This window comes from Pongo abelii, chromosome 19 (assembly GCF_028885655.2).
Source record: "Pongo abelii isolate AG06213 chromosome 19, NHGRI_mPonAbe1-v2.0_pri, whole genome shotgun sequence".
In the NCBI taxonomy this organism is placed as follows: Eukaryota; Metazoa; Chordata; class Mammalia; order Primates; family Hominidae; genus Pongo; species Pongo abelii.
Window position 1 is genome coordinate 52,740,976 of NC_072004.2, and position 284,801 is coordinate 53,025,776.

General features: G+C 45.0%; 9 protein-coding genes, 1 long non-coding RNA gene and 1 pseudogene across 80 annotated transcripts in view; 5 read left to right on the forward strand and 6 right to left on the reverse strand.

Annotated features, from left to right (window-relative positions):
* Positions 1-19,620: 19,620 nt before the first annotated feature.
* On the reverse strand, positions 19,621-27,655 carry MRM1 (mitochondrial rRNA methyltransferase 1). 2 transcript variants are annotated; one of them, XM_002827305.6, is made up of 5 exons: positions 26,209-27,655; positions 25,915-26,008; positions 20,778-20,910; positions 20,562-20,681; positions 19,621-20,340 (listed from the first exon to the last, which is right to left on the reverse strand). In XM_002827305.6, exons 1-5 carry the CDS (start codon positions 27,144-27,146, stop codon positions 20,267-20,269), a joined length of 1,359 nt encoding a protein of 452 aa, XP_002827351.6. In that variant the 5' UTR covers positions 27,147-27,655; the 3' UTR covers positions 19,621-20,266. The 2 variants fall into 2 exon arrangements, with proteins under 2 accessions (XP_002827351.6, XP_054392774.2); XM_054536799.2 differs by lacking the exons at positions 19,621-20,340; positions 20,562-20,681 and adding an exon at positions 22,032-22,148 and having other exon boundaries at positions 20,816-20,910.
* Positions 27,656-27,756: 101 nt separating this feature from the next.
* Positions 27,757-36,784, reverse strand: DHRS11 (dehydrogenase/reductase 11). Of its 3 annotated transcripts, XM_009251548.4 has the most exons (7): positions 36,421-36,781; positions 33,379-33,588; positions 30,300-30,394; positions 29,507-29,636; positions 28,797-28,889; positions 28,523-28,588; positions 27,757-28,398 (listed from the first exon to the last, which is right to left on the reverse strand). In XM_009251548.4, exons 1-7 carry the CDS (start codon positions 36,565-36,567, stop codon positions 28,357-28,359), a joined length of 783 nt encoding a protein of 260 aa, XP_009249823.2. In that variant the 5' UTR covers positions 36,568-36,781; the 3' UTR covers positions 27,757-28,356. The 3 variants fall into 3 exon arrangements, with proteins under 3 accessions (XP_009249823.2, XP_024090957.1, XP_054392780.2); XM_024235189.3 differs by lacking the exon at positions 33,379-33,588 and having other exon boundaries at positions 36,421-36,782; XM_054536805.2 differs by lacking the exon at positions 27,757-28,398 and having other exon boundaries at positions 28,797-28,935; positions 36,421-36,784.
* Positions 36,785-38,742: 1,958 nt separating this feature from the next.
* On the reverse strand, positions 38,743-180,161 carry GGNBP2 (gametogenetin binding protein 2). Of its 12 annotated transcripts, none has more exons than XM_054536781.2 (15): positions 83,963-84,241; positions 83,244-83,442; positions 74,137-74,217; positions 71,722-71,975; positions 68,226-68,324; positions 61,506-61,631; positions 61,298-61,411; positions 50,419-50,622; positions 49,185-49,359; positions 47,095-47,289; positions 43,179-43,329; positions 42,664-42,789; positions 42,431-42,579; positions 41,388-41,636; positions 38,743-39,386 (listed from the first exon to the last, which is right to left on the reverse strand). In XM_054536781.2, the coding sequence occupies exons 2-15, from the start codon at positions 83,334-83,336 to the stop codon at positions 39,180-39,182; spliced, it is 2,223 nt and encodes a 740-aa protein (XP_054392756.2). In that variant the 5' UTR covers positions 83,337-83,442; positions 83,963-84,241; the 3' UTR covers positions 38,743-39,179. The 12 variants fall into 12 exon arrangements, with proteins under 12 accessions (XP_054392756.2, XP_054392755.2, XP_054392758.2 ...); XM_054536780.2 differs by having other exon boundaries at positions 50,413-50,622; XM_054536783.2 differs by lacking the exons at positions 83,244-83,442; positions 83,963-84,241 and adding an exon at positions 180,073-180,161 and having other exon boundaries at positions 50,413-50,622.
* LOC100443041 (small ribosomal subunit protein uS5-like) lies at positions 53,356-54,764 on the forward strand (annotated as a pseudogene).
* On the forward strand, positions 84,214-151,899 carry MYO19 (myosin XIX). 24 transcript variants are annotated; one of them, XM_063718713.1, is made up of 15 exons: positions 94,156-94,289; positions 94,955-95,106; positions 96,386-96,540; positions 100,732-100,870; positions 101,231-101,379; positions 103,584-103,697; positions 112,448-112,580; positions 113,256-113,325; positions 113,869-113,971; positions 114,639-114,789; positions 114,914-114,990; positions 116,953-117,043; positions 117,475-117,646; positions 120,801-120,957; positions 151,761-151,899. In XM_063718713.1, the coding sequence occupies exons 3-15, from the start codon at positions 96,529-96,531 to the stop codon at positions 151,884-151,886; spliced, it is 1,494 nt and encodes a 497-aa protein (XP_063574783.1). In that variant the 5' UTR covers positions 94,156-94,289; positions 94,955-95,106; positions 96,386-96,528; the 3' UTR covers positions 151,887-151,899. The 24 variants fall into 24 exon arrangements, with proteins under 24 accessions (XP_063574792.1, XP_054392778.2, XP_063574798.1 ...); XM_063718728.1 differs by lacking the exons at positions 94,156-94,289; positions 116,953-117,043; positions 117,475-117,646; positions 120,801-120,957; positions 151,761-151,899 and adding exons at positions 84,218-85,025; positions 86,912-86,996; positions 95,577-95,898 and having other exon boundaries at positions 114,693-114,789; positions 114,914-115,335; XM_063718720.1 differs by lacking the exons at positions 94,156-94,289; positions 116,953-117,043; positions 117,475-117,646; positions 151,761-151,899 and adding exons at positions 84,249-84,357; positions 86,912-86,996 and having other exon boundaries at positions 114,693-114,789.
* Positions 89,786-94,191, reverse strand: PIGW (phosphatidylinositol glycan anchor biosynthesis class W). Of its 7 annotated transcripts, none has more exons than XM_054536795.2 (3): positions 93,471-93,526; positions 92,282-92,377; positions 89,786-91,980 (listed from the first exon to the last, which is right to left on the reverse strand). In XM_054536795.2, the coding sequence occupies exon 3, from the start codon at positions 91,970-91,972 to the stop codon at positions 90,458-90,460; it is 1,515 nt and encodes a 504-aa protein (XP_054392770.1). In that variant the 5' UTR covers positions 91,973-91,980; positions 92,282-92,377; positions 93,471-93,526; the 3' UTR covers positions 89,786-90,457. The 7 variants fall into 7 exon arrangements, with proteins under 7 accessions (XP_054392770.1, XP_054392772.1, XP_063574782.1 ...); XM_054536797.2 differs by having other exon boundaries at positions 92,282-92,374; positions 93,471-93,524; XM_063718712.1 differs by lacking the exon at positions 93,471-93,526 and adding an exon at positions 93,273-93,373 and having other exon boundaries at positions 92,282-92,374.
* On the forward strand, positions 151,906-190,802 carry LOC129051369 (TBC1 domain family member 3G-like). Of its 7 annotated transcripts, XM_063718709.1 has the most exons (23): positions 156,940-162,574; positions 163,097-163,292; positions 164,163-164,303; positions 167,526-168,167; positions 168,267-169,095; positions 170,210-170,316; positions 173,686-174,155; positions 174,348-176,379; positions 178,555-178,679; positions 181,389-181,461; positions 181,624-181,706; positions 182,993-183,032; positions 183,516-183,593; positions 184,045-184,152; positions 184,483-184,592; positions 185,845-185,893; positions 186,419-186,539; positions 187,253-187,347; positions 187,746-187,811; positions 188,275-188,374; positions 188,744-188,896; positions 189,880-190,312; positions 190,356-190,802. In XM_063718709.1, the coding sequence occupies exons 8-23, from the start codon at positions 176,266-176,268 to the stop codon at positions 190,486-190,488; spliced, it is 1,881 nt and encodes a 626-aa protein (XP_063574779.1). In that variant the 5' UTR covers positions 156,940-162,574; positions 163,097-163,292; positions 164,163-164,303; positions 167,526-168,167; positions 168,267-169,095; positions 170,210-170,316; positions 173,686-174,155; positions 174,348-176,265; the 3' UTR covers positions 190,489-190,802. The 7 variants fall into 7 exon arrangements, with proteins under 7 accessions (XP_063574775.1, XP_063574779.1, XP_063574773.1 ...); XM_063718705.1 differs by lacking the exons at positions 156,940-162,574; positions 163,097-163,292; positions 164,163-164,303; positions 167,526-168,167; positions 168,267-169,095 and adding an exon at positions 151,906-151,987 and having other exon boundaries at positions 183,516-183,689; positions 189,880-190,802; XM_063718703.1 differs by lacking the exons at positions 156,940-162,574; positions 163,097-163,292; positions 164,163-164,303; ... (1 more) ...; positions 168,267-169,095; positions 170,210-170,316 and having other exon boundaries at positions 171,955-174,155; positions 183,516-183,689; positions 189,880-190,802.
* A 16,320-nt stretch (positions 190,803-207,122) lies between these two features.
* LOC129051366 (ribosomal protein S6 kinase beta-1-like) lies at positions 207,123-240,591 on the reverse strand. Of its 19 annotated transcripts, none has more exons than XM_063718739.1 (14): positions 240,462-240,591; positions 240,270-240,316; positions 237,256-237,313; positions 236,379-236,631; positions 235,708-235,808; positions 233,129-233,219; positions 232,844-232,955; positions 232,113-232,220; positions 230,913-230,990; positions 225,952-226,059; positions 218,536-218,633; positions 217,909-218,024; positions 217,121-217,213; positions 207,123-211,118 (listed from the first exon to the last, which is right to left on the reverse strand). In XM_063718739.1, the coding sequence occupies exons 5-14, from the start codon at positions 235,784-235,786 to the stop codon at positions 211,039-211,041; spliced, it is 963 nt and encodes a 320-aa protein (XP_063574809.1). In that variant the 5' UTR covers positions 235,787-235,808; positions 236,379-236,631; positions 237,256-237,313; positions 240,270-240,316; positions 240,462-240,591; the 3' UTR covers positions 207,123-211,038. The 19 variants fall into 19 exon arrangements, 14 of the variants coding, with proteins under 14 accessions (XP_063574809.1, XP_063574810.1, XP_063574813.1 ...); XM_063718740.1 differs by lacking the exon at positions 240,462-240,591 and adding an exon at positions 236,998-237,072 and having other exon boundaries at positions 240,270-240,455; XM_063718743.1 differs by lacking the exons at positions 240,270-240,316; positions 240,462-240,591 and adding exons at positions 236,998-237,072; positions 238,818-240,253.
* A 67-nt stretch (positions 240,592-240,658) lies between these two features.
* Positions 240,659-247,497, forward strand: LOC129047425 (polycomb protein Suz12-like). 2 transcript variants are annotated; one of them, XR_010138281.1, is made up of 6 exons: positions 240,659-241,168; positions 241,826-241,908; positions 243,958-244,004; positions 244,094-244,158; positions 246,477-246,529; positions 247,382-247,497. XR_010138281.1 is itself a non-coding variant. In XM_063718750.1 (3 exons), exons 1-2 carry the CDS (start codon positions 240,925-240,927, stop codon positions 243,955-243,957), a joined length of 276 nt encoding a protein of 91 aa, XP_063574820.1. In that variant the 5' UTR covers positions 240,659-240,924; the 3' UTR covers positions 243,958-244,004; positions 244,094-244,159. The 2 variants fall into 2 exon arrangements, 1 of the variants encoding a protein (XP_063574820.1); XM_063718750.1 differs by lacking the exons at positions 241,826-241,908; positions 246,477-246,529; positions 247,382-247,497 and having other exon boundaries at positions 243,926-244,004; positions 244,094-244,159.
* Positions 247,498-253,102: 5,605 nt separating this feature from the next.
* Positions 253,103-256,367, reverse strand: LOC134760611 (putative uncharacterized protein PRO2829; the record flags this gene model as incomplete). The annotated part of the gene is made up of 3 exons (XM_063719058.1): positions 253,103-253,123; positions 253,561-253,632; positions 256,299-256,367. Coding segments are annotated over 3 exons (162 nt in total), but the record flags the coding sequence as incomplete, so codon positions are not given.
* Positions 256,368-273,324: 16,957 nt separating this feature from the next.
* Positions 273,325-284,801, forward strand: part of LOC129051374 (uncharacterized) — an 18,525-nt gene continuing 7,048 nt past the window's right edge. Inside the window, exons 1-3 of one of the 3 annotated variants that reach the window (XR_010138286.1) lie at positions 275,818-276,353; positions 281,451-281,774; positions 284,256-284,801. The exon at positions 284,256-284,801 is cut by the window's right edge and continues 2,232 nt beyond it. This is a non-coding gene — a long non-coding RNA (uncharacterized LOC129051374). Of the gene's footprint in view, positions 276,354-281,450 lie in introns of all 3 variants that reach the window. The other 2 variants (XR_010138284.1, XR_010138285.1) reach the window with 2 other exon arrangements.

A 284,801-nucleotide genomic window follows, 5' to 3' on the forward strand; every position in this document is an offset into this window, starting at 1 on the left:
GCGTGTATCTGCCTGCAGCTGAACTGAATGTTCCCAGGCACTGTTAGAGAAGCCTGTTCTGCAATCCAGAAGTTGAACCAACACATGTTTCTAACCCTGTCAAAACATACATTTTGGCCAGGTGCAGTGGCTCGTGTCTATAATCCTAGCACTTTGAGAGGCCAAGGCCAGAAGATTGCTTGAGGCCAGGAGTTTGAGACCAGCCTGAGCAACATAGAGGGACCCAGACTCAAAATATACACATACACATTTTCTCTCTCAGTAAAATGGTATTGAAGCTCCTGACTTGCACAGTTGTTAAAGGGATTAGACAGAGGGCATTTGCAAAGGCATTCATAAAGAGTATAACACACAGTAGACCCTCAAAAAATAGAATTTATTACTATAATAGCTTGGGAGGCCCTGTTGATGTTCAAAAATATGTCCAGGCTGGGCACAGTGGCTCACACCTGTAATCCCAACACTTTGAGAGGCCGAGGTGGGCAGATCACTTGAGGTCAGGAGTTCAAGACCAGCCTGGCCAACATGGCAATACCCTATCTCTACTAAAAACACAAAAAAATCAGCTGGGCGTGGTGGTGTGCGCCTGTAATCCCACCTACTCGGGAGGCTGAGGCAGGAGAATTGCTTGAATCCAGGAGGCGCAGGTTGTGTGAGCTGAGACTGCACCACTGCACTCCAGCTTGGGTGACCAAGCTGGTCTCAAAAAAAAAAAAAAAATGTCCAAAGAAGACAGGATGAGTAGTATAATCTCAATTGTACAACTTCAAAAGAGACACCAGGGCAAGGAGGCAGAAGGCAAGATGGGAATGGTGGGACACGATTAATATTGGCCAAGATTAAAACCCAGTCGGGGTCTCGTCAACAATTTAAGAGTAAGGCATCCCACAGGCCAGGGGTAACCAGGTGGAGAGAATCCTTTCTTTCCACCGGATGGGGATGGGAAACAGGCAAAGCGGGATAGGGAATGAGAGGCGAACGGCCTCTTTATTAACACAATTATTTTATTTGCCGAAAGGTAATCATCCTAAGTGAGGTCAACGGCGGCTGGCACAGGACCGGCCCTGCAGGCGGCTGGCCCACGTTGCCATGGCGACGGAGCCCGCTCACTTCCAGCAGCTGCAAGGGCTGGAGAATCCTGAGGAAGGAGACCCCAGGTCTCTTTTCCTTCCCCCAAGAGGGGCTGAAGGAGACCTGCAGGTGTTTGCATTCCCCGTCCCAGCCCCCAAGAGACAGACTAAGAGCCCCTGGGGAAGTGTCCCAGCCCAGGTTCACAGGGGGTCCATCCTGGAGCACAGGGGTCTCTGCGGGCATCATCTCATTCTGTCCCACAATAACCCTGTGAGGAAGAGGCTACACATCACCTGACCATTTCACAGAAAGATGTGGCTCAGAGGGGACGGTGACCTGTCCACAGATGCGCAGCATGTGGGGATTTGGGGGCTGGGGTCTGAGGCCTGGGGCACCATTTACAGTTGCCTCAGAGTCAGGGCTGTGACGATGACAGAATTAAACCTACATCTTGAATAATCAGAAAAACTGATGTGGAGAAAAACACACTCACCCAGCAGTCAGAAAGGCCTGGGTTCGAGTGCCAACCCTTCCCCTTACAGGCCACGTCACCCTCAGCAAATTTGCTCTAAGCGTTAGTCTGTCCACAGCATTCTACACCCGTGACTTTCCAGTCTCTGGAAGACACAGCCATGATCAAGGTGTGCTTCCCCATCTGTAAAATGAGCCAACTCAGTTGGGTGCAGTAGCTCACTTTGGGAGGCTGAGGCAGGCGGATCACTTGAGGACAGGAGTTTGAGATCAGCCTGTCAACATGGTGAAACCCATCTCTACTGAAAATACCAAAATTAGCCGGGTGTGGTAGTGGGCGCCTGTAATCACAGCTATTCGGGAGGCTGAGGCAGGAGAATCACTTGAACCCGGGAGGTGGAGTTTGCAGTGAGCCGAGATCACGCCACTGCACTCCAGCCTGGCAACAGAGCTAGACTCCATCTCAAAACAAACAAAAAAAGCCACTCAACCCTGCCCTGGGGACCCAGAATGTCAACAGTGACTGGGAAACTCACGCACTACACAAACAAGAGCAGCTGGTTCTGTCATTTCACCCAAATCTTCAGGGATGGCAGCTCTGCAGAAAAGGGACACAACATGCACTGTTCCCAAGTCCTCCAGCCCTGAAGTCCAGCGGTGAGGATGCCAGGCTGGAAGTCCAGGGGACAGCATAGCAGAGGCAGGATGGGTCCGGGGGCGGGGAGGGGAAACGCAGCCAATCCTGGGGCTATTTTGCTTCTGCCCGCAGTATCTGTCGCCCTCTGGTGGACGCACCTGATACAGATGCAAGGAACAGCTGTGCAACCAGAGGGAATTCAGGTTGGGGGTTCGGGGGCGGGGGCATGGCTGGAGGAACTAGGAGCATCAGGGGAGGCTTTAGCGGGTGATGAGATTTGAGCTGGGCCTCCCAGAAAGTGGCTGTGGGGAGGGAGTGGGAGGGAAAGCATGTCAGAAAATGGAAATTGATCCAATAAAAGCCTACAGATTGTCAGGTGTTGTGGGAGTTTGGGGAACAGGGCATCGTTTGGGTGGGTACAGCAAAGGGACTTCAAGAAGCTCAAAAGGGGCCGGGTGCAGTGGCTCACGCCTGTAATCCCAGCACTCTGGGAGGCCGAGGCAGGCAGATCATTTGAGGTCAGGAGTTCAAGACCAGCCTGACCGACATGGCGAAACCCCATCTCTACTAAAAATACAAAAATTAGCCAGGTGTGGTGGTGGGCGCTTGTAATCCCAGCTACTCGGGAGGCTGAGGCAGGAGAATCATTTGAACCCAGGAGGCGGAGTTTGCAGTGAGCCGAGATCTTGCCACTGCACTCCAGCCTGGACAGAGTAAGACTCTTTCTCAAAAAAAAAAAAAAAAAAAAAAGAGAGAAGAAGGAGGAGGAGGAGAGGAGAAGAAGAAGAAAGGGAGAAGGAGAAGGAGGAGGAGGAGAAGAGGAAGAGGAAGAAAGGAAGAAGAGGAAGAGGAAGAAGAAGAAGAAGAGGAAGAAGAAGAGGGAGAAGGAGAAGGAAGAAGAAGGAAGAAGAAGGAAGAAGAAGAAGAAAAGAAGAAGAAGAAGAAGAAGAAGAAAGAAGAAGAAGAAGAAGAAAGAAGAAGAAGAAAGAAGAAGAAGAAGAAGAAAGAAAGAAGAAGAGGAAGAAGAAGAGGAAGAGGAAGAGGAAGAAAGAAGAAGAGGAAGAAGAAGAGGAAGAAGAGGAAGAAAGAAGAAGAAGAAGAAGAGGAAGAGGAAGAGGAAGAGGAAGAAGAAGAAAAGAAGAAGAAGAAGAAGAAGAAGAAGAAGAAAGAAACAACCAGACTGGGGCCAACTGTGGACAGTGTTGACCATTGTGCTCTGTACTTTATCCTGGAGGCAATAGGGAGTTATTGAAGGTTTCTGAGCAGGGGTAGGCCATGACAGGATTTACATTTTAGGCCTATCATGTGGAGAGAGAGCAGAGGTGAGGAGCCTACTGGAACTCACTCCTCCAGCACATTGTTACTCACTAACAAGAGCAGCACCTCTGACCTCGCTGGAGACTTTACAAAGCCTTTTTCTTATCTTTACACACCAGACCTCAAGCTAGGTGGGTTCCCTGACTCAAGCAGCTTTGGGGTGAGGTGAAGCTCTGGGCCCTGGTTCCCACCCCAGCTTCCTTCATGTCAGCATCCTAGCACTGATTAAAACAGTGTGCAAGTCCACCTGAAGGGTGGAGGGGTGGGGAGCTGGAAGGAGCAGGAGTGGGGAGGGGAGGGCGTCCATGTACTCGGGGCCTGCTCAGCTCCTAGCCCGTTTCCTGCGCTCCTCACTGTGAAGGAATTATCCCTGTGCTACAAGAAGGAAAACAAGACATGGGAAAAGAAGAGCCCAGGACCCCCAGGGCCGGGACACAAGTCTGGGTGTGTCTGACCCCAAAGCTCCTCATCCCAAAAGCGAGAAGAGAAGCAGACCTCAAGGAAGCCACGCATCTCCTCTCTGAAGGAGACGCTGGAGGCCCCTGTCCTATCCAGCATCCCCTCCACCAGCCACAGCAGAGACCCAGCCTCCTATGACATGCGTGCTCACGGATGCTCATGCTTTGAGAGACCCGGTTGTATTGATGACATTCACATAGAAGAAGTTCATCCAATGTCCCATTTTGGATACATCAGCCTCATCCAAGACTGTCAGTCTCCATCCTGTGGCCAATGACACTGAGCAAGTGGCTGGAGATGGCAAGGGGTGCTCAGGGTGGGGTCCATGCACAGAGCTGCCTTGGGGGACCCCAGGTGGGGCAGCTGACAGGAGGACTTCTGAGGAAGGGGTGGATGGCGGAAGGTAGAGTTCTTGGGAAGGTGATCACCTCTCCCCCGCCAGCTGGTCATACCGGGTAGGCCCCTGAAGGGTGACAAGGGCAGCAGGTCTGAGGGAGGCTCCAGGACAGGGGAGAGACTAGACACAGAGAGAATCAGAGACAGGGTGAGAGACAGAGAAAGGGAGGCGGTGGTGTTTGTTTCACAGCTGGACTTGGCAGTGGTGCCCAGGGTGCTGGCCACACTCCAACAGGGTAATAACATCAGCTCCAGCCTAAACTTTAATCAGTGGATACAAGGCTTGGCCACAATCAGCAGTGAGGAAGATTAGCAGAAGCCTGGGAGGGGAGAGGGAGGGAAGTGCCCAGCCAAGGAAGACGGTGCATGGGATCTATTGCAGGTCCAAGCGGGGGCTTCCAGTGCCGCTTCCCACTGGGCATGAAGTGGAAGCAGAGGTGAGAGTCAGATGGCTACATCAATAGCAAGGGAATGAATCTGGCCCACTGAGGCTCAGTGAGACCCCAACACAGGCTCCAAGCCACTCTCCCCCAATCCCAACAAGCCTCAAGTGAGACACCAGGAAGAACTTACCAGCCAGGGAGCCCCCAGGATGCCTGAGCAGGGGCGGCGCAAGGTGTTCACATCATCCCTACCTGGGCAGGGGTCCCAGCATAGGAGCTGGAGTGCCCCCACCCTCCCCTTCAGGCCGGGCTGCACAGAGGGATGAACTGAATGGGTCACATTCTTACCCCTCAAGTGCTTTGGAGAGAGGGTAGAAGGAAGGAGGAGACAAACCGGTTATCATCTGCTCTACATAACTTATTAGCATCCAGGCGAGATTAATCAAGCCCAGAAACCTCGAGCAGACCCCTAATTAGTTGCTGCTGATAACTATATTTGTCATGCTCTCCAATTATTCCACTGTAAATTTCAGAGTTTAATTGCACCTTGTTCTTCATTGAAGTGTCACTGTTTGCACACGCTCCCCTAATTCTTTAGCAAATTTGACAAAATTCAGCATTAAATATAGATTATCTTTAGATTTCCATAATTAACACAACCAAACTGTCTCAGGCCTAAATATTTCTCCCAGTGTCATAAATCTGGCCTGTCCCTGGAATCCGAAGGGCTGCTTCCAGCTCCCCGGCAGAGGCTGCAGGGAGAACACACACGCACAGCCATGAACTCACATGACACGCCTGTGCAGGGATGGGGCAAAAGGTGGCAGTGATACTTCATTGAGGGCACACACCTGGGAACATACCCCGTGCCCCTTATCAGTAGGGGCCCCATCAAGATGCCCACCCTGGGGCGTGGGGCAGTGTCCCAGGTCTTAGAGGGCCAATTCAGGATCGCAGCTGACCTCTGGGCCTAGCGAATAGGCTAGAGGGAAGAGGCTCGGCCTACAACCAGGTCACAAGCCTCCCCACCCAACAAAGGCCAAAGGGCCCCTTCTGTGACTTTTTCTTGTCCCTGTCAAGGCTGACCTTGATGTTTGACATTACCCCAGGAACATGACCCAGGCAGACATGAATGCCCTTATGCCATACCCCTGCAGGGCACCGCCACTGCCCAGCCTTCTCTCTTAGTCCACTCTCTCCAGACTCACCAGGCCAGTATATGTCCATCCAACTCTAAATGTCCCCCACCTGGGACCCTTTAGTTCAGATTAGGGGATGAAGAAACCCGACATCAGGTTTGAAATGATGCCCCCATATGAGGTTTGAATTTTTTTTTTTTTTTTTTTTTTTTTGAGACGGAGTCTTGCTCTGTTGCCCAGGCTGGAGTCCAGTGGCTTGATCTCAGCTCACTGCAACCTCTGCCTCCTGGGTTCCAGTGATTATCCTGTCTCAGCCTCCTGAGTAGCTGGGATTACAGGTGCGCACCACCATGCCCAGCTAATTTTTGTATTTTTAGTAGAGGCGGGGTTTCACCATTTTGCCCAGGCTGGTCTTGAACTTCTGACCTCAGGTGATCCACACACCTCGGCCTCCCAAAGTACTGGGATTACAGGTGTGAGCCACCACGCCCAGTCTGAAGTCTCTTCCACCAGCCCCCAAAACCCCAAATCTAACATCACAAGGAAATCAGCAGGGTGTCCCATTTCCATAGGGACAGGAGGGGGCAGCAGGCAGCAGGGAAGCCTGTGCCCTTTTTAGATCCCAGCCCAGCCTCTGGTCCTTGATGGAGGAGAATCATATCTTGGGTTTATCCCAAGTCAAGCCCCTTCCTCAGGCTGGCTATCTCATGGGCAGTAGAGCATCCAGAGTTCAACTGCAAGCCCAGCCCCCCACACCCCCTGCAGTCACGCAAACACACCTGTACACACAGAGGCAGATGCACAGATGCAGAAATGAAAAGACACAGATGCACAGAGACACACCACAGAGATACACACAAAACACAAACTGACACACAGACAGATACACAATGCAACACACAGCCCAAGTCCTGTAGGAAGACGGGGACAGACAGACGGGGAAATACTCTCTCCCCAGAAATCAGTGACATATCCAGGGTCTTGCCACATTGAACGGCTAAGGGGGGCTGGGGGCCCCCTTGCCCTCCATACCACCTGCCAACCCTGACACCCCTGTTTCCCCAGCGTAGCTGCAGGGGTAGTTGAGGGGCTGAGGTGGGAGCAGGCAGGAATACGGAAGAGCCTCAAAGTGTACTCACAGCAAATTTGGAAGAAAATCGATGGCCTTTAATGAGATTTTATTTTTTCTCCACAATGGGCTGGGTTGGTGGTTGTGGGGCGATCTCTGGGTGCAATGCGCAAGGAAGTGAGTGGGGGCACAAGGTGCAGGGCTGAGAGGGACTGGGAAGCCGGAATTGGGGAAACACCAGGGTCAGCAGCTACAGGGACAGGAAGAGGCAGAGGACAGACAGACAGACAGGACGTCAGTGTCAGGCCGCCACTCAGCCCCACCCATCAGACCAAGAGAGGGGCCCTGAGCTGGCTTGGGTGTCTACTGTGGCCCTGTTGGGTTCTAGATCCGGAGTCTGCACTCCCAGCCCTCAGTAGGAGATAAAAGGCTGAGGTCCACCCAGGTTATGAGGCTGGCAGGGGCCAAGCCATGGGGAGCAGTCACAGGACGGGGTATGTTGGGGGTGCAGCTGGCTCAGGTCCTTGGCTTCCAAGGGTGCTAAAAGGAAATTGTAAGGAGCTTAATTCTGATCAGTGCGGTTAACTGAGCACCTGCCAGACTCCAGGCCCCCGTTATTGTTATTCTGCAGTAAACCCCACAAGAGAGGTGACAACCCCTTGCTCCCAGATGAAGAAAAGTAGGATCAGCGACATTAAAGAAATTGCCCAAAGCCACTCAGCCAATGGCTGAGGCAGCACCTGAACCAAGGTCCGCCAGGTTCTAAAGTCTGTTTCTTCCATTCTGCCTACGAGCAGCACCTGGCAGGCAATGGAGGCACAGCTTAATCTCTCTTCCTCTCTTCCAGTCCAGGTCTCCAAGACCTATGGATGGGTTGGGCCAGGGCTTGGGTTCAGGCTCCAGGGTGATGGCAACTTAAGGGAATCTCCTGCACAGCTAGGCTTCAAAGCACAAGACTTCCCCAGGCACAGAGGAGGGGATACCTGTCAGCTGCAGTCCCGTCCATCCCACCCTGCTGGCTGAACCTTGGAGCTCCCTCCTTCCTTATGGAATCATAGAAGGGATCAGAGGCCATCAACCCAAACATATCCTCTGTCTGAAGCCCCTGTGAAATATTCTGAGTGATCAACTGAGGTCTCGCACGACTCTAGTGACAGGGAGCTCACTACCTCCAAGGTATCCTCTTCCACTTCTGGAATCTTGCTAGATTGAGCTGCTTTTTGCCTCCCTGGGCCTCCTACTGGTCCTATTTCTGCCTTCTGGGACATCACTCTGCTCCATGAAAGCCCCTCTGTAACTGGAATACCATAAGCACTGCCTTCCCACCACCTGGGGGCTTCCATGTTCCTGGCTAAACACGTCCTTATTCCCTCAACTGTTGCAATAGTCCCTGACCATTCCCTCCCACCCACCAAAAGGCAGAATTATTGACAGCATAGAGGAGTGGTTTGGCAATGACTTCTTATGACATCAAAAGCACAGGTAACAAAAGCAGAAGTAGAAAAATAGGATTACATCAAAATGTAAACTGTGCATCCAGGAATACAACCCACAGAGTGAAAAGGCCACCTGCAGAATGGGAGAGAATACTAGCAAATCTTATATCTGATAAGAGGTTAATATCCAGAATATATAAGGAACTCCTACAACTCAATAGCAAAAAAGTAAACAACCTGATTTAAAAATGAACAAAGAGCATGAATAGACATTTCTCCAAAGACGACACACAAGTGGCCAGCAAGCCTACGAAAAGATGCCCAACATCACAAATGACCAGAAAAATGTAAATCAAAACCACAAGGAGATGCCACCTCACATCCATTATGATGGCCACCATCAGAAAGACAGAAAATAACCAGTCTTATTGAGGATGTGGAGAAATTGGAACCCTTGAGCACTGTTGGGTACAGTGTAAAATGGTGCAGCTACTATGGAAAACAGTATGCAATTCCTCACAAAATTAAAAATAGAATTACTATCGGATCAGCAATCCCACTTCTGGGTATATATTCAAAAGAACTGAAGGCAGGGTCTTTTTTTTTTTTTTTTTTTCTTTTTGAGACTCACTCTGTTGCCCAGGCTAGAGTGTACTGGTGCGATCCTGGCTCACTGCACTTCTGCCTCCTAGGTTCAAGCAATTCTCCTGCCTCAGCCTTCCAAGTAGCTGGGATTACAGGCATGCGCTACCACACCTGGCTAATTTTTGTATTTTTAGTAGAGATGGGGTTTTGCCACGTTGGCCAGGCTGGTCTTGAACCCCTGACCTCAAGTGATCCATCCACCTTGGCCTTCCAAAGTGCTAGGATTACAGGCATGAGCCACTGCACCTGGCCTAAGGCAGGATCTTGAAGTGATATTTGCACACCCAAGTTCCTAGCAGCATTATTCAAAAAAACCAAGAGGCAGAAGCAACCCAGGTGCCCATTGATGGATGAATGGATAAACAAAATGTGGTGTATACAGACAATGAAATATTATTCAGTCTTAAAAAGGAAGGAAATTCTGTCACATGCCACAATATGGACAAACCTTGAAGACATGATGCTAAAATAAGCCAGTCACAAAAAGACAAATGCTGTATGATTCCACTCTATGCGGTATCTAAAGTTGTCCAATTCATAGAAACAGAACAGAGAATGGTGTTTGCCAAGGGCTGGGTGGTGGATGGGGAGCTGCGGTTTAAAGGGTAGAGTTTCCATTTTGTAAGGCAAAAGAGCTCTGCAGAGCTGTTGCACAGCAATGTGAATATACTTAACACTACTGACTGGTACACTTAAAAACAGCTAAGACAATAACAACAAAAGCCACAATTTTGGAGTCAGACTTGGGTTTGAGTTCCAGCTCTGTCACATGGCCTGGGGCAAGTTGTCAAATGTCTCTGAGCCTCAGTCTCCCCAGCCTTGCAACAGGGTAATGATAGAACCTAATTCACACGATCTCATTGACAAAGCAGGTAAAGTGTCTGGGACCTTGTCAGTTGGCTCTGGAACCATGTTCTGGAAGCTACCCTTGTACAGAGGCTGTGCAGGTTGGAGTTGGGCAGCTTCCAGCCCTGGGCTGTCCGCTCCCAGTGGCACCCAGCCTCTATTTCCGTGACCTCTCTGTCTGTCCCATTTCCTCTCACTGTCCCCACTCCTTACCTCCCTCCAGCCACACTGGCCTAGAGCACACCAGGCACACTCCCACCCAGAAGCCTCTGCACTTAAGAGTTTCACTGCTTGAAATGCTCTTGGGGATTCACTCCTGCCCTTTCTCCAGGCCTTTGTTTACAGTCCCCCTGTTTAAAATTGTGTCCTCTCCCAACCACGGGGCTCTATGTCCCCTTTCCCTGCTCTACTTTTCTTACGGCATACTATATAATTTTACTTATTGGTTGTTGCTGACTTGCTCACTGCTATATCCCCAGCTGGCACATAGTAGGTGCTCAATAAATACTTGATGAATGACAGCCTAAGCTAAGCCTTGGCGTTCTGTCCTTAGAGGCCCTCTGCCCCCAGCCCCAAATCTCATCATTGTGGTGTCTGCCCCCTTAAGGACTCCCACTCCCAGGTCCCCTCAAGTGTGGGGGGAGAACCCCACTTCCCCCTAAAGCCCCAGGCTGCCCAGCTGCTGCTCCACTGGGACCTCAGCACCAATTCTGCCCATCAATATCAGCCTGCGGCAGTCACACTTGAACACCCACCCCAATCGATAACCAGCGGCTGCTATCGATCAGCCCCGAGGGCACAGGAAGCCGGTGGGGAGAGGGAAGGAGAGGTCCAGGCATGGTGTGCAGACACAGCCTCAGAGAGGGAGCAACAGCAAAGAGCCCCCAGTGACCCAGCCAGGGCAGGCAGACAGGACAGAGCTCATCAGAAACCAGAGGCAGAGGTGAAGGGGGAGGAGATGCCAGACCCCAGGCTAGGAAGGGCAAAGGGGCAGACACAGAGGGAGGCTGCTGAGAAGAAGGAAGAGGCAAGATAGGAAGGGTTGGCCGGGCGCAGTGGCTTATGCCTGTAATCCCAGCACTTTGGGAGGCCAAAGCGGGTGGATCACTTGAGGTCAGGAGTTCGAGACCAGCCTGGCCAACATGGTGAAACCCCGCCTTTACTCAAAATACAAAAATTAGACAGGTGTGGTCATGGTGGGTGCCTGTAATCCCAGCTACTTGGGAGGCTGAGGCAGGAGAATCACTTGAACCTGGGAGGCAGAGGTTGCAGTGAGCAGAGATCAGGCCACTGCACTCCATCCTGGGTAACAGAGCAAGATTCCGTCTCAAAAAAAAAAAAAGATGGAAAGGAAGGAAGGGTTATTGAAGGTCTACCATATGCCAAGGGCATCATCTCTCAAGCCTCCCAGCACAACCGTGGGTGAAAGCAGTTATTGGCTCTATCTTACAGGGAGGAAACTAAGCTCAGAGGTTAAGAAACTCACCCCAGGCCTGAGCCTTCAAATCTGGGAGCAGTGGGGCCAAGGCTCTTTGCAGCACCCCACAGTAGCCCTGAGCTGTCACTTCTGGGCTCCCAGCCTAGAACACTAGCTAAAGCCAGTGGGAAACTGGATGGAGGTGCCTCCCAGCACCTCCACTGGAATGCCCCACTTAGAGCTTGTCAAGATAACTCAGGAAGCCTGGGCGGTGGTTCATGCCTGTAATCCCAGCTACTCGGGAGGCCAAGGCAGGAGGATCACTTGAGCTCAGGAGTTCAAGGCCAGCCTGGGCAACATAGCGAGATCCCGTCTCAACAACAACAAAAATGTTTTTAATTAGCTGGGCATAGTGGCTAAGGAGGCTACTCAGGAGGCTGAGGTGGGAGGATCACTTGAGCCCAGAGTTGGAGGCTGCAGTGAGCTATGATTGCATCACTGCACTCCAGCCTGGGCAACAGAGCGAGACCCTGTCTATAAAAGAAAACAAACAAACAAACGAAAGTATGGTAAGGGAAACAAGATGAGGCATGTAAGCCCATGGTAAGTGCATAACAAATGTTAGTACCATCATCATCACCACATCACTCCTCCTCCTGTTCCAAGCACACGGCTTCCAGGTTGCATACTCACTGAAGCGAGACTGTTGTTAGAGTGCGTGTCGGCCTCAGGGCTCTGATTCAGACAAGATCCAGCCCCATGCACAGTGCCTGACCCAGGTTGGTACCCCTATCTATGCAAGGGGCTGTCGACGGAAAGTCTGGCACAGGTGGGTCTCTGCAGAGCTGAGGGGCTGAGGGAGTCTGTGAAGCGTCTCCTCAGCCTCAATTAGCTCCCTTGTTTCAGAGAAGCAAGACCAGCTGTGGCTGGGGATGATTTCTGACTTGCCTCCTCTGACACTGCTTGAAAGTGGAAGGTCAAGGCCGGCTGGAGGCATGCTCAGGGATCTGCCCCTCCAGCCCACTGCAGAGAAGAGGAAGGGGAGGCAATCAGCCTCCAACCTCAGGACTTATTCACTTGTTCATGCATCATTGTGAAACACCCAGCACGTGCCTGGCCCTGTGGTGGGACCTGGGAATACAAAATCAGTAAGGCTGATTCCTGCTGGGAGGTCTAAGTGGGGCAGGGATATTCCTAGAGGGCGGGAAGGGCTTATGTGTCTGCAGTTGTAGGGAGCAGGGGGCCTGCAAGAAAGTTTTGTTGTTGTTTGAGACAGACTCACTCTGTCGCCCAAGCTGGAGTACAGTGGCGTGATCTCAGCTCACTGCAACCTCTGCCTCCCGGGTTCAAGTGATTCTCCTGCCTCAGCCTCCCGAGTAGCTGGGATTACAGGAATGCACCATGCCCAGCTAATTTTTGTATTTTTAGTAGAGATGAAGTTTCACTATGTTGACCAGGCTGGTCTTGAACTCCTGACCTCAGGTGATCCACCTGCCTCAGCCTCCCAAAGTACTGGGATCACAGGCATGAGCCACCGCGCCTGGCTTAGTTTCCTCTTTCTAAAGGGAGCTGTTTAGCCCATGAATTTTTATTTATTTTTATTTATTTATTTATTTTTTTTTTATTTTTTTTGAGACGGAGTTTTGCTCTTGTTGCCCAGGCTGGAGTGCAATAGCGCGATCTCAGCTCACTGCAACCTCTGCCTACTGGGTTCAAGGGATTCTCCTGCCTCAGCCTCCTGAGTAGCTGGGATTATAGGCGCCCACCATCATGCCCAGCTAATTTTTGTATTTATAGTAGAGATGGGGTTTCTCCATGTTGGCCCGGATGGTCTCAAACTCCTGACCTCATGATCCGCCCACCTCGGCCTCCCAAAGTGCTGAGATTGCAGGCATGAGCCACTGCGCCCGGCCAGCCCATGGATTTTTTTCTCAGGTTGCAGATAAACCACAAAGGTACTGCTTCTCATGGAATCTCCCTTCTGATGCCTACAAACCTTAGCAAGAAAGCCGGAGTCCGAGGGGGAGAAGGGCCAGGCTGCAGATAGGGCAGGAGAAAGACAGGCCCAGCCCCTCCTCCCCGGCCCACAGCAGCTGGTGAAGGGTGTCCTCTGAAATGGAATAGTGTGACCGAGAGGGCACACGGCAGGGGCAAAGGACAGGCATTTCCATAAAAATCCTTGGAGTGCAGTCAGGAGGAGTCCTGTTTCAAAGCAGCCTTTGCAGAGCCTGAGGTAGAAATCTCCTGGTCTTGATTCAAAGAGCAGCCCCTCTCCCTTTCCCAATCTGGGGAAGGAGCTGAGCCAATTAACTGGGAGGCAGAACTCGTGCCCTTTCCAGCTTCTCTGGAGGTGCTAATGGTCCTCAGGCTCTGGCCCTGCTCCCCTTCCACCCACCCCCAATGGGCTACACACAGTTCTGCGATTTAAAAAGATAGCTTTGAGAGCAGTTGTTTTGCCCATAAAATAACTACAATATTTTCCAATTATTGAGAGTTTACAATTTACTGGGCACTGTGCTAACCCCCTGTGAGGTATGACATCCTCATTTTACAGAAGAGACAACTAAATGTCCTAGAGGACAAGTATCTTGCCTTGGGCATCCAGCTAGCAAGAGACGGGTGGGATGGGAACCTGAGACTGCGCCCTGTTCACACGGGGATTCTGAAGGAAGGGAAAGTGGCCATGTTGCGATGCCCAGGAGATGGGGGATTAAAACCTATGGATTAGAGGTTGAGGGAAGAGGATAAAAGGAAGGATCCGCTCCAGGTGCTTCGTCCCCTGACCAGGTTTCCAGGACCCTCAGGAGAGGGGGACAGTGACAACCTCTGGTCAGCGGCCAGCATAAAACTGCCTCTATGTCACCTGGCGCACAGGCCCAGAAGTGAGAGGCACTGAGCTCTGGGCTGGGTAGGAGGCCGTTAGAACTTTCTGGAGCACCTCCCCCAGCAGGATGAGCTGAAGACCACTAGGGAGGTGTTAATGAAACAGGGAAGCTGCAAACAGACCCAGGAGTGATTCCAATCTGACACCTCCCCCTATGCAGCCCCCACCAGTAATGAGCTGGGACCTGCCCTTCCCCCCAGAGAGCGGGGTGAGAGGAGGAGGAGGCATTCTTGGGCATTTTTTTTTTTTTTAGCTTCAAAAGCCTCCTTTCATCATCATCATCATCATTGTCATCATCATCATCGCAATTAAAAGCCCACATTTATTGAACACCTACTGTGTCCCGGGCACTGTGCTGTCTTTTTCATGTATCCCATCATTAATCCTCACATACAAACCTTAAGCCTACATGGTAAGTAGTATTCTTATCTCCATTTGACAGATTAAGAAACTGAGGCTCAATCAGGGTAAGTGACTTGCCTAAGGTAGGGCCCACATGTGGACCCGGCACTGTCTGACATCCTGCTTTTGGTACCGGACTTCTGACCCACCGAGAACTCCTGCAGGGGGACATGTATGTGTGGCCTCAGGGCTGGAGCTGAGTGGTGAATAAAGGCAGCATGCCCAGTACACATCCTTGAAGTTCAGAATTGGGAAGAAAGACACTGGTAGACTGAATCAGTGGGACAGGGATGAGTAGGATCCTGGCCTTGCCGCCAAGCCTCCCTGTCTGCTTTCCCTGCTCTCTGCTTCCACATGTGTACACTGAGAAGGGGCCAGAAAGCTCGGGGGAGGAGGAGGAGGGACCTCCAGCTCTGTTCACTGCCTGGGGAAGGAGAGGCAGAGGGGTTCCGGCTGGTGAGGAGGCCTGAAGAAGTGGGGAGAGGTTGCGGGGAAGACCCCTGCCTCACAACCCCAGGAGGGAGTGGCTGAGCGGCTCTGCAGTGGAGCCCCATGTTTGTAAACACCATTAATCAGGGATTAGCAGATGGGCATGCTAATTGCACCTGTGGAAGTGAGAAACCTCAAGGTTGATTACATTTACAAACTGTGGGGATCCCTGGCACCTGGCCCTGCAGGAGTCGGTGGTGGTAGTGGTGGTGGGGTGTGTGTGTGTGTGTGTGTGTGTGTGTGTGTGTGTGTGTGTGTGTGTTGGCGGAGCGGGGGTGGGGGGGTGCTGTCTAATTCAGGACCCCAACGTAGGGGGAGGGGGATTGACAATTTAGCCTCCTGCCAAAAAAATATTCAGGCCTGCAGCAAGGATCTGGGGTGCCAGCCTTGATTTAGCTGCTCCGAAAATACCAAGTCACTGCCAATTCTTCTTAGACCTTTTCCGTCTTAGCATCTCAGGATCTTGGAGCCCTGACAAAGGGGGATCCTACAAATGTCATTCCAACCCCTCTCCTCCCTCAACTCCCTCCAGCAGTTCCCAGTGGTAAATCATTGTGCACTGCAGATGAAAGGGGCCAGAGCCTACAGGAAAACGGAGGCCAGGTTGGTTGGGAAGCACAGCCCAGCGCCCTGACCTCTAGATCTGGCCCTAGAGGCTTTGAGGAGCAGCTACCATGCTCCTCCAGTCATGGGGCTGAGGGTTTTACATGTATGACCTCTTTCAATCCATACCACCATCCTTTGAAGTGGACACCATTGTCATCCCCATTTTATAGAAGATGAAAACTGAGGCTTGGAATTTAAGGGACATGTCCACATTTATACTTCTAGCAAGCCACAGAGTTGGAACTCAAAGCAAGCACTGTCTGGCAGCCAGGCTCCTGCTCTTAACCACCACTCTCTCCTCTGACTTCATTCCAACTCTACCCTGCAGCGGATGGACCCCCACCCAGCCCCTTCACACCCACGGCCACAGCCTCCCCAGCTCCCGTGTACTTAACCCACACTTGCTGAGCAGTGTCCACTCGGTGTATAAACACCACGCCAGGCACCAGAGGCTGCTTAAAGGAGAATCAGACCTCATCCTCCTCATCCTTAGGACCTCAGACCCTCCCTCTTTGTTGGGGGACTGCCTGTATACCGGAAATAAGCACACACCTGTGTGTGTGTGGCCTGTAATTTAAGCCTCAATCCCCTTTGGTTTAAGTGAACCTGTCTTCCCAGAGGCCAGCCAGCCTGCTGCCCAGGGAGTGAAGCAGGGAGAAGACCCCTGTACCTGACTAAGCCCAGGAGAGTCTTCTAGATGGCCCAGACCACTGGGACAGGGAAAGCTGATGAACAGCATGCCCAGGGCAGCTAAGATCGGGTTCCAGCCACCACGGAGGAGTCTGTGGGGGGTGGGGTACCTGAGTAGCCCCTACTCCAACTTCTAAGTTCCATGTTGGGCTTAGTTCTAGAGAGCAAGCTGAACCCTGCACCCCCTATGCAGGGAGCACTGGGACACCTACATTCATTTTCATCAAGTGTATTAGGTTTCTCCAGAGAAACAGAACCAACTGTGTGTGTGTTCAAGAGATTATAAGGCATTGGCTCATTCAATGATGGAGGCAGGCAAGTCCCAAGATATGCAGGGTGAGTCAGCAAGCTGGACGCCCAGGAGAGCTGATGGTTTCATTCCAGCCTGAGTTTGAAGGCCAGAGCACCAGGAAAACCAATGGTATCATTTCCATTCAAAGGCCAGCATGCTTGAGATCCAGGAAGAGCTGATATTTCAGGTCTAGTCTGAAGGTAGGAAGGATTCTCTGACTTGGGAGAGGTCAGACTTTTTGTTCTATTCAGGCCCTCAACTGAATGGATGAGACCCACTCACATTAGGGGTCTGTTTGACTCAGTCTACCAATGTAAAAGTTAATCTCTTTCAAAAACAGCCTCATAGAAACACTCAGAATGTTTGACCAAGCATCTGGGCAACCCATGGCCCAGTCAAGTTGATACACAAAATTAACCACCACATCAAAGTCTGTATTATTGTGTGCTAGTCCTGGGTGCAGTGTCCTCTGGTTTACAGAACATCTTTTACCGATACTCTCTCATTTTATTTTTATAACTTCTGTTGAAAAGGAAGGGGGTAGATAGGGCTGGTATTAATGGTACTATCCCCAAGATGAGGAGGCTGAGAAGCCATCTAAGTGGAAAGCCATGGAGCCAGGACCGGAATGAGCACCTTCCGGAACCTGAGGGACAGATGAAAGCTCACCCTCACCTAAACTTTCAGGCATGAGCTCAGAAGCACAGGTGTGCATGGGAAGCACTTTCTTGGACATGAGTGAGTGGCTCAAAGGCCACTGATTCTTGAACCTGGTCACACAATGAGATCAACTAGTAGCTTTAAGAAATATCGGCTGGGCATGGTGGTGCACGCCTGTAATCCCAGCACTGTGGGAGGCCAAGGCGGGCAGATCACCTGAGGTCAGGGAATTTGAGACCAGCCTGGCCAACATGGAGAAACTCCATCTCTACTAAAAATACAAAAATTAGCCGGGCGTAGTGGCACATGCCTGTAATCCCAGCTACTCGGGAGGCTGAGGCAGGAGAACCACTTGAACCCAGGAGACAGAAGTTGCAGTGAGCTGAGATTGTGCCACTGCACGCCAGTCTGGGCAACAGAGCAAGACTCCGTCTCAAAAAAAAAGAAAAAATAAAAACCAACACATGGCTCCTTCTCTACAGATTCTGATTTAATCAGTCAGGTGCCGCTGGGCTTCTGAAATATTAAAAATATCCTCCTCCTTGACCCCAATGACAAGCCAAAGTGAAACATCACTACACTAGGCGCTTGGCCAAGAATGAAGCAGGGATGGGTCAGAGCCTGCATGGCAGTCAGGGACAGGGAGCTCAAGGGGGGCAGATGCTGATCAGTGCAGTTTATGAAGGAATTCTGTCCTCTTTCTTGAGAGGAGTAACTTTGACTTTAAAAAGATCTTAGGCCGGGCGCGGTGGCTCACGCCTGTAATCCCAGCACTTCGGGAGGCAGAGGCAGGCGAATCACGAGGTCAGGAGATCGAGACCATCCTGGCTAACACGGTGAAACCCCGTCTCTACTAAAAATACAAAAAATTAGCCAGGCGTGGTGGCGGGCGCCTGTAGTCCCAGCTACTCAAGAGGCTGAGGCAAGAGAATGGCGTGAACCCGGGAGGTAGAGCTTTCAGTGAGCCGAGATTGCGCCACTGCACTCCAGCCTGGGCAACAGAGCGAGACTCCGTCTCAAAAAAAAAAGATCTTAGGCCCTTTTTAGGCCAGGTTCACACCTGTAATACCAGCACTTTGGGAGGCTGAGGTGGGCAGATCACCTGAGGCCAGGAGTTTGAGACCAGCTTGGCCATCACAGTGAAACCCCATCTCTACCAAAAAAATATAAAAATTAGCTGGGCATGGTGCACGTCTGTAGTCCCAGCCACTTGGAAGGCTGAGGCAGGAGAATCACTTGAACTTGGGAGGCAGAGGATGCAGTGAGCCAAGATCGCGCCACTGCACTCCAGCCTGAGCGACAGAGTGAGACCCTGTCTCAAAAAAAAAGGAGCATAGGCCCTTTTTAAACAACTTCAAGTGTTGCTCTAAATTGGCATCGCCATTAGAATTCTGAGACAAATCCAATGCAGATGGATTCCAGAGAAAAGTGGAGTACTATTTATTGAGCACCTAATACATATGAGTTCCTATTGCCCTCCATATTCTCCCAACAATCCAGGAAGGTAGGATTATTCCCCTTTCGCCCAGGAGGACACGGAGGCCCAGGTGGGTACTGAGGCCCAGGTGGGTAAGGAGCCCGCCCAAGGTCACATAGCAGTCAGGACTGCAATTTCGGGGTTGCTATCCTCCAAAGCCATGCTCCAGGAGGGGAGATTTTTGTCTTTTAGAAGCCGTCTGGCAATGTCTGGAGACATTTCTGGTTTCACAATGGGGGGTCATGCTACAGGCATCTAGTGGGTATAGGTCGGGGATTCTGCTAAACATCCTACAGTGCACAGGATTGCTCTCACAACAAAAAATTATCTGGCCCAAAATGTCAAGGGTGTGGAATTTGAGTCCACCTGCCCTAGTGGTGATCCTCAGCCTTGGCTGCACATTAGACCAATGGTGGCGCTTTCAAAAGCCAGATGCCAGGTGGCGCCACACCCATTATGTCAGACTCTGGTGTCAGTGTTGGGTTTTTTTAAAGCATGCCAGGTGGTTCCAATGTGCCACCAGGACAGAAACACTTCTATGCTCCTCATACTGCTGGCTCCTGCTGCTTTCCTGGGACCCGAGGGGAGGAGTGCCAAATCTGTCTCGGTTGTACAATCAACGGCAAGTCTGCTCCCAGTTCCTCCCCTTGAGGGGAACTGACTCAGTCACCCATGGGGGGCCCCGTGGGGTGGGAGGTGTTTGCTAATTTCCCGTTGCCTTTCATGGGGCTGCAGCCAGGAGTCTCCCCTCAAGGAGGCTGTGGAAGCTGCCCGAAGACTGGACCGAAGAGCGAGGCTGCCACCTAATGGAGGAATTGGCCAGAATCTCCCACGTGCTGAGTGATGTTTTATTTGAGCCTCACAACAACCCTGTGAGGTAGGTGCAGAGTCCCAAGGCACAGAAAGATGAGGCCTGTGCTCAAGGCCCCAGGGCGGGGCCGTGTGTGGGCCTGAGGTGCGCACTGTCTACCCCACATCAGGGCCCCGCCCTCCACCCCCCACATTCTCACACACACATTTGCCACAGGCAACGACTGGTTCAAGAGGAACGGGTCCCCTGGGCTGGGCTGCCTGCCTCTCTGCAGATGTCTAAACTTTCCCTCAACTTCCAGGCAGGGCCTGGGAGGGCAGATTCCCTCCATGCTAGGCCATCATGGCTTCCCATGGAAATTAACAAACTACCATGTCCTACTACAGGTCCAACATCACAACAGGAAACAGCTTCCTCTGGTCTCCACCGCAGTCCCCTTACCCCCCGAGACTGTGGTCAATAAACATGGGCCTGGTGCACACTCAGGCAGAGGCTCCCGCACACTGGAGCAGGCAGAGGCAGGTGCGGCCATCCCTGACTCCAGCACGTGAACATTGTGGACTGTCCACGTCAGCCCTCATTTTGCCTCTCTTTCTCTGAGCCTGAAGACAGCCCTGGGTGCTGAGCCATGCTGAGTCCTTCAGACCTGGCTGAGGGTTCTTGGGGGTCTTAAAGAAGCTGCTTTCTCTCCCCATCTGTGGGGAAACCCTTCCTCTGGCTGCAAATGGAGTGAAGAAGAATTCCTGCACAGACACAAGGACAAGGGAAGAGAGGACGGAGGAGAGGGATGTTTAGAGACCTAGACATGTGTCAGGCATCCCCTCATCTCAACAGGATGTAATTTCCCCATTTTGTACATAAAGCAACTGAGGCACACAAACAGCCAGCAAATGGGATTAGAGGGCATCAAATCCCACCTGCGTGATTAGAGGGAGAGAGGAAAGGGAAGGGGGAGTAGACTCACCTGCAGCCACAGAGACGTTCAAGGACTCAAGTCCAGGAGGCAGCTGGCGCCGGGGCAGGATGGTGAGGAGAAGCTGGCAGGAGGCCTGCACCTCCTGGGATAGACCTGAGCCCTCATTCCCTGCAGGGCATGGGGCTGAGGGTTAGGGTTGCCCAGCTGGACACCCAATTGCTCGGGAAATGTAATCTGGGCACAAACTCAGGGACATCCACCTACCCAGCACAAGGAGAGTAGGCCGATCCCAGAGGAACTCCAAGCAACTCGTGATGGGGATCTCGGAGGACTGGGGATCCTCTGCACTTGGGCAGCCCACCGTGCCGGCCACGAGCCAGCCCTGCTGGGCTTTGGTCTGAAAGGGGGAAGAAGATATATTCTAATTCTTTTTTTATTTTAATTTTGAGATAGGGTCTTACTCTCGCTCAGGCTGGAGTGCAGTGGCACGATCACAGCTCACCGCAGCCTCAATCTCCCGGGTTCTGGTGATCCTCCCACCTCAGCCTCCCAAGTAGGTGGGACTACAGGCACTCGCCACCCTACCCGTCTAGTTTTTGCATTTTTTTTTCGAGATGGGGTTTCACCATCTTGCCCAGGTTGGTCTGGAACTCCTGGCTTCAAGCGATCCTCCCGCCTTGGCCTTCCAGAGTGCTAGGATTACAGGCGTCAGCTACCACGCCTGCCTCTCCTATTCTAATTCACCAAATCTTCATCAGAGGCCGTACGCGGTGGCTCAAGCCTGTAATTCCAGCACTTCGGAAGGCTGAAGCAGGCAGATTACCTGAGGTCAGGAGTTCAAGACTAGCCTGGCCAAGACACAGTGGCTCACGCCTGTAATCCCAGCACTTCGGGAGGCCAAGGCAGGGGGATCACCTGAGGTTGGGAATTCGAGACCAGCCTGAACAACATGGAGAAACCCCGTCTTTACTAAAAATACAAAATTAGCTGGGCGTGGTGGCGCATGCCTGTAATCCCAGCTACTCAGGAGGCTGAGGCAGGAGAATCGCTTGAACTCAGGAGGCAGAGGCTGCAGTCAGCCGAGATTGCGCCATTGTACTCCAGCCTGGGCAACAAGAGTGAAACTCCAACTCAAAAAAAAAAAACAGGCGCAGTAGCTCACGCCTGTAATCCCAGCACTTTGGGAGGCCGAGGCGGGCAGATCACCTGAGGTCAGGAGTTTGAGACCACCCTGGCTAACATGTTGAAACCCCGTCTCTACTAAAAACATACAAAAAAATTAGCTGGGTGTGGTGGCACATGCCTGTAGTCTCAGCTACTTGGGAGCCTGAGGGAGGAGAATCGCTTGAACCCAGGAGACGGAGGTTGCAGTGAGCGGAGATCACGCCACTGCCTCCAGCCTGGGCAACAGAGAGAGACTCCACTCTGTCTCAAAAAAAAAAAGACTAGCCTGAGCAACATGGTGAAATTCTGTCTCTACTAAAAATACAAAAATCAGCCTGGCCTGGTGGCGGGTACCTGTAATCCCAGCTACTCAGGAGACATGAGAATCTCTTGAGACCAGGAGGCAGACGTTGCAGTGAGCTGAGATTGCGCCACTGCACTCCTGCTTGGGTGATAGAGTGAGACCCCCACCTCAAAAAAAAAAAAAAAAAAATCTCCATCAGAGCCCTGGCCAAGGAGGAGCCTAGCCTTGCCCATATATTCATTTATTTGCTGATCCAGTCAATCAGTCAATAGTTATTAAGCACCTAGCACGGGCTCTGTTCTAGGCACTGGGGACAGGGCACTGAACAAAACAAAACAGACCAAAATCCCAGCCTTGTGGAAGGGCAGGTAGGGACGGACTCACTGAGGTGACATTTGAGTGCAGACCTGAAGGAGAAGGAGGAGCACCGTGCAGACATCTGGGGCAAGAACACTCTAGGCAGAGAGATCAGCAAGCACAGAGGCAAGTGCCTCCCTGGCATGTTTGAGAACAGTAAGGTGGCCAGTGGGAAGAGAGGCGTCAAGACAGAAGAGGGAACAACAGCCACATGAGGTAGGGTCTCCAGGGCTACTGGAAGGACTCTGGCTTTGAATCTGAGCAGTACAGAGGCTTTGAAAGGTTTTCAGCAGAGAAGTAACATGGTCTGACTTCAACAGACTCACTCTGCCTGCTGTGCTGAGAGCCAAGAGCAGAAGCAAGGAGGCCAGATAGGAAGTTTCTGCAGTAACAGTCAACAGATGATGGTGACTTGCTTGGGCCAGAGTGGTAGCAGTGGAAACAGGAAGAAATGGTGGTAATACGGAAACAACTTCAGTTAAGGATGATGCCAAGGTTTTTGACCTAAACAACCAAAGGGATGGAGTTGCTCCAGAAGGAACAGGTGCTCAGTTTTAGAAATGTTAGGTTTGAAATACCCACCTGACAGCAAAACAACAACAACAGTAACAACAACTGTGGAGTAGGCAACTAGATGAGTGAATCTGGAATTCAGAACCAAGCTCCAGGCTAGAGTATACACTTGGGCGGGAATTTGAATTCAGATAATATTTAAAGCCATGAGACTACATGAGACCAACAAGAAATGAACATATACGGAAAAGAGATCCAGGACCAGGTGAGGTGGCTCACGCCTCTAATCCCAGCATTTTGGGAGGGTAAGGCAGGAGGACTTCTTGAAGCCAGGAGTTTGAGACCAGCCTGGGCAACAAAGTGAGACCTCATCTCTACAAAAAAAAAAGAAAAAGAAAAAAGAAAGAAAAAAATTAGGTGCGATGGTGTGCACCTGTATCTCCAACTACTCAGGAGGCTGAGGTGGGAGGATGGCTTGAGCCCAGGAATTCGGAGGCTGTACTGAGCTGTGATTGTGCCACTGCGCTCCAGGCTGGGCAACACAGCAAGACCCCATCTCTCTCTCTCTTTTTTTTTTTTTTTTTGAGATAGAGTTTCACTCTTATTGCCCAGGCTGGAGTGCAATGGTGCGATCTCGGCTCACTGCAACCTCCGCCTCCTGGATTCAAGCAATTCTCCTGCCTCGGCTTACCGAGCAGCTGGGATTACAAGTGCCCGCCACCATGCCCAGGTAATTTTTGTATTTTTAGTAGAGACAGGGTTTCACCATTTTGGCCAGGCTGGTCTCGAACTCCTGACCTCAGGTGATCCACCTGCCTCAGCCTCCCAAAGTTCTAGGATTACAGGCGTGAGCCACCGTGCCTGGCCAAGACCCCATCTCTTAACAACAACCGCTCCCGGCCAAGACCTCTTTTTTTTTTTTTGACATGTCACTCTGTCACTCAGGGTGGAGTGCAGTGGCACGATCTCGGCTCACTACAACCTCCACCTCCCGGGTTCAAGCGATTCTCCTGCCTCCGCCTCCCAAGTAGCTGGGACTACAGGCACGAACCACCACACCCAGCTAATTTTTTGTATTTTTAGTAGAGATGGGGTTTCACCGTGTTAGCCAGGATGGTCTTGATCTCCTGACCTCATGATCTACCTGCCTCAGCCTCCCAAAGTGCTGGGATTACATGCGTGAGCCATCGCGCCCGGCTGACCCCATCTCTTAACAACAACAACAAAAGAGATCCGAGGACTAAAATCTGGGAAATGCTAATGCTCGGAAGTCAGGGGGTTGAGGAAGAACCACTAAAAATGTCTCTCAGAGAGGACATGGTGAAGCAGAAGGAAAGCAGGTATAGTGTTTCAAGGAGGAAGGAGTGGTCAACTGTGCCAGCTGCTGCAGATGGGTCAAGTCAGAAAAGAATTGAGAACAGACCCTGGAATGCAGCAACATGGAGGCCACTGGTGACCTTGATGAAGCCTTTGATTCAGTGTGAGAGGAAGAGCTGACTGGTGTGAGATCAAGAGTGTGAGAGGGGAATGTTTGCTTGCATGCTGAAGAGAGTGTAAGAGAAAAGTGGATGCTGCAGGAAGAGGAGGAAAATTGCCAGAGCAGTGTCTCTGAGTACGCAGGAAGGGCCCCAGCACAGGCCCCTGCTTGGGGCACCTCCAGCTCTTCCACAGCAACAGGTGGACGACACTCTCCAGGCCAGATGCTGATGACTGTAGGGAGATGTGATGCCTGGAGCTTAAGTGGATGTTCTGCAGTGTTTCTGTGTTTTCAGAAGCTACCTGTTCAGGGGCTGGAAGTGATGAGTGGGAACCTCATCTCCTATCAGGCTTGGAGAAAGGGGCTCTCTACAAAATAGTGAAGCCAAAAAATGCTTCTAGATATGTGCTGTTCAATATAGTAGCCACTAGCTACATGTGGCTATTAAGCAATTGAAAGGTGGCTAATTCAAATTGAGGTGTGTTGTATGTAAAATATTTTTTAAAGGAATGTAAAATATTTCATTAATAATATTTTTTAAAAGCCAGGTGCGGTGGCTCATGCCTGTAATCGCAGCACTTTGGGAGGCTGAGGCGAGTGGATCACTTGAGGTCACGAGTTCAAGAACAGCCAGACCAACATAGTGAAACCCCATCTAAATACAAAAAAAAAATTAGCTGGGCATGGTGTGTGCCTATCATCCCAGCTACTTGGAAGGCTGAAGCAGGAGAATCACTTGAACCCAGGAGGCAGAGGTTGCAGTGAGCCAATATTGCACCACTGCACTCCAGCTTGGGCAATAAGAGCGAAACTCTCTCAAAAAATTAGTAATATTAATAATAATTAAAATGATTACATGTTAATTGATATTATTTTGGATATACTGGATACAATTTATTTAAAATGTCATCTCTTTTCAATGTGGCTACTAGAAAAGCTAAAACTACCTATGTTTCTCACACCATATTTTTATTGGACAGCATTGTTCTAGACAGGGCCCAGAGCTCCCCTCCTTCTGAAGAGGAAAATTTCTCACCCTGCAGTTGGGGTGGGGTTTGGGGGGGCGGGTATGGTCAGAGGGGATTCCATATGCAGAGCAATACTGCCTCCTTGTGTCCAGCAAGGGAAGCACAGCTGAAGACGGATGGGAGAGGGGTTTCCAAGGTTTGTCTCTTGCTAGATATTAATGGCATACAGATCTCCTTGTTCAAACATCCTTTCAAGCTGTGCCCTATTCGAGGAACTCAGGTCTCCTGTCCACCAGCTCCCCACAGCTGAACAAAATGCATTTACTGAAGCCCGACCTAGTAGGCAAGTAGACACTGAGGCTGACTTACAGAAGAGGCAAAGTGGTGCATACCTGGGGAAGGGGTGCAGGAAAGGGTATGACGCTAGGAAGAATTCAGATAATGCTCCATTTGCCGTTTTAAAAATTCCAGGACCCTTCCATCCCCAGAGGGATTTAGAAGGCCAAAGGAAGCGGTGCCAACATGCCCCTTTCTCTCCCTCGCCAGGGGCTAGCTTCGTCCCCTTGAAGAGGCTGAGCTGGGCTCATATCTGTTCCTTCCCCTTTTGCCCCTCATTACCTGTAAAAATCCGGTGAGGTCATCAGTGGAGAACACGTCCATCACCTCCATAGCCCCCGCGCTGGACTTGCTGACTACTGGAGTGAGCGGGCAGCTGCAAGGTTTCCCCGTTCCCCGCATTAGGCTGGGCCATCTCAAGCCCGGCTCCCTACCCTCCCAGGGCTCCCAAGGGCTAGGGGGGTGAGAGTTCTGGGACCGGTAAGTCTGGCTAAGGGATCACCCAAGGGCCAAAGTGCTTAGGAACTCGGCTGCGTCTCCAAGTTGGGGCACATAGAGAATGAGGGACGTCCGTGCCTGTTTCTCCGGCTGGTGATGACCTTATCCACTCCGAGGAAGTGTGCAGAACGCAGCACAGCCCCAAAATTATGGGGATCCTGGATCCCATCGAGGACAAGCCACAACTGCTGGGGGTCGTCGCCTGGGCTTGCCTCCCCGGCCTCTCTCCAAGGCCGGGGCCGCAGCGGGCTCACCTCCATGCAGACACCCTGGTGGACCTGGTAGCGGCACATTGTGTCCAGTTTCTGCCGTCTGGGCCGCAGAACTGGAATGTCCCGCGCCTCGGCCATCCGGAGCAGCTCGGCCCGCTTCCCCTGCAGCCCAGCTTTACCTGCCTGGAGCAGGAGCCGGGCCACGGAGCGGCGGGCGGCCTGCAGAGCCAGGAGACACGGGGACAGGCCAAACAGAAGCTCCAGCCGAGAGGTCGGCACCAGGTCATCCAGCAGCAAGCGGCTTAGCTCCTCCCCACCAGGCCGCTCCCCACGCCGCGCTACATGGGAGAAATGACGGGTGACGAGGCGACCCCAGGTCGCGCCCCGGACTGTCGAGAGCAATGCCATGGCGCAGCTCCCGCCAGGGACTCGATGCCCCTTGCTGCGTCCCCGGGAGCGGTAACCCGCGCCGCAGTTCGCTCCCAGGCTCCCAATACCGAGGTGAAGGGTACTCGACAGCTGTCTCCGCCTAGCTCTCTCGGACAGGAACAAACAGCCTGGATTACCCACAACTGGACTACTGAGCCACGACCACCCCCTCCCAAGCTCCCACGTGGGTCCCTCGCTTCCGGGTTCGGGAGCCTGCCCCTCCCCGGCCCCTTGCTGACGGTGTTTTGCGCATGCGCGGCTGCCAGGCTGTCCCCACAGCGCCTCCCTCAGGGCTAGAGGAGCGGCGAGCTGAGCTGGCGGTACTACCGGCTGCGTCCTGTGTTCCTCGAGGTCCCAGGAGGCCAGGGACCGCATTCACCCACGCACCAGTGAAGGGCCCTTTAAGGAGATGGGTTGGCCTTACTGGTCAACCAATTCAGCCTTGTTGCCTCCCTCCCCACATCCCAGCGCTGGTGATTTTTCCCAGAACTTCTCCTCACTGGCCCATCACCAGCCAGCAGGAGGACCCCAACAGTCACTTCCTATCCCGGGCCGCTGATTCTCTTCCTAAGTGACTCTGAGCCTGTCGTGTCCCTGCTGACAAGCCCACTAACGCCCCCGTCCCACAGGTAATGGCGAGACTCTTTTGCGCAGCACTCAGCCCCCCAGCGATCCAGGAAGGCAGGAAGGAGCTGCCTCTTCAGCCCCCTCTTGCTCCTGTGCTTAAGTTCTGTGCTCTTCGCACAGTACTGCATGCTCTTCCAGGCCTCTCAGCCTTGCACACCTGTCTTCGCTTTGTCAAACTCCTACACGTTTTCAAGGCCCAAACAAACCCATTCCTGCTACCTAAGGTAATCCATATTCCCATGAGTGAGGCCCCCAATCCACACACCTGGGACCTACCTGGAAGAAATTCTGAGACACAAGCACCCCTGATCACAGAGAAGTGGAAAGAATGGAAAGACACTCCTGAAGCCAAGGCAGATTGGTTGCGATTTTTCTTTTTTAATGATCACCATGAAATCCACTGGGCCAGGCCCTGGTGTTCTGCTGCCATAGTCAGAGTGGAGGGATGACCCCACGAGGGGACAAGAAGCCAAGATTGGGCTGGGGAGCCGAGAAGGAGAAAGATAAGGGGGAGAGGGTGCAGTGGGGCAGGCAGAGGAGGAAGTCTGGAGCCCTGGATAACCACACAGATATAAGGTGAGGGCCTCCCTCTGCCACCCCAGCCCTGAGCCACAGACGTTGAGGTGCAAGAAGATGCGGGGGATTTTGGCCACAATTCCTTTCCCATGTCAAAGGGAAGAGACCTGAGAGCAGACAAAGGCCAAGGTGCCCAGCGGCACAAGAACAAGTTAACAAGTAAAACAATGAGGGACACCACCTCCTTTCCCCAGCCCATTTTTCACATTTACAACCGAAGCAATTTGACAAGATGATATAAAAATCTCAAACAAATTTTCTAGGCCCTGGTCGGGGTGTGGACAGGAAGTGGTATCCAGTGATCCAGAAATCAACACCTAAAATCCAGAGGCAGGAGGCAAGCCATGAAGGGTGGGGAGGGAAGGAGGAGCTCCCACAGTCACTAGGTCACCTGCTCCGTGGGCCTCATCTGGATGTCTCCAATCTGTGGAAGGCACAAGGCATGAGGCAGCTGTAACACTCTCCCCCGGCCCTGCAGGGCTCCCTGCTCCCCTCCTCTGGGGCTGGTTGGGTTCCTCCAGTGAGTAGACAGTCAGGGCCAGACTCACCTGGATGTGTGCGGGGGTGCTGAGGACGTAGATAACAGCCTCGGCCACATCCTCGGGTTTGAGACACTGAGAGCACCAGGGGAATGGGTTGAGACAAGGACAGAATGGACTCAAATTCCCTCCCACCACTGAGCTCCTCTGTGGCATCCACACATCCACCCCAACCCTCCAGGAGGCGCCACAAAGGCTGGAAGGGTGGAGTCTGAAGGCCGAGCTTCCCTCTGCCTTCATTTAGGGAGTCAGTGGCTTCACCAGGCTCAGAGGGAGGCCCCACCTTCATTTGCTCATAGGTGCCAGCTGCCTTCTCAGGGTCCTTGTCGTGGAGTTTGAAGGCGAATTGTGTCTCCACCACACCTGGAGAGATGCACTGGGCCAACAGAGAGGGCCTTCTCAGGGGCTGAGCTTTGCCAGGCCTTGGGGAGGTCGAGGGGAGAGGATGGAGGCCACAGAACCCCAGCTTCACAGTGATGGCTGCCCGATATCTGGCAGCGGCCTCCTCCCTCCGAAGCTGCCACTGGCAGTGACCATGATACCTACCATCTACAGAGCCTTTCCTATATGTCAGGTAAACGTTTTACAAAAAAGTGTCCCTGAAAAGCTCATCATCTCCTTTTCACAAATGAGAAGGCCGAGGCTTAGGGAGGTTCAGTGACTCGCTCACGATCATGCGGCCTTCAAGAGAAGAGCCCGGACTCCTGGTTTCCAGCCACTGTGCACCTGGTTTCCCACAGTCCCTTGCTTTCCCTCAGGTCAGCCCCCTCCCAGCTCAAAGTCTAAGTCTGGTCGTTGGCTCCTGGATCAGTGAAATGAGGAAATGAAGGGCTGCATAGGGCCATGCCGGGAGCAGCAGCACCCAGTTCTGTGCCCAGTCCACTCCCAGGAGCTCTAAGCGGCACATTCTGAACATGGGCTTCCTGAACGGTGTGTGTGGGTGGGGAGGGCCTGCGCCACCCTGTCCCCACCAGGGCTAGGCCACAGCCTCACCGTGGCTCGGATGTGGGTCTGGGCCTCCCGAAGCTCTTGCCTCAGTCCCTCTGTCAGCGCAGTGACGGCATACTTGGTGGCACTATAGAAGTGGGTCACAGACAGGGGTAGCACTCGGTGGCCAGACATGCTGGGTGGGGAGAGGAAGGGGAAAGAGGAGAGAATGAAGCTCCAGGGAGACCAGTGGTGCCCCTGCCGTACCCGGTTAGCCCCACCACCCAGATGCCCATCGGGAAGACTTCTAAAGGGGACCTCTACTGGCCATCCCACAGCTCACTAATCTAATTTTGGTTATTCAAACAGTTTTGGAAAACCCTCCTTTTCCTGGAAGTCGTCCCTAAGCTGACGACAGAATGCACTCTCCTGGTGGTGCAGAATGTCAGAATTCTCTCCATCTAATCTGTATGTTCACTGATATGGTTCTATTGGGACATCTCAGGGCAGGCAGAGGCCATGTCTCCCCTCAGACTGGGGCTCCCCAGTGGCAGACACTGTACATAGTACTCTTTGTGCCATGAGGTGGGGTTCATCCCCAGGCCTGAGGAATAGAGGCACTTAGTCCCACGAGAGGCCCCAGGCTTCAGCTGTAGAGGCAAGGGGCTGAGCTGCCCATTCCAGCCAACCAGGGGCTGGTACTTGACAACATTATTCTTTCCCTCACCATGATTGTGCCATTCAGGTATTAAATCCGTATTTTCCCACCAAGGAAACTGAGGTCCAAAGAGGTCAGGTGAGCTACAGCACATTACCCAGCCTGGTGGGTGAGTGGTACCCATTGGCCACTTGCCCTCACCTATTGATGTTAATGATGTGCCCATCGTCCACATTCCGCTCCTTCATGGACTGGTAGGCTTCCCGTGTGCAGATGCTGAGGGCCAGCACGTTCACCTGCAGGCCAGGGAGGGCAATGAGGTGTCTCCACTCCGGCCCAACTGAGCAAGTGATGGAGCCACAGAATGCTAGGGGGGCAGGGGGCAGTGTGGCCTTCCAAAACAGTGTCCAGGTCCCCCAGAGACCAGCCAGAGGCACAGGGCATCTTGTCTTCTACATGAGATGCCCCTCTCCCTAAAGCTGCAACCCCCAGTTGATAGCAGAGGTAGCTCCTCACCTGGCTGACCCCCCAAGTTCCTGCAAACAAGAATGGAAACCCTTCAAACCCACTCCTGACCCAGGAGACTCTGTCTTGGCCATCTCCTCTATGAACAGTAGCACAGACCCTCTAATTTCCATAGAGAATCATTTCCATTTCTTCCCCCAAATACCCTACTCTTCTCTTCTCTGTGACAGTCTCTGGCCCTGCTCCCTCCTAAACTGCTCAAAATCCTTACCAAAATGGCTTACAAATCTCTCTCCTCCGGCACAGAGCCTAGCCTCTCCCTGCCTTCTTCAGCTACTCTCTGCTCCTTCCCCATCCCCTCCCTCGAGATGAGTAGAGAAGAGAAGGCCTGACCCTCCTTTCTATGCCTTCCTTTAACCTGGGTTCCATCTACAAGACTAGGCATGGAGACTCTAGAGGGTCAGGTAACTTGCCACTCCTACTCCCTCTGGCAGAGGTGACCCCCACATCCCCACCCTTCAGGGAACAGAGGTCTGAAGGCGTGTCTGCTGTAAAGCACCTACACTGCCCCACCTGTTGGCCCCACTCATTAGCCTCACCCAGAGGACAAGCAGAGATAAAGCTTTTAGCAGGTCCTCAAGCCTCTCCTCTTAAGAAGAGAGGGAACCAGCGGGAGATTAGATGTTTCTCTTAATCAGGTGTCAGAGCCTGCCATGAGGAAAAGAACACCTTTGGTGTGAACCTGCCTTGGTGTTCATGGCAGTAGGAAGAGATGGGTGCCAGGACAAGGTTTCCAGCCGTGTTTCTCATCTTCTTGGCAAGATGTGAGGCAGAAAACTCAGCCCCTGGCAGGTAGAGTAGGAGAAATAGATCCCCTGGGACCAGGTGAGTAAATCTCCCAGGTCTAGGGTATCAGGGGCAGGGAAAGAGAAGATGCCTTATAGGATGATCCTAATAGACTCAGATAATGTTCAAGCTGAAAGGAGCTGTAGGAATTTAATGTAAGTCCCTCATTTTACAGATGGGCGAGTTGAGGTCCAGGTTTAGAGACCCATGTGCTGTGGGTGAGGACCATGGCTCTGATCTCCAAGAAGGCTGAGGGCTTCATTTTCATGGCTTCATTTCCAGGCCCAAGCATCTATGAGGTGCTAAGTCTACTGTAAGCAGATGGGAAAGGATTGTGGGGAGAAAAGAACACCCCATTCACACACTGCTTTCAACTTCTCAGGATACTTTTATACCCTACTATCACCCCATCATACCATTCAGAAGTTGAAAACCCATGTCCTGAAAGTCGGGTTTGGCCTGTGCATGGTTTCAAAACATTTTAAAAACCCTTCCAACATGTACTGGAAAGTTTCATTTATTCAATAACTATCTTTTGAGTGCTTATGGTATCAAGCCATACCAGAGAATAAAACAGATAAAAATCCTTGCCCTCATGGAGCTGACATTTTAGTGAATGGGAGTAGGGGGGTGTCACATAAAATCAGACTCCCCACTTCTCTCAAAGAAGTCATAAGATCAGCTGGGTGCGGTGGCTCACACCTGTAATCCCAGCACTTTGGGAGACCAAGGCAGGCGGATCACGAGATCAGGCGATACAGACCATCCTGGCCAACATGGTGAAACCCCATCTCTACTAAATACAAAAAAAATTAGCTGGGCATGGTGGTGCCTGCCTGTAGTCCCAGCTACTCAGGAGGCTGAGGCAGGAGAATAGCTTGAACCCAGAAGACGGAGGTTGCAGTGAGCCAAGATCACGCCACTGCACTCCAGCCTGGTTGGTAACTACAGAGCAAGACTTCGTCTCGAAAAAAAAAAAAAGAAAAAAAATTTCATCAAATCAGGCCACACTGGGCCCACACCACCATAGAGCAACTATGCAGGATTTGAGTAGTGGCTGTGTGCTTCCTCACATACCACAGACCCCTCCTAACCTCCCTCACTCCTTTATGTACCTACCTGGCCCCAGGGGACATTGGAGTTGTGACCCCAGATATTGATGATAGAGGTGTGTTCATCTCAATTAAATGTGACAAGACTGAAGCTCAAGGAAGGTAACCAACCTGCCTAAAGTCACATAGTTACTAGTGAGGCTAGGTAAGAATATCATCACTTGTCTCTCTTTTCCTTTTCTTCCCATAACATCACGTTCCCAAGCACCCAGGCACAGGGCTGACAAGTGGGAAACATTCAACAGGCAGCAGTTCTCTTCCCTAACAATCTTTCTTCTAACACAAGGAAATCACTCTAGACTTTAAGAATTACCTTCAGGTTGGGCATGGTGGCTCATGCCTGTAATCCCAGCACTTTGGGAGGCCAAGACGGGCAGATCACCTGAGATCAGGAGTTTGAGACCAGCCTGGCCAACAAGGTGAAACCCCGTCTCTACTAAAAATACAAAAAAATTAGATGGGCATTGATGGTGGGCGCCTGTAATTCCAGCTACTCAGGAGGCTCAAGCAGGAGAATCGTTTGAACCTGGGAAGCAGAAGTTGCAGTGAGCAGAGATCATGCCACTGCACTCCAGCCTGGGTGACAAAGCAAGACTCTATCTCAAAAAAAAAAAAAAAAAAAAAAAAAAGAACTACCTCCAGGGGCTCAAAGAAGAGAAGAGCTGATATGGCCATTCATCCACTCTCTATCCCTCTGGTAGGGCAAGAAGCCGAGAGAGTCAAGATTCCCCAGGTGGGAACCCAAAGCTCCCTCTTCCTAGATGTCCTGTCCCCAGCAGCACTCTGGTTCACAAACCCCTGGCTCCCCTCTCTCCTCCCCACCCTCCACCTGGAAGATGGAGGCTTGGAGCTCTTACACTGAACATGTCCTTCCAACCGCTGGTGCTGCCTGAGAGCAGGGTGTCAGGCCGGGCCAAGCCGGCATTGTTGATGCAGATGTCTACACCGCTGTGCTGAGAACGGATAGCTGAGAACATGGAGAGGATGTCCTCTTCATTTGATAGGTCACATCTGTAGGGGATCAAAGTCCCGGGGTAGCCTGCACTCTTACATTCAGCAGCCAGCTCCTATGAAACCCAACAGGGGTCTGACTGGGGTGAGCAGCTCACTCCCACGGCTCCCTAGCCAGCCTCAGACCCCCATCCCCGTCACACTCATAAAACACGCTCCTTTGGCAGATGACTTTCAGCCACGTAGATGTTGGACTGCCCATCCCCTAAGTCTGTCCTCTTTGGTCAAAGTCTAAGGGATGACAATGCTCCCTGAGCGATGAAGGGAAAAGGCTGTGATCAATGGAGAAGCCTCACTATAAACTCAAGTCCTGGCTGGGCGCGTTGGCTCATGCCTGTAATCCCAACACTTTGGAAGGCCAAGGCGGGTGGACCAGTTGAGGTCAGGAGTTTGAGACCAGCCTTGGCTAACTTGGTGAAACCCTATCTCTACTGAAAATACAAAAATTAGCTGGGTGTGGTGGCTACTTGGGAGGCTGAGGCACGAGAATCACTTGAATCCAGGAGGCGGAGGTTGCAGGAGCTGAGATCACGCCACTGCACTCCAGCCTGGGTGACAGAGCAAGACTGTGTCTTAAATAAATAAATAAATAAATAAATAAATAAATAAATAAATAAACTCAAGTCCTGGGTAGAGCAGGGGCCAGGGACCTAGAGAATGGAGTGTTCTCTCTTTTCTGCCTCTTCCTCAACAGGAACACCTCTTCTGCCCATAGGTAATATGCGCCTCTCCACCACTTCATGCTTCTACACCAGTCCCGAGAATCACTGGGCTGGTTAGCCCAGCCTCTTCCCCTGCATTGTGTCAGCCAGTCCCTCATCTCTGAACTATTCCCCTCCCCTCGCAAACTGCAGCCAACTGGCTCAGAGTTCTCAGACATGCCTTTCAACCAAGCCCAGCTGCCAATCTTCTCTCCCTACCTAAAGGAGGGTCAGAAAGTCAGGACAGATTCTTTCTCTCTGAGCCCTGGTGCACCACCCTCCCCTCTGAGGTTTCTCAGGAGACTATGAGGCAAGTCAGGTGGCAGGTGCCATTGAACACCCCCTGTGCATCTCTGGGCCCTCAGCATGCCAAGAAAGACCTGAGAAGGCAGAACCACTGAGAGGCAGCCCAGGTGGAAGCTGACATTCAGAGGCAAGAAGAAAATATGTTCTGTGGCCTTCTTTGGAAGCCAGTGACTGGGCACTTGAGCCTTGTGAAGGTGACTGTGTAGACGTGGGCGAGGGGGAAGGGGCATGCGGTGCCCTAGAGGAAGGCCAGCTTGGCCAGCTGCCCTGGCCTGGAGCCCCTTCCTCCTCCCAAGCCGAGCCAGGAATAAAGGACAGGATCGGGTGTCTTGGGACATTCTTTTCTGCTTTAACTTTCTGTTGAGTTCAAAAGGTATAGTCCTCTGAGAATCAGAAACCCCCCTTCACCAGATTTTACCCACGTTTGATCACTTCAGGAAACAGGAGTTTTCTCTGTAGGAAGCTAGAACCCAAATTCTGCTTTAACATCAATGAATGAATCAATCAAAGCAGACTGTGGGCAAGGAAGACTGCAGCTCTCCCCTCCCCTGGCATACATCTTCCCGCTTCCTCCTCTAGACTCAAAATTCCTGCCACAAGAAAACCAGAAGGGATGAGCTCAGAATGTATTTCTCCCTGTCACTGCCTTCCTGTTGCCCTACCTGTGCCACCTGATCTCCCTACCTCCCCTCAGTAATGATCTACAACATCATGTCACCCCCTCACAACAGGGGCATTCTCCTCTCAGACATGGAGTCACCCTGGGACTGAGTGATCAGCCTGGGGATCCCCTTGGGGCTCAGGCCCCCACTTCCTGGCTAGCTTGCGGTAGGGGAGTAGGTGAGAAGGCAAGAGTGGCTTCAGAATTAGGGAATCCAGTTGTTTAATCCCTGGCCTGATCCTCTGGGCTCCAAGGCTGGGGCTGGGTCCCGAGCTCCTCAGAATAGGATAAAGGGAGGAAAGAGTGGGGCAGTGATGGAGCCAGGTGACCTTGGGATTATCTGGGTTATAAAGCGTACCTTTGGTCAGCAGCAGGGGAGGGGACAGTCCTCCTTCCTGTATACCTTCTCCCTCTGCCCCCACCCAAGGCCTCCTTACCCTTTCCCTGCCTGAGGACTTTGAGCACGGTGGAGATAAAGCCCTGCAGCTAAGCACTAGCCCGACACTGAGAGTGAGCTTGCAGGGCGCATCCAGAGAGATCCTAGGACAGAAATTCCTCCCTGCTCCAAAATGGCCATCTTGATTTTTCTCTGAGCTCTGAGGGCTCTCAACCCCACGTCAAGAGAAGAGTAAGGAGTTCCAGGCTGCTTTATCCTCTCAAGGTTTCCGCCCTATTTTACCCACTGTTCGCCCCAGGAGAGTGGAGGAAAGCCCACTAAGAATATTCCATTCATTCCTCATGCCACTGGGCATGAGTTACCCCCCGAGGTGAGAGGGCGGGGCTGAGGCTCTTCAGTAAAGCTCCCACCCCAACCCCACCCTCAGTCCTGGCTCCTGCCCATCTGGTTGGCCAGCCACCTTGCCCTGCGTGGTGGGTGACTTCTGGGAATTAGAGGCACTTGGCCGCCGGGGGCGAGAAGGCCACAGGGGCGAGACCACCACCCCCGACCTCCGGCTTCCCCCTTCCTCGGGCCAATACCCTGGGCAGACGCGAGGGGCGGGTGGGGAGATGCCGGGGTCAGAGATTCGGTAACTCGAGTAGGGGCTGTCAGGGGAAACGGCTCCTTCAAAGACGAGACTCACGGGGAAGGGAGAAGCCTGCCTTAAGGGATCCGAGAGGCCGCCCCCACTAGAGCAAAGGGCCCCGGCGTGGCCGGCAGGTGAACCCGACTCCGGGGAAACGACCCGCCCGTGGCGTCCCCGCCCTCGGCCCGGCCTCACCTCGATGTTGCCCACGGTGCGGGCGCAGCCCACCACCTTCAGTCCCTGCTGGACCAGGGCCCGGGCCACGGCCGCGCCGATGCCCCCCGAGGCCCCCGTCACCAGCGCCAGCCGGTCGCGCCACCGCTCCATGCCGGGCCTGGCCATGGGCCCGCGCCGCCCGTCCGCCTCGCTGGACTCGCCCGGCACGGGGGTCGAGGAGCTAACGCCCGGCCGCTCTCCTGCCGCCGCCGCCGACCTGCTCGCGTCCGATCCGCGCCTAGACCCACCAGAGTCCCGGCCTGCCTCCGGCCGGGACGCCACCCTCAGGCCACCGGCGATCCGCCGTATCCAGTCGGAGGCCGCCGCGGCCCGGCCGCCCCGCCCCTTCCGCCCCTTCCGCCCCTCCGCCCCCCCGCGCCGCCCCGGCGTAGGGAAACCGGGCTGCGCGGGAGCGTCCTCGCAGCTGGCGGCGCCGCTTCCCCAGTGAGAGCTTCCCTTTGGGGTCAGGGAAACCGAGGTTTAGCGGGGAGGTTCCTTCAGCCCCAAGGGCGCATACTGAAGCGTCCCGCTTAGTCTCCCTTCTCTACTCCTGAACCCTAATGCCAGGATGAGGAATTAAGGGCACTTAAGGTGACTCCAACACTCTTCCACACCCTCCCAAACCCGCCGGTGGCTGATGGGAAGGGATTCGGCCCAGAAAACGCCAAGTGTCTCCGCCATCAATGCTGGGTGACCTTGGGAAGGACTCATTCACCCTACCTGATCCCTTGGCTTTACTAGCCACGGAGAACTGAAACACTCCCAAGCACACGTGTACTGGGGTATTCTGTCCCTAAATGGCCCACTGTGTCTAACTGCCCTAGACCTCCACGCTTACCCCTACCCCACTGTAGCAAATGTATCATGATATATGCCAAAGATTAAAACAGTATCTAACATTTGCTGCTTATGGTGTAGCAGGCATTTTAAACACAGTAATCTACACAACCGCGCTGAGATAGCACATATTAGTATCTTAATTTTAAAGATGAGTATACTGACGTGGTGAAGCATGGTTTGGACCACAGGCAGTCCAGTCTTAGGCCAGGGATGTGCTCCTAAACTGTGTTCACATCATTATCGCTTCTTGGGTTGTTGGTTTTGTTCAGAGTAGAGCTCGCTTTACTAGAAGTGCTGAGAACTGCGTACTTAATATAGCCATTCTCTTAAAGAAAAAGCATCTTTGAATAACCACCTGACTCCCTTCCAGCAAGCAATGGGGTAAGCGGTGAATGTGGCTGGTTTATTCATTCAAAAACACTCATTTGCCTATCCTGTGTTTGGCCCCAACGGCAAAGATTAAAACTAAACTAAATCAGCCTTTCCTTTTAGGGATCTCAAAAGAACATTTGACTCTTAACAGTGGTGAAGAGGGGATTAACCTCTGAGCCAAGGGCTGTGGGAGACCCACAGTCATTTTTTAGATTCTGGGATGAAATCAAAAAGGGTCCAAGAGGAGTCCTTTTACCTCTGCCCCATTCCTATATAACATTTAGATTTGAAAGACAACTCAGGAGGTGGATCCAAGAAATGGCACTATGAAAATTCAATCTAAGTTTCTGCTGCTGCCCACTTGAAATCTGACTCAAAATCTGATTAAAAGCACATAAAATTCACTCCACCTCCATTGCACAGAAGTACTGATTGTCCCATGATTTTTATGCTGCCACCAAGTATTATAAACATGTAGACACAAATCTCTAAGCATCATGTGTCTACGGAGCTATTTGACTGGATCTTTTAAATGGCAGCAAAATGCTACTCCTGGGGGGAACTCTCTCCTTCAGTACTCACAGCTGTGACAGCAGTAAACTGTAAGACCACAGTGACTTTGTTACTGGATACCAGATAAGGCTGAACCTCACATGCACTTACACAGCCCACAATGTGGTTAGCTCTCAGTGCAGCCTTCTGAGCCCAGTCTTACATGTTGAGCAATTACTTACCGGGCAACCCTTGGTTGAAATTCTGCCAAGTTTTGTTTTTATTCTTATAGGTCAATATGAACCTCTGAATTTAAGAAGTACTTTGTGTTATGTATTAGGGAACCTTTAATAATAGCAATTCAAGTCTCATGGGAAAGTAAGATGGTAGCAAGTATTTAAAGTATCTCCTCAAAAGAAAAAGACTGGAAAACTGCTTTTCTCAGTTGTCAATTCTCATCAAAGGAAGATTTTTTTCTTCAACAATCTGTATCTCTGTCCTTCATCCTTTCTAACATCAACACTGGCCAAGCATCAAGTCCACAAGTGGCAAATACTAAAGTACTGCCACATATTAAGTAGAAACATGTACACCAAATTTTACTGTGCGTATTAATAAATATTCTTTATTTTAAATTTTGCACATTGCGCTTTAACATTACATCCAAACATTTTGCAAGTGGATGTCTACTTTGTAAAACCATATATTCAGCTCATTGTCATTTCTGTACAGAATTATAAGTACAACATTACTTTTTGCCACTAAGTTGCTTTAGTAAGTCTCACAGGAAGAGAAACATTTCATGAAAAGAGATGGCTTAAATCATATGGCAGGCCTGCGCAGCCACGCAACTAAAGACACAAGCCTGAAGAAAGAACAAACTAATGAGGATACCTCCACCGTCTCCCAAAACAAGAAAGAATCACATTGATTTAAGATAAAACTTTGCCATAAGTCACTAAATTAAGAGTTTTTCGAAAGAGAAGGCGCAGTAGTCATCGTGAGTGTTTCATTGAAAGACAGAGCTATTTTATTTATTTAATTTGCTCCAGCCGTGTCAACCAGCCACTACAAATGGGCCTCTTGTGATCATGTAAGCGGCAGTATTTATTAAATTTCTCCTTCAGATGCTGTCGGTATTGTTCTCTATTGCTGTAGAAAGACTGGTTATTAGCCATAAATGACTGTATTTCATCTTGTGAGATAAAGATTTCCTCATCTGAAGTACATTCAGACTCATCCTGCAAATTAAAGCAGTAGTTAAGACTATGACTTAAGAATGCAAAATGTTATGTAATGGAGGAGGACAGCTAAAAATTAAACCAGTCTAACTTTTTAGTTTCAATTCAGTCACATAAAGCCTTTAATTGGAGTGTTTGCAGAATAAGCATCATGTCATTCTGCCTAAGAAAGTAGTGAGAATAAAATCCAACTCCTTGAGTTGAAACCTTGAATCTATAATTTCTCCTAGAAGCCTATGAGCCTAGCAAACTACCACCATACCTTGGCCTTAAAAAAATAACTAATTAAAGATGTTACAACTAGTTACCACACTCTAAGTAGCCAGATGTATCTCCAGCTAGTCCTACCTTGAAACATTCATCTCTACAAACTAAGTAAAAGATAACCATTTTCTACTTAAGAAGTTACACAGCATCACCATTAAACTTTTACAACCATTAAAACTTTTAAACATTAAACTTATACAGGTGGTGGCTCACACCTGTAATCCCAGCATTTTGGGAGGCTGAGGCAGGAGAATCACTTGAACCTTGGAGGCAGAGGCTACAGTGAGCCAAGATCATGCCACTGCACTCTATCTAGCCTGGGCGACAGAGCGAGACTCCTCAAAAAATAAATAAATAAATATTAAAACTAAACTTCACAACCATAAAAAAGAAAAAAACTAGCTGGGCACGGTGGCTCACGCCTGCAATCCCAGCACTTTGGGAGGCTGAGGCAGGCAGATCACCTGAGGTTGGGAGTTCGAGACTAGCCTGACCAACATGGAGAAACCCATCTCTACTAAAAATACAAAATTAGCCAGGCGTGGTGGCACAAGCCTGTAGTCCCAGCTACTCAGGAGGCTGAAGCAGGAGAATCGCTTGAACCTGGGAGGCAGAGGTTGCGATGAGCCGAGATCGCACCATTGCACTCCAGCCTGGGCAACAGAGCAAAACTCCACCTCAAAAAAAAGAAAAAGAAAAAAGCTAGTATTCCAAAGGATTTGGTTCCATCAGGACTCTAATGGAAAGGACACCACTCTTCTTCTTCCTCCCCTCCTCCAAGGGCCACCTATACTATGCACTGGGTCAGTTGGGATCAGGTAAAAAGTCTCAGGAACTGGAGTCTTATCCTACATGACACCTAAAAGAAGAAAGCAACCTCTAGTTCAAATTGTATATTCTTTCTGGTATGGAAGGGTGGCTACCATAACTTGCCAATCAGAAAGGCAAAGTTTGCTTACAGTAACCTACTTCAAGGAGGCAGACTAGTGAATATAATGCTACTTCTATCCTTTCTCCCAACTACAGATAGTCCTGACTTGACGCAATGGTCAATGGTTCTACTCAGGTTTTTTTTTTTTTTTTTTTTTTTGAGACAAAGTCTCACTCTGTCACCAGGCTGGACTGCAGTGGCACGATCTCAGCTCACTGCAACCTCTGCCTCCTGGCTTCAAGTGATTCTCCTGCCTTAGCCTCCCGGGTAGCTGGGACTACTGGTGCACGCCACCATGCCCAGCTAATTTTTGTATTTTTAGTAGAGACGGGGTTTCATCATTTTGGGCAGGATGGTCTTATCTCTTGACCTCATGATCCGCCCACCTCGGTCTCCCAAAGTGCTGGGATTACAGGCATGAGCCACCGCACCCAGCCTTACTTGGGATTTTTTTTTTTTTTTTAACTTTACAAAGGGTTTATTGGGATGTTGAATGTATTTTCAACTCAGCAGTATTTTTGAGTTATAATGGGTTTTTTGGAATGTAACCCCACTGTAACTCAAGGAGTACCTATAATGTCTTCTACTGAGACAGAGGCGGCCATGGAAACGTGTTCCAGAGTAGTTGCATAAACCACGAGTGGAAGGACAGAAATGAAGTCCCCAAAGAATAATGAAATACTACCCTTAATTTCTCATAAGCTTCCTTCAACTACCTACCTTAAGCCCTCAAATACTATCCCCTCCCACATCCACCTCGTTCCCAAACAATTATGTACAGTAAGACCACATGGAATACTTACAAGGAGTTCAACTAAGCTCTTGGCACCTTTTCCAGAATCGGGACCAAACAACGTTTCTGTAGGTTCTGCAAACTGTGATACATTTTTCCTATGCTCAAACCAAGGCAATGGCTGCCCACCCTTTTCAGCGCTGCAACAGCTTTCAGGATGTGTATCTTTGGTCTTGTCACGGTGAAACACTGTGTGCATGGTATTTCCTGAGGTCTCTCGATTACCTGGATCTGTAATACAGCTTCCAAGCTTCTGGATCTGATACCACAGCAAAGGATTTCACAGGTAAAAAGGCATAATATAATAGCAATTATTCTTTAAAAAAAAAAAAAAAAAAAGCGGGGCACAGTGGCTCATGCCTACAATCTCAACATTTTGGGAGGCCAAGGCAGGTGGATCACTTGAGGTCAAGTGTTCAAGACCAGCCTGGCCAACGTGGTCAAATGCCATCTCTACTAAAAACGCAAAAATTAGCCAGCCATGGTGGCATGCGCCTGTAATCCCAGCTACTCAGAAAGCTGAGGCAGGAGAATTGCTTGAACCTGGGAGGCAGAGGTTGCAGTGAGCCAAGATTATGCCACTGTACTCTAGTATACACGACCGAGTGAGACTCCATCTCAAAAAAATCCTGACATAGTATTAAACCTTTAGAAGGAATACTAAGTAATAGCAGCAGCTGGCATTCATTTTACCAGGCACTTACTATGTACTAGACACTATGCCACACCTGCCAATATACATTCACTTCACCTTCATAGAACCTAATATGATAGGGACTAAACAAATTGTTTAAGATTACATAGCTTATAAATTTAAAAGTATAAAAAGAACAATTGAATTTCTGACTCACAAGGACTGTTGGACAAATGATCACATCTCTCTCTGCCCCCAACACACACTCTCACACGATGAGCAGTTTATGGAACTGCATAAAGAACTCATTCTAAAAAAAGTAAATCCTGGCAGCTAAGCTGCACATATGCCACTCCAAGGAAAACATGTGTTCTGTCCTCAACAGCAAAGGTTTAAGAATTACAAGTTATGACACTTACATGTTCATCACATTTCAGTATCTTGCTTTTCTTTTTCTTCTTTTTATTTTTTCCTTTTGTGTTGTTCTCTTCAGAATTTGCCCAACATTCAACACAACTATCACCATCATCCTCTTTGTCTTCACAGTGATGAACACAAGAGTCATCACCTGCAGAAATCAATAATCCTTCTTATTTATGTTCTTAAGTCAGCCATGTAGTAGAAATAACTGGGAAACTTAATGTGAGCCTACCGTGTTCATCATGATTACAAATGCCTTCAGTGCAGGCAACATCTGAACCCTCCCGAGAACCTGTTTCACTCCCTTCCATGCTAGATGAATATCCACAATCACTACCATTACAGTGTGGAGATAAGCCTGAGAACAAATCAAGTGAGAGTTACAATTAACATACCAATAAGTATATTAGGACAAAGAGTGAACCCATTGGGGACCACAGAAAAATCTCATAATTAATGGCTTATTAAAAGTAGAACATTTCCAATGAAGGATTTTTTTTTTTTAAGTAGAAAGTAAATTAAATAACAAAAATATGATTAGGAATTTACCATTTTTCGTTTTTGTCAAAAATCAGTCAAAGAACAAAGAAAAAGGAAATATTAAGTATCTGACTAAATTATATGATATTCTTGGAACTATAAAGCAGTTTTAAAATTCTAGCTCACAGAATCTCTAAAAGCTCTTACATTTAACAGTAAGAAAGAATAGAGTTAAGAGTTCATTTTAAAAATAAATTATTTACTTACCTTTCTTTATTTTAGGGGACCCCAAAAGATTGCCACTGCTAGGACAGGTACATGACGTATTTTCATTGGTAACAATTACTTCTACACAAGTATTACCATCTTCAGTGCTGCCACAGGCTTTGCAGCTGCTATTTTCTATGAAGTCTGTTTCCTTTAAGGATCAACATTAAGAGACAGTCAAGAGCTTTACTGCATAACAGCTACATTTTATTCCCTAGATCAAAACTATTTTCATCCTAATACTAAGATGTGGCATTTTCACTGTACTGACATTTACACTGACAGTACAAAAGTAATGGGGGTGAAGATACTAGTCCTTAGCACAAATCAAGACAGTACCAACCAAAGTGTGCTAAGAATAAGAATCACTGTATTCTTCAATTGTCAAGCGCTCTCACAAAAATAGATATTTCACTTATGAATGTCTTTGAGGAAGCTGTAAAAATATTAATTGTATCAGATATCAACCACAAATACATATACTTTTTTCTTTTTTTTTTTTTTGAGTAGGGTCTCCCTCTGTCACTTAGGCTAGAGTACAGTCATACAATCATGGCTTACTGCAGCCTCAAACTCCTGGGCTTAAGCAATCCTCCTGCCTCAGCCTCTCAAGTAGCTAGGACTACAGAAGCACACCACCAGGCCTAATTTTTTTATTCCTTTGTAAAGAGAGGGTTTCGTTATGTTGCCCAGGCTAGTCTTGAACTCCCGGCCTTAAGCAATCCTTCTGTCATGGCTTCCCAAAGTGCTAGGATTACAGACCTGAGCCTCCATGCCCTGCCAACAGAGATCTTTTCAACAGTCTATGTGGGGCCAGGTGCAGTGGCTCATGCCTGTAATCCCAGCACATGGGAGGCCAAAGCAGGTGGATCACTTGAGGTCAGGAGTTCAAAACCAGCCTAGCCAAGATGGTGAGACCCTGTCTCTACTAAAAATACAAAAATTAGCCGGGCAAGGTGGCAGGTGCCTGTAATCCCAGCTACTCAGGAGGCTGAGGCAGGAGAATTGCTTGAACCCGGACGGCAGAGCCTGCAGTGAGCCAAGATCACACCACTGCACTCCAGTGTGAGCGACAGAGTGAGACTCCGTCTCAAAAAAAAAAAAAAAAGTATGTGACAAATGGGAAATACGCTTAAAGCACTTCTGTTGCAGCTGCCTCAAGGAAACGTACTTGTGCAACTTTTTGAGGTGCAAGCTGAACTTTTTTCCTAGAACATCAAGTTCACTTGAAAGAATAAATGAGAGACAAACTGAGAGACTTGGATATTTAGCAGGCATTTTCTCAAAAATGAATGAAGTCAATCTGTTACTTCAAGGGAAACAATGAACAACAACTTTTGTCAATGATAAAACTCAAACATTGAAATAACAATCAGAATTTTGGCCTTGCAACCAGCAGTACTATGAACTTGAAGCTTCCTAATACTTGGACTTTTCTGACCTGCATAATTCAGTGAACTTTGAAATAAATTCCAATGCATGACGTTACAAAACAATGCATGAGTAAAAGATCTATTCAAAGTCCAATATAGTCCAACGGATTCTAATTTAACAGAGTACAAAAAGGTCATTGATAAGGTGCCAGATTCCATATTGCAATGAATCTTTTAGAAACTACCACTGGTCAAAGTGTAGTACTGAAGAATATCCACAACTATCTGAAAAGGTTTATATTAAAATACTGCTCTCAGCCAGGCACAGTGGTTTACGCCTGTAATCCCAGCACTTTGGGAGACAGAAGCAGGCAGACTGCCTAAGCTCAGGAGTTTGAGACCAGCCTGGGCAACATGGCAAAACCCCATCTCTACTAAAAATACAAAAAAAATTAGCCGGGCATGGTGGTAGGCGCCTGTAGTCCCAGCTACTTGGGAGGCTGAGGCACAAAAATCGCTTGAACCCAGGAGGAGGAGGTTACGGTGAACCAAGATCGTGCCACTGCAATCCAGCACGGGTGACAGAGCAAGACTCTGTCTCCAAAATAAAATACTTTTCCTACCATATAATATCTGTGTGAGACTAGACTTTCTTCATATGCTTCAACTAAGCCAATAAATGGAAACAGATTGAATGCAGAAGCAGATATAAGAATCTAGCTTATTCCGTCAGGCGCGGTGGCTCACACCTGTAATCCCAGCACTTTGGGAGGCTGAGGCGGGCGGATCACGAGGTCAAGAGATCAAGGCCATCCTGGCCAACATGGTGAAACCCTGTCTCTACTAAAAATAAAAAAATTAGCCGGGCATGGTGGCACATGCCTGTAGCCCCAGCTACTTGGGTGGCTGAGGCAGGAGAATTGCTTGAACCCGGGAGGCGGAGGTTGCAGTGAGCCGAGATCATGCCACTGCACTCCAGCCTGGCAACAGAGCGAGACTGTCTCAAAAAAAAAAAAAAAAGGAATCTAGCTTATTCCTTTTAAGATGAACATTAAAGATATTTGCAAAAAATATATATAGTATAATACCATTCTTCTCACTCTCACTTTATTTAGAAAACAGTTATTTTTGAAAAAATATTTAGTTAACATTATTATTGAAGGAGTAGTTTAAAATTTATCATTTAATTTCTAATACAGTAAATATTGGTAAGTATAACCCACATAAACAAAAGCTCATTGAGTACCTTAATTTTTAAGAATGTAAAGGGATCCTAAGACCAAAAACTTGAGAACTGCTCTAGGTCATGCACAGAGGTGGCTTTCTATATTTTGACTTTGATCTAATAATACATTAAAGTCAGGTAAAGAGATAATTACTCAACACTGTCTTAATAAAACACAGACATGACATTAAAATTCTGGCTTATACAGACTACAGTAGGAAAAAAAGCTGATATAAAAACCGCAGGAGCTCACATCTGGAAAAGCATAGTAAAAATGCCCAAATCTAGCAAAAAGCCATACAGTTAACCCTCCATATCTGTGGGTTCTGCATCCATAAATTCAACCAAGAATCGAAAATATTTGGGGGGGAAAAAAATCAACCTGCATCCATACTGAACATGTACAGACTTTTTTCTTGTCCTTATTTTCTAAACAATACAGTATAACAACTATTTAAACAGTTTTTATTTATTTTGAGAGAGTTTCACTCTGTCGCCCAGGCTGGACTGCAGTGGCACGATCTCGGCTCATTGCAATCCTTGCCTCCTGGGTTCAAGAAATTCTCATGTCTCAGCCTCCCAAGTAGCTGGGATTACAGGCGTGAGCCACCATGCCCAGCCTTACATAGCTTTTACATTGCATTAGGTATTATAATTTAGAGATAATTTAAGAATACAAGAGGCCAGGCACGGTGGTTCATGCCTGTAATTGTAGTATTTTGGGAGGCTGAGGTGGGAGAACTGCCTGAGCCCACAAGCTGGAGACCAGCCTGAACAACATGGTGAAACGCCATCTCTACAAAAAATACAAAAAATTAGCTGGGCCTGGTGGGGTACGCCTGTAGTTCCAGCTACTTGGGAAGCTGAGGTGGGAAGATGACATGAGCCTGGGAGATGAACGCTGCAGTGAGCCATGATTGTGCCACTGCACTCCAATCTGGGTGACAGAGTGAGACCCTGTCTCAGAAATAAAAGTATAAGAAGGATGTGCATAGACTATATGCAAATATTACACCATTTTACATCAGGGACTTGCACATCTGCAGATTTTGGTATCTACAGGAAGTCCTGGAATCAAACCCCACAGATACCAAGGGACGACTGTACTTTTTTTATTAAAAAAAAAATAATAAAATAAATAGAGATAGAGATCTCACTATCTTGCCCAGGCTGGTCCCGAACTCCTAGGCTCAAGTGATCCCTCCACCCTGGGCCTCCCAAAGTGCTGGGATTACAGGCGTGAGCCACCACACCTGGCCTGTACTTCTATCTACAAGCAATACATACACACTTAAGAGTTGATATTAAGAAATATTACCTTCTCTTGGCTTACTTCCTTTTCATCTGCTGTTTGTAAGGGAGTAGGAATATCACACACACACTTATTTTTTCGTCTATTCTTCCGTTTTTGGCGTTTCTTTTCTTGCTTGAGTTCTCTTACTCGTTCCTCTTCTGAAAATTCCTCACAAAGTTGTTCCAATCTGCTAATACCCTGTACTTTTTCCACGGTCATCTATTATAAAAATAAGGTTGAGGGTGAATATTGGTCAGAACTTCTCTTTTTTTGAGATGGAATCTTGCTCTGTCGCCCAGGCTGCAGTGCAGTGGCGTGATCTCAGCTCACTGCAAGCTCCGCCTCCCGGGTTCATGCCATTCTCCTGCCTCAGCCTCCTAAGTAGCTGGGACTATAGATGCCCGCCACCACGCCCGGCTAATTTTTTGTATTTTTTTAGTAGAGACGGGGTTTCACCGTGTTAGCCAGGATGGTCTCGATCTCCTGACCTCATGATCTGCCCACCTCAGCCTCCCAAAGTGCTGGGATTACAGGTGTGAGCCACCGTGCCTGGTCCCTTTGTTTTCTATGGTAATATACACACTCCTATTCCAAACCAGCAAGATTCTAGTTTTAAATTTCAGAATTTTTTTTTTTTTTTGAGACAGAGTCTCGCTCCGTCACCCAGGCTGGAGTACAGTGGCACCATCTCAGCTCACTGCAACCTCTACCACCCAGGTTCAAGCGATTCTCCTGCCTCAGCCTCTCAAGTAGCTGAGACCACAGGCGTGCGCCACCACACTGGCTGATTTTTAGTAGAGACAGGGTTTTGCCATCATGGCCAGGTTGGTCTCGAACTCCTGGCCTCAAGTGATGCGCCCACCTTGGCCTCCCAAAGTGCTGGGATTACAGGCATGAGACACCATACCTGGCCTAAATTTCAGAATTTTAACACAACAAAAGTAAACATACCATTTCCTCACATAATGAAAAAACTATTTAACCTGATTAGATGATCTAGTCTCTAAAGGTACAAAAATACAAAGAGAAAAAGAGTAAGGGCTGGGCGCAGTGGCTCATGCCTGTAATCCCAGCACTTTGGGAGGCCAAGGCGGGCAGCGGATCACTGTGTCGGGAGATTGAAACCATCCTGATTAATATGATGAAACCCTGTCTCTATTAAAAATATACAAAAAATTAGCCGAGCGTGGTGGCGGGCGCCTGCAGTCCCAGCTACTCGGGAGGCTGAGGCAGGAGAATGGCGTGAACCCAGGAGGCGGAGCTTGCAGTGAGCCGAGATCATGCCACTGCACTCCAGCCTGGGTAACAGAGCGAGGCTCCTTCTGAAAAAAAAAAAAAAAAAGAAAAGAAAGAAAGAAAAGTAGTCCTTATACCATGGCATTCACACAGCATTTACTTCATACTATTGGACATTAGCAGGCAAAATGAAATTCACTAAAGGTTTTCACATTTCCTGCTTAATCCTTGGCTGCATTTAACTTTTCACTAGTTATGTTTTTTTCTCTTTTTTTTTTTTTTTTTTGAGACAGAGTTTTGATCTTGTTGCCCAGGCTGGAGTGCAGTGGCGTGATCCTGGCTCACTGCAACCTCCACCTCCCGGGTTCAAGCAATTCTCCTGTCTCAGCCTCCCAAGTAGCTGGGATTACAGGTGCCCGCCACCACGCCCAGCTAATTTTTTTATTTTTAGTAGAGATGGGGTTTCATCATATTGGTCAGGCTGGTCTCAAACTCCTGACCTCAGGTGATCCGCCTGACTCGTCCTCCCAAAGTGCTGGGATTACAGGCGTGAGCCACCATGCTCAGCCTCACTAGTTATGTTTCATAGCAGCATCTTATTAAACATCTTCAGTTTTCTACTCTGAGAAAGTCTAAAAACCAAAGCTGGCAAAGTTAACAGGATTAAAAACATTTTTTTAAATCCATCAACTTCTTCTAAATCCCAGTTCCCTAGACCACCCCCACTCCAACCCAAAGCCATGTAACAATATCCAGCCAAAGCCATGAAGCTCTATCAGTGATGGACAGTCCTTCTAGGCACTGGTGGCTTACATTAAGATTCAGTCCAATAACATGACTAAGCAATCTTAGATACTGGAACAGCCCACTGTTCTTACCTCAAAACTCTTGCGTAAAGCATCAACACCAAGATAGAAAAGCATCTGCCATGTCTGCTCTTCTGCCCGTAGTTTTTGCCAGATTCGATGCAGTCTTTCATAAAGATGAATTCCCAAGCAGGTCAGAACTTCTTCTTGGGCTATGTCTATTGTCTTTGCATGCCTTTCTCTTCGCCTATAAAAGGGAATAATCACACACTAATACCTTTAACTGAAACAGTAAAAGATGGATAACACAGCTGCAAGTTCAGGTTTTAAACACAATGTGCTTACCTAGTAACAAGACAGTTATACATTTACACTCAACGTATATGTTGCTATACAAGCATGCATGTCTACAACCAATGAGAAATACACATGCAAGTAGAATTTAGTCCTTATATTGCTAAAAATAAAGTAATTCAGGAACTGGCTCTAAAAAGATGGGTTTTAGGGCACAAAGCAATCACATATAAGTGTCCAGCTCACAGGAGACACAACAGTTCCTTTTACTTTCCAATTATAGCAAAACATTTTTTCCTTCATTAGGTTTTTTGTTTTGAGGAGGAATGGAGAAAGGCAATGCCAAAGTGATTCATCACGGGCAAGAGTCCTCCACCAGGCCAGTCTTTACAAGTGTTCACAGAACTTTGGCAATAAAAAAGCCCTTTGTATTCTAGCAGAAAATAGGCACCCAAATGAGGGTTGATACCCTAAATACAAAAGGAAATGAATTTGATTTATTCTATTAACATCATCATCTGATTTTATTTTTACAACAAAGCCAGAGATAATACTTTAGGTTTCTATGCAGTAATAATAATATAATATACACAGTTCATGAATTACATTCAATAAGGCATTTCTTAATCCCCTACTGCAAAGATCTGACTTATGCAAAAACCATTATTGTGAATAAAATTTACACACGATAATGCATGGATAGAGGGAGAAAAATCCCTTCTAATCATTTTCAAATGAAAATGATAGTCTGTTAACAATGAAAGCCAAAAAAGCCTGCCTCCCTTCAAGCAAGAACTAGCAGAGGACTGAACCAAACACCAGAGAACAGTTTTTCCCTATTTTCAGTCAATTAAGAAATGCATACTTTAAAGAGAAGCAAAATCTTTACAGGCATACTTTAATTTATACATATATCATATGTACTGAGGCAGAAGGTGATGAAAATAAACTTTCAGTAATAAAATGAAGCAAAGCGCTAGATAGCCCATTCTAGCAAATTACATACTCATACCCTCCTGCGAACTCTGGCTCAGCACGACCCAAAAGATGTGCAATGAAGTCTGTTTCACAGCAAACATGTATGTGTCGTTCATGTGGACAGCACCGCAAGCCTTCATAAAGTGCAGCACAGTAGCCCTTTTCTTTGCTGCAGTCAAGTTCACCAATAAGGATATTGTATGCTCGGAGGACTTTATTTTTGCAATCAGTGCAAAACCTGTTGAAAAGAAAAACCTCAAAATTAAGAACTGGCTGTGCAATTATTTCTTGTGGCATATAACAGTGTACTAGATGATGGCACTCTCTCCCATCTACAGCATCCAAAAAAAGCCTCCATACACACATTTAAAACATACGCATGTAAGGTAAATACAAATTTAGGGATTGCATAAATACAGATAGACCTTCATTGGCAAATTATTTTTAAACTAGAGAAACACATAGCCTAAAAGAATGAGGCAGATACATACCTATTATTTCATAAAATGCATGCCCAGAAAAGTATTAGTTGCCAAGAACTAGCATATGTCCACTTCAAAAGCTATTTGCACAGGTCAGAAATAAAACAATAGAGGCAACAAACCAATGACTCTTGATTGGTTTGTTCCTTCTCCTTCCAGCCTCTGAAAATAGATGGTCTCTTCCGCCAGGAAACCTTGACTCCAGTTTCTATTACAACATTTTAATATTTCACTAGCTAAGCATTTGAGGATAGGGGTAGGGGTTGGGGTGGGGAGAAGAATGGGAAAGTGGTGCATGTATTTTTTAATTCTCTGATTATTTCCAAAATGCCAAATTCTGTCTTCCCAAAAATGCCTATTTCTCAATAACAAACATAATATAGAAAAAACATACACGGAAACTGGTTTAAACTTAAGTGTATATAATGTGGCAAAAGAATAGAAGAGTTTGTGAATGTAGGGAAGGAAGAAAATTTCTTTTAGAAACCAAATATCAATCAATCAGAAAGAAATAATAGAACCTGGTTTCTTTATCTTTGAATTCCTGGAACAAGAAGAACTTGGTCAGGTGGAAAAGCCAGGCTCACAATAAGAGTAACTGGCTAAGAAGATTAGTTAAGTGAAACAAGGAAATTTTGATCTCTTTGATTTAAATTCATCTCCCAAATGAGTTCATCTATGCGTATGGCTTCAACTAACATGGCTATAAAGATGACTTGTGACTCTACAGCTCCATTCAAATCTCTGCTATTGCCTGAGGGCCAGACCCATATCGAAAAGTGACAAGACATGACAGATGTCCAATAGGCAACACCTTAAATTCACTGTCCAAGGGTAATGCTGTTCTATTCTTATGTTCCTTCTCAATCCCTGTTAAGAACACTGCCATTCACAGCCATTCAGAGTCACCCAGGCTGGAAATCTGAGTTAATTCCAACTTCTCCCTGGGTCTTCCTATTGAGTAGAGCCAACTAGTATTCACTCTTTCTTGTTTCTCCTGTAGGTCCCTGTTTTCAATTCCCTCTGGCATGGTTTAAGTTGCCTATGCTATATATATATATATATATATATATATATATATATTTTTTTTTTTTTTTTTTTTTTTTTTTTTTTGAGACAGAGTCTCTCTCTGTTGCCCAGGCTGGAGTGCAGTGGCGCCATCGCGGCTCACTGTAACCTCTGCCTCCTGGGTTCAAGCGATTCTCCTGCCTCAGTCTCCCGGGTTGCTGGGATTACAGGTGCCCACCACTATACCCAGCAAATTTTTTGTATTTTTTAGTAGAGACAGGGTTTCGCCAAGTTGGCCAGGCTGGTCTTGAACTCTTGACCTCAGGTGATCCACTCACCTTGGCCTCCCAAAGTGCTGAGATTACAGGCTTGAGCTACCGCACCCAGCCCACTTTTTTTTTTTTAAAGCTTCTTAACTGACTTTCCTGTTTCCACTCTTCCTAGCATTGATGCATCTCTTACACCAAAATAATTTTTCTAGCACAAATCTGATTATCTGTGTCTCAGCTTAAAAACCTTTCAGCTGGCCAGGCATGGTTGCTCACGCCTGTAATCCCAGCACTTTGGGAGGCTGAGGCCGGCAGATCACCTGAGGTTGGGAGTTTGAGACCAGCCTGACCAACATGGAGAAACCTCGTCTCTAGTAAAATACAAAAATTAGCCAGGCGTGGTGGCGCATGCCTGTAATCCCAGCTACTCCAGAGGAAGAAGCAGGAGAATCACTTGAACCCGGGAGGGGGAGGTTGCAGTGAGCCAAGATCGCACCACTGCACTCCAGCCTGGGCAACAAGAGCAAAACTCTGTCTCAAAAAAACAAAACAAAACAAAACAAAAAAACTTTTCAGTTGTCTCTTATTATTAATACTTCTGATTTATACTCTTCTTCGTGCTTTTTTTTAAGATGGAGTTTCACTCTGTCACCCAGGCTGGAGTGTAGTGGTGATCTTGGCTCACTGCAACCCCCGCCCCCCAGGTTCAAGTGATTCTCCTGCCTCAGACTCCTGAGTAGGTGGGATTACATGCGCCCACCACCACACTTGGCTGATTTTTGTGTTTTTAGTGCAGATGGGGTTTCACCATGTTGGCCAGGCTGGTCTTGAACTTCTGACCTCAAAGTGATCCCCCCACCTCAGCCTCCCAAAGTGTTGGGATTACAGGCATCAGCCACCACGCCCGGCCTAGACTTCTTACTATAGTATTTACCCTTCTACTGCCATATCTTTGTTTCATGCACACACGTTTTGCTGGACCAATAGTAGATAATGATGTTTCTTAAAATGAAGACATGGGCTGGGCACAGTGGCTCATGTCTGTAATCCCAGCCCTTTGGGAGGCAGAGGCGGATGGATCATCTGAGCTCAGGAGTTTGAGATCAGCCCGGCCAACATGGTGAAACCCCGTCTCTACTAAAAATACAAAAATTAGCCAGATGTGGTGGCATACATCTGTAATCCCAGCTACTCAGGAGGCTGAGGCAGGAAAATTGCTTGAACCCGGGAGGCAGAGGTTGCAGCGAGCCAAGATCGCACCACTGCACTCCAGCCTGCGTGAGAAGAGCGAAACTCCATCTCAAAGAAAAAAAAAAAGAATATATGTTAAATTAGAGGCTCTAAGCCCACTTGGTAAACAGAGGCAACAATGCTGACAAATAATGTTAAATTATGTTATTTCACTAAAGTTTTAAATACGGGCAAAAATATACAAAAATTAGCACAAAATGGATTAAAAACTAAATGTTAACATCTGAAAACCATAAAACTAGAAGAAAACATAGGGGAAAATCTTCATGACACTGGACTAAGTGATGATTTCTTGGCTATGACACCAAAAGCACACATGCACAACAAAAACAAAAATAGACGCTTCTCTGAGAAAACACCAAATGGCGGATGATGCTGGTGGCGGCCGGCGGTGGGGATCGCCTGGGATGGGGAAACGCGGTGGCTTCCGCGGAGGTTTTGGCAGTGGCATCCGGGGCCGGGGCCGGGGCTGAGGCCGCGGCTGAGGCTGCAGAGCTCATGGAGGCAAGGCCAAGGATAAGGAGTGGATGCCTATCACCAAGCTGGGCCGCCTGGTCAAGCACATGAAGATCAAGTCCCTGGAGGAGATCTATGTCTTCTCCCTGCCCATGAAGGAATCTGAGATCACTAACTTTTTCCTGGGGGCCTCTCTCAAGGACAAGGTTTTGAAGATTATGCCGGTACAGAAGCAGACCCGGCGCTGGCCAGCGCACCAGGTTCAAGATGTTTGTTGCCATTGTGGACTACAATGGCCACATCGGTCTGGGTGTTAAGTGCTCCAAGGAGGTTGCCACTGCCATCCACGGGGCCATCATCCTGGCCAAGCTCTCTATTGTCCCTGTGCACAGAGGCTACTGGGGGAACAAGATCAGCAAGCCCCACATCATCCCTTGCAAGGCGACAGGCCGCCACGGCTCTGTGCTGGTGCGCCTCATCCCCACGCCCAGAGGCACTGGCATCGTCTCAGTGCCTGTACCCAAGAAGCTGCTCATGATGGCTGGTATTGATGACTGCTATACCTTAGCCAGGGGCTGCACTGCCACCCTGGGTAACTATACCAAGGACACCTTTCATGCCGTCTCTAAGACCTACAGCTACCTGATCCTCGACCTCTGGAAGGAGACTGTATTCATCAAGTCTTCCTGTCAGGAATTCACTGACTACCTCGTCAAGACCCACACCAGAGTCTCCATGCAGAGGACCCAGGCTCCAGCTGTGGCTACAACACAGGGTTTTTATACATGAAAAATAAAGTGAATTAAGCCTGAGGAAAAACAAAAAAAAAAGACTACAGTCATATCACTTAACAATGGGACACATTCTGAGAAATGCATTGTTAGCTATTTTGTTGCTGTGCGAACATCAGAGTGTACTTACACAAACCTAGGTAGTATACATTTTTATTTATATTTTTTTCACATGGAAAACCAAATGTCCCAGCACCATCACTGAATATTAATCATTTCCTCTACTTGATCTACAACGCAGTATGCTCTATTATAATCTTACGGGCCCACTGTCATATATGTGGTCCATCACTGACCAAAATGTCATCACGTAGCACATGACCATACATTAAACTTAAAAACTTTGGCACAGCAAAGACGATCAACAGAGTAAAAAGGCAACCCAAAGAATGGGAAAAAATATTTGCAAACCATATATTGAATAAGAGGTTAATAGTCAGAATATAAAGAACCACTAGAACTCAATCACAAAAAAAAATAGCCTAATTTAAAAATGGGCAAAGCCGGGATCATGCCACTGCACTCCAGCCTGGGCAAGAAAGAAGATCCTGTCTCAAAAAAATAAAATAACTTAAAAGTAAATAAATAAATGGGCAAAGCATGAATAGACATTTCTCCAAAGATTATATACAAATGGCCAGCAAGCATATGGAAAGATGCTCAACATCACTAATCATCAGGAAAATGCACATCAAAAACACAATGAGATATCACCTTAAACCAGTTAGAATGACCACTATCAAAACAACAACAACAAATAACAAGTGTTACCGAGGATGTGAAGAAATTGGAACCCTTATGCACCGTTGGCAGGCATGTAAAATGGTACAGCTGGTATAGAAACCGGTATGAAAGTTCTTCAAAATAAGACTACCATATGATCCAGGAATCCCACTTTTAGGTATATATCCAAAAGAACTGATAGCAAGGATCTTGAAGAGATATTTGCACACTCATGTTCATTACTGCATTTATTGACAACAGGCAAAATGTAAGAGCAACCTTCAATGTCCATCAATGTATGAATGGATAAAGAAATGTGAATAGCCAGGTGCAGTAATCCCAGCACTTTGGGAGGCCGAGGCGAGTGGATCACTTGAGGTCTGGAGTTCGAGACCAGCCTGACCAACATGGTGAAACCCTGTCTCTACTAAAAATACAAAAATTAGCCAGGTGTGGTGGTGTGTGCCTGTAATCCCAGCTACTCAGGAGGCTGAGGCAAGAGAATCACTTGAACTCGGGAGGCGGAGGCTGAGGTGAACCGAGATCAAGCCACTGCACTCCTGCCTGGGCAACAGAGCGAGACTGTCTCAAAAAAAAAAAGAAAAAAGAAAAGTGAATAATATCACATATACTGTGACACTCACTGTCCATTTTTAAATAATGTCACAGTATTGTGACATTATTCAGCTTTTAGAGGGGAATCCTGTCATATGCTACAACATAGATGAACGTTAGACATTATCTAAGTATTGTCTTAGATAATGGCTAAGTAAAATAAGCCAATCACAAAAATTCAAGTGCTACATTATTCCATTTATATTAGCTATCTAAAATAATTAAACTCAGAAAGAGAAAGAAGAATTGTGGTTGCTAGGGGGTGAGGGGAGAAAAAAGGTGTTGTTCAATGGGTATAGTTTCAGTTGAGATGAAAAAGTTCTAGAGATCTGTTGTACAACAATGTGCATACAGTTAACAATATTGTAATGTAAACTTAAAAACTGTTTAAAAGGTAAAGTTATGTTTCACAGTATTTTGAGACAGGGTCTCACTCTGTTGCCCAGGCTGGAGTGCAGTGGCATACTCTTGTCTCACTGTAGCCTCAACCTCCCTAGTAGGCTCAGGTGATCCTCCCCGCCTCATCCACCTGAGTACCTGGGACTACAGGTGTGTGCCACCACGCATGGCTAATTTTTGTATTCTTTGTAGAGACAGGGTTTTGCCATGTTGCCCAGGCTAGTCTTGAACTCCTGGGCTCAAACAATCCGCCCGCCTCAGTCTCCCAAAATGCTGAACTGTGAGACACCGTGCCTAGCCTTATTTTGTGTTCTTTTAAAACACACACACACGCAAGCAGGAACAGAAAGTCTCTCCTTTAGGAGAGAAAAAACGGACACAGAAATAACAACAAATACTTCCACATTTTCAGGTTATAAATAGCAAGTTCACATTTTCAGGTAATTAAATGGTCAAATGTCAAAGAGAACAATAATAAAACTTGAAACATTTTCCCATTTTACTGCTTTATACTCTCATAGTAGTTTAATATATGTTTGATTGTACAACTATAAGCGTAAGTAAATAGCGAGTTAAAAATAGGATATAAAAGCCGTAAAAGAGAATTTTTCCCATTTGTAAAAGCAGCATTGCATATGACTTTTTTAAAACTTTTTTTTTTCGAGACAGAGTCTCACTCTGTCACCCAGGCTGAAGTGCAGTGGCATGATCATGGCTCACTGCAGCCTTCAACCTTCCTGGGCTCAAGTGATCCTCCCACCTCAGCCTCCCGAGTAGATGAAACTGCAGGTGTGTCACTACACCCAGCTAATTTTTAAATTTTGTTTATTTATTTATTTTTATTTACTATTATCTTTTTTTTGAGATGGAGTCTCGCTCTGTCGCCCAGGCTGCAGTGCAGCGGCGCAAACTCGGCTCACTGCAAGCTCCACCTCCTGGGTTCACGCCATTCTCCTGCCTCAGCCTCCCAAGTAGCTGGGACTACAGGCGCGCACCATCAAGCCCAGCTAAATTTTTTGTATTTTTTAGTAGAGACGGAGTTTCACTGTGTTAGCCAGGATAGTCTCAATCTCCTGACCTCATGATCCGCCTGCCTCGGCCTCCCAAAGTGTTAGGATTACAGGCGTGAGCCACGGCGCCCGGCCTGTTTTTTTTTTTTTTGAGATGGAGTCTTGCTCTGTTGCCGAGGCTGGAGCGCAAATGGCGTAATCTTGGCTCACCGCAACCTCCACCTCTCAAGTTAAGTGATTCTCCTGCTTCAGCCTCCTGAGTAGCTGGGATTACAGGCACACGCCACTAAGCCCTGCTAATTTTTATATTTTTAGTAGAGATGGGGTATCACCATGTTGGCCAGGCTGGTCTTGAACTCCTAACCTCGTAATCCACCCACCTCCGCCTCCCAAAGTGCTGAGATTAGAGGAGTGAGCCACCACACTCAGCCTTTATAAATGGGCCTCCCTATGTTGCCCAAGCTGGTATTGAACTCCTGAATTCAAGTGATCCTCCTGCCTTGGCTTCCCAAAGTGTTGGAATTATAGGCGTAAGCCACAATGCCCAGCCTTAAAAAACCCTTAAGGCAGAGGTTTCAGTTTATTAACACCTCATTTCTAATGATGTTCTATCATGTCTCAGCCTTTTGACTAAGATCAAGTGTAGTATCTGATGATGTTCTATCATAATACTATTCTTTTGAGACAGTCTCACTCTGTCACCCAGGCTGGAGTGCAGTAGCACAATCTCAGCTCACTGCAAACTCTGCTTCCCAGATTCCAGCAATTCTCATGCCTCAGCCTCCTGAGTAGCTGGGATTACAGAAGTGCACCACCATGCCTGGCTAATTTACGTATTTTCAGTAGAGAGGGGTTTCACCATGTTGGCCAGGCTGGTCTCAAACTCCTGGCCTCATGTGATCTGTCCATCTCAGCCTCCCAAAGTGCTAGGATTACAGGCATGAGCCACCATGCCCGGCCTCTACCATAATTCTTTTTTTTTTTTTTTTGGGGGGGAACGAAGTTTCACTCTTGTTGCCTAGGCTGGAGCGCAATGGCGCGATCTCAGCTTACTGCAACCTCTGCCTCCTCCCGGGTTCAAGCGATTCTCCTGCCTCAGCCTCCTGAGTAGCTGGGATTACAGGCACCCGCCACCACGCCCGGCTAATTTTTGTATATTTAGTAGAGACAGGGTTTCGCCATGTTGACCACGCTGGTCTTGAACTTCTGACTTCAGGTGATCCACCCGCCTTGGCCTCCCAAAGTGCTGGGATTACAGGCATGAGCCACTGCGGCCAGCTGCTAATTTTATTTTAATTTTTATTATTTTTGAGATGGAGTTTTACTCTGCTGCCCAAGCTGGAATGCAGTAGTACAATCACGGCCACTGTGATCATGGTGCACCTTCAACCTCCTGGGCTCAAGTGATACTCTCACCTCAGCCTCCCCAGTAGCTAGGACTACAGGTTTGTGCCACCATGGCAGCTAATTTTTCTGCTTTTTTGTAGAGACGGGGTTTTACCATGTTGTCTAGGCTGGTCTAAAACTCCTGGGCTCAAACCATCTACCTGACTTGTCCTCCCAAAGTGCTGGAACTACACGTGAGCCACCACGCCCAGCCTATGTTTGTTTTAAAGAAGATAAAAATTGAGGCACAGAAAAGTCAACTAACTTGTACAGTTACAATTAGTAGAATCCAGATGCAATACAATCTCCTTAAATTCATCACTTACTGCCTTAATTATTACTCTCAACCATACTTTCTCACAACTGTTAAGATATTTATAAAATGGACTAAAATCCATCTAAAAATGTTAAAACACTAACCCTAAACATAGGAAAATCTACAAAACCATTATAAGAAACTCCAAAACATGTGCTCTAATAACTTGTCATTTACCACCCACAAAAACTATCTTTTGGGAGGATCAATTCATATTTAAAGAGGAAGGATATGTTTTGTGTCTGTATAGTTCCTGTAAAACTCCAAGTAAGTGACACATTCTCTACTCTCTTGGGCATAATCCACCAAAAAGGCAAAGAAAGAAAGTTTTTAAATGAAAAAAGAAAAACACCAATAAACTTGGTATGTGGGCAAAGTCATTAGCTTACTGCCACATAAAGTAATGACACCAGTTTTTATAATTCACTTGATTTTTAGAGGCACTCCCAAAATAATTGTCTGTATCTGCCTCAAAGTCAAAGGACATACAACCACAAATGCAACATGTAACAAATTTAAACAGTACAACTGCCCCAAGAACACCATCTCTAGATGATGTTACCTTACCAGTTTCTTTTTCTTTTTTCGAGAAAGAGTCTTGCTCTGTCGGAGTGCAGTGGCACGACCCTGGCTCACTGCAATCTCTACCTCCTGGTTTCAAGCGATTCACCTGCCTCAGTCTCCCAAGTAGCTGGGACTACAGGTGCGTGCCACCATGCCTGGCTAATTTTTTTACTTTTAGTAGACACGGGGTTTCGTCACGTTGGCCTGGCTGGTCTCAAACCCCTGACTTAAGGTGATCCACTTGCCTGAGACTCCCAAAGTGCTGGGATTACAGACGTGAGCCACCGCACCCAGCCCACCAGTTTCCTTTTCTACTGGACTCTCCTCCCTATAAATTTCCAAATGTTAATGACACTCAGAAAATTCCTTTGTAGGCCAGGCACAGTGGCTCACACCTGTAATCCCGGCACTTCAGGAGGCTGAGGAGAGCGGATCACAAGTCAGGAGACTGAGACCATCCTGGGAAACATGGTGAAACCCCATCTCTACTAAAAATACAAAAATTAGCTGGGCATAGTGGTATGTGCCTGTAATCCCAGCTACTTGGGAGGCTGAGGCAGGAGAATCTCTTGAATCAGGGAGTCAGCAGTTACACTGAGCCGAGATCGAGCCACTGCATTCCAGCCTGGTGACAGAGCGAGACTCCGTCTCAAAAAAAAAAAGAAATTCCTTTGTAAAAGTAGTGTTCCATAAAGAAAAATCTGAAGTTACTTTTATAGTAACGAAACACATGAATATCAACTCTCTTTTGGGGTCCTGATAATGATAGAAGAAATACTTCAAATATTAAGTAAAAAGCTACTAATTTAATTTTGAAAATGCTACCATAGGCTGGGCGCAGCTCATGCCTGTAATCTCAGCTCTTTGGGAGGTCGAGGCAGATGGATCACCTGAGGTCAGGAGTTCGAGACCAGCCTAACCAACATGGCAAAGCCCTGTCTCTACTAAAAATACAAAAATTAGCCGGGCGTGGTGGCATGCGCCTGCAGTCTCAGCTACTCAGGAGGCTGAGGCAGGAGAATCGCTGGAACGCGGGAGGCGAAGGGAACAGTGATCCGAGGTCTCACTACTGCACTCCAGCCTGGATAACAGAGTGAGACTCCATCTCAAAAAGAAAAAAAAAAATCACAAAACAGGAGATGCTGGCTTAACACAAGAACGCTAACCCTGAGAGTCATCCCATAAAGCAACTGCTTTGGCCAAGCGCAGTGGCTTATGCCTGTAATCCCAGCACTTTGGGAGGCCGAGGTTGGTGGATCACAAGGTCAGGAGACCTAAACCATCCTGGCCAACATGGTGAAACCCCATCTCTACTAGAAATACAAAAATTAGCTGGGTGTGGCGGTGTGTGCCTGTAATCCCAGCTACTCAAGAGGCTGAGGCAGGAGAATCTCTTGAACCTGGGAGGCAGAGGTTGCAGTGAGCCGAGATCGCGCCACTGTACTCCAGCCTCGCGACAGAGCTAGACTCCATCTTAAAAAAAAAAAAGGAACTGCCTACTCTAACATTAAGCTCCGCCTAGTGCCAAGTATTAAAGGGAAGGCTAGAATGCTATTATACAAAAGAGGTCAGTGACAGGCCACTCTAGGTGACTGACACATAAGGCACCTTCCACATTATACTGGAACAACCATCAGACTTACCTGTGTTTTCGCAGATATGTTTCTAGTGTTTCTAAAAGACAACTCGAGTCAATTAAAACTACTTCATCCCTGCATTCCTGTGACATTAGTTCCCATACATCCATCCAACAACCTCTGTAGAAAGAACAAATATTAGTGGAAAGGGAGAATACAAAAGGGTAAAACATTAAAAAAACAAAAAACAGATTAAAGTATTGCTTGATTTTACCTGGCTGTTCCCTGGAAAGGTCCATAATAGAAAATGATCCTATACTTGCTGTCCTTCCTGTGGTCTTCACTATTTCTCTTATCTGTACTTAACTTCTCTGAACTGACACTGCTACTGCTCCCTTCACTGTAGTATAGTATAGTACAAAGCTTAGTGACACTGAGATAATCTGAAGAAATAATTTCTATAGTCTAAATTAAAATCATGAACACTTTAATGATTAAGATATTAGAACATGTTTACAAATTATATGATTACATACTCATTTTCTATTAATATAACGTTCATTTAAATGTGTGCTCATATCTTTATATAAAAACTTCTGCTTGACTATCAAGTTTATCTGATACAATTTAACATTTGTAGTTATGAAGACAGCAACTGGTTAATAAACTAAGTATTCTATGAGCAAATATAGTTGGAATGTTCTAAAGTCAAAATGACCAAAAAAATTATCAAGTATTTTCCCTTATAAACACAGACCAATCTTCCACAAATTGAAAATTCTAAGAAGTTTTGATCTACTTAATGAGATCATCATCAAGTAATTTTTTTTTTTACTTTTATTTTGTAGAGACAAGATCTCTACTATGTTGCCCAGGCTGGTCTCAAACCCCTGACCTCAAGCCATTCTCCCACCTCAGCCTCCCAAAGCACTGGGATTACAGGTGTGAGCCATCATGCCCAGCTCAATTTTTTTTTTGTAATCACTCCTTTTTAAAAGCTAAACCATGGTAACAAAACTATTATCTACCTTCACATGTACAAGTAGCTGGGAAGGTCATAGATTAATTACAGTGAATAAGTTTTACATTTACTAAAAGATAGTACACTAACACGAACACTTTATACAGCCTAAATTAATGAGAACTATGTGGTAATTTTTTTTTTGAGACAGACTCTCACTCTATCACTCAGGCTGGAATGCAGTGGCGTGATCTTGGCTCAGTGCAACCCCACCCCTGCAGGGGCTCAAGTGATCCTCCTACCTCAGCCTCCCGAATAGCTAGGACCATAGGCGTGTACCACCACACCCGGTTATTATTATTATTATTATTTTTTTTTGTATTTTTTAAGTAGAGACAGCAGGGTCTTGTCATGTTGCCCAGGCTGGTCTCCGACTCCTCAGCTCAAGCAATCCACCCACCTCGGCCTCCCAAAGGGCTGGGATTACAGGCGCGAGCCACCAAGCCCAGCCCTATACAATTTTTTTTAACAAACTTACTAAAAACTTCCCACTCTCCCTCCCCAACAGGGTTCAACTTCAGTATGAAAACTGCCACACATTTTGCTTTGTTGCAGCACATTTATTTTGGACCTGCATTCCAAGGGAAACGTGGGTTTACACTCCATTCAATCACAGCCTTCTTGATTTTTCATGATTCTGAACAACTGGCTCCTGTCTGTTCTTCTGCAGGTCTCAGTACAGTCCAAGGAATTCATTACACCTTGCACGCTAGAGACGGAAAAACCTCTGAACTTTTAACTTACTCTATGTAGCTAAATGGGTATTTCTCAACCCTCTGCCTAAAATATAAGTTATCCACACAACTCAGCCCTGTACTCCCTCTCACAAGGGCTCAGGCCAAAGTTTAGCTCCCCTTATTTGTGACAACAAAAACATCATCTGTTCCACTTTCCATGCTACATCCTTCTATTCTCAACTCTGATATTTCCTTTTTGAGACAGAGTCTCACTCTGTCACCTAAGCTGGAGTGCAGTGGTATGATCTCGGCTCACTGCAATCTCTGCCTCCCAGGTTCAAGCGATTCTCCTGCCTTAGCCTCCCAAGTAGCTGGGACTACAGGCGTGTGCTACCACACCTGGCTAATTTTTGTATTTTTAGTAGAGACGAGGTTTCACCATATTGGCCAGGCTGGTCGTGAACTCCTGACCTCATGATCTGCCTGCATCGGCCTCCCAAAGTGCTGGGATTACTAGTGTGAGCCACCGCCCCCAGCCCCTCTTTTATTAACTATACTTGATTAGTATAATGCATAATTTCCCAGAACTGAAAAACTCTCAAACTCAAGTTCTCATAATTGAGGGAAAGGTTCATAAAGAGAAATCAGAGCTGAAGAATGATTATTATATCATCAGAACGTGAAGGCATTTTTTTTTTTTAAAAAAAAAAAAGCTCTATAAAAAAAATCTGTATCTCAAATCAGGATTTTATTTATAAACATTCTAGACCTTATGCCTTCTATTATTCTTTTAAGATCAAACTTTCCAAAAAAATAACCTTTCCACTTTCTGGTTCTGCTCCCATACTCTCCATTCACAGCTTAATCCATGACAACCTTACATCGCATTCACTTTTCCATCACTGTAACCTGGATTCTGCTTCCACTCAATCACTAGCTCAGCTCATCAAGATCACCAATTATCTCACTGTTACTAAATCCAATGTCCACTTTTGGGTCCTTGATAACTTGGCAGCATTTAATACAGTTGATCAGACTTCCTTGGAACGCTTTTGTACCTTGGCTTCCTTCTATCTATCTGGCTACTCTTTCTCAGGTTTCTTTACTAATTTCTTTTTCTACCCATTAAATTCCTCAGAATTCTTTTACTCTCTTTCCCTTTAGGTGATCTTACATAACATTCTCTAAGATAAGCTACAGGCCTACAACTCCAGCCTAGATCTTTCTTTCAGATCTCAAACTTACTCCCAGACAGACAGTAACCTGGGTTTACTTGCATAGATGAGAGAATACTCTCAGAAAAGCTGACCTAGATTTCTATTTATTAGGCTAAAACCTAATCAACTGTATTATACTTTCTCTGCAAATAGACTAAACAAATTTAAAAAGCTGTGGGGGGGTGGGGATGTAGCAGTAGGAGCGGGAGTGGTATACTCCATACATAAAATGGAGAATCATAGTAGCATTTAATAGTGGTGACCATCCAAGGGAGAGGGAGCCTTGGCTAAGCATACTGTACTGCTTAGCCTGCTATTCTATGTGGCCTGTGGGAATAACTGAAGCTACCTTAGTCAAGAGACAGACACCACTTAAGATCAATTAAGTCCATTCACACTGTTTCCATACTCAGTAAACAGCCTTCTAAAACATGACTTCCCATGTAGTGGAACTGTAGCTAGAAGGGGATGTAAAATCTGTGGAGGTTTGTTTTGTTTCTTAAGCTGAAAGATAGAAAAACAGAGCTGAATGTAAATTCAACAAAAGTAGGTAACTGAATAAGCAAAGTGATTGAAAACAAAGAAGATGGAGTGCAGAGCAAGAGGGGAAGGACTGGTCTTTGAAGGAAGGCAGCAATGAGCACAGATGCATAAGATGCTGGGCTACTTGCTTCTCAGTTCATCAACAAAGAATATGCTTAACAGAAAAAAAGTACCAGAACGCAAGCTCTTTACTGTATCATACTCTAGGCCTTCAGCCAACAGGTCATTCTCTAATGTGAAAAATTAGCCTGTACTCTGCATTTAGAGTCAGAAATTCTCTCAAGCTACTGACAAATCTGAGAAGGAAGAAGGAGTTGATGAAAAAATAAAAAATAAAAAATTTTTAAAAGATACTGACAAATCGGGCCAGGTGCGGTGGCTCACGCCTGTAATCCCAGCACTTTGGGAGGACAAGGCGGGTTGATCACCTGAGGTCAGGAGTTCGAGACCAGCCTGGCCAACCTGGTGAAACCCTGTGTCTACTAAAAATACAAAAATTAGCCGGGCATGGTGGCAGGTGCCTGTAATCCCAGCTACTCGGGAGGCTGAGGCAGGAGAATCACTTGAACCCAGGCGGCAGAGGTTGCAGTGAGCCGAGATCGCACCATTGCACTCTAACCTGGGTGACAGAGGAAATTCCATCTCAAAAAAAAAAAAAAAAAAAAAAGAACTTGAAAGAAAGAAAAAAAAGATACTGACAAATCAAGCAGCAAAATAACAACTGTCCTTAAGAAAACTTCTTTTCTTCAGGCCACAAGAATATAATGTGTGGTTCTTGTTTGGATCCTGATTCATACAAACCAACATTCAAAAAAACAAAACAAAACAAAAAAAAAACACAGAAACAGGTAAAATCTGAGTATGAACTGGGTATTCGATTGTTACACTTAATTTTGTTAGGTGTTATGATGGCAATGTGTGAAAAAAAATGTCCATATATTTAGAGATGCATGTGGAAGGATCCAACAGAGTAACACGAAGCCTGGGACTTGCTTTAAAATACAAAGAAAAAGGTGGATAAATGAAGCAAGTGTGGCAACTCTTGATTACCACTAAATCTTGGTAAAAGTGCATGGGAGGTTCAATCATTGTATTTTTTACTTTTCTATGTTTGACAATTTTACTAATAAAATTTATTTTATTTATTTATTTATTTATTTATTTATTTATTTATTTATTTCGAGACAAAGTCTCGCTCTTGTCGCCCAGGCTGGAGTGCAATGGTGCGATCTTGGCTCAATGCAACCTCCGCCTCCTGGATTCAAGTGATTCTCCTGCCTCAGCCTCCCAAGTAGCTAAGATTACAAGCACCTGCCACCACACCCGGCTAATTTTTGTATTTTTAGTAGAGACAGGGTTTCACCATGTTGGCCAGGCTGGTCTCGAACCCCCGACCTCAGAGAATCCACCCAACTTGGCCTCCCAAAGTGCTGGGATTACAGGCATGAGCCACCATGCCCAGCCTATTTTTTTTTTTTTTTTTGAGACAGATCCTTGCTCTGTCACCCAGGTGACACGATCTCAGCTCACTGCAACCACCAGCTCTCGGGTTCAAGCGATTCTCCTGCCTCAGCCTCCTGAGTAGCTGGGATCACAGGTGCGCGCCACCATGCCTGGCTAATTTTTGTATTTTTAGTAGAGACGAGATTTCCCCATGTTGGTCGGGCTGGTCTTGAACTCCTGACCTTCTGATCCACCCGTCTCAGCCTCCAAAAGTGCTGGGATTACAGGCGTGAGCCACCGCACCCGGCTGATAAAATGTTTTAAATATTTTTTGTTGCTCAGTACAGGGGAAAAAAACTTAATAGATTATTAACATACCACTGCCTGGTCATCCAAATCTTTGTGTCAGGGAGGAAAATGTCTATACAATAATGGTGTCAAAAAAAAAAAAAACAAAAAAAAATCAAAAAAAGGTGACAATGACACAAATGAGATATTTAAAAATTAACTTTTCAGAGGCCAGGTGCAGTGGCTCACGCCTATAATCCCAGCACTTTGGGAGACCAAGGCAGGCAGATCACTTGAGGCCAGGAGTTTGAGATCAGCCTGGGCAACATGGTGAAACTCCGTCTCTATTAAAAATCCAAAAAAATTAGCCAGGAGTGGTGGCGAACACCTGTAATCCCAGCTACTCAGGAGGCTGAGGCACAAGAATTGCTTGAACCCAAGAGGCGGAGGTTGCATGAGCTGAGATCGTATCACTGTGCTCCAGCCTGAGTGACAGAGCAAGACTGTGTCTCAAAAAAATAATTAAAAAATAAAATTTTAGTATAGTTTTTTAATATCCCATTCTCTCCAAAACTAAAGTCACGTCTTAGAAAGTCCCTTCACACTCTATGGCTTCGCCTCACCATCCCCACCTCCAGGCAATTTTGTAGGGGACAACTGTGGCACTCTGCTGGGAGAAAGTGAAAAAGCAGCCTTGGACACTATAGCACTTAACCAAGAAGAAAACTACAAATTATTATCAGGCAATATTTGCTTAAAAAATAAAATAGGCTGGGCGCGGTGGCTCACGCCTGTAATCTCAGCACTTTGGGAGGCCGAGGCGGGCGGATCATGAGGTCAGGAGATCGAGACCATCCTGGCTAACACGGTGAAACCGCGTCTCTACCAAAAACACAAAGAATCAGCCGGGCTTGGTGGCACACGCCTGTAGTCCCAACTACTCGGGAGGCTGGGGCAGGAGAATAGCTTGAACCCAGGGGGCAGAGGTCACGCCACTGCACTCCAGCCTGGGTGACAGAGGAGACTCCATCTCAAAAAATAATAATAAATATAGAAAACTACAAATTAGTTACATAAATACACATTGTCATAATATTGTCATAACTACTTTTTTTAAGACCTTGGTAAATTACAGCTAGAGACAAGAAAGATAAATAATGTATACATTATGACTATTCTGTAAATCAAATAATGATTACCACTACTTTGAAAACGTTAATATTAGCTGCATACATTTCCATAAAGACTTCAACCGGCCGAGTGTGGGGCCTCACACCTGTAATCCCAGCACTTTGGAGGCTGAGGGGGGCGATCACCTGAGGTCAGGAATCCGAGACCAGCCTGGCCAATAGGGTGAAACCCCATCTCTACTAAAAATACAAAAATTAGCCAGGTGTGGTGGCACGCACCTGTAGTCCCGGCTACTCAGGAAGCTGAGGCAGGAGTATCATTTGAACCAGGGAGGTGGAGGTTGCAGTGAGCCGAGATTGCATCACTGCGCTCCAGCCTGGGAAACAGAGGGAGACTCCATCTCAAAAAAAGAAAAAAAAAAAAGACTTCAACCTCCCTCCACTAAAACATATTTAACATAAAAAAAAAATTTTTAATCAGATCTACACTGAGACTTTATATATATCAAGGCAAAATGGCCAACATAACAAGAGGATCTATTTATTTTGACCTATGTCATAGAGTATAACCAATTAATGAATTAAAGCAAACAGTGGGTTTATTTCTTTTACTAAATATGATCAAATATACAATCTTAACAATGACAAAGCCTCTTGGTATTCGATTCTACTTACCCCAAAGGTTTTGGCTTGTGCGTATCTAAGGAGTGCAACTGACATCTCTTATTCTTCTTACTTTTTGGAATAGCATCTATCATGTCATTTAGTTTGGACCTAATTAAAAATAAAACATATTAAGAGTTTAATTCATTTTACTTTCAAATTTTAAAATCTATTTACTGTCTTTGAGAGAGAAGTCTCAAAACAAAAAAAAAAACCCACTTTTCTCTATCCCCACTGTATCGAGCAGTGTGCCTGGCACTCACGTATTTCAACATTGACTGCTACCTGACTCTCAGCCATCTTCCCTTGCCCAGCCAGTATGTAAATACGCCAGTTGCAGAAGCACACACCTGTAGTCCCAGCTATTTGGGAGGCCGAGGTGAAAGGATCACTTAAGCCCAAGGGTTTGAGGCCAGCCAGGGCAACAGAGTGAGACCCCATGTCTTTAAAAAATATATAAAAACCTCACAAAACATTATGTAAACACAATACATCCTTGAAGAGGAGTCAACAGAAATTTTATGCAAATATAGAATATACACTACTACTATCCGCACCCTCCATCCAACCAATGAGCAAAGGTTGTCAATTCTACCTTTTAAATATTATCTAGAATCAGGCCTGGTGCAGTAGCTCATGCCTATAATCCCAGCACTTTGGAAGGCTGAGGTAAGAGGATCAATTGAGGCCAAGAGTTCAAAGCCAGCCTGGGTAACATAGCAAAATTTTCATCTCTACAGAAAATTTTAAAGTGAGGCCAGGCATGGTGGCTCATACCTGTAATCCCAGCACTTTGGGAGACTGAGGCCAGGAGTTAGAGACCAGCCTGGCCAACATGGAGAAACCCTATTTCTACTAAAAAAAAATACAACAATTAGACAGGTGTGGTGGTCCACGCCTGTAATCCCAGCTACTTGGGAGGCTGAGGCACAAGAATCACTTGAATCTGGGAGGTGGAAGTAGCAATGAGCCAAGATTGCACCACTGCACTCCAGCTTGACACAGAGTGAGACTTTGTCTCAAAAAAAAAAAAAAATTGAATAAAAGCTAAATAAAAATTAACCAATCTAGAATCAGATCACTTCTTATCACCTCTACCATTATCGTCCCTGTCCAACCCACCAATCTCTAGCTTAGTCAACTGCAATAGCTGGCCTCCTAAATGGTCTCCTTGCTGCACCTTCTGCCCTTTACATTCCAGGCCTCACTCAGCAGCTACAGTGATGCTTTTAAAACATGTATCAGATTACATTATTCCTCTGTTCAAAAACACTCCGAGGCTTATTTTCCCAAGCCCAGGCACAGTAAATATCAAAAGTCCCTACCACCATCTTTAAATAGGAAAGCCTCGGGTTTACTTTTCAGACCTCTTCTTCTTTTCCTATTTATATTCACTAAATGAGACAAATTTACAGCTCTAACCCAGACCTCTCTGAATTCTATTTGGATGTCTAATCGCTATCTCAAACTTAGCACACCCAAAGATGAGCTCTGTTACATTTCTCCTCAGTCTTGTCCATCTCGGTAAATGGCAACCATTTGTCCTTTTTTTTTTGAGACGGAATCTCGCTCTGTTGCCCACGCTGGACTGCAGTGGCACGATCTTGCCTCACTGCAACCTCCGCCTCCCGGGTTCAAGCGATTCCCCTGTCTCAGCCTCCTGAGTAGCTGGGATTACAGGCGCCTGCCACCACGCCGGGCTAATTTTTGTATTTTTAGTAGAGATGGGGCTTCACCATGTTGGCCAAGCTGGTCTCAGACTCCTGACCTCTGGTGATCCACCCTCACCGACCTCCCAAAGTGCTGGGATTACAGGTGTGAGCAACCACGCAAGGCCTGTTGTCCATTCTTTACATCACAAATCTGAGAATCATCTTTGATGGCCTCCCTCACAACCGATCTATCCAAAAAATCCCATTGGCTCATTCCTCAAAATATACCCAGGATCCTTTATAACCATTTTTCACTACCTCCACAGCCATCATTCATTCTCAATACAGACGTCAAAGTAAACCAATTTTCATCAGACTATGCCACTCTTCTGCTCAAAACCTTCCCAAAGCTTCTCACCTCACTCAAGAGTAAAAACAAAAGACCTCAGCCAGGCACGGTGGCTCATGCCTATAATCCGAGCACTTTGGGAGGCCGAGGTGGGCAGATCGCCTGAGGTCAGGAGTTCAAGACCAACATGGCCAACATAGTGAAACCCTGTCTCTACTAAAAAATAAAAAAAAAAGCCAAGCGTGGTAGTGGGCACCTGTAATCCCAGCTACTTGGGAGGCTGAGGCAGGAGAATCGCTTGAACCCGGGAGGCAGTGGTTGCAGTGAGCCGAGATCGCGCCATTGCACTCCAGCCTGGGCAACAATAGCAAAACTCTGTCTGAAAAAAATAAAAATATGACTGGACCTTTTATTACCCTTTTTTGTTTTTGAAATGGAGCTTTACTCTTGTTGCCCAGGCTGGAGTGCAATGCGCGATCTCAGCTCACTGCAACTGCCGCCTCCCGGGTTCAAGAGATTCTCCTGCCTCAGCCTCCTGAGTAGCTGGGATTACAGGGATCCGCCACCACTCCTGGCTAATTTTCTGTATTTTTAGTAGAGACTCGGTTTCACCGTGTTGCCCAGGCTAGTCTTGAACTGCTGAGCTCAGGCAATCCTACTGCCTCGGCCTCCCAAAGTGTTGGGATTACAGGCGTGAGCCACCGCGCCCAGCCACTCTTCCTTTTTTCTTTTTGAAATGGAGTCTCGCTCTGTCGCCCTGGCTGGACTGCAGTGGCGTGATCTCAGCTCACTGCAACCTCTGCCTCCTGGGTTCAAGTGATTCTCCTGCCTCAGCCTCCTGAATAGCTGTGATTACAGCCACGCGCCACCATGCCCAGCTAATTTTTGTATTTTTAGTAGAGACGGGGTTTCACCACGTTGGTCAGGCTGGTCTCGAACTCCAGACCTCGTGATCTGCCTGCCTTGGCCTCCGAAAGTGCTGGGATTACAGGTGTGAGCCACAGCGCCCAGCCTTATTACTCTGCTGACCCCATCTTTGATTACTGTTCCCTTCATTCATCTGGCTCCAGCCACAAGGGCTTCCTTACTATTCCTCAAACATGCCAATAAAACCCCAACCTCAGAACCTTTACACTAGCTGTTCCTTCTCTGCCTTCCCCCAGTTTTCTACAAGATTCGCTTGCTCACTTCATTCAAATCTATATTCAATGTCATTTTATCAGGGAGGCCTTCTCTGACCACCCTCCACAATAATTCTTCCCCCGCTCCATTCTCTACCTCCCTTACTGATTTTTCTAACTTATCATCCCTGACAAATTGAATATTTGCTTACTGTCTGCCTCTCCCCACATGGAGAGCAGAAACTTTACATTCACTGGTACATACAACTTACTCAATAAAATTATTAAATTCGACTCAATCTTTCCATCAAGAAAATAAGCTGCCACTGTCACCAAGCTGTTTTAAATTTTAACAAACCCGTTTTCTCCTAATTGATTATACTTACCCATGTACATAAAATAATGTATAAAGCTTCTTTGCATCAGTCATGCAGCTTCTAGTTACAGACAGGACTCCCTTGGGCCCTACTGTTAGGGGTTCAAGAGCAGGATTTCCAGACTCTACAAGCTGGGCAAAGAGGCGCTCCACACTGCGACGACAACCAACACATGGGACAAGCTGAGAAAGTGCACTCAGGACTTCGCGTGATGTCACCACCATGGCAATACTTAGATCCTGTTGCTTAAGCATACCATGTCGCTGAAAGAGGGAAAGAAAATGAAGGAGTGTCCTTTAAAAAGACGTAAAATTATACTTTCACTACTACTGGTTCCTATCCTTGTGCAGTAAGTACAACCTGGCCAGGGTTTACCAGCTCTACCTGCAACTGAGTCAGAAAGGCAAAGTAGTCAGCCTTGTCCATGCCGTACGGAATTTGCGCCACAAACCCCCTTGCTCTAGAATCTAGGGTATATAAACAACTCTGCTTAGTATGCCAAAAAGCAGTCCTGCATCTGGAAATGTAGGGCTGGTTCAGTGAGTATTAGGCCAGTCCTCTCACACACACAAAAAAAGCACAACACAGCTGTACCTTTTTTTTTAGTTTGTTTGTTTTTGTTTTTTGAGATGGAATCTCGCTCTCTCGCCAGGCTGGAGTGCAGTAGCACAATCTCAGCTCACTGCAACCTCTGCCTCCTGGGTTCAAGCGATTCTCCTGCCTCAGCCTCCCGAGTAGCTGGGACTACAGGTGTGCCCACCACGCCCAGCTAATTTTAGTATTTTTAGTAGAGATGGGGTTTCACCATGTTGGTAAGGATGGTCTTGATCTCTTGACCTTGTGATCCACCCGCCTCAGCCTCCCAAAGTGCTGGGATTACAGGCGTGAGCCACCACGCCTGGCCAGTTTTTTTTTGTTTTGTTTTTACAACTTTTAACAACACACTTACTATCACTATGTTTAGCTACAGGAGTCAAGTTAGGATGGTAATCATGTGGAGCAGCAATTCCCAATCCAGAGGCATGAACAGATGTATTATGAATTAGTGGGAGAAAACATGGCCTATCTTCCTTATGCAGGGAAGTGAGTAACTAGCATGCTGCTGCTTATGAATTGTATCTGCTGGTTATGACAAGGTAGAAAAATAACTGACAGCTACTGTTGCAGAGAAATGAGCAAACTCTAGTAAGTAACTTCTACCTGATGGAGTTATAGTTAACTGCAGTTAACACTTTCAGATTTACCAAAAACAGATAGGAAAGTAGGATAATTCCCAAGAAGCATTTTCTCACATTTACCATTACCCTTCCATTCAAAGTTTTCTCTAAAAGTAGAAATAAGAGCCCTGAAGTAAACTAACAAGTCATCTTCCAATATCTTAATTACAGTCAGCCCTCCATATCCATGGGTTCTACATCTGTGAATTTAACCAACCAAGAATTGAAAATATTTGACGGGAAATACTAAACACGTACAGACTTTTCTTCCTTGTCATTATTCCCTAAAGATGCAGTATAACTACTATTTACACAGCATTTACATTGTATTAGGTACTATTAGGAATCTAAATATGCTTTAAAGTATATGGGAGGATGTGCAGAGGTTACATGCAAATATACATCTTATTTTTTCTGAGACAAGGTCTCACTCTATTGCCCAGGCTGGAGTGCAGTGATGCGATCTCAGCTGACTACAACCTCTGCCTCCTGGGCTCAAGAGATCCTCCCACCTGAGCCTACGGAGTAGCTGGGACCCCAGGCACATGCCGCCATGTCTGCCCAACTTTTTTGTATTTTCTGTAGAAACAGGGTTTTACCATGTTGCCCAGGCTGGTCTCCAACTACTGAACTCAAGCGATCCACCTGCCTTGGCCTCCCAAAGTGCTGGGATTACAGGCATGAGCCACCATGCCTAGTCCTTACTACACCATTTTCTATAAGCATTGTGGATTTTGGTTTGCATAGGGATCCTTGAACTATCCCCCACGGACACTGAGGGACCACTGTATATTGCATTTAAGCATATTTATAAAGTACTATATTTCTCAGGAATTAAACATCAGAAAGTTCATAATATAGGATTATTTTGTCTGAAGAAAACAATTACTACAGCAGAAAACCAACAAGTTTTTAACGAAAAATTATATACCTTATCTTTTAAAAACCAGGAAAGATGGCCTGGTTTTAAAATTAAAGTCTTATGGACATGTAAAATATTAACACACCACCACCAATTCTTTTTCACATGGCAATTACATAAATCAGGTAAATAACTAGGCATGCTTACTACAGCAATGGTGAAAGAGCAATTTCAATGCAATATTAAGACCTAGAGAATCCTATATAAAATTAATACAGCTAAATTTTAAATGAGTCTTTAAAATACACATACACCATTGAAAACACTGATTGAAAAAACTATTACCTGAATGAACTGCTTTAGCTGTGCACCATTATTCTGATGTCCATCGAGATTTAACACATTGTCAGGAAATTCCATCACCATCTTAAAATGCAAACAGAACAGAAATCAATTATTTTATCCCTCTGAGAACAGGATACAGCCTACAAACTCCAGAAATAGACCCGTGAAAGCCAGATTTGCACCCATCCCTAGCCCTCCAAAAATTTTTGTTAAATCCAAGTACATGGCCCGGTGCGGTGGCTCGCACCTATAATCCCAGCACTTTGGGAGGCCGGTGGGGTGGGGGCGCGGCGGATCACCTGAGGTCGGGAGCTTGAGACCAGCCTGACCAACACGGAAAAACCCCGTCTCTACTAAATATAGAAAATTAGCCGGGTTTGGTGGTGCATGCCTATAATCCTAGCTACTTGGGAGGCTGAGCCAGGAGAACCGCTTGAACCTGGGAGGCGGAGGCTGCAGCGAGCCAAAATCGCACCGCTGCACTCCAGCCTGGACAAGAGTGAAACTCTGTCACCAAAAAAAAAAAAAAAAAAAAAAAAAATTCAAGTACACAAGACAGGTTTCCTTTTTTTTTTTTGAGACGGAGTCTTGCTCTGTCACCTAGGCTGGAGTGCAGTGGCATGATTTCAGCTCATCACAACCTCCACCTCCTGGGTTCAAGCAATTCTCCTGCCTCAGCCTCCTGAGTAGCTGGAATTACAGGAACCCACCACCATGCCCAGCTAATTTTTGTATTTTTAGTAGAGATGGGGTTTCACCATGTTGGCCAGGCTGGTCTCGAACCCCTGACCTCAGCCTCCCAAAGTACTGGGATTACAGGCATGAGCCACTGTGCCTGGCCAGAACAGTGCCTACCTGGCACATAGTAAATGTTTGCTCTAATTATGAACAAAAAGGGCACATTGATATACTTATTCAATTATCAAAATTCACTACCATAGGAAGGCATATGAAATTTAAGGAGGCTTCAGTATGTCACATAATGGGAATGTGTAATTAGTACATTTTACTGATCTGTTGTCACACCAGAGATTTTAAGTAGTACCATAGTTATGTATCACTACAAGCCATTTTTACTATAAGATGTCATCAAATTAAAGCAGCATCCTGATTTCAGGTATTAAAATGTGGGGGAAAAAGATATGCCTTCAAAACAATGAAAGTAACACATGTATACCTTAACTAAAACATTGTTAAAGATCAAACATATTGTACTAGGACAAACTGTTTCCACATTTCCACATAACAAGGACCACAAACTCCTGCAAAACCAAAGAGTGAAGTCAAGACAAAAACACCCATTTAAGGCAAAAACAAAATATCCCTACCCAGTTGAATGTGATCTTAAAAAGATCACTCTCTTCCCTAACCAGCACCAAAGATCTGCTTCTTTAATGGATGTAACCATTCCTTTCCTTCCATATTGGAGAAATTTAAAACATGCTTGTTCTAACAACAAAATGAGGCCTCATTAACAGCTAAGTCAAACGTAAGCAATAGATTTAACAGTTTTTCTTGATTTGATAACGGAGGAATATGAGATATATGAAGTAGAGAGACAAATAGATACTAAAGGATGGACTATGATGTAAATACTAACGTAATCCAGACTGCATGTACAACACAATTCAAATTTTCAGTGTGTATACTTTATCTTTCAAAAAAAAGAAAACATATTAGATGTGGCTATCTCTAGGTAGTAAGACAACTTTTTCTGTATGTGTTCCTATATTTCCCAAATGTATTACAATGCATATATACTATATATTATGGGAGGGGAAGAGTTAATGCTCCTTGCTTCCAATTCTATATTCACTATACCACGTTTAGAGACATGCTTCCATTTCAATAGCTTTTTTTTTTTTTTTTTTTTGAGACAGAGTCTTGTTCTGTCACCCAGGCTGGAGTGCAGTGGTGCAATCTCGGCTCACTGCAACCTCCGCCTCCCAGGTTCAAGCAATTCTCCTGCCTCAGCCTCCTGAGTAGCTGGGATTACAGGCACCTGCCACCAAACATGCTTAATTTTTTGTATTTTTAGTAGAAACAGGGTTTTGCCATGTTGCCGAGGCTGGTTTCAAACTCCCGAGCTCAGGCAATCTGCCTGCCTCGGCCTCCCAAAGTGCTGGGATTACAGGCATGAGTCACCACGCCTGACCCATTTCAATAGCTTTTACCATTCTGAAAGTTTTTTCTTCCATACATACAGAGGAAATGTCTAAAAGTCAATTATCTAATTTTCAGGTTTATCAACCCTGACATCTTGTTTCTAGTTTTCCTTCTCAGTCTTCTTATTAATACCTCTAAAGGGGGGTAGCAATAAGTAATAATAAAGACACTTCATATGTATTAGACATTGTTATAAGCACTTTCATACATTAACTTTATCAACAGTACAAAGCAAAACTGAAGTCAATGGTCTATATTAATGCTGTAGCTATAAATGATCTGGTGAGGATGACTGAAATGAGCAAAATATCTAATGATCCATACCGCCTATTGTATTTATTCTAATTAACATGGTCTATTCAAATTTAAAAAAATAATAATAATCCTGGTATTGGAAATCCTGGTCCAGAAAACTATTATAATAAAAGCATTAAAACAGTTAATAGTTCAATTAACTCATATTTTCTGGAATCATCAAAAGGTTTAAGACACACAAAAATTTAACTGTCAAGTCATTAAAAAGGTATAAACTTTTGGAACCATGTAACTCAACAGAATATTGCAGGTCACTCCAAACCTACCATTTAAGTAACTAATATCTTGATTTATATTTTCACTTGCTTGATACAAATATACACCATTTCACCACATACCAATAGCCGTAATAAAAAATGACAATTATCTATACTGTTTAAAGATCAAAGCTATCAATTTAAGAAACAAAGAATATTCCTTATTTAACCAAATCAAAATCTCTCCAGCCTGGTTCTTAGGCAAAATCCTAAATTCTGACTCAGTATGTATTTCTATTCTGATCAACTATTTTAAAAATTGAAACGGAGATCAAAGAACATATCTAATAATACTGAGACCTGCGAGCTGATTTGTAAAATTTTTTTCTTGAGAGAGGGTCTCAACTGTTGTTGCCTAGGCTGGAGTGCAGTAGCTCAATCTCGACTCACTGCAGCCTCTGCCTCCCAGGTTCAAGCAATTCTCCCAAGTAGCTGGGATTACAGGCGTACCACCATGCCCAGCTAATTTTTGTATTTTTAGTAGAGACAGGATTTCACCATGTTGGCCAGGCTGGTCCCGAACTCCTGACCTCAGGTGATCCACTCTCCAAGGCCTCCAAAAGTGCTGGGATTACAGGCGTGAGCCACTGCGCCCAGCCTAAAATATTTTAATTATATGGATAATACCTGATTTAGGAATTCTTTTTAAGAAGTCAATAAAGAAGCCGGTGGCTCACGCCCATAATCCCAGCACTTTGGGAGGCTGAGGCGGGCGGATCACCTGAGGTCGTGAGTTCGAGACCAGCCTGACCAACATGGAGAAACTCTGTCTGTACTAAAAATACAAAAAATTAGCCATAGTGGTACATGCCTGTAATCCTAGCTACTTGGGAGGCTGAGACAGGAGAATCACTTGAACCCGGAAGGCGGAGGTTGTGGTGAGCCGAGATTGTGCCATTGCACGCCAGCCTGGGTGACAAGAGCAAAACTCCGTCTCAAAAAAAAAAAAAAAAAGTCAATAAAGAACACGGTTATTTTTAAAAACAAATCTCGTTTCCATTCATTTCATTTTCACCTAATTAGTACCAAAAATACTAAGATCTAATCTATTTATCTTTCCTGGTTTCATCAGCTTGCATACTACTAAATTTTCTCTTGTATTTACTCACTACTCTGGCTGGAGACAATGCACTCAAACTAAATACTCTGTCCTCACCTTTCAAACACTTAGGACAATGGCTTTTTACCTTACTGTTTTCTGGCCCATCATTACATGCTGTTCAGTGTTTTAAGAGATGAAAATAAAAAGGGGAAGGCAAAGAGGCTAGTAGCACAACTTGTTCTTCATTCTTTAAAACCACTTCCTTAACTTAATCTTGAGATTCTAGGTTACCTAAAGGAAGACAGTCCTGTAAATTATTTCAGGTGTGGTTTTATAAAGGCATCATTAGCATTCAGCTTCATGAAGAGGTTCCCTACCCATAGCTAGCCACAAATACAACAAGTCATTGTGCTGCAATTACTGCTTTATAAAGTTTATTGAATCCATTACCCACTTTCACTCTTAAGTATCTGTTCTGGTTTCTTCTGACCACAAAAAAAACCTGTCTTCAGCGCATTCTCACAAGTTCTAACCAACAATATACTAAGTTTGCATTTATTAAAATCACTGTCATTTCGGTTTTACTCCACACAGCTATTTGTAACATCTATCACCCTCAGTAAAATTAACTGTTAAAAGTTGAAAGAAAACATTAAATGCTGAACTTTTAACAATTACAAAACATCTAATTCCCAAGTGGATACGCTACCATTTATTAAAGTGTAAGACATTAAGAACTCTTATCAGATTAATGCTGTACACGCAAACAAGAACAAAAAGAAAAAAAAAAAAAAACCCCAAACTCTTATCAGAGTAGTCTATTTAGATTGGTTTAAACTAGGAGAGTAAACTGCAATGCAGAAATGTAACAATCTGGCCAGGCGCAGTGGCTCACACCTGTAATCCCACCACTTTGGGAGGCCGAGGCAGGTGGATCCCTTGAGGTCAGGAGTTTGAGACCAGCCTGGCCAAAATGGTGAAGCCTGGTCTCTACTAAAAATACAAAAACTAGCCGGGCATGGTGGCGGGCGCCTGTAATCCCAGCTACTCAGGAGGTTGAGGCCCAAGAATCACCTGAACCTGGAAGGCGGAGGTTGCAGTGAGCCAAGATCACACCACTGCACTCCAGCCTAGGTGACACAGTGAGACTCCGTCTCAAAAAAAAAAAAGAAAAAAGAAAAAAAAAAGAAATATCACAGCAATCTGACAATATGTACCTGGAACTTTACAAAAGGTTCTTATCCTTTGATCCAACCAGTAATTCCACTTCCAAAAGCCTGAGAAAACATTTTAATGCAAAGATTTTTGCATTATTTATGTTCTTACAGTTTATTGATGGCAAAAACTAGAACAACCTCCATGTCCAACAGTGGAAAAATAATTACGGAATGTCATACAACAGAATATTACACAGCCATTAAAAATGTTTAAGAATGACAAGAAAAAATGTTTTCAAAATTACATTTAGTGAAACAAATAAGGACAAAAAATGTTACAGAAAACAATATATTAACTCTGTATCTATGTGTGTGTCTAGGACTGAAATTACACCAAATGCTGCTTATCCCTGAGAAGTATGATTAAGGGTAATTTATTTTGTAGTTATTTTTCAAGATTTTAGAATGAATATATATTTTGGCCGGGTGTGGTGGCTCACACCTGTAATCCCAGCACTTTGGGAGGCCGAGGCGGACAGATGACCTGAGGTCAGGAGTTTGAGACCAGCCTGGCCAACATAGGGAAACCCCATCTCTTCTAAAAATACAAAAAAATTAGCTGGGCGTGGTGACGCACACTTGTAATCCCAGCTACTCAGGAGGCTGAGGCAGGAGAATCACTTGAGCCCGACAGGCAGAGGTTGCAGTGAGCCAAGATCAGGCCACTGTACTCCAGCCTGGGCGACAGAGCGAGACTCTGTCTCAAAAAAAAAAAAAAAAAAAAAAAAAAATTTAATTCTTCAGACTTCTCTAAAATCAAATCTGTATTATATGTTATTTTATAATTGTAGTAACACTGAACAACATTTTAGCCAGAGTATAAAACTTTCTTAAATATTTCACCATTCCACCAACTTATAAGGGATTTTCTCAAATACACCTACATCAGCCCTATCCTATACTCAAGTGTTCAAACTCACTGAACTACCATGGGAATCTTCTAAACATGGATACAACATATCACATAAAAGAAGAGGCTATTTTTTTTTTTTTTGAAACAGAGTTTCACTTTGTCTCCCAGGCTGGAGTGCAGTGGCGCAATCTCGGCTCACTGCAACCTCCGCCTCTGGGGGTTCAATCAATTCTCTTGCCTCATCCTCATCAGTAGCTGGGTCTACAGGCGCACTCCACCACACCCACTGAATTTTTTGTATTTCAGTAGAGACAGGTTTTCACTACGTTGCCCAGGCTGGTCTCAAACTCCTGAGCTCAGGCAATCCGCCGGTCTCGGCCTCCCAAAGTGCTAGGATTACAGGCGTGAGCCACAGCGCTGGGCCTAAGGCTACCTTTTTTTTTTTTTTTTTTTTTGAGACAGAGTCTTGCTCTTGTTGCCCAGGCTGGAGTGCAGTGGTGCGATCTCGGCTCACCGCAACCTCCACCTCCCGGGTTCAAGGGATTCTCCTGCCTCAGCCTCCTGAGTAGCTGGGATTACAGGCGCCCACCACTATGCCTGGCTAATTTTTGTATTTTTAATAGAGACGGGGTTTTGCCATGTTGGCCAGGCTGGTCTCGAATTCCTGACCTCCAGTAATCCACCTGCCTCAGCCTCCCAAAGTGCTAGGATTACAAGCGTGAGCCACCAAACCCGGCCTAAGGCTACTTCTTTACATACAAGTTTGTTAATTTCATTTTACAAGTCCAAGTTACAACTGCCAGTTTAACTAGAGTTTCAGCATCCCAACTAAAATGATAAAGTCTGCAACTGCCTGTAAACATTGTAACTATATTGCAACATTTAGCTACTATCAAAATCCTAAGACTACTATTTGAAATAAGTTCAAACAATGTTTCCTCAGTGCATTACCTACAGACCCTAGGGACAAAGACAAAACCTAAGGTTAACTTCATGTATGCACTGCCATCTATCAAAGGAACAGTGCAGAGCATAAAACTCTGATAGGGGCATCTTCCTTCCCTCTTCCCTTTTCCCCTTCTCTCCCAACAGGTGTTTTGCTCTGCATTCTCCCTTTCAATAGTATTTGGCAGAATATCCTGAAAGAAACTTGTTTCCCTTGACAAGAATTTTCACTAACATTCTCACAGCATTCAATGACCGTGCAGAAGTTCCAACACAAATAAATGTCTCACTCATTCCTTTGTGATAAAAACCCATTCTGAAGCAAAGAAAAACTGCACCTTTTCCTAAATGTTATTTTGAGATATTTAAATTAAGTGAGCTTAAGTTTTATTTGCCTTAGTCACAAGTCCACAGTACAATTAAAGCAAAATTCAACCGCCAGATACAGTGCAAAGTAAGTTCCATACTAAACCACATTGCAAGGTTACATCTTTTTCAGTGGAAAATTTTGGAAAGTCACATCATTGTGGAGAGAATACAGTATAAAAGCACCTAAAAAGTTGGCCATTTTAAAGTGCTATATGACAGATGTATTAATGTGTTGCATTCACAAAGGTGGTTATGTGAATATACCAAGAACTAATGTCTTTTAAAGACTATTTATGTTGGTTTTCCCTATGTTTTGATATGCTTTCCTATGTTATGATTATTCATTAAATAATAATCTTATATCCAAACTCACTGAATTTTTTTTTTGAACTCCACAGCCATTGTGGGACAATAAACCTTAAAGGCTGATATCATAACTATATGCTTCAGAAAAGTGTTTATGTTGGCAGGGGAGAGAAGAAAGAAAATATCAACAAATGAATCCCTATCTGGAGTCCAAACCGAGAAATGCATTGTTTAATATGATCACAGTGCTAGTTTCAACTATTTAAAAATACAAGTCCATTATACTTCTAATGCAAAAAGTACAGAAATCATAATCAAGACACACAATTTCTAATGCATCAACACTATTTACTTTATGTCAGAACAAATCATTCTACCTTTTTTCATGAAAAATAAATGCACCTGAATAATCGTAGATGCTGTCACTGAAAAACTTCTAATAAATTAAGTCATTCAATAGCTCTTCTAATCCTTTTTAAAGTACTGCAGCTCAATCAAGTCTTAATTGAGACTGGCAAGCATAAAGGCATAGACTGGCATCTCTACAATGACTTGCATTTTACATAAAATTTGAAAAAAACTTCGGTAGATATTTGCAAAAAAAAAATATTGAGGAACAAAACTGATCAACTGCCTTTGATAGCAAAAGAATACTGATGAGATGAAGAGACTTAGGTGTACCTTATCGAAATAAGCAAATGTATAATCCAAAGCTTCAGCATCATCAAGACGCAGATTTCAAGATACTCGGAAAAGGTTAATTTCATTTCTTAAGAAATAGTGGCAAGCAACTGCACTCATTTCCTGTTCAGATTCAATTCAAATTTCAGCCATTTCCTTTTAAAGGAAATAGTACAGCAACATAGGGCAGAGGATCGGTAATGCTACACTACCAAATCTAAAGAATAAAGTACCCGGAACTGGGTCTTGACACTCAAGATGAGCAATCAGCTTTTTATAGTACTCTTACACATTCAATAATTTGGCTTCCTTTAAAAAAAAAAAAAAAAGTCCACCTGTAAACTAAATAATGCCAAGAAAGCCCGTTTTGAAGAGACAGGGCCTAGCAGTACAATCGTTTCAAGAGTTTTAATGCATTAGGCAATACGAGACTATTTACAACGAAATTAAACCATTTTAGTGGAATCTTGACTGTGCACGAGTATGTCACTCTGCCCCCAATAACTAAGCTTACGTGGTGAGAGCTACCAGTATTAAAACAAAAAATACACAGGTAGCAGTGCAGCTGCGACATTTCCAGGTAATTAAGCCTCCCCGAGGGTAGGTGGTTTCTGTATGGGGTAGGCCCTAAACGCTCAAGATCCTTCAACCCCTCTCTGAGACGTGTGCTTTGGCAAAAGCAGCGTCTCCTAAAGGGAAAGGGTCAAGGAAGAAGGTTCCAAAAGAAGGAAAATCTGGAGAGAGGGAGTGCGTACGGAGCTCTAGGCTTGGGGCCGACAGAGGTTACCGAGCCACCCACTGCAAAGGCGAGTTTGTGGGGCCTGCTGAAGAGAAGGCCTCGCCTAGGAGTTGCAACACACTCTTTCTCCAGTGCGCAGCGCTCGGCCTGGGGGAGGGGGAGGAGGGGAAACAGCTGCCAGGAGAGCGGCTGGCCCAGCCCGGCCCGGCCCGCTCACCGTGAGAGTGTCGTCTATGTAGAGGGGAATCTGCCTCCTCTCGAAGGGGAACTCCTCCTCCCCGTCCCTGCACACTGCCACCAGTCGCGCCATCGTCCCCGACGCTGCCGTTGCCACCGTCACCACCTCCTCCCAGCTGCCGCCGCCGCCGCTGCTGTTTCTGCCGCCGCCGCTGCCGCCTCCTCCTCCCAGCTCCTGCCTGCAACAGCCAAACCCCGCGAGCGTAAGCACCCGCCGCCGCGCAGCACATTCGCCACGGGGGGCAGGGAGCGGAGCGGGAGGGGACGGGAGAACCGGGCTGCGTTTCCCATCACCCGATTCCACACGCGCTCAGCCAATCAGCGCCCAGCGCCGCCGGGACCCGCCCCCTCGCGCCGCGCTCCCTCCCTCTCTCCCGCCCGCCCGCCCGCCCGCCGGCCTCCAGTCAGGGTCCAAAGGAGAGGCGGAAGGGACCGGCCTGCCGGGGGCTTCCCCGCCCGCCGTAGGAGTCCCGGCCCCAGGACCCCACCCCTGGCCTGGGCCTCGCAGCCTGCTCCCCGCCGCCCGCCGCCCGTGTGCTCTCTGCCCCCAGCTGACCCCTTCTCCCCGCTTCTGGGCGCACCCCGCCCAGTCGGCCCCAGAACTGCAGTTGCCCAGCGCGACCCCGCCCCTGGGAGGGGTCGACCCCGCAGCGGCTCTGCGGAGTCCAGGGAAGGGGGAGGGTCAGACCCTGTCCTCACCCTTCTCGGAGGAGGCTGTCGGTTCCGACCTTCACTGTTTTCGTGGTAGCCTCGCTAACTCCCACCTCTGCTCCCTGTTACTGGCTGACGAGGCCCGCGTCAGGGCCGGCCTGGGCGGGAGCGCAGCTCCGAATGCCGTTTCCTATCCGGGCAGTCAGCCGCTCGCGCCGCGGGGAGTGGAAGAGGGAGGGCGGGGGACAAGGGGAAGGTGGGGCCGGGCGGGGTCGGGCGCCGGGCGGGGCCCACGTGCTCTCGCGAGACTGGGGCCGGCCGCGCTAGGGACCCCGCTGGAGAAATCTGCTCCCAGAGGGTGCGGGGCCGCCCTGGCCGTCCCGCCCGTGGGCCCGGCGCCCTCCTTGGAGCCCAGCCATTCCGCTAGACCCGAACTAGGACTGGTAGGGGGGGGTGATCGGCCCAACCTCAGGCCCCAGCCGAGGGCCGGGAAGGCTTCCCCAGGGACGAGGGGCAAGCCCCTCGACGTCAGGGTGTCGTCTATGTAGAGGGGAATCTGCCTCCTCTCGAAGGGGAATTCCTTCAGCAAGTCAAGCCCGTCTGATTTGGGGCTGACTCAGGGCAGAGGCCCAGAGAGGACGTGGATAGGTTGCGAGAAGTCGAGATCAGAGGGGGCGGAAGGCAGTGAGAAAAGGGAGACGAGCATCGGGGGGTGAGAGACAAACTCAGGTCTGGCTCTTGGCCCTTGACGCCACTGAATTCGCGTCCCACGGCGGGAAGAGGAGAAAAGGGCCCTGACACCGCGGCTCGCCAGGGGCCCGCTGCGTAGCTGCATCCCGATCCCGCTGAAGGGACCGCAAATAGTGAAGTGCTGACAGCTTGTGGTTGTCGTTACGCTGGAAGGAAATAGAAAACCGGACAGTGGTGTGTGTGTGCGTCTTGGCCAAAGGAACTTCTTGGGCTGGGCTAATGTGAGCAGGTACTCCCTTGGGCGAAGTACTGGCACTGGCCGACGGCCTTTCCCTCTGGCCGTCTCCGAGGAAGCAGAGCTGATGTGAAGACAGTTCCTCTCGCCACCGTGCGTTCAGTTCTGACCTCGAAGGTTTTGGAGGTCTGTCGTGAAGATATTTAGCTTATAAAAGTCCTGGTGATCTGAAGGACAGATGAATTTACTGCTCTATTTCCTGGTAGAATAGGCTGGAGCTGTGATACCTTTAAACAAAGTATTTTGGGTCGGGCATGGTGGCTCACGCCTGTAATCCCAGAACTTTGGGAGGCCGAGGTGGGTGGATCACCTGAGGTCAGGAGTTCGAGACCAGCCTGACCAATATGATGAAACCCCCGTCTCTACTAAAAATACAAAAATTAACCGGGCGTGGTGGCATGTACTTGTAATCCCAGCTACTAGGGAGGCTGAGACAGGAGAATCACTTGAACCCGGGAGGCGGAGGTTGCAGTGAGCCCAGATCGCGCCATTGCACTGCAGCCTGGGCAACAAGAGCGAAACTCCATCTCAAAACAAAACAAAGTATTTTGGTTATCACATGGAGTCTTAGAGATTCACAACAAAAAACCCATAGTGCACCCTTAGCCATGTTGACTTATTACATTGTGTGGTCATTGTTAGGGTCGGTGTGACATAACAAACGAAGAACCATTGTTCATTCCCGAAGGTGTGATTACCCGGCAAATATTTATGTCTTCTGGGCCGGAGCCATGGCTCACGCCGGTAATCCCAGCACTTTGGGAGGCGAGGTGGGTGGATTACTTGAGGTCAAGAGTTCGAGACTGGCCTGACCAACATGGTGAAACCCAGTCTCTACTAAAAATACAAAATTAGCCGAGCGTGGTGGCGCACGCCTGTTATCCCAGCTACTCGGGAGGCTGAGGCAAGAGAATCACTTGAACCTGGGAGGCAGAGGTTGCAATGATCCGAGATCACGCCATTGTGCTCCAGCCTGGGCGACAAGAGTGAAACTACGTCTCAAAAAAAAATTTTTTTTATGTCTTCTGGCCATGTTAGCAGAGTAGAAGAATGTATTAGCTTGAATCTAATACGTATGTATGATGTTCATATACATAGCCAAAATTTGGACATTTTTAGAGAATCTTGCGTTTTATGTAAAAAACAAAACCAAACAAACCAGGACGGGGGCGGCGGCTAACACCTGTAATCCCAAGACTTTGGGAAGCCAAGGCGGGCAGATCACTTGAGGTCAGGAGTTCAAGACCAGCCTAGGCAACATGGAGAAACCCCGTCTCTACTAAAAATACAAAAATCAGCTGGGCGTGGTGGCGAGCACCTTTAATCCCAGCTACTTGGGAGGCTGAGGCAGAAGAATCGCTTGAACTGGGAAGGCGGAAGTTGCAGTGAGCCAAGATACTGTGGCCTTCAGTATCTAGAGGTGCTCCTATAGTGGTACATCAATTAATGTACCCACTTTAAACCTTTTTTTTTTTTTGAGACGGAGTCTCGCTCTGTCGCCCAGGCTGGAGTGCAGTGGGGCTATCTCGGCTCACTGCAAGCTCCGCCTCCCAGGTTCATGCCATTCTCCTACCTCAGCCTCCCGAGTAGCTGGGACTACAGGCACCTGCCACCACACCCGGCTAATTTCTTGTGTTTTTATTAGAGACGGGGTTTCACCGTGTTAGCCAGGATGGTCTTGATCTCCTGACCTCTTGATCCGCCTGCCTCGGCCTCCCAAAGTGCTGGGATTACAGGCGTGAGCCAACGTGCCCGGCCTAAACCTTTTAGATTTCATTAGGATTCTGGTTGATAAAGAACATTAAAAATGACAAGCTCATTATATAGGTGCTAATTTTAATTACTTTGACTACTGAACACACGCCAGGTACTAACAAAGAAGGGAGTATTCACCCTGGGGATTTAAATCTATGAAAAGGTATTAAAACACATATATAAAACATAATAAAATGAAATCCCAAAAGTCTCTTACCATCTGAGCTTACTTTCCCTAATTTGGGTTTGTCTCTTAGGTCCACTGAGCATACTTAGTATCTTTGGACAAATAGGAATTCAATGAAAACGTATTCTTAAAGGCGAAAAAGGCGGATTTGCTAGGTAAGTTGCTGTTTCTCAAGGAGGTAGCCTGGGTGCTATAAATCCAATCCAATCTAATCTAATGCAGTACAATACAATATAATACAATCGATACAGTAAAATCAATATCCCAAGGAAAACGCTTAGAAAATTATTTCATGGCAAAATAATTTTTCAAAGTTTTCACTGTGCAGCTTCCTGGTTTTAGAGTAGGCACTTATTTTTATTTTCACTATTGCTCTGTTTTTAGTCATAACCACTAGTACTGCAGCAAATATTTCTTGAGTATTATCCTATGTACTTTAAAATGAAAAGTATCTGCTTTTAGAGCAAACCTCTAATTGACGAAATATATAATTGCTACATTAAAAGACAGTTGTCTGTTGCCTATTATTTCATTTTGATATTGGCATTGTGAAATGCAAGTTCAAAGGATTTGAAAGGCCAGGAAAGCAAAGGCAATCAACAGCAGAACACATTTTGCTGGTACCTAATAAAGAACAGTTGGAGGGATGGAGCTGTAATAAATTATCAGCAAAATACCATTCTTTTTCTTAGGTCCAAATGTGTGAGAAGCTAGCCACAAAATGCAGGCATAAATGAGATCTATCTGTTCTTCAGGCTACCTAGGTTTTAAAAAAATGAAAAGTACCAAGGTATTCCTTATTATTTTTTAGCTTCATAGACTATATTTAAACTCCTAGGGAACAACATAAGGTTCTTGTATGATTTATATAAATACATTGGACATTTATGCTCAATAAAAATAAAACTGGTTGTCATCTTCGGCACACAAGAGCTATTGGGGCACGTGTAGTAGACATCCCCAGTTTATAATTGTGTAAAATTAAAATTGGCCGGGTGCGGTGACTTGCACCTGTAATCCCAGCACTTTGGGAGGCCGAGGCGGGCGGATCATGAGGTCAGGAGATCCAGACCATCCTGGCTAACGGTGAAACCCCGTCTCTAATAAAAATACAGAAAATTAGCTGGGCGTGGTGGCGGGCACCTGTAGTCCCAGCTATTCGGGAGGCAGAGGCAGGAGATCGTGCCACTGCCCTCTAACCTGGGCAACAGAGCAAGACTGCATCTCAAAAAAAAAAAAAAAAAAAAATTAAAATTATGGGAGTGAGTCACTTTCTGAAGGGCATAGATAGGCTGAGGTCCTGGACAGATTATGTTCTTCTTACTCCTCACTTTGCTATCTTTCCCTCTCCTCTGCCCTCAAAAATTGATAGTTGCAAGGAAAATGATAGTTGATTAGAAGACCTTTTGTTGTTTCATTATAATAACCACAGTTTTATGTGGTAAGACAATCTATGGCCACAGAATGTTATTTAAATTACCATGGTGACCTAAATCCGAGGATCTGTGGATTGGGTTTTCTTTTTCATGAGCTGACACTGGGAAATTCTGTTTTATCTGTCAAAAATAAACACACCTGGCCAGGTGCGGTGGCTCATGCCTAAATCCCAGCACTTTGGGAGACCAAGGCGGGCAGATCACTTGAGGTCAGGAGTTTGAGACTGGCCTGGCCAACATGGTGAAACCTCATCTCTACTAAAAATACAAAAATTAGCTGGGCGAAGTGGCACGTGCCTGTAATCCCAGCTCCTCGGGAGGCTGAGGCAGGAGAATTGCCTGAACCTGGGAGGCGGAGGTTGTATAGTGAGCCAAGGCTGTGCCACTGCACTCCAGCCTGGGAGACAGAGCAAGACTCCATCTCAAAAAAAAAAAGACGGCAGACTATTAAACGTTATTATAGGCCAGGATCACAACACCTGTAATCCCAGCACTTTGGGAGGCTGTGATGGGAGGATCACAAGAGGCCAGGAATTTGAGACCAGCCTGGGCAACCCCATCTCTATTTGTTAAAGATTAAAATTAAATTAAACCTTAATTTAGCCATAGTTTTATTAAATTACACTGGGTACTTGATGACTCTCATCTTTCTTATTGGTACTTCTTTCCCTGATGTGGCCCCTGCCTGCCTCTCCAGCTCTCTGCCCATGCTCTTCCTTTTTCTGTGTTCAGCCTTCTTTCAATTCCATTATGTGCTTGGTGCCCTCGCAACGTAGGACGTTTGCTGAGGGAGTCATCCATCTATAATGTTCTCTGCCATTTGCCCCCCAACCCCCAGACACATAAGACTTTATAACTCCTCATCCCACTAATCAGCTCTAGCTCAAAAAAAAAAAAACATCTGTGGGGAAAACTTGACTCCTTACTAGGTCAGTTCTTGATTTGACACTCTTGACAACCTATGCTTTTTCTTCATAACTTAGCATTTCACAATGGATGTTTAATGTCTGTTTCCTCCACTAGATTGCAAGCTCTGAGGTATCAGGAAATTTGTGCTGTGCTTCTTAAATCCCTAGCATAGGGTAGGCTAAAAGATGAATTAATCCCAAAGCAAAACTTTGTCTCGTAATTATTATGTGTATAAACTATAATACAACATCCAATTCAGTCTATTTTTTTTGTAGACAGGGTCTCACTATGTTTCCCAGGATGGTCTTGAACTCCTGGGCCCAAGCGATCCTCCCACCTCAGCCTCCCAAAGTACTAGGATTATAGGCGTGAGTCACCATGCCCAGCCTTCCGTCTATTCTTTGGTACATTTAACTGTCTGACTTCATAGTATATAAATAATTTCTTTATTTTATTTTTAAAATTTTTCTTTTTTTATCCACCCATCTGCACACTGGAGTATTTGATTTTAAACATTTGCTTCTTAGTCCTAGGTTTTATTCAAAAATTTAAATTGAGCAATAAACAAGTATTGACAATCCACAGTTCACACTGAAATGTCAACATAAACATTTCATTTTATATTTATTGTAAAAGCAATATACAGTAAAAATACAGAATAGCATAAGGTTACATTAAGATGGAAAGTAAAAATTTTCCTCCCCCCACCCCAAGTCTTTCAATGTCACAACTATAAAGTTTCTTTAAAATACTACTTAATACATTCTAACAAGTCAAAAGGCTTTGTTTCTTCTTGGTTTTATTGTTGAGATACATTAAAATATTAAGCATTGGCCCAGTGTGGTGGCTCACACTTGTAATCCCAGCACTTTGGGAGGCCAAGGTGGGTGTATCACTTGAGTTCAGGAGTTTGAGACCAGCCTGGCCAATATGGCAAAACCCCATCTCTACTAAAAATACAAAAATTAGCTGGGCATGGTGGTGCATGCCTACAGTGCCAGCTACTCAGGAGGCTGAGGCAGGAGAATTGCTTGAACCTGGGAGGTGGAGGTTGCAGTGAGCTGAGATGGCACCACTACACTCCAGCCTGGGTAACAGAGTGAGACTCTGTCTCAAAAAAAAAAAAATAATTAAGCATCACTACTGTTCAGATGACTGAAACTATTTTATAATAAAATATGGTTAACACTGTTGCCAAAAGCACAATTTCTTTACAATTAATATTCCTCATTAAATATTGCCCAAATACTTACATATCCTACCCCTGCTGATCACCAAAATTGTATAGTCTTATCTTGCAAATATAGTACATATACAATTAAACAGTTGGAAAACATATAGAGATTGACCACAAATAAGGCCCACAAGGTACTGCTGTGTAATGTATCTACCATCAGGTTAATCAGGCCAGTTGTTATATTTGACAGCAAGAAAAATATTAACTGTTTTCTGTTTAGAGCTGTGATTAAACAAAGACTGGGTTCCATTCTTTCAGCTTCAGGGACTAAAGATTCTGAATGCTTTTTATTTGTAACAGGTGACTGGATAAGTTTCCAAGAACATGGTACTAGAGCTCCATTAATTAGAAATTTGGCAAAACTCAAAATTATATCACCCAGTAATAAACTACTAAGAAGGATCAGGCTAGAAGCAACTATCCAAATACAAAAGGCTAAATTTGCCATTCTTCGAGATACTGCTTCTACATTTACTTGAACTACGTAAAGAGATATGAAGAGGCTAATAGCTGCTAGTAAAAGAAAACAGGCTACTTTTATCAAGTCTTTGATATGTGATCGGTTCTTATGCATGTATAACCCTGTTTGCACACCAGCCATGTGTATTGCCACATACCCCAGGGTAGAGATTATTCCTTCACGGTTGGCATTTAATAGACCAACCCGTGTGCCACTACCATCAGTGCCATATAATATTAACCTCTTCAGTGAGGTAAAGTCAAGGGCTAGCTGGTATAATATAGTAATGCTGAGGGCAATAATCCAGGACTTATTTAGGGGAAAAATAATCAAAAGCAGTGGTGTTATCAATTTCACAACTATTATGGTAAAGAAAAAGTTCCAGTGAACTCCATACTCAGTTAAATGTTCCTGATAGCCTATTGATTTTATAATGGCTAATCGTCCGATTCCTAGGAAGACTAATGGCCATACAGAGTATAGTGAGTTTGTAAAGTAACGCAATTTGGACCCTTCCATATATTTTCTCCTCCTGACCTCTAGACAAACCATTGCAGACCCAAAAACAAAGCCACCTACTCCAAAATCCATTGCTCCTGTCCCATAGAGCTCAGTTTTGGCAAATCTTCTGGGAAAAAGTGGGAAGTCCACAGCCAAAATAGCAATAGCAGTAAATGCACTGGTAATTACACGGAAACAGGAGATGGCTGGAATGCATTCTGATTCTAGACTGATGTTCAAGAATTTTTCAAGGATTTTTAGGAAAGGCAGTCTGGCATAGCAGGTCCTCCTTCGGTATATTTGATACAACAGCCCTGCCCCAAAGATAATTACACCAAGAAGCTCAAGGAGGATAAATGAAGCCCAAATGGTCAAAGTGGCTACCATGGGAACTATTAGGACAACAAAGTCAATGAAGAATCTAGTTTTCCAGGTATGTGAAAAAGAACACAAGTACTGTGAGAAAATGATCAGGAACCCTCTGCACAGGATACAGAATGCAGGAAAGCACAATCCCTGGGTGATTTCCAGCACGGTGGTTCCATTGAGGTTACTGACAAAAGCTTCCTTCATCTGCTTTTCAGACATTTTTCTTCCTGTGAAAACAAGAGCAAAGGAATGGATTTGTGAAAAGCAGCATTCTTGTGTAATTAGCATACCTGGCTTAATTTTACTCTTATTACTAGATTTCAGAGCAGAACTTTGGGCCCTAATGAGTTCACCTAGGATTTGTGATTCCCCTTCCGAGGATTGTGGGAAGAAGCTTAACACTAATGTGTTCAGATAGAAATGTCATACTAATAATATGAAATTATTGGTTACAAAGCTTCAGCTATTCCCTGTACAAGACAGACTCACAAAGAAAGTGAATTTGGGGCCAGGCGCGGTGGCTCACACCTGTAATCCTAGCACTTTGGGAGGCCGAGGTGGGAGGATCACCTGAGGTCAAGAGTTCGAGACCAGCCTGGTCAACATGGTGAAAGCCCGTCTCTACTAAAAATACAAAAATTAGCCAGGAGTGATGGCACCCGCCTGTAATCCCAGCTACTTGAGAGATGAGGCAGGAGAATCGCTTGAACCGGGAAAGCAGAGGTTGGAGTGTGCCACTGCACTCCAGCCTGGGCCACAGAGTGAGACTGTTGACTGTCTCAAACAGAAAAAGAAAAGAAAAAGCAAAGGAAAAGAAAGCGAATTTGGGATATAAACTCTGAGAATGGCATCATAGGCAGATGGGAATTTCTATTATGGAGCACAGTACGTATCATGAAGATTCTTTGATGAAAATTGAATAGGATTTACTAATGACTTTAAAGCAAATTCAAAGGCTAGGGGCCAAGTACATTTTGAAGTTGGGGGCCTTGGTTCCAGTTCAGAGCCTCTCCAAACCTACTGCCTCGGTACAAAACGTGACCCCTGCAGTGATTTCTGGATCCCCAGGCTGCTCCTTTCCTCATTTACAGTTATGTTTTCAGGTTGGGATGGAAGTAGGTACGATGGGTACATTAAGAATGGATGTATAGCACATACTAGTGTTAGTTGCTCTTTTATTAAGGGTTGTAAAACACCTCTGAATGCCACACATCATTGTCTGAAAAACGGCATACTGGAAGAACACATTTGTTGGTTAAACATGAACCTAGAGTTTCTCAGTGTACCATGAGCTGAATAAGTAAGCGAATGCATGTGTGCATTATGGCCTGTCTGGAACCTGTGACAATACCTCACAGTAACCTACTCAAATCAGTTGACCATTAAAAATAAAAGTCCTAGCGGAGAGAAGTGGCTCATGCCTGCAATCCTAGCGCTTTGGGAGGAGAGAGGATCGCTTAAGGCCAGGAGTGAAAAAAAAAAGAAAAATTAAAAATTAGCTGAGCTTGGTGGTGCGCGCCTCTAATCCCAGCCACTCGCCAGGCTGAGGCGTAGGATTGCTTGAGTCCAGAGGTTGAAGGCAGCAGTGAGCCGAGATCGCGCCACTGCACTCCTACCTGGGCGACAGAGCGAGACTCCGTCTCTTAAAAAATAAACATAAAAATAAAAAGTCTTTTTCCTAACAGACGCCCGACCTGGCCGCGCAGTACCCATATACCTCACGTGCTCCAAAAGGTGCCGGCGCCCCCAGCAGACAGTCTACGTGGGCAGGGCTGCCGGACTCCCGCTGCACCCGCCAAACCACGCGGGAACCATCCGCTTCCGCCTCCCGCGCGGCACTTCCGGCCGACGCAGGCAGCTGGCACTTCCGGGCGGGCCGATTCCTCGCGTCTCCGCCTATCATGGCGCTCGTCCCAGTGCCCATGGGCTACCCACTCCTGTCATGTCCTTTAGGCTGGTGCAGGCCAGATCTTCTAGGGCTGTAGCCCTGAGAGGAACGCCTGGAGAAGAAACGGCGCGCCGTGCACCTCACACGGCCCCTCAGACCTCAGGGCGAGGCCCTATCAGGGTAATGGGGTCTGCCGGACCCGCACAAGACTCCGCCGCGGCGACCTCTACTGAAAGACCCCCAGCCCTGGGGGCGCCCGAAGGCCCAGGAAACTGTGCTTCTGCGCTTCTCCCCTAGAACGTGGGAAGCTGCCGCTTTACCCTCATTTTACCCCAGGGTCGCAAAACATCTCACCGTAGTTGGAGCCCGCAAGCCGGACCAGGTTTCCCGGGCAAGCCACGTGGGCCCCGCGCCGCGAGTGCGCGCCCCGCCCCTGGGGAGGAGCCGGCCGACCCTCGGCCACTTACCCAGTGCCACAGGCGACGCGGTGCGGTTCGGCGGTCCCAGGTTCTTCTCCTCACTGCACGCTCTTGCCCCTCCTCTTTTCTCCTCTGCCCGTATTCTTCCCGCCACCTGACCTGGCCCGCCCGCCTTTCCAAGTCTGGCCGGGCGGGGGCCTTAAGCACTGCGGCTCGGGCCGTGGGACCGGTGAGTGTCAACCCGATCCCATATCTGAAGCCCTTCAGACGCGGAAGGGGCTTGGGAGGTCATTTTGCCCCGCAGCGCTGAGGAAGAAGTAGGCGTCTCCACTTCCCCTTCCAAAGCGCCGTTTCCCTTCTTTTTGCCTTTTCCTTTTGACCCTCTTGTGTCTCACGAGGGGGTAGCCCAGCTCTTGGCTCTTGCTTGAAACAGAAGTCTTTCTTGATCACCTTTCCACCTTTCCGCCTGGCCGGCAGGGGGGCGGCCTGCGTGGGGAGAGGGTCCTTGCTCCACTCTTCGCCCAACTCAGGACCCCGGGAGGGGGCGGCTTGTCCCGGGAGCTGTCAGGGGAGCTGCGCCCTTGGCTGGGGTCACGTCCACCTTCCTGGGAAGGACATACTCTCTCCGTGCTAGGTGCTTCCGGAACGGCATCCCAGCCCTGGGTTTGCGGCAAGACGCCCGGACCATGAGTCCCCGGTTCCCGCCGGGAACCTCGGGGCGGAGCCAGCTGGACTCATGAAGACCCTTACCCAGCGCTTCTCAGCGTCTGCCCTCCCACTGTCCTCCATGCCTAGAAAGAAACTGAGTCTGAGAAGGAGGGACTGGTGATCAGGTTGCCACTTGCCTTGATTCGGTGTTCCATTTACTCATTACTGTCTCCCTTCTGCCCACAGTGGTCACACCCTTTCCAGAAATTCTTGGCTGGTAACCGCGAAACCGACTGGAGCAGGAGCTGGGAGAACTGGAGAAAACGGCTCTCATCTCACTTGACTCCAGCTAGGAGCTGATGCTGCATCGTAATAACATTTGCAGAGCGCTCTCACAGGTATTAGCCCCCTTAACGCTTCATTTAGCCCTGTGAGATCTGGATATTATCACTCCGTTTTGTAAACGAGGAAACAGAGTGAGGCTTAGTTCTTGAGTTCTGTGCCAGGGGCCTTGGGTTTTGGATTCAAACCCCAAACCTGTTGTGCTGCCTCTCTGGACCTATTGCTTGAGATGAGTTCCCAGTTGAAAGAGCTTTGTTCTCTGAAGCCCTCTGCATGGCTGTCCCTTGGATGGGGTATAGTCAGTGTCCAGGGTCAAGATCTTCTAGGGCTGTAGCACCGCACCTTTCCTGGTCCAGCACAGTCCTGATGCCTGTTTCCGCCTGAATTGTCCTTTTTCCAGCTTCTATGGAAGTCCCTATCCCTGGGTTCTTTAAAGGCTTGATGTATTCAGAGCCTTAAGAAAGTCTCCACCAGGGTTAATCCGTTGCAGGCGCGCTTCACCCACAGCCTCATCTCTCCTTGCTAGGGGTGGTGCCAAGGCCTAGAAAATTCCAAGTCTGAGGGTCACTTAACCATTCTTCAAAGATTGGCTTAGGCCCAGCCTCACAACACTCCACCTCCCAGATGGATTCAGCTCCCTGAAATCCTCACCTTCTTGAAGTTGACACTAGACTGTTCACCTGATTAGTGCTCCCAAATGGATCATCAACCGTTAGTCGTAGTGCTAACAGTGTTTATCCTCTGAGTGAATACTCAGTTCGTACTTTGTGCGGTGCTGTCAAACCATGACCTCATTGACCTTCACAACCACTCCTTATGAGGCAGATTTAACTGTCCCCATTTTCAAGGTAAGAAATTGAGGTAGGTGATGTGCCTTACCCAGAATCACACACCCAGTGAGTGGTTGAACTATGATGTAAACTACCACACCACACCTTTCCTGGAGCAGCAAGAGATGACTCCAGCCTCTCCTCCCCACCAGCAACTGGCTACACTGAAATAAGATATTTCTGTGTAGTGTAGAGGACAGGGCACAAGACTTCTCTGTCTCCCCAGCGTCTTCTTCCTCCTCCATGGCACACTGACCCGGAGGGTTTGCAGCCCCACCCCAACCCAAACCCTAACCCTGTAATCAGACTGGCCCGGGGAGCCTCTGAGGCTCTCATAAAAGTTTCCCTGTCTCCTAATTGGCAAGGGAAAGGACAGGCCCACTCTCTGCCCAGGCCTGCCTTGCATGTCATTTTGGTTGCTTCTGCTAGGTGGGAAGGAGTGAGTGAGTCACCCCAGAAAAGCCCTCACCTGTGTGTGGTCCTTGTCTTCTCTCTCATGCCACAGGCTGTGGAGTGATTTGTCTGAGATTCCTCCAGAACTGAGCCCTTTGTTGGAACCATACCCCAGCCCATGGTCCCATGACTAGGTGGATAGTACTGCTTGTACCTCCTGCAACCCAGAACCCTGGCTGACGACTTTGAAGGAGGATGCTCCAGCAGGTAAAACCTCAACCTTAGATAACCCAGGCCCTCAAGCACCTGTAGCATCTTTTGCTAGCCCTAACCTGGAAGGAAGGGAAAGCCCCCTTAAAGGTCTCTTTTCTCTCCTCAAATTGTCTCTCCAGTGCCTTTTACTCATCATCAAGAAACTCTTCCTGATACCTAATTTGAATCTGTCTTGTGGTTTTTAGCTCCTTTCTTTGGGATAGGTAAGGTGGGATGGGTAAGGGAATCCTTAGGGCACTTTGGGAATTCTGCAGAGGAAGTCCTGAGAGATGTCCCTGCCACCTGAATTGTTGAGGCATAGTAGAAGCCTGGGGCTTGCAAGAGGATGTGCTCCTTGAAGCTAAGCCTTAAAGAACAAGAAAGAATTAGCCACTTGGAGAAGGAAAATAAGCACTCCAGGCAAAGAGGTCAGCCTGTACAGAAATGTAGGAGACTATCTATGAGAAAATATAGAAGGATTCTAATGAGTGAATGATGGGTTACATGATCCCCATGTCTCCGCCTCTCTGAAAAGGCTACTGTTGCCCCAGGCCTGTAGGATTCCAAATCACCCTTTACAGTGGAGCTCTATCTCATACCCATATCATCCTTCGTGTGTAGCTCTTGGTCCTGAGAGAGTGGCAGTACTTATCTGCTGACTTTTTATTGTACCAAGTATTGCCAGGCACTGGGCTGAGGCAGATGTTGAGGGTGGTGCTTGCCCTCAGGGAGCTCAGAGTCTAGTGGAGTCTTGGGTAGGTAAGTGCCTGAACTCAGCAAGGTAGCAGCCAGGTGTGGGGCCTGCCAGCCTCAAGGGAGCCATAGTAGACACGGCAGCTTGACCTTCCAGCCATATGGCTCCTGGAACAGATTTGAAGGTAAGAAGTGGGCAAAACAGTTGACTGCTCTGGGCTTTTTTATTGCTTATTTTTAACTTTTTTTCTCTTATTAAAAAAAGGTATATCAATACAATGGAATAAAGCAAGTTACACAAAAATATAATACTTTTCAGTGTTCTTAAAATATGTAGGGAAAAAACCTATGATATTCTCTAAAATATTGGTTATTTCTGGGTAGTATGATTATGGATTTTTATGCTCCTTTTGCTTATCTCTATTTTCCAATTTTTTTTTTTTTTTTTTTTTTTTTGAGACAGAGTCTCACTCTGTCACCCAGGCTGGAATGTAGTGGCTTGATCTTGGCTCACTGCAACCTCCGCCTCCCAGGTTCATGCCATTCTCCTGCCTCAGCTTCTCGAGTAGTTGGGACTACAGGCGCCAGCCACCACGCCTGGCTAATTTTTTGTATTTTTTAGTAGAGATGGGGTTTCACCGTGTTAGCCAGGATGGTCTTGATCTCCTGACCTCGTGATCCACCCACCTCGGCCTCCCAAAGTGCTGGGACTACAGGCGTGAGCCACCGCGCCCGGCCTCTAAATTTTTTTTAATAATTTTTATTTATTTATTTATTTATTTATTTTTATTTTAGAGATGGAGTCTCACTCTGTTGACAAGGCTGGTCTCAAACTCCTGACCTTAGGTGATCCGTCCGCCTCGGCCTCCCCAAGTGCTTTTACAGGCGTGAGCCACCGCACCCATCCGTGAGACCCTGTCTCTTAAATAAATAAATAAATAAGGCCAGGCACGGTGGCTCATGCCTGTAATCCCAATACTTTGGGAGGTCGAGGCGGGCAGATCACCTGAGGCCAAGAGTTCGAGACCAGTCTGGCCAACATGGCAAAACCCTATTTCTACTAAAAATACAAAAACTAGCCAGGTATGGTGGTGCATACCTGTGATCCCAGTTACTTGGGTGGCTGAGACATGAGAATCACTTGAACCTGGGAGACAGAGGTTGCAGTGAGCCAAGATTGTGCCACTGCACTCCAGCCTGGGCGATAGGGCGAGACTCTGTGTCAAAAAAAAAAAAATACAAAAGCCACTTTTAGAAGAATAGCTAACCCCTTTTGGCAGATTCCAGATGGCCTTTCTAAATCCTTCATGTGTTTATGTGCTTGTATCTGTGAGGTAGGTACCATTATCCCATTTTACAGAAAAGAACTTTAAAAAATTATTTAGAAACAGGGTCTCACTTTGTCGCCCAGTGCAGTGATATCACCATAGCTCACTGCAGCCTCAGCCTCCTGGGCTTAAGCAACTCTCCTGCGTCAGCCTCTAGAATAGCTGGGGTTACAGGCACATACCATAACACCCAGCTAATTTTTAAATATTTTTTATAGAGACAGGGTCACCTTGGCCTCCCTAAGTGCTGAGATTACAGGCTTGAGCCACTATGGCCAGCTGGAAATTTTTCTATTTTTATTTTTTACTTTAGAGACAAGGTCTTGCTCTGTTGGCCAGGCTAGAGTGCAGTGGTACGATCATAACTCATTGCAGCCTCGAACTTTTAGGCCCAAGTGGTTCTTCTACCTCAGCCTCCCAAGTAGCTGGGATTACAGGGACCAGATGAGGAGAATTGAGGCACAAAGAGATGAAGAAATTAACATAAGAGTAATATAACTGTAAGAGGTAGAATCAGGATTCAAAGCCAGACAACTAACTTTCAAGTCCAGGTACTTGATCACTATACTCAGATGCCACTCTGGTTGGATCAGAACTCTTCATAAATTGTGTCTGTGTTTGTGAGTGGTTTGTGTGGTGGTGTTTTTTTTTCCCCTTCATAAAAGCAGAGGGATATGCATAGATATAGCTGTGCTCTGACCTCAGTAGTTACTCTGGAGGCCAAGAGCTTACCTTGTGCATTATAGTGGGCCCAAAGTTCAGAGAACAGGCAGTGGTTTTGGAAGAAATGCATTACTGGGCCTCTTGGAGGAAACTTGCCACCATGGCTTATTTCTATGAGAGGTTTGAAATTTTAGGCTCACCATTCTCATTGGAAATTCACCTGTTGTATCACAGACCTCTTCCTTCAAAAGCACATTTCAGCAAGATACCTGTCTTCAACCCCCACTCTATCTTTCTTGCATCCCCAAAGGAGACAGTAGGAGAAATGGGACCACGGGAGGAAGTGGAGGGATGATACATGTGGAAAGGTTTGACATCAAGGACGGGCAAAGGAAGATAGGGTGACTCATGCCTCTAGTCCCAATTACTTGGGAAGCTGAGGCAGAAGGATCACTTGAGCTCAGGAGTTGGAGGCTGCAGTGAGATATGATCACACCACTGCACTGCAGCCTGGGTAGCAGAGCAAGATTGCATCTCTTAAAAAAGAAAGGAAAAAAAAAGATAGGCAAGGGAGGAGAAAGGACCTGTTCCCTTGGTGCCTATTCTTGACCTCAGATAGCCTTCTGAGCCAGGCTTTCTCTCAAGCAGACTCCGGCCAAGGGAACCAATTCATTAGCCAGCCTAAATTTAAGCCACAAAAGGCAGGTGATGAAGACGTGGGGCTACCTCTCTCAGAAGGTACAGCTGTTTTACATCAAAAGCTGAACTGTCTCTTCCCAAAAAGGCCTAACCCATGGTTCTTTTCCTTTGCAACATTCCTATAGCCTTATTTCTAATAAGGCTAGTAGCCTGGAAGTGCTACTTAAGTGGCCGGAGCTCTTGGCAGAAGAGATAGCATTTGTTGAGTACATGCTGTATGCCGGGCACTGACTAAATGCTTTGTATATCTCTTCTTGCTTTTCTTCCCAATAACCCTGTCAGTTGAGTTTATTTTCCTTTATTTACGAATAAAGAAACTGTGACTCAAAGAGGGTAACTTACCCAGGCTCACAGGGCTAGTAAGAGGCAGAACTGAAATTTGAACCCAACCAGACTATGATACCAGAGTCTCCTTCTACTATACAGGTTCCCACCCTTCTGTAGCTGCCAGCTGTTCTGAGTACCAGCTGTCATGGCCTTTATGTTTTTTGGTTTTTTGGTTTTTCTTTTTTTTTTTTGAGACAGAGTCTTGCTCTGTCGCCCAGGCTGGAGTGCAGTAGCACAATGTTGGCTCACTGCAAGCTCCGCCTCCCGGGATCACGCCATTCTCCTGCCTCAGCCTTCCGAGTAGCTGGGACTACAGGCGCCCGCCACGCCTGGCTAATTTTTTGTATTTTTTTAAGTAGAGACAGGGTTTCACCATGTTAGCCAGGATGGTCTCGATCTCCTCACCTTGTGACCCACCCGCCTTGGCCTCCCAGAGTGCTGGGATTATAGGCGTGAGCCACTGCGCCTGGCCTCACCTTCATGTTATCTCTTCCAGGTCAATGGCCACAATCTGGGGTCTGATGGCCAAGCCAGGGAGTACCTCAGAGAAGACCTGCAGGAGTTCCTGGGTGGGGAGGTCCTGCTGTACAAGCTGGATGACCTCACTAGGGTGAATCCTGTGACACTAGAGACAGGTATGGGCCTCCCATTCCTCAAGAGTACCATCTCCAGGAGGTTGGAGGTGTGATGAGAGTAGTCAGCACAGCTTCTCCAGGTCAGACGGAGGTCGGCAGGACTCCTAATCTGGAGCCAGGTGGGCTGCTCCAGACCTCCGCCTGAGGGAGCATGACAGCTGCACCTGGGCTCCCCAGGGCATGCTTTGCTTCAGATTTGGAGCTCGTCTTAATTAGATCTTGTATCTGTTCTTCAGGGAGCTGCTGGGATTTAATGATTCTTGGCTAATTGCAGAAAGAGGGCTGTTACTTAAGTAGATGTCTGTGTGTGTGGTTTGACTATATTTGAGCCCGAGTTTGCTAAAGGCATCTCTGCCTCAGTCCTGAGGTGCCTGCAGGCCCGGTACATGGCAGACACATTCTACACTAATGCTGGCTGCACCCTGGTAGCCTTGAACCCCTTCAAGCCTGTTCCTCAGCTCTACTCGCCCGAGCTAATGAGAGAGTACCATGCTGCGCCTCAGCCCCAGGTAAGGCTCTGCCGCTGCCTGTGGCCTCAGGGCTCCTCTACCTCCCACTAAACCTCTTTGCAGTTACCCCTGTCCTTATTCATCTATTCACCAGCCATGTGGTCATTCAGAGTCTGCTAGTGCCATGGCCTGCCCAATAGGAGCTGGCAGAATTTTGAACCATAAAGAACTGACTACAGGACAGAAGGTGCAAAGTGGGGAATAAATATTTGTTTAACTGAGTTTGAAACCTAAAATAGAGACATAAGAGAAAGGATTTTTTTTTCTTGTTTGCGGTTTTATTAACAGGAAAGGATTTATAAAGGTATTATATATTTGTGTATTTAACAAACTACCTTATTTTTTTTTAATTATTCATTTATTTTGAGATGGAGTTTCACTCTTATTGCCCAGGCTGGAGTGCAATGGCATGATCTGGGCTCAGCGCAACCTCCACCTCCTGAGTTAAAGCAATTCTCCTGCTTCAGCTTCCTCAGTAGCTGGGATTACAGGCATATGCCACCACACCTGGCTAATTTTGTATTTTTAGTAGAGATGGAGTTTCTCCATATTGGTCAGGCTGGTCTCAAACTCCTGACATCAGGTGATCCACCCACCTCGGCCTCCCAAAGTGCTGGAATTACAGGTGTGAGCCACCGCACCCGGCCCTATTTATTTTGAGACTGAGTCTCTCCCTGTCACCCAGGGTGGAGCGCAGTAGTGCGATCTTGACTCACCGCAACCTCCGCCTCCAGGGTTCAAGTGATTCTTGTGCCTCGGCCTCCCGAGTAGCTGGGACTACAGGTGCCCACCACCATGCCTGGCTAATTTTTGTATTTTAGTAGAGATGGGGTTTCACCATGTTGGCCAGGCTGGTCTCGAACTCCTGACCTCAAGTGATCCACCCGCCGTAGCCTCCCAAAGTGCTGAGATTATAGGCATGAGCCACTGAGTCCAGCAAAACTACCTTTTTAGAAAAGAATGAAATTATGCACGATAAGGATTGCCCTGGAAAATTCAGCATATGTTTATCTCTACTGAGGAAAGTAACTTATTCTTTTACTGAGAAAAGGATAAGTTATTTGGGGTGGGGTGGTGGAGGTACAGACAGATAATGAGCTTGTTGGTGTAAAAGTGCGTGATGCATTCAGGGAGAGGTGAGAGAAAACTTGCTGGCAGGAGGGAGGTCTTGGGGGCAAGAGGGAGTAGATGAGAGCAGGAAGACGAGAAAGCCAGGGTTGTTTGTGAAGAGTCTGAAGCACCATAGGAGGCAGAGAGAATCTGCAGAGTGTCTTCATCCAGGTAGAGGTGGGACTGGGAACAGAACCCACTAGATGAATAATTACTCTGGGAGTTGGGTTTAAGAAGGTGAGGCAGGAGGCAGAGACAACAGTTGGAGGCTTTGTATCCCTCTAGGTGATAGGTGGCTGGGGCAAGGGCAGGTGTAGAGAGGAGTGGCTCTGATGCCATATGGAACAGTTGCCTTCTCCCTCAGCAAGCTGTGGCTAAGTGATCACTGCTGGCTGGGTTAGCTGGGCATTGTGGAGGCGTGGCCCTCCAGAAGTTCATGCATGATGAGGTATCCAGTTGGAATCCAGGGGAAGTCTGTCCTGAGAGCCCTGTCTGCTGTCTGCCCTGCCTCCTGAAAAGTAAAAGCCAAGTTGTAGTCTCCTATGTTTCCTCAGCATCCAGCTTGATTGATGCCTAGTACATTGAAGACAGTTAATAGTTGTTGAAGAAAAGGAGAACAGTGGTTTTGGAATTTAAGTCGTGGATATACTTACTTGCTGAGTGGCCTTGAAAGGTTATTTAACTCCTCTGAACCTCACATTCCTTATATGAGGAACCGTATAAAATACGGTTATATTTCCAATTAGTGGACAGACTTAGTAGTTTATAAGAACTTTGCAAATTGCAAATTATAGTAAAATGAAGTAATAGGCAGAAGGATAAGACAATTAAAGCAAGATAAGATGGGAGTATAAAGTGTTAATGTTATAAACTGGTCAAGGCTAGCACTGCTTCTAGGCTGAGAGAAGATGAGTAGGTAAAGCCAGCATAGGGGTTCTAAAGTTGGGCCTAACACTGTGACATCCAGAAAATTTTTCTGGAGGAAGCATCCCACCACTGCTATTGGCAGCCTCCCCATCTCAGTCATCGTTGGCTCAGTCATCATTGAAAAACAGGCATTCCGTCACATGACCTTTCACTCCTTGATGTTCCAGAAACTGAAGCCCCATGTGTTCACTGTGGGTGAACAGACCTACAGGAATGTCAAGAGCCTGATTGAACCAGTCAACCAGTCTATTGTTGTCAGTGGAGAGAGTGGTGCTGGAAAGGTAGGAAGACGTCTTTCCCATCCTATCAACTCACGACTGGCTGGGTGGACAGGGAGGCAGGGGTCATTCCTTGGCCTTCCTTGTGGAGTTGTTTGCTTCCTAATTATTCCCAGATACGCTGGCTGAAGCTGGGGTTGGTGCACAATGGTGGGCTAGCACTGAGCCAGAAGTCAAGAGACAGGATTCCAGTCCAGGCTGTACTGCTAGCTCTGCCATCACCCTGGGTGAAATAGGAATGAAGCTTCCTTTCTAAGTCTTATTTTCTCATTGAAAGTCTCTCCCAGCTCTGACACCACTGGAAACAAAAGTCAGCTGCTGGGGATTCCAGCATAGTGGTTAAGAAGACATCAGAAAAGTACTTAGCTTCTGCAAAGCTCTCAGTTCTTCCACTTGTAAAATGGAAGGGGAGGACCAACACCTGACTCATAGGACTTCTGTGAGAGTTAAATGAGTCACTGTACATATGGTACCTGGTGGCATGCTTGGCATGTGGCAGTGCTCCTCCAAAGTAGCTGGGGTTCTTGTGGGAAAGAGTTTGTTGGAGTAGACCACCTGAACCCTCTGGGTTGCCCATGGTGGCAAGGGCAGTATATTGGGCCAGGTGTTGGGGAGGACAGAAGCTCCTGGTATGGCCACGTGGCCTTCTGGGTAGCAAAACCATAACAGGATGTTGGATACAGATGAGTGGGGAGTTGCACAGCTGGTCAAAGGAGACTATTGGCCAAGGCCTTGCCACCTTCTTGACAAGCCTCACCCAGCTGCCTCGCCCTTTCCACAACACTTTTACCTTCATGAGGAACTCTTTGGACCGTAAACTCCTCCTGCCTTCACTCACATATGAGAATTGCTGAACACTGAGAACTTGCCAGGTTCTAGGCTTCTGGCTGGGCACTGAGGGGTGGCAGTGGGATGAAAAATGCAACATGTAGCTTTCAGGGGGCACTTAGTCTGCTGAGAGAGACAGACAAGAAAACAAAGACAGTAAGTTGCAGGGATGAGGGCTTGGACTTGGGTTAGGAGGGGATCTCTAGGAGCTATATCAAGGTGGCTAGTGAAGTGGCTTATGCCCAGCTTCTCAACGAAGCCTTGTCCCCCAGAATTGCTCTGGGGAACTGAAGCTGAACCTGGCCCAAGACTCATCCGGCCAGAGAGCTTGGTAACCCTTTATTGAGCAGCCACTGTAGCCCTGGGCTGGGCCTGGTATATTTTCAAAAATTTATTTTTAATAAATAGTAATGTAGTTACATAGTTCAAAAAATCAAGCAATACTACAAAGCTTATAAAGAAAAACAGCAAACCTGCTCCTTGTCTTTCAACCTTGTTCCCTCTCTCCAGATGGCAGTTACTTGCACATCTTTTATCAGTTTATCTGGGTGTTTACATCCGTATTTTTAAACTACTGCTTATATTGTTAGTGACTTTTTGGTTTTGGACCTTATCTGTTCACTTCCTACTTTGATGAGGATTTAACCCTTATTTCCCTGCCCTCAAAATATATATTCTGTATATAATTATTTCATAATTTCTAATTAAGTTAATAAGCAGTATTTACATGGTTATGGTCCTGTGTATATTAATAGCAGAGCCATATAATATACTATATATTCTTGCATAATTTTTATTTTCCCTGTTTTCCCTGTTTAGTTTAATAGTGGTGTACAAAAACTAAACCAGTGAAAAAGTGGGGCAAGTAAAATAAATAATAAATAAATAATTGCCCCATTTTTTCACTTGTTTAGTTTTTATATACCATTATTAACTCATTACCAGACTTGTCACCAAATCTGGAAAACACCTGTCAAACTGGCAAGCAAATCAGCTTCTTTCATTGGAGATACCCTTCCTAGAGCTCTCAGACCACATCTTTTCTTCCGTCTGGATTGGTGGCTACTCAGGGCTGCTGCCACACAGCTGTTGCTTGGAAGCTTCTTTGCTTCTGCACATCCCCAGATTCCCATCTGTCCTAGGATAAATCCCCCATGGCGGGAGCCCATAGCGTTCTCTTTATTTTGTTTTTGTTTTTTGTTTTTTTTGAGACAGGGTTTCTGTCGCCCAGGCTGGAGTGCAGGGGCACAATCTCAGCCCACTGCAACCTCCGCCTCCCCAGTTCCAATAATTCTCATGCCTCAGCCTCCCGAGTAGCTGGGATTACAGATGCATACCACCACACCCAGCTAAGTTGTTTTTTTTTTTTTTTTTTTTTTTTTTTGAGACGGAGTCTCGCTCTGTTGCCCAGGCTGGAGTGCAGTGGCACGATCTCGGCTCACTGCAACTTCTGCCTCCCGGGTTCACACCATTCTCCTGCCTCAGCCTCCTGAGTAGCTGGGACTACAGGCGCCCGCCACCACGCCTGGCTAATTTTTTGTATTTTTAGTAGAGACGGGTTTCACTGTGTTAGCCAGGATGGTCTCAATCTCCTGACCTCGTGATCCACTCGCCTCGGCCTCCCAAAGTGCTGGGATTACAGGCATGACCCATCACACCTGACCTGCTATTTTTATATTTTTAGTAGAGTGGGGTTTCGCCATGTTGGCCAGGCTGGTCTTGAACTCCTGGCCTCAAGTGATCTTCCCGCATTGGCCTCCCAAAGTGCTGGGTTTACAGGCATGAGCCAACCACGCCTAGTCTCCATGGCTTTCTTTTTCTTCATTTACTGCCTTGTTTTGTTTTTATGAACCATATTCTTTTTTTTTTTTTTTTTTTTTTTTTGAGACCAAGTCTTGCACTGTCACCTAGGCTGGAGTGCAGTGGTGTGATCTCGGCTCACTGCAACCTCCACCTCCTGGGTTCAAGCAGTTCTCTGCCTCAGCCTCCTCCTGAGTAGCCTGCCACCACGCCCAGCTAATTTTTGTATTTTTAATAGATACGGGGTTTCACCATCTTGGCCAGGCTGGTCTTGAACTCCTGACTTCGTGATCCACCTGCCTCGGCCTCCTAAAGTGCTGGGATTACAGGCATGAGCCACCACGCCTGGCCAAACCATATTCTTTAGTAGTTTCCTGAACAAGGTACATGGAGGGCAAATTGTTGCACATCTGAAAATGTCTATTCTGCCTCGAATCTGATTGATATTTTGGCTGGGTTTTATACTTCCAGGTTAGAAATAATTTTCTTTCTGAATATAGAGAGTTTATTTTCTGTTTTCTTTTTCTTTTTTTTTTTGAGACAGAGTCTTGCTTTGTTGCCAGGCTGGAGTGCAGTGGCACAATCTTGGCTCACTGCAACCTCTGCTTCCCGGGTTCAAGCAATTCTGCCTCAGCCTCCCGAGTAGTTAGAACTACAGGCATGCACCACCACACCCAGCTAATTTTTGTATTTTTAGTAGAGATGGGGTTTCACCATGTTGGCCAGGATGATCTCGATCTCTTGACCTCGTGATCCGCCCGCCCCGGCCTCCCAAAGTGCTGGGATTACAGGCATGAGCCACTGTGCCTGGCCGAGGTTTTATTTTCATATATTGCTGTTGAGAGAGCCAGTCCATAATGGTGATTTTTTTTTTCCCCAAAAGCTTTTAGGTATTAAAATTCACAGTGCTATGTTGTGGTATAGCCTTTCTTCACTTATTATGCTGGGTACTTTTTGTGGGTCTTTTTAACTTGGAAACTCATGTCCTTTTGTTCAGGGAAGTATTTTTGTATTATATCTAATAATTTCCTCCCGTGTTTTCTTCTTCTGGAACTTCTGTGAGGAAATTTGGTTAGTTGTGTAATCATATTTTTCTCACCTATCCTCCTTTCTCTTTTATTTTTTTAATCTTCCAAGAGATATTCTTTTCTTTACCTTCCAATTCTTTGGAACTTTGAATATTTGTTAGAAATTTTAATTCTACATTCTAGTTTTTTTCTAACATTTATGATATTTGTCATTTCACATAAAAGAGGCTTATGAAATAATGATCCTTGAGTGTCTGTTCATATTTGAAAATAAGGCATTAAACAACTGATTAGAATCTGTGTTTACGTACAAGATTGTCAACCAATGGGGCCTCACTGTAAGTAGCTTTTTAGACTTGTGGGACCCTGAATGGCCATAACTTTTCCCATGAGCTTATTGGTGTCTCCAGAAAAGATTCCTCCAGTCTTTCAGCAGAGAGGTGGAAACTATAAATAATCAAATGGAGATGATAAAAAATTTAAAACATGATAAATCTTTGGGCATATCAACAGACTAGACATGCAAAAGAATGCATTAGTGAACTTGACAGTTGGTGAATAGAAATTATCCAAATTGAAAAACAAAGAGAAAATTGCATCCAAGAAATGTAGTACAATATCAAATGGTCTGCCATTGAACAATGCAGAGGTTGGGGTACCAACTCCCCACGCAATTGAAAATCTGCATATAATTTAACTGCTGATTAACTACTGTTAACTGGAAACCTTACAAATAACATAACAGTCAGTACATATTTTGTATGTTATATGTCTTATATACTGTATTCTTACAATAAAATAAGCTAGAGAGATGAAATTAAGAAAGTCATAAGGAAGAAATAGATTTACTACTTTTAAGTGAAAGTGGATCCTCATAAAGGTCTTCATCACCGTCATCTTCACTTTGAGTAGGCTGAGGAGGAAGAGGACAGTCTTGCTTGGTCTTGCTGTCTCAGAGGTGGCAGAGGTAGTGGAAGTAATAGAAGGGGAGGCAGGAGAGATTTATTGAAAAAAACCCACGCATAAGTGGACCCATGCAGTTCAAACACGTGTTGTTCAAGGGTCAGCTGTACTTGTAATTGGTGTCCTAGGAGTAGAGAGAGGACATGGATCCAAAGTAATATTTTTACAAAATTAACCAAAGATGGCAAGCACAGATCCAAGAAGCTCAAAAAATACCAAGTAGAGTGAATACAAAGAAAACACATTTAGGCACATTATGGTCAAAGTGCTGAAAACTAAATATAAGAAAAAAATCTTAAGGACCAGGTGCAGTAGTTCACGCCTGTAATCCCAACACTTTGGGAGGCTGAGGCAGGCGGATCATTTGAGGTCAGGAGTTTGAGACCAGTCTGGGTAACATGGTGAAATCCCGTCTCTATTAAAAATACAAAAAATTAGCCGGGCATGGTGGTAGGTGCCTGAAATCCCAGCTACTTGGAAGCTGAGGTGGGAGAATTGCTTGAACCCAGGAGGAGGAAGTTGTAGTGAGCCAAGATCATGACAGAGTGAAACTCTGTCTCAAAAAAAAGGAAAAAAAAATCTTAAAGGAAGCCAGGAAAATAAGTATTACATAAAAATGAACAAAGATAAGAATGACAATAGGAATCTTGACAAAAACTGCAAGCCCACAGATAAAAGTGATACCTTTAAAGTGCTGAAAGAAAAAAATCTGTCAGCTTAGAATTCTGTTATCAGCAAAAATATTTTTCAACAATAAAAGTGAAATAAAGACTTTTTAAGACAAATAGAAGTTGAGAGAATTCATTGCCTGCAGACTTGCACTGCAAGAAGTGATAAATTCTTTAGTGCAAAAGAATATGAAAACCAGATAAATATTTGGATCTACACAAAGGGGTAAGTTTCAGCATCACAGATGTAAAATCTTTTATTTTTTTGTCTCTTTAGAAGATAATCACTATAAGGCAAAAATGGTAACAATGCTTATATGATAGAATGGAATCATTAAAATGCTGAATTTATTCAAAGGCAATAAGAAAAAAGGGAACTAAGATCACATGGAACAATTTAAAAAATAACAAGATGGTAGATTTAATTCCAGGCATAGTGACAATTACAATAAATATAAGTGGTCTACTCATGGATAAGTTCAAACTAAATGGATGGAAGAAAATATAACATCCTAACACTCATAAAGGAAAGCTGAAGTGGTTACATTAGAACAAGCAATGTTGCTAAGGATAAGGTGAGACATTTCATAATGATAAATGGGTGAATTCATCAAGAAAACAGTTCTAAACAGGTGTGTACCTAATTACAGTTTCAAAATACATGAAGTAAAATCTGCTGTCATTGAAAGGAAAAATACATAAAATCAAAACTACATTTTGAGGCCAGGCACGATGGTTCACACCTGTAATCCTAGCACTTTGGGAGGCCAAGGCTGATGGATTGCTTAAGTTCAAGACCAGCCTGGGAAATGTGGGGAAAACCCATCTCTACAAAAAAATACAAAAATTAGCCAAGCGTGGTGGCTTGTGCCTGTAGTCCCAGTTTACTCACACAGAGCAAGCAAGGCTCTGTCTAAAAACAAAAAAAAAGATTAAAATGATACAAACTATGTTCCTTGAGCTGAATAGAATTGAACTAGAAATAAATAACAAAGACACCTAGAAAATCCTAAAACATTGGGAAATTAAACAACACACTTCTAAATATCCTATGGGTCAAAGATAAAATCACAATGATACTATAAAGAAAAAAAAAATCTCTCTATCTGTCTATCTATCTCACTATGCCTGGGTTTAAATCTACCATCTTATTTTTTAAATTGTTCCATGTGATCTTAGTTCCTTTTTTTAATGATGCCATGCTATCATATAAACATTGTTACCATTTTTGCCTTAGTGATTATCTTCTAAGGAGACAGATATATATATATACCTCTATATATATATATATACACGTACTTTTATATATATACATATATACTTATATATACATATATACTTATATATGTATACACATACTTATGTGTATATATACATTTTTTATATATATATATATATATAAAATTATTTTTTTTTTTCCTGAGATCCTCTGTCCCAGGCTGGAGTGCAGTGGTGTGATCTCAGCTCACTGCAACCTCCACCTCCTGGGTTCAAGTGATTCATCTGCCTCAGCCTTCCGAGTACCTGGGATTACAGGTGCATGCCACCACACCTGGCTAATTTTTGTATTTTTAATAGAGACTATGTATTTTTAGTAGAGATGTTATAGTTTCACTATGGTGGCCAGGCTGATATCAAACTCCTGGCCTCAAGTGATTCGCCCTCCTTAGCCTCCCAAATTGCTGGGATTGCAGGCGTGAGCCACTGCGTCCAGCCTTGTCCGAAATTTCATCACCAAGTCGATATTAGAAAATATTTTGAACTAATAAAATGAAAGCACAACATCTTCATTACCTCTTTTTTTTTTTTTTTTTTTTTGAGACAGTTCGCTATTGTTGCCCAGGCTAGAGTGCAACGGTGCAAGCTCAGCTCACTGCAACCTGTGCCTCCCGGGTTCAAGCGATTCTCCTGCCTCAGTCTCCCTAGTAGCTGGAATTACAGGTGGATGCCATTCATGACACCCAGATAATTTTTGTATTTTTAGTAGAGACAAGGTTTCACCATGTTGGTCAAGGCTGGTTTTGAACTGCTGAATTCAGGCAATCCACCCACCTCGGCCTCCCAAAGTGCTGGGATTACAGGCGTGAGCCACTGCACCTGGCCTCATTACCTTATTTAATCTTAATTACCTCCCAAAGATCCCTTCTCCAAATGCAGTCACATTGGGAGTGAGGGCTTCAAAATATGAATTTGAGGGGAACACAATTCAGTCTGTGGCATACCTTAAGAAGCTAGAGGGGAACAGAATAAACCCAAAGTATGCAGAAGAAGGGAAAAAGTGAAGATGAATAAAATAGAAAAAATATTAATGAAATAAAAGACTTTTCTCTGAAAAGATGAATAAAATGATAACTCTCGCTGGGTGCAGTGGCTCATGCCTGTAATCCAGCACTTTGGGAGGCCAAGGTGGGTGCATCACCTGAGGTCAGAAGTTAGAGACCAGCCTGACCAACATGGTGAAAGCATGTCTCTACTAAAAATACACAAATTAGCCAAATTCTACCAAACATTTAAGGAAGAAATGTTACCAGTTCTACATAAAGTCTTTCAGAAGATAGAAATATCTCTTATCCCAAAGAAAAATCTAAAGAATCTACAAAGTAAGTTGCCACCTTACTGCAACTAAAAAGTTGTAGAGAGTTTAGTGAGGTGTTAGGATACAAGGTCAATATGTAAAGACAGTGTATTTCTATGTCCTAGCCACAAACAATTAGAAGTTAAAATGAAAGTATACCTCACTTCAGCTGATTAAGAACAAAAGAGTATGAATTTTAAAATTAGACTGCTTGGGGCCAGGTGCGGTGGCTCACACCTGTAATCCCACTTTGAGAGGCCAAGGTGGGCAGATTACAAGGTCAGGAACTCGAGACCAGACTCGCCAACATGGTGAAACCCCGTCTTTACTAAAGATATAAAAAATTAGCCAGGCGTGGTGGCGCGCGCCTGTAATCCCAGCTACTCGGGAGGCTGAGGCAGGAGAATCGCTTGAACTCAGGAGGCAGAGGTTGCAGTGAGCCGAGATTGTGCCATTGCACTCCAGCCTGGGAGGCAGGACGAGACTCTTGTCTCGGAAAAAAAAATTAGACTGCTTGGGTATAAATTGGAGCCCTGTCATTAAGTAGATGCATGATTTTTAATAAATTTTTAAATTTCTATGCATTGGTTTTATTGTTTTATAAACAATTGTATAATCACACCTTTGCAGAGTTTGCAAAAAAAGACATACACAGAAAGCCTCGATAGCTCAGTGTCTGCCACAGAGCTGGGAGAAACAGATGTGTACTCCCATTTTACAAACACAGGTAGAGGAAGTGCCTTGCCCGAGGCCAGGGTTGAATTCTGCCTTCACCCATTTTGTCAGCAACACACTGGTGGAGAAGAGAGCTCTGGTGGGTGCTGTTCTCAGGCAGGCTCAGAAGTGGGCGGGAACATAGATACAGCTCCCACAGGGCTGTTTCTGCCACAGACATGGACATCTCGCTGCCTAATGAAGTTCTATGCTGTGGTGGCCGCCTCACCTGCATCTTGGGAGAGCCACAAGATTGCAGAGAGGATAGAACAGAGGATCCCGAACTCCAACCCTGTCATGGAAGCTTTTGGTGAGCTTGGGCTCCTTTGCACAGTATCTCAGTCCCATTTCCTCTGGGATTTTCCACCTTCCAGGGAGAGGGGCAGTGCTTTGAGACCCTCTCTTGGGTGGGGTTGGAGGATGAGTGTATCCTTCACTGCCTCAGATCCCCAACCTCTCCCTGGTACTCCTCAGCATCATTCTAACAGAGGTAATGTCGTTCAGTCCTCTTCCTCGCTCCAGCCTAGGCACACATAACAGTCTTGCTGGAGAAGACCTGGTGGCTTAGCTCGTCCAAATTCTGTCCTTCTATCCAGTTTCCTGATGGTTCAATGAAGGGCACTTGTTAAGGGATACAAGGTGATTAGTGTGTGTGTTGGCACTGGAACCCAGATGTGCCTTCCTGTCTAAAGTCAGTAGTGACAGCTGATTGTTTTTGACCTTTCCCTTCAAAGAAAGGTCCCTGACTGCCTAGGCTTGCTCATTCCAATTTCTTGCCGGGAAGTTTTTCTAACTCGCCTGAATCCCACTTGCTAAAGTGTGAGGGCCCATTTTCTAGTCCAGTCCCCTATGACATGAAAACCAACAAAGGGGCCTTTAGGTGACTTGAGCACAGGAACATGACCTCCAGAGACCTGCAGCCACCTTGGCTTATGAGGACTCTGCAAACCCAGGGGAGTGAAATAAACATAGGTGTGATCTGTAGGGAATGCGTGTACGCTGAGGAATAACAACAGCAGTCGCTTTGGGAAGTTCATCCAGCTCCAGCTGAACAGGTAATAGCTGCTGTCGCCCTGGCTAGTGGGAGGACGGGATTGGGGAGGTTGAAAGTGGCTGGGGCAGTATCTGGCCTGGGCCACCCCTCTGGGCAAAAACCCTGCTCCTCCTGGTGCATGCCCTTTACCTCAGGTGTGATCTTTGCACCTGGAGAACTATAGCTCCTCTCCCCTTGGTGAACCCCGGGGCAGTGCGCTTATTCAGGCTTGGGTTCCTCCTGTCTTCTACTCTTGCTCAGGGACTTCTAGCTAAATTGCCACCTCTTTGGACCATATCCCTGAGCTTGAAGCTGGGACTTCGACTCCTGTCTTGGGGTAGAGCAAAGTGATGTGCAGAGGCCTTGGCCCTGTCCGCCTGAGCTAGATGCAGGGGAATATTCCAGGACACCCAAGGACATTCTGAGTGGTCCCCACCCCTCAATGCCCATTGGCTAAGTGGAAGAGCTTGGCGGGGAGTTGCCAGGTGGCAGGCAATCTGGCACACCCAAATTGGGCTATGGAATGAATGGGCAACTAACGGGCTCTGGCCTGTGTGTACCCCAGGGCTCAGCAAATGACTGGAGCCGCAGTCCAGACCTACCTCCTAGAGAAAACTCGAGTGGCCTGCCAGGCTTCCAGTGAGAGGAACTTCCACATATTCTATCAGGTTTGTGCCAAATGGGGCCTACAGCGCCCCAGCTGCGGGACAGGGATGGGTCCATGTTTTTTAACCCCCCACCCCCTAGAATGCTCCATGCCTGGCTCCTTCACCTAGCTTTTGATGGAGCCACCACTTTCTCCTGCAGACTTCACATGCAACACTTCTGCCTCACACTGCACCTTGACTCCCAGCACAGTTGTGGCCTGGGGGTATGTTTTACCTCCTCCATCAGACCAGAAGGTCCTTGAGGCTGGGACTGTATCTCTAGGGTGGAAGCTGTGTCACTCTTATCATTCTAAGGGCTCTCCTAGAATGGCATCTGTCTCTAGCAGAACAAGGGCTTCCCTAGAGCTGTGCCTTTTCCATCGGACTGGGAGTCCCCCAAGGCATGGATAGGATGTCTCCCTTTCTCTCAGAATCGGAGCATCCTTAGGTGATGGGTATGCCTCCCACGTCAAGACGACGGGCTCCCTGGGCAGGAATTGTCCTTTTTTCACCAGACTGCAGGTTTCCCTAGAGCAAGGTTCTTTTGCATCAGGTTTGAGGCATCCAGGGCTATGTTTACGGCATCTTTTGCCCCCATACCTGCCCTGGGCTCTCGGAAGGGACCTCTGAGCCTTGTGATGTTGCTACCATCTCTTACTCATCTCATCCCAACCCCATGCCTATGCAGGCCTGGACTTTTCTCAAACCCCCTACCCCGCCTCCCACCTACCCTTCTCCACAGATTTGCAAAGGAGCCAGTGAGGACGAGAGGCTCCAGTGGCACCTCCCTGTGGGAGCTGCCTTCTCCTGGCTGCCCAACCCAGAGAGGAGCTTAGAAGGTAAGGGGAGCCCCATCTAGCACCTTGCACTGACCCAGCATCACCCACCCACTCTGTACAGAGCCTGCCTCCCTCGCATCTTGCTGCTGCTGACCTCTGCCCCTGAACTTGGATTCTTTTTCAGAGGATTGTTTTGAGGTGACCAGAGAGGCCATGCTCCATTTGGGCATTGACACCCCTACCCAGAACAACATCTTTAAGGTCAGAAGAAAAGCCACGCCACTTATGTTTGGCAGAGATGACAGGCAGCCCCTTTCATAGAGCCTTTCCCTGGACATGGAGTTGGTCTTTCCCTGAGGATCTAGGACTTTGGGCCCCTCTATGCTACCTCCAGGGAATCAGTCACCTCTCTGTTCTGCTGAGGCTGGAGACCAGGTGGTGGGGTGGACGGGGCGTAAGGAACAGTGATGTGTACACAGTGCTAGAGTACAGAATGCAGTAACTGATCCATGGGGGCAGAGAGCAAGGTACTGCATGATCAGAAGAGAGAACTAGTGCTACCGCCTTGCTTGTCTAGTACATTAAAACTTACAAGTCATGTTCACACTTCTCTGCTCACTTAGTTTTTTAAACAGTCCTCTGTGTGTGTTTATTTCCCTTTATGCCTGAGAAAACCAGAGGTAAAGTGACGTGCCCAAGGTCGGATACCACTAAGTGGTGATACAGAGTACCAGACATAGTAATTCCAAATTCATACCCTCTCTGTCTTCCCCCAAACCATGCCCCATTGTCCTCTGGAACATGAGACTGCCCCAGGTGAGCTGGGCTCCTCTCAGTCACACTAGGGGGGCCTCCCTTCTGTCTTTGCTGACAGAGCTGACTGCCTCCTCTCATCTTCCTCACCCTCTAGAGCAGCAGGAGGGGATAGATAGGATGGCCTGGCAGTCGAGACAGGGAGGCCACTTCAGGGAGGTAGCAATGCAGTGGAAAGTGACCCTCCAGATGGGGGCTACTCAGACACTGCCAGGTAAGAACTTGACAGAAGGACAGCACCTGAGGACAAGCCCAGGATAAGTGGACAACACTGGGAGTCAGGGCAGGAGTGCTTTGGGGGTGGCATGACCCTCTGCCACAGCCCTTCTGCCTGGTGGGCATGGCAGTCTTCTGGAGCAAGTTGTGGCCGGAAGACCCGTAGCACATGGAGGCACCCTGCCTGGGACCATATAGGAATGGTGGGTGGGGTCCCTGTGTCAGGTCTGAGGGTGGTTGGTTTTTTTTTTTTGTTTGCTTGTTTTTTGAGATGGAGTTTTGGTCTCGTTGCCCAGTCTAGAGTGCAGTGGCACAATCTCAGCTCACTGCAACTTCCTCTTCCCGGGTTCAAGTGATTCTCCTACCTCAGCCTCCAAGTAGCTGGGATTACAGGCATGTGCTACCACACCCAGCTAATTTTGTGTGTGTGTGTGTGTGTGTGTGTGAGTGTGTGTATTTTTAGTAGAGATGGAGGTTCACCATATTGGTCAGGCTGGTCTTAAACTTCTGACTTCAAGTGATCCACCTGCCTCAGCCTCCCAAAGTGCTGGGATTACAAGCGTGTGCCACCATGCCTAGCTGGGTCTGAGGGTTTTGAAGTTGCTCGGCCTTGGTGGGGTGAGGGGAGCTTCTGTCTATAGCCCCTGGGGGCTTGTCTGTGTGTAACACTGAGTACAAAGGCAAAGGGGCACCCATCGGACACAGACCAAGGTCACAGTTCCTCCAGCAGGCTGGGCTCTCAGAAGCCTGGCAGTGGGAAAGGGCTCAAGGAAGCAGAGACAAGCCTCCAGCAGGCACACAGAAGCAGCCCTGCCCCCAGTCACCAGTCTATTCTTAGAGAGCAGGGGGCAGAAAGGTAGAGGATGGGCGGGCATGGAGGCCCATGGGCTGCCCCGGCAGACATCTGAAGTCAGCCTGGGTTCTCATCCCATCTTTCCCCTTGGGAAGCACGTGTCCTCAGTCTCATCTCTATCATAGGCAGTGGCGTAGCACATACCTTACAGGTTGTTGAAAAGATGCAATGAGGCAGTGCATGTAACTTGTATAGAATTGTGCCTGGCAGAGATGGGCACACTTGGGCCATGATCGGGAGCTGCCCTTCTGCTGTTGTGATTGTACTCAGCAGAACGGCCCTTCCCAGAGTAGGCCCACGTCACGCCCTCTCCTACTCCCACCCATCCTTCCTTCCCCCAGGTCCTAGCTGGACTGCTGCACCTTGGCAATATCCAGTTTGCTGCCTCCGAGGATGAAGCCCAACCCTGCCAGCCGATGGATGATGCCAAGTGTGAGGGTCAGGGTGTGGGATATGGCAGGCCTTGTCAGGAAGGTAGCCAGCATTGCTGGGGTTGGGTGGAAGGCCGGATGGTGAAAATTGGAATCTGATGCCCTTGCTTATGCCACCCACCATAGGGCCTGGCCCTCACCCTGTCTGGTGAGGCAGACCGTATCGTCCCCATCTTAAAGATGAGAAAATGAGTCAGAGGTTTGTAAAGTGATTTGTCCCATACTTGGCAGCATGGACTGGTACATGAAAGTGCTGGGTTTGAGTTCTGACTGCCGTTTATGGAGTCCTTTGGTGAGTCACTTCACTGATCAGAACTTAGGTTTCTTCTGTCCAGTTGGGCAAGTCATGGTCCCGCTGTGATGACTTCACAGTGCCTCGTGAAGAGGACTGGATGGAGAGTGATTTGCCTAAAGAGGATTTGCCCCTCCCAGACTCTGTCAGGACGGCAGCCTCGCTGCTGGGGCTCCCAGAGGACATGTTGCTGGAGACGGTGCAGGTTAGAACCATCAGGGCAGGCAGACGGCAGCAGGTATTCCAGAAGCCCTGCCCCCGAGCCGAGTGTGACACCCATAGAGACTGCCTGGCCAAACTGATCTATGCACGGTGAGCAGTTACTCTGGCCCCTGTCCTCCCAACAAGTGCTCTTCCTGTCCGGGGTTGGGCCAGACAACATCAGGCAATAGGCACAGTCCCAGGGTGGGGGATAAGACAGACTGGTTCCTCTCCCTGCTCCTCAAACGCCTGGACACAGCAGGGCACAGCTCCCAGGTTTTCCCCAAGCAGCACCTGTGGCCTCTTTCTGAGTGGGAAAGTTGCTACATTCCTGGCCAGAATTCAGCTCATTATTAAAGTTCAGGAGGCTGCTTTAGTCTCAGCAAGGTGAAGAGAGCCTGCTCAGCTGTCTGCTGGCAAGGCAGGCCCCAAAGGTGATCTAGAGCCTTCGCAGTTCCTGCTTCAGATCCTTGGCTGAATGGGCCTCTCTGTCTCCCTGTGCCTTTGTACATCACCTAGGAGTTTGATAGATTGTGGTAAAGCCAGAGGCTCAGCCCACAGCATGTAGCACAGTGGTGGAGGTGGGGTCCTGGCCTTTTCTGGTAGGTTACATGGATACCTCTACCCTCTGGCCATGTGGTTAAGGATGATTTCTCACCTTGAGTTCTGAGATTCTTCAGCAGGCATTGTAAGGGCTTCAGGGGCCCAGAATCCTCTCAGATGAGCCAGAATGAGTGTATGTGTGTGCATGTGCACATGAGACCTTGGGCACCTTTCTGGGGAGAGGGTCCCCTGCTTTCATAAACGCCACAAAGAGCCAAGAGCCTGAGAAGCTCTGCTGGGGGAACCAGATCGTCTGAGTTGAAAACGGTCCAGGGCAGCTGAGGCCACACTAAATCCGTTTCAGCAAGAGACTAGTTACCACTGCCTCAAAGCTAATTTCAGGTCACAATTTGAGGTCAAAGGCTTTTAAAGCCTTTGCCTACAAGTCACTCCAAGATGAGCAGATAAAGTGTGATGAACACAGATAGAGTGAGCTTCTGACCACAGGACATTTGCACAGCCCCTGTTGCAAAAAGAGCCAGTTTATTTACTGAAGTGAAAGAAGTTGCAGAGCAATTACTTTAAGAAAAATTGTGAGGAAGAAACCCCTGTATAGTGTTGTACATGTCAGCGTCTTGTGTGGTAGTCTCATCTTCTCTGGGCTGGGGCCGGTTCTAGAGTGGAGGATGCCATTGTTGACCTCGGGACTGGGGGCCCACTTGTGCCATGAGGGAACTGCAGTGCAGGTGGCCTGGCAGGGGCTGAACTGAGCCTGTGGATGGATGGGCTTTTGAGTTATCTATCCCCACACTGGTCTCCACCCACCCTCACCTTCTCAGCAGCCCCTTCCTGTGGGTTGGCCCCAGCCCTGTGGCCAGGTGATGGAGAGGAACCCTGAGTACACCTCTCTTGCTCCTCCTGTCCTCTCTACAGGGCCCAGTGGACCGAGTTATTGTTTGCCTGGTGGTTAGAGCTCTCTTGGATTAGAGGCCTTGGCCTAATTGCTAGAAAAGCCTCCCTTGGCTCCCTAGGAAGTAAAACCTGACAGATATCCCAGCATCAGTCATGCTGCTGGAGAGGGAAATGGAGATAAAGAGAGAGAGGGGTTAGGAGCAGGACTTAGGTGTCTAGAAAAAAGGATTCCTCTCCTTCTTCACCTCTCTCCCTCCTTCTTGCCCATCTTCTCCATCTCTTAGTCTACTGGGAACACCTGATTCAAAGCTAATATCCTGAAGAATGAAGAAAGAGCAGCAGAGAGGCCTTAGGAAGTGGAGTGGAGCAGGTTGGGTGGGGGTGAGATCTGAGAGCTGGGTGGGGTGGGGTGGGGTGGGGATGAAAATGTGGGTGAGGATGGAGTAGGATGCCCTGGGAAGAGTGAGAAGAGACAGAGCATCAGAGAGTCTGAAGAGGAGCCTATGGGACAAAAAAAGGAATATTATTGTTATTATTGAGACAGAGTCTCACTCTGTCACCCAGGCTGGAGTGCAGTGGAACAATCTCTGCTCACTGCAACCTCCACCTCCTGGGTTCAAGCGATCTTCCCACCTCAGCCTCCTGAGTAGCTGGAACTACAGGAATATGCCACCATGCCTGGCTAATCTTTGTATTTTTGTAGGGGCAGGGTTTCGCCATGTTGCCCAGGCTGATCTGGAACTCCTAGGCTCAAGCGATTCCCCTGCTTCAGCCTCCCAGAGTGCTGGGATTACAGGCATGGGCCACCGACCCTGGCCAGGAATACTACTTTTGAAAAAGGTGGTAAGTGGGGAATGCTAAGGACATGTTTCTGTAATCTCTAGACCCATCCCGATAGGTTTTTGCAGGATCTGAACTCTGAGATTGGAATATCTTGAAGTCCATGCCCCTGTCTCCTTGTCAGGATGGCCCTCTCCTCTGTACTCAGAGACCAGAGGAGTCGGGAGGACAAAGGACAGGGAGAGGAGTCACACAGAAAGACCACAGCTGCATCCCTTGAATTTCCCACCTGGTTCCTGAAAGCAGAGTGTGTTCAAGGCTGCAGCCTGTTGCTTGGGGAAATATGCTGAGGCGGAAAGCTGGGCTGCAGCCCTGTGTTGGGGGAGAGTTACCCACCATCTGTTCCGTAGAGAAACAGATACCACTGGCACAGCCAAGTCAAACAAGCTAAATGGAAACAGGTTCCCCCAGAACCCGAGCAGAATCAGCCAGCTTGCCGGCAGGCTTGTCAATGAGCAGTTAGGGGCTCCTAAGCAGGGGAACCACAAACAGCCCTCCTCAGGGCAAGTGGGTGCCACCAGGCTACCCCATGACACTTTTCTTTCAGTCTCCTTCCCTTCACCAAATTGTTCTCCATCATTAGGTTTTATTGGAAAAGAGTGGGAGGGAATTTGACAAATAAATAAAAATTTTAAAGACAAATAAATAAGGGAGCAAGCCACTCTTTTCCTCTTTAATTTTTTAAAGGAAAACTTAATTTTCCTTTGCCTAAGTACCTGTCACCTTAAATTAATCTCTCTAAGAGCAAAAATGACAGAGAAGTTGGGTCGTTAGGCAAATTTTAATTAGAGGCTCAGATGTCCTTTACTAATAAGATGTTATATATATTTCATTCTGTTCTTGCCTCCCTACTGCCAGGACATCTTTGCAATGCAACCGGAAGCCCTTGGGGAACCAAGCAGATGGGGGCTTAGAGAGATGGGGTTGGAATGAGGAAGGGAATGGTGGATGTTTTTTTCTTCTCGTGCAGGTGCTGGGGCAGGGCAAGGGGAGAGAGAGTTGGGAGAGATGTTCCTGTTTTCTCCAGGAAGGAGGTCCACTCTAGGGCCGGAGCCAGCTTCCTCTCTCTGTTCTTGGCATCATTGCTGCATCTAGGGGTGAGCGCCCAGATCACTCAAGACCAATGTGTGAGTATGTGAGTGTGTATATGAATGTGAGTGTGTGAGCACTCGTGCACAGATATAGCACTATAGCAGAGATAATGGAAGTTAACAAGTTCTGATGCCAGACTGCTCAAAATTCACATTTGGGCTCTAATTATGTGTCCTTGGACTAGTGACTTAACTTCTCTGTGCCTCAGTTTCCTTACCTGAAAAAATAGGGATAATACATACTTACCTCCTACAGGTGTTAGAAGGGTTCAAACTGATGAATACAGCCCTATATAACAGGGCTGGTGACAGTGAGCCCTCTGCTAGCTGTATGTGTGCCCACTTGCCAGTGAGAGTGTGTGTGGGGATGCGTGTGTGCACTGTGGTCATGCTTCGGTGGAAAGAACACTAGATTTGGAGTCAGAAAACCTGGATTTGAGCCACACCTCTGCCACTTCCAGCCTCGGTGACATTGACAGGCCACCTTACTCCTCTGGGCCTTTTTAGATCTGCCATCTGCCAGTGGGCTTGGGGATGAGACCCAGGCTTCTGAAGGTCCTCTCTGGGTGGGACTAAGACTCAGATGGGACATGCAGCCCCTCCTGCAAGCACTGGACACAGGTGAGGAGGCCCGCCTGTGCATACCCACCTACTTACCTGGGAAAAAAACATGCATGTCAGGCTTGCAGCTTATGATGTGCCTCCAAGCAGGCAGGTGCATGCACCTGTGTGTGTGAATGTAGTCAGGGAGAGGATCTGAAAGAGGTTTTCTCTACGTCCCACAGAGCCCTCCTCTATGCTCCTCTCAATCAAATCTTTCCCTGGCCTGCAAGTGGACATTATTTACCCTAGGCCCCTGCAGGCCACTCTTGTAGACCACAGAGCTCAGTGGCCCTTCCAAGGGCCTGGCGGTCAGAGAAAGTGACAGATATAAGATTTAACATCTTGTCCTCTGTCTCTGCTCCCATCGAATGATGCTCAGGGTAAAGATCAGGACATGATCCAGCAGGAGCTTCTCTTACCCTGTCATGGGAACCCAGGCTTGAGGGACCCCTGGGCCTCTCCTAAAAACATGATTTCCCTGGTTTCTGGCTTTTAATTTCCTTTAGAGCCTGGAGAACACATTTACTGTGAGTCTCATCTTGGATATTTTTGCCTCCCCGGCAATGTTTGGAGAAGCAGGTGGAGAGGAGAAAGATGGAAAGGGTCTGTGAATGAGTACAAGAGGGAGAATCATGCATGAAAAGTGCCTACTCTGTTCTAGGCACTGTGCACAGTGCTTTAAATGCCCTGACCCACTTCATCCTTTAACGACCCAGAGATACTATTATTAACACTTTTACAGGCAGGAACATTGAGGTTAGGTAATTTACCTAAGGCCACATAGCTAGCAAGCTGACGCTTAAGTCAGCTGTGTCTGAGGTTTAATTCTGTCTTCTGCAGGTAATTGTGTGGGCTGCTGACAGGGCCCTGGAGAGTGTCAGAAAGCTCACAGCCTCTGCAGGAGAGAGCAGCTTCCCCTCTCTGGGCCTCCATCTCCCCCAGTGCAGTGAGTCAAATGAGCACCAGCAACATCTCCTGAGATGGGATTTGGAGGGCTCCCTGGAGAAAAGAAATAGTGCAGGGGTTTTGAGGGACTGGTGTGCCAGCCAGGGCCAAGTCAAAGCTGTCACTCACCCTGACTCATTAGCCCTAAGTTCGTCCTCGGGGCATGAGGTACAAGCTGAGGGCAGAGCCATAGCCAGGACCATTACTCACCACGGCAACACCTCTGCTGCCTGCTGCCACACACTGGTGCTGGACTCAGCTTCCGTGGAAAGGGATGGAAATTGCACTCATTTTCCAGGAACAAAGAGGACAGCTTGCCGACCTTGCCTGTCTCCTCCCACTCTTGCTCTGTTCCCTGCCTCTGCTTGGTTGCATGGGAATTTTGCTACCCTTCAGAGACCTGGAGGGGACCCAAGAACTCTTGTTATTAACCCCTCCTTCCTCACCCACTCTGGAGGGGAGTTGGGCATATAGATGGGGCAGGAAAAGAGAGTGCTGAGGAGCACAAGCTTTGGGGGAAAACAAAAGAGCTGGGGAAGGTCAAGAAGGAGCTGCAGATAGACTGCTGTTGAGAGGAATTAGAGTGGGGAGAAATAATTCACTCCTTTGACCATCTGTTAAGTGCATATGATGCACTTCTATACACGTTATCTCATTAAATCCTCACAATAGCCTATCCTCACCCCCATTTTAAACACTGAGGAAACAGGTCCAGAGAGGTTAAGTGACTTTGCCAAGAACACAGAGCATTTCAGGTGGCAGGGTCAAGATTTGGACGCCAGTCCTGTCTGACTTCAGAGCCCTTTCTACTTTACCACGGTGCCACTTTCCTGACCAGGGTTGGGAGTTCTGAGTTTCAGAGATGAACATCAATGCTAAATTGCTTTGTGAATCTCTCTGAGCCTATATTTACCCATCTGTAAAATGAGAAGATGAAACGAGATGATTTCTAAAGTCCCTTTTAGTACTGGCTTTCCATGCTTAAGACGTGAGTGTTCAACCCCATTAAAAAGTGGGCAAAGGATATGAACAGACTTCTCAAAAGAAGACTTTCATGCGGCCAACAAACATATGAAAAAAAAAGCTCAATATCACTGATCATCAGAGAAATACAAATCAAAACCACAATGAGATGCCATCTCATACCAGTCAGAATAGCTATTCTTAAAAAGTCAAGAAACAACAGATACTGGTGAAGTTGCCAAGCAAAAGGAATGTTTTTACACTGTTAGTGGGAGTGTAAATTAGTTCAACCATTGCAGAAGACAGTGTGGTGATTTCTCAAAGATCTAGAAGCAGAAATCCCACTAGACCCAGCAATCCCATTACTGGATATATACCCAAGGGAATATAAGTCACTGTATTGTAAAGATACATGCACACACATATTCGTTGTGGCACTATTCACAATAGTAAAGACATGGAATCAACCCAAGTGCCCATCAATGGTAGACTGGATAAAGAAAATGTGGTACACACACACCATGGAATACTATGCAGTCATGAAAAGGAATGAGATTATTATGTCCTTTGCAGGGACATGGATAGAGCTGGAAGCCATTATCCTCAGCAAACTAACACTGGAACAGAAAACCAAACACCGCATGTTCTCATAAGTGGGAGCTGAACAATGAGAACACATGGATACATGGGGGAATACAACACACAGTGGGGCCTGTCAGAGGGTCGAGGGGAGGAAGATCATCAGGAAGAATAGCTAATGGATGCTGGGCTTAATACCTAGGTGATGGGATGATCTGTGCAGCAAACCACGGCACACATTTACCTATGTAACAAACCCGCACATCCTGCACATGTACTTCAGAACTTTAAAGTTGAAGAAAAAAAAAGAGTTGAGAGTTTGGAGACTTTCCCAAACCCAAAGTTGAGAAGCCTGAATGGCTTGGAAAGACATCAAGGCATTCAGCCTGATCTTTGTTATCAGTGAACTAGGGAGGAGACTTTCTGCCTGTCAAGGCTGTGCCATTGCCACCTCCAGGCACCTTGCATACTTTGGCTATTAGTTCTGGCTCTGCAGACAAGTGACTGCCTTCAGGAGGGGAGTAAAGGGACAGTCCAGCCTCAGGATTCCAGCAAGCAAGGAAATCTGAATAATTGTGTCTCTGGGACACAATAACTTCTGTTTCCTTGCCCCCTCCCTTCAAGCCACAGACTCCAATTAGCAGCTTAGCACCAAAGTTCTCAGACATGTTCCTGCTTTTGGAGACACTGAATAATGGAGATATTTCTGAAGCTGAGATGAGGAGGGTGGGAGGTAGGATGTGAACTTGTAAAAATGTAGTGAGAGAGATTTCAGATTCCTAGATGCTGCACTTTCTTCACACTTTAAGGAAGGTGTCTGGTTGCTGAAAGGACTCCTGGCCTCAGTATAATTTTCTAATAATTGCACCATTTTTCTGAGCTATCATCCCAAGCATTGTGGAGTGAGAGGAAGAGACAGGGCTCTGCCTGCTGGAGGAGACCCCATTCTCATCTTACAGGAAGTGTGAACCTGATGAGGGAAGTATGGCTCCCAGTAAGAGGGAGCACCAACCTGGCAAGATATTGTGGCCATCTCCCTTATGGAATGCTTGGGCTGGTAGGGCAGATATTATCCTGGTTTCTGTTGGTGGGGTGTTGGTCCAAAGGAGTTAGGGGAGCTGAACATAAAGTTCAGATGCAGAAAGATGACTAAAAAAGAGTATTCAACTCTTTTTTAGTTGATCCTAGAGGGAAGAGGGTGGTCCCTAAACTCAGGTGGCCTTTGTCTTGGAGAGAGGTGAGTCAAGCCCCTCACTCTCCAGGAGCACAGTAATAAATAAGATCATAGTTGGGAAAAGTGTGGTGTGTATGTGTGTGTGTGTGTGTGTGTGCCTGTATCTGTCTGTGTCTGTGTGTGATTCCGTGCCTAGGAAAGGAGCTCTTATTCTAAATTTGTTCAACAGAGAATGTAACAAGGAAACCTTGAGAAAAAGATTCTCTTGTTCTGTTCTTTGTGATTTGGGACAGAAATGCTCAAATTGGGAACAAACATATAAATATTATGTCTCACTCTACAGAGTTGAAGTTGTTTTTGCACTTTCTTGAATTATGAGAAAATGAGTGAACCCACCTGGTCACTGCATGACTCCAGAATAATTCTTTCCCCTTCTCTGAACCCCAGTTTTCTATCTTCAGAATAAATGATTGGATTTAGAAAACCTCTCAGGTCTTTTCCATTTTCTGACATTCCAGTTTTTGTTTTTCTGCCATTCCGCTCAACCACTTCCCCCTTCTCCCGGCTGTCAGGAGCTGTCCACGGTTCTGAAGAGTTTGGGCCCAGAGAGAATCAACCATATTAGATCTGGCCCAATTACGGCTGCACTTTTTTTTCCCCCATTTGTCAGTTGTCATGGTTTTTAAAATTTTAACTTTATTTATTTATTTATTTATTTTTGTATGGTTATTTTTTTAATTAAATAATTAATTTATTATTATTATACTTTAGGTTTTAGGGTACATGTGGACAATGTGCAGGTTAGTTACATATGTATACATGTGCCATGCTGGTGCGCTGCACCCACTAACTCATCATCTAGCATTAGGTATATCTCCCAATGCTATACCTCCCCCCTCCCCCTACCCCACAACAGTCCCCAGAGTATGATGTTCCCCTTCCTGTGTCCATGTGTTCTCATTGTTCAATTCCCACCTATGAGTGAGAATATGCAGTGTTTGGTTTTTTGTTCTTGCGATAGTTTACTGACAATGATGATTTCCAATTTCATCCATGTCCCTACAACGGACATGAACTCATCATTTTTTATGGCTGCATAGTATTCCATGGTGTATATGTGCCACATTTTCTTAATCCAGTCTACCATTGTTGGACATTTGGGTTGGTTCTAAGTCTTTGCTATTGTGAATAATGCCGCAATAAACATACGTGTGCATGTGTCTTTATAGCAGCATGATTTATAGTCCTTTGGGTATATACCCAGTAATGGGATGGCTGGGTCAAATGGGATTTCTAGTTCTAGATCCCTGAGGAATCGCCACACTGACTTCCACAAGGGTTGAACTAGTTTACAGTCCCACCAACAGTGTAAAAGTGTTCCTATTTCTCCACATCCTCTCCAGCACCTGTTGTTTCCTGACTTTTTAATGATTGCCATTCTAACTGGTGTGAGATAGTATCTCATTGTCGTTTTGATTTGCATTTCTCTGATGGCCAGTGACGGTGAGCATTTTTTCATGTGTTTTTTGGCTGCATAAATGTCTTCTTTTGAGAAGTGTCTGTTCATGTCCTTCGCCCACTTTTTGATGGGGTTGTTTGTTTTTTTCTTGTAAATTTGTTTGAGTTCCTTGTAGATTCTGGATATTAGCCCTTTGTCAGATGAGTAGGTTGTGAAAATTTTCTCCCATTTTGTAGGTTGCCTGTTCACTCTGATGGTAGTTTCTTTTGCTGTGCAGAAGCTCTTGAGTTTAATTAGATCCCATTTGTCGATTTTGGCTTTTGTTGCCATTGCTTTTGGTGTTTTAGACATGAAGTCCTTGCCCATGCCGATGTCCTGAATGGTAATGCCTAGGTTTTCTTCTAGGGTTTTTACAGTTTTAGGTCTAATGTTTAAGTCTTTAATCCATCTTGAATTGATTTTTGTATAAGGTGTAAGGAAGGGATCCAGTTTCAGCTTTCTACATATGGCTAGCCAGTTTTCCCAGCACCATTTATTAAATAGGGAATCCTTTCCCCATTGCTTGTTTTTCTCAGGTTTGTCAAAGATCAGATAGTTGTAGATATGTGGCATTATTTCTGAGGGCTCTTTTCTGTTCCATTGATCTATATCTCTGTTTTGGTACCAGTACCATGCTGTTTTGCTTACTGTAGCCTTGTAGTATAGTTTGAAGTCAGGTAGTGTGATGCCTCCAGCTTTGTTCTTTTGGCTTAGGATTGACTTGGCAATGCGGGCTCTTTTTTGGTTCCATATGAACTTTGAAGTAGTTTTTTCCAATTCTGTGAAGAAAGTCATTGGTAGCTTGATGGGGATGGCATTGAATCTGTAAATTACCTTGGGCAGTATGGCCATTTTCATGATATTGATTCTTCCTACCCATGAGCATGGAATGTTCTTCCATTTGTTTGTATCCTCTTTTATTTCCTTGAGCAGTGGTTTGTAGTTCTCCTTGAAGAGGTCCTTCACATCCCTTGTAAGTTGGATTCCTAGGTATTTTATTCTCTTTGAAGCAATTGTGAATGGGAGTTCACTCACGATTTGGGTCTCTGTTTGTCTGTTGTTGGTGTATAAGAATGCTTGTGATTTTTGTACATTGATTTTGTATCCTGAGACTTTGCTGAAGTTGCTTATCAGCTTAAGGAGATTTTGGGCTGAGACGATGGGGTTTTCTAGATATACAATCATGTCATCTGCAAACAGGGACAATTTGACTTCCTCTTTTCCTAATTGAATACCCTTGATTTCCTTCTCCTGCCTAATTGCCCTGGCCAGAACTTCCAACACTATTTTGAATAGGAGTGGTGAGAGAGGGCATCCCTGTCTTGTGCCAAACTTTATTTATTTTTAAATTGACAAGTAAAAGTTGCATATATTTATGGTAAACCACATGATGTTTTGAAGTTTTGTGCATTCATGTGGTAAGTCTATAATCAGAGCTGTGGGTGACATGGCCAAAATCTAAGATGCAAACTCTGCCTCCAAGCAGCTTATGCAAGTCAGAATATACATATAGTAGCATCATGACTAAAGGAGATTAGAGGACATTTAGTCCAGCGCTATCACTTTATTGTGATATTTACCCCCTGGTTGCACTGAACAGGACTGCCATTGATGCCTGTTTTCCCAAAATTTCCTGTGTCTATGGCAGAGGGGTCATGAAGAGGAATTGTGGGGAATTGGAGAAGACAGGGAGCAAGTTATTTAGTCATATGCTCCTCCTTCTTCTTTATGGGATGAGTGTGAGTGTGATTCCATGGGGCTGGCAATGGCTCTCTTATGACTAGCTGATCTCCATGACCTCAAGGTTTCCCTCAGATATCTTTTTTTAAAAAAATACAGAGTCTTACTCTGTCACTCAGTCTGGAGTGCAGTGGTGCAATCATAGTTCACTGCAGCCTTGACTTCCCTGGCTTAGGTGATACTCCTACCTCAGACTCCTTATCTGGGACCACAGGCGTACGCCACCACACCTGGCTATTTTTTGTATTTTTCATAGAGACAGAGGTTCACTATGTTGCCCAGGCTGGCCTTTAACTTCTGAGCTTGAGTGATACACCCACCTCAGCCTCCCAGAATTCTGGGATTACAGGCATGTGCCACCATATCTGGCCAGATATCTTAACAAGAGAATTGACTTGAAAAGTCTTCCCTTTCCCCTCTATTCCTGGATTTAGAGCAGGCAAGGGGGTTGAGCTTCGGTAACCTGAAGTTCAAGTGGCTTTTGCCTTCTTGGATTTCTGAGGTGGTGTTCAAAGTCTCATTGAATATTTAAGAAAAATAAGATAGGGGAGAATCTATCATCTATTGAGTCTTCACCATGCTTTGGGTGTTTTACATTTATTATTTCATTTAGTCCTCCTAAGATCCCTGTGAAGAAAGATGTCTTAATTTCTTTGTGCTGCCATAATAAAATACCATGGATTGGGTGATCTATATGGAACATAAATATATTTCTTACAGTTCTGGAGGCTGGGAAGTCCGAGAACAAGGCATTGGCAGGTTCACTGTTTAGTGAGTATCTGCTCTCTGCTTCCAAGAAGGTATCTTGAATGCTGCATCATCTGGAGGGGAGGAATACTGTGTGTCCACATAACAGAAGGTTGGAGGGAAAAAGAGAGTGAGATAATTTCCTTTGTCAACCCTTTTCTAAGGGCATTAATCCATTCATGAGGGCAGAGCTCTCATAACCTAAACATCTCCCAACACGCTTCATCTCCCAACACTATTGCATTGGGGATTGAGTTTCCAACACACGAATTTTGGAAGGGAACAAAAACATTCAAACCACAGTAAAGGATTATTGTTGTTATCAGCTTGATAGATACGGAAGCAGAGATACAGAGAGATTAACTGCTTGGCCCAAACTCACCAGGTAGCAAGTGACCTGTACTTCTCCCACTCCAAAATGCATACAGGTCAAGGAGTAGGAAGAAAATGGGCCTAAAATAATCTCATATTGAGTTCTTGCAAATTTCCTGTCTTTCCTCATCTGCAGCCCATGTCTTTGTTATAGCAGGTAAAATACCAGATTTTGTCTTAGGGTATGTCCCTTACTCTTTCTTCTCTGGAGAGTGGAGCTGGGATGGAGTTTCTCCCTTTTTATTCTTGCCACCTACTTCTTAAATATGTCTCGGGAGAGTGTTTGTCATGCTAAGTGACTTTACAAAATTAGAAAGGTTCAAACAACATGTTCTGCTCCACAAAGGTTGTTTGGTGGCTCCCTAGAATAGTAAATCTGCAGGTGGGGAGGTGTCCTGCTGGGACCAACTTTACTCACCTAGTAGCTCCTGCTGGTGCTATCCTCTTTCCACTCGTCACCTCTACACTGTGTGCTGAGATTATGTGAATAGCAATGGTGTTTTAGGGAGAGGATCACGTAAAATGCCCAAGGGAAAATACTTTCTTATAAATGTTGGAAATGTGATAGAATTGTAAACGTTACTTGAAACCCATTGCATCAATTGCAAAACACATGTCATGATTCTGTTTATTCTGCAGCAGTGTAAAAATGCTAAACTGTCATCAGAAAAGGAAATATAATCAAAAGAAGGTTGGACAGGATTCTCCAGAATCCTAGGGTTCGGAGAAACAATCAGGACCTAGTTTGCAAGCATGAGTCAGCACCATGGACAGCGATGGAGCTTGTCACACACCCCCTTCCCTTGGCTCCTGCTTAATGATGCTGTGCCCTATGGTTAGGGTCAGGTCCTCCAACTGGCAGACCTCCTAATCCTGGCCTGTTTGCCTGACCCCTTCCTTCCCTTTGCCCCAGCTAGGACATCTCTTGGGGCTGTGAACAGCTGGCACTGCCCTGGCACATTTACAGGACAAACTTGCCACTTTCAAAGCTCAGACCTCCAATGTGGAGGGCATCTGGGCTGTTCTGGCCTCCTCCCCACGGGGTAGGTGACCTTCTTCTTTGATGGAGGAGCAGGTGGGTTGATTTGGCTCTAGTGAAGATTTTTTTCTGTGGCAGGTTGCCTAGAGCCATTGGGCAGAGAGAGCCATTGTCCTGTCCCTTCCCCCACACCCAGGAGACTCTGGCTACAGGGTAGAAGGAGAAAAATTAAAACTAAGGCTTATTATGGAATTAGGGCCATAAAACCACAGGCTACAGCACGCAACAGCTACAGCCATAAACCTATAGCCCATTCAGTCATGGAATAGGTACTGTTACACATTAAGTAGGAACATTTATGTACAGGTAACAGAGAATAACTTCTGATCTTGTGTTTGTGGTAGTAACTGGCTCTTTATGCAGCATTTGTGGCTGCTTAATTATGGTGGATGAACAAAGAGGTTTTGGACAGAGAAGGTCAGTGTACATAAAACTGTGGCCAAGGTTGAATTTCATGACCAAGGAAGTAAGTCAGTTAGTTTGTCCATGCTTCTGCCTCCAAGAATGATGGTGCCAGTATCTAGGTCAGACTGGTGGTGCTTACATGGGGATTTAGGAAGCATGTGGTTTTGAAGTATTCCTTGGGTTTTCCTTTCCTATCCCCCCAAAAAATCTTGATTCAGTAAGTCATGGTCACTGTTAGCATTCAGAACTCAGCTCTGAGTCCAGTCTTGAAGTTTAGGCTCCTTCCTTCCAATCTGCTGATGGCTTCTAGGGTCTCCCCTGATCCATTCAGCACATAAGACAGAGACTGATTTATGGGGTAAACCTCCTGCTACTCCCTACTTCTGGAAAAGGCAGTAAGCTGCATTCTAATGACACATTCAACTCTCTAAATTCAACAAATATTTGCCCCACACAGTTTTGCTAAGCAGCTATGGTATGTGAGGCTCTGGACACAAGGGGTGTAAAGTGAATTTGACACAATCCCTTCCCTCAAAGAGTTTCTAATCTGGTGCGGGACCTGTAAGGGTAACAAATTGCAATATAGTGTGCTACATGTAGTAACAAAACCATTGGTATTATCATTATATGATGGTTAATGAATGCATTACCTGTGGCTAAAATATTTTAGAGGCTGAGATGTGCTCACCTCCCCCAAAGAGGCTTAGCAGAGGTGATTAGTGTATATTGAAACCTGCTTTGTGAAGAGCAAATGTCTTTGATTCCATGTCAGAGGGTCGGATACACTCCTACTTGCTTCACAACTGGAACAACTTCTCTCCCCTTTTCTATCTCCACCCCTAGCTTCCTGACCCCAAGGTTAATTCCTTTGTGTAATTATACCCATCATCCCTGGCCCAATTTCCAAACTCCTTCTGAGAAGTGAGCACCCCCAGGTCTAGAGCTCTTCTTCCCCACAGTAATCTGATAACATATAATGAAAGGTTACTGCAGTCTTGTTTTATTTGTGACTCAGGGCTATCTGTGGCTTCCCTCCACTCCTCTATGTTCCATTGCTCCATTTAATTGAGAGTTAACCATTTATGCAAGGAACAAAAGCATCCTGGGAAGGATAAGAGGATCATCAGCTGGAAAACTCTAGGCAGTTTTTCTGAAGGGAGTGTCTGACAGAGGGCTTTGAAAGATGTAAATATATGCAATTAGCCTGGTCTCACCTGTAGGAGCACTGTAGGGCCTAGGGGATGGTGTAAAGTATGCAACTAATTTGTCCTGTTCCACCCCCCTCATGTCTATTCTTGGGTGGTACCTGGCTAGGATTGTGCACAAAAGACCCTGAGCATCTTTCACTGTCAGAAGGAACGGCAACCCGACACACTCCAGAGGCTGGCTATTGTTCATGCTTTCCAGAGGCAGAAAATGCTGTACTTTTCCCAGTCACCCCCTGATCCCCAATGCACACACCTGTAAAATGTGTTTCAGAGAGCTGTACTGCCAAAAATCATATTAATATGTTCACAGAACCTTACAGTTCATGAGTTTTTGACTTGGATCTAACCAAAGCCCTGCAGTATGGACAGGTTGAGAAATGATTGTTAGATTGATTTTATAGACAAGGCACCTGAGCCTTAGACACACTCTTGTCCAGGGTCTGCCTTAGGTGGCAGAGCTGGGACAAGAACTTAGGACTCCTGACTACAAGGCAAGATACTTTGGCTTTACCGTACGTGAAGCTCCATGTCAGCTGAACCTCAACTCCTGCTGTGGCATCTGACTCTCATTTCTTTTCTTGGTCTTTGAGAGAATCTATAAGGGGAGAATCTCCACATGCTTTGAAGCTCCCTGGGTTTAGTCCATTTTCCTGAATAATAGCAACATCTAGCATTTATTAGACATCATTTGCAGGCATTATTCTAAATGCTGAGCATATATACTTATAGTCGTGTATATATGTAGCCATGTATACTTTACATGTATGCATATAACTCACACAACAACTCTATGAAGTAGATTGAAGACAGCTTTGTTAACCAACTTACCCAAAGTCCCATGGTTGGCAAACGGTGAACCAGGTAGCCTGGCTCTGATGAAGAGCCCCTCCTTGAACAAACTTAAGTCAGGCTCCCCTGAGTCCTCTTCCCAACCAGGCCTTGACTTTTGGACTTTGGTTTTGTCTTTGCATTGCCTGATTTTAGCAAGAATCCTGCTAAGTTGGTTTAGCAAGATCCTCCACCTTCAATATCTGAGCAAATTCCTCATCCTCTACCATTCCCCAGGTGATATCTGGTCATTCTGGCCTGCCTCAAGCAAAAATCTGGTTAGGTTGGTTTAGCCAGAAATCCCTCTTTCCCCTTGAAATGTCTCTTAGTGATTTTTCACCCATCAGTCACCCCCTCTCCATCCCACTCTTTGGCTATAAATTCCCACTTTTTCATGTTGTATTGGAAGTTGAGCCCTATCTCACTCCTCTACTGCAAAACTCCATGGCAGTCATCCCTATACCAATTACAATAGCCTCGAATCAAGCCTGCCTTGATTCATGACAACAGTTATGACTAATTTCTTCTTTCACAGCTCTAAGGGCTATACCCTTAACCATAATGCCACACTACTTCTCCTGTGGAAGAAACACTGGAGGCTTAGGTTCAAGTCTTTATTCTGCATTTATTTGCAATGTGACTTTGGATGAGTCACATAATGCCTCTGGGACTCAGTTTCCTTCATTGACAAGTATCAATAACAATAACTCACCTTTACCGGGTGCTTTGCAGTTTACAAAGTGCTTTGTCAGACATTGTTTTTTTGTTTGTTTTTTTCTTTGTTTGTTTTGAGGCAGAGTCTTACTGTGTCACTCAGGCTGGGGTGTCCTGGCACAATCTCAGCTCACTGCAACCTCCGCTTCCTGGGTTCAAGTGATTCTCCTGCCTCAGCCTCCTGAGTAACTGGGATTACAGGTGCCCACCACCAAGCCCAGCTAATTTTTGTATTTTCAGTAGAGACAGGGTTTCACCATGTTGGCCAGGCTGGTCTCAAACTCCTGACCTCAAGTAATTTACCTGCTTCAGCCTCTGAAAGTGCTGGGATTACAGGCATGAGCCATAGTGCCTGGCCTTTTGATCCTCATTACTCAGTGAAGAAAATGACAATTTTGATTGTATATATGAGGAAACTCTGGGTTTCAGGGTCTGACCAAGGTCAAATAGCTAGTATGTGCTGGAGTAAGATCTAGAATCCAGGCCTTTGGGGTTTCCTTGTCATGGAATATATAGGCCTTGGACTAAATTCTCTCCAAGAGTCCTGCTATTCTTGATTCTCTCTGTGCTGGGAAATTAAGAAAGGGGGTAATAGTGAACTCTTAGTTTGGGGCCATCCCAACCTGGTGGTACAGGTGTATATGGCACTCAGTTGAGCACATGATACTGTCCTTTGCAATCCCTCACCTGTCCCAAGGCTTAATGGTGGCCTCTCACAGACCATCTCCCTGGTAGAAGCTGGCTTTAGAAAATGGACATGAAACTGCCTTTTGACCTTCTCTTCTCTACTCTAAGCAGCCCCATCTCCCTTGCCCTGTCATCCTTTCCAGGTATCAATCCTGGGGATGGCCAGAAGCATCTCAGAGCTGAGGATCTGCCCCTAGAGAGGCAGAGGGAGAAAAGGCAAAAATATAAAATAAAGATTAGCAAAAGAATTACCCTGTGTGTTCCTCCCACCTCCCTCATCTCCCCATGTAAATTACCCTATTATTCGTTTCCCTTAGGACTCCTGATCATCCTTATTTCTTCTTTTGAGCTAAAGTCATTCATGCAGTAAATTAGTTCTTTGGTTCAAAAAAGCTCTGATTGTAGCAGTTGCTGCCACCACCAGCAGCAACAACACAGCCCCTGGACAGCTTCCAAAAAAAAAAAAAAAAAAGGAGAAGAGAAAGAAAGGGGAAAAAAGCCCTCAACAACTCAACAATTCTCCCTTCCTCCCACTCTATCCACATGCACAGAAATACATGGGGTGCCCATTTCCTGGGAAATGATTTCTTCAAAAGGCAAGTACACGCTGAAAGGGAGTAAAGACAAAGTCGTAACCTAGAAACTACTCAGGTTGGGACAGGAAGAATTATAGTCACCGAGGCCATAGGTCTGCAGTTTGAAAACTTCAACTCTGTTCTCTTCTCTCAGAAACTAGGTCTTGGTTCACCTTGGGTTCCTGGAGAAGCAGCATAACATAGAGGTTAAGAACCCAGGCCTTGATGTCAGATGCTGCAAGACTGAGTTCTGGGTTCTGCCACTTTCTCACTGTGTGACCTTGGACAGGTATCTTAACATTCCTTTATCTATAATCTCTGACACATACCTGACTCCAGACTCACTCATATCCCCAGCTGCCTACTCTTGTATACCAGATGCTGCCTACCCAGCATCTCCTCTTAGACATCTTAAATCGAACTTAACACATCCCTAAAGAAACTCTTGATATTCCCTCTTCTAACCACGCTTCTCCCACAGTCTTTCCCATCTCTGTGTCAATTCCATCCATCCTTTGCTCAGGCTAAAATTCTTGATGTCATCCTCAACTCCTCTCCTTCTCACACACACTAGTTTGATTCTGTTAAAAAGTCGTATTGTCTTTATTTACAAAACATGTTCAGAATCTGCCTACTTCTTACCACTTCCACTGCTGCATCCTGGGTGCATCCACCATCACCTCTCACCTGGTGATTTCATTAGCCTCCTAACTGATTTCTGCTTCTCTCCTTGTCCCCAAAGTGGTTCTATAAATACATAAGATGGTTCACATTTTACCTCTTCAAAACTAACCAATAACTTTTATCTTACTTAAGAATAAAATCCAAGGACTTACACAATCTACACCCCTTCCCCCAATGTGGCTATTGTTGTTATTCATTTTGCAGGTGCTGTCTATGAATAGTTGTTTGCTTTCTTATAGTTTTGGTCTTCTCTTAACATTGCAGAATAAATTATACATTTGTGTGTGTGTGTGTGCGTTGGGGAAAGGGGTTTGAGATGGGTAGGGAGAGAAGTGGCACTAAGAACAGGTGAGCTCATTTCGTAGTGAGATCTCCACCAAGTCTTTAACAGCTCTGGTGGTGACAGATGTGTACCCAAAGCTGCCTCTCAAGGACTAATTTCACCTCTTTACTGTCTCTTCTCTACTCCTAATGGTATTCTCTCCTTTATCACCTATGGTTATGGGTCTCAAATTTTTTAGCTGGAAGCATAATTGAAGGAGTTGTTTTTTTTTTTTTTTTTTAACATGCTTGTTGCTGGTTCCCAACTGCAGAGATTCTGATTTATCAGGGATATAGTGGTGTTTTTAACAAGTGACCCAGGTGAATGTGATGTGGGTGGTCAGTAGACCACACTTTGGTTAGGAGTACATAGCATGTATATCACCTCATAGAAGTATATATACTTTTATTATATTTAAAGTACTTTAAAAGGTTAAATTTTTGTTAATTTTCAAAAAGGAAGGTTTGGAAGTAAAACACATGTATCAATAAAAAGCACAATGCAAAAGTGGTCAGTATAGAGGGCCAATATACACAATTAGATTTATTATTAAACATATTCAGATGATGTCTTAAGTCAGGAATTTTGAGTGGAGCAAGAGGCCCATCTAGAAGCTGAAATTTTTAAAGGCGAACTTCACCACAGTCCAGTGAAGAGATATGAATATAATGTCCATTATGGGCTCCCTCACAGAGAAACAGGCTCAGAGTTAGTCACTCAAACTGATGTTTTTCTCAACTTCTGAAGTTTCAGCTACATACACAGCAATGTTTTTGACCTTCTTCACTTCAGACAGCCGACAGAAGAGAATTGCTATTTTTTTCAGTCCTTTTGGTCTGTCTTTTGTTTTAATCTCAACATTGGACATTATAATAGTAATTACTCCTAACAGACAATGTTTTAATTTACCGATTTATTTACTAATGTTTATCTTTGCCAATTTCTTTGCTCCCCTTTCTACTATGCATTTGAGGTTTTCCTTCTGGAATCATTTTCTTTTTTCCGGAAGTAGATCTTTGAGAAGTCCATTTGGTGAAGTTCTGTTGGTGGTAAATTATTTCAGATTTTGTTTATCTACATATATATTTATTGCACGTTTGCTTTTGAAAGACAGTTTTGCAGGATACACATTTCTATATTGATGATTTTTTTTTTTTAACATTTTAAAGACACTCCACTGTCATCTGGTTTCTGTTGTTTATGAGAAGTCCACTGTCAGCCTAACTCTAGCTCTGTTATATATGATTTGTCTTTTTTCTCTGGCTCTTGAATCTGATTTCTTTTCTCTCTGGACACCATTCTGGTATCCTGTAATTTCACAATGATGTGTGTAAATACAAATTTTTAAAAAAATTCTACATGATATATATGGTGCTTCCTATACTTTGGATACATTTCTTCTATCACTTGTGGAAAAATTTCAGTCATTTTTATTCATATATTTTCTTTCTTTGATTCTTTCTATTCTCTCCATCTGGGCCTTTTCTTTGATACTCTGTTCTTTCCATCTGGGTCTCTGATAAATGCATGCTAGATCTCTTTTGATTCTATCTTCCATATCTCTTAATCTCTCTTTCATTATTTTACAGCATCTTATCTCTCTGAATAATTTCCTCAGACTAATTGCCCAGTCTACTAAATTATCTCTTCAGCTGTGTCTAATTTATTATATCCCCTTCATTTCTAAAAGTACTATTTAGTTCTTTTTTAGAGACAGGGTCTTGCTCTGTTGCCCAGGCTGGTCTTGAACTGCTGGCCTCAAGAGATCTTCCCACCTTCGTCCCCCGGAGTGTTGGGATTACAGGTGTAAGCCACCATGCCTTGCTCCTATTTGGTTCTTCTTATAAATATTTCCAGTAATTTTTATGGTCCATTACTGTTTCCTCATTATTCTGATTTTCAAATTTCTTTAAATATTTTATACATATTTGATTTTTATGTCTGAATATTCATCAAATGTTTGTTTAGTGCCTATTATATACCAATTACTGTTATAGAGATTGATAATCAGCAATAAACAAAACATAAAAATGTGTGCCGTTATGAAGCTTGTATTCTATAATTAACTCCAATACTTGAAGCCCTTGAGAGCCTGAATTTATTGTTGGTTGCCTCTGCTGATTCTCACTCATAGTGGTTTATTTCCCTATACAGTTGTAATCTTAGATTGCGCATTCATGTTTCGGTGCACGTGATGTGTGGGAATGTGAGGAACCTAAATTATAGATGCTTTTTTCCAGAGAAGACTTATTTGCTTCTTCGGGAACCAGGGGAATGTTATTGTTCTGGAACCAATTTAACCTTTTTGAGAACCCAGAGTAAGGTGGGAGCCCTGGCTCAGTTTCTTTACCTTACCACCGCTCTTGGGTTTAATATTCCTATCAGTGGAAGCACTGATATCAGCAACTATCTATAGGGAATGCTTGTCACTACATTTTTTTGTGTGTGGCAACATATAGTAACTGTGGCAAAAATTTAAAATTTGTGACTTCAACCATTTTAAGTGTATGATTTAGTGGCATCAATTACATTCACAGTGTTGTGCAAGTATCACTATCTATAACCAACATCCCAACAGAAACTCTCTACCATTAGGCAATGACTTCTCATTTTCTCCTTCACTCAGCCCTTGGCAACCTCTGATCTACTTTTTGTCCTGCAAATTTACCTATTATAGATATTTCAAATAAATGGAACCATATAGTATTTATTCTTTTGTGTCTGGCTTATTTCACTTAGAGTAATTTTTCCAAGGTTGATCCTTGTTGTAGTATATACCAGAACTTCATTTCCTTTTATGGATGAGTCATATTAACATTGCCTGTTTATACCACATTTTGCTTATCTATTTATCTGTTGATAGACTTAGGTTGTTTCCATCTTTTGGGTGTATACCTAGTAGTGAAGTTGTTGGATTGTATGGTTATTTTGTGTTTAGCTTTTCTGAGGAAACAGTATAGTGTTAGCTGCAAAGTTTGCACCACTTCACATTCCTTCCAACAATGCATGAGAGTTCCGATTGCTCCACATTTTCAACCACACTTGCTATTTTCCACTACTATTTTTTATTATTGCCATCGTGATATGTGTACAGTGGTACATTACTGTGGTTTCAATTTGCATTTGCCTGATGACTAGTGATACTGAGCATATTTTCATGTCCTTATTGGTTATTTGTGTATGCTCTCTAGAGAAAAGTCTCTTCAAATATTTTGTCCATTTTTAAATTGGATCATTTGGCTTTTTATTATTGAGTGTAGGAATTCTTTATGTATTCTGGATAGCAAGCCTTTATCAAATGATATGCAAATATTTTCTTACATTTAGTAGATTGTCTTCACTTTCTTGATAATGTCTTTTAATGCACAACTATTTTTAACTTTGATGAAGTCCAATGTATATATTTTTTTCTTCTATTGCTTATGCTTTTGGTATCATACCCGTGAATCCATTGCCAAGTCCAAGGTTTTTCATTATGTTTTCTTCCAAGAATTTTATATTTTTATTATATTTAAGTTCTTGATCTACTTAAGAGTTAATTTTTGTATGTTCTATGAGATAGGGGTCCAACTTTTCTTTTGCATGTGGAAATCCAGTTGTTCTAGCACCACTTGTTAAAGAGACTCTTTTTTCTTTATTGAAAAGACTTGGCACCCTTGTAAAAAAATCAATTGGCCATAGAAATATGAGTTTATTTTCTGGACTTTCAGTTCTATTCCATGGGCCTATATGACAATCCGTATACCAGTACCACATTCTTTTGATTACTGTAGCTTTGCAGTAAGTTTTGAGATTGGAAAGTGCAACCCTTGCTATTTTGTTTTCCATCAATATTATTTTGTCTATTCAAGGTCCCTTGCAATTCCATGTGAATTTGAGGATTGGCTTTTTCATTTCTGCAAAAAATAGTAATAAAGAAAAGATGTCTGTTGGATGTTTTTGATAGGGATGGTATTGAATCTGAAGATCATTTCAAGTAGTGTAGGCCATTTGACAATACTGTCTTCCTAACCATGAGCATGGGTTGCTTTTCCATTTATTTATTTAGGTCTTCTTTAATTTCTTTTAACAATGTTTTCTGGAGTTCACTGTGGATGTCTTTCACCTCCTTGGTTAAATTTATGCCTAGAAGTGTTATTGTTTTAGATGCTATTGTGAATGGTATTGCCTTCTTAATTTCCCTGTCTTCATTGCAGATGTATAGAAACACAACTGATTTTTGCATATTGATCTTATACCTTCAACATTTTAAATTCTTTTATTAACTCTCATAATGCTCTTGTAGAGTCTTTGGGATTTTTATATATAGGATTATATCTTCTATGAATAGAGATTGTTTTACTTCATGCTTTCCAATTGGGTGACTATTTTTCTTGTCTCATTGCTCTAGTAGTACAATGATGAATAGTAGTGGTGAAAGTAGGTGTTCTTGTCTTGCTCCAACACCTGCATGTTGAATTGCCTTCCTGCGCACTATTCCTCATCCTAGTTTCAATACATTTTGAGAGATAGGTGGGATTACTATATATTTCTCTTACTTGGGTTGAGCCAAGAGATGTATTTAAGTTTCTTTTAGCAGAAGTTGGATGTTTTTAGGTAAAAAAAAAAAAAGCCTTTAAGTTATCTAGTCTACAATCATTGGAAGGAACATACGATGACCCTTTGAAAAAATCTGACAGAAAAGATGAGTGATTAATCCTCATGGCCTGGCTTGATGGCCCCCTCTCCACCTTACCCAGAATAATAAAAACAAGCTGTGTTATCATGATAGGACTTGAGTCTTAAAGATAATCTGGAAGTTAGTCAAACTTATAAGGGTCTGGTGAGAAGGGGGGCCCATGGGAAACTGGCTTGAAGGGTGGGAGATAAATATATCTCATATCCCGTATAATAACCAAGTTTGTTCCATTTCTCAGCCAGGTGTCAACTCTAGGTGTTTAATCATCCAACATCTTGGAAATGTGTCATCAGTTGCTAAGGAACTTACTCTTGTGAACATGAGTCATACTTTAAGCTGTGCATCTGTGTATGCATATGAGAGAGAGAAAGAGAGAGAGAGAGAGAGATGGGAGAGAAAGAAAGATATGGAAGGGAGGCACTATTTATCCTATGGTGTGCTCTAAAGTGGGAAAGTAGAGAACACACTTTTGGCTCTTCTTCTCTCATCTCCTGCTTACACGTCTCCATACGATTCACTTTATTTTGCTTGAACCATCCCTCACACAGAAACCTGGAAAACCGGGATGGTAGGCATTTTCTCCTGGGTCCTCAGCACTGTCTCCCATTCCCTGATCTCTGGGTGCCACCCATCCTCACTTCCAGTGGACCCAGGTGTGTGAAGGCAGCTGTGCTCTCCCCTGCCCAGTGAGCTGTTGAATGCTGCGACCTCCTGCAAGTGCCTGGGGGTTATGTTGCCCAGCTACAGTTGCTGGGAGAACCTCATGTTAGAATTTCTTCATGTTAGGATGTGTAAAATCTCAGTCACCACAGTGAATTAATGCTGCTTTTTCCTGGCTAAATGTGAAACCCATATAAGTGTCAGCTCCTGGGATGATTGAAGATAGAGTGCTCCTGTTTGGGTACTGTCAATCCCTTTTCCCTCACTCTCTCTAAGTGCATTCAGCCTGCAGAGTCCATGTGGGAGTCATGGGGGACTCACAGATAAACTATTGCCAGCCCTCTGAGAAGCCCCTACCAGATGGCAGATACATCCAGAGGAGCCTTCTGATGATGGAATTAGTCCTGTCCTGAGGAAGCTCCGAAGTTGACGGGAAAGACATAGTCTTTATCCTAAGCTTGCTTCTAGTGTAATGGGGGAGACCTCAGTCCTGCTTAAAGTAAACTCCTAGTGTGATGTGGGGGACTAAGTCCCTGCCCTGGAGGAACCTCTGGTCTGATGGAGGAGGCACTCCCCATCAGGAGATGCAGATGTGATAGAACCATTCTTTCCTAGATGTCCAATTCGATAGGGGTGATCAAGCTGGCTGGGGGTGATTGTTGGCTGGAGAACTTCTGGGACACATACTGACTGACTTCCTTACACATAAGGGCTATAGAACCCTAACTGAGCCATCATTCCCCCTGGGAAATCCTGACTACTCCTTTCTGCCCTCACATCAAGGCTATTCTGAGTTTTGTTTTTTTTTTTTCCATTCTTGACCAGGCCTGCACCCCTTCTCCTGACTTGCCTCTTCCCAAAGCCTTTTTAAATGAGATTTTAAAACATACAGAACAATTGAAAGAACTGTAAATACTCATATACCCAGTATCTGGATTCTACAATTGTCAACATTTTGCCTTATGTCTTTCATCAAATACCTATGTATATATCTATTCTTCAATCTTATTTCTGGTATTTTTTTAAAGTAAGAGGCAGACGTTTGCTATACTTTGCCCTTAAGTAGAGTTCAATATTTGCTTGTAGTTCTGTATGTGTGAGGTGGGAAGGTTAAATTGACATCAGTAACGCACAAATTATAAGTGTATCCTTTGAGATTTAACAAATGTTTACACATGTGTAACCCAAATCTCTCTCAAGATATGGAACATTACTATCACACAGTAAATCTGTTCATGCCCCTTTTAATCACTGTTCTAACTTTTCAGAGGCAATCACACTGCTCATTTAAAAAAATCCCTTTCTAGGATTTTATATAAGCGAAATTGTCTAGTATATACTCATCATGCTTTTATTTATTTGTTTATTGAGACAGGGTCTTGCTCTATTGCCCAGACAGGAGTGCAGTGGTGCAACCTCGACTCACTGCAGCCTCAGCCTCCTGGGCTCAAGTGATCCTCCCACTTCAGCCTCCTTAGTAGCTAGTAGTAGCATACAGGCATATGCCCCCATGCCTGACTAATTTTTTTTTTCCTGTAGAGACCGGGTCTCACTATGTAGTCTTGAGCTCCTGAGCTCAAGTAATCCTCCTGCCTTGGCCTCCCAAAGCACTGGAAGACATGAGCCACTGCACCCAGTGTCCTAAAATCCTATCTTGTAATGTTCAGGTCCAAAGTCCCTCTTCCAGTAATTGCTCACAGAGCACCCTCAGAGTGAACTCTCTCTCTCTGCTCTAAACTCCTTAAGTCCCTTCCCTGGCACTTGTAACAGACATTTGTTTTGTCTGCCTGGCATCCCTTTCCACTATCTCCAATATCTACTTCCACCTCTTTTCCTCTCCACTCCAGCCATGTGATTCTGGGGTGGACAGCAATCACAGGACTCCCATCACAGTGGACAAAGGGTGACATATTTCCAGCATTGCCAAACATAATGCCCTACGACTTTGGCCTCAATGATTGGTGAGAGGCAGGGACATATGACCAATGCAGGCCAATCAGAGTCTTTCCCTAGGATCTACATTTATAGCAGTGAGGAAAGAGAAATTCTGTCTTTTTTCTGTGTTGGAAACTGACATATATTAGCCTAGAGATGCCTCACTGTGTGTGTGTGTGTGTGTGTGAATGAGCCCAACAATTTTGTGCATCCTCCGCCATTGGATGAGCCCATAAATCCTCTTTCTTTTTTTCCAACTTTTAAGTTCAGGGGTACATGTGCAGGATATGCAGGTTTGTTACACAGGTAAATGTGTGCCATGTTGGTTTACTGCACAGATCATCCCATCGCCTAGGCATTAAGCCCAGCATCCATTAGCTATTCTTCCTGATGCTCTCCCTCCTCCCACCCTCCACCCTCCAACAGGTCCCAGTGTGTCTTGTTCCCCCCCATGGGTCCATGTGTTCTCATTGTTCAGCTCCCACTTATAAGTGAGAACATGTGGTGTTTGGGTTTCTGTCCCTGCATTATTTTGCTGAGGATAATGGTCTCCAGTTCCATCCACGTCCCTGCAAAGGACATGATCTCATTCCTTTTTATGGTGCGTAGTATTCCATGGTGTGTATATAACCTTTTTTTTTTTTTTGAGACGGAGTTTCACTCTTGTTGCCAAGGCTGGAATGCAATGACATGACCTTGGCTCACCACAACCCCCACCTCCTGGGTTCAAGCGATTCCCCTGCCTCAGCCTCCCCAGTAGCTGGGATTACAGACATGTGCCACCACACCTGGCTAATTTTGTATTTTTAGTAGAGACGGGGTTTCTCCATGTTGGTCAGGCTGGTCTCGAACTCGCGACCTCAGGTGATCCACCCGCCTCAGCCTCCCAAGGTGTTGGGATTACAGGCATGAGCCACCGTGTCTGGCCACCATATTTTCTTTATCCAGTCTATCATTGATGGGCATTTGGGTTGATTCCATGTCTTTGCTATTGTGAATAGTGCTGCAATGAACATACACGTGCATGTGTCTTTGAAATAGAATGATTTATATTCCTTTGGATATATACCCAGGAATGAAATTACTGGGTCAAGTGGTATTTCTGCCTCTAGGGTTTTGGGGAATTACCACACTGTCTTCCACAATGTTTGAACTAATTTATACTCCCAGCAACATTGTACAAGTGATCCTCTTTTTCCACAACCTCCCCAGCATCCATTATTTTTTGACTTTTTAATAATAGCCATTCTGCAGCTGAGTGTGGTGGCTCACGTCTGTAATCCCAGCACTTTGGGAAGCTGAGGCAGGCAGACCACCTGAGGTTGGGAGTTCGAGACTAGCCTGACCAACATGGAGAAACCCCGTCTCTACTAGAAATACAAAATTAGCTGGGCGTGGTGGTGCATGCCTGTAATCCCAGCTACTTAGGAGGCTGAGGCAGGAGAATCACTTCAATCCAGGAGGCGGAGGTTGTGGTGAGCCAAGATCACACCATTGCACTCCAGCCTGGACAATAACAGTGAAACTCTGTCTCAAAAAAGTGAGCATGCAACCGAACAAATAATAGCCATTCTGACTGGTGTGAGATGGTATCTCATCGTGGTTTTGATTTGCATTTCTCTAATGATCAGTGATGTTGAGCTTTTTCTCATGTTTGTTGGCCACATGTATGTCTTCTTTCAAGAAGTGTCTGTTCATGTCCTTTGCCCACTTTTTAATGGGGTTGTTTGTTTTTATCTTGTAAATTTGTGTAAGTACCTTATAGATGCTTGATGTTAGACCTTTGTCAGAAGTGTCTGTTCATGTCCTTTGCCCACTTTTTAATGGGGTTGTTTGTTTTTATCTTGTAAATTTGTGTAAGTACCTTATAGATGCTTGATGTTAGACCTTTGTCAGAAGGATAGATTGCAAAAATCTTCTCCCGTTCTGTAGGTTGTCTGTTCACTCTGATGATAGTTTCTTTTGCTGTGCAGAAGTTCTTTAATTAGAGCCCATCTGTTAATTTTTGCTTTTGTTGCAATTGCCTTTGGTGTCTTCATCATGAAATCTTTGCTTGTGCCTATGTCCTGAGCAGTATTGTCTAGATTTTCTTCTAGGGTTTTTCTGTTTGTTTTTGAGACGGAGTTTCACTCTTGTCACCCAGCCTTGAGTGCAATGGTGCCATCTTGGCTTACTGCAACCTCCACCTCCCGGTTTCAAGCAGTTTTCCTGCCTCAGCCTCCTGAGTAGCTGAGATTACAGGCACATGCCACTATGGCCAGCTCATTTTGTATTTTTAGTAGGGACGGTGTTTCACCATGTTGGCCAGGGTGGTCTAGAAGTCCCAACCTCAGGTGATCTGCCCGCTTCTGAGATTACAGGTGTGAGCCATCGTGCCCAGCCCTTTTGTAGGGTATTTATAGTTTGGGGTTTAACATTTAAGTCTTTAATCTACATATATATATAATATATATATATATATTTTTTGAGACAGGGTCTTACTCTGTCACCCAGATTGGAGTGCAGTGGCGCAATCTCAGTTTACCACAACCTCTACCTCACAGGCTCAAGCGATTCTCCGGCCTTAGCCTCCTGAGTAGCTGAGATTACAGGTACCTGCCACCACACCCAGCTAATTTCTATATTCTTAGTAGAGACAGGGTTTTACCATGTTGGCCAGGCTGGTCTCGAACTCCTGACCTCAAATGATCCACCTGCCTCAGCCTCCCAAAGTTCTGGGATTACAGCCACCATGCCCCACCTAATATATCTTGAGTTGATTTTTGTATATGGTGTAAGGAAGGGTTCCAGTTTCAATTTTCTGTATATGGCTAGCCAGTTCTCCCAGCACCACTTATTAAATAGAGAATCCTTTCCTCATTGCTTGTTTTGGTCAGGTTTGTCAAAAATCAGATGGTTGGCCAGGCATGGTGGCTCATGCCTGTAATCCCAGCACTTTGGGAGGCCAAGGTGGGTGGATCACGAGATCAGGAGATAGAGACCCTCCCAGCTAACATGGTGAAAGCCCATCTCTACTAAAAATACAAAAAATTAGCCCTGCATAGTGGCACGCACCTGTAGTCTCAGGTATTTGGGAGGCTGAGACAGGAGAATAGCTTGAACCCGGGATGCAGAGGTTGCAGTGAGCCAAGATCGCGCCACTGCACTCCAGCCCAGGTGACTGACACTCCATCTCAAAAAAAAAAAAAAAAGATCAGATGATTGTAGGTATGTGGTCTTATTTCTGGGTTCTCTGTTCTATTCCATTAGTCTATGTGTCTGTTCTTGTATCAGTAGCAGGCTGTTTTGGTTACTGTGGCCTTGTAATATAATTTGAACTCAGATAGTGTAATGCCTCCAGCTTTGTTCTTTTTGCTTAGGATTGTCTTGGCTATTCAGGCTCTGTTTTGGTTCCATATGAATTTTATTTTATTTTATTTTATTTCATTTTATTTTATTTTATTTTATTTTTTGAAACGGAGTCTCACTCTGTCACCCAGGCTGGAGTGCAGTGGTGCAATCTCGGCTCACTGCAAGCTCCACCTCCTGGGCTCACACCATTCTCCTGCCTCAGCCTCTCGAGTAGCTGGGACTACAGGCGCCCTCCACCACGCCAGACTAATTTTTTTGTATTTTTCGTAGAGACGGGGTTTCACCGTGTTAGCCAGGATGGTCTCGATCTCCTAACCTCGTGATCCACCTGCCTCGGCCTCCCAAAGTGCTGGGATTACAGGCGTGAGCCACTGCGCCCGGCCCCATATGAATTTTAAAATAGTTTTTTCTAATTCTGTGAGGAATGTCAATGGTAGTTTAATGGGAATAGCATTGAATCTATAAATTGCTTTAGGCAGTATGGCCATTTTCACGAAACTGATTATTCTTATCCATAAGCATGGAGTGTTTTTCCATTTGTTTGTGTCATTTCTGATTTCTTTGTGCAGTAATCCCCTTTATTTCTTAAGTCTGTGTGAATTGGTTGCTACTGTTTGCCACAGAAGGAGCCTAGACTATATAGCAGAGCGTGCCCCTATTTCTAAGAGCGACTGGATAAAGCTGTATCATGTGCCCACTCCTGATCCCACGATAGGGCTCAAGTAGACTTAAACCACACAGACTTATCCAGAAGAACAGCAGTGTGCAAAGAAAAGTTATATCAGAAGACAGGACTGTGGACAGGCAAGTTCACCTCAGCCACATACTTTAGTTAGATACAATTTTAAGTATTTTCTATGATCTGGGAACTATTACAGATAAAAAAGAAGTGTAATATGCCTGTTCTCAAGAATGGAGAATGAAGACTTATACATGGGAAAATAAATATAATGAGCAAATCAAGGCAGCATAATGTTAGCATTGAATTGGAGGTACAGGAAGCAGATGCTATGGTAGCAAGAGTTTGCTTCCTGAAGACTTTTGGCCATTTACCAAATGTGCCAAGCATTTTCAGGCTCTAGGTTTCAGTAGTCTGAAAAATGCCCTTTCCTCCTATCGAAATTCCGTGTATCCTGCAAGACTAAACTCAAAGACCGCTTCCTTATGAAGTCTTCCCAGCTGGCCCCCCACCAAAAACTCTACCCTTCCACAGAACTTTCCTTGTGCTTCTGTAACATGGCATTTGTTACATTCGTCTGTATTTCCTACTGTCTTTCCCATCACCCCTCAAGAATAGAGATTGTGGGCCAGGCGTGGTGGCTCACGCCTGTAATGCTAGCACTTTGGGAGGCCAAGGTGGGTGGTTCATTTGAGGTCAGGAGTTAGAGACCAGCCTGGCCAACATGGTGAAACCCCGTCTCTACTTTTACTAGTTTTTGTGTTTTTAACACAAAAAGTTAGCCAGGCATGGTGGATCATGCCTGTAATCCCAGCACTTTGGGAGGCCGAGGCAAGTGGATTGCCTAAGGTCAGGAGTTTGAGACCAGCCTGGGCAACATGGCGAAACCCTGTCTCTATTAAAAACACAAAAAATTAGCCCGGCATTGTGGTGGGTACCTGTAATCCCAGCTACTCGGGAGGCTGAGGCAGGAGAATCGCTTGAACCCGGGAGGCAGAGGTTGCCGTGAGCCAAGATCACACCACTGCACTCTAGCCTGGGCAACAGAGTGTGACTCCATCTCGAAAAAGAAAAAAAAAAAATAGGAATTGTGTAGCTTTCTTTCTTTTTCTTTTCTGTGCTGTGAGGATTAATTGTATGTGTCAACCTGGAACCCAGCTGTAGTATGGTACCCAGTCAGTTGGTCAAATGCCAGCCTAGACATTGCTGTGAAGGTGTTTTTCATGTGTGAGTGACAGTTACAGTTAGTGGGCTTGGAGGACAGCAGGCTGCGCTCTGTAACGTGAATGGGCTTTATCTAAGCAAGTGAAGGCAAACACCGAGGTTTTCTGAAGAAGAATTTTCCTCAGGACTGCAACATAGAATCCCTACCTGGATCCCAGCCTGCTGCCCTCAGGAATTTGGACTCAAGACTGCAATGCAACACCAATTCTTCACTGAAATTGCAGGCTGCTGCTTGCCCTACATATTTCAGTTTTACCAGCCCCTAGTATCATGTGAACTGTTTCCTTAAAATCTCTCTCTCTCTCTCTCTCTGTCTCACATCTCTTCTTCGGAGATAAAGAACCAATAGAATGCAGGTGTATACATGCAGCTGTATACATATCCTATTGGTTCTGCATTATTTTGGTTCTGCATCTCTGAAGAACTCTAATACATATGTTTACCTTTAAAAAGAAATCTATGAGCCAGGTGCAGTGTGCGGTGGCTCATGCCTGTAATCCCAGCACTTTGGGAGGCCGACTTGGGGAGGCTGAGGCAGGAGGATCGCTTCAACCGAAGAGTACAGGACGAGCCTGGGCAACATAGTGACACCCCCATCTCTATGAAAAATAAAAAAAAAAAATTGCCGGGCGCGGTGGCTCACGCCTGTAATCCCAGCACTTTGGGAGGCTGAGGCGGGCAGATCACCTGAGGTCAGGAGTTCGAGACCAGCCTGACCAACATGGAGAAACCCCGTTTCTACTAAAAATACAAAAAATTAGCCAGGCGTGGTGGCGCATGCCTGTAATCCTAGCTACTTGGGAGGCTGAGGTAGGACAATCGCTTGAACCCGGGAGGCAGAGGTTGCGGTGAGCCAAGATTGTGCCATTGCACTCCAGCCTGGGCAACAAGAGCGAAACTCCATCTCAAAAAAAAAATGAAGTCAGAAGGTCATGTGGGAGGACTTGCAGGCCACTGCAAAGATTTTTATTTTAACCTTATCGAGAGGGGGAAGCAATTGGAGGGTTTTGAGCACAGAAGGGTTTTTGTTTCTTTTTTTGTTTTTTGAGACAGGGTCTCTGTTTTCCAGGCTGGAGTGCAGTGCTGTGCTCACAGTTCACTGCAGAGCCTTGAACTCCTGGTCTTAGGCAATCCTCCAGCCTCAGACTCCTGAGTAGCTGGGACTAAAGTGCATGCCACCACACTCAGCTACATTTTTCTTATTTTTTGTACAGATGCAGGGTGGTGGTGGGTGGGGGTGGTCTTGCCATGTAGCCCAGGCTGATCTTGAACTTCTGGCCTCCGGTGATTCTCCTTCCTCAGAGTCCCAAAATGCTGGGAATATAGGCATGAACCACCATGCCTAGCCCAGAAGAGAGATTTTTTAAAGGAGCACTGACTGCTCTGTTAATTATGAATTCTAGCAGGCCAAGGACAGAAGCAGTGATGATGATGGTGGTAGTGGAGATGACAGGACGTTATAAATTCTAGAATTTTTTTTTTTTTAGACAGAGTTTTAGACAGAGTCTCACTCAGCCACCCAGGCTGGAGTGCAGTGGTGAGATCTTGGCTCACTGCAACCTCCACCTCCCGGGTTCAAGTGATTCTCCTACCTTAGCCTCTCGAGTAGCTGGGATTACAGGCACGTGCCACCACGCCCAGCTAACTTTTGTATTTTTAGTAGAGACAGGGTTTCACCAGTTGGCCAGGCTGGTCTCAAACTCCTGACCTCATCCACCTGCCTTGGCCTTCAAAAGTGCTGGGATTATAGGCGTGAGCCACCGTGACCAGCCCTAGAAATCTTTTGAAGGTTGAGCCAACGAGCTTTGCTAAGGTGGAGTATGAGAAAGAGTGGAGTGGTGGGTTTTATAATGAACATGCTAATAAATCAAATTGTATAGAAGATATTGCTATGAAAAAACCAGTGTCCCACCCCTCCACTTTCCACACACAGTCCCACTCCCCACAACCAACTTCTTTTTTAAAGGTTTCTGGTATTGATTACCTCCACAGCTTGAGATAAAATGTTTGTGGTTAACTTAGCAGCCATTCTCAACTCTCTTCTCGCTTGCCATGTCTTACTATAAAGTTCAGAAGACTAGACCTCATCTTCCCAGATTCCCTTGCAATGAGGGTTGTCGTGTACTCTGTTCTGGACAGTGACATATAAAAATAAACCTGGAAACCTCGTTCCTTTAAGAAAAAAAAATAGCAGAAAACAAAACCCTAAGCAAAAAATTCTTGTAAAAAACCATCGAGATGGCCTGGCACGATGGTTCACACCTGTAATCAGAGCACTTTGGGAGGCTGAGGCAGGTGGATCATGAGGTCAGTAGATCGAGATGATCCTGGCTAACATGGTGAAACCCTGTCTCTACTAAAAATACAAAAACAAAATAGCCAGGCATGGTGGCGGGCACCTGTAGTCCCAGCTACTCAGGAGGCTGAGGCAGGAGAATGGCATGAACCCAGGAGGCAGAGCTTGCAGTGAGCTGAGATCGTGCCACTGCACTCCAGCCTAGGCGACAGAGCAAGACTCCATCTCAAAAACAAACAAAAAAACCATTGAGATATGTTTTTTTGGTTTCTTTCTTTTTTTTCTTTTTTGAGGCAGATTCTCACTCTGTTGCCCAAGCTGGAGTGCAATGACATGATCTCCGCTCACTGCAAGCTCCACCTCCTAGGTTCAAGCAGTTCTCCTGCCTCAGCCTCCCAAGTACCTGGGATTACAGGCATGTGGCACCATGCTTGGCTAATTTTTTGTATTTTTAGTAGAGATGGGGTTTCACCATGTTGGCCAGGCTGGTCTCGAACTCCTGACCTCAGGTGATTGACCCACCTCAGCCTCCCAACGTGCTGGGATTACAGGTGTGAGCCACCGTGCTGACCTGGTTTCTTTTCAAATGATAGAGTTGAAGGAGAAGTTAGTCAGATTTGGGCACCTTTACTGAAATACATGTATTTATATATAAATACACATATAAATAATCATATTTGATTATTCCTCACTTGGGATTGGATTTATTTCATTTCCTTTCCTTTCCTAGGAATGAGTGGCGGTTGTGAAGGGTATTTTTCGGAGTTTTTGAGAAGTTTTTAGTGAAGATATAGGTTGGTCTTGTCCTCTCTAAATTAACTTTGTGAATATATCACACATGCTTCTGAAATAATTAAAACGATATGGATTTATGAAATTAAAAAAAGAACCTGCAGGAGTGAGGGACTTCCAAAAATACTTTTATTTTTTCAGAAAAGAAATAATTCACAGCTGGTGCTCGCCTGTTGCCGTCCCTCATGCCTTGACCACGATGTGAAAACCGGAGCTATGGCAGCCATCTTGAAACCAGAAATGACCAGCAGAAAGACAAAGGGCTAATATGCTAATGATGGTAGAGCATAAAGGAAAAGCCTGTGTCCTTGATGGCGTTGTAGAGGAGCTGAACCAGCTGCAGTAGCCACCTGCCTCCAGGTTATAAGGTATTAGATGTCTGTATATTTGGAGCCAGTCATTCTTCAAGTGTAACATGTGAACCAGCAGCAGCTCAGTATCACTTGGGGATTTTTTTTTTTTTTTTTTTTTTTTTGAGACAGAGTCTCGTTCTGTCACCCAGGCTGGAGTGCAATGGTGTGATCTTGGCTTACTGCAACCTCTGCCTCCCAGGTTCAAGTGATTCTCCTGCCTCAGCCTCCCAAGTAGCTGGGATTACAGGTATGCACCACGCCCGGCGAATTTTTGTATTTTTAGTAGAGACGGGGTTTCACCATGTTGGCCAGGCTGTCTCGAACTCCTGATCTCAAGTGATCCACCTACCTCGGCTTCCCAAAGTGCTGGGATTAAAGCGTGAGCCACCGAGCCCGGCCAGGAATTTTTAAAAAATGCACATCCTTGGACTTTACTCTAGACCTACAGAATGAGCAACTCCAGGGTTGGGGCTCAGAAAGCTGAGGCTTAAGCCCTCTAGGCGATTCTGATGCACACAGAAGTTGGAGAATCAGCCTTAAACCAATGCTTCTGAAACTTTAATGTGCCTAAACATCACATGGAGATGTTGTTAAAATGCAGATTCTGGTTCAGTAGGTGTACTGATGCAATGGTCAGATCGGGATTTCCCCATATTGGGACTGAGGCAATCATTTCCCAGTCTGCTGGGGGTGTTGGCAGATGAAAGCCCTCAGATGAATACCTCTCTATGAAGAGAGCTATCTCAGGCAATATCATGTTCCCTGATATGAGGCAGCCTCCATTCAATGGCTGGTTGATGTGCGGAAATGAAGTCCTAGCCCCCCTTCCTCAAGGCAGGGCAGCTTTATTATTTGTTTTAATTTTAATTTTTTTTTCAAGATGGAGTCTTACTCTGTTGCCAGACTGGAGTGCAGTGTGGCACGATCTCATCTTACTGCAACCTCCGCCTCCTGGGTTCAAGTGATTCTCATGCCTCAGCCTCCTGAGTAGCTGGGACTACGGGCACCCACCACCATGCCCAGCTAATTTTTGTATTTTTAGTAGAGATGGGGTTTCACCATGTTGGCCAGGCTGGTCTTGGACTTCTGACATCAGGTGATCCGTCGCCTCGGCCTCCCAAAGTGCTGGGATTACAGGTGTAAGTCACTGCGCCTGGCCCAGGGCAGCTTTGAAGGGCTCTCCAACCTATAGACCTCACCACAGACTCAGCTGAAGCCTCTCCTCCAACTGCTTCAACATCTCCCTCTTCACAAGCTTGCCTTCCTCACTTCTCATAGGTGTTGTTCTTTAGACAGAAGTTGCCAGATTTGGCAAATATAAACACCAAACGCCCAGTGAAATTTGAATTTCCGACAAACAAGAATAACTTTTAATATAAACATGTCCCAAATATTGCACTCTTCATCTGAAATGCAAACTTAACTGGGCATGCTATATTTTATCTGGCAACCCTGTTCCTAAAGCACTCCCAAATAAATTTCCCACGTGACTCAGTAGATCTCAGACTCAGAGTCTGTTTCCCAGGGAACCTAATTTATGACAGTTGGTGTCAGGAGTTATCATGAGAAGCAGATTCTAAAATGGGATTATGCAGCTGTTTCACCCAACAGCCAGCTTACAATAAACACCTGATAAAACCCGTGGCAAGAGGTTGTAGGGTGATTATTAAAACTTCCGGCCAGGTGCAGTAGCTCATGCCTGTAATCCCAGCACTTTAGGAGGCCAAGGCGGGTGGATTGCTTGTGCTCAGGAGTTCAAGATCAGCCTGGGCAACGTAGCAAAACCCCATCTCTACCAAAAAAAAAAAAAAAAAAAAATTGCCAGGCACAGTGGCTCATGCCTATAATCCCAGCACTTTGGGAGGCCGAGGCGGGTGGATCACAAGGTCGAGAGTTCGAGACCAGACTGGCCAACGTGGTGAAACCCCATCTCTACTAAAAATACAAAAATTAGCCAGTTATGGTGGTGCATGCCTGTAATCCCAGCTACTTGGGAGGCTGAGGCAGAAGAATTGCTTGAAACCAGAAGGTGGGGGTTGCAGTGAGCCAAGATTGTACCACTGCACTCCAGTCTGGGCAACAAGAGCAAAACTCCGTTTCAAAAAAAAAAAAAATTAGCCAGACATGGTGGTACACACCTGTAGTCCCAGCTACTCAGGAGGCTGAGTTGGATCACTTGAGCTTGGGAAGCAGAGGTTACATTGAGCTGAGACGCTGCCGCTGTACTCCAGCCTGGACAACAGAGCAAGACTGTCTCAAAGAGACAAGAAAACCAAACCAAACCAAAACAACAACAAAAAACCTCCAACAGCAAGGAACTGGAATGGGAAACTGATGGAAGAGAACAGACTGGAGAGGAATTTGAGAGTTTCAAGGGCAATAGTAATTATATTAATATAAGGACTTGAGAATTGGATGGCTGTTTCTTCTGGCTCTTGCTGCATTGGAGAAAGACATGAAAGGCTGAGGGTCATTAATCGCCTGTAAGTTGAAGTGTGAAAACCAGAGGCCCTCCTTGGCAGCATATAGAGACTCATCACCTGCAATGGGAGAGCAGAAAAGGCTGAGGAACAGGAGCGGGCCTTCATTATAAGAGCAGCAAAGTTCCAAAGAAGGTTGGGTTCTCTATCACGTTCAGCTCCAGTGTATGCCAAAGGAACTGCAAGACCTAGATGATAGATTCCAGCAAGAGCCAGGAAAGTACATCTGGCACTATATCTTAAGGGTGGTGGATCAAGGACCACTGAATAAAGTTGGATAACAGAGTCTATCGATGTGGGGCCAATATCCCATGATACAAGATTTAACAACTATTGAAGATCCCAGGAGATGGTGCTATTAAGCTGCCTGGTTGCCTCTCAAAGTTTGGAAAAATCAATGGTCCATTGTAAGTGAAGTAGAAATGCTAGAAATATCATGGACCATGGGAGGGTCTAAGGGCACTGTATTTACAAAGCAATAAGGAATGCACTGACTGAGGGGCACTGGCATGTTGGGAAACTCACTGTGGCTGTTACATATGGGTCAGTGTTCATGGTAGCAAATGCTGCCACAGAACTGGGATCCCTGAGAGTAACGGGTAGGATCCCAGGAGATAGCATTTAACCCTCAGATGCAAGCTGGGCACAATTAGCATAATGAGTGACACCAGGGAGGACCTGATCCAAGGAGAGCTATGGAGAAAATTAATAAGAATATGAAGTTTTGGCCGGGCGTGGTGGCTCACACCTGTAATCCCAACACTTTGGGAGGCCAAGGCAGGCAGATCATGAGGTCAAGAGATCAAGACCATCCTGGCCAACGTGGTGAAACCCTGTCTCTATTAAAAATACAAAAATTAGCTGGGTGTGGTGGCACATGCCTGTAATCCCAGCTACTCTGGAGGCTGAGGTAGGAGAATCACTTGAATCTGGGAGGCGGAGGCTGCAGTGAGTCAAGATCGCATCACTGCACTCCAGCCTGGTGATAGAGCGAGACTCCATCTCAAAAAAAAATTAATTTTAGCATTTAACCAAAATGCCATTTCAAATCAGTAGGGAAAGGATGTACTATTCAATAAAAGAATAAATCCAGTGATGGAATCAGGTGATGGTGGAGCAATTGGAAAGCCATCAGGAATAAACTGGAGCCATGGTTCATATCACACCCCCCAAATCACTCAAATGAATCAAACAGAAAAAGTGAAACAATAAAAGTGCCAGATGGAAACAAAAAAGAACATTATATTCCCAGGGGCAAGATCAATGGAGCAGCCAAAAACCCAATTGTTCAATATGTACAACCAGAAGAAATCAAAGATGGGTGATTAGGAGTTTGAGGGCAGTCACTTCAATAACCCAGAACCCAGAACTTGACTGAAGGAGATAGTAGGTTTCCAGGAAGAAGTGCCACAGCAAATGTATATGATCGTGATTCCCCCAATCCTTCTCCAAAGAAACCAATGGCCATTTCCTCAGGAAATGGTAATTCCCAACCATTTTGAGGGCTGTTGGATATAAGGCCTGAGTTAACACTGATGCCTGGAGACCCAAAGCTTCACTGTGGTCTCCCTGTTAAAGTGGGAGTATATTGGGGCTAGGTAATAAATGGAGCCTTTGACCCAGGTCTAGTTCACAGTGGGTCCAAAGACCCACCTGATTTTCTGTCTCCAGATGTATAATGCCAATGTAATATGACATGGAAATACTTGGGAGTTGGAAGAACCACCTCTGCTCCCCATCATTGCTGTCAGGGACTAGGATTTTACCCTCCGTATAAGCCATTAGCCTGTTATTGTTTCATGTTTGCTGGTTGAATATGAGACTCTTGGGTCAGAGACAAAGGACTTTATCAGACCACAGCAAGCAGTATCAGCATCATGTCTGCATCCGTTCCCCTTGCCCCCAGTTCCCATAGAGGTGATGCAGAGGATCCAGATTGATGCCCATACATAAAGTGGGTTGTGTTACAGGAGAACAATCACTGAGTTTAGGGAATCCACCATTTTTTTCCTCCAACTTTTGTTTTAAGTTCCAGGGTACACGCACAGGATGTGCAGGTTTGTTACAAAGGGAAACGTGTGCCATGGTGGTTTGTTGCCCAGATCAACCTATCACCCAGGTATTAAGCCCAGCATTAATTAGCTGTTTTTCCTGATGCTCTCCCTCCCTGAAACCCCCTCCAACAGGCCCCAGTGTGTGTTGTTCCCCACCATGTTTCCATGTGTTCTCATTATTCAGCTCCCACTTAGAAATGAGAGCATGCGGTGTTTGGTTTTCTGTTCCCACGTTAGTTTGCTGAGATAACGGTTTCCAGCTCCATCCATGTTCCTGCAAAGGAAATGATCACATTCCTTTTTATGGGAATCCACTATTTTTTTTTTTTTTTTTTTTTTGAGACAGAGTCTCCCTCTGTCACCCAGGCTGGAGTGCAGTGGCTCAGTCTTGGCTCACTGCAACCTCTGCCTTCCAGGTTCAAGCAATTCTCCTGCCTCAGCCTCCTGAGTAGCTGGGATTACAGGCACCCACCACCACGCCCAGCTAATTTTTGTATTTTTAGTAGAGACGGAGTTTCACCATGTTCGTCAGGCTGGTCTCAAACTCCTAACCTCGTGATCTGCCTGCCTCGGCCTCCCAAAGTGCTGAGATTACAGGCGTGAGCTACCATGCCCGGCCAGGAATCCACTATTTTTATAAGCAGTATGCAAGTCTACTCTTTGTCCTAGAAGGAGATGTTAGCTCATCTCTCAAGGTTGCTGTGTGTTCAACCCTGAGAAATCTGCTAAGTAGAGAGAAGTCAAGGTCTTGTCTTCCCAGCATATTAGCAGGAATGTTCAGGGATACTCAGAATCCAGATCAGATTGCTTCTCCCAATAAGTTCTTTTTTAGACTGTAAAATTAGGGCTATCATAGTGGAGAAGGCCAAGTAGAAACCTCTGAAACTACTCCCTCCTGTTCCATCCAAGAGAGTAACTAAAAAACAATATTACAGTCCAGGGAACAGCAGAGATTAAAACCACCTTTGAAGACTTCACGAATGCAGGAGTATTGTTTTCCCCACTTAATTCTGTCCTTAACCAGAATGCAATGGTCCATTGTAAGTGAAGTGGAAATGCTAGAAATGTAGGAACTTCAGTTCCTGAAGGATGTGGCAAACTCACCCAAGGAGTATCCCCAGTTGTGCTTGCTGGGTTACAAATGGTATTTTTGTTAGAGCAGATTAACATGGCTTTAGGTGTGTGGTATTAGCCATTAATCTGGCCAATGCATTCTTTTTTTTTTTTTTTTTTTCTTTTTGAGATGGAGTCTTGCTTTTGCTCTTTTGCCCAGGCTGGAGTGAAGTGGTGTGATCTCGGCTCACTGCAACCTCCACCACTTGGGTTCAAGTGATTCTCCTGCCTCAGCCTCCTGAGTAAGTAGGATTGTAGTGCCTGCTACCATGCCCCACTAATTTTTGTATTTTTACTAGAGACGGGGTTTTGTCATGTTGGCCAGGCTGGTCTTGAACTCCTGACCTCAGGCGATCCACCCACCTCAGCCCCGCAAGGTGCTAGGATTACAGGCGTGAGCCACCGCACCTGGCCGCATTCTTATCCATTTCTAACTGGAAGAAGTTCACATTCATGTGGGATGGACAACAGTGTAGATTTACAGTCTTGCTCTGGGGTTGTATTAACTCTCTTGCATTCTGTAGAAATAAATTCTGAAAGGACCTTGACCATCTGAACACCCCAGAATATTACATTGGCCCACTATATCAATGACATGATGTTATTTGGACCAGATGAGCAAGAAATACAAATACTTGTTGGAGGCCTGGATAAGACATGTGTTCCAGAGGGTTCTATAAAGATTCAGGGGCCTGCCACAGTAGTGAAGTTTTAGTGGCTTCAAGCATACTAGGATATCTCCTTCCAAAGTAAAGGTCAAGTTATTCCATCTTGCACTTCCCACCACTAAGAAGCAAGCATAATGCCTAACAGGCCTCTTTGGGCTCTGGTGGTGCATATTACCTACTTAGGAACACTGCTTTAAACCTTACCAAGTGACATGGAAATCTACCAGCATTGTGTGAGGCCTAGGGCAGGAAAGGGCTCCATAGTGGTTTCAGGTTACAGTATGAGCAGTCCTGCTTCTTGGGCCATGCGACCCATTATATCATATGGTTTTAGAGGCGAGATCAGCCTGGCCAACATAGCGAAACCTCATCTCTACTGAAAACACAAAAATTAGTCGGGTGTGGTGGCACACACCTGTAATCTCAGCTACTTGGGAGGCTGAGACAGAATGGTTTGAACCCCGGAGGCGGAGGTTGCAGTGAGCAGAGATGGTGTCACTGCACCCCAGCCTGGGTGACAGAGCAAGACTCTGTCTCAAAAAAAAAAAAAAAAGAAAATGCATTGGCCAGGCGTGGTGGCTCACACCTGTAATCTCAACACTTTGGGAGGCTGAGGCAGGCGGATCACGAGGTCAGGAGATTGAGACCATCCTGGCTAACACGGTGAAAGCCCGCCTCTACTAAAAATACAAAAAAATTAGCCGGGCATGGTGCTGGGCGACTAATCCCAGCTGCTCAGGAGGCTGAGGCAGGAGAACGCTGTGAACCCAGGAGGCGGAGCTTGCAGTGAGCCAAGATTGCACCACTGCACTCCAGCCTGGGTGACAGAATGAGACTCAGTCTCAAAAAAAAAAAAAAAAAAAAAAGCATCATGTGAGGTTTATGCCAGCCCCAATAACAGGCACACACCACCACACCTGGCTAATTTTTGTATTTTTGTGGGGACCGGGTTTCACCATATTGGCCAGGCTGGTCTTGACCTCAGGTGATCTGCCCACGTCAGCCTCCCTCAGTGTTGGGATTACAGACACGAGCTACCCTGCTGGCCGAGGAGGAACAATACTGAGACTTGTTCATGGATGGTTCAAGTTATATTCTAATGTGGTTACAAGCTGAAAACAAACTCTGCTAACTACAGTCCCGCTCAGGACTAGCCCTGAAATAAGGAGTGACAGGAAATCCTCCCAATGTTTAGAGATTTGGGGAGTGTGCTGATCATCTGCTTTGTGTAGAGAGAGACACAAAGCTCAAGGCAAAAGTATATATGAGCTCATGGCAGTAGTGAATGGCTTCATTGGTTGCTCAGAGGCCTGGGAGGAGAAATATTAGAATATGGGAGGCCTGGGGGTGTGGGGTGATATAGATCCACAGATCTACAGGAACGGGCATGAAATGTGAAGATCTTTGCATCACATGCTAATACCTGCTCCCAGCAGCCACCGTGGGAGAGGCACTGAACAACAGGAGTGCACTAGGCAGAATGACCCAGCCAGCTGCTACCAGTCACCACAGGGCTGGCACAGTGTGCTCATAAATGGAGTTTATTAATCCACTTAGGCTACAGCAAAATACCACAAAAAATGTGGCTTAAGCACCAGAAATTTGTTTTCTCACAGTTCTGGAGAAAGTCCAAAAATCAAACTGCCAGCAAGGTTGGTGTCTGGTTGCAGATGGCTGCCTTCATCCTGTGTAGGCACATGCCCTTTCTTCAGTGCATGGGAGGTGGAGGGGAGGGCGGGCACATGCAGGAAAAGTGCTCTCCATGTCTCTTATAAGGGCACTAATCCTTTTGGATCAGGGCCCCACCATTATGAGTTCACTTAACCTTAATTACTTCCTTAGAGGCCCCATCTCCAAATACAGCCATACTGGGGGCTAGGGCTCCTACATATACATTTTGGGGGAAAATAAACATTTAGTTCATGGTAGTGAGTATCCACATTGGAAAGGATAGAAACTACTCAAGGGCCCAACGTCATTTATAAAGGCTGCTGTAACTTATGCTAGTGCTGAATGTTCGGTCTGCAAGCAACAGAGACCAACAGTAAGCCCTTGATATCACATTATGCCTTAAGGAGACCAAGCAACCACATTATTGATTGCCCCTACTATCCTAAAAGGGGCAATGACTTGTCTTCTTGGCAATCAACATATATCTTGGATATTGATTTTCCTTTCTTTCTTTTTGTTTTTTCTTTTTTTTTGAGATGGGGTCCTCTCTGTTGCCCAGGCTGGAGTGCAGTGGCACAGTCTCGGCTCATTGCAACCTCCACCTCCTGGGTTCAAGAAATTCTCCTGTCTCAGCCTCCCAAGTTGCTGGGACTACAGGTGCATGCCACCATGCCTGGCCAATTTTTTTTTTTTTTTTTTGTATTTTTAGTAAAGATGGGGTTTCACCATATTGGTCAGGGTGGTCTCGAACTCCTGACCTCAGGTGATCCACCCACCTTGGTCTCCCAAAGTGCTGAGATTACAGGCGTGAGCCACCTCGCCTGGCTAGATTTTCCTTTCTTATTTCTGTTGCTTCATCCAGCACCACTGTCCAAGGGTTTATAGTGCTTTGCCCACCATGATGGGAACCCGTAAAACACTGTATTGGCTCAAGGGATCCACTAAACAGTAAAGGAGGTATGTCAGTAGGACACTTTACCATGGGATCCATAGGTCCTATCATATTCCATGCTACCCGGAGACATCTGGCCTGACAGTAATGGGATGGCCTTTGAAAGCCAGCTGAGACACCAGCTTAGAGTTAATAGATGGCATCCTACAGAATGCAGTATATACCCTAAATCAGTGCCCATTATATAGTGCCGTGTCCCTAAAACGGTAGAATATGTGAGTCTGGGAACCAAAGGGTAGAAGTAGGAGTGGCTGCTTATCATCCCTCCCAATAGCTCACTTAGGGAATTTGTGCTTCTAGGTTCTGTGGCTCTAGAAGTCTTCATTCCCAGAGGGAAAATATTTCCACCAGGGGACACAAGAGTTCTAGTAAACTGTGAGTCACATTAAGTACTTTATACCAGGATACCAGCAGGCAAGGAAATGAGTCATCATCCTGTCAGGAGGAATTGCCCTCATCAGGAGGAGATAGGACTGCTGTCACATGATGGAGGCAGGGAAGAGTAAGTCTGGCACCCAAGTAATCCACTGGGGTTTCTCTTGATATTCCCCTGTCAATCTTTTTTTTGAGACAGAGTCTCACTCTGTCGTCCAGGCTGGAGTGCAGTGGCATGATCTCGGCCCACTGCAACCTCCACCCGCCAGGTTCAAGCAATTCTCCTGCCTCAGCCTCTCAAGTAGCTGGGATTACAGGCATCTGCCTCCACACCTGGCTAATTTTTATATTTTTTGTAGAGACGGAGTTTCACCATGTTGGCCAGGTTAGTCTTGAAATCCCGATCTCAAGTGATCCACCCACCTTGGCCTCCCAAAGTGCTGGGATTACAGGTGTGAGCCACTGCACCTGGCATCCCCTGCTCAATCTTGACAGTAACGGACAAATGCAGCATCACAGTTGGAGAAAGAAAGATATAATAATCAGGGACTCCTACTGCTCATGGAAAAGGATCAGGGTCCATCTCTCAGATAGGCCAGTTAGACCAGAAGAGGTGCTGGTTGAGGGTGGAGGTAATCTGGAATGGGCAGTAGAGAAGGAAGATGATGAGTATTGATTGTGACCTTGACACCAGCTGTGGTATTGGTGGGGGCAAGGATGTGGTTCATCCCACTGTCTTTACAAGTTTCCTTAGGAAAAGAGACCAATAAGAACACTGAAGGAGCTCTTCCAAGATGGAGTGAACTTATTGTATGAAACAAGTGGACTCAAAAGTTGCAAGGAGTGCACTGTAGTGGGTGCTGTGGTGAGTTGCCCAGATTCTCTTTTCAGGATGGAGGCCCTCATTTACCCATCTGCCGGGAGTGTTGGCAGTTGACGGTTCTCAGCTGAGTCATTCTCTGGAAATTTCTTTCAGCTAAAGAGAACCACCTTGCCCAACCAAGGTCACACCTTGGGGGCAGTCACATCCAATGACTGCTTGATGAGAGGGCCCACCCTGAAGGTAATTCCAGCTCAAGAGGTCCCTGTAAGGCTCAGCTGAGGCTTCTGTCGAATTGCACTGCAGATCAACTCAATCCTACTTCTGTTCCCTCTAAGATCTCCCCTTAATAAACCTCTTATATGCAGCTTTCAGAATCTCAGGGCCTGTTTCCTGAGGAACCTGACCTAGAACACAAGGTCTGCATGCAGATGGAGTTTGTGGTTCAGCATTTTTTACAACATCGCAGGTAATGCCAATGCTGTCAGTATGCAGAATTCAATTTTGGAATCAGATTTATGGGGACATAATTTACATGGAGTTAAAGTGTACTCTTTTTCAGAGTATGTTTTAATGAGTTTTCAAAAATGTACAGCGTCACATAGCCACCACCACAATCAAGATATGGAACATATCCATCACCCCCAAAAGTTCTCTCAGGCTCCTTTGTACCCAATCCCGTATCCTCACTTCCATTTTCTGGCAATCATTAATCTTGTTTCTGTCCCTTTGGTTTTGATTTTCCAGAATGTCAAATAAATGAAATAATATTACATATAGCCTTTTGAGTGTGACTTCAATCACTTACCATGATGTTTTGAGATTTATGTATGTCATTGAATGTATTGGTAGTTCATTCCTTTTTATCGCCATGTAGCATTTCATTGCATGGATGTGTTACAATTTGTTTATCCATCCTTAGTTGATAGACATTTGGATTGTTTCCAGTTTGGGGTGGTTATAAATAAATCTGGTATATATTTGTTAGCAGTTCTTTGTATGGAAATACGCTTTCATTTATTTTGGGAAAACACCTTGGAGTAGGATTGCTGAGTTGTATGGAAAATGTATGCCCAACTTCCGAAGGAGATGCTACACTGTCTTCCAAAGAGAATATACTATTTGCTTTCCCATCAGCAATGTCTAAGAGTTCCAGTTGCTTTACATCCTCTCCAGGACTTGGTATTGTAAGTTTCAAAAGTTTTTAGCCATTCTAGTAGGTGTGTCACTATAGTGTGGCTTAAATTTGCCTTTACCTAGTAAATTATGGTGAGAGGCAGCTTCTTATATATTTGTTAAACACTTGTTTCTCTTATTTTGCAAAGTGTCCTTTCAACTCTTTTGTCCATTGAGTGGGGTGGGGGTTGCCTTTTTTTAATCTATTGAATTGAAAATGTTGGCCAGGTGAGGTGGCTCCTGCCTGTAATCCCAGCACTTTGGGAGGCTGAGGCAGGTGGATCACGAGGTCAGGAATTCAAGACCAGCCTAGCCAAGACGGTGAAGCTCTGTCTCTATGAAAAAATACAAAAATTAACCAGGCGTGGTGGCGGGAGCCTGTAATCTCAGCTACTCGGGAGGCTGAGGCAGAGAATTGCTTGAACCCTGGAGGCAGAGGTTGCAGCAAGCTGAGATCATGCCACTGCACTCCAGCCTGGGGAACAGAGCGAGACTCTGTCTCAAAAAAAAGAAAACATTATTTGTATATTATGGGTAAATATATGGGTAAAGTGTTGTTTATATATCCTTGATCAGCTATAGCTTTGCAAGTTTTTTCTCCCAGTTTGCTCTGTTATCTTTTGGCTTGTCTTTTTATTTTCTAACAATGTTAGAAATTTTGTTAATTTTGAGACTCCGTCTCAAAAAAAAAAGTTCCTGATTTATACTTTTTACAGCCTATCTATAAAATCTTTCCCTACCCCAAGGTCACAAGACTGTCTACTAGATGTTTTAGAGTTTACATTTTGGCCTATAATCTATTCCCTAAAAATCGTAAATTTGGGGCTAATTTTTAAAATGTGGAAAAGAATCAGTTTTTGTTTGTTTGTTTGTTTTTGAAGGTAGATGTTGAATATTCCAGAACCATTTGTTGAAGAGACTATCTTTTTCCTATTGAATTATTTTGGCACCTTGTTAAAAAGCAATAGACCAGGTGGAGCATGGTGGCTCAAGCCTGTAATCCCAGCACTTCGGAGCCCAAGGTGGGCGGATTACTTAAGGTCAGGAGTTGGAGACCAACCTGGCCAACATGGTGAAATCCCGTTTCTACTGAAAAAAAACCAAAAATTAGTCAGGCGTGGTTGTGGGTGCCTGTAATCCCAGCCACTCAGGAGTCTGAGGCAGGAGAATCACTTGAACCCAGGAGGCGAAGGTTGCAGTGAACCGAGATCACACCACTGCACTCCACCATGGGTAACACAGCAAGGCCCTATCTCAGAAAAAAAAAAAAAAAAAAAGAAGGACCATAGATGTGTGGGTCTATTCCTGGATTCCCAATTCTGTTCCATGGATCTATATCTACCCTTATATCAATACCACACTGTCTTGATCACTGTCCAGCTTTATAGTAAGTCTTGTGATCAAGTAGTGTGAGTCCTTCAACTTTGTTCTTTTTTAATCAAAATTGTTTTAGCTATTCCAGGTACTTTGCTTTTCCATATAAATTTTTAAATCAGCTTATCAATTTCTACCAAAAAACCCACTAAGATTTGAATTGGAATTGCACTGAATCTATAGATCAATTTAAATGTGAATATTGAATCTTCCAGTCTTTGAACATGGCATATCTTTCCATTGATTTTGGTCTTGTTAATTTCTGTGATCAGTGTTTTTTAGTTTTTTGCAAAAAATATTGCCCATTTTTGTTATATTTATCCCTAACTATTTTAATTTGGGGTGGTATTGTACATGGTACTTTATAAAATTTCAATTAATTTTTCAGTTAATAAAATTTCATTGCAAGTACATAGGAATAGAATTAATTTTTGTATATTGACCTTGTATCTTGCAACCTTGCTAAACTCTAAGAACTCTTTTTTTTTTTTTTGAGACAGAGTCTCACTCTCTCACCTGGGCTGGAATGCAGTGGTATGATCTCGGCTCACTGCAACCTCCACCTCCTGGGTTCAAGTGATTCTCCTGCCTCAGCCTCCCAAGTACCTGGGATTACAGGCACACGCCACCACGCCTGGCTAATTTTTGTGTTTTTAGTAGAGATAGGGTTTCACCATGTTGGCCAGGCTGGCTTCAAACTCCTGACCTCAGGTGATCTGCCTGCCTTGGCCTCCCAAAGTCCTGGGATTACAGGCCTGAGCCACCACGCCCAGCCAATGCTAAGAACTCTTATGAGGAGAAAGATTCAATTCATGGGTCTGATCAGATATTTTAAATAAGAAATCTACATTATTCTTTAAAGCAATTTTTTATTATTTATTTATTTATATATATATTTATTTATTTATTTTTGAGACTGAATCTGCTGTGTTGCTCAGGCTGGAGTGCAGTGGCATGATCTCAGCTCACTGCAACCTCCACCTCCCTGGTTCAAGCAATTCTTTTGCTTCAGCCTCCCGAGTAGCTAAGACTACAGGCACACGCCACAATGCCCAAATAATTTTTGTATTTTCAGTAGAGAAGGGGTTTCACCATGTTGGTCAGGCTGGTCTCAAACTCCTGACCTCAGGTGATCTGCCCACCTTGGCCTCCCAAAGTGTTGGGATTACAGGTGTGAGCCACCGTGCCAAAGAACAGCAATTATAGATCACAATTATATATCAGAAGAAGAGTGTTAAGATGGCAACAAGGGAACAAGGGGCCGGGCGCAGTGGCTCATGCCTGCAATCCCAGCATTTTGGGAGTCTGAGGCCAGAGAATCACTTGAAACCAGGAAGTGGAGGTGGAGGTTGCCATGAGCTGAGATTGCGCCACTGCCCCTCCAGCCTGGGCAACAGAGGGAGACTGTGTATAAAAAAAAAAAAAAAAAAAAAAAAAAAAAAAGGATGACATCAAGGGAATCCAAATAAAAGAAAAAAGATCATGTAACCTCCCACCACCTCACAAATCAACTGTTTCTCTAGTTCCCTTTCCAGGTTTCCAGATTTAATCACAATTTTATTCTCTGTTTTTCTTTAATTTCTCATAAGCATTTTCATAAGCTATATAGTGCTTCTAGTTATAATTTTAAATAGCTGTATCCTATTTTATTAAGTACATGTATCATAATGGACTTAAACTTTCCTCTATTTCCATTTATTAAAGAATAAATTCTCAGGAGTGGGATTTCTGAGCCCAAGGATTTGAACATTCCTATGGTTATTGACTTATATTGTCAAATTGTACTGCAAATGAGTACAGGATTTCTACATTGTAAAATTCATTTCTGTGTGACACACAGAGCTAGCACACTACTCTGAAAGACAGATGGAACTTGGAGAAATGAAGCAAACAGAATGTAGATAGGTAAAGGTTGGAGTATTGATGTCAAGATAGGCATAACACACAGAACATTCAGGAACAATGGTTAGAATGAAGTTTGAGTAGTGAGTGGTTTAAGTGTAGATTCACATTTTGGGATCAGATTGTGGAATGCCAACCTGAGGAACTGAGACTCCATTCTGTAGGCAATGAAAAGCTGCTGAAGATTGATAAAATAACAATGATGTTTTATTTTTTATTTATTTTTCTTTTTTTCTTTTATTTGAGACTGAGTCTCGCTCTTGTTGCCCAGGCTGGAGTGCAGTGGTGCGATCTCAGTTCACTGCAACCTCTGCCTCCCATGTTCAAGCCATTTGGAAGGCCAAGGCGGGTGGGTCACCTGAGGTCAGGAGCTCAAGACCAGCCTGACCAACATGGAGAAACCCCATCTCGCTTGAACCCAGGAGGCAGAGGTTGCAGTGAGCCAAGATCACACCATTGCACTCTAGCCTGGGCAGCAAGAGCAAAACTCCGTCTCAAAAAAAAAAAAAAATCACCCCATTGGTCATCAGGAATCTGCCTCTGAGACAGCAAGTTACAAAATCCCCATTTAAGCCAGAAACTGTTTTCTTTTCTTTTCTCTTTTTTTTTTTTTTTTTTTTTGACACGGAATCTCGCTTTGTCACCCAGGCTAGAGTGCAGTGGCATGATCTCGGCTCACTGCAACTTCTGCCTCCTGGGTTCAAGCAATTCTCCTGCCTCAGCCTCCCAGGTAGCTGGGACTACAAGCGCACACCACCACCCCCAGCTAATTTTTTGTATTTTAGTAGAGACGGGCTTTCACGGTGTTGCCCAGGCTGGTGGTGAGCTCCTGACCTCGTGATCCGCCCTCCAGAGCAGGGACATGATAGTGGATGGGTGGGTAAAGGTCGTACAGGCATGAGGGGATGGAAGGTGCCCCTGGGCCATACATGAGTCTGCACTTCTCTTCCTTCTTGTGCTCTGTCTAGATGCACTGCAATTTGCAGACGAATTCCTTTGAGATGCTCCCATGGACTGCGGCCATGTGTGTCGTCTGCACTCTCCAGCTCCATTATGTTCCTGGATCAAGTAGAATTTGACCAATTTAAGGAGTAGACAGTACAGGGGGAACAGAAAGGAGAGAACGGAAGGGAAATTCTTTGCAGTCTTCTCAGACACCATGGACACCAGGAACAATTTCATCATGCCACATCATTTGTAGGCAATCGCCAATTGATTGGGATATGGAACAACTGGAACTCTCATTCATAGCAGACTGGAGTGTAAAATAATCCAATTTAGAAAAACAGGCAGGGTGTGGTGGCTCACACCTGTAATCCCAGCACTTTGAGAGGCTGAAGTGGGAGGATCACTTGAGTCCAGGAGGCTTGAGACCAGACTGGGCAAGATAGGAAGACCCTGTCTCTACATATAATTTAAAAAAACAAGTGAGCCGATTGTGGTGGTGCACACCTGTGGTCCCAGCTCCGTGGGAGGCTGAGGTGGGAGGCTCACTTAACCCCAGGAGGCCAAGTCTGCAGTGAAGTGTCCTCATGCCACTGCCCTCCAGCCTGGGCAATAGAGCAAGACTCTGTCTCAAAAAATTAAAAAATAGAAAGAAAAACTGCTTGGTGAGTTGTAATACAGTCATATATCTACATCTATGTTCTGGCTTTTCTACTAAAAAATTACCCAAGAGAAAGGAAAATATATTTGTCTGTTTTTAACAGCTTTACTCATCATAGCCCCAGGCTGGAAACAACGCAAATGGTCACCACCAGGAGAAAGGAGAAATGAATTGTGGTTTTCATACAACAGTGTGGCCCTCAGCAATAATAAGGAGCTAAGTCACAGGAAATATCAATGGGCCTCCCAACTGAGTGGAAGAAGCCAGATCCAAACAGACACATGCTGTGAGAATTCCATTCGAGTCAAGTTGAACAACAGGCCATAATGGCGTTACCCTTGGGGGTCACTGACTGGGAGGGGCACGAAGGAGTCCTCCAGAGGCTGGAAATGTTCTGGATCTGGTTCTGGGTGGTGGTTGCACAGGTGTTTGCCTCCATTAAAAACAGGCTGGGGCTGGGTACAGCGGCTGACACCTGTAATTCAGCACTTTGGTAGGCTGAGGCAGGAGGATTGCTTGAGCCCAGGAGTTCGAGACCAGCCTGGGCAGCATAGCAAGGCCTGGTCTCTACTAAAAATCAAAAAAATCAGTGGGGCATGGTGGTGCATGCCTGTAGTCCAAGCTACAGGGAGGCTGAGGCAGGAAGACTGCTTCAGCCTGGGAGGTTGAGGCCACAGTGAGAGCTGTGATCGCGCCACTTCACTCCAGGTTCAGTGACAGAGCAAGAACCTGTCTCCAAACAAAACAAAACAAAACAAAACAAAACTCAAACAGAAAACCAGGATCTACATTTTATTCTACCTAGACAATATCTCTATAAAATACTGCTAAAAGAAAAAAATCTCCCAGAGCCCAAGGAGACACAGGCACAGCTCAGAGTTCCAGCAAATCAGCACCTTAGCATCACCTTGAGCCTTGGTGGTTAGTCACAGGTAAGCAGCCGCACTGGTGAGTCCAGCCCATAAAGGAGGGCCCTCTGCTCCAAGCCTTGCCTGGAGGGGCCCTGGTCATTCCCACTATCCATCACAAGTACAATGGCTAAACAATGTGTGCCAAATACATAAAATGTAGGGGGGGCAGTGGCTCACGCCTGTAATCCCAGCACTTTGGGAGGCTGAGATGGGCAGATCACAAGGTCAGGAGATTGAGACCATCCTGGCTGACACGGTGAAACCCTGCCTCTACTAAAAATACAAAAAAATTAGCCAGGCATGGTGGCGGGCGCCTATGGTCCCAGCTGCTTGGGAGGCTGAGGCAGGAGAATGGTGTGCACCTGGGAGGCGGAGCTTGTAGTGAGCCGAGGTCCTGCCACTGCACTCTGAGCGACAGAGTGAGACTCCATCTCAAAAAAACAACAACAAAAAAGGAAGCAAACTGGGTATGTGCTTTTAGAGATGTTGCACGTTTCCAGCATTATAAATGAATAGAGATGACTAGCAATAGTTAGTTTGGTGGACAGATTTTTGGTATCTTAACTAGTTTTGGATTTCTTCCACTAAAGGGATTGCCTGTTGAACGTTTGTTAGGAATGTTAAGTACTGAAGGCAAACTGCCTGGGTTTGAATTTTGTTCTGTCCCTTGCATCCTGCCTGGCTTCAAATCCTAGCTTTGCTTATTAAGTTCTTTTAAGTGGATGATCTTTGAGCAAATGTCTTAGCTTCTATTTTCCCAAGTAAATAGACACAGTAGTTGCTACCTTGTGAAATAGTCATGTAATTGACCAGAATTTACTAAGTTACGTCAGTGTTCAGTTTCAGTCATTGGTGATTCTGTAGTCAGACTGTGAGGGGGTTTTAGGGTGGGGGGTGGTGTATGTGTGTAGCACTTAATTTCATGCAGAAAGGAAAAGATACTTTTGATAACTGAGAGGCAGCTTTTCTCTGCTTTTGCGTCAAAACGAAAGAAGGGAATTTGGACAGGGAAACGAATTCTGTTCAATACTAAGCTCTCTTCCTCAAAATCAGAGGTACATAGAATGTGCAATAATTTACAGAATGTCTAGACTGAAACAATCCGATTTTTTAAAATTTATTTTTATTTTTTCAGGTTGAGACTGAGCTGAAGTTAATCTCTGGTGACATTCTGGATGTACTGGACAAACACCTCATTCCAGCAGCTAACACTGGCAAGTCCAAGGTTTTCTATTATGAAATGTAGGTTCTATACTAACAACTAACAAGTGTACTTCAATAATTTTAAACACTCTCAGGAATAATTGGCTTTCTTTTTTTTTCTTAGACATTTCCTATTATTTTCCTTATTAAATATAACCAAAAATCCCACAGAAATTAACTGAGGAGCCTCTAAATATCAACAAAATTATCATTTGATAGACTAGAATTAAACAAGCAAGTGGTTCCAAGAAATGGCACAAGTGTATTAATCATAAAATAAAATTTCTCCATGAAACATTCAGCCAGTACTGTGAAATGTGTGGCCGTTTGGGGGAGGGGAATGAGATAGGTCCCATGAAAGCAAAAGAATATAAATAAGTAAAGCAAAAGCTAATGCATTTTTATAAGAGCCTGACCATCTTTTTATTCCAACATTGACTATCCTTCTAACATTAAACAATTATTTTTAAATAAAAGTTGGAAACCTACATAGAAGAAAGTCATGATTCTAAAAAGGCCAACTTTTAATCTTACCTTTTCCTTTCTAGTATAGACCCTACATTTCATAACAGAAAACCTTTGACTTGCCAGTGTTAGCTGCTGGAATGAAGTGTTTGTCCAGTGCATCCAGCATGTTGCCACAGATGAACTTTAGCTCAGTCTCAACCTGAAAAAAATAAAAATAAATTTTAAAAAATCACATTGTTTCAGTCTAGAAATTCTGTAAATTATTACACATTTCTATCTACCTCTGGTTTTGTGGAAGAGAACTTAGTAATACAGAGAATTCGTATCCCTCTCCAAACTCACTTCTTCACTTTTGACACAAAAGCAGAGAAAAACTGCCTCTCCCTTAGCAAAAGTATCTTTTCCTTTTTGCATGCAATTAAGTGCTACACACACACACCACCCCCACCCCAACACCCCATCACAGTCCAATTGCAGAATCACTAATGACTAAAACTAAACACTGATGCAACTTGGTAAATGCTGGTCAATTACATGACTATTTCACAAGATAGCAACTATTGTGTCCATTTACTTGCGAAAACAAGCTAAGACATTTGCTCAAAGATCATCCTCTTAAAAGAACTTAATAAGCAGAGCTAGGATTTGAAGCCAGGCCGGGTGCAAGGGACAGAACAAAATTCAAACCCAGGCAGGGTGCAAGGGACAGAACAAAATTCAAACCCAGGCAGTTTGCCTTCAGTACTTACATTCCTAACAATGTACAACAGGCAATCCCTTTAGTGGAAGAGATCCAAAACTAGTTAAGATACCAAAAATCTATGGACCAAAAGAACGATTGCAACTCATCTCTATTCATTTATAATGCTGAAAATGTACAGCACCTCTAAACGCACATACCCAACTTGCTTCCTTTTTTTTTTCTTTTTCTTTTTTTGAGACAGAGTTTTGCTTTGTCCCTCAGGCTGGAGTGCAATGGCACAATCTCAGCTCACTGCAACCTCCACCTCCCGGGTTCACGCCATTCTCTGCCTCAGCCTCCCGAGTTGCTGGGACTACAGGCGCTACCACCATGCCAGGCTAATTTTTTTTTTTTTGTATGTTTAGTAGAGACGGGGTTTTGCCGTGTTAGCCAAGATGGCCTCAATCTCCTGACCTTGTGATCCACCCACCTCAGCCTGCCAAAGTGCTGGGATTACAGGTGTGAGCCACTGTGCCCAGCCACTTGCTTCCTATTTTCTATGAACTCATGGCACTACTGTTGAACCTTTCTAGGTTCCTCTCATGCCCCTGGAACCTCCTTTCCACTGTAAAACATTCTCTCACTCTTTCTTCCATAATAGCATTCTTATCTTAGCTAAGCAAAACTATTTTCTGAATCAACTATCTCCCTGATGACTTTTCAGATAGAGACTGCTGTAGGAGACGAAAGGTTTCCATGTTCTCCTAGCTCCTCACATACTCAAAGACTGCTCTCCTGTTACTCCCAACCCTTCCTCCTCACAAGCCGATATTCTACATTCTATTTCTCAGTTTCTGTCATCAATAGCTCTCTAGGCCGTTCTCCCACATTCAATGACTATCTACAGCCAACCTACCCAATATCTGAGATCACACCAAGGTATGGTGTGGCCACATTCCACTCAACAGAGTTCTTTGCTTTCTACTCGAAGACTTGCACATGTCCATACCCCTAACTGTGCTGCTCCATACTAGAAGTCATACACTGTAATGCTTCACTCTTGGCCATGGCTTCCTCTTTTAGTTTCTTTTCTCTTCTTGTTTCTACTTAGGGACTCAGCAAGACATCTACACTCTTTCTCTCTCCCTTTCTTTCTTTCCTTCTTTCTTTCTCTTTTTTCTTTCTTTTCTTTTCTTTCTTTCTCTTTCTTCTTTCTTTTCTTTCTCTTTCTCTCTCTCTCTTTTCTTCTTTCCTTTTTTATGCCTCTACCTCATCTAAGACATCCAGACTCGAACTTTTCACATCTTCTCCCAATGTATCAGTTACTTCCTCATTCCTCTGGGACACAAAACTTGTCTATTGGTCATCGAAATTCTTTGACCCAACATATTTCATGGTAATGATAACATCAACCCCAGCTTACAACTTTATTTTTAGGGACAGGGTCTCACTTTTTTTACCCACTGCTGCAGCTTCCAGGAGAAAAAGTTATTCACCTCTGCCCTGGAATATTCTGTAGCCTAATCCACGTGAGCAAAAGACAAAAATCTACCAAGATATAAAATGTGTACTACATATACAGTCAAATGAGCACTAGGCTGTGACCTCAAATGCCAATGACTATGGCCAAATTACTGACAGACATACCCTGAGAACTAAGCCAGACACTCAAAAGAAACAAGCCTCCCTTTTCAGAGACATTTTCTAAAACCATAAAGATAAAAGGCAAAAATTAGGACATATTCAGTTAACAACAACCTCCTTCCCCCAGATAATTTCTGTTGTATAAATCCAAAGATTAAAAACTATGACATTGGATAAAAAACCCTGAGTCTTTCAATAAAAAGAAGAATGGGACAAATTTAACCAAAAACATTCATCATTTTTCTTGAAAATACAGTAGTTCCCTTTTATCTCAGAGGGATCCATTCTGAGACGCCCCAGTGGATACACTGAAACCATGGATAATACCAAACCTTATATATACTATATTTTGTTCTATACATACAAACTCATGGTAAAGTTTAATTTATAAACTAGGCACAGTAAAAGATTAATACCAGAACAATTATACTCTAATAGAAGTTACAAGAACATAGTCTCTTTTTCTCTCAAAATATCTTATTGTACTGTACCACACTGGTAACTCAAACTGTGGATAAGGGGGGACTGCTGTACAACAGTCTCACCATTTGCCAGTATTTCCGAATCATTTTTCCCTTGTCTTCTCCTCCCTTGTTTCCTTCTTTCTGTTCAAGGCTGCTGATTATTCTCCAGGAGGCTCTTGTAGCTCCAATCACGTGCTTATATGTAACAGACAGGAGGTTTCTTTCTTCAGCTGTCAGCTCCACATCCATCCCTGCTAATTTCTTCATTGACTCCACCATTTCTATAAGGGAAAAGAAAAATCTGTACACCTGCAGAATTAGCACCACATGGATGCTGCCAAAGGGTTTTCTGCCTGTGTCCTCTGGAGTGGTGACATCACGTCCCCCCTGGACAGGAGCTCATTAAGCAACACTTGGAGCAGTCAAGCAGTGCCACACCAGAATGTGGGGACCAGTGACTTCAGGGAGTGCTTGGCAGCAAGCCCCAAGGTCCTCAGGGTGCCCCAGGGCCTTCCTTGGAAACCGTACTGCCGTCAGTGCCCTGGCACCATGGGCCTGTGATGAGAGTGCAGCCTGAGCGATCTACACAATGCCTTCAGGGTCGCTCTTCCATCGTCCTGGTGAGGAGCACAGCCCTGATCCATGCAGGCCTCCTGACCCACACCCTCGTGTTCTCTCCCAAACACACTTTCTTATCTGTTCAATATGGGCAGGCTGAGAAGGCTAAAAATTTCCCAAATTTTTGAGTTCTGCTTCCCTTTTGATTATGAGTTCTGTCTCTAAACCATTCCTCTTTTCTTTCATTTTCCTAGAAACATTCAAGAGAATGAAGCTGCTCCTTCAATACTTTGCTTAGATATTTCTTCTACCAAATTTCAGGTTCATCGCTGGCAAGTTCTGCCTTCCAGAAAACACTAGGACATGAGCACAATTCAGCCAAGTTCTTTGTCACTTTATGACAAGCGTCACCTTTCCTCCAATGTCCGATAACGTGTTCTTCATTGCCATCTGAGACTTCATCTGAATGACTTTTCCCTTCTGTATTTTTATTTTTTAAAGAGACTGGGTCTCCCACTGTTGGCCAGGATGGTCTTGAACTCTTATCCTCAAACAATCCTCCCGTCTTGGCCTCCCAAAGTGCTAAGATTCCAGGCATGAGACACAATGCCCAACCCCCTCCATATGCTACTGACATTCTGTCCAGCTCTCCTCTTCTCAGCCCTCATCAGAATCACCCTTAACCAATAGTCACAGGGAGAAGACAGCCACCCACATGCCAAGAGACAGGCCTGGAACAGAGCCTTCCTGCACAGCCTCAGAGGGGACCCACCCTGATGACACCTTGATCTTGGACCCATGGCCTCCAGTACTGTGAGACAGTAACATTCTGTTGTTGAAGGTGCCCAGTCTGTGGTACTGTAAAACAGCCCTAGGAAACTAACACAGCCTGTTAGCCCACAGATGGTGGAGAGATGGAATGCTCAGTGGAGCTCCAGGCTTACTTTCTACAGCTCCCAAAGTGCACTACAGGACCCTTGGGTGGGTGAGGTATGCAAGGTAATTTTGGGTGGTGCAGGGTGAATAATTTCAATTGACATAAAAATGTGTTTATCTTACTGGGTAAATCAGGGGTCCTCACCTGTTAGGAACCAGGCTGCACAGCAGGAGGTGAGCAGCCAGCCAAGGAGCAAAGCTTCATCTGTAGAAAGAGCCACTTCCCATACCTCGCATTACCGCAGGAGCTCTGCCTCCTGTCAGATGAGCGGTGCCATTAGATTCTCATAGGAGCGTGAACCCTACTGTGAACTGCGCATGCCAGGCATCTAGATTGCATGCTCCTTATGAGAACCTAATGCCTGATGATCTGTGACTGTCTCCCATCACCCCCAGATGGAACCATGTAGTTACAGGAAAACAAGCTCAGGGCTCCCACTGATTCTTTATTATGGTGAGTTGTATAATTATTTCATTATATATTACAGTGAAATAATCATAGAAATAAAGCACACAATAAATGTAATGGGCTTGAATCATCTCTGCATCATCCCTTCCCCTTCTCCCAGGTCTGTGGAAGAGTTGTCTTCAAGAAAACTGCTCTCTGGTGCCAAAAAGTTTGGGGACCGCTGGTGTAAATGTTTCTAAGAATAGTTAAACAACATAAGCTTTACATGCTATGAAGAATACAGGTTTAAATGCTAATAAAAATAGGTGCAAATGAAAACACTCTTTCTGTGGTCCAGGGAATCTTAACCATTCTATCAGAAAGACTTGCAGCTTGGAGCTGCAGCTGCCCTCCCACATCCTGTCCACTGTAAAGCCCTGCAACACACACACACACACACACACACGCACATACATACACATGCATATACTTGCACACACACATGCACACAGATGCACATACATAAATACATTTACATGTATATACCTGCGCACACACACACACATATATACACATGCATATAAATGCACACACACACAGACACACACACGCTGTGCTTCATGCCCTCACTAGGGTGGCCTGGGAGGAAATGCGTGTTTTTAGGAGAAATGAAGACAACTCAGGCCCCTCATTCTCCTGATGTTTGCACAAGTGCCTTCTCTGCAGACCATGCTTCAGTCTCTTTCTTGGTTCTCCCTCTTACTGAAAGAGAGAAGCAGAGGCCCGGCACATACTCGGCTGCTTAGGGCTCAAGCCAAGTTCGCAAGCTTCCTGGGGAGCCTAGTGAGATGAAGGCACTGCAGAGCCTCCCCAAAAGAGGCGTCGGCTTTTCATGGATCCTTGAGCCCAGGAAGGCGATGGGTCAGACATCACACTTCATCAGAAGACCCAAGCAAACTCCGGTGAGAAAGGGCAATGGTCAAAGATTTTATTCTCTCGGAGAAGGGGTTCTCGGGCTGTAAGCAGCAGGCAGAAGACTTTATTGCATGCGTAGTTAGGTGATGGCGACCTACGGTTTTCACTGGGGACTGGGATCCAGAGTGACCCGACCTCCTACTCACGCTCATCTCTCCCTGTCTCTCTCTTTGCCTTTTGTGTCTCTCTCCCTATCTCTTGCTCCTTTTCCTCTCAGCCTCCTCTGTCTCTTTCCTTATCTCTCTTCCTCTCTCTCCCTCACTCCTTCTCCCCATCTCTCTTTCTCTTTCCTTCTTTTCCACTTCTCTCTCCCTCCTCATCTCTCTGCCTGCCACTGTTCAGGCTCCTGGGGCCCCACGTGGATGGGTGGACACAGGACTCCTAGGCTACCTTTCACAGCACAAGCAGAGGGCTGCAGGACCTTGGTCCCCACCTCCCAGCATCCTCAAAATGAGGGGTGTGGGGTGTGCCTGTGCTCTCCTGGGTGGGCACCCCACACTCCAGGAAATAGAAACCGCAGGTCACAGCTGGCTCGAGTGGTGCCCACGGGGCTGCCAGCTTCCATCGTGTGATCTGCTGAGGCCAAAGCAGAGGACAGCAGCCCAGGCCCGACTCTGCAGCAGGGTGGGGGTAGGGGTGGGCTTGGGGGTGGGGATGGGGATGGGAGCCGCCAATGCAAACTGGCCCCTGGCTGGTTTCCTACCCTGCACCCTGCCATGCAAGGCCTCCTCTCCCACCCCTACCCGTGTCTGTCCCACCTCCACCCCTAGGCTGCCCCACACCCAGGCTCCAGAAGTCTCCCAGGATCCAGGAACTAAGGGCAACCACTGGGTTCCACAGCCCCTAGACCATGGGTCAGCCACCCCTCTGCGTGCTGACAAACCTTGGCTCTCATGCCCCACCCCAAGCCAACCACACAGCCCTGTCCCCGCACCAGCATTATTACCGCCTCCTGATTTTGGCCCTGACAGCCCTGCTTCCTGGTAACCTTGCCCCCTCCCACCCTGCTCCAGGCAAGCCCAAAGGCCAGCGCCCTCCACCCACCTTTCCTGGGGGCCGCTCTACTATCTCCTTGCCCAGATGTCTTAACCTGGCTTTATCAAGATAGAATAAATAATAGGGATGAGGCCCCGGACTCCACCAGGAAGATGTGCCAAAATACTCTCCAGTTAGAAGCGGGAACAGTGATGGGGCCTATGGAAGACCCCAGGATTGTCACCCAAGCAGCAAGAAGAGCAAGGAGCCCGGTTTCCTGCTCTTACACGGGGAGGACGTGGCCAGGGCTCCTTAAAGCCTTGGAGACGGGTGGGCAGGAGAGCAGATCCACCCTCCTCTTGAGGAAGCAACCACCACCCCCAGGAAGCAGCAGATGGTGGCACACAGGCAGAGTCCCTGCGTGCTGTAGAGCAGGGCCAGCAGATCTGTACTCAGCCTCAGCCCCAGGGGAGCTGCAAGATAGACTGAGACCCTCACAGGTTGGGCTCTGTGCCCCCACCCAAATCTCATCTGAACTGTAATCCTCCTGTGTCAAGGGAGGAACCTGGTGGGAGGGGATGGGATCTGGGGACAGTTTCCCCCCTGCTGCTCCCCTGATAGTGAGGGAGTTCTCAGGAGAGCTAATGGTTTGAAAGTGTGGCACTTCGTGGTTCTCCACTCACTCCCTCCTGCCGCCTTGTGGAGAAGGTGCCTGCTTCCCCTTCGCCTTCTGCCATGACTGTAGGTTCCCTGAACTGGGAGTCAATTAAACCTCTTTCCTTTATAAATTACCTAGTCTCAAGTATTTCTTTATAGCAGTGTGAAAACAAACTAGTAACCCTTCCCTGAGGCGCCTTCTCCTTAGGCAACCAGCTGTCTCCATGCTCCTCCTCTGCCCCCTGTTCTTTCTTTTCCCCTCATGAGGCCCAAGTGATAAACAGGCCAGCCGCAGCCCCAGCCCCAGCCCCAGCCCCGTCCTACTGCAAGCCTGTGTGGCTGCTGGAGAGGCCATGCTCCTTTCCTCTCCCTGAGCCTGCCTGATACGCTTTCTGGATCCTGGAGGAAACTGACCCACTATTCTCATACTGGTGCAACATCACCAGTATGAGTACCAGTCTTGGTACAGCTTCCAAGACCTCAAAGCTGTACCATTTGAGCCAGGCTTTTTTCTTGTCTCCACTTGCTAGGGCTGTCGTTCGGACAGTCCTAGAGGGTGGTGCCAATGGATGAATGGATGGATGGACAGCAGTCCAGGGATGATGTCCCTGTCTGTCCTGAACTCGGCCCTTCCTCCAATGAGAAGCCTTCCTGAGTGAGTATATACAGTCATCCCTTGGTATGCATGGAGGATTAGTTCTAGGGTCCCCGGGAATGCCAAAATCCATGGATGCTCAAGTCTCTGATATAACATGGCCTAGTATTTATGTATAAGCTATGCACATCCTCCCGTAGACATTAGACCATCTCTAGATTATTCATGATGTGTAATACAATGCAGATGCCACATGAATGGTCATGATACTGTATTCTTTAGGGAATGATGAACAAAGTCTGCACATGTTCCATAGAAACATAACCATCCAATTTATTTTCTGAATATTTTCCATCTGCTGTTGCTGAATCCACAGATGCAGAGCTCCTGGATACGAGAGCCAAGTGTGCTTTGAGAGTAGGGTGGGTGGGGTTGCTAATGAGTACAGGGGAGCAGGTGTTGATTGGGAGGACCCTGCACTGGGGCATCTGGACATCCTTCCTCAGGACTTGAGACTCCAGTTGGATGGCAAAGGCAGACTCAGCCCAGGTCAAAGCTGTCCCCTTGAAGTTTCATTTTATCGCAAGCTCTTTCTGGACCCTGGAATTTGGCATCCCCTAGACCCTGCGTGGAAGGACAGCTGAGCCAGGATTTAGATAACATGTCTAGAAGAGCGAGCCCCTAGTGTGTGCCCGGCACTTTCCCCACAGGATCCTCTAGCTAGAATATCCAAGGGTCATGGAGAGAAATACCCAGTTAAAATATCAGAAATGAAGAAGTGATACCATTAGAGACACTAAAAAGATCATTAGGTAATAGTATTAGCTTTTGTATTCTGAGATCCAACAGCAGCAGTCACTTCCCTCCACCCCTATGTGTATCCCAGGACCACCCTGGACAGGGAGGGCTGAAGTTAGGGAGCACCCATGGATGATCTGGTGCTGGCCCTGGGCCTCGGGGGTGACAGTGATGAGGAACTGGGTGCACACATCAGTGGGGCAGCTGGGCCTGGCCAGAGAAGCAACACACACGTGTACAGACGTGTTTACCCACATACACGTGTGCACGCACGTGCACAAACACATCGCAGGCAGGCATGTTGATGCCTCAGGCAGCGGAGGACCCTGACTATGGGCCCTGCTGACCCGGGCAAGGCCCCATTGTGATGCGTGCCATGACCTCAGAATGTCACTGGTGCTTAGCACCTATCCGCTCTCTGGCCTGCCTCAGTGTTCTACAGCAGTTACACACAGGCGGTGGTATCTGTGAGCAGCTCTGTGGACTCAAAGGTTTTCTCCCTGAGAGGCATAACCCAGGCCAGCTGATTCATCAGAATCAGGTGAGTGTGACCTGCTCTCTTCCCTCCAGGTTGACTTGGGGACCGTGGCTACGGTGTGGGCGGTGTTGGCGTCTGTGGGGCAGCTACCGAGGAGGGTCATCCCTGAGCACTCACCAGGCGCCCGTTCTACACTGCCCGTGTAGACGATTGGCTCTTTCGTCCTCATGGTGGCTTCGTAGAGTGGGTGCTGTTCCCAAATGTACCCATTCGACAGATGAGACGTCTGGGGTCAGAGAGGCAGTAACTGGCCTGGGAATCCAGACGTGACCCTGAGTTTTGCTCTCAGCCCTGCCGTGTGCTGTGCTGGAATTCAGGCCTGAACCCTGTGACCTCCCTGCCCTAGATCCCAAATCTGCCCAGGTTTCCGATCCCGATGGGGCAGAGCCTGGTCCTGGCAGAGCCACTGGTATAGATCCACTGTGGGTGGGGTGAACAGGACGGTCCTCAGAACATCTCTGTGCCCTAAGCTGGGTCCTGATGATCGCTGTGGGCCCCAGTGAACACACATGGTCCCTTGTCCGGGGGAGCCTGCTGCCCTTGGGCAGCTGTGGAAAATGAAGAAGCCCTGGAGGGCTGGCTGAGGGGAGACTATCTTCCCTTCTGTTCAAAGGGGTCCAGGCACTAGGGTTCTCCCCAGGTATTTCTTGCTCTGTGTGGTCCTCTCGAGGCCTCGCCCTCCTTTTGCCCCGAGTATTCCCAGGAGGGACGGTCCATCCAGGTGTTCTCCAGGACCAAGGACCCACTGTTCTTCCTCAGTGACCCAGGAAAATGAAGCCTCCTCCTCTAGGGACAGCTCAGAATGGTGGACTCCACAGTCCCTCTGCGAGAGACGTGGTTTCCATGAGTACAATAGATCTTTTTCATCCCCAAACTGAACACCCTCCTGCTCAACAGGCATTATTCCTAAAGTGGATTCACTGTTCAGACTGAAGGGCCATGGTAGCCAAAGTGATGAGCGGAGTAGAACCGAGCAGTCAGGAGAGATCTTGTTCCCTGTAGGAAACGGGGCATCTCTGTGGCCCTGAGCATCCCAGGAGGCCAAGTGTACAGAGACCTCTGGTCGCTGAGCCCAGTCTGCCTCCACATCCCTGGAATAGCCCATCATGGGCCCTTCACCCTTGGCAGGTGGAAACCATTCAACCTGCTGGGGCAGGTGTGCCCCCATTTCATGGCATTTGGGGACAACAGGATTCTTTGTCTAGGTCCCACTGTACTCAAGTCCTTGGGAAGATGCCCACCCCTGCTTGGGACTTGAGACTCCAGAGACTTGAGCAGCTGTGGGCCACAGTGTCTGGCCCCTTTTTAGCTGGGGGCCGCGGTGGAATGGGGTTTACGCAGCCAGCCAGCATCTGGGAGCCCGGCGGGAGCGGTTCAGGTGTTCTCCGAGGCTGTCAGGTACAGTGTAACCTTTAGATAATTTTGTCTCACAGGATGGACACGGTAGAGGACGCGGACAGTTGGTGGGCACAAGAGCGAGAGGACATCATTATGAAATACGAAAAGGTACAAGTCGGTCTGCTTCTTGGAGGGAGGCCTCTCCCAGCGCGCCCTGGTCAAAGGGTCCTGCGCTCCCTAGGAGCACAGGGCAGGGACGGGTGGCCAATGCCCCCAGGCCCTTGCACCCTTTACCTTGGACCCCTCACCAAGGCTCCCTCTGGGCTACAGGGACACCGAGCTGGGCTGCCAGAGGACAAGGGGCCTGTGCCTGTTGGAATCTACGGCAACATTGATCACTTTGGAATTCTGCAGTGAGTCCTCTGCACTCCCCTCACCCCTAAAGCACCTGTCTCAGCTCAGGGATGGGTTTGCTTTTAGAAAGGCCTTTCTGATGCAGGACATGTCTTGCCAGGTCGGGTCAACCTCCTTTCCAGGGACAGAACTCCTCCCTGGCTCCCCTGCAGGTCCAGCCCGAGGTTGTTGTTAGGCCAGAGGTGCGGGGCCCATCTAGGGAGCCGGTGGGAATGGAGACTGGGCTAGGTCACGCACCTGGGCTCTCAGCAGTTCTGTCGGCAAGTGAGCACAAGAGGAGCGGGGCAGCCTGAGGGTCTGGCCCTGTCTACTTGGAGACAACCCCAGTGAGATCCAAGGGTTGTGGCCACAGGGTGAGGGGACACCTGGCCCAGCCTCGGGGCTGTTGTCCAGCAGGTCTCTGAGGGCCCACCTGCCCCTGTTCTCCCCCATTCCCCTAGAGCTACAGCCCTCACTGTCCCGTGAGGAGAAAAGGCATGGGGACAATGGAGGCTGTAGCCCTAGGAGAATGGGGGAGAAGATGGGCAGGGCCCCATTCTGGGCATCTCACGGTGAGGCCAGGGAGGCAGCAGGGCTTGTGGCTAAAGACCCTGGGTCTGGTGCTGGGAAGGGATCTGGGACCAGGTAACAGGAGCCCAGCCAGGAGCCTATCCCTCAGGGATCATAAGATGGAGAGACAGAGGATCCCTGGGGAGGTAGGGTGGGAGGGAGCTGATGAGCCGCACCACTTCTGAAACGCAGGTGTGTGGCTCGGGTGCAGGGAGAGGCAGGTGGATGCTGGGAGGTCAGAACCTGCAAGGGCCTTGGGGCTGTCAAGTGGGATGGGCCCCTGGTGCACCCAGAGTACACCAGGCAGGTCTCAGGGCAGGCTCCCTTGACCCTGGTGGGGTGATGTGGTCACTCCCTGAGGGACTCCTGTCAGGGCCCGGTCGCCCACCGTGGGCGACCCACATCCCATCTCAGGGCTAACCTTTCTCAGCTGCAGCAGAAAGCACCACCTGGAGTCCAGGGTGGGCAGCCCCACTGGGCAGCCTGACCACCTCCCATGCCAGGGGCCCCAGTAACCCCGGCCAGGCTGTCCCTGCACTCCTTCTTCTCCCAGGTCCTGCCCCTCCTGGGAGTCAGACCCACAGGAAGGCCCTTGTCCTCCCTTCCCTGTGCCTTCTCCTGGGATGAGCCCTGAGCTGGATAGGGACAGAGCCAGTGCTTTCTAGGGGTCTGCTCCCGGGCTGGGGCGGCTCCAGGCCCCGTGCAGGTCCTCAGCTCTGCCTGGGTTGCCTTACAGTGAGACGGAGCTGCCTCCTCTGGCTGCACAGGAGGTGAAGGTAAGAGCCTGATGCATGGAGGGGCTGGTCCAGGGACGTAGGGACTGGGCGGGTGGTCGGTGAGGCAGAGGAAGCAGCCGGCCTGGGCGGTGGTGGGTGAGGGCAACACGCTGTCACTGGGAGGGGCAGCAGTCCCTGCTGGACCTGACCCCAGGTTGCTGTTAACTTTGGCAGTTTGATAAAATTTTCAAAAGGAGAACCACAGTCCTGGCTTGGGGGTGGCTGCGTGCTTGTGTCAGGACCCCACCTAGAGGCTGGGACCTAAGACTGGTGTGTCTGTGGCCTGAGGATGGTACATCCCGGGGTCCCAAAGCCAGCCCAGTGGTGCTCATTTGCTCAAAGGCTCTCAGCCCTTGAGGTCTGCCCTTCCCTGGCTCCTTCCAGCTGGGTCCCACCAGGGCTCCAGAGCCCAAGACCCAGCATCCGCGGGTGGCTCTGGGAAGCCTGGCAGCTCCGCTAACTCCAACATGCCTCATTTGACAGAATCGGCGGGAGATGAGACGGACGAGCAAGTGGAGGAAAATGCTGGGAGAATGGGAGACGTATAAGCACAGTACAAAAGTAATGTGTGGGGGGAGAGGCCCCCGAAAGCACTCTCTGCAGAGACAGGGGACAGGCACCCATGGCTGTGGCCTGGCACCATCAGCCTCTCAGAGGGTGGGTGGCACACTGTCCTCGCCCGGAGGACTGGAGGCCTGGTCGCCAGATTCCCTGCCTTTCGTGCAAGCGTCACCTTGCTGGGAGGGAAGCTGAATCTAGGGCTGGGACCACCCAGAGCTCAAGGCTAGGGATGCCCTGGTGACCCGAAGGAAGGAAAAGGTTCAGATCAGAGTTTCGACTCTGAGTGTCCATCCACTGTTTCAGTCCTGGGAAGGGAGACCCTGTCCCAACTTGATGTCACCTCTACTGAGGAATCATGGGGCCAAAACCGACAATTTCCAGAATCCCCGGGCTCTGGTCCTCACTGGGGTCACCCTGTGGCATGGGACACCAGATTGTTTTCTGCCCACAGCTCATAGATCGAGTGTACAAGGGAATTCCCATGAACATCCGGGGCCCGGTGTGGTCAGTCCTCCTGAACATTCAGGAAATCAAGTTGAAAAACCCGAGAAAATACAAGGTACGCTCAGCCAGAGCACAACAAACAGGACAGGCCATGTCAGGGGCCCAGGTCTCCAGCTGGAGGGAAAGTCAAGACCACCCTGGGGGGCTGGGGGCGAAGGTCAGATGAGCACCCTGGGCACAGATGGTTACACAGTCACCACAGACAAACTCAGCTCTGGTGACCCTCCCTGGCTTCAGTAACAAGCCAAAATGCAGCTTTCTGCAGAAGGAAACCTTCCTTCTGTCCTTTCTTCCCGAAGTGCTGACTGTGGGCTGACTGCCACTGGGGGCAGGGAGGCTTCCTTCTGTTCTGAGGCTGCTTCCTCCTCTTGGCCCTGCCCTACAGATCATGAAAGAGAAGGGCAAGAGGTCATCTGAACACATCCACCAGATCGACCTGGACATAAGCGGGACCTTAAGGAAGCATATCTTCTTCAGGGATAGATATGGAGCCAAGTAAGCCTACAGGAGCCACAGGGCCCCAGGGGAGATGGAGTGAACGAGAGGGATGGGGGCTTCCCCAGAGCAAAAGCCAGGGTCACCCAGGAGGGATGACAGAGCTGCCAAGAGCTCTAATGGCCCAGGGAGCAGCCGGCACCATGAACCGAGCACCTCCCTGGTTCTAAGGCCTGGGTCAGACTGGAACATGTGGGGCCAGAACCCAGGAGGATCCTGAGGAGACAGAAGACAGCAAAGAAAATCATGCACAATGGTGAAAGGTGCTCTCCCTGACCCATGGGGACCCATGGTAGGACCTACGGGAGGGTGGCAGGATAGAGGGCCCATGAGCCCCACCAGGCAACGATGACAGCAACCAAATGCTGGGAGAATTAGGGGTCCTGGAAACTCTCATCCAGGTCTGCTGGGAACATGAAATGGCACAGCCAGGTTGGCAGCCAGTTGGGCAGTGGCTCACAAAGCTCAGTGGACTTGAACCACACGTCCCCAAAGTGTCACAGATATCGAACCCACTGATTTGAAAACTGACATCCACATGAAACCTGCATGCCAGGTTCACTGCTTGATTCCTCGTCACTCACACACGGAGCCTTCGGGGATGGCCTTGAACACGGGAATGGGGAGAGCAAGGCTGGTCCTCCCTTCAAACGGAAGACCCAGTGAGAAAAGGGAAGGAGCCAGTGATGCCCGCACGAACGTGGGTGGATCCTAGATGCATTTTGCTAAGGGAAAGAAGCCAGACCCAATAAGCTACCACAGTAGGATTCCCATTCCTAGGCCATTCTGGAAAAGGCCAAACCATAGGGACTGAGAAGCAGTCTGGGTGGCCAGGGGCTGACGGATCGGGGAGAGGCTGGGTGCATAGGGGCCACCCTGGAGACTTGGAGGATGAAGGAGTCGCTCCAGGAGGGGCTGGAGTGGTGGCCGGGAGACTCTGCACCTTGGTTTGCAACTGTGGAGGAACTATACACCCACAGACTGAACTGGCGTGTGTGCAAACTGGAAAAAAAAAAAAATCATTCACAGTGAAAAGGATCAGGCAAGTCACTGTACAACTGGGCTATTTGCATGTCACAGATGTGGATTTTACTGAAACATTTCTTCAACAGTCTCAGGCCCTGAAGAGCTCACTGCTTATCTGGTGAATCATCTGAACCTGAAATAGGATTTGCTGTTAGGCTGTGTAGACAAAGTGAAACTAACAGCATCTGCACAAACCAAACCATAGCCCCCTTTATCTGTTTCCTAGGCAGCGGGAACTATTCTACATCCTCCTGGCATATTCGCAGTATAACCCGGTGAGTATTCCCGGCAGTGAGGTTCCCGGGCCGTATTTCCATATTCACAGGAGTGGGTGTCTGGTGGGGGTGTCGTTGCTTCTTTTAAAGTTAGTATTTGTGACCCACCAGGATATAGGAGGTAGGACTCCAGCTCACCGCTGGCATAAACCTCCAAGCAAGGGGGTGGTCTCAAGGGGTCAAGCTGAGACACAAAGGAGTCAGGGCCTCGACTCCTGCTGTCACTTGGGCCTGACCACCACTTCTCAGAACAAGAAATGATGCCCTCCTCCTGGGGCTGCCCCGAAGCCCAGGAGCTTGGCAGCATCGCACACAGGATGGTGCTATCGGCAGACATTTTGGACAAGGTGCTGAAGTGCCTGATGGACTTGGCTCTTGTCATGAAATGAATTTGCATCCTGAGGAAGCCTCTTCTTCAGAGGAAGCCTCTCCAGTCACCTCTGCCCTCTCCAATGACATGAGTCCTCCCAGGTGACCTCAGCCCTCCCAGGTGATGTCCTTCCATGGTGACTCTGGCTCTTGCAGGAGGTGGGCTACTGCAGGGACCTCAGCAACATCGCTGCCTTGTTCCTCCTTTACCTGCCTGAGGAGGATGCATTCTGGGCACTGGTGCAGCTGCTGGCCAGTGAGAGGCACTCTCTGCAAGGTAAGTGAACAGCTGCCCCGGGGACCTCCCGCAGCCAGACCTGGGGATGGCCACCCTGGCCAGGTGATCACAGCTTTCACCCAAGGCAACCTCCTTGTATTGCCAGCTTGTTCGGAGACTTTAGGATGTCTCTGCTGAGGGTCCCACAGGAGTCCACGGCTGACCCCCAAAGCCCAAATCAGACGTCTTTCATCCCCATCAGCAGAGGGCATCTCATCCTCCCTGTGGCCACCCTCTGTGTCCTGGAGCCACACCCTCCAGCTCTGATTCTGTGCAGCTGACTCTCCCCTCCCTGAGAGTCCTCCTGCCCTCCAGCTGCCCGGGCTCCTGCTGCCATTGGTGCCCATGAATGGGCCGACCAAACCCAGGTGGCAGCGTCTCCCCATCCCCTGTTCCCTGGCCTGACCCCACTTCCAGGAGATGACCAGGAAGCCCAGCACCCACCCAGTTCTGGCTGCCCTGTCGTGGCCTCAAAGTCAGGCTTGCCCTTTTTGCACCCTGGCCCAGGAGGCCTCCAGGAGAACCTCCAGCCAGGCTCCAGGGAATGTTCCCGCCCCACCTCCCCAGGGTAAAGGCCGCATAGTGGGGTCACCAGATGGGAGGGTGGGAGGCCTTGGGGTTTGGGGGCCTCTCCAGCTGCCCAGCTCTTGCAGCTGATGGCTCCACATCTTGGGGGAAGTCTCTGATTTCATGATGGGCTGTGGGCTTCTCAGGATTTCACAGCCCAAATGGTGAGACAGTCCAGGGGCTCCAAGACCAACAGGAGCATGTGGTACCCACATCACAACCCAAGATCATGTGGCATCAGGTGAGTTTGTGGTCCCCTCAGCTCTTCCCAGAGGCCCTGCCTCCCGTGGGGCTGTAAGGAGCAGGGGAGCTGGAGCCCCTCGTGGGGCTGGTGACTGGCTGAGTCCCAGCCAGGGCCTGACCTGGGACGTCGGGTTCTCCATGGGCTGGGAGTTGGTTTCCTTTCCTCCTCCTCCTCCTCCTCCTGGAGGAGACAGAGGCACAGGGATGGGGGCCCAGCTCCCGCAGAGCAGGGCAAAGGGCAGTGTGTCCACCGGGAGTGTGGGAAGGTGACAGTGTTGTGGGGAGCTCTGGACACTGCCCAGTGTTCTGCACTAGGGGAAGGGTCTTCAGAGGCCCTGGAAGAGGGAGGTTTTTAGGGCAGCCCAGTGGCCTGAGCACCTCTGTTGCTTCCATCAGGACAAGGAAGGTCTACGTGGGCAGTGTTCCTCATTAGGCTGCCTTATCCGGACACTGATTGACGGGGTAAGGAGGCATAGGGAGACCCTGGCTCAGGGACCCTCCTTGCCCTGCAGTGCCCTGCTTCCCCAGCCCGGGGGTCTGGCTCACTCCAGGCCCACAGGAGGCTCAGGCGGGTCCCCAAAGGACACACAAGCAAAACCCTCTGCCCAAGAGGGGTCATCCCAGGGCAATGGCTGGGGCTCAGGCCCAGCCTCATGGGCAGACTGGGCCAGGACCCGACTTGAGAGGGCTCAGGGAAGCCTCAAGCCCTGGGCAAGCCCCTCTCTCCAGGAGCCACATCCCCACTCAAATGAGTGCCCCCCATGAGGAGCTGCAAGACCTTGTCTGACCCAGCGTCCTGGAGGGCTCAGGCGACCCTCATGGGGAAGGTCACAGACTCTGGAGACTGAAGCCCCAGTGTGTGCAGCTCAAGCCACCAGCCCCAGCCTGGAAGGACCGGGTTCTTTCACACCTGCTGTCCCCACAGATCTCTCTCGGGCTCACCCTGCGCCTGTGGGACGTCTATTTGCTGGAAGGAGAACAGGTGTTGATGCCGATGACAAGCATTGCCTTTAAGGTTCAGCAGAGTAAGTCTACGTGTGCCCAGTGGGGCCTGGGGAGCCCTGGGGTCAGACCCCGACTGGCCCGAGGGCAGCTTCCACACACTGTCCTCATGATCCTCAGTTCTGGCCCAGAGGGAGGTCTGGCCAGGGGGGCTGGGCAGGACACTGTGACACCGAGTCCATCCCTCACATGACCCAGATGAAAGTCCAGAGTGTGGTGCGCACTTCCCTGCCCAGGTCACCCCTAGCCACAGTCTCCTGTGTATATCTGGACGCCTGGGGTGGCCACAAAAGGATCCAGCACCGCCCAGTGGGAGACTGAAGTGGCCACGGGGTATGAGCTGTGACCATTCCCAGGTAACTCTCCTGGCCTGATATCCACCCTGTCCCTAGAGCACCTCATGAAGACGTCCAGGTGTGGCCTGTGGGCACGTTTTCGGAACCAGTTCGTTTACACCTGGGCCAGAGATGATGACACTGTGCTCAAGCATCTTAGGGCCTCTATGAAGAAACTAACGAGAAAGCAGGGGGACCTGCCACGCCCAGGTGGGCTCCAGTGCCATTTCCCCTCCCATGTCACCCTCTGGGGTAGTCAATAGTAGGGGAGTGCCCGGGACCCGCAACCCTACTACCTGGGCCTTCCTCTTCACCTTTTCTTCCTCCTCTTCCTCCTGCACTCTAAGAAAGTACAGGAGGCCCACCGGTCCTCAGGGCAGGCGCTCAGTGCCTGTATACTGGACGTGCTGTGCACGCAGGAGGGGGATGTGGGCAAGACCCTCCAACAAGCCCCCTCCCACTTTCCACAGTGTCTCGCTCTCCCCCTCACAGGGCCCTCAAAGTTACTAGACAGGCCCAGACCCATTTGTGGGAGACCCCGCCCCTCCCTGCAGGCACCCACAGCCTCAGAGAGCAGCAGAGGCCCCTCACTCATGCACGCTCCTCCAAGGTTGCCAGGACAACAAGCCTTGAGCCAGGGAGGCAAGGGAATCGGTGTCCCTGACCCCCACAGAGCATTCAGGGAGAGGGCACAGGTGGGACCCCGGGCCCAGAGCCAGAGCCAAGAGTTCAGCCAGATGTGGGAACGGTCAGTCCTGGCATGGACTGGGCAGCCCAGGAGGGCAGAGGGTGTCCCACATCCGGGCCCAAAAACCCACTGCAGAGATGAGTCCCCACGTGAGGTGGCAAGGGGCTGGGTGACATCCAAGGCCCCTCCTACCTGAGTTCTGACTGGGGGCCGTATCCCAGGCCCAACAGCCTTGGGACAAAGGTGTGTGGCAGGAAGCCTCCAGCCAGTCTGAATCCTGGGGGCAGTCCCAGGAGCCACCCGCCATGCCACGACAGCTTCCCCACGCCAGGCAGCACACACCCCTCCCTCTGGGATCAGCAGACTACAGGCGTGTCCTCAGTGTCAGGCCACAGGGGCCACACAGAGACCCCGAGGACTACAGAGACGCAGGCAGGTGGGGCCCAGCCCGGAAAGGCCTGCATGGGCTCACTGGAGACGCTGACCGCATCTGTTTTCCTTTCAGCCAAACCCAAGCAAGGGTCCTCGGCATCCAGCCCTGTGCCGGCTTCACGTGGCGGGAAGACCCTCTGCAAGGGGGACAGGCAGGCCCCTCCAGGCCCACCAGCCCGGTTCCAGCGGCCCATTTGGTCAGCTTCCCCGCCATGGGCACCTCGTTCTTCCACACCCTGTCCTGCTGGGGCTGTCCGGGAAGACACCTACCCTGTGGGCCCTCAGGGTGTGCCCAGCCTGGCCCTGGCTCAGGGAGGACCTCAGGGTTCCTGGAGATTCCTGCAGTGGAACTCTATGCCCCGCCTCCCAACGGACCTGGATGTAGGGGGCCCTTGGTTCCCGCATTATGATTTTGAACAGAGCTGCTGGGTCCGTGCCATATCCCAAGAGGACCAGCTGGCCACCTGCTGGCAGGCTGAACACCCTTCAGGGTTGAGATTGGCTTTCACTGCACTGAGCCACAACGTGGGCATGGACTTCCCGGCCCTGCAGTGCACCCAGCACTGAATCCGACGAGGGCACCCCCTTCAGAGCTAGGGACGAACAGCAGTGCGCTCCCACCTCAGGGCCTTGCCTCTGCTGCCTCCACTTGGAAAGTTCTCAGTTCCCTCCAGGCTTCTAGAAGCATCTGGGCCAGGGCTCGTGGCTGGATAATTTCCCAAGGCTTAACAACCCAAGCAAGCTTCCCATCCTCGTTTTATTTTTTGTTAAACTTATGAAAATTTATTAAGAAAGTGTGCAGCTCGAGAGACATTCAGAAATGGAACACACCAGCCCCAAGATCACAAAGCCAACCATGCCTAGCCCCTCCCAGCACCCCCAGCCCCACGACCAGCGTTCTGAATTCTGATGACACCATGAGCCTGCCTTTGTACTTTAAACTCATGGAAGGATAACCACCTTCACGTTTTAAAATAAATGTTTCCTGTTGAATGATTTTAGATTTTAGACAGAAATATTGAAAATGCACTACAGTGACCTCTTACACCTTCCATCCGGCTGCCCCTAATAATGACGTTTTGTAGTCCCATAGCACATAAGAAATTTAGGCCAGGTGTGGTGGCTCACACCTGTAATCCCAGCAATTTGAGAGGTTGAGGTGGGAGGTTCAGGTTCACTTGAGTCTAGAAGTCTGAGGCCAGCCTGGGAAACATAGGCAGACCCCGTCTCTAGAGAAAAGTCAAAGAAATCAGCCAGGCATGGTGGTGTGTGCCTATAGTCCCACCTAGTCAGGAGGCTGAGGCAGGAGGATTGCTGGAGCCCATGAGTTGCGGGAAGCAGTGAGCCATGATTGCACCACTGCCCTCCAGCCTGGGTGACAGAGTGAGACTTTAGCTCTTAAAAAAATTTAAGAAATTTAATGTGGGTACAATTCTATTAACTAAATAATAATGTGAACTATTATCTATGGTTATTAAGGCTAGAATTATCCCATTTTTGCCTAACTTCTCGTACCTGTCCGAAGATCCCACCTTGGACTCACCCTCTGCCTTCAGCTCATGTCTCTTCAGCTTCCTCCAGATGGTCCAGCAAACACACACCTGGGCTGAATGGTAGAGCTGATTGCTCATACACAAGGGTTGACCGGTGGGCAGGGATTTTCAAACTTATAGAGTAAATGAGTTTTCCATGGTGTTCTGGAGAGCACCGTTTGAGAAACACTTTGACAGTGAATCTAGGCCTCAATATCCATCAGCTGCTCTAGCTTGACTTTTGCTCAAGCTCAGTGAAAACCTGCTCTGCCGGGTGCACGTGAAAGGGGCAAGGATGAGCAAGATGTAGATAAAGAAGACAGGACACAGGGGGTCTGTCTCAGCTCTATCCCCTGCCTTCAGCACTGAGGGATGAAATCCAACTCAGGGAATGGTGGCCACGTGCTGGGCCAGCCCCGGGCTCTGAGGATCTGACAGTGAGTGACGCAGAGCCAGGCCTTGCCCTTGGGGAGCTCTCCAGCATACACCCCACTCTCCCCTCCCAGTGCCCTGCAAAGCAGGCATCAACGCCATTGTTAATGCACAGAGGAGGAACCTGACTGTTAGACCTGGGTTTTCCAGGGTTGCACGGCTCCTGGGAGACAGATGTGACCCTGAGGGCAGGGCACAGGCCAGTGTAATGCCAGGATGGAATGAGCTGTGATCTGTGCCATGTAGAGGCGTGGGCCAAGGTGGGACTGACTGATGACCAGGTCAGCCAGGTTGCTGAAAACACTCTTGGGTCCTCACCTGCCGGTTCCCAGGAGTCTGGAACTGCCAGGAGAGTGGTGGCAGGTCCCCCATCCTCAGCTGGGTGGGCCTGGATAGAACAGCAAGGCGAGGGCACATTTCCCCGGCCATTCCCTCCAGGCACAGCTGTGACCTGCTCATTCCAATTTTGTGGAAATATTTCCACACACACAGAATTGCAAATAGCAGTGGACATGGTGAGAGGCGTTTGGACATGGGATAGGCAGGATTTTGGAGGCAGAGCCTCCAGGGCTTGCCAATGGGTTAGCTGCAGGGCTTGAGAGGGAACGGAGAATCCGGGATGATGTGTTCAAATCGGTCTGTTCGCTTCCTCCGTGCCATGCCTGTGCTGGGCACTGGGAGAGACAGGTGAGAACAGGAGCGCCAGGCTGGGGGAGGTGTGGGGGGAAGCCCAGAGTGTCTGGGCAGGGTAGGAAGCTCACAGTGTCTACTGGGAGCTGAAGGCTTATGTCTACCTCAGTGCCATCCACGTTCTCTGTATGAACAAGTACAGGCTGAACTGCCTGGAGGAGGAGCAGCTGCTGTTGCTGGTGACCAGGACGTTCAGGAACGGAGGCTGCTCTGGTAACGGAGAGGTGGGTGGCCTGAGGTCTGGATGGTCTAGGGGGTGATAGGGCACAGGAGGACCCAGGAAAGGGTCTGGGGGATGCAGGACATCCTACAGAGGGCGTTTGGGAGTCAGTGCTCAGGTCACTCCAGGTCACGCAGGTCATTTGCCTGCCTCTGTCATAATTATTGCCATATGAGAGAGTGCCACTTTTCCTATGACATAATTTAGATATTTCTGTGAATGGCCTACCTGTTTATATTTACAACTTCATATTTAAAGGAAATTTGTATCACTCTCACTAATGGAAAGCCAGTAAAACATAAATTCAATGAAAACAAAATGAAGTCAATGAATTTTAGCTAGATACTATTCCCTGACCAAGGCCTGCTGGAGGTGGTACAACCAGGGTTGGAATTGAGATCTGCCAAGCTTCTGAGTTTATTCTGTTTCCCCCACACCAGGGTTCCTCAATACTGCATTACTGACATCAGGGGCCAGACAATTCTTTGTGATGGGGGCTGTCCTGCACCTGGCGGGATGTTTAGCAGCTTCTCTGGCCTCCACCCACTGGAAGCCAGGGGAATGCAGAAGAGGCTTGCTCATTCTCCCATTTAATGCTCAGGACAATATCTGACATAAATGTTATGTCTTTTATTTTATAAATGAAGAAAAGGAGACTCAGAAAGGTTTAAGTGAGTCACCTAAGAACACACAGTCAGCAAGAGGTAGAACCCGAAACTGAACACAGGTGTCCATGTGAGACAACAAAAAAGTTCAGGTTCCAGCTTCCTTTGAGTCTCTCATTTCAACAATGACCATCGTCTGCATACGAGCTGAAGTACAGGAAACCTGGGCTGAACTCTCCTCCCATCAGGCCTAGGAGCCCCAGACCAGAACCCCAGCCCAAGGTCTCCCAGTCAGGCCCGCTGGAGTGAGCTGGCATCCACACTAGCATGGTTTCTCAAGGCTACAGGGATGCCAGTCTCACCACTGATGAACAAAATGAAGGGCATTTGCTTCTCCTGCAGGCTGTCGGGATTTAACACAGATTCCTTTTCTTGCTCTCTTCTCCTGTAGCACAAAACAGGGTGCTCCATCCACCTCCCAGTGTCCCAGGCTTTGTTGCATGTTCTCTTTAATTTCTCCCACTCTCGCAGTGCACCCTACCCTCATCTCCCTGGCAACTTTTCTGCTCTATCGACACCTGGATCACAAGAACACTTGTGAGGCCCCTTAACAAGCTACATCCCAAATTATCATTCCACTTTGTCCTCAGCCAGTGCCCAGGTCCAACTCGCTCTCCTGGGGTGACTTTCTTTCCTGCCCAATATGGTTTCATCATCTGTAAATTGGGGATAATTAAAGTCTTGATCCTGATATTGGACTCTCAAAGCAGAAGTAGCAAGCTCAGCCAAGTCACTTAAACAAGAGGAGACATTCCTTGTGAACCAAAAGGGCACTGGTCACAAGGGCTGCTCCTTCTTCTCTCAGGCCTCTCCAGCACACCCTTGGCTCAGCCAAAGAAGAGACTCAGGCTGAGCTTCTGCGCTGTCGGGATAACATAGGTACCCGGTCCTTGACCCTGGGACTTTAACAGTTCCCTCGTGTGGCTCAGTTCTATAGCTTCAATGACACAAAGTGGCTTTTGCTCAAAATAGCTTTTGATAGGTTAAGGTACTCCTCTGCCACTCTAAGTCTGTGTGGAACAGTTCTAAGTAAGAGACGTTTATTCCTCTGATCCCGAGGAAGGGAGGAAAAGGCAATGACATTAACCACGTGTTGGACTTCAGCCACTGGAAAACCCTGGTGTTGGCTGCTGCCAGTGCAACCTGGGATAGCGTCACAAACATCAACGATGCCAGGAGGCCCCACTTCATCCAGGGAGTGGGGAGTCGGGATAGGCATGCATACCTGTTCTTATTCAGCAGAGACACTTCCTCTTTATCTGTTTCTGGGTGAGAACCAGCACCATTTCCCTGGTGACAGGGGCCCCAGCTAGGAACCATACAGGGTAGGATGCTACCCTACCCTAGACACCCAGCAGGGAAAATGCCATTTTGCAGATGCAGGAGTGGTTAGACTTTGAAATGGTCATGCTGGACTGCAACACCACGTGGGTCCTCAAATGATTATGAGTTTCTGCCCTCAGGCACATAAGGCCCCAGCAGAAGCAACCTGAGAGTGGACCTGAAACGCCATGGGTATGTGTGTCTGTTGGGGCATCATAGAGAAGGTTTCTATTCCATATGGTCCTCAGGGCCAAGTTAGCCTGGCTCCAATCCCAGCACTGCCACTCACAAGCCTTGACTGTGAGCAAATCACTTATGTTCTCTGAGTTCCAGCTCCCTGGTTTCTCTAATGGGAAGTGGATATCTCACTATAACCCTGCTTTTGTGCAACTGGCACACATGAGTTGCTTGCTAAGTGTGAAAATCCTCCTTCTCCTTCTGTTTCCCTGCTGACCAACAGCTGTGGCCAAAAGCTGACTTTAGCCAAAAGCTAAATTTTTGCAAAACTTTAATATAAATTGATGTTAAATATAGAAATAGAAACAAAAGGGCTAGATCTGCCTATGTTACAGGATCTTGGTTAATGCTAAGAGCTCAAAAGACCTGGGTCAATTACATAGTCTCTTTCTCTGCCAAGCCGATTAAACAGTCCCTAAAATAAAGGCTATAGGTCTTGGGGTCTCCCAAAACTTTGAGAAATAAAGAGGGGGCCTCTATGCTGGGTTGTAACAATTGCACCTCTCACCTGATAGTGGCTTGTGGTGTCCCTGGAGTCTAAAAGCTACATGATGCTCCCTGGGAAGTGGCTTTCTGACTGGTATGCTTGGATCTGTGCAATGGACAGTCATTGGCGGCCCAGAAATCTTTACTCATTTCAGGCTGGTCCAACTCCAAACAATAATATGTCCACTCTACCATTGTTCTCCTCTTCACTGAGCTTCCCTTTCTCAGTTTCATGCTGAAACACCAAGACTCACAAATATTACCTTCTCTTACGCCAACAAAATGCACAATGATGTCACCCCAAAGTCTTCCGGCCTCACCAGCCTATAGGAAGGAATGAAATTACATCTGAAATACAGCACGGGCTGGCACTCCCTAAATGTAATATGACTATAGTGTTCAACAACTATAACACGCCATTCTTTCAGAAAAAATTTCATAGTTGTTCCATGGCAGGCAAATCTATGCAAGCCTACTCCCAAAGTACAATGAAGCTGAGAGGCTGAAGAAAGCAGCTGACAAATCCTATCTCTTACAAAGTGGCTGGGCGTGGTGGCTTACGCCTGTAATCCCAGCACTTTGGGAGGCCAAGGCGGGCAGATCACCTGAGGTTGGGAGTTCGAGGCCAGCCTGACCAACATGGAGAAACCCCATCTCTACTAAAAATACAAAAAATTAGCCAGGTGTGGTGCCACATGCCTGTGGTCCCAGCTACTCAGGCAGCTGAGGCAGGAGAATCGCTTGAACCCAGGAAGTGGAGGTTGCAGGGAGCCGAGATCGTGCCATTGCACTCCAGCCTGGGCAACAAGAGCAAAACTCTGTCTTAAAAAAACAAAAACAAAAAAACAAAGAAACAAACAAACAAAAGGAAAGTTACATTTAATAGGGACTTACAAACAGAAGCCATGTCTGTGTCTCTGGTGGAGTGGAGATGAGATGGTGGATCCCTGCACCATTACCGTGCAGACCCAGGGCTGATGTACCGCAGGGAAGGGGAATACATGATTCAGAAGTGATGTGCAAGCAATTAAAGTATGATAACATCAAAGCTGTTTTGACCTAAGAGCAGGATTTACAGTAAGTATGTGCTCTTACACAATGAATAATAGACAAACTGGACATCTTAATGGCCTTCCCAGAGCAGAGGTTAATCTGAAGTCAATATGGTGGGTTAGCATCCAACGTGGAGTTGCTTTGGCTTCCACATAGTGACTTTGAGAAATTAAGAATCCCAAAAAGTAGCCACTCTTTTTAGGAGTACAGTGGAGGGCAGTGGCAGTGGTGGTAGTGGTGGTGTTGGTAGAAGAAAGAGGTTTGACTGATTTGTCAAAGTGATGCAACTAATGAGGATTTGCATTATCTTAATTAATTGCTGCAACAAAAGTACGTTGTCTCCTGCCTCAGCTTCCCGAGTAGCTGGGACTACAGGCATGCACCACCACGCCCAGCTAATTTTTTATGTATTTTAGTAGAGACGGGGTTTTCACCATGTTGGCCAGGATGGTCTCGATCTCCTGACTTCATGATCTTCCCACCTTGGCCTCCCAAAGTGCTGGGATTACAGGCGTGAGCCACTGCGCCTGGCTGATACCATCTTAAAATGTGTTAGTATATTCTCAGATAATATCAGCAATGATACATGTGAAGCTGGTAAGTGTTTTTAGAAAGGGGAATTAGATGACTGGGTGACAAAGATGGGAGGTGGAAACTTTCTATTGTATACTCTTTTTTATATGTCTTTAACTTTATATCATATGCTTATATTACCTATTCAAATTCGACATCGATTTTTACAGAGACATAACATTTGCCACAATTTATGTCACAAATGAAATAAAAATATTGCTTGTGGTGGATAATCTGACAATACTTAACACAGTCAATTAAAGAAATATCAGTTTGTTACCAGCTTTGTAGCTTCTTGATCTTCAGTGTGAAAAGCCTGTATAAAAGATCACTCTGTTAAAATGGAACCAGTGGTCAGAGCAGCTACAATTGCACAGTAGAACATAAAACACAAATACCAGCTCTTCAGGGAGGAACCATAAGGCTAATTTCCACATTCTTTACATTTGTTAGCATAATAGACAAATATTTAAACAATTCTTGCTCTAACAGGGCACATGATTTTTCATTAGAAATGGCTGCAAAACGGCTAGGCGCGGTGGCTTACGCCTGTAATCCCAGCACTTTAGGAGGCCGAGGAGGCCGGATCACAAAGTCAGGAGTTGGAGACCAGCCTGGTCAATATGGTGAAACCCTGTCTCTACTAAAAATACAAAAATTAGCCGGACATGGTGGCAGGCACCTGTACCCCCAGCTACTCGGGAGGCTGAGGCAGGAGAATCGCTTGAACTTAGGAGGCAGAGGTTGCAGTGAGCCAGGATCCCACCACTGCACTGCAGCCTGGGCAACAGAGCAAAACCCTGTCTCAAAAAAAAAAAAAAAAAAGAAAGAAAGAAAGAAAAAAGAAATGGTTGCAAAACTTCATGTTTAACTATTAGCTCAGATTTGATTAAGAGGAAAGAAAGGAAGAGAGAGGGAAGAAGAAAGTTTTGTTTCTATCTGTGAACTATTTTAATGAAAATACTACAGCTACAAAATTAGATGTTTTACTTGGTGTGACTGCGAATGGTTTCTTAGTTTTGAGCAACAGTTAGGCTCATTTGCAAATTATTGGCATCTCAGCTAGTATTACTAATTTTGGACACATTTAAAAAGCAAGCATTAAGAGTCGTTTTCCAGAAATTGTCAGATAACTACAACAGAACAGTAATGAGACTGAACTGATCACCAAAAATGCTCATTTTCAACAACTGCACTTTGGGCCCATCTGATAGTCTTCCTGTTAATGATGAATAGTTTATTATTTTTTTCAAATAAATTGAGGGATTGAATTCTTTGTAAGTTTTTTTTTTTTTTCTGAAATGCAATAAAAGTGTCGTGTTAAAATACAGGATTGCCAAGATTAATACTAGCTTTTGAAAGGATACTGATAACATTTTAGTTGCTAAGATTTCTTTTTATATATAGAAAATATTCCTGCTATTCTTAAGAAGTATTTTAAAGATCCAAAGACAGAATTGTGATTGTAGCTTTTATACAATCTTGCCATTATTTTCCATGATTCTATTGCCAAAAAGGAAGGTATAGCATATGAGTACTATAAGCAGCCTGTGAATATCTTTACTTGCAACAGAATTTAGAAGACATGATAAATGTGTGCCACTTAAAGGGTATTATGAAAGAAAACTGCAATGTTTTAAGGCAAAATGGGTCCACTGAAGTAAGAAAGCTTCAAGTTAAATGGGAAAATAAAACATGATAGCCTCTCTTAATTTGCCGTGATTCAGTATGGATAAGAAGTTAAATGTAGTAGACATATGTTGTGTTCTTCCGGCTGTCCACCATTCCCCCCGCTTCCCCCTTCCTATCAGCAGCTCAGTATGCCCTTGGAAGGAATTTCCTGTTGTATGTTTTGTTAATGCATGGGTTATCCCTGGAACACACCTCCCAATGCTCATGCCCAATACAGAAGCAGAAGGCTAGGTCCTTCCTCCAGCTGCCCTTTGGTGCCCCTGGGGAGGAGACACATGACCCAATTTGAGCAAGAAAGTGCCCCCTACCAGGACTTTGCATCTTGAGTGAGTGAACCAGACTGGGGCCATCTGGGAGTCAGATTGCTCCCAGTGGCAGGAGCGTGGTACTGAGGCTGGGTGTCTCTGCTGTCTCACCTCCATGGTGCCCCTGTATCCAACTGTATTCAAAGCCCTCTAGCCTTCTGTCCTGTTGGTGAGTCTCTGATGCCTACCTGTGTTATTGAGATAGGGGTTCTGTTGCATGTAACAGAAACCAAAAATAATGGATACTTAAGGCACAAGTTTATTTCTCTTCCACATAAAAGTTTGAACATAGGCATTTTAGGATGCTATGGTCGATCTGGAACCCAGAATACTCTGTCTGCTTTGCCATCCCCAAGGTATGGACTTCCACATTGTCCACGATGGAGCTGCAGCCATCACATAAGTAATGGGAAAAAGGAAGAAGTATATACCTTCACCCTTCAAGGATAAGTTTAGGCTGGGTGCAGTGGCTGTCACCTATAAGCACTTTGGGAAGCCAAAGTAGGTGGATTACTTGAGCTCAGGATTGCAAGAGCAACCTGGGCAACATGGTGAAACCCCATCTCTACTAAAAATACAAAAATTAGCCAGGTGTGGTGGCACACACCTGTAATCCCAGCTACTTGGAAGGCTAAGGCAGGAGAATCACTCGAACTCGGGAGGCAGAGGTTGCAGTGAGCCAATATCACACCACAGCACTCCAGCCCACGCAACAGAATGAGACTCTATCTCAAAAAAAAAAAAAAAAAAAAAAAAAAAAAAAAGGCTAGGCATGGTGGCATGCACTTGTAGTCCCAGCTACTTAGGAGGTTTGAGCTTGAGCTCCAGGGTGGAGCAGAGGTTGCAGTCAGCTGAGACTGTGCCTCTGCACTCCAGCCTGGATGATGGAGTGAGACCCTGTCTCAAAAAAAAAAAAAAAAAAAAAAAAAAAGGATAAGTGTAGGAAGTTGCACACATTACTTCTGTTTATATCCCACTGGCCAGAACTTAGTCACATGGCTAGACCTAGCTGCAAGGGAGGCTGGGGAAAGTGGTCTTATATGCCAAGGGTTCTTACTGGAAGCTTTCTACTCTTTCCTGAGTAAAAAGGAAAGAATAGAAATTAAATAACAACTAGCACTCTCTCACAGACCTTTCATAAATACTTCTTAAGACAGCCAGAGACGGCTTCTGTTACTTCCAACCAAGAATCACATCTGATTCAGTGAGAACACCCTAAATAGAATGACTCTTAGAGAGGCAGTATAATGGAGCAGTCTCTGGGATCACAATGCACCCCAAGGTGTAAATCAGAAACTGGGGCCGGGTGTGGTGGCTGACACCTGTAATCCCAACATTATTGGAGGCCAAGGCAGGGGGAATCCCTTGAGCCCAGGAGTTCAAGGCTGTAGTGAACTATGATCGTGCCACTGCACTCACTCCAGCCTGGATAACAGAACAAGACCTGGTCTCAAACAAAGAAAAAAAAAAAAGAAAGAAAAGAAACTGGAACTCATCCTTATCTTTTTTTTTCCTTCCATGTTCAATCAACCACCCAATCCTCTTTTTTCTGGTTTTTTTTTTTTTTGAGACACAGTCTCACTCTGTCGCCCAGGCTGGAGTGCAGTTGTGCAGTCTTGACTCACTGCAGGCTCACCTCCCGAGTTCACGCCATTCTCCTGCCTCAGCCTCCCGAGTAGCTGGGACCACAGGCACCTGCCACCATGCCTGGCCAATTTTTTGTATTTTTAGTAGAGATGAGGTTTCACCATGTTAGCCAGGATGGTCTTGATCTCCTGACCTCATGATCCGCCCACCCCGGCCTCCCAAAGTGCTGGGAAATATCCTTTGATAATTCACATTTCCACCCCTTTCACTTCATTGTCTTAAATCAAGCCTTTGCCATTCATTCTTCCCCACCCCACCCCTCCATTCCACTACTCGCCTGTAGAGAGCTCTTCCTCAAATCTAAATCTGCACAATGCTTCTTTAGTCTCCCTTCATAATGCTTCCATTAATTCTTAAGGATTCAATCTGCACTCTCTTGTGTGAAATTCAAGGCCCTTCACTACGTGGCCCTTTTAGTCTCATCTCTGGACACTCCTGTTGCCCATACTTATGTGCCTAGCACCTTGCATATTTCCCCATCTCTCTGACAGGCCTGCTTTGATGAGAACCCATCCTTGCCAACATGAACTATTGAGGTTTTCTGGCGCTACACGTGGTTCAGTGTGGCAGGGAAGGAGAATGCGGGGTAGCATGATGTCCAGACAGATAAGAGACTAGACTGTGTCACTTTTAAGGTATATTTTATTTATTAAATTTTTTAAATTTCTATAGTTTTTGAGACAGAGTCTCACTATCACCCAGGCTGGCTGGAGTGCAGTGATGCAATCTCTGCCTTCCAGGTTCAAGCGATTCTCCTGCCTCAGCCTCCCAAGTAGCTGGGATCACAGGCACCCACCACCACGCCCAGCTAATTTTTGTATTTTTAGTAGAGATGGAGTTTGGTCATGTTGGCCAGGGTGGTCTCGAACTCCTGGCCTCAAGTGATCTTTCCCCCCTCGGCCTACCAAAGTGTTAGGATTACAGGTGTGAGTCACTGCACCCAGTCTTTTAAGGGGCATTTTATGAATGAGAGATGTACAGTGACCAGAGTATTACTCATGCTTATTTCTACACTGAGTCCTAAATACTGTGCCAGACACTAACAACAGTTAAACACCAGTAAAATGACAGGTCACTCAAAATCATGGAGACAACCGTGGGTTATCATATGCTCTGGTCTACATATATTTCAACATTCTTTTTTCTTTCAACTTGTATTTTGAATACCAGGGGAACATGTGCAGGTTTGTTACCTTGGTATATTGTGTGATGCTGAGGTTTGGGGTATGATTTATCCCATCACCCAGATAATGAACATAGTATCCAATAGGTAGTTTTTCAGCTCCTGCCCTGCTTCCTCCCACCACCCAACAGTCTCCAGTGTCTATTGTTCCCATTTATTTATTTATTTAATATATTTACTTGAGACAGAGTCTCTCTCTTCACCCAGGCTGGAGTGCAGTGGTGCGATCTCGGCTCACTGCAACCTCCACCTCCCTGGTTCAAGCAATTCTTGTGCCTCAGCCTCCCGAGCAGCTGGGGCTACAGGCACACATCACCACCCCTGGCTAATTTTTGTATTTTTAGTAGAGATGGGGTTTCACCATGTTGGCCAGGCTGGTGTTGAACTCCTGACCTCAGGTAATCTGACCACTTCGGCCTCCCAAACCGTTGGGATGACAGGAGAGAGCCACCGCCCGCCCTATTGTTCCCATCTTTATGTCCATGTGTATCCAATGTTTAGCTTCCACTTACAAGTGAGAGCATGTGGTATTTGGTTTTCTGCTCCTGCCTCGATTCTCTTAGGATGATGACCTCCAGCTGCATCCATGCTGCTGCAAAGGACATGATTTCATTCTTTTTTATGGCTGTGTAGTAGTGAATGGAGTGTATGTACCACATGTTCTTTATCTAATCCATCATAGATGGGCACCTACGTTGAGTCCATGTCTTTGATGTTGTGAATAGTGCTGCAGTGAACATAGAAGCACCTGTGTCTTTTTGGTGGAATGATTTATTTTCCTTTAGGTAAGTATCTAGCAATGGTATTGCTGAGTCAAATGGTAGCTCTGTTTTACGTTCTTTGAGAAATCTTCAAACTGCTTTCCACAGAGGTTGAACTAATTCACATTCCCACCAACAGTGTATAAGCATTCCCTTTTCTCCACAGCCTTGCCAGCATCTTTTTTTTTTTTTTGAGACTGAGTCTCACTCTGTCACCCAGGCTGAAGTACAGTGGTGCGATCTCAGCTCACTGCAACCTCTGCCACCCCAGTTCAAGCAATTCTCCTGCCTCAGCCTCCCGAGTAGCTGGGACTACAGGCGCACGCCACCACGCTGGCTAATGTTTTGTATTTTAGTAGAGATGGCATTTCACCATGTTGTCCAGGCTGGTCTCAAACTCCTGAGCTCAGGCAATCTGCCCACCCCGGCCTCCCAAAGTGCTGGGATTACATGTGTGAGCAACTGTGCCCTGCCTGCCAGCATGCATTATTTTTTGACTTTTTAGTAATAGCCATTCTGGGCTAGGCATGGTGGCTCATGTCTGTAATCCCAGCAGTTTGGGAGGCTGAAGTGGGTGGATGGCTTGAGCTCAGGGGTTCAAGACCAGCCTGGGCAACATGGCAAGACCCCATCACTAAAAAATACAAAAATTAGCCGGGCATGGTATCACATGCCTGTAAGTCCCAGCTACGAGCGGCTGACATAGGAGGATCGCTGGAGCCCAGGAGGTCGAGGCTGCAGTCAGCCATGTTCACACCACCATACTCCAGCCTGGGTGACAAAGCAAGACCCAGTCTCAAAAAAAAAATTAATAATAATAATAGTAGCCATTCTGACTGGTATGAGATGGTATCTCATTGTGCTTTTGATTTGTTTCTTTAATGATTAGTGATGTTGAACATTTTTTCATGTTTGTTGGCTGCTACGTTTCAACATTCTTTAATAATCTAACTCAACATAAGTCATCTGTATGAGCTGAAATTACTATGACATCATATAGTCAGAGGTTATAGATAAACGCATGAAGATCATTTTTGCCTTGTCAAAATACTGTGCCATATGCAGTTATCAAAAAAGTAAGCAGTGTAATAGTAAATCATTATACTCTCATAACATAAAAGAAAGAAAATACAGTTAATATGTGCAAATAATATTAATGCTGACTATGCAATGAAGCCATGTTTTATCAGGATGATCATGAATAACATGAAATGATGGCACAAGGACATTTATTACATAATTTTCTACAGTAGAATAAATTCCTATATGTAACAAAGTCAGATGAAATTAAATTAAACTGAAAGGAAAATACTTGAATTAGACCAAATAAAGTTTCTGATGAAAAAATATTACAGGAATGGATTACTGAGCTTGTTACAGACTCACTGGAATGGACAATTACCTGTCCAGGATAACTTAATTATGGTTCTGCCTAGAGGCATGAGGCTGAGTTGACGACTTCTGACCTAGGATTTTTATAATTTTATTGAAAAAAATATAAAACCTGCACAGTTTTTAATTTAAACTTTTTTTTTTTTTTTTTTTTTTTTTTTTTGAGATGGAGGTATGCTCTTGTCTCCCAGGCTGGAGTGCAATGGCACAATCTTGGCTCACTGCAACCTCTGCCTCCCAGGCTGAAGCAATTCTCCTGCCTCAGCCTCTTGAGTAGTTGGTATTACAGGTGCCCACCACCACGCTTGGCTGATTTTTGTATTTTTAATAGAGACGGGGTTTCACCATGTTGTCCAGGCTGGTCTTGAACTTCTGACCTCAGGTGATCCACCTGCCTTGGCCTCCCAAAGTACTAAGATTACAGGCATGAGCCACCGCACCTGGCCTCAATTTAAACTTATGAGGCTTAAAGTGGAATACACCCATTTAGAGATCAAACTATTGGCCGGGCAACAGTTTGAACAATAGTTCTCAACATCTAGTACTTTCCTTCACTTAAAGGTATACCATACTGAATTACTGTGATATTGTACATTATAATTTAGGTTTCTCTTTTATATGGAAATATGAAATTACTAATCTACAAATCTAACCTTTCCAATAAAGCTACAGGATGCATGGAGTAAAATCAGAATTCTCCATTATTCATTCCACTTATATGATTGTTTGATGCAGGCAAGTGGGCAATCATTTACAAGTCAGTTTCAGACCAAAAAAACATTATTTAATCATTACATTGCTATCAACCTTGAAAATATCAAAGAATCAAAGAGGTTAAGGAAGAAAAAACAGTTTGTCCTATTTATATACATTAAAATGCTAGCAAAAATGGGTCTGTTTAAAAATCATAAATATTATATATATATACAGTTAATAGAGAGAATACAGTATACCAAAAACCATTCACAATTTTTCAGCTAAGAAATAGCAGTCTGGTACATTTCTTCACAGTCTTGTTTTTTTTTTTTTTTTTTGTATTTATTTATTTTGAGACAGAGTCTCACTCTGTTGTCCAGGCTGTAGTGCAGTGGCACTATCTTGGCTCACTGCAACCTCTGCCTCCTGTGTTCAAGTGATTCTTCTGTCTCAGCCTCCTGAGTAGCTGGGATTACAGGCACCCACCACCACACCCAGCTAATTTTTGTATTTTATTTTATTTTTTTATTTTTTTGAGATGGAGTTTCACTCTTGTTGCCCAGGCTGAAGTGCAATGGTGCGATCTCGGCTCACTGCAACCTCTGCCTCCCGCATTCAAGCAATTCTCCTGCTTCAGCCTCCCAAGTAGCTGGGATTACAAGCATGCACCACCACGCCCGGCTAATTTTTTGTATTTTTAGTAGAGACAGGGTTTCACCATGTTGGCCAGGCTGGTCTCAAACTCCTGACCTCAGATGATCCACCCACCTCAGCCTCCCAAAATGCTGGGATTACAGGTGTGAGCCACCACACCTAACCTCTTCCCAGTATTTTATATTCATCATATATATTTTAAATATTGCACATTTTCTTCTTTAAAGTATTCCTTTTTACTGAATTTCAGACTTATAGAAAAGTTGTGAAAATGGTACAAAGGACTCCTCTCTAACCCTCATCCAGATTTCCCAGATGTGAACATTCAATCACACTTGCTTTCTCTCCTCTCCCTCTTTCTGAACCTTTTCAAAGTAACTCAGAGATATGATGCCCCTTTACACCTTAATCCTTCACTGTGTTATTTCCTAAAAACAAGGAATTCTCTTGCAGTCACCACAGTACAATGATCGAAATCAGGAAATTAATATTGAATCAAAACTATTATCTCATCTTGTTCATGTTTCACCAATTCTCCCAACAATGCCCTTTGTAAAAAAAGAAAATCCCGTATCATATTTTGTGTTTGGTTATGTCTTTTTAATTTTCAGTCTTTCTTGGGGTGTCTTGATGTTGACATTTTTGAAGAATAAAGACCAGTTATTTTGTAGAATGTCCTTTAATTTGGAGTTGTCTGATGTTTCCTCAAGATTAGGGTCAGGTTATGCTCTTCTGGCAAAAACACTATAGAAGTGATGTCATGTTCTACTTAATGTGTCCTGTTAGGAGGCACGTTATGTCCATTTGTCCCATTCCTGGTGATGTCAACTTTGAGCATGGATCCTACATTTTCATTCACAATAGTATTAGAAAAATTCCTTATCTCTTTCATTTTTAGAAACATCATTCCAGTGTCTACAAAATATTTTATTTATGAATGTGTCATAATTTTATAACTGATCATATTTATGTTATCATTGGATTGGTAAGAACCAATGCATATAATATCATATCATATCACAATGAAGTTAAAAATTTTATTAAATGCCTGATTTTAATAAAAATATTTTTAGTGGTTTTTTTTTTTTTTTTTGAGATGGAGTCTTGCTCTGTGGCCCAGACTGGAGTGCAATGGTATGATCACTGCTCACTGCAACCTCTGCCTCTGGGTTCAAGTGATTCTCCTGCCTCGGCCTCCTGAGTAGCTGGGATTACATGTGCCTGCCACCACACCCAGCTAAGTTTTGTATTTTTAATAGAGACCGGGTTTCCCCATGTTGACCAGGCCGGTCTTGAACTCCTGACCTCAGGTGATCCATCCACCTCGGCCTCCCAAAGTTCTGGGATTACAGGGATGAGCCACCACACCCAACAAATCTCAGTCTTTTTTTATGGCTGCATGGTATTCCAAGGTATACATGTACCACATTATTCTTTATCCAGTCTACTACTGATGGGCATTTAGGTTGATTCCATGTCTTTGCTATTGTGAATAGTGCTGCAATGAACATATGCATGCATGCAAGTGATCCTCCTGTCTCAGCCTCCCAAAGTGCTGGGATTACAAGTGTGAGCCTCGCCTCGCCTCCCTTCCTTTTTCTTTCTTTCTTTCTCTCTTTCCTTTCTTTCTTTCCTTCCTTCCTTTCTTTTTCTCTCTTTCTTTCTCTCTCTCTTTCCTTTCTTTCTTTCCTTCCTTCCTTTCTTTTTCTCTCTTTCTTTCTCTCTCTCTTTCCTTCCTTCCTTCCCTCGTTTCTTTCTTTCTTTCTTTCTCTCTCTCTGTTTCTTTCTTTTTTTTTTTTTTTGGAGATGGAGTCTCGCTCTGTACACTGTCTGCAGTGCAGTGGTGCGATCTCGGTTCACTGCAACCTCCTCTTCCCAGGCTCAAGCAATACTCCTGCCACAGCCTCTTGAGTAGTTAGGATTACAGGCATGTGCCACCACACCTGGCTAATTTTTGTAATTTTAGTAGAGACGGCATTTCACCATGTTGGCCAGGCTGGTCTTGAACTCCTGGTCTCAGGTGATCTGCCTGTCTCAACCTCCCAAAGTGCTGGGATTACAGGTGTGAGCCATGGTGCCTGGCTCCACATATTTGCTTTCTTGAGTGAGTGACAAAGGATTAGATCCAGAACACACTTTAGGATTATACCTATCCTAAGTACAAACTTACATAAGAATCATTCTTTATGTATATTGTAGCAGGAAAAAAAGAGGCGAAAACTACTGTTGCAGAGACAGGACATACAAATAGACCTGATAAATAAATAAAGAGTGGGGATCATAAATATTGTCTTAAGCCTTTTGGGAACAACTAGAAAAGCAAATGTAGCCAGTCAGAATAGTGGACATTTGTAATTTGTCTCTAAAGCATTTATTATTCCTTTTCTGAGTCACATCAAGGGTTACTGCATACAGCTGCAGAGGTTGTGCACCACACAACTCCAAGGGATGCCAATCACATTGCAGACTATGTGAATGGTGACCTTGGAGTTGTGCAGTGCACAATCTGTACCACATTCCCAGTGATCTGGTCACAGCCCTGATTTTCCTTTGGGATCCACTGCTCACCCTCTCACAGTCAACACAATCTGATAGGATACTACCACTGGACCTAGAGTTATAACACGTGACTAGGCCTAATGCATCCCATTCCTCTGGCCTCTGGGTCAATGGTGGTCACATGAACTAAACCTAAACTAATCCACTCAATTGAATCACAGAATTCTTAATGTGATTGTACAGCCTTATGACATAATTTTCCAAATAAAGTGATTTTTTTTACACTAACAGTACATAATGAAGACAGCAACTGTGTTAGTCCATTTTCACACTGCTATAAAGAAATATCCAAGACTGGGTAATCTATAAAGGAAAGAGATTTAATTGACCCACAGTTCTGCATGGCTGGGGAGGCCTCAGGAAACTTACAATCATGGCAGAAGGGAAAGCAGGCACATCTTACACAGTGGCAGGAGAGAGGAAGTGAATGGCGAAGAGTCCCTTATAAAACCATCAGTTCTTGGGAGAACTCACTCACTATCATGAGAACAGCATGTGGGAAACCACCCCCATGATCCAATCACCTCCCACCAGGTCCTTCCCTCAACACCTGGGGATTACAATTCAAGATGAGATTTGGGTTGGGACACAGAGCCAAACCGTATCAGCAGCTATCAATTAAGTGTGTCAACATGAAGAACTTATGTTTTTCTCCAAGCAATGATAATGGCATCTTTACCAACTTAGCCACTCTCTTATCTGGTCTCTGGTGCTCAGTTGATGCCATTGAGATGGAGCTGCAATGGGTCTAGTAAATATAGTCTTAGAAAAAAGTTTTTCTCTGACCAAAACAGAGACTGAACTACAAGAATCACCATAATCTCTAAGTAACCAGCCAAGGCTAGAACAGAATAGGCCATGATGTATTGGGAGGTGGTGCATTCCCATCGCTGCAGATGATGAAACTCAGGCTGGGCAATCACTTATAAAACACATAGTCAAGGAGATACAAATGTCCACTGGGGGCCTAAACTATTACATTGCCAAGATGATGCCTGCAATGCAGGCTTTTAAAATAGTAAAGGTATTCAAATGTATGCATATAAACAAACAGAAACATGGTATTCTAAGAATTAAATAGACTGTGTTATATAGATTTGCCTCCAACATTTTTGGAAGCACAAGAGTGTGACGATGCTTTCCCTTGCAGGGAAACTCAATTGTGATGCCAGTATGTCAAGATTATCAACCAGATTCCAGGGTGGTTTTCTTCACAATTTTGTTGAGATAGTCTATTTCTTCATGCATTATGTTATTTTTATGTCACTAATTTAAAATTTTAAGAAGGCTTTTCCCATGTATTTTCTCCATATAGCCATTGAAAAAGCACATACACAACACAGTGACTAATTTTTGTTGTCACTTATGTCTTTCACTTCACCAATTTGTTTACAGATTTATGGTTCATTGACTTTCACAGTTGGAAAATTAATGCTAAAGCAATACTTTGCATACATTTATTATGATTTTACTGTAAATTATTTTGCAGTAGATTGCTTGACTGATGTGGTGTAAAACTCTATTGTATATAAATGAAAACATTAAGCAAGTTGAAGGCATAAAATCAGCTAGCACCCTAATATAGTAGCTTTTGAGTGTGAAACTATATTTTTTAACGGCACAGATATCGTATGTGTACAGCTCAGTGAATTTTCACAAACTGAACATATCCATATAATTCTCAGCCAGATCAAGACACAGAATGTCACTAGCTCCCCAAAAGCCAGCCCCATATTTGCTCTTAGTCACTAGCCATGCCCCCTAAGTCCATATCCTGACTTCTAATTGACAGGTTAGTTTTGCCTGCTGTAAACTTTATGTAAACGGGATAGTACATTAGGACCTTTGTGAATGACTTCTCCCACTCAATTTAGGTTTGTGAAATGTAGCCATGCTATTGCATGTAGTTTGTTCCTTCTCATTGTTGTATACTATTCCATTGCTTAATGTACCACAATTTATTTATCCATGTTACTGTTAATTGAGCATTTAGTTAGTTGGTTAGATTTTGACTATTACAAAAAGTGCTGCTGGCTGGGCATGGTGGCTCACACCTGTAATCCCAACAATTTGGGAGGTCGAGGTGGGTGGGTCACTTGAGGTCAAAAGTTCAAGACCAGCCTGTCCAACATGGAGAAACCCTGTCTCTACTAAAAATACAAAAATTTGCCAGGCATGGTGGCACACACTTATAATCCCAAATACTGGGGAGGCTGAGGCAGGAGAATCATTTGAACCCAGGAGGCAGAGGTTGCAGTGAGCCAAGATCTTGCCACTGCACTCCAGCCTGGGCGACAGAGCAAGACTCCGTCTCAAAAAAAAATAGTGCTACCATGAACATTCTACAACATGCCTTTTACTGAATATAAGTATGCATTTATGTTGGGCATATACCAAAGTACTATTTTAATCCTCCAGTGGTAGGGTTAAAATGTCTACCTGCTATCTAATGTGTGCTCAGACTCATGAACAATGACATACTTTTTCTAGTCATGATGTTAAGAAGGCAGCTTAGAGTTTTTCTGGTACAAGAAAGATACGACATTTCAAAACATCCTAGTAAAACATTTGGAATGTATTTAGATCTTCATATACTTAAAGCCTTAACTCAGGAGTGTAAAAAATTAACTTTTATTTTTATATCACCACACTTAATTTCTATTTTGAGCCCCCATTCTGCCCAATGGCAGAAACTTAATCTGAGTGAATGCAGAATGCCTCCTCCTGCCTTTCCTCACTGCACCTAAGTTCCAGAGGCCAACGTGATGCTGGGGCTGCTAGTTGCCATTTATCTGGGCCACCATGTGCTGAGACCCCACCATTCCCCTGTGGGGCCTGCTGACTCCTGGGGAGTCTTCCCAGTCCTGGCTGCAAGGCCTCTTCAGATCTGCTGGTCCCTCTGCTGGGGCAGGGTGAGCAGGCAGCCTCTGCACGCTCTCTCAGGAGTGTGGCCTGCACGCTGCATGCCCACACTCGTGTACTCTCTTCCTTTGTGCCCACGTCTTGCTGGGTCCAGAGATACCCCTTAGTCCAGACTGGAGTAGGTAGCCTGGATCTCCACCTGTTCCTCCAAATCACTGTTGATGGCATGAACTTATACCATGAATCTTCTAGGCCTTGGGTATGTGAAACTCAGAAGCCCAGGTTGGTTCTTATAACACAAAAGCTTTTCACCTGTATCATCCTTTCCTTGAAGCAGTGAATGCTGATGGCTGCAGGGGAATGGAGGCATAGATGGAAGAGAATATTGTTCCACTACTTAAATATACCTTTTCCTTTTCTCTTTTTTTTAGATGGAGTCTTGCTCTGTCTCCCAGGCTGGGTGCAGTGGCTTGATCTTGGCTCACGGCAACCTCCACCTCCCGGGTTCAAGTGATTCTCCTGCCTCAGCCTCCCGAGTAGCTGAGATTACAGGTGCCAGCCACCACGCCCCACTAATTTTTTTTGTATTTTTAGTAGAGATGGGGTTTTGCAATTTTTGCCAGTCTGGTCTCAAACTCCTGACCTCAGGTGATCAGCCCACTTCAGCCTCCCGAAGTGCTGGGATTACAGGAGTGACCCACCACACCTGGCCCTTTCATTCTGTTACTTCTTTGAACTCCTTTCATAATTGCTTAATTAATTTTTTTTTGAGACAGGGTTTCACTGTGCCACTCAGGCTGAAGTACAGTAGTGTGATCTCTGTTCACTGCAACTTCTGCCTCCCAGGCTCAAGCCATCCTCCCACCTTAGCCTCCCAAGTTGGGACTAGAGGTGTGCACCCTCACACCTAATTTTTGTATTTTTGTATTTTCTGTAGAGATGTTATAATTTTTGTATTTTCTGTAGAGATGGGATTTCACCATGTTGCCCAGGCTGGTCTTGAACTCTTGAGCTCAAGTGATCTGCCCGCCTTGGCCCCCCAAAGTTCTGGGATTACAGGAGTGAGCCACTGCACCCAGCCATAACCCTTAATTTAAAAAACAAACAAAACCTTTTCACAATACTACTTCAAGTTTGCCATGATAGCAACTTGATTTATAACAGACTGAATTCAGTGTAGGCTTTGGTAAAATTCACAGCTCTTTGTTATTTTTAAAATAGTTTCAAAATTCTAGATAAAAATTCAATAATAACAAACTATTATTAGTTTCTATGTATTAAGCACACAGTTTATGCCAGGTGCATTGCTATCAACCCTATATATATTTTCTTATTTAATGTTTATAGCAATGCAGTGAAAGAAGGCATCAGCTCCTCGGTTTTTTTGTTTGTTTGTTTGTTTTTGAGACAGAGTCTCACTCTGTTGCCCAGGCTAGATGCAGCGCGGCATGGTCTCGGCTCACTGCAACCTCCGCCTCCTGAGTTCAAGTGATTCTCCTGCCTCAGCTTCCCAAGTAGCTGGGATTACAGGTGTCTGCCACCACACCTGGCTAATTTTTTGTACTTTTAGTAGAGACAGGGTTTCACCATGTTGACCCAGCTGGTCTTGAACTCCTGAACTCAGGTGATCCACCTGCCTCGGCCTCCCAAAGTGCTGGGAATACAGGCGTGAGCCATGGTGCCTGGCCTATCTCCTCATTCTATATATGAGAAAACTGAGGCACAAATATGTGAACTGGCTTGCTTGAGGTCACAGAACTACGCTGTGAACCCATGCAGCCAAGAACTTGCCGTGAACCAAGAGTCAATGCCAATAACCACCATGTTACAGGACCTCAATGCAGAGAAAGAACAGGATCTGGCAACTTTGTTATTACTTTCTCCTTTAAAACATTAAAATCCAGGAAGAAGTGCCCTTTCAGACAAGAAAAACTGATAGCTCTTTCCTACTGCTTTCTGAATCTTGGTTCCCACAAATTAAATAAACTAGGCTGTACTGTGTAAATAGCAGAGTGAACTGATGGAATTATTTGTTACAATTTCTAAGGTCAATTTGCAACATATAAAATTATATACAAGCAGGCAGTCATTGAAAATGTTTGTGGAAGGCTTATGAACTAAAGTTGATAAAAAGTATTAAGCAATATGTGGACACACACACATACACCCACCCTACAGAGCAGACAATCCCAAGTGCTACAGTGCTTGAGCAAATATCTTTAATGAAACTTAAGTAGAGTTAATGCCTTCCAAAATAAAAGCAGCTGCTTGTTTTAATATTATCAGTGAGGAAGCTGTGATCTAAATGCATCGGCTGGAATTAAAAGTCATTTTTATTTCACTACTTTAATCCCTAGTCCTGAAACAAGGGAACAAGCCCCACAGTGTTACATTTCACTTGCTAGTAACTAAAGGAATGTATACTCATAACAAAACTTCCTAACCTTACGGAAAGACACAATAGAGAAAAGGAAAAGTTCTCCAGAAAATTTTCTCTCCAGAGATTATCATTATCTACGATTTTTATTTCTTCAGATTTTTTTCTATTCATATATGAGGTCAGTCTCTATCTGCAGATATAGCTTTTATAAAACACAATTAACAACTCCAAAAGCCTTAGAGAGCAATGGAGAACTTCATTACAGCTTTGAGAAAATGAATAACTGAAAATTACATTGCATGTCACAATAAAACTTCCAAAATGTCCACGTTAGCCATTTTCCCTCCATCTCACAAAACTGCCCTTTCTCTCTTTCTTCCTCCAAACTCATAGCTACCTTGTCTCAAACCTACTTCCTCTTGTTTCTTTTCCTTTAATGTTTTCCTATTCCTAAGTAAAGCAGTCTATAGGCATTTTCAGTTTCCAGCCTAAGTGACCCCATGGTTGAACAACTTGTCAAGTAAATGAAGGCTGCTTCCCCCTTAGAAAGGTCCCCAAAGGGAGGACAGAAACAGCAACAGAAAACACTCATAATTTAATTTTATTGTCCTTTTCACACATATGTAGCTATATCTATTATATTTTATTTTACTTTATTTTATTTTAATTTTTTAAGACAGAGTTTCACTCTGTCACCCAGGCTGGAGTGCAATGGTGCGGTCTCAGCTCACTGTGACCTCTGCCTCCCAGGTTCAAGCAATTCTTCTGCCTCAGCCTCCCAAGTAGCTGGGATTACAGATGTGCACCACCATACCTAGCTAATTTTTGTATTTTTAGTACAGACGAGGTTTCACCATGTTGGCCAGGCTGGTCTTGAACTCCTGACCTCAGGTGATCCACCTGCCTCAGCCTCCCAAAGTGCTGGGATTACAGCACTTTTACAGCAAGAGCTGCCATGCCCAGCCTATTTTATTTTATTTTGTCTTATTTTATTTAGAGACAGTCTTGCTCTATCCCCAGGCTGCAGTGCAGTGGCGTGATCATAGCTCACTTGGCTAATTTTTAAACTTTTTGTAGATATGGGGTCTGGGTATGTTGCCCAGCCTGATCTTGAACTCCTAGGCTTAAGTGATCCTCCTGCCCTGACCTCCCAAAGTGCTGGGATTACAGGCGTGAGCCATCCTGCCCAGCCTGTATCTATTTTATAAGTTGGTTTTTCTGATTACTTTAATGCAAATGAGATTATACCATACTCTCTTCTTTGTCACTTCCTATTTTCATATAATTTAAGTTAGGCATCTGTTGATGTCAGTATAAGTAGATCTAGATCATTTTTTATAGTTGTATAGCTTTCATTACATGGATGTTTCACAATTTATTTAGCTAACTACCTATTGTTGGACATTTGGTTATTTCCAAATTTTTGCTATTTTATATAATGCTGCACTTATATAAAATAGTTTTATATAATTATGTTTAACTATACTACTACTATGTCTGACAATTGACTTGTATCAAGAACATACAAAGAATTGTTACAAGTTGCCAGGCAGAGTGGCTCACGTCTGTAATCCCAGTGCTTTGGGAGGCCAAGGTGGGCAGATCTCTTGAGCCCAGGAGTTGAAGACCAGCCTGGGCAATATGGGGAGACCCCGTCTCTACAAAAATACAAAAATTAGCCAGGCATAAGGGCACACATCTGTAGTTCCAGCTACTTAGAGGCTGAGGTGGGAAGACTGCTTGAGCCCAGGAAGCTGAGGTTGCAGTGAGCCAAGATCACACCACGGCACTCCAGCCAGCGCATCAAAGGCCCTGTCTCAAAAAAAAGGAAGAAGCAGGGGTGGCAAATAAGTAGAGTATAAGCCACCTCATCCAACCTGATTGGAACCAGTAGTTGACTGGTTAATCAGTTCAAGCAAGGAATCATAAAAATTGATGCACGTGCCGGGCATGGTGGCTCACGCCTGCAATCCCCGCATTTTGTGAGACCGAGGTGGGCTGATCACCTGAGGTTAGGAGTTCAAGACCATCCTGGCCAACATGGTGAAACCCTGTCTCTACTAAAAATACAAAAGTTAGCCATGCATGGTGGCACACATCTGTAATCCCAGCTACTCAGGAGGCTGAGGCAGAAAAAAGAAGAAGAAATGCTACGTGAAGCCTTTTTATAAGGGCATTAATTTTATTCACGAGGGCAGAGCACTCATGACCTAATCACCACCTTGAAGGCCTCACTTCTTAACATCATCACATTAGGTCTTAGGTTATAACATGAATTTTGGAGGACTCAAGAAAAAAAAAGTGAAAGACAACGCACAGAATGGGAGAAAATACTTGCAAATTATATACAAAGTAGGCCCACTTTATTTGTGGAAAATATGTAGCCAGACACAGTGGCTCATGCCTGTAATCCCAGAACTTTGGAAAGCTGAGGTGGGAGGGTCACTGTCCCAGGAGCTCAAGACTAACCTGGGCAACATAGGGATACCCTATCTCTACGATAAATAAATAAAATTACCCAGATGTGGTGATATGTGCCTGTGGTCCCAGCTACTTGGGAGGTTGAGGTGGGAGAAAAACTTGAGCCCAGGAGGTTGAGGCTGCAGTGAGCCAAGATCGCATTAATGTACTCCAGCCTGGGCGATAGACCGAGACCTTATCTCAAAAAAAAATCTATACATCTATATATATATTTATCTATATATAGATATAGATAAATATAGATATATAAACATATTTATAGTTATATCGATACATAAATATATAGCTATATATAAATATATGTTTATAAATATATAGATACATATATGTAACAAAATATGTTCCAAGACCTCCAGTGTATACCTGAAACTGCAGGTAGTACCAAACTCTATATATACTATGTTTTTTTCCTATGCATACATACATACTTATGATAAAGTTTAATTTATAAATTAGGCACTGTAATAGAATAACAACAATAACTAATAATAAAAGAGAACAATTAGAATATACTTTTTTTTTGAGATGGAATCTTGCTCTGTTGCCCAGGCTGGAGTGCCATGGCGCCATCTCAGCTCACTGCAACCTCCGCCTCCCAGGTTGAAGCAATTCTCCTGCCTCAGTCTCCCAAGTAGCTGGGACTACAGGCGCCTGCCACCCCCGGCTAATTTTTGTATTTTTAGTAGAGACAGGGTTTCACCATATTGGCCAGTCTGGTCTCAAACTCCTGACCTTGTGATCCACTCACCGTGGCCTCCCAAAGTGCTGGGATTACAGGTGTGAGCCACCGTGCCCGGCTACAATATACTTTAATATAAGTGACATGAATAGTTTTCTCTCTCTCTCAAAATACTGTAATATTTGGGATTGCAGCTGCCTGCAGGTAACTGAAACTGCAGAAAGCATAAGGGGGACTACTGTATCTGACAATGGACTTGGATCTAGAACACATAAAGAACTCTTACAACTTGATAATAAAAAGGATATAACCCAATTTAAAAATGGACAAAAGATCTGAACAGATATTTCTCCAAAGAAGACATACAAATGGCCAGTAAGGGCCAGGTGCTGTGGCTTATGCCTATAATCCCAGCACTTTGGGAGGCCGAGGCAGGTGGATCACTTGAGGCCAGGAGTTCAAGACCAGCCTGGCCAACATGGTGAAAATCCATCTCTACTAAAAATATAAAAATTAGCCAGGTGTTGTGGCGGACGCCTGTAGTCCCAGGTACCCAGGCAGATGAGACACAAGAATCACTTGAACCCGGGAGGCAGAGGTTGCAGTGAGCTAAGATTGCACCACTGCACTCCAGCCTGGGCAACAGAGCAAAACCCCACCTAAAAATAAATAAATAAATAAAAATAAAAGAAAGAAAATAAATAGCCAATAAGCACAAGAAAATATACTCAATTTCTGTCTTAGTCTGTTTGTGCTGCTGTAACAAAATACCTGAGACTGAGTAATTTATAAGCAAAAAATTTATTCCTCACAGTTCCAGAGGCTGGGAAATCCAAATTCAAGGTGATAGCACATTTGGCATTTGGTGAGGGCCTGTTCCATTGTTCCCGTTCTCGCAGAGGCATCTTCACACGGCAGGAGAAGAAAGGAAAAAAGAAGAAGAAATGTTATACGAAGCCTTTTTATAAGGGCATTAATTTCCTTCATGAGGGCAGAGCACTCATGACCTAATCACCACCTTGAAGGCCTCACTTCTTAACATCATCACATTAGGTCTTCGGTTATAACATGAATTTTGGAGGACACAAACATTCAAACCATAGAAACATCATTAGCCATCAGGGAAGTGCAAATCCAAACCACGTTAAGATACCACTTCACACTCACAAGAATGGCTATAATAAAAAGACAGATAATAACAAGCGTTCGAGAGAATGTGGAAAAATTGAAACACTCATATGTTGCTGGAGGGAATGTAAAATGCTTTGCAATGAAGTTGGAACTGCTTTGGAAATAGTCTGGCAGTTCCTTCAAAGTTTAAACATAGAGTTATCATATGACCTGGCAATGCCAGGCTTCATCATATTCCCAAGGGAAATGAAAACATATGTCCACACAAAAACTTATATGTGAATGTTCATAGCAGCATTATTCATAGTAGTCAAAAAGTGGAGACAGCTGGGCGTGGTGGCTCCCAACACTTTGGGAGGCCAAGGCAGGAGGATCGCTTGAGCTCAGGAGTTCGAGACCAGCCTGGCCAGCATAGTGAAATGTGATCTCTACTAAAAATACAAAAATTAGCGGGACATGGTATACGTGCCTGTAATCCCAGCTACTTGGGAGGCTGAGGCAGGTGAATGGCTTGAATCCAGGAGGCGGAGGCTGCAGTGAGCCAAGATCACACCACCGTACTCCAGCCTGAATGACAGACTGAGACTCCATTTCCAAAAAAAAAAAAAAAAAGTGATAAAACAGATAAATGAAATGTGTTATATTCCTACAATGGAATATTATTGAGCCATAAAAAAACAAAAGGAAAGAAGTACTGACACATGCTATAACATGAATGAACCTTGAAAACATTAGGTTACTTGAGAGAAGCCAGTCACAAAAGACCACAAATTGTGGGGTTCCATTTATATGAAATGTCCAAATAGGCAAATCCTATCCTAAAAGAAAGTAAATTAGCGGTTGCCTAGGACTGAGGGATGGAGGAAATGGGGAGTGACTGCTCATAGGTATGGGATTTCTTTTTTGAGAGAAATGAAAATATTCTAAAACTGATTGTGGTGGCCAGGCTCAGGGGCTCACGCCTGTAATCCCAGCACTTTGGGAGGCCAAGGCGGGCAGATCACCTGCGGTCGGGAGTTTGAGACTAGCCTGACCAACATGGAGAAACCCCATCTCTACTAAAAATACAAAATTAGCTGGCCATGGTGGCACATACCTGTAATCACAGCTACTCGGGAGGCTGAGGCAGGAGAATTGCTTGAACCAGGGAGGTGGAGGTTGCAGTGAGCTGAGATCATGCCGTTGCACTCCAGTCTGGCGAGAGAGTGAGACTCCATCTCATTAAAAAAAAAAAAAAAAAAAAAAAAAGAATGTTTCAGGCGGAGGGAAGAGAAGTGCAATGGTGCTATTTCAGGCAGAAGCTTGTCAGGTTTGCTGTGGTGTGGCTAATGTGGAAGGACTCAGTGGGAAGGAAAAGAGATGAGGGCAGAGTACTGGGCAGGGCCAAGTTAAAGCCATATGCATACTGTTACATTTTTTACTTGTCTAATATATTTCATTAAATATAGACAAAATATTATAAATAAAGATATAACTTTTGATGTTTGTAAGGTCATCTGTTATTTCCACTCCTTTTTTTTGAGATAGGGTCTCACTCTGTCACCCAGGCTGGAGTGCAGTGGTGCGACCACAGCTCACAGAAGCCTCGACGTCCTGGGCTCAAGCACTCCTCCCACCTTAGCCTCCTGAGTATCTGGGACTACAGGCACATGCCACCGTGCCCCACTAATTTTTTATTTTTTGTAAAGACAGGATTACTCCATTGTACCCAGGCTGGTCTCAAACTCTTGAACTCAAACACTCTACCCACCTTGGTCTCCCAAAGAGCTAAGATTACAGGCGTGAGCCACTGTGCCCGGCTTGTTATTTGCATTTGTGATTTTAAAACTCCATGTTTTTTATCATAAGTTTGTCAGGTGCTTTCTGAACAGGAAATGCCTTAATTTATGACTCAAAATACAAACAAATGTAGGTGATCAAACGCATATCTATGTCTTCAATGGAAATGTATATACATATGTCATTAATGAAGACAACCTGAGAACATGAAATTCATGATATATTTTCTTTTCCATCACCTAGCCCCCTAAAGGAGAGATCTTTCATTCAGAGCCCTGGGTTTTGTTTTGTTTCATGATTTGCTTTTTTTTTTAAATAAGAGTTTATTTATTTATCTATCTGAGACAGGGTTTCACTCCCATCAGCCAGGCTGGAGTGCAACGGCATGATCTCAGTTCACTGCAACTTCTGCCTCCTGGACTCAAGTGATTCTCTTGCCTCAGCCTCCCGAGTACTGGGACTACAGGCACATGCCACTGCATCCAGCTAATTTTTTGTAGAGACAGGGTTTCACCATGTTGGCCAGGCTGGTCTTGAACTCCTGAGTTCAAGCGATCCACCTGCCTCTGCTTCCCAAAGTGCTAGGGTTGCAGGAATGAGCCACCGCATGGCCAAAAGAGTTTATTTTTTAAAGAAAATTGACTTCTTTGAAAAAGTAGAAATGAGGCTGGGCGCGGTGGCTCACACCTGTAATTCCAACACTTTGTGAGGCCGAGGCAGGTAGATCGCTTGAACTCAAGAGTTTGAGACCAACCTGGCCAACATGGTGAAACCCCATCTCTACTAAAAATACAAACATTAGCCTGGTGTGGTGGCAGGTGCCCGTAATCCCAGCTACTCGGGAGGCTGAGGCAGGAGAATCGCTTGAACCCAGGAGGCAGAGGTTGCAGTGAGCCAAGATCGCGCCATTGCACTCCGGCCTGGGCAACAAGAGCAAAACTCCATCTCAAAAAGAAAAGAAAAAGTAGAAATGAGGAAGTGGCCAGCCTGTGTGGGGATCTAATCAAACAAATCTTCCCTTGATGAGGGTAGTACTTAAGTTGAAAAAAATTTGCCTATATAATAAATATTGCAATATTTTATTTTATTTTACATTTTTTGAGATGAGGGTCTCACTGTGTTGCCCAGGCTAGTCTTGAACTCTTGGGCTCAAGGGCTTCTCCTGCCTCAGCCTCCCCAGTGGCTGGGCTAATAGGCACACACCACCGTGCCCAGCTCTACATACAGATTTTTTTTTTTTTTTTTTTTTTGAGATACAGTCTTCACTCTGTCACCCAGGCTGGAGTGCAGTGGTGCCATCTCTGCTGACTGCAAGCTCCGCCTCCCGGGTTCATGCCATTCTCCTTCCTCAGCCTCTGGAGTAGCTGGGACTACAGAAGCCTGCCACTGCGCCCAGCTAATTTTTTGTATTTTTAGTAGAGACGGGGTTTCACCGTGTTAGCCAGGATGGTCTCGATCTGCTGACCTCGTGATCCGTCCGCCTCGGCCTCCCAAAGTGCTGGGATTACAGGTGTGAGCCACCGTGCCCGGCCCATACTGATTTTTAAATTAAAAAAATCTACATTCTATATTCCCATCATAGCTTCTCCCTAATAAAATCTTTGTCAGTGTTTATGGGACTTCTTCCCTGGAAAATCTGCAAGCAGCCTGGTAGCTTTATATATATAGGAAAGCCAAAGGACAAACTAGGAATTATGTCAGAGATGGGGAAAGACTAAGGATTTTACCCAAATCAGTTGAGAATCAGCCTTAAGTATAAATGGGCCAGGTGTTGGTGGCTCACACCTGTAATCCTAGCACTTTGGGAGGCCAAGGCGGGCAGATCACTTGAGGTCAGGAGTTCGAGACCACCCTGGCCAACATGGCGAAACCCCGTCTCTACTAAAAATACCAAAATTAGCCAGGCGTGGTGGCACGTGCCTGTAGTCCCAGCTACTTGGGAGGCTGAGGCAGGAGAATCACTTGAACCTGGGAGGCAGAGGTTGCAGTGAGCTGAGATCACACCACTGCACTGCAGCCTGGGTGACACAGCGAGACTCCATCTCAAAAAAAAATTAAAAAATAAAAAATAAATGAAGCACAATTAACATTTTATAATTTTATAGAGCAAAAGTCCATAAAAATAAATATTCTAATTAACTGTTTCTCCTACATCTTATAAACACTATTATCAAGCTCATTTAAGATTGAAGATAAATTATATCATGGCATGGGTAAAGATTTTCAAGAAGGAGTTGCTGAGATAAGCGTCAAAATTCTCCAGCATAAATTCACTGACAGGGATTTCTGTTCAATCTTTTTAAAATTCTAATATCCAATTTATTTCCTCTAGAGAATAACTCATGTAGAATCATAACCACTTTGGTGGACCTTGATTTTTCCATCAGTAAAAGTATAGAACTAGTTTTGACTTAACAGTCAACAAATGCCTACCCTCTCCATATCTGGCTGATGAGAGCGCCCTCATGTGTGCATTTGTTGTAATGTTTTAGAAATCTGAAAAAGACAATATTAATCTCAGCAGTAATACAATAAATAATGTCTTCATTTGCACATTTATGATAGCTTCAGGTATTACTCAGTAAAAGCTAAAGGCAAATGCTGTAGTAGGTTAATCTTACTGTCGTTCACTATCAAACCTTTCATATGCCAATTTCATCCTAAAACAGTGAAGTTATTGTTTTGGTTTAAATTTTAATTTAATGACTTAAGGGACTTTTTCCCTTAAAACTTCTAAATATTTCATTATAATATTATTTCATCATTAGGCTTAAAGGAAAATATGTGGTCAATTGAGTTGTTATTTATTATACATGATAGCTTGGCATCATCTTTTTAGGGATGGAAAACAGCTCCAGGGACCAAGTCTAACTCAGGTTTTTGATATAAGAATTTACCTGTCAGCCGGGCGTAATGGCTCACACCTGTAATCCCAGCACTTTGGGAAGCCAAGGCGGGTGGATATAGGTCAGCAGATTGAGACCAGGAGTTCAAGACCAGCCTGGCCAAGATGGTGAAACCCCATCTGTACTAAAACTACAAAAATTAGCCAGGTGTGATGGCAGGCACCTGTAATCCCAGCTACTTGGGAGGCTGAGGCAGGAGAATCACTTGAACCCAGGCAGCAGAGGTTGCAGTGAGCCAAGTTCACGCCACTGAACTCCAGCCTGGGCAATAAGAGCGAGACTCCATCTCAAAAAAAAAGAAAAAAGAATTTACTAGTTTAAATCGTAACAATTTCTTCCTACTCAAAGAGACTACATTGGAAGAAGCCAAAAGAGAAGCTTATTTATTTATTTATATACTTTATTTATTTATTTTTGAGACAGAGTCTTGCTCTGTCACCCACGCTGGAGTGCAGTGGTGTGATCTCGGCTCACTGCAACATCCGCCTCCTGGGTTCAAGCGATTTTCCTACCTCAGCCTCCCTAGTAGCTGGGATTACAGGTGTGTGCCACAACGGCCAGCTAATTTTTGTATTTTTAGTAGAGACAGGTTTTCACCATGTTGGCCAGGCTGGTCTCAAACTCCTGACCTCAGGTGATCCACCTGCCTCAGCCTCCCAAACTGCTGGGATTACAGGCATGAGCCACCAAGCCCAGCCTAGAGAAGCTTATTTTTTAAAAGAAAATATACAAAAAAATCAAAATCTCATAAGTCCAATTGTAATTTTTTTTGGCTTTTAAAAAATGCTAATGCCCTCAAATATTCTCCTATCCAATCGTTGTATTTTAAATGGCATTCCTCCAACAAATATTTGTTGAGCCCCCCACTATATGCCAGGATTGAAATGTCAAATTGAAGGAGGCAATAGTTACTGAAGTAAAGCAAAAAAAAAGTACTGATTGTTTTTCCTTCTATAAAATGACCTAGTAATAACTGCTTTACCCAGGAGAGTTGCTGTAAAGATCTAATAACATGACATATATAACCACACCCCTAAAGAATGAGGTGTTATTAAAATGTTTGCAAGAGAAACCTTAGTAATTCCAAGCACATATTTTAGGAATGGTTTCTTGTGTAGAAAATCCTTGAATGTGAGGCTCTGCTGATTTTTTTAATGCATATTCTCTTCTTATGTATGCGGATTTTTTTTTTTTTTTTTGAGACAGTGTCTCACTCTGTTGCTCAGGCTGGAGTGCATTGGCATGATCTTGGCTCACTGCAACTGCCACCTCCCAGTTTCAGGTGATTCTCCTGCCTCAGCCTCCCGAGTAGATGGAATTACAGGTGTGTGCCACCACACTTGGCTAATATTTGTATTTTTAGTAGAGATGGGGTTTCACCATATTGGCCAGGCTGTTCCAGAACTCCTGACCTTGTGATCCACCCACTTCAGCCTCTCAAAGTGCTGGGATTACAGGCATGAGCCACTGCGCCCGGCCTATTTTTTTAACTAATGTTTAAAGAGACCCACTTTATGTACAGAATTCTGGCTACAACCTAACAAATGAGTTGCTCTGTTCATCAGTTATAGCCAATTTAAGTAATTGTGAAAAGCTCAACAATACTTTAACTGGCAATGAAAGCTTCAATATCTCACGTTTACCACCACAACTTTGGATTTCTTGGTAGCTAAATAAAATGCTTCTATTTTGTGGGGGAAAAACTGTCACATAAGTTGAAATTCTGCAATGTTCAATTGACAAAAAGGTCTCTATGTTAAATCAAAGGTATAAATTCCACGTCAGTAGTACATGAGAGAGAAAAAAAGCCAAAATTAAAGTGATTCATGCTCACTTCCCTAACTGAACCTAAGATTTTACTAACAGAGATGCCGTAACTTTGATCATGCACATATCAAACTTGAATTTAAAAACATGCATGCACTCACTCATCTTTTATCTCTTATGTAATTAATACTGTAAGATTATATTTTGCCTACGTGCTCTATATTACTAATTTATAGGATTATTACTATTCAGTGTTGTTTACTTGAAACCATACTGTACTATACACAACTTTTGCATTCCATGCCAACTTTATTTTTTTTAATTAATTTTTTTTTTGATACAGAGTCTCACTCTGTCACCCAGGCTGGAGTGCAGTGGCACGATCTTGGCTCCTGCAACCTCTGCCTCTCGGGTTCAAGTCATTCTCCTGCCTCAGCCTCCCAAGTAGTTGGTACCACAGGCACATGCCACCACACCCGGCTAATTTTTGTATTTTTGGTAGAGATGGGGTTTCACCATGTGGGCCAGGCTGGTCTCGAACTCCTGACCTCAAGGTTATAGGTGTGAGCCACCATGTCCAAACCCCACGCTAACTTTAGAGCTTATTTCCCATCCCATAAGATACAACACTACTTGTGTTACGTAGTGAGCAGTGTGGGGAAGAAAAGCATAGAATTAAGTTAGTGACAAATCCAGTGAACTCAAAAAGAGGGAAAAAAACACTCCCAAACAATTGTTGTCCCCATATTCTATTCTCCCTAGAGGTAGTCCAAAAAGGAATGACAAAAGAAAAAAAAGGATACAAAATGAGATAATGGTTCATGTGACATATAAGTACAGTAATAAAATAAACAAACATATATGATATTTAAGCAAAATAGTATGTATGCATTGATGGTCATCTGATATAAATCCATCATTTCTGTTGGCCAATATCTAAAACCTTTACTTTTCTGAGGAGACAAGCTATAAATCTATGCAGATATTTCTACAATGAGAATTCACTATTACATATGAACCAATATAATTTGGTGTCAAATATTCACAATTAGTTTTAAAAAATCCCCTACTTGGCCAGGCATGGTGGCTCATGCCTATAATCCCAGCACTTTGGGAGACCAAGGCAGGTGGATCATAAGGTCAAGAAATTGAGACCATCCTGGCCAACATGGTGAAGCCCTATCTCTACTAAAAATACAAAAATTAACTGCGCGTGGTGGCAGGCGCCTGTAGTCCCAGCTACTCAGGGGGCTGAGGCAGGACAATCACTTGAACCCAGGAGGCAGAGATTGCAGTGAGCTGAGATGGCACCACTGCACTCCAGCCTGACGACAGACTAAGACTCAGTCTCAAAAAGAAAAAAAAAATCCCCTACTTATGTTAAGAGTACCAAAAATAGGGCCAGGAATGATGGCTCATGCCTATAATTTTGGCACTTTGGGAAGCCGAGGTGGGAAGACAGCTTGAGTCCAGAAATAAAATAGTGAGACTCTGTCTCTGCAAAAAAATAAAAAAATAGCTGGATGTGGCACACACCTGTAGTCCAGGTACTCACGAGGCTGAAATGGGTGGATCACTACAGCCTGGTAGGTCAAGGCTGTAGTGAACTGTGATCACACCACTACACCCTACACCCAGCCTGGGCTACAAGGTGAGATCCTGTCTCAAAAGAAAAAAAAAAAAAGGTACAAAAAATCAATAGCTCTTTCAGGAATAAAATACATGTAGTTAGTGAGGTTTTTCTCTCCCACTGCTATAACTTAATTTTTGGTTGAGATGCTAAGCCAAACATCATTTTAAGTCTGTGGCCCAACCAAAAAAGGGAATCATACTCTTCAAAGAATTGTACATTCCCACTCTAATTGCTAAAATAAAATGTTGGATTATGAAAATCAATTTTGTAGGTATCAATAAGTTATAAGAGCATGGCTTATTTAAAAAAAAAAAGTGGGCCAGGTGACCTACATGAGCTTCAAAGCAAGCAAACTGAATTTACTTATCGAAGAGCCCATCCTCATACTTAAAATTTCCCGTGACTACATGGAAATTCTTTCACTTACCAGGAAGACCTGATTGGCACTTTCACTGAGAGCTGCATCATCTGGGCTGTCGACACGTGTCTGACGTGCAAACTTGGAATCAAACTGACTTACATCCTCTTCAGATTGCTTTATACAAACAAAATAATTTAGAAAATAATGAATAGTCTATATGACATCAATCAAATGCACTGTAAGCTCTGGGAGCTCTTTTCGCAGGGTTTAACTATAATAAAGTATTAGAATAGTCTTAGCAGGCACAGAATGAGAAAAAAATGCAAGTGGAAAATACTGAGTCAAATTACATCTTCAAATCTTAAACATGCACTAAAATAGATTTTAGTACACTGTTATTCCTATTAAAACTGTGAATATATCGACTAGGCATGGTGGCTTATGCCTGCAATCCCAGCACTTTGGGAGGCTGAGGCGGGCAGATCATGAGGTCAGGAGTTCGAGACCAGCCTGGCCAATATAGCAAAAACCCCCTCTCTACTAAAAATACAAAACATCAGCCAGGCACGGTGGCGGGCGCCTGTAATCCTAGCTACTCAGGAGGCTGAGGCAGGGGAATTGCTTGAACCTGGGAGGCAGAGCTTGCAGCAAGCAGAGATCATGCCACTGCACACCAGCCCAGGTGACAGTGCGAGAGTCTGTCTCAATTAAAAAAAAAAAAAGAATATATCGAGCTCAAAACAAGCTGGAAAATATGTGAATATCAATTTCCCCTCTCACAAAGCTTCAGTGTGCCTAGTCCACTGGCTAAATCCCTGTTTAGAGATAATTAATTCAGTTGGCTACTGCAGGTTTGTAATAAACCTGAAAAACTACTGAAGCAGAGTTAAAACATGAATAATACTGGTAAGATGCTCCAGTTAAAATTTCTTCCCACAGCTTATTTCATTCCTTTAGAAATCTAAAGGAGCAAAAATAATTTTCTATTCCGCATGGGTTATGTTATATTTCCTTGTGAAAGTATAGTTATCACTTCAGTTGTAACCATGAGATTTATTTACTTAATTCCTTCTCTCTTTCCCAAAATATCTGGTTAGACTCTTGGGCCAAATGTAGGAAGTAAATAATAATTTAGAATATCTGACTTAATAGTAAAAGATGACCACATTGACCTTATAATTCTCTTGGAGCCCAGACTGTGAACCTGCACTCCCTGGAGGAATGGCTGATTCCAAGTGTGGGGAAAATGTACAAGATAAGCATAGAACACCAGTTTCCTTATTTTGCTCTCTCATACAACACCAGACAATGTGCTCGTGTCAAAAGGACTCAGAACCCAACATGAAGATGCACCCAGCATTCACTGCACCCAGCATTCAACGAAGGGAAAAAATGAGCATCAATAAAAATAACTGCCAGGTGCGGTGGCTCACGCCTATCATCCCAACACTTTGGGGAGGCAGAGGCAGGTGGATTGCTTTTGTGCTCAGGATTTGAAGACCAGCCTGGTGAACATGGCAAAACCCCGTCTCTACCAGAAACACAAAAATTAGCTGGGCATGGTGGTGTACCTGTGGTCCCAGCTACTCAAGAGGGTGAGGTGGGAGGATTGCTGGAGGCCGGGACGTCAAGGCTGCAGTGGGCAGAGATTATACCACTGCACTACAGCTTGGGTGACAGAGTAAGACCCTGCCTCAAAACAATAAATGAATAAATAAAAATAAAATAAAAATAACTGCAATGAAATGAAACACAAATATGTTAAAACGTGTAACTTCATAATATACTAAAAAAGAAAAAAACACACACAAATTTCATTGGTCAATTTTGGAAGATGCTAGGGAACTAATTCACTATTTTGAAAACTAGGAAAGAATCAAACATACATCCTGCCTTTCCTGTATGAACTGTACCTTGGGTAACTAACTGATCAAAGAGTTTCTCTTTATGAAAGAATTCTAGCTAACAAAGAAAGAAGAAATAACAGAATAGACCATTTCACAAACACCTGATGAAATTATAAAAGTAGGCCAGAGTTTCTCAACCTCAGGGCTACTGACATGTTAGGCCTATTAACACTTTGCTGTAGGGGGCTGTGCTGTGCTGACTCTTACCCCTGAAGGTACCTATAGCATTCCCTCCCCCAAGCTGTGACAATCAGTATGTCTCCAGACATTGCCAAATTACCCTGGTAGTGAAATGCTGACACAGGCAGTGACCATGAACATCACTAAAAAAACACACATACACACACACAAGTACACATTATGCCTCCTGATCAAAGCATATGCAATATTGAGAGTTTAATCTGAATCAGATCAACCACCTAAATTTAACTACCAGTTTTTGCAAATTTGGGGAACAGATGAACATGGTCAATGATACTCTGGGGATAATATCCAGCAAAATCAAAATTTGAGAATTCTACAGGACAAATGACCCCGTTTCTTCAATAAATCAAGAGGGGAATCTATAAATGAAAAGAGACCTAAGAGACATAGTAACCAAACTACATACAGACCTTGATCAAACCCTTACAAACAGGAGAAAAAAAAAAAAAAAAGAATGGAACAACAACAACAAAAAAAATTAGGTGGGGCAACACAGGGAGACCTCATCTCTAGAAAAATTCAAAAAATTGGATGTGGTGATGCACCCCTGTGGTCCCAGCTATATGGGAGGATCCCTTGAGCCTCGGAAGTTGAGGCTGCCATGAGCCACTATCATGCCACTGCACTCCAGTCTGGGCAACAGAGAAAGACCCTATCTCAAGAAAAAAAGAGAAAAAAAAACTGGGGAAACTGTCAACTTCTTAGGTGTGATGATGGGATGACAGTTATGTTTAAACAAGATGATCTAATTATTTTTAAGCTGGGCAGTAGGTGTATGACAGTTATCCTCCTTACAATTGTTTGTTGTTTTTAAAAGTGGGTCACATTATGCTCCATGACCAAAAAATAATCACCATCATCATCCTCCTCCTTCTCCACCTACAGCCCGAAGAATGGAAAAAGAAACTGTGTTTTCTCAGATTCTGAAGTGGCAGAAAGACAATAACACACTAACTCATTTACTCATAAACATATTGTTATGGGTTGAATCGTGTGCCTTACCCACCCCCCAAAAAATTTCGTGTGTTGAAACTCTAACCTCTAGTTCCTCAGAATGTGACCTTATTTGGAAAGGGTTATTGCAGATGTAATTAGTGAAGATGAGGTCCTACTGGAGTAGAGAGGAACCCTAATCCAATATGCCTGGTATCCTTATAAAAAGGGGAAATTTGGCCACAGATATGCACACAGGTAGAACACCATGTGAACATGAAGGCAGAGATCCGAGTGATGCACCTACAAGCCAAAGAATGACAAAGATTACCAGCAAACCACTAGATGCCAGGGGAGAGGCATGGAACATAGAGTTTCTCACAGTTGTCGAAGAAACCAACTCTAACAACGTGATCTAGAGTTTCTAGTCTCCAGATCTATGAGATAATAAATTTCTGTTGTCTAAGCCCCACGGTTTGTGGTACTTTGTTGCAGCAAGCCTAGCAAACGAATGCACACATATTCTATATTTTGAAGAAAAAATTCCCAGAGAATCATACTTAAAATGGTTAAATTAAGCAAAATAAAACAAACCAAAAAAAGAAAAGTCCCAACTACCTGAAATATTTAATTGTCTTAGGTAACTGACTTAAGAATATCTAATACAGTCAATTACCACTGGTTTTAGTTCTTTAAAAGATAGTACAAAAATAAAAGATGCTTGGCTGGGTGCAGAAGCTCACACCTGTAATCCCAGCACTTTGAGAGGCTGAGGTGGGTGGATCACTTGAGCCCAGGAGTTCGAGACCAGCCTGGGCGACATGGCGAAACCCTGTTTCTACAAAAAATACAAAAAAATTAGCCAGGCATGGTGACACATGTCCGTAGTCGCAGATATTCGGGAAGCTGAGGTGGGAGAATCACCTGAGCCTGGGGAGGTCAAGGCTGCATTGAACTGTGATCGTGCTACTGCACTCCTTCCTGAGTGACAGAGTGAGACCTCATCCCAAAATAAAATAAACAGGCCGGGCGCGGTGGCTCACGCCTGTAATCGCAGCACTTTTGGAGGCCGAGGCGGACAGATCACGAGGTCAGGAAATCGAGACCATCCTGGCTAACACGGTGAAACCCCGTCTCTACTAAAAATACAAAAAATTAGCCGGGCGTGGTGGCGGGCGCCTGTAGTCCCAGCTACTCAGGAGGCTGAGGCAGGAGAATGGCATGAACCCGGGAGGCAGAGCTTGCAGTGAGCCGAGATCGCGCCACTGCACTCCAGCCTGGGCGACAGAGCGAGACTCCATCTCAGAAAAAAAAAAATATATATATATAAAATAAAATAAATAAAAAATAAAAACAAAGATGCTGAAAAGAGGATAAACCAGAGATCTTTGAACTGCTAATAAAAATAATGTTTCTGTCTGCTCTGAGATTTTTCTTTTCTTTCTTTTTTTTTTTTTTTTTTTTTTGAGACAGAGTCTTGCTGTGTCGCCCAGGCTGGGGTGCAGTGGCACAATCTCGGCTCACTGCAAGCTCCGCCTCCCGGGTTCACGCCATTCTCCTGCCTCAGCCTCCGGAGCAGCTGGGACCGCGCCCGGCTAATTTTTTGTATTTTTAGTAGAGATGGGGTTTCACTGTGTTAGCCAGGATGGTCTCGATCTCCTGACCTCGTGATCCGCCCGCCTCGGCCTCCCAAAGTGCTGGGATTACAGGCTTGAGCCACTGCGCCCGGCCGAGATTTTTCTTATTCTAAAACAATCTCAAGCGATCTTCCTGCCTCAGCCTGGAAAGTAGCTGGGACTTACAGGCACAAGCCACCACATCCAGCTAACTTTTAAATGTTGTGTAGAGATGGAGTCTTGTTACATTGCCTATGCTGGTCTTGAACTCCTGGCTTCAAACCATCCTCCCACCTCAGCCCTTTAAAGTTTGGGGATTACAGGCGTGAGCCAATGCACCCAATTATACGCTTTCACGTATACTTACCAACACAGGTTTAAAAGGGGGCTCCACCTTTTGAGCCAGAAGTTTTTCCCAGTTAATGTGTCTAAAGAATGGATGAGCCTAGGGAAAAAAAGCAGAAAGAAAACTTGAGGGGAATAGACTTTGCTGGATTGATAATCACCTTTTTGAAGTTACAAGTCACAAAATAAGCTAAACTTATAAGCAACTACATATAACCCTCAGAAATACATAAAACTAGCATTATCTTCCCCACAAAACACCAAACATGCCAATCTCTACTTGCATTTCTCCAGCGTCCCCAGGACCATCTCACAGATGAGAAGCAGCATTTCTTTTCAGCAGCTTTAAAGAGGATAAAGAACCTTAGTCAAACTGATTTTTTTCCTTTTTAGACTTTGCTTGTCTACTTTGCCTTGAGAAAATATAGTTTATTGGCTGGGCACGGTGGCTCATGCCTGTAATCTCAGCACTTTGGGAGGCTGAGGCAGGTGGATCACCTGAGGTTGGGAGTTCAAGACCAGCCTGGCCAACATGGTGAAACCCCTTCTCTACTAAAAATACAAAAATTAGCTAGGCATGATGGGGCATGCCTGTAATCCCAGCTACTAGGGAGACTGAGGCAGGAGAATCACTTGAACCTGGGAGGCAGAGGTTGCAGTGAGCCAAGATCATGCCATTGCACTCCAGCCTGGACGATAGAGTAAGACTCCATCTCAGAAAAAAAGAAAAGAAAAAAATATATAGTTTACTAATTACTGCTGAAAAATTGTTTAAGGGTCTGTAATCCCAGCACTTTGAGAGGCCAAGGCAGGTGGATCACCTGAGGTCAGGTGTTCCAGACCAGCCTGACCAACATGGTAAAATCCTGTCTCTATTAAAAATACAAAAATTAGCTGGGCGTGGTGGTGGACGCCTGTAATCCCAGCTACTCGAGAGGCTGAGGCAGGAGAATCGCTTGGACCTGGGGGACTGAGGTTGCAGTGAGCCAAGATGGCACCACTGCACTCTAGCCTGGGTGACAGAGTGAGACTCCATCACAAAAAAAAAAGAATTAAAAAAAAGAATATGAAAAGAAAGTCGTTAAACATATCTGTACTTTGCCTTCAAAATTTAAAGACTTTTTTGGTTCAATATATATTATTCAAAATATACATTAAATTCTATCTAGTTAAATCCTAGTCATTGAATCTTACAGTGTCAGTGACCATTTAAGGACCTTACCTTTTTAAGCAGACCTCTGGCTTCTTGTGTGAGGTAGGGAGGCAAATTGAGTTTACATTTGAGGATGTTGTCAATTGTTTTCTTTCTATTCTCCCCAGTAAATGGGGGCTAAGAGTAGAAGACAAGTGAAAAATATTAGTATATACAAAACAAATTTTAAATAACAATATCTATTTCCTGAATTAGTTATGCATGGAGATCAGAAATGTATGCTGTGAAATGGGCTAACTGCTAAAGACCTTTATTTTGTTTTAGAGACAGGGTCTTGCTATGTTGTCAAGGCTAGATTCTATTAATAATCCTTAGCTCAAATGATCCTCCCACCTCAGCCTCCTGAGTAGCTTGGGCTACAGGCATGCACCACAGTGCCCGGCAGACGTGCAGTTTTTAAGCAACAGGACAGAGGAAGTAGCAGTGTCCTGGAAGGAAGCCTGTGTTTCCACCGTTAACTTGCTGTGTGATAATAAGCCATGTGATTTTATGCTTCAGTTTCTCCATTTATAAAATAAGGGCATTATCTGTTCAACATCTATTTCACAGGCCTGCTATGACATAGATCATTTAAATGAAAATGTTTCTGAAAGTATGAGATCCCATATAATCATACAGCATTATTAGTGTTAAACTGCTAATAACAAATCTTTGGGCTTTGAAAACTCCATTGGTACATTTTCAGAAAGCACAGGACAGGTCTCTTGCTACAGTGACTCAGCACAGACCATAATACACACAGCTTTTAACTGTGCACCTACTGCTCCAGTCAGCATGTCATACATGAATGCTCCCAAACTCCACCAATCCACAGCACGATTGTGGCCACTTCTCATCAAGATTTCAGGGGCCCTACAATGAGGAAAATAATATGCTTAAAAATGCACCCATTTGCATATCATCTGAATTAGAATTTTAAAAACAATATACAGAGTCAATGAGGCTACAGAAAACAGACACTATTCCTTAAAACAGGTAAAATTAGCTATTACCCCCAAACCGATTATGTTTAACATGCAGCTCACATGTATTTTATTGTTCCACAAAACGTCTGTGTGACTGTTCCATCATGAATAGATTCTTTGCGTAGTCCAAAGTCTGTTAGTTTCACATGACCTACAATGAAAGATTACAGCATGATTATTCTCAGAATTCCAAGTATGTGCAGTGTTTGAACATGTCATATAAGACCTTAGTCTATCCTTCCATTTAACTTTTTTTGCCTCAAACTTTTCTTGCAGATGTCAAGAACAAGGTACCATCCATAAAATGGGATGCTAACTGTTTAAGGCTAGGGCAAAGTCACCTTTTGCCAATGATATAATCTCTCTAGTAAAGAGAAAATAAAGATAGAGAAAAAAGTGAAATAACCTGTTTAAGGCCCTAGCTTTAAGTATACACAGAATCCTCTACCATCCTGAAAAAGAAAAATCCTGTTTTATGAAAACAGGATTTTCATAAAACTGTTTTATGAAGTCTAGTTTAAGTACACAGACCCTAATAAAGATATTCTGTACCTTTTAAACAAAGGTGTGAGATAGTACTTCAAATATATAGCTTTTATCACAGTGAACTGTGAAGAGTTCTTAAAATGGTCTCAGAAAGTCACTATAACAAGGTAGCTCATTCTACCCAATGCTGCTAATTAGGGGAAAGAAATAAAATTGCTAGATAGTATGAATCAACCATTGCTGACCCAGAAAGTAAAAAACTTACCACCTTATACAAAGATCATTTCAGTTCAAGTTTAGTTTTCTTTACTGGACTGTCATAACAAGTGGTTCAACAGTCTCAGGGACTCTAGTATTTGAGGTTCATTTCACAGAAAAGGCACAATGACCTATTGATTCAAATGTAAACATATACTACACTCTGATACAGAATAAGTGTGGCCTTTATTTTCACAGAACCATCTGATACACTCAACCTTATAAATCAAAGAAGTTAACTATTCTATCGCTCCCCTATTCTATCCTGTGACTTAGAATTCACATCAGAATCCAGGTTTTGGGGAGTGAGGAGGTGTTGATGAGAGGAAGGAAGAGACACTGATTCCCTTGATATATTCAGTTAAGTATATCATTTCTCCTTAAAAAAAAAAGGTGGGTGGAGGAGTACAATCTGGAATGTTTATATGAGCCTCGGTTGTTCATACATCATTTTCTAAGAGTTTGAAACAATTAACTACCTCATGGATTATTCTGTAGACATCTAAGGATTAGCAGCTGCTACCACTTTCTAGATACCCTGGGTCAGCTGGTTGCTCCTTTGGGGTACGAGTGAATTGCCAAGTCTACCCACAGCCCAGATTAGCATAAGTTGAGCTGTCTGTAGCAGCATGCAGTTGCAGTCAAGGCTCACTATGCTATATCTATAGCTGTAAAGATTATTAGTCTCTCTGATGTTTATGTTTGTTGTTGCAAACAAACAGCAAGAATAAACTGATTCTGGCAGTGGGGGAGGTGGGTTATGCCTGTCATCCCAGCAATTTGGGAAGCCAAGGCAGGCAGATCAACTGAGCTCAGGAGTTTGGGACCACGCTGGGCAACATGATGAAACCCCATTTCTACAAAAAATACCAAAAATTAGCTAGGCGTGGTGGTGTGCCACAGTGGCCCCAGCTACTTGAGGGGCTGGGGTGGGAGGATCACTTGAGCCTGGGAGGTGGAGGTTGCAGTGAGCTATAATCATGCCACTGTATTCCAGCCTGGGTGACAGAGTGAGACCCCCATCTCAAAAAAAAAAGAGTAACCTGATGCGTACTAAACATCATATTCCCAAAGTTTTATCAAATACTTTGGTTCAATTGCATTCCTTTTTCCAGCATTAATAAAACCTACTGTAAGAAGCATAGCTTCTAAAATTTGCATATTTTCTTTTTCTTTCTTTCTTTTTTGTTTTTTTTTTTTTTTTGAGATGGAGTCTCCCTCCGTCACCCAGGCTGGAGTGCAATGTTGTGATATTGGCTCACTGCAACTTTCGCCTCCTGGGTTCAGGCGATTCTCCCACCTCAGCCTCCTGAGTAGCCGGGATTACAGGCACCCACCATCATGCCCGGCTAATTTTTTTTTTTTTTTTTGTATTTTTGTAGAGATGGGGTTTCACCATGTTGGCCAGGCATCTTGAACTCCTGACCTCAGGTGATCCGCCTGCCTCAGCTTCCCAAAGTGCTGGGATTACAGGTGTGAGCCACTGTGCCCAGCCAATATTTACATATTCTCATTATTAAAACTCAACTTGTATAATTAAGATTCACTTTTCAATTTAAGTAACAAGCCAAAATTAATGTTTACACTGGCTTTTACAGCCTAAAACATTACACAACATTTGATGTAAGGATTCCAAAAACATTAAAAACTATAAAGAGTAAGGATTAAACTAAAAAAGGCAGTTGAGCGACTATTATCCTCAACTTCTGTTACTCTCACCAAGCGTAATTACCTAAAGACTTAAAACATCACCAAGTACTATGATGCCATGAATTCTGAGGGAGGAAATATACAAAATAGAGAGATGAGTATGGGGCTTTGAAAATGGCCATGACCTGTGTGGCAGGATTTTAAGATGATTATTTACTATAGAATTGTTTACAGTATGTCTCCACCTTGGTGATTAAGCATGATATTCTCCGGCTTCAGGTCTCTGTAGATGATCCCCTTTTGACGTAAATGCCCCAAAGCCATGGAGATTTCTGCCAAGTAAAAGCTGGAAACAAAAGTGATTTAATAAAATTAAAAAGAGTGTAATCTATCCAAAGCAGTTTATGTATGGAGCAAAATTCCTGGAAAGAAACAGACATGCACCAAAGACCAAATTAGTGGGGTAGGGGGATGTATGGGAAAAAGAGATAGCATAGGATGCTGCCAAAAGGCATGGGGACATTTATGTTTCACTCATTTTAGTGAAACTATGAAGTGCTTTATTTTGCCCTTAGAACATACTGCTAAAATTGCAAAGATGTCCGGAATATGCTAAACGGCCATTGGTCATGTTTTGTTCTGTCTGTGTAGGAATTAAGCTAATAGTCAATCATTTCAAAGCAAATTTCTCCCATCCACCCTCAACTTTAAAATCCCATAGGAAATAGGAACTTAATTATTCTCAGAGATCAAGTCTTGATTTCAAAAGGTGTCTTATAACCTGACCCTTAGAAGCCCACTCATCCCTTACTTAATACAGCTACATATTTATAGACAGCTTAGGCCCACAGTATCTGCCCTCCCTCCTGTCAGCCAGCCCACAACTATAAACTGTGTGACACTCAAATTTATCTACCTCAAAAGAATAAAGGGCTGAATCAACCCTGTCTGGATTCGAAAAGCACAAGGCGCTGCAATACTGGCTGCATAACAATGTTGCAATCCTGCAGATTACTCCAGGATGGAGAGGGTGTGTCCCAGAGGACTGAGGCAGTTTCACAGCCAGCACGACCACAAACACAGCCTCCAACACGGCTCAGTGAGCCTCCTCCAAAAAAGGGCACTTCATCCCTAAGGCTCTTCAATGCAGCTTCTGCGTTAGAAAAGGCCTGAAATTAAACAATGGAATGCAGTTTTGGTAATTAAGGTAGAAAAAAACATTTAAGTGTTGTTTTCTATTAAATTAATGTGTAGGATAAACTGATTTATTGTGACCCAATATTGTTGCTTCACAAAAGGATGTGCATATTTTTAATTTGAAGCAGATGACATGTTTAGAAATAGGAGGGTAAATCCCATCCTGACTATATAATCAATCCACAGATGATATGCCCCGGCTTATCACCTCCCTAAGACTGCACCTTGAGAAATAGAAAGCCTAAAAAAAAGAGATGATTTCTGATAATTTCCATTGCTCCACACGTAAAGGTTCACTGGAAAACCACACTCACCCACAGCCAAGGCAGGCAGCTTACCAATTCAAGGAAAGAAAGCAGCAATGAGAATGGTTCTGTTAGGAGCAACTGGTGTGAAGAGCGTTCCACTCAAGCCTAAGGGCAAAGGAATGATGTGACCTCCATAGCTGCCCAGTCCCAAAACTGCTTCTCCCCCTTGAGGTCCTGAGTGAGTGACTGGCTCCAGCTCAATTTACTGAATCATGTGGCTGCCCATAGTGGGAATGGGGCTTTGCTTGTAATTACCTGAATCTATGCAACCACAAAAAGTTCACTTACCAGGCAGTGTCTTCCATAAATATTCCCTCTCTTTCTAACTGCATAAATAGTTCTCCTCCTGTAAAAAAAAGAAAAAAACATTACAAATAAAACAATATGGCCAGGCGCAGTGGCTCACGCCTGTAATCCCAGCACTTTGGGAGGCCGAGGCGGGCAGATCACGAGGTCAGGAGATCGAGACCACGGTGAAACCCCATCTCTACTAAAAACACAAAAAATTAGCCGGGCGTGGTGGCGGGTGCCTGTAGTCCCAGCTACTGGGGAGGCTGAGGCAGGAGAATTGCGGGAACCCAGGAGATGGAGCTTGCAGTGAGCCGAGATCGTGCCACTGCACTTAAGCCTGGGTGACAGAGCGAGACTCCATCTCAAAAAAAAAAAGGAAAAAAAAGAAATAAAACAATGTTTATTTCCAACCCACTTCTAATAAGAGAGTTTGTGCTTTCCTTCTAACCATAATTAAAAGACATCATCCCCTTAAAAATGAAAAACAAATCCTAAAAATTATAGGTTTTAAAACTAAGTCCTCAGGATTCTATTTTTAGTAGCATTCTTATTCTTCTGTAACACACATGTGTTTAAAAACTAGAACCGGCTTGGAATTCCAGGTTTTATATCTACAAACTTTGAAATATTTGTAGATTCCAGACTTGAGGTTAAAATAAAAAATCTTGATTAAAGACCCTTTAACATTTTACCCATAAGTAGAAAAATGATAGTCTACAATTAAATCACCCTCCCTAATTTTAGTGAATGCTCATATTTTGTATTTTCAGAACCCTTAAATAAACAGAATGAACCTGGCAGTGGCCTAGTAAAAACCATGGCACAATTTGAGTATCAAAATAAATAATGATAATGAAAGGTTACATCACATCAAATGATATCAGAATCCCTAAGTCCACAATGACATAAATAAATGAATACATAAATTTTTTAAATGGGGAAGAAGAGAAAGTTCCTTATTACAGCAGAATGCCAAGTAATAAATGAAGAAGGCATGATGGAGTAAGAAAAATTACTTGGCAAACATCACAACTAATTGTTGCAGGCAAGAATCAATGGATGTCAAAACTGAATGTGGGCCGGGCGCAGTGGCTCACGCCTGTAATCCCAGCACTTTGGGAGGCCAAGGCAGGCAGATCACCTGAGGTCAGCGGTTCAAGACCAGCCTGGCCATCATGGCAAAAGCCCATCTCTACTAAAACTAAAAACATTAGCTGGGTAAGGTGGTGCCTGCCTGTCATCCCAGCTACCCGGGAGGCTGAGGCAGGAGAATCACTTGAACCTGGGAGGTGTAGGTTGCAGTGAGCTGAGATCCCACCACTGCAATCCAGCCTGGGTGACAGAGTGAGACTCCGTCTCAAACAACAACAACAACAACAAAACTGAACATGAAAGTCTGATGGAAGATATTTAAATAATCTCAAAGTATCTCCTCAAAAGATACTTATTAATTACAAAGGCAAAAATGTCACCAGGGAAAAAATCGGCAGACACCACCTTATACATGTGACCGAAGTTAACATCACAAGTAATACGACAAAGATATAAATATCATGTACCTCTTAATCTGATGCATTAAGGGGACACAATGTCACTTCAGTGGTCCTGCCAAAATTGCATAACCTGAATCTAATACTAAGGAAACATCAGCTAAACCCAAAGCATTCTACAAACTCACTGGCCTGTGCTAATCAAAAATATCAACATCGTGAAAGTCAAAGAAAGACTGAGGAAATGTTCCAGATTAAAGGAAACTAAGGAGAGTTATAATTGCATCAATGTCAACTTCCTATTTCTGATCATTTTAGTATAGTTATGTAAGACACTGTCCTTGATTTTGGAAAATATACACTGAATAGGCTGGGTGCAGTGGCTCACACCTGTCATCCCAGCACTTTGGGAGGCTGAGGCGGGCAGATCACCTAAGGTCAGGAGTTCGAGACCAGCCTGGTCAACGTGGTGAAACCCTATCTCTACTAAAAATACAAAAATTAGCCGGGCGTGGTGGTGGATGCGTGCAATCCCAGCTACTCGACAGGCAGAGGTTGTAGTGAGCCCAAGATTGCGCCACTGCACTCCAGTCTGGGCGACAGAGTGATACTCCATCTCAAACAAACAAACAAAAAAGAAAGAAAACATACACTGCAATTTTAGGGGTAAAGGGAAATCATGTCTGTATCACTCTCTTAAACAGTTCAAAAAATTATGTATGCGTGCGTGTATATATGTATACACATATATACATATACATAGAAGGATAAAACAAAATAAATGTGGTGAAATGGTGACATTTGGGGAATCCAGGTGAGAGATACATAGGAATTCTTTTTTTTTTTCGTGACTGAGTCTCGCTCTGTTGCCCAGGTTGGAGTGTAGTGGTGCGATCTTTGCTCACCACAACCTCCGCCTCCCAGGTTCAAGCGATTCTCCTGCCTCAGCCTCCCGAGTAGCTGGGATTACAGGAGCACACCACCATGCCCGGCTAACTTTTCTATTTTTAGTAGAGACAGAGTTTCACTATGTTGGCCAGACTGGTCTCAAACTCCTGACCTCATGATCCACCTGCCTTGGCCTCCCAAAGTGCTAGGATTACAGACATGAGCCACTGAGCCTGGCATAGGAATTCTTTATACTACTCTTAAAACGTTTTAAGTATGAAATTATGTCAAAATAAAGTTTTTCTAGGACGGCATGGTGGCCCACACCTGTAATCTCAGCACTTGGGAAGGCCAAGGCGGTCAGATCACCTGAGGTCAGGAGTTCAAGACCAGCCTGGCCAACATGGTGAAAGCCCAGCTCTACTGAAAATACAAAAACATAGCCCGGTGTGGTGGCGCATGCCTGTAATACAGCTAAATGGGAGGCCCAGGCAGGAGAATCGCTTGAACCTGGGAGGCGGAGGTTGTGATGAGCTGAGATCACGCCTCTGTGCTCCAGCCTGGGCAAGAAGAGTAAAACTCCATCTTCACACACACACACACACACAAAGTTTTTCCAATGGCAGTACTCACAAAAAAGTTGCTCCATTCTGCACCTTTCTGTTCCATGTTACATGTTACTGCAAAATCGAGAAGAGAAGAGTGTATGTAAGTACTTCTCAACCAGTTTACCTCTCTGACCACTCTTACGGTGTTTGGGGGCAAAAAACTAAGGATCTAGACTCCCTAAACCGCTCGCTGGGTCCTTCTCTCCCCACAACGCACCGGGGCCAGCAGGAAGGCCGCTCCGACCCCTAATTTTTCCGCGAATTCAGGTCAAAGAGGCGGCCGGGCCCGCGATCGGCAGCGCGCACGGGCCAACCAAGCCGCGCCTCCGCGAGAAGCGCCTCCGCGTGACTGACGGGGGAATCCGCGGGCCAACGGGCTAGGCGGCCCGGCGGCGCGCGCTCCCGCCGGCCACTCAGAGCGCCGGACGGGGGAAATGGGCGGAGCAAGGCCAGGGTAGGGTGAGCGGCCTCCGAAGCGGAGCCGGGCTCTGAGGAGACGCTTTTTTTTCCCTCTTTCCTTTCCTCCTCTCCTCCTCCCTTCCCTTCCCCTCTCCTCCCCTCTCTCCTCCTTCCCCCCTCGGTCCGCCGGAGCCTGCTGGGGCGAGCGGTTGGTATTGCAGGCGCTTACTCTCCGGGGCCGCCCGGCGGGTAGCTGGCGGGGGGAGGAGGCAGGAACCGCGATGGCGCCTCAGAAGCACGGCGGTGGTGGAGGGGGCGGCTCGGGGCCCAGCGCGGGGTCCGGGGGAGGCGGCTTCGGGGGTTCGGCGGCGGCGGCGACGGCTTCGGGCGGCAAATCCGGCGGCGGGGGCTGTGGAGGCGGTGGCAGTTACTCGGCCTCCTCCTCCTCCGCGGCGTTACCGGTGAAGAAGCCGAAAATGGAGCACGTCCAGGCTGACCACGAGCTTTTCCTCCAGGCCTTTGAGAGTGAGTGTGTGCGAGGCTTTGAGGGCAGGAAGACCCACTCTGCCAACACCGGGGATGGGACACTCTGCTGGGCCCCCTTCCTCCTCGGGAGTCCACTTGTGTGGTAGTGGAGGGAGGAATTGAGGGGATGTCCCCCTTTCGGAGATTACGTCTCCAGGGGATCCGGAGTCTAGGGCCTTGGGAGAGCTGGAAAAGAGGGTCCGGGTAGGTTCTTGACTCCCCCAAGATTGACGCAAGAGGCTCGGGACTGGGGCCCCACGTTCAGAGCAGGCGGCTTTTAGATGAGGAGGTAGCAGTTGAACTGAGCCGCAGTCACATCCCGAGACTGGTTCTTGTTTTCTTTCATGCCTTTCGGACTCTAGAAATACAGGGGTTTCGGTTGTAGCTTTTGAGGGGCAAAATGAAGCCAGTGAAGGGGTGAGTGCAGTGGAACCGAAGAAATTGTCCTTAGTCTGAAATGCCTTCGCGCTAACTTGGTGCTGCAGGTTCATATGGCACCTTTGGATGCTTAAAACCCTTCAAATCTGTCCACCCATTTTGTGGATATGTAAACTGAGCCAGAGAGTGGTCAAGCATCTTCTCTGGAGACGACCCCGGAATTCTGCTTTTTCTACTCGGCTTACAGAACATTTTCTTGCGTCAATTTCTGTTTCTAAGGTCTGTCCAGAAGGGGAAACTGACTTATTTGGAAAGGAGAGCGAGGTGTCTGGAAACAAACAATAGAGTTTATTAAAAACATCGTAAGTATAAATAATCCTGATTGTTTTTTAAGGAATGTTATATCCTGATTGGTTTCCTTTTTTGCTTTTGTGTGTTATAATTTGGGTGATCTTTAATAGCTAAATAATCTTACAGAAACTTGAATAAACTTGGCTCTACCGCCCAGTGTCCTTATTTATAATTTCACTGTGGCGTATGTTAAGGGCATGGTATCAGCTGTGCTTAGAAAGACGTATTACGTTGTTTAATACCCTTCCTTCATTCTCTCTCATTAGTGCTTCATGAAATTCTAATTGGAACTTAATAGAAGGAATTTCAGTTTTTATCGAAACGAATATTGAACCTGCTTCAGAGAGATTCACATTATTCACGTATTATATTTCTTAATATACTTTGAAATATCTGGAGAGGCTTTAATTGGAAATAGGATGGAGAACTGAAGGGCAGTGGTGACAAAAATGATACTTGTTTGTACCCCTTCTAAAGTATCTCATCTCCCTTTAGTTAATTTAAAATAAAACTAACCAATTGAAGATTTAGGTGGAAATTTTAAAAGTTCTTTCTGAGTGTTAAGACACATCCTCCAAGAAAGTTTTAACTATTTGCGTTGTGATGAGTCTACCTCAGGGAAGTCAAGTGTCATTTGAGCTAGATCTGGTCATAAAACAACTTGAAGTTGTTTACTGGAAAGTTTAAATACTTGAATGTAATTATTCACATAGTTGTTTTTATTTGGTTTATTCTGATACTGCTGTATAATGACCTAAAGTGGTACTAATAGGTCATTAATGTAACTGATATAATGGTATATGTATTTTTCATCGACTTAAGTCCTGTATAACAAATTACATTTTAACTAATTTGAAATGTAATTCAACTCATTTTAAGCGTTAGAAAGACTGTTTTGTGAATCTGTCAGTTGTGTAAAAAATGTATTGAGGTAATATTTATATTGAACAAAATAGATACAACTTTAAATTATAATTAGGAATATTTATTGAGAACTTTTGCTGCAGTTTGTGTCCGAGGTTTATTTCAATATTGACTGACTTTTGAGTGCAGTGGATCCCACCTGTAATCCTAGCTACTCTGGAGGCTGAGGCAGGAGGATCTGTTGAGCCCACGAGTTTGAGACCAGCCTGGGCAACATATCAAAGACCCCTTTTCAAAAAAAGAAAAAAAAAATCTTGACTGACTTTCATCATACCTGTATTAGGAATGTCTGGATCTGTATTAGGATGTCATCATATCTGTATCAGGATGTATTAGGATTCTGTTTTGGCTGACTACAATTTTTATTTATTTATTTATTTATTTTTGAGACGGAGTTTCGCTCTTTGTTGCCCAGGCTGGAGTGCAGTGACGCGATCTCGGCTCACAGCAACCTCCGCCTCCCAGGTTCCAGTGATTCTCCTGCCTCAGCCTCCCAAATAGCTGGGATTACAGGCATGCGCCACTATGCCTGGCTATTTTTGTATTGTTAGTGGAGACAGGGTTTCTCCATGTTGGTCAGGCTGGTCTGGAACTCCCGACCTCAGGTGATCTGCCCACCTCGGCCTCCCAAAGTGCTGGGAATACAGGCGTGAGCCACCGCGTCTGGCCGGCTGACTACAAATTTTTTAAGTGACCATTTAAAAAGTGAAATTTTCATCTTGTTTGGCATCAATCAATAGTTCTTTTGTTGACTCCAGCTACCTATTACAGCTGCTTTTTGGAATAAAATCGGTTATAAATAGTTTAAATTAGCTAAGTTAAATGAGTACAACTACTTCTCTTGAGTTCTGCTCGGTAACAATAACTATCTTAGAAAGGCTTAAGAAAAATATTGTAGAGAACCTTCAGTATAAAAAGTGTAGATGATGAACTTTGTGAATGTATGCCATCGATTGAATACCTTTTGATCTTACTGTACATACTTTCTTGATGTAAATATTTAGTGCAATATAAATATTTAGTGCATGATTTCCATAGCAGATGATAAGTTTATATTGATTATAACATGGTCTCGGTTGATATTTTTCTGACAAGTAAGTTTAGATCATGTTTGGATTTTGTTTCCTATTACCTAGAGCCAACACAGATCTATAGATTTTTTTGAACTCGGAATCTCGTAGCAGTAAGTAGTCAACAAAATTCATCAGTATTATTTCTCTCTTATAACTGCATCTGTATTCAGTTTTAACATTTTTAAAACTCTTTTTGTAGCCAATATTTTTGCACAGAACTCTTACTTACATGTCTCATCGAAACTCCAGAACAAACATCAAAAGGTACATTTTATGAATCTTATTTCAAGCTGATCAAACCATGTTAGTTTTATTTTAAAGTACTATTTCTCAAAATTAAAAAAAACGAACAAAAATAAGTACTGTTTCTAACTAAAGATTTAATATGAAAACTGAAGTGAGAGAGTGACTGGTTGAATTGGTTGCAGAGTGGTTTTCAATAGTATAATCTTTGTAAGTCTCAGGTTGTTATTAGCTTTTTTTTTTTTTTCCGTAACAGAAATGAGGCTGGGTGTGGTGGCTCATGCCTATAATCCCAGCACTTTGGGAGGCCAAGTTGGGCGGATCACTTGAGGTCAGGAGTTCGAGACCAGTTTGGCCAACATGGCAAAACCCTGTCTCTACTAAAACAAAAATTAGCCGGGCGTGGTGGTGTGTGCCTGTAATCCCAGTTACTTGGGAGGCTGAGGCAGGAGAGTTGTTTGAGCCTGGGAGGTGGAGGTTGCAGTGAGCCGAGATTGCGCCGTTGCACTCCAGCCTGGGCAACAGAGCGAGACTCTACCTCGAAAAAAAAAAAAACTGATTTTAGTAGTGAAGTGAATAAAGTGATTTTACTGATTATATTTTTACTCTGTGCCATGGGTTATTTCTCTTTTTTTTGTTTGTTTGTTTGTTTGTTTTTTTGAGACAGAGTCTCTGTCGTCCAGGTTGGAGTGCAGTGGCGCGATCTCGGCTCACTGCAAGCTCTGCCTCCTGAGTTCATGCCATTCTCCTGCCTCAGCCTCCTTATTTTTTTTTTTATTGTTGTTGTTTTGTTTTTGTTTTTTTTTTTTGAGAGAAGTCTCATTCTTGTCCCCCAGGCTGGAGTGTAATGGTGCAATCTTGGCTCACTGCGACCTCTGCCTCCTGGGTTTAAACGATTCTCCTGCCTCAGCTTCCCAAGTAGCTGGGATTACAGGCACCTGCCACCACACCTGGCTAAGTTTTGTATTTTTAGTAGAGACGGGGTTTCCCCATGTTGGCCAGGCTGGTCTCGAACTCCTGACCTCAGGTGATCCACCCGCCTCGGCCTCTTAAAGTGCTAGGATTACAGGCATGAGCCACCGTGACTGGCCCTTTTTTTTTTGAAACGGAGTCTCGCTCTGTCTCCCAGGCTGGAGTGCAGTGGCGCAACCTCGGCTCACTGCAACCTCCGCCTCCCAGATTCAAGAGATTCTCCTGCTTCAGCCTCCCGAGTAGCTTGGACTATAGGCGCATGCCACCATGCTCGGCTAATTTTTTGTATTTTTGGTACAGACGGGATTTCTGTGTGTTAGCCAGGATGGTCTCGATCTCCTGACGTCAGGATCCATCTGCCTTGGCCTCCCACAGTGCTGGCATTACAGGAGTGAGCCACCATGCCCAGCCTGGCCTTCTTTTTTTTTTTTTTGAGATGGAGTTTCGCTCTTGTCTCCCAGGCTGGAGTGCAGTGGTGCGATATCGGCTCACTGCAACCTCCGCTTCCCGGATTCAGGCAATTCTCCTGTCTCAGCCTCCTGAGTAGCTGGAATTATAGGCTCCTGCCACCACACCCAGCTAATTTTTTGTATTTTTAGTAGAGATGGGGTTTCACTATGTTGGCCAAACTGGTCTCAAACTCCTGACTTCATGATCTTCCTGCCTTGGCCTCCCAAAGTGCTGAGATGACAGGTGTGAGCTACTGCGCCCGGCCTCCGCTGGTTATTTTCAAGTTTGATAGAAGTTGAGGATTTAAATATTTACTAAAGGGCTCAGGGTAACTATATTTGTTACGTAAAATTTAAGTTAATTTTTGATTATTGTGTGTAATTTGAATTAGCTCCTGTAATGGTGGGTTCAGAAAGTCTCATTTTATATCTTTGTTTTTTTTTTTTGAGACAAGAGTTTCACTCTTGTTGCCCAGGCTGGAGTGCAATGGCGCAATCTTGGCTCACTGCAACCTCCACCTCCCGGGTTCAAGGGAGTATCCTGTCTCAGCTTCCCAGGTAGCTGAGATTACAGGTGCCCACCACCACGCCTGGCTAATTTTTTGTATTTTTCATGAAGTCGGGGTTTTACCATTTTGGCCTGGCTGGTCTTGAACTCCTGACCTCAGGTGATCCACCCACCTTGGCCTCCTGAAGTGCTGGGATTACAGACCTGAGCCACAGCGCCCAGCTTTGGTGGTGGTCTTATTGAAGGGGAAACACTTTTGAAATCAATAGGATGAAGGTTTTTTAAAAACAATGAAGTCTCAAATCATTAGATTTTAAAGTGGGGTCTGGAGGTGGGAGACAGCTTATTTTTGCTGTGTAACATTTAGTACTTAACCATACATAATTATCAATGCAAGTTTTTTGTCCTAGGTGCAAGATTATATTTATTTGAGAGTATCAGATGAACAAGTTTACATTTAAAGGTGAGAATTGTGTTAAGCATTTGGTATTGTCATTATAGTTTTAGTAAAACCATCAAGTTATCTGGATAGAGTTTGAAACTAAGCTCTTTGGTGGACTGCTACTGTTTATTAAGTAGGTATCACATTTCTATAGCAAGACATAGTTGAGTTTTGTAAATCTACTTGTATTTTGAAGGATTGAAGTGTGAAAATTATTTTTCTTTTGGCAGTCTTTCTGAATAGAGAGCGTGCATGAGCAAGTTTGCATTGCAATTAATAGGTGAAAATTACTGAGCACCTAAGTAACTAAAAAGGAGGTGATGAATTAGGTTACAGAATTAGTTTTGTCCACCCTTTACGTGTCTACTCCATTATTTGATTTTTGCCAGCATTCAGCATGCTTTTTCTGTAAAGGACCAGTAAATAGTAATTATTTTAGGCTTTGGGGCCAGGATGCAAAATTGAGGATATTATGTAGGTACTTAATATTAAAAGAAAGAAAAAATTTACAGTTTTTTAAAATTTCAGTCCAAAATGTCAATCTGTAAATTTTTTGTTGATAAAAATACAACAATATAAGATAGAACATTTTGTAATACAGGCCTACTAATGAGAAATGAGAATTTTATTTTTGTGAGGGTAGGGGAGATAACACTTAGCTGAATTGGGGTTCAGAGTTAGTGTTTTCTATAATCAAATCAATTGCTAATGTTTATCTGTAAAAACCATTCTTTCCGGGCTGTACAAAAACAGGCGATAGGCCAGATTTGACCATGGTCCATAGTTTCCCCACCCTTGATTTATTCTATAAAACTAGTAGAATTTGACTAACTGTTTTGTTTCATCAAAGGTTTTTTTTTTTTTTTGAGACAGAGTCTTGCTCTGTCGTCTAGGCTGGAGTGCCGTGGCGCAATTTCGGCTCCCTGCAGTCTTCGCCTCCCAAGTTCAAGCAGTTCTGCCTCAGCCTCCTGAGTAGCTGGGATTACAGGTGTGTGGTACTACGCCCAGCTAATTTTTGTATTTTTAGTAGAGACAGGGTTTCACCATGTTGGTCAGGCTGGTCTCAAACTCCTGACCTCATGATCCGCCTGCCTTGGCCTCCCAAAGTGCTGGGATTACAGTCGTGAGCCACCGTGCCTGGCCATCAAAGCATTTTTAATATAGAAGGTCAGTTGAGTTGCTGCCTAGGATAAAACCTGATCTTAATTTACAAAGTAATTAAATTATTATAAGTTTGCATTCATAGATTAAAAAGTACACATTGATTTTATTATTATTATTTTTTTTTTGCGATGGAGTTTCGCTCTCGTTGCCCAGGCTGGAGTGCAATGGTGCAATCTTGGCTCACTGCCACTTCCACCTCCTGGGTTCAAGTGATTCTCCTGCCTCAGCCTCCCGAGTAGCTGGGATTACAGGCATGCGCCACCATGCCTGGCTAATTTTGTATTTTTAGGAGGGAGAGGGTTTCTCCATGTTGGTCAGGCTGGTCTCGAACTCCCGACCTCAGGTGATCTGCCCACCTCGGACTCCCAAAATGCTGGGATTACAGGTGTGAACCACCGCGTCCTGCTAAAAAGTACACATTTAAAATCTAAGTTCCATTTTCCCATCATGTTTATTAATTTGTCCCATTGCAGGATATGTTTCTATTGTCTGCATGGGTAGAGATAATTTTAAAAGCTTGGTTAAGTAAAAACGGATTTTCTTAATTATTGCCCTTCAGGTTAAAAAAAAAAAAAAAAGTCTTTGGGGAATTTTTAAGCAATCTGCCAGCCAAGAAACAAATTTAAGTCCCACCTAGTTTAGTTCCTACAGAAATGGGTAGGAATAGGCTAGGCATGGTGTTTCAGACCTGTAATTTCAGTATTTTGGGAGACTGAGTTGGGAGGATTGCTTGTGTAACATTTAGTACTTAACCATACATAATTATGAATGCAAGTTTTTTGTCCTAGGTGCAAGATTATATTTATTTGAGCATATCAAGTGAACAAGTTTACATTTAAAGGCGAGAGTTATAGGTCAGCCCTGGCAACATGGCGAGGCCCTATATCTACAAAAAATGAAAAAAATTAGCTGGGCGTGGTGGCTCATGACTGTAGTCCCAAATACTCAGGAGGCTGAGGCAGGAGGATCACTTGAGCCCAGAAGTTCGAAGGTTGCTATGAATGTGCCGGTGCACTCTAGCCTGGGCAGTAGCCTGACACAGTAGCCTGTGTCTCAAAAAAAAAAAAAAAAAAGTATGGGAATCGTTTAATCATCTTGTTAGATGCCTGATCTTATTACTTATTAGGACTAATTATTAAGAAATTAAAGCACAACTCATTTGCTGTTGTCTTTAGCGTAGTTGGTGACTTTGGAAGGTGGCAGACTTGGCCCAGTGATTGTCGTCTTTTCTCAAAATGTTTTCAGAACTCCTTTTTTGCTATTACAACAACATAATATCCATTGTTGGAATAAGCATATCACTCCCTTTAAAGTCGTACTCTCAGTTGTGATATTAATTCTGGTATATTTATTGAAGTCAGCTTGTGCTTTACTCTTTGTAGAAGTATTCAACTTCTATAGGCTAACACTGCCCCAACAAAGTAGAAATAATAGGTCACAAGAAGGGCATCTTTTATTGAATCCATCTTGCTAGATTTTGTGTAAGCTGTTTCTGAAGTCTCCCAAGAAAATTTTCTGAAATTTCTTGAATTTTTAAATATTCTCCTTTTCGATGACCTTTTGAGAATTATTTCCTTCTTTAAATCTGACCTACAATAACATTACCTTTCTAAAGAACAGAAATACTTGGTGTTGGGGGAGGAGCGGCTTTCATATAGTTGCTTATAAGGTTTGTTTTGTTTTTTTCCTAAGGAAGGCTGGGTTGCTTTTGTGATCTTATCTGTTTCAAATGGTTAATATTCAATTCTGTTCACTTCTCCTGTATACAGCTTCATAAAGGTAGACGAGATGAACCTTAGAACGTACAGTCTTTTTCTGCGACAGAATTTCTTAATCATTACATAAACATTATTCTGAAAAGTTTCCAGTAATTTCATGGCCCTCCTCAATAGTAACTTTCAGTATTTATACTGAATAGCTCTTTGCAACTAGCCTAAAAGAGTCCTTTATTTTTGTTCTTTTTTCTCTCTTATCTGTGGAGATTGAAAATATATTGCCATCCTTCAGAAAGCACTTCTTACTATACTCTATTGGATGAAACTTTAATATTGAAGTTTTCAGTAACTCTAAAGGTAAAGAGAGAAGCTTTTTTTCCCTTAAGATCTTCGCTATGGAGGTTCTTCTCATTCACTTGAAATATAGATTGTAACAATTCTGCTCTAATATCAGTAGTTTACTATAATATATTTACATTAACATTTCTCTACTGATAATTTTTACAGTAGTTGAATACAATAAATAGCTCTTTTTTGGCCAGACATGGTGGCTCACACCTTTAATCCTAGCAGTTTGGGAGACAGGGGTGGATAGATCACCTGAGGTCAGGAGTTCAAGACCAGCCTGACCAACATGGTGAAACCCTGTCTCTACTAAAAATGCAAAAATTAGCCGGGCGTGGTGGTGCACACCTGTAATCCCAGCTACGCGGGAGGCTGAGGCAGGAGAATTGCCTGAACCCAGGAGGTGGAGGTTGCAGTGAGCCGAGATCACGTCATTGTACTCCAGCCTGGGCAACAAGAGTGACACTCCCATCTCAAAAACAAAACAAAACAAACAACCAAAAAAAAAAAACACAAACAAGAAAAGCTCTTTTTGAGGAATGAGATTATTCGTAATTTTTGGTGTCTGCATTCAAGCATTATAAAGTAATACATTGATGTGGAATACATGTGGCTTTTCAAGTCCTAAAGAGGAAGGGACTATGTGAGTATAAAGAGAAACATTTTTTCTAATTAAATTATATATGGGTATAGATTTTTAGACTCTATCTCTAGAACATGTCATAGACCACCTTAAGAACTAAGATGAGGCTTGTTTTACAATCCATTCATTCTTTAATTGCTTTGAGAAGTTATACTTAAGTTTCTATTTTTTGGGAAATAGCTTTTTTCTCTTAAACTTGTCAAGTTAAAAGCTAATAGTTTTATTACGATTTGATGGATCATTCCCTAACTTCAAAATTTTTTCGTGATGTCAACAACCATCTCTTTAATATGACATATCATTGAGCTTTAGGCTTTGCTGATAATCTTTGAGGATACCTTATGAACTGCAAATATATTTTATAGAATATTTCTTTTTTTATGTGATGGTGCTAGTACATATTTGTTGTGTTGCTTAGTAGACGTATTAAGTGTTTCAGAATACACATAATTTATATTTGTTTGGCTTAATTCAACAGATACTTGAATACCTACCAAGTATAAGGCACTATGCCAGCACTGCATAGCTTTCCTTGAAGAAGAGCAATTACTGCCCTTCAGGAGTGTATAATCTAGTAGGAGAAATAAAATATTTACATGAGTTTTACATGTAGGAAACTGAATGAAAACTAAGTGTCAAAATAAATATAAACCCAGTACCATGGGTAAGGAGAAATCACTGGTTTGGGAATAATTGGGTAAAAGGTTTAATGAAAACAAGTTAGCGTTTTAGATGGGGCTTGAAGGCTTGTGTGCTGTATTATACACCATCTCCATAGTATTCATTGTTATGGCTAATCATCCATAATTTATCTTACTAAAAATAATCAAAATCTGATTTCCATCTTGCCTGTTAGAGTGACAATAAAGTATAATTTGTTTCTTTTTTCCAGTTGAGAAGTGATTATTTTGTTTATCTCTTTCTTCCAGGAAAACATTTAAAGTTGATGATATGTTATCAAAAGTAGAGAAAATGAAAGGAGAGCAAGAACCTCATAGGTAAGATAACCTATCAGTTTACATTAAGTGATATACTTTAGGAAAGAGGAAAAATTACAGTGATCATTTTCCTAGTGATGACCTTGATATAAGGAGTTAGAAGGAATCTTAGAGGTCAGTCAGTTTGGTCCAAACTCACACACAAGTCAGAAATTAATTTCTGTAGCATTACTGGCAGGGAATACTTAAGCTGTGGCTTGAATACCTCCAGTGTGGTTGTATTTATTATTGTTTATCTTTATTACCAGTTTCTTCCATTTTGAGCGAAACCTCTGACTTCAGCCGTTGGTCTTAGCTCTACCACCTCATTTAAAGAGGGATACTCACATTTATAGTATATGTGCTAGGTACCGTGGCAGGGACTTCACAATATCACATATCTTGTAAGTTATTCTCAAATATGAGAGGTGTTCTCTTTTTTCCATCTTTTTCTTCTCATTTAAATCTGTCAGGCAACATATTCATAACTTTTATTTCATATTTGAAATATGTTTCTCACGTAGTTTCAGAAACATGAACATTTGGACAGAATCTACTTATGGTACGTTATCAAATATATACCTAGAACGAATCCCTAAATATTCTGACTGGTCTAATATCTGTCTACTCTAGATAGTATGCTTCTATTTATTTTTTGATATTTTTGATAGAAAATTGAATAGTCTAAAGAGAAACAGCAGCTTGGGTGGTGTTTGTTCATTCATTAACTACCTTTAGAGAGAACGCAGAACTAAAAATATTAGATTCTTGAAAAAATAGAGTTGGAAAATTTGTCACAATGCATTTTTCTTTTCCTTCTAGTTTTAAATCACAGCTTACGAATTTAGATAGGATATACACTTAATGATGCATCATTTATGCATCTCATTGTTTTCCCATTGTTCTGTTGACTGGTAAAAGACTTCCTTTTTTTCAGTTTGGCTTCCTTATATTTAAAGTTTGGCTTTGGAATTAAGTGATTTTTTTACTTGGATTGTAAAATGATATTTTTTATTTTATATCCTGCAATCTTGTGGGGTTGAAGTATAATTTATATTTCCATGTCTAGGCAATCCTGACTTGTAAATAAACTGTGATAGTCCATTCTAGAAGCTGAGATCCTGAATTGTTACCTGTTATATCTGTTAATGCCCGGGGAGGACCCTATAAGATAGAACTGAGAATATTCCCAGTGCACACACATTTTTCTTTACTGGAATTTATATTCCAGATTCTTGTGTGGTCATCCACCCTAGACAGAGCTCTTGGGATCCTCAGGGCCTTTTTTACTTAAAATACAGACTGTAGTAAGATCCTGGTCTCACCTCCCTGCTGCTTTTCTCCTGCCCACATTAAAAGTTTGCCCTATAGTCATTTCAGGGTTCAAGTGAGAAGGAAGCATGAATCAACAACAAGAACACTTGACTCTTTTCTTCATCTTCCTCATCAAGGTTTACCTTCACTACTAAACCCTATTACTATCTCATTGTGACATTGGGTTTGAAATTACAGAGCTTCCCTAAGTAAGAGTGTGTGGGAGATACATACTGTTCAATTCTCTCTGAACAATTGTTTCCCCAGTAATTTTGTTCCTTTTCACCCGGTGGGTTCAATAGCAACTCAAAGATTAAAATCAGAGGGTTACATAAATTCCTGCTCATAGTTTTGGAAGAGAATTTTTTCAGTCTTTAGGGTTTAGCTAGGACCAGTGAGTTGACCATTTAAGCCTCTCAAGATTCTTATGAATGTCTCAGTATTGCTCCCAGAGGCACTAAGATGAATTAAGAAAGTGTATCATTTTAAGTTTACTGCTAAGACCCTACATTATTAACTTTCTTTAATCTATTTCTTTTTTTTTGAGATGGAGTCGTGCAGTGGTGCTATTTCAGCTCACTGCAACTGCCACCTCCTGGATTCAAGCAATTATCCTGCCTCAGCCTCCCAATTACCTAGGATTACAGGCGCCTGCCACCACACCCAGCCTCTTTTTTTTTTTTTTTGAGACCAAGTCTCCTTCTTGCTGAGGCTGGAGTGCAGTGGCGTGATCTTGGCTCTACAGCCTCCACCTCCCGGGCTCAAGCGATTCACCTGTCTCAGCCTCCTGAATAGGTAGGAATATAGACGTGCACCACCACACCCAGCTAATTTAGTATTTTTAGTAGAAACAGAGTTTCACCATGTTGGCCAGGCTGGTCTTGAACTCCTGACCTCAAGTGATCCACCTGCCTTGGCCTCCTGAAGTGCTGGGATTACAGGTGTGAGCCACCAAGCCTGGCCAATTTTTGTATTTATTTATTTATTTATTTTGAAATGGAGGTTTGCTCTTGTTGCGCAGGCTGGAGTGCAATGGCGTGATCTCCGTTCGCTGCAGCCTCTGCCTCCCGTGTTCTCCTGCCTCAGTCTCCCAAGTAGCAGGGATTACAGGTGCCCGCCATCACACCCAGCTAATTTTTTCTTGAACTCCTGACCTCAGGTGATCTGCCCACCTCAGCCTCCCAAAGTGCTGGAATTACAGGTGTGAGTCACTGCGCCCAGCCTCCTTTAATCTATTTCTTATTTCAAATTAAGGTAATCTTATTTTTCTCCTAAACCTATCACACAGGGTTGTAAGAAGGACCCTAAACACCAGTATATGATGCCAGCAGTATAAATATTTGCTTCTAAAATCTGTTGTCAAATTCTTAAAAGATAACACAGGCCGGGCATAGTGGCTCACACCTATAATCCCAGCATTTTGGTGGCTGAGGTGGGTGGATCACTTGAGGCTAGGAATTTGAGACTGCCCTGGCCAACAGGGGAAAACCCTTTCTCTACAAAAAACACAAAATTCAGCCAGGCGAGGTGGTGTACACCTGTAATTCCAGCTACTTGGGTGACTGAGGCAGGAGAATCCCTTGAACCCGGGAGGCAGAGGTTGCAGTGAGCTAAGATTGTGCTACTGCACTCCAGCCTGGGCAAGATGTGACTCTGTCTCAAAAAAAGAAAAAAGATGATAAATCTTTGTTGTTCCATAACATTAGTTAGTAGAAGTTAATATCTTAAGTCATACACAAAAGTATCTCTCCTCCATTTATATTCTTTTTTTTTTTTTTTTTTTGAGACGGAGTCTCGCTCTGTTACCCAGGCTGGAGTGCAGTGACGCGATCTCGGCTCACTGCAGGCTCTGCCCCCCAGGGTTCATGCCATTCTTCTGCCTCAGCCTCCCGAGTAGCTGGGACTACAGGCGCCCACCACCTTGCCCGGCTAATTTTTTGTATTTTTAGTAGAGACGGGGTTTCACCGTGTTAGCCAGGATGGTCTCCATCTCCTGACCTCGTGATCCACCCATCTCGGCCTCCCAAAGTGCTGGGATTACAGGTGTAAGCCACCGTGCCCAGCCTTTTTTTTTTTTTTTTTTTTTTTTTTGAGACAGAGTCTCACACTGTTGCTCAGGCTGGAGTGTAGTGGTGCGATCTTGGCTTACTGCAACCTCCATCCCCCAGGTTCAAGAGATTCTCCTGCCGCAGCCTCCCTAGTAGCTGGGATTACATGCATGCCCTACCACGTCTGACTAATTTTTGTATTTTTAGTAGAGACAGGGTTTCACCATGTTGGCCAGGCTGGTGTCAAACTCCTGACCTCAAGTGATCCTTCCACCTTGGCCTCTCAAAGTGTTGCAATTACAGGCATGAGCCACTGTGCCCAGCCTTCTTTTTCTAAGAGACAGGGTCTTGCTCTGTTGCCCAGGCTGGAGCACAAGTGGCTGCTCACTGCAGCCTCTAACTCCTGGCCTCAAACCATCCTCCTATCTTAGCCTCTTGAATAGCTGGGACTACAGGTGCATACCACCATGCCTGGCTAATTTTTAAATTTTCATAGAGGCAGGATCTTGCTATGTTGCCCAGGCTGGTCTCAAACTTCTGGCCTCAAGTGATCCTTTCAGATTGGCTTCCCAAAGTTCTGGGATTACAGGTGTGAGCCACCACGCCTGGCCTTTATTTTCTTTACAGAAGGTCTGATATGATGCCTTACATCCTTTCCAGCTCTTGTTTCTGGTACTCCAGTTTTGAATTTTTCATGGATTTTGACCAGGCACTAAGGCTGATTAGAATAAGTCTCTTGCCTTTGTGTGGTTGTATATGCTAGCAGGATTCTAGGGATTCTTATGCTGTCCTACCAGTTTTGGAATTATCTTTTTTTGGTTGCTGTTTTTTTGAGATGGAATGTAGCTTTGTCGCTGAGGCTGGAGTGCAGTAGCATGATCTTGGCTTACTGCAACCTCCTCTTCCCGGGTTCAAGCAGTTTTCATGCCTCAGCCTCCTGAGTAGCTGGGATTACAGGCATCCGCCACCACGCCCAGCTACTTTTTGTATTTTTAGTAGAGACAGGGTTTTACCATGTTGGTCAGGCTGGTCTTGAACTCCTGACCTCAAGTGATCCGCCTTCCGTGGCCTCCTGAAGTGCTGGGATTACAGGCGTGTGCCACCGTGCCTGTCCCCAATGTTGGAATTCTCTGGTAACAACTCTTGAGTGCTGAGTGCATCTCCATGGACTAAAATGCATCATGAAAAGATTTTTAAATCTGAGTTGCTTCCAAGTGTTTACCAGGGCCAAACGAAGCAAAATGTCACTTCTCTCTTGCCCTTATTCCTCTTCTATTCCTGGTCTTCTGTTAGTAGCTGGAGAAAAATCCCCTCAAAGGATACCCGAATTAGAACTTTTATTAGGGTTATTTTCAAGCATATATTTTTATTTTTTGAGACAAAGTCTTGCTCTGTCACCCAGGCAGGAATATAGTGGCATGATCTTGGCTCACTGCAACCTCCCCCTCCCAGATTCAAGCAGTTCTCGAGCCTCAGCCTCCCCAGTAGCTGGGATTACAGGCACCTGCCACCACACCTGGCTAATTTTTTTTGTTTGTTTGTTTGTTTTTTCAGTAGAGACAGGGTTTCACCTATTGGCCAGGCTGGTCTCAAACTCCTGACCTCAGGTGATGCACCTGCCTCGACCTCCCAAATTGCTGGGATTACAGGTGTGAGCCACCATGCCTGGCCTTATTTTTATTTTTTGAGACAAGGTCTTGCTTTGTCACCGAGGCTGGAGTATAGTGGCACAATGATAGGTCACTGATGGATTGAACTCGTGGACTAAAGGGATCCTCCTGCCTCAGCCTCCTGAGTAGCTGGGACTACGGGCATGTACTGTCGCACCTCACTAATTTTTTGAATTTTTGTAGCGTCAGGGTCTCTCCATCTTGCCCAGGCCAGTTTTGAACTCCTATCCTCAAGTGATCCTCCCACCTCGACATCCTGAAGTGCTGAGATTACAGGAATGAGCCCCCATGCCCAGCCTCAATTTTTTTTTTTTTTTTTTTTTGAGACTGAGTCTCGCCCTGTTGCCAGGCTGGAGTGCAGTGGCACGATCTCAGCTCACTGCAACCTCTAACTCCTTGGTTCAAGCAGTTCTCCTGCCTCAGCCTCCCGAGTAGCTGGGATTATAGGCACGCGGTACCACGCCCAGCTAATTTTTGTATTTTTAGTAGAGAAGGGGTTTCACCATGTTGGCCAGGATGGTCTCGATCTCCTGACCTTGTGATCCACCCACCTCAGCCTCCCAAAGTGCTGGGATTACAGGTGTGAGCCACCGTGCCCAGCTCATTTTTATTTTTAGTAGGTTGATAAATCAATGTGCCTTTTTTGACTATGTATTTATTTATTTATTTTTGAGACGGAGTCTTGCTTTGTTGCCCAGGCAAGAGTGCAGTGGTGCCATCTTGGCTCACTGCAACCTCCGCCTCCTGAGTTCAAGCTGTTCTCCTGCCTCAGCCTCCTGAGTAGTTGGGATTATAGGCACACACCACCACACCCGGTTAATTTTTGTATTTTTGGTAGAGACGGGGTTTCACCATGTTGGTCAGGCTGGTCTCGAACTCCTGACCTCGTGTTCTGCCCACCTCAGCCTCCCAAAGTGCTGGGATTACAGGCGTGAGCCACCGCGCCCAGCCCCTTTTGTACTTTTTGTAGAGATGAGGTTTCACCATATTGCCCAGTGTGACCTCGAACTACTGTGTGATCTGCCCACTTTGTCCTCCTAAAAAGTGTTAGGATTACAGGCGTGAGCCACTGCATCCGACCTATTAAATTATTTTTAAGAGAACTATTGTATTAATGATTTTTTCCTACTTTTCTATTTTGTACATTTAGCTGCATTTTAAAATCTTTAGGCTGGCCAGGCATGGTGACTCACGCCTGTATCCCAGCACTTTGGGAGGTCAAGGCAGGCGGTTCACTTGAGGTGAAGAGTTCGAGAGCAGCTTGACCACCGTGGTGAAACCCCATCTCTACTAAAAATACAAAAAATTAGGCCAGGTGCAGTGGCTCACGCCTGTAATCCCAGCACTGTGGGAGGTCAAGGCAGGCGGATCATGAGGTCAAGAGATTGAGAGTATCCTGGCCAACATGGTGAAACCCTGTCTCTAGTAAAAATACAAAAATTAGCTGGGTGTGGTGGCACGTGCCTGTATTTCTAGCTACTCGGGAGGCTGAGGCAGGAGAATTGCTTAAACCTGGGAGGCGGAGGTTGCAGTGAGCCGAGATTACACCGCTGCACTCCAGCCTGGCTACGGAGTGAAACTCTTGTCTCAAAAATAAATAAATAAATAAATAAATTAGCTGGGCATGGCGGTGTACACCTGTAATTTCATCTACTCGGGAGGCTGAGGCAGGAGAATTGCTTGAACCCAGGAGGCGGAGGTTGCAGTGAGCAGATATCGCACCACTGCACTCCAGCCTGGGTGACAGAGGGAGACTCCGTCTCGAAATAAATAAATAAATAAAATCTGTAGACTACCTCTTAGGTTGGTTGTGTGTTTTTCCCACCATTAATAAGATCTGATGTTTTCCCTTTCTTTTTTTTTAATACATTTTGCCTTGACTATAAGCTTTGAAGTTGTTTTCAAATTGTCATCTTTTCAGTCTTGAGTTTTTGTTCTTTTTTCAGAACCTGGCTATACATTTCTTTTTGCATACTTACTCTTGAAGGTGCCTCATCAGTTGCCGCTTGAGCGTATCTGATTCTTAAAAATTTGAATATTCAAGAACAAATTGTAAAAATATTCCTTGTATAATTTTTGGTTTTGTAGTAATTCCTTTGTTTTCTTCACAGTACTTCTGCAGAGTGATCCATTTATAATTAATAGACACACACACATCATCCGCTATTCAGCTTTATCTTCTCGTTACAAAGTGCGTCTAACCCCTATATTTTGAGATCCTGGATTTCAGAATATTGGACTTGATGTAGACACGAGTTTCTCAGCTTTACATATCATAGGATAAAATGTATATGACAAAAGTTGAATAGCTAACATCTAACTATAGAAACCAAGTAGATTATCAGACTTGTCCTATTTTGAGGTAATACTGCCATGCCCTTAAAATGAACCCTTATTCCTGCCGCTAGCAGATTCATGTATATAAATTAAAGGCACTAATCTTGGTCTCCTCTTGTCATAAAAACTACTTCCTCTGTGGGATCTGGCTGTTCTTAAAATGGGAGGCTCTTCCTTGAATTAGATTTCAAAGTGTTAGTCTCTTATGAATTAGCTTAGCATCATTTTCTGTAGACTGTATCAGAACTGTCAGATGTTTGTGCTTGGAATGCTGAAATTTGCATCTCAAAATTTCAAATTCTCTACCTGATTTCTTGTTATCATGTGTCTTACTTCCTGAGAAGATACAGGGAGCACATCACATAGATGAACTAAGTTTCTTATATCTTATTCTGGTCATCTAAACTAGATTTTTTTGTGGCCTAAAACCAAATAGTCCTGACCAACCTTACATGTTTCTTTTCCTCCCGTTCATCTGGTCCAGCCTAATCAATTAAGATGTGGACAAAGTAGCTGCAAGAGAGGGGAGAGGGAAGGGAGAGAAAACTTTGCCCTTTTCCTTGGAACAAACTACCTATGGGAGGGATCCTTGGTACACTTTATTCTAGGTACATATCAGAGTGTTTACTTTTTTTTTTTTTGAGACGGCGTCTCGCTCTGTTGCCCAGGTTGGAGTGCAGTGACGCAATCTCGGCTCACTGCAACCTCCGCCTCCCAGGTTTAAGCGATTCTCCTGCCTCAGCCTCCTGAGTAGCTGGGATTACAGATGCCTGCCACCACGGCCAGCTAATTTTTGTGTTTTTAGTAGAGACGAGGTTTCACCACGTTAGTCAGGCTGGTCTCGAACTCCTGACCTTGTGATCTGCCCGCTTCGGCCTCCCAAAGTGCTGGGATTACAGGCGTGAGCCACTGTGCCCAGCGAGAGTGTTTACTTTTAGGTGAGGAAGGGGAAATCATGCATAGCAAGTCACATTCTCAATGTCACCTTTATTTATTATTTATTTATTTATTTTTGAGACTTGCTGTGTCACCTAGGCTGGAGTGCAGTGGTGTGATCTTGGCTCACTGCAATGTCCGCCTCCCAGGTTCAAGCTATTCTTCTGCTTCAGCCTCCTGAGTAACTGGGATTACACGCAGGTGTCACCACGCCCAGCTAATTTTTTGTATTTTTAGTAGAGACAAGGTTTCACCATGTTGGCCAGGCTGGTCTCCAACTCCTGACCTCAAGTGGTTCCCCCTGCCTCCTTCCCAAAGTGCTGGGATTATAGGTGTGAAGTCACCGTGCCTGGCCCCAATGTTCCTTTTAAAATTGGTTAATTGAAATTTAGAATTCTTTCTTAAAGTCTGGGTATGGTGGCTCACACCTGTAATCCTAGCACGTTGGGAGGCCAAGGCAGGTGGATTTCCTGAGCTCAGGAGTTTGAGACCAGCCTGGGCAATACGACGAAACCGCTCTCCACTAAAAAATACAAAAAATTAACTGGGCATGGCAGCATGTGTCTGACTCCCAGCTATTCAAGAGGCTGAGACAGGAGAATGGCTTGAACCCTGGGAGGCAGAAGTTACAGTGAGCTGAGATCACGCCATTGAACTCCAGCCTGGGTGACAGAGCGAGACTCCAGCTCAAAAAAAAAAAAATTCTTTCTCACAACGAAACACTAGTATAATAATGGCTGGTTGGCTGGGCACAGTACTCATACCTGTAATCTCAGCACTGGGAGGCCGAGGCGGGTGGATCCCCTGAGGTCAGGAGTTCTAGAACAGCCTGGTCAACGTGGTGAAACCTCATCTCTACCAAAAATAGGAAAATTAACCTGGCATGGTGGCGGGCACCTGTAATCCCTGCTACCCAGAGACTGAGGCAGGAGAATCACTTGAACCCAGGTGGGAGGTTGCGGTGAGCTGAGATCATGCCACTGCACTCCAGCCTGGGCTACAGTGACACTCCATCTCAAAGAAAAACAAAACAAAACAAAGCTGGTTATACAGGCTATCCTATGTAAGGTATAATGTACCATTTAAACTGTCTCAAATCACCTGTGGTGAAAGATCATTTTGTTTATTTGTTAATTTTCAGTGTGTTGTTAGTAGTATTCTCAATTTCTTGAGTTGTTATAGAATGGTAAGATTTTTCCTAATGACCTCAGTTTGTAGACAACATTTTAAGTAACACTGATTTAAAATATTCTCTGGGGTAAATAAATGTAAGATCTTTCTGGCGTTTCAGAGTTGGAGCTTACCCTCACACTTCTCAGAAAAATAATGTAAATAATACTAATAGTACTGCAGTGTAATGGGCCATCATTCCTGACCTTTAAATTTGTATTACTCTAGGAGGACATTATCTTATGAAAAAAATTTGTTGGGTCACTTTCTGTAAGACACTGCTAGGTGCTAGGGACACTAATAAAATGATGTATATGGAAAAATAGTGGTAAATAAGAGTGCTTGTAAAGGGATAAAGTGGTCATTTAGCTCTTGATTGATTGGGTTTAGGGTCTTTGTAGAAGAGAGAGAATTTTGCTGGATACTTTATTACTTTCTGCAAGCCTGACTGGGCACAGTGGCTCATGCCTATAATCGCAGCACTTGGGGAGGCTGAGGTGGGATGATCACTTGTGCCCAGGAGTTCATTACCAGCCTGGGCAACATCGCGAGACCCTGTCTCTAAAAGAAAAAAAAAATAATAGAATTAAAACCTTAAACAGGCCAGTCGCAATGGCTCACACCTGTAATCCCAGCACTTTGGGAGGCTGAGGCAGGTGGATCTCTTGATCTCAGGAGTTTGAGACCAGCCTGGGCAACATGGCAAAACCCTGACTCCACAAACATGCAAAAATTAGCCAGGCGTGATGGTGCATGCCTGTAGTCTCAGCTACTCTTGGAGGCTGAGGTGGGAGGATCGTTTGAGCCTGGAAGTTGGAGGTTGCAGTGAGCCTAGATTGTGCCACTGTACACCAGTCTGGGTGACACAACGAGACCCTGTCTGAAAGCAAAAAACAAAATCTTAAGCCTCACACTGTGAGACAAAATATCCTCGTTTTATAGATAACAGACCACAGCGAATAAGTGGCACCAGAATTCAAACTTGGATTTTCTGACTCTATAAATTCGATTCTATTTTCATATGTAAGGCTTTCGTAGAACAAGTAATGAGAACCATTTCAGCAGTTAGACAAAAGATTTGGTAGTTGGGGTCTCAGTAGATGTGGAGAAAGGAATGATAGATAAAAAGATTCTTGTGAAAGTTAATCTGGACTTAGTATGTAGGTTTAATTGAAGCAACAAAGTAGGATAGATTTGTTGTGACTGGTGGATTATCTTCTAATGTGAGAATTGTAGAATATTCCTCTTTCACTTATGTTTTGGGTTTTAGCTAATTCTGCTATGTAAGGTAGTATTTATGGAACTTTTCCTAGGATAATGCTGTCTTTTTAGTAAAATAGCGTGTAGAAATTATCTGATTTATGTAAAAATGTTTATAATATATGAGTTGCTTATGCAGAATACGTTTTTAAGACTCCTGTTGTATACGATTTTTTGTTTGTTTGTTTGTTTGAGACAGTCTCGCTCTGTCGCCCAGGCTGGAGTGCAGTGGCACAATCTTGGCTCACTGCAGCCTCCACCTCCTGGGTTCAAGTGATTCTCCTGCCTCAGCCTCCTGAGTAGCTGGGACTACAGGTGCATGCCACAACGCCTGGCTAATTTTGTATTTTTAGTAGAGATTGGGTTTCACGGTGTTAGCCGGGATGGTTCTTTTGATCTCCTGACCTCGTGATCCACCCGCTTCATCTCCCATCCCACCTCATCTCCTGTCCCGCCTCATCTCCCGTCCCGCCTCATCTCCCAAAGTGCTAGGATTACAGGCATGAGCCACCATGCCCAGCTGATACTTAAGTTGTGGTGGTGGTTCTTAGGGTTTTTTTTTGTCTTTTTGTGTTTTGTTTTTTGTTTTTTGAGACGGAGTCTCACTCTGTCGCCCATGCTGGAGTGCAGTGGCGCGATCTTGGTCACTGCCACCTCCGCCCTCCGAGTTCAAGTGATTCCTCCGCCCTTTGAGTTCAAGCGATTCTCCTGCCTCAGCCTCCCGAGTAGCTGGGATTACAGGTGCCTGCCACTGCGCCCGGCATTTTTCTTTTGTATTTTTAGTAGAGACGGGGTTTCACCATCTTGGCCAGGCTGGTCTTGAACTCCTGATCTCATGATCCACCCGCCTCGGCCTCCCAAAGTGCTGGGATTACAGGTGTGAGCCACCGCGCCCGGCCATTCTTAGTTTTTAACTTTATATTTTTGCTTTCTCCCATCCAAGTACCGACCCTGCTTAGCTTTCGAGATTTGGTGCGTTCAGAGTGATATGGCCATAGGCACCGGCCCTGTGTTTTCTAACTCTGCTTGGACCCTTATAGTTCTACTCTTCGTAATAATTTTGTCCTCTACTGATAGCATACTTTTTTGTTGTTTGTTTTTTGTTTTTTGTTTTTTGTTTTTTTGAGGCGGAGTCTTGCTCTGTTGCCCAGGCTGGAATGCAGTGATGCAGTCTCGGCTCACTGCAACCTCTGCCTCCTGGGCTCAAGTGATTCTCCTGCCTCAGCCTCTCGAGTAGCTGGGACTACAGGCACACGCCACCGTGCCTGGCTAATATTTGTATTTTTAGTAGAGATTGGGTTTCACCATGTTAGCCAGGATGGTCTCCATCTTCTGATCTCTTGATCCTCCTGTCTTGGCCTCCCAAAATGCTGGGATTACAGTTGTGAGCCGCTGCACCCAGCCCCTAGCATACTTTCTGTACTACTGTTCTAGAAATGCCCTTCAAAATGCCAACTCTGTAGGTGTTTTTTTTTTTGAGACGGAGTCTCCCCCTGTCGCCCAGGCTGGAGCGCAATGGCTCAATCTCGGCTCACTGTAACCTCTGCCTCCTAGGTTCAAGCGATTCTCCTGCCTCAGCCTCCTGAGTAGCTGAGACTACAGCCATGTGCCACCATATCCAGCTAATTTTTGTATTTTTAGTAGAGACAGGGTTTCACCATATTGGCCAGGCTGGTCTCGAACTCCTGACCTGGTGATCCACTGCACCCGGCCCACACTGTAGTTTTTTTAGCAGACAGTTTCATGGCCTACTTCACTAAGTAGATGGAGATATCCCCCCATCTTCCATGGAAATGTCTTTCTTTCCTGCATCTTATTTCTCTATCTTAGAAAAAGAGGAATCCAGTCGGGCTCGGTGGCTCACACCTATAATCCCAGCTACTTGGGAGGCTGAGGCAGGAGAATCGCTTGAACTCAGGAGGCGGAGGTTGCAGTGAGCCAAGATTGCGCCATTGCACTCCAACCTGGGTGAGAAGAGCGAAACTTCATCTCAAAAAAAAGAAAAAGAGGAGTCCTGGTCAAATTTACAGGGCTAACCTCTTCATAATATGTCCTTATTTCCAGTCATTACTTGCTCCTTAGTACTCTTTTGCCACAATGTCTTTCTGTAACTGTTCCCATCTGACTATAAAAATGCCTAGATTGTCACCATCATTTAAAAAAATATATATGCCCTTTACTAGTCCTTAGTGCCCAGCAACTATTTCATTAGTAAATGCCTTATGTGAGGGATCAGTACTACTTTCCTTTGCCCACCATCTGCTCTGTATAGCCCTCCATAATCTGGTGTCTGTACATGTCACACTATGGAAACTATGCTCAGGAAAGTTATGAATGTCTCCTGATAAACAACTGTATTCTGTTTTGCAGTTTAAAGGTACTTCAAAAGCTTATTGATGCTTCTGTTTATTTTATCCCATCCTTATAGTTTTTTTCTATTGTTAATAGATGTTTGTGAAAATAGAAGGAGCACTAGTTCTAGTTCATGCTTTCTTTTGCTTTTCCGTAGCTTCTAAAACTAACAGTGAAAATGATATATTGAAACCGTAAATTATAGCTCTATACCAGATTTGTAATTGTGTATTTCATTGCTATTTGAAGTATAAAGTAATGGTTCTGTATCATTTATTGGGAAGGTTGAATTTCCATAGCTTCAAAATATTCAAATTTTTTTGCATGGATTTAGCTACCCTTTTCAAAATTTCCTTTTGATGAAGTCATTGACTAAAGCGTCATTAAAACAAAACAAAAAATTCCAAAAACCCTCCAAAATTCCTTTTTAAAGATAGGACGGCATACTTGCTGTTATTTTACAGGTAGAACACTAAAACACAGTAAATTACCTGGCCTCCAACTTGGTAGTCTGATTTTTTCTGCCTTGCTCTGGTGTTTTTGTGGTTTTGTTCTTACTTTTTGTGAGTTGTGAGGGGTTTTTTGTTGTTTATTTTTTGTTAGGTGTATAGACACACTTTTGGATGTCATATTTAACAGGGAAAGCAGAGTCATGGGCCTGAATAACAATTGAGTACAAATATTTATAAATTAGTTGAAGTAACTTTGATTTCAATGTTATATTTTAAAGTCTAGGTTATTTTACAACTGAGCATTAAAATGATAAAATATTTCCTTTTTTTTTTTTTTTTTTTTTTTTTTTAGCTTGTCAGCTCATTTGCAGCTTACGTTTACTGGTCTCTTCCACAAAAATGGTATGTACTTAAAAGTAAATAAAGTGGCATTTTAATAGCAAGATACCTTTATGAATGTAAAAAAAGTGGGGCTTCTGAGTGTAAATTTATAAAATTATGTTTAATGGAAAAGATGTTGATTCTGATGTTTTTGAGCTTTAAGGTATGAAGGCTAATGATGAAATTTGTTTTTGGTGGGGCGGGGGGGCAGAGTCTTGCTCTGTCGTCCAGGCTGGAGTGCAATGTTGTGATCTTGGCTCACTGCAGCCTCCGCCTCCCGAGTTCAAGCAATTCTCCTGCCTCAGCCTCCTGAATAGCTGGGATTACAGGCATGCGCCCCATGCCTGGCTAATTTTTTGTATTTTTAGTAGAGACAGGGTCTCACCATGCTGGCCAGGCTGGTCTTGAACTCCTGACCTCATGATCCACCCGCCTTGGCCTCCCAAGGGGGCGTGAGCCACCACGCCTGGCTAATGGTGAAGATTTTAACAAATTGTCTTAGAACTTCAATAGGTAAAGAATCTCCTCGGTAGAACCTTTTATGCATAAACATTTTGAATTAATATACTGTGTCATGTTTTTAAAAAACACAGTAAAACAACTGAAATAACCACTATTACCAATGGCATATATTAATATTTTAGATATTATTCAAAGGAAATTATAGAGTATATTACTCCAGTAAAAGCTCAAAGCATGCTGGAAAGAATTAGAGGTGTTTCAAAAATGGAAAAATACGGCCAGGCGCAGTGGCTCACGCCTGTAATCCCAACATTTTGGGAGGCTGAGGCGGGTGTATCGTGAGGTCAGGAGTTAAGGACCAGCCTGGCCAATATGGTGAAACCCCATCTCTACTAAAAATATAAACATTAGCCAGGCATGGTGGTGGGTGCCTGTAGTCCCAGTGACTTGGGAGACTTAGGCAGAAGAATCGCTTGGAGGTTGCAGTGAGCTGAGATTGCGTTACTGCACTCCAGCCTGGGCGACAGAGCGAGACTCCATCTCAAAAAAAAAAAAAAAAAGGGAAAATTACTTATCAGCTTATCCATCGTAATTCTGTGTATATGGCATATCTTATTATTATGCAATGGAATAAAACCATTATTAGAAACATGCCAGGTTGGTTGTCTTGGTATCGTTTATTAAGAAACGAAGATTGAAAATGAGTCCTGGTGGGCCGGGCATGGTGGCTCACGCCTGTAATGCCAGCACTTTGGGAGGCCGAGGCGGGTGGATCACAAGGTCAGGAGATCGAGACCATCCTGGCTAACATGGTGAAACCCCGTCTCTACTAAAATACAAAAAAAACTAGCTGGGCATGGTGGTACACACCTGTAGCCCCAGCTACTTGGGAGGCTGAGGCAGGGGAATCGCTTGAACCCGGGAGTTGGAGGTTGCAGTGAGCCAAGATCATCCCACTGCACTCCAGCCTGGTGACAGTGAGACTCTGTCTTAAAAAAAAAAAAAAAAAAAAAAAAGAAAGAAAGAAAATGAGGCCTGGCCTGGTGGCTGATGTCTGTAATCTCAGCATTTTGGGAGGCTGAGGTGGGAAGATGACTTGAAGCCAGGAGTTCAAGACCAGCCTGGGCAACACAGACTCCATCTCTACAAAAATTAGCCAGGTATGGTGGTATGTCCTGTAGTTCTAGGTACTTGGAAGTCCAAGATGGCAGGATGGTGTAAGCTCAGGAATTCAAGGTTACAGTGAGCTATGATTGCACAACTCTACTCCAGGCTGGGCAACAGAGTGAGACCCTGTCTCCAAAAAATCCCAAATTATTAGACTGGGCATGGTGGCTCACAGCTATAATGTCAACACCTTGGGAGGCTGAGATGGAAGAATTGCTTGAGGCTTGCCTGGGCAACATAGGGAGAACCTATCTGTGGGCAACATAGGGAGATCCTATCTGTAAGAAGTAAAAAAAGATTAACTGGGCACAGTGGCACATGCCTGTAGTTCCAGCTATTCTGTAGTCTCAGCTACTCAGGAGGCTGAGGTGGGAGGATTGCTTGAGTCTTAGAGGTTGAGGCTGCAGTGAGCCAAGATCACACCACTGTACTCCAGCCTGAGTGACAGAGTGAGACACTGTCTAAAAAAGACAAAAAGACAACCTTGCCAGTTGGCCAATTGTCAAAATGCTCTAATATAACCATTTTTTAATGACTCTTTGGGGGTTGGTTGGTTGTTTAGATGGGGTCTTGCTCATGTCACCCAGGCTGGAGTGCAGTGGTATGATCAACTTCTGGGCTGAAGTGATCCTCCTGCCTCAGCCTCCTGAGTAGCTGGAACTACAGGCGTCCCCACGATGCCTGGCTAATTAAAAAAATTTTTTTTTGTTAAGATGGAATCTCACTACATTTCCCAGGCTGGTCTCAAACTCCTGGTCTCAAGTGATCCTCTCACCTCATTCTCCCAAAGTGCTGGGATTACTGGTGTGAGCCACTGAGACTGGCCCCAGTCAGGGTTTTTATGTAAGAAATTTGAAATCTCGTATTTGTATTAGTAGCTAATGTAACTTCTAGTTTTTACCTTAGATCTGGTCTATTTTTTATATAGAAGTAACCTGGGTAGCATTACGGTTTTTGTTTTCCTTAAATTATTTGTAATGGTCTGCTTAGAGTCCTTATTTCTAGTCATCGTATTTTGTTTTCTGTGGTACTTCTGACGTGTCTAGACTTTAATTCCTCAGAAGCTTATAATTTGAATTTTATACATTCATTAGCCCTTTGTTCTCAGGGACCTGTGTAGAACACATAGTTTATCCATCACTGAAATTTTTGGAAAGTAGTCATATTAAGCTTTTTTCCTATCTACATGACAAAATATATAAAGTTCAACAATCGCTCAGATTTACTTTGTTTTTATTTTTCTTGATATTGAAGTAAAAGAGATAGTGAACTCTGTTGATACCTCTGTTTCCAGAAAATAATTCCTCTGTCACCCAGGCTGGAGTGTAGTGGTTTGATCTCAGATCACTGCAGCCTCTGCCTCCAGGTTCAAGTGATTCTCATGCCTCAGCCTCCCAAGTATCTGGGATTACAGGCGGGTGCCACCACACTAGCTAATTTTTTTTTCTTTTTCTGAGATGGAGTTTCGCTCTTGTTGCCCAGGCTGGAGTGCAATGGCGCAATCTCGGCTCACTACAACCTCTACCTCCTGGGTTCAAGCAATTCTCTTGCCTCAGCCTCCAGAGTAGCTGGTATTACAGGCATGCGCCACCATGCCCCGCTAATTTTTTGTATTTTTAGTAGAGATGGGGTTTCTCCATGTTGGTCAGGTTGGTCTCTTGAACTCCCGATCTCAGGTGATTTGCCCGCCTCGGCCTCCCAAAGTGCTGGGATTTCAATAGGCATGAGCCACCGAGCCCGACCCCTAATTTTTATATTTTTAATGGAGACAGGATTTCATTTCACCATGTTGGCCAGTCTGGTCTCAAACTCCTGGCCTCAAGTGATTCGCCCACCTCGGCCTCCCAAAGTGCTGGGATTATAGGCGTGAGCCACCACGCCTATGTTGAAAATAATTTCTGTTATAACTTTGAAACTAGTAGAAGTTGGAAGTAGATATATTGTGTTTCTTTTCCATCCAAGGTTTATTTGTACCTTTTTTGTCTTCAATAATATTTTTAAGAAACCAGGATAGAAAACCAACATGAAGTTCTCTAAAATGTACCAGGAGCAGTGATGCTTGCCTGTATTTCCAGCTACTGAGGAGGCTGAGCTGGGAGGATTGCTTGAGCCTAAGAGTTTGAATAGAGTCTGGGCAACATAGTGGGACCCTCTCTCAAAACAAGCAAAAAAATTTTTTAATTCTTAAAATGTGATTTTTTCTTCTTATTTTCTTACTATTAATTATTTTTTAGACAGAGTCTTGCTCTGTCACCCATGCTGGAGTGCAGTGAGCAGTCTTGCTTCATTGCAGCCTCCCGGGCTCAAGCGATCCTCTCACCTCAGCCTCCCAAAGGGCTAGGATTACAGGCATGAGCCACTGCATCCGGCCTCTTTTGTTTTTAAATGAAAACTTTTGTTTGGCAATTACTACTTGAAACTGCTTCTTAGAATGAATACACAAAGATTATTTGGGTACTATTTTCATGGTGAGTATTGTTTGGCAAATATTTTTGTTACTGCATTTAGACATTGGACTATTTTTTTGCTGTATTAAGGTGTTTTTATCCTGGATGCAACTTCCGAAGAAACTGATCAAATGTGTTTTACACACACACCCCCAATAAGAATGTTTTTAAGTAGGAAAAAAGTGTTGCCGGCCAGGTGCAATGGCTCATCCCAGCACTTTGGGAGGCTGAGGCAGGTAGATCACCTGAGGTAGGGAGTTTGAGACCAGCCTGGCCAACATGGTGAAGCCCCGTCTCTACTGAAAATAACAAAATTAGCTGGGAATGGTGTTTCATCCCCGTAATCCCAGCTACTCTGGAGATTGAATCATGAGAAGTGCTTGAATCTGGGAGGTGCAGGCTGCAGTGAGCCGAGATCGTGCCACTGCATTCCAGCCTGAGCAACCAAGTCAGACTGACTCAAGAAAAAAAAAAAAAAATTACCCGGGCTTGGTGGCGTGTGCCTGTAGTCCCAGCTACTCGGGAGGCTGAGGCAGAGAGAACTGCTTTAACCCAGGAGGCGGAGGTTGCAGTGAGTCAAGAACATTCCATTGCACTCTAGCCTGGGCAACAGAGCGAGACTCTATCTCTCAAAAAAAAAAAAAAAGTAAAGAAAGAAAAAATGTGTTGCCCAATGCCTTAGAACAAAAAAATTTTTTTGTATGTTCATGGATTCATCTATTATAATAGTTCCGGATGTTATTGAAGCTATTTGATGAATTAGTGATTTAATATTCAGTTATGAACTGTTAATACCTTTGGGACTTTAAAAACAAGTTATGGAGGACTACTCTAGAACCTTAATTTGTAAAGCCTTTGTTAGTTAATTTACATGGAGAATATAGACTATGGTATTCAAAATTAACACTCCTAAATTTTTTGTAAGCCAAGATATTCTTCTAGATAGTAAATAATATCTTGATTTTTGTTATCCCATTTAAACTGTAGAGAAATTCTAGGGAAAGCTTCTAAAAATAGCTCTGTCTCTACGTTTTATAATGTTTAATGTTTTTTGAAATTCATTTGTTACCCTTTTGGCCACAAGTCTTGGTCAGATCAAGAACTTTTTAGTTTAGTTGTCTCTATGCATTCATAATGAAACATGTATAATAGTAACTAATTTAATTCAAATGTTATCTTAATAATTTTTCCAGTAGATTTTAGGAGAAGAAAAAAATTGAAGATGCTTATTTTGAACGTGGTTGTCTCCTGCAATTTTTTTTTTTTTTTTTTTGGAGATGGAGTTTCGCTCTTGTTGCCCAGGCTGGAGTGCAATGGTGTGATCTCGGCCCACTGCAACCTCTGCCCCCCACCCCTGGTTCAAGCAGTTCTGCCTCAGCCTCCCAAGTAGCTGAGATTACAGGCTTGCACCACCATGCCTGGCTGATGTTGTATTTTTAGTAGAGACGGGGTTTCTCTGTGTTGGTCAGGCTGGTCTCGAACTCCTGGCCTCAGGTGATCCACCTGCCTCGACCTCCCTAAGTGCTGGGATTACAGGTGTGAGCCACCACACCCGGCCCTCCTGCAACTATTTTCATTTATGCTTTCTGCCAAGAAGCTTTAACTGTATTTGTCAGAATTACTTTTGACTAGCAGTGTATTATCATAAATGTTAAATCTTCAAGCCAGCCCAGTTGCATGTGCCTGTAGTCTCAGCTACTTAGGAGGCTTAAAATGGGAGAATCACTTGAGCCCAGAAGTTTGAGACCAGCCTGGGCAATATAGCCAGACCCTTGTCTGAAAAACAAACAAAAATATTAAATCTTCAAATTAGAAATATTCAGTAAATATGGCCAGGTGTGGTGGCTCACACCTGTAATCCCAGCATTTTGGGAGGCCAAGGCAGGTGGATCACTTGAGGTCAGGAGTTCGAGACCAGCCTAGCCAACATGGTGAAACCCCATCTCTACTAAAAATTAAAAAAATTAGCTGGGTGTCGTGGTGCGCACCTGTAGTCCCAGATACTTTTGGGAAGCTGAGGTGGGAGGTTCATTTTAACCCGGGAGGCAGAAGTTGCAGTGAGCCAAGATCGCCCTACTGCACTCCAGCCTGGGTGACAGAACGAGTCTCTGTCTCAAAAAGAAAAAAGGAGTTAGGAAATATATATATAAATAGAAATGTGTAGATGTGTTTTAGACACAGGATCTCACTCTTTCACCCATACCAGAGGGCAGTGACAGGATCATAGCTCACTGCAGCCTTGAACTCCTTGGCTCAAGAGATCCTTCCACCTAGCCTCTGAGGGTAGCTAGGACTACAGGCACATGACACCCGCCACACCCAGCTAATTTTTTGACATTTTGTAGAGACAGGGTCTCTGTGTTGCCCAGGCTGGTCTTGAACTCTTGGCCTTAAGTGATATTCTTGCCTTGGCCTCCCAAAGTGTTGGGATTACAGGCATGAGCCACTATGCCTGGCCAGTGAATATTTTTTATACTTAAAACCTGGGCATGGTGGCTCACGCCTGTAATCCCAGGTACTCAGGAGGCTGCCTTGCTGATGTGTGAGGATCACTTGATCCCAGGAGCTTGTGACTGCAGTGAGCTGTGATTGTGCCACTGCACTGTACCTTGGGCAACAGAGCAAAACCTATATCTAATGGAAAAAAAAATTACAGCATATAGGACGGTAATTATATTTGTTTTGTGAGTGGTTTATTTACACTATATATAAAGGCTTTTAAAGAGTTTGCTGTAAGTTTGGAACTGATTTGAGGAAAAAAGAACGAGTGAACTTTTGAGAAGTCTTATTATGGGAAATCTCTGTTTGAAGTTCCCTGACTTGTTAGCAAAATGAATACCGTGTTCATATATTTTTAAAATACATTTTAAAATACTGATTTTCTATTTAGATAAGCCATCACAAACTCAGAAAATGAACAAAATTCTGTTACCCTGGAAGTCCTGCTTGTGAAAGTTTGCCACAAAAAAAGAAAGGTAATGTCAACAAAATGATATTGGTAGATTAAATGGAATAATTTGCTTAATTGGACATCTTTATGTATATATATTGTATTTTAAAGCTGAGTTTTAAATTTTGAAAGCTTAAGAAATATGTTGATGGCCTAATTATAAAACTGATAACCTCTTTTGCCAACTCGCATATCTGTGTAGTTTTTCTAGTCTTTTAATAAGTGTCTGTACAAAACTTTCTCATAGGAGTCTGGAAATGGAGAAGCTGTGTTTTAGCATCTGGCATAAATTCAGTTGCTTTTTTACCATTTCAATCTGTTAGCATATTTCTTAGCTATTTGTACCCATTGATATTTTAGATAAGGGCTAAGAGAAAGTGTTTTCCACAAGATTATCCTTTGTAACACTGCCCTCAGGCAAAGAAATTTTGTTGTCAGCGTTATTAGCCATTCACTTATTAGTACATTGCTTCAAATTTTTATAAGGTAAAGTTATTTCACCATAGAAACAAGTGTTAAGATGTTTCCTGGTCAACCGATGAAAGCCAACATATGTGCCTTTAGTTGCCTCAAGTCCTCGAGTGTTTCAAGAGGAGTAGGAACTGGTCTGGGTCCAGGGTCCCAGTGCTGATATTCTTCCAAGACCATAGGCCATACGGGCCTCAGTCATTGGGAGGGAGTAGACTAAGGCACCTCGGAGGCAGCAGTGGAACTTTATTTTTGAAAGTTTATGTAAAGGCCGGTTGCCGTAGCTCACACCTATAATCCCAGCACTTTGGGAGACAGAAGTGGGCAGATTGCTTGAACCTGGGAGTTAAGCATCCTGGGCAACATGGCGAAACCCTGTCTCTACCAAAAATACAAAAATGAGCTAGGCATGATGGCCTGTGCCTGTAGTCCCAGCTACTCGGGAGGATTGCTTGAGCCCAGTAAGTCAAGGCTGCAGTGAACCATGATTGCACCACTGAGCTCCAGCCTGTGCGACAGAGTGAAACTGTCTCAAGGAAAAAAAAAAAAAACAGAAACAGGCAGGCATGGTGGCTGATACCTGTAACCCTAACACTCTGGAAGTCCAAGGCAGGAAGACTATTTGAGCCCAGGAGTTTGAGACCAGTTTGGGCAACATAGCAAGACCTCGTTCCTAAAAAGAAAAAAAAATTTTTTTTAAAGTTACATGTGAATTTAAAAAGAAGAACATTCCTTTCCTCAGCTTTGATATTTTAAAATCAGTATGGATTAACAAATTCTATTTATTCAATTAGTTTTAATCTATTGATACTGTTATTTTAATGCTCAAATTGTCTCATATTTGGTCAGGAGGAGCCCTTCTAAGTAGGCTTCTGTGTCCTGTTTTGTTGCTGCTATTTTTCCTGATTTTCTAGAATAGTAACATTTACCAGAATCACCTTCTCTTTTTTTTTTTTTTTTTGGAGACGGAGTTTCGCTCCTGTTGCCCAGGCTGGAGCGCAAAGGCACGATCTCAGCTCACCGCTACCTCTGCCTCCTGGGTTCAAGCGATTCTCCTGCCTCAGCCTCCCGAGTAGCTGGGATTACAGGCATGCGCCACCATGCCTGGCAAATTTTGTATTTCTAGTAGAGACAAGGTTTCTCCCTGTTGGTCAGGCTGGTCTTGAACTTCTGACCTCAGGTGATCCTCCCACCTCAGCCTCCCAAAGTGTTGGGATTACGGGCATGAGCCACTGCATCCGGCCTACCTTCTTTTCTTACCTCTGCTCTGAAGTTGTGATTTCTTCAAGGAGTCCTGATTCCTTATAGAAGAATAGTATTTTTAAGCCAAAATCTGCATGTTAGATGTGTAAAAATTGTTTTTAAAATCTCACAGAGGGCTGAGTGCAGTGGCTCACACTTGTAATCTTAGTACTTTGGAAGACCAAGGTGGGAGGATCTCTTGAGCCCAGGAGTCTGAGGCTGTAGTGAGCTATGATTGTGTCACTGCACTCCAGCCTGGGTGACAGAGCGACTGTCAAAAAAAAAAAAAAACGAAATCCAGTTAATTCCTTGAAATAATAACCAATATTCAAAAGCCATATAGGAAAAGAATGCAAAGTTGAACAAAATAAAAATCAAAAACTTCTTCAGAAAACAAAAAAGCCACCATAACCAAAGTCAAAAATGACAAGATGGGGAGAAATTATTTTCAACTTGTCTTTCAGGTAGATACCTCATTCTTGAATGTAAACAGGTCATACTAATTTTAAAAGACCACTGCCCAATAGAAGAATGGGCAAAGGAAACAATAAAAAGTTTACCAAAATAGATATATATGGTTCTTAAACAATTAAAACGATAAAACATCTGAATTGAAAGTACACTGAGATGAGTTTTTTCACTTATCAGATTGACAGAGATCAAAAAACTTGATAAAGCACTTGATGAGGCTGTGGGGGAAAGGTCTCCACATACATTACAGATAGGAGGGTGCATTGGATTGTAGGTATCAAATGTACACCCACAAAATGGAATAGTATGTATCTATGTAAAAGCATAAGGAAGCTCCTTTGTGATTTAGAAATACATGAATTTATTACCTATTTGAGTAAAGAAATTAGTTTTTAAAATAAAGAGTTGAATGGCTTTGCTGATGTACTATTGAAGTTGACTAAATTTAAGTAGTACAGCATAGAGAAAAGACAAAAATTCTTAAGTGTCAATCATTTGGTTTTAAGAGACTTTAGAGACAGACACCTGGATTCATTTGCTAGATCTGGCTATTTACGGTTTGATTTGAAGGCAAGTTATTTAACCTTTTCTTGCCTCAGTTTTCTCTTCTGGCAGTGGAGTAATAGTACATAGTTCGTAGCATTGTTGGGAAGATTAAATGAACCATGTGAAATCTTTATAATAGTGCCTGGCACATAGTGAACACTCAATAAATGTCAGCTGTTTTTATCTAATAGAATTTCTCTAAGAGTGATGAAGAGAAGCCAGTTTCTTGATATATACAGTTAATTACTGAGCATGGTTGAAGAATGGTGTTTAGTAGTGGTTACTAGTGTTTAAAGTATGGAAAAAATAAATTATACATAGACACATACGTACACATACCTTAAAACTATATTGTGTGAATATATTTGAATTATTTGATTCAATTAGTATTCCATGAAGTGTTTATTGAGCACCTATATGTGCCAGGTGCCCCCAGAATTCCATAGTTACCAGATTCGTCATTATAATAATCAGTTTACTGGTCAAGTATAAAAGTAAAGGATTCTAGTTCAAACAATTACAGTAGTTAAAAGTAACAGAATTCTTAGTGTTTCTCTAAGACAAGCATTGTAACACTGTTATCCTATTTTTAAAAATATAAAGCCTGGGCTGGACGCGGTGGTTCACGCCTGTAATCCCAGCACTTTAGGAGGCCGAGGTGGGTGGAACAGGAGGGCAGGAGTTTAAGACCAGCCTGGCCAAGATGCAGAAACCTGTCTCTACTAAAAATACAAAAATTAGCCGGGCATGGTGGCACGCACCTGTAATCCCAGCTACTCGGGAGGCTGAGGCAGGAGAATCGCTTGAACCTGGGCAGCAGAGATTATGGTGAGCGGAGATTGCACCACTGCACTCCAGCCTGGGTTGCAACAGAGCAAGACTCCATCTCAAATGAATAAATAAATAAAGCCTGTACTTACGCTTTATATTTAATGTTGACAACGTACCAGGTTTTGAGACCTCAGGCATATTATACTTTACATGTTTAGAGTTATATCTGAGTAGCTACAGTAATGAATTCCTAGTAATACAGTTTTTAGTGTACCTCATTAAAATTGCTTTCATCAGGAATGGAGTGTAGGTGTATTTTTAAAATCTTGTTGGGTATGTAAGCTAGTTTATAAATTTAATAAATGGTTTTAGTATAAATCTAAAGATGTAGAATTTGTGTACTTATAGTAATAACACAGGTTACGTTAAAGTATATGTGTTTGTCTAACAGGCGCTCACAGCTTTTAGATGGGGAATATGAAGTAGCCATGCAGGAAATGGAAGAATGTCCAATAAGCAAGAAAAGAGCAACACGGGAGACTATTCTTGATGGGAAGGTACGGACTACTTAGAAAGTTGAGCACGTTATAGTTATGAACTCCCGTTTTTGATTGATGTTTTCTTCCCCAAATGCTAATTCATGTTGGAAGTAGAGTCCTTTGTTTTTTGTACTTTAAAAAACACAAGTAAGTGATCTAGTCAGAGCATTTAACGGAGGGTATCATTCTTTTTTTTTGTGAGGGGGAGTCTTGCTCTGTTTCCCAGGCTGGAGTGCAGTGGCATGGTCTCGGCTCACTGCAACCTCCACCTCCCGGGTTCAAGCGATTCTCCTGTCTCAGCCTTCTGAGTAGCTGTGATTACAGGTGCGTGCCACCACGCCTGGCTAATTTTTTTTTATTTTCAGTAGAGGCGGGGTTTGACCATGTTGGCCAGGCTCGTCTGGAACTCCTTACCTTGTGATCCACCCACCTTGGCCTCCCAAAGCGCTGGGATTACAGGCGTGAGCCACTGCACCCGGCCACACAGAAGGCGTCATACTTCGAGAGCCAGACTGCCTGATTCAAATCTCTGCTCCTAGCTATGTGGCGTTTGGCAAGTTACTTATCCATGTCTCAGTTTCTTCACCTGTAACATGAGACATAAAATTGATGGATTAGATGAAATAATAAAATATTTAGTACAGTGCCTGGCATACAGTCAGTGCTCAATAAATGTTAACGGCTATTTTAAATTCTATTCATTGTAATGGCAGGTAATAAGGGATGACTAGTGATACGTTTATCAAGAAATCTGCAGAATTTAGATTAAGCATACTTAAAATAACTTTTAAGAGATGAAGAGGAATTCATACATTTCTTAAATAGGTAGATTCAAAACTAACGATGTCTTTTATTTCTAAATATGTTAGGTCAGTGTACCATCCAATGAAAAATCTCATAAGGATTTTTTTAAGCCTTAAAATTAGTTCCAAGTTAATCTAGAAGGATAAGTATTTAGTAATAGTAAGAGAAATTTTAGAAAAATATTTTGAGAATTTTTACTTACCAGTTTTAGTATGATATACAATATACAGTAGTACATACCATAAAGTTAAGAGAACTTAAACTCTATGGTATAAGCATAGGAATAGACAAGCATATCATTCAGGCATAGTCCTGAAATAGTTTGATGTATATTTGAAATTTAGTTTATGATAAAGGTGGTGGTATAGCTATGTGAGAAAGAGAAACTGTTCATTAATTGTGACAACTCTTCTCCAGTCATCTGGAAATAATCTTAGACCTAATACATTCTGGAAGGCTCATAAACATGTAAAAATGAACATTCATAGGCATGGAAAAAAAATAGGTGAATGTTAATATATTGCAGTGAGGAAGACCCTTCTAAGGATGATTTAAAAGTAAGAAAGCATAAAGTAAAAATTGTCGGGTTAAAATTTGTCATTTTTATACTGCAAAATATCTAAAGTTACAAACAAATTATGGAATGGGGGAAATATCTAACACAAAATGCTAATATGAATACATAATATTGTGAATTATAAAACAAGAAAAAGATACGCAGTCTAATAAGAAATATGTGTCAAGGACTATCACGCAGTTCTTAAAAAAACAAATATAGATGGCCAGCAAACTTTTAAAGCAGTACTCAAACTTATTAGTACTCAAAGGCATGCAAATGCAGAGATAACTACTTTTGAGAGTTCAACAAAGATTAAAAGTTTGACAGTTTCTAGTGTTTTAGGGATGTGAGGACACATATACTCTCAAATAATATTTTGATGTAACAGTAAGTTGGGGTCGGGCTCAGTGGCTCATGCCTGTAATCCCAGCACTTTGGGAGGCCAAGGCGGGTGGATCACCTGAGGTTATGAGTTTGACACCAGCCTGGCCAACATGTCAAACCACATCTCTACCAAAAACAAAAAATTAGCCGGGCATGGTGGCAGATGCTTGTAGTCCCAGCTACTTGGGAGGCTTAGGAATATTAACTTGAATCTGGGAGGCAGAGGTTTCAGTGAGCTGAGATTTTGCCACTTCAACTTTATCCGGGGAGACAGAGCAAGACTCTGTCTCAAAAAAAACGTTGATACAGTCTTACTATAGGGCAGACTGGCAATATATATAAAGTTAAAATTGTATATTTTAACAGTCCAAGGCTGTGGTGAGCCATGATCGTGCCACTGCACTGAAGCCTGGGCAACAGAGGAAGACCGTGTCTCAAAAAAAAAAAAAAAAAAGGCCAAGTGCAGTGGCTCAACACCTGTAATCCCAGCATTTTAGGAGGCTGAGGCAGGCAGATCATGAGGTCAGGAGTTCAAGACCAGCCTGGCCAACATAGTGAAACCCCATCTCTACTAAAAATATAAAAATCAGCCGAGTGTGGTGGCACGTACCTGTAATCCCAGCTACTCAGGAGGTTGAGGCAGGAGAATTGCTTGAACCTGGGAGGTGGAGGTTGCAGTGAGCCAAGACCACATCATTGCACTCCAGCCTGGGCAACAGAGTGAACCTCCATTTCAAAAAAAAAAAAAATGTAAAAAGGGAGTACAGGGCCAGGCGCGGTGGCTCACACGGGTAATCCCAGCACTTTGGGAGGCCGAGGTGGATGGATCATGGGGTCAAGAGATCAAGACCATCGTGGCCAACATGGTGTCACCCCATCTCTACTGAAAATACAAAAAATTAGCTGGACACAGTGGCGAATGCCTGTAGTCCCAGCTACTCTGGAGGCTGAGACAGGAGGATCGCCTGAACCTGGAAGGCGGAAGTTGCAGTGAGCTGAGATCATACCACTGCACTCCAGCCTGGTGACAAAGTGAGACTTCGTCTCAAAAAAAAAAAAAAAAAGTATAAAAAAATCTTTACAGAAGAATGACAATATAGAAAAAATACAGAAAAAATAGAAAAGTCTCCATTTTCTAATCACTATAGTAATATTTGATTTGGGCAAGAAGCAATCCAGATGCAACCATTAAGTAAAGATTATTATGGGACAGAATATTCACACTGTTTCTATCATTCCATAGATCACTTGTTAATTACAAAAGGAAAAAGAGGCCGGGAATGGAGGCTCACGTCTGTAATCCCAACACTTTGGGAGGCCGAGGAGGGCGGATCACTTTAGGTCAGGAGTTTGAGATCAGCCTGGCCGACATGGCAAAATCCCATCTCTACTACAATTACAAAAATTAGGCAGGCGTGGTAGCAGGCACCTGTAATCCCAGCTACTTGGGGGGCTGAGGCAGGAGAATCGCTTGAACCCAGGAGGTGGAGGTTGCAGTGAGCCAAGATTGTGCCACTGCACTCCAGCCTGGGTGACAGAGTGAGACTCATTCTCAAAAAAAAAAAAAAAAAAATGCCCTTATTCTTAGCAGACATATAGAAGAAATTAGGGGTAAAGTGCTATGCAATCTGCAGTTAACTCTCAAATTGTACAGGGAGAAAATTTATTAAAGTTAAAAAACATGAATATTCATAGATATACATATATGTGGGGGCAGGTAGGGAGGGATGCACAGACAAAATATGGCAAAATGGTAACAACTGGTGATCACTGAACTATTCTTGCAACTCTGAATAGTTTAAAAAATTTCAAAGGTATATTATTTTTGAACTGCTCAGGAGGTTTAAATTTTTGAGTTTTTAAAATAAGCAATGAATTGTGAGGAAGTGTGAGAAGCCACAGACTTGAGAGATAAGATGAAAAATAAGGAAAGTAGAATCACAGTAATAAGAGGAACAGAGTTTCAAAATGCTGTAATCAGTCAGTAGCTTCAATGCAAAAGAAAGTTAAATTAAGGACCAACTCAGTAAAGACAACTGGATTCAGCAACTGCCAAGTCAGTGATGACCTAGGGTACAGGAGCTTCATTGAAATAGTAGAGTTGGGCCACACGTGGCCCACACCGATAATCCAGCAGTTTGGGAGTCCGAGGTAGGTGGATCTCTTGAGGCCAGGAATTCAAGACCAGCCTGGCCAACATGGTGAAACCTCATCTCTACTAAAAATACAAAAATTAACCCGATACAGTGGCGCACCCCTGTAAGCCCAGCTACTCAGGGGGCTGAGGCATGAGAACTGCTTGAACCTGGAAGGCGGAGGCTGCAGTGAGCTGAGATAGGGCCACTGCACTCCAGCCTGGGTGACAGGGGAAGACTCTGTCTAAAAAACAAAAAATAGGCCGGGTGTGCTGGCTCATGCCTGTAATCCCAGCACTTTGGGAGGCCGAGGCAGGCAGATCACGAGCTCAGGAGACCGAGACCCCTCCTGGCTAACATGGTGAAACCCCGTCTCTACTAAAAATACAAAAAATTAGCTGGGCGTGGTGGCAGGCACCTGTGGTCCCAGCTCCTCGGGAGGCTGAGACAGGAGAATGGCGTGAACCCGGGAGGTGGAGGTTGCAGTGAGCTGAGATTACGCCACTGCACTCCAGCCTGGGTGACAAAGTGAGACTCCCTCTCAAAAAAAAAAAAAAAGTAAACTGGGTATGTACCTTTAGAGGTGGTGTACATTTTCAGCATTATACGTGAATATAAATGAGTGGCAATAGGTACTTTGGTCCACAGATTTTTGGTATCTTAACTAGTTTTGGATCTCTTCCCCTAAAGGGATTGCCTGTTGAACGTTGTTAGGAATATAAGTACTGAAGGCAAACTGCCTGGGTTTGAATTTTGTACTGTCCCTTGCACCCTGCCTGGCTTCAAATCCTAGCTCTGCTTATTAAGTTCTTTTAAGGGGATGACCTTTCAGCAAATGTCTTAGCTTCTGTTTTCCCAAGTAAATGGACACAATAGTTGCTACCTTGTGAAATATTCATGTAATTGACCAGTGTTTACCAAGTAGCATCGGTGTTTAGTTTCAGTCATTGCTGATTCTTCCGTTGGACTGTGAGGGGGTGATGGGGTGGGGGATGGTGTGTGTGTGTAGCACTTAATTGCCTGCCGAAAGGAAAAGATACTTTTGATAACCGACAGGCAGCTTTTCTCTGCTTTTGTGTCAAAAGGGAAGAAGGGAGTTTGGAGAGGGAAACGAATTCTCTGTAACACTAAGCTCTCTTCCACAAAAACAGAGGTACATAGAATGTTTAATAATTTACAGAATTTCTAGACTTCAACGATCTGATTTTTTAAAATTTATTTTTATTTTTTCAGGTTGAGACTGAGCTAAAGTTAATCTGTGGCAATGTTCTGGATGTACTGGACAAACACCTCATTCCAGCAGCTACCACTGGCAAGTCCAAGGTTTTCTATTATGAAATGTAGGTTCTATACTAAAAATTAACAAGTGTGCTTCAATAAATTTAAACATTCTCAGGAATAATTGGTTTTGTTTCTTTTTTTCTTAGACATTTCATATTATTTTCCTTATTAAATATAACCAAAAATCCCACAGAAATTAACTGAGGAGCCTCTAAATATCAACAAAATTATCACTTGATGGACTGGAATTAAACAAGCAAATGATTCTAAGAAATGGTACGTGTATTAATCATAAAATTTCTACATGAAACATTCAGCCATTCTAGACCATTTCTGTCTGTGCAGACTCATCTTTTCCTGTTCTTTGCAAAGCCCAGCTAGAGCAAGCAAGTTCCTCCCCATGGGTTTTTCCCATGTCTGGTTGCTTGGCTGGCTGGGCTTCCTCTACAAACCCCCTTCCTTTCCCCTAAGCAGGGCCCGGTGTCCCCATCCTGCGGGGTTGAGCTCATGAGGGGATCTGACCAGGAGTAGCTATTCCTGGTGCTATTGTCGTTGTCCTGTTTCATGTGGGAACATGGCTGCTGGCTCTACAGAGATTTGGCAGGTAGCAAGGAGGTTTCTTTTCAAATCTTCCTTTGGAAGTCAGACTTGGTGAGGATCTTATGCCCACCTTTTCCTAGCTCTGTGGTGTCAGGCAAAGTCTCAGTTTCTGCAAATTGGGGTTAAGAATTCCTACCTCACAGCAAGCAGTCTTTTGATAAATAAATAAGATCTTAAGTGTAAATGATTCCACTAGAAATTGCACAATTCCTTTGGTCTTCATCCTGGAGGTCCACTGACAAGCCTCATGCAAACCTGTGGCCCTGTTCCTAAAGTGTTTTGATTCATACTTTCGAATGGCCTCAGGATGACCTTTTATAAAGTAAAAATGTGAGGTAGCCACATGATATCCACTGACCCAGTGAGGCTGTTTTACTGGATAGAAGAGGTTTGAGGAAGCACTTTGGGGGGCCGAGACAGGCAGATCACTTGAGGCCAGGAGCTGGAGACCCGCCTGGCCAACATGGAGAAACCCCATCTCTATTAAAAATGCCAAAAAAATTACCTGGGCATGGTGGCACATGCCTGTAATCCCAGCTACTTGGGAGACTGAGGCACAAGAATCGCTTGAACCCGGGAGTCAGAGGTTGCAGTGAGCCAAGCCGAGATGGTGCCACTGCACTCCAGCCTCGGCAACAGAGTGAGACTCTGTCTCAGGGGAAAAAAAAAGGGTGGGGGGAGGGTTTGATAAAATAGTAGCATGTAGTTATGTTTCTACAATATTTGCTATATATAAGGATTTACCAACCTCTTGCATTAGCTACTATCCCCTACAGCAGTTGCTGTAGGAAAAAATCATCAAGTTCTGAGCTCCTACTGTTTGCCAGGCATATTCAGAGATGATCACGTTTAAATCTCAGAGTTACCCTGCAGAGCAGTCAGGGTATCACTGCCTGACAGATGAAGAAGCTGAGGCTTACAGCAGTTCAATGACTTACCCCAGGCCACATAGATGATGAGTGGGAGAGCCCAGGTCTGTCTGTGAGGTATAATGAAATTAGCATAAACCCTCCACATTGGCGCCACTTGCATAAATTAACATATTCTCTCACAGAAAGTATTTTATTGGGCATAACATTTTATATCTTTTACCATTTAACATTAGTTGTGGATCATTCCATGTCACATAAATGTGCCTCATTCTTTTTGGATAATATGATTACTAATGAATGGATTTACTATCATTCATTTAATCAATACTCCTTTTGATGGCCATTTTAATTGTGTATTTTTTCGTTTTGCACAGATTTGATGTAATAAACATGATTTTATAGTAATATTTTTGCCTGTGAAAATGTTTACTGGACAATAAATTCCTAGGAGTAAAATAAGGTCAAAGATTATAAAGACAGAATTTATTTTCATAAACATTACCAAGTCAGCCACAAATGTTTAAATCACTAATGGTTTCAGATTACTGTATTTAATGAGTAAACACTTTCATAGGGTTTACTTTTATAAACACTTTTATTTGCCAGATATCACTCTAAGTGCTTTACAAAATTAACTTTTTCAGTTTTTAATATAACCCTGAGATGTATATTATGATTATCCCCATTCTACAGCTAAGAACACTGAGAAGTTAATTAACGTGCCACATATCTAGGAAATGACAAGGCTAATTGCACAGCCAGGCAGTCTGGCTCCTGAGTCCACATTTTAGACAACACTATACCTCCTGGTTCTTTTGAGGCATTACTACTGGAACTATCCTAATACTCATAAATAAACATTTCTTTTGGGGAGGGCCAAATAAAATTTTAAACAGAAAAGTTTTCACCAACTGTCAAGCTCATAAAGTTGTACATTATACACTTTTTTCATGATGCCCACAGATAATTTATTAGTGATATCATCTATTTTAAAAGACATATGTAAAACCCAACCCTTAAGAAAGGACTCCTATCACTGTTCCCCACAGGCACCCTCTTCAGTCTTACACCTTTCCACCCCCCAAAACAAATCATTCAGCATATTTATTTCATACTGTAATATAGGAAATAGCTTCTTTTTAGATTTTCTTATATTATTAACATTGATCATACAAACATGGAATAGAAATTCCTTATGTTTTATCTGGATTTAAGGTGCTACATAATGGAATATATTTATATCAAGCCATACACATTGGAGATAATGAAATCACTTGTGTTCTAGCTTAAACATTATGGGAATTTCAGAACTGCAACATAACAGATAATCCTCAGATGAAAACTAAATCTCTCCTCTGGTCAAGCATCTATGTGCATCAGTGAAGAGAAGACAGGGACTGTGGAAGGGAAAACAGTGAGTCGGGAAGGGCTGTGGCCACATCTGTTCCCTGGTACCTCAAGTAGTTAAATCCTGACCTCCTCTACCCCAGACTGTCCTGGGGAGTGGCCAACACTGGCCTTTCACAACTGTGTGTTACTAGAAATGCAACAGAAACCCAGCTGAATCACCAGGGTTTCCCTTCTGCCCTTCTCAATGGAAAGATCTGTCCCAGGACCATTTGTTCCAACATTTTCAATTATGAGAAATCTGGGAAGATAAAGTTATTTTCACATTCCTCAAGAAATACGTATTTATTCATACTCATTAGAGGAAAGTCAGAATGTATGGAAAACCAGGAAGACTTTTAAAAATCCATGATAACCACCATCAAAAGAACCACACTTAGTATGTTGGTCCACAGGTTTCCCAGCACCCTTTTCTGTTGGTGTA

What these genes read in the sequence shown, in the direction of transcription:
- MRM1 (XM_002827305.6), bottom strand. Translation starts at nt 27,146, where the DNA reads ATGCGGTCCCTGGCCTCCTGGGACCTCGAGGAACACAGGACGCAGCCG. An exon ending in ACCTCACCGGATTTTTACAG is followed by an intron (nt 20,911 to 25,914) that starts GTAATGAGGGGC and finishes TCCCCCTTTCAG; the next exon opens with ACCAAAGCCCAGCAGGGCTG. An exon ending in GCCTACTCTCCTTGTGCTGG is followed by an intron (nt 20,682 to 20,777) that starts GTAGGTGGATGT and finishes CATGCCCTGCAG; the next exon opens with GGAATGAGGGCTCAGGTCTA.
- DHRS11 (XM_009251548.4), bottom strand. Translation starts at nt 36,567, where the DNA reads ATGGCCAGGCCCGGCATGGAGCGGTGGCGCGACCGGCTGGCGCTGGTG. An exon ending in GTTGGAAGGACATGTTCAGT is followed by an intron (nt 30,395 to 33,378) that starts GTAAGAGCTCCA and finishes CCTGGCCTGCAG; the next exon opens with GTGAACGTGCTGGCCCTCAG. An exon ending in GCACCCCCGCACACATCCAG is followed by an intron (nt 28,399 to 28,522) that starts GTGAGTCTGGCC and finishes TGCCTTCCACAG; the next exon opens with ATTGGAGACATCCAGATGAG.
- GGNBP2 (XM_054536780.2), bottom strand. Translation starts at nt 83,336, where the DNA reads ATGGCGCGACTGGTGGCAGTGTGCAGGGACGGGGAGGAGGAGTTCCCC. An exon ending in AGCTAAAGCAGTTCATTCAG is followed by an intron (nt 71,976 to 74,136) that starts GTAATAGTTTTT and finishes TCCCTCTTTCAG; the next exon opens with CGACATGGTATGCTTAAGCA. An exon ending in AGGAAGTAAGCCAAGAGAAG is followed by an intron (nt 43,330 to 47,094) that starts GTAATATTTCTT and finishes TGATCCTTAAAG; the next exon opens with GAAACAGACTTCATAGAAAA.
- PIGW (XM_063718711.1), bottom strand. Translation starts at nt 91,972, where the DNA reads ATGTCTGAAAAGCAGATGAAGGAAGCTTTTGTCAGTAACCTCAATGGA.
- MYO19 (XM_063718713.1), top strand. An exon ending in ACTTCCACATATTCTATCAG is followed by an intron (nt 113,972 to 114,638) that starts GTTTGTGCCAAA and finishes ATGCCTATGCAG; the next exon opens with GCCTGGACTTTTCTCAAACC. An exon ending in CCCAGAACAACATCTTTAAG is followed by an intron (nt 114,991 to 116,952) that starts GTCAGAAGAAAA and finishes TCCTTCCCCCAG; the next exon opens with GTCCTAGCTGGACTGCTGCA.
- LOC129051369 (XM_063718705.1), top strand. Translation starts at nt 176,266, where the DNA reads ATGAAGGCACTGCAGAGCCTCCCCAAAAGAGGCGTCGGCTTTTCATGG. An exon ending in TGAGAGGCACTCTCTGCAAG is followed by an intron (nt 186,540 to 187,252) that starts GTAAGTGAACAG and finishes TGGGCTTCTCAG; the next exon opens with GATTTCACAGCCCAAATGGT. An exon ending in CCAAGATCATGTGGCATCAG is followed by an intron (nt 187,348 to 187,745) that starts GTGAGTTTGTGG and finishes TGCTTCCATCAG; the next exon opens with GACAAGGAAGGTCTACGTGG.
- LOC129051366 (XM_063718736.1), bottom strand. Translation starts at nt 237,299, where the DNA reads ATGCAGTTAGAAAGAGAGGGAATATTTATGGAAGACACTGCCTG. An exon ending in GTGCCAATCAGGTCTTCCTG is followed by an intron (nt 218,634 to 225,951) that starts GTAAGTGAAAGA and finishes CTCTCTCGCCAG; the next exon opens with ACTGGAGTGCAACGGCATGA. An exon ending in ATTTCCCAGCCTCTGGAACT is followed by an intron (nt 211,119 to 217,120) that starts GTGAGGAATAAA and finishes ATTCCCCTGCAG; the next exon opens with CCATCAGCATTCACTGCTTC.
- LOC129047425 (XM_063718750.1), top strand. Translation starts at nt 240,925, where the DNA reads ATGGCGCCTCAGAAGCACGGCGGTGGTGGAGGGGGCGGCTCGGGGCCC. An exon ending in TTTCCTCCAGGCCTTTGAGA is followed by an intron (nt 241,169 to 243,925) that starts GTGAGTGTGTGC and finishes AAGTAAGTTTAG; the next exon opens with ATCATGTTTGGATTTTGTTT.